The sequence below is a fragment of the Molothrus ater genome, chromosome 14 (assembly GCF_012460135.2).
Source record: "Molothrus ater isolate BHLD 08-10-18 breed brown headed cowbird chromosome 14, BPBGC_Mater_1.1, whole genome shotgun sequence".
Classification (NCBI taxonomy): Eukaryota; Metazoa; Chordata; class Aves; order Passeriformes; family Icteridae; genus Molothrus; species Molothrus ater.
The window spans coordinates 15,474,685-15,687,407 of NC_050491.2; the positions used below are offsets into that span (position 1 = coordinate 15,474,685).

Consider the following 212,723-nt stretch of genomic DNA (forward strand, 5'->3'; position numbering starts at 1 on the left):
GCGACAGCACAAGGGGCAGTGCCCATAAACTACAACGCGATAAGTTCCACCTCAACACCAGGAAGAACTTCCTTCCATGAGGGTGGCAGAGCCCTGGGAGGGTATGGAGTCTCTGGAGACATCCCAAACCCACCCGGACACCTTCCTGTGCCACCTGCTCCAGGTGACCCCGCCTTGCACTGGGTGATCTCCAGATCCTTCCAGCCCCATCCATCCAGTGATTCTGTGGGTGGCCATCCCTGTGACCCCACGGCATTGGGCAGCTCACGAGGAGACTGCCCAGTGAAATCCAAAAAGCTCCATGAAGGACCAGGGCTTCATTTGCATCAATAAATATTATAATACACTCAAGAAATAAACCTTTTCTTTCCCAGGATGGATACATTTGGTCTGGGAAGGGAGGAAATGCTGGTGTGTCCAGGTGGGCAGTGCAGGGCAGGTGGGGCCAGCACCTCCTCGGGGCCACGGCCAGAGCAGGTGACAACACAAACCACACACCCTCACTCCTGTGTCCTTACAGGGTCCAGGTACTGCCAGGTGCATCAGTGCCAGCCCTCTTTGGGGCTCCATTTCCCTTCCAAATGGAAACCTCCTCAACAAAGGAGCAGGAAGCACCCTGCTGGCCCATTCTGATGGATTCTGTGGTAGAAATCATGTAAAATCACTGTTTATTCGCTCGGCTGTAGGAGCACTGCGAAGTCAGAAGCAGATTTGAGACCTGTGTTCATTCCAAAGCCTCCAGACAGGCCATATCCCTACTCCAAATAGTTTCCCCTGAAAGTCATGATGTTAAAATATTAAACAGGCAATTAATTTTGTACAATGCTTTAATCAGAAGTACCAGTAAATATTTCTGCAGGACTGAAATGAAAGAATTGCTGCTGGTTCTCTGTAGTCAGGGAGGAGAAAAGCAGACAGTGTTTATGTTTACTTTAAAATTGCAAGAAGTTGTTTACATTGTTTAAAAATTTTAACACGGATTCTGAACTAGTGGTGGCATCCCTCTGGGGAGTCGGTAATGGATGATCTTTAAGGTCTTTCAATCTGAAACCATTCTATAATTTTATGATGTAGTAAACATCCTGAATTTAATAACAGGATTTTAGGGAGAGCCCATACACTTAAACCCTAAATCTTCTGTTGTGCTGCTTTGTCTCCTGGATATGTTCCCTTCCTCTGTGTGCCATCAACACTCGCCCTGTAAAAATCAAACACAGCAACCACAAAACTTTTACACCACTGCTTTTATAGAAAATAATTGGTTTGGAATTAGCTATGGAACGATTCCTAAGAAACTTGGTATGTTTTGTTCTCATAATATCTGCAGCTTGGGAAACAAAAATGGTGAGACAGTCTCTCTGACATCCCTTGAAAAATACAGTGGTGTTTGATAAAAAGCAGCTTATTAAACTCCTTTAAAATGGTGGATAATAGAAAGTAATATTTCAAGGACTTTAATTTGACTAACAATGGGCTTACAGGTGCTTTTTCTATAGTTTTCATCAAAAAACTCATAGAATCGTTCCTGAAGGAGACATGAGATGTGTATTTAAGTTGTCAAAGAAACCAGTTTGCAGACTTTCAGCCCCAAAAGAAGATTTATTGATCACAGTAATGTTCTTTACAATATAGGAGGCTGAACATACAGGTTAACAAAGCTGCTGCTGTTTGCAGCAGAGGAGTGACAAGATCCACAAAGAATCGCATGTAATGTATTTCCTTCCCTGGTAATGCCTCTTAAGGAGCCAAACTTTGAGAAAAAAACCTATATCAGAATGAAATAAACCAAATATTCCTCTCCTGCCACCAGATCGAAATGCTTTCTCCTTCATTAATGACGGATTTAAATTAACAGGGGCTGGCAGATTGGTCTGGTGGTTTAAACAGCAGCCTGGAACATGAAAGGAGTCCTTCCATCAGGGAGTCAGCATCAAAGTGAGACTGTGCTGCAGCTCCTGTGCAGGAGCTCATTAAACTGATGAGCCCAGCTCACCATTAGTGACTTACCCCGTGTGGTTCTGCCCTGGGGCCAGGGCTGGGCGTTTCCTGCCACAGCTGGGAACATCTGCATGGCTCCCTGGAACGCCAGGGAATGGATTCCACCCTCAGGAACCCAGCTGCAGGATCACAGAGGTGTTCCAGAGCTTTCCCTTTTCCAGCAGCTCGTGGGTTCTCAGACTTTTAGCAGGTGAGAGGAGTCTCTGTAGGGATTGCTCAGAATTCCTGGGCAAGGACTTGGGAGCTGCTGTGTGACAGCTTTGGTCACACAGTTGAGAGCAATGGCTGCTATTTCCATTTCTCTGGCTTTTTGTGGAGTCTGGAAAACACTGAGGCAGCCACAGGGGCAAACCCACCCCGCTCCACAGAACCTTTTCCCAGGACAGCTTTATTCACTTATTGTGCCATTATTTAGGGGATGTTTTAAAGGATGTAGCTCTAAGCCAGACCTTGGGCTCACCGATAAAGTCAGAGGCCTTTCGAAAAGGAGTGAAAACAGGGTTGAAAAGAGCCCATTTTCACATGGAATTTTTGTATTTGCAATTCTCCATCCCACTGAGTAATTTGGCTCTGATGCTGCTCCAAGGCATGAAATCATGGGGCTGTATTGCATCAGCCAAAAAGGGACCTGGATTGAATCTGTCCCCTTGTCCCCAAAGTGTCCAACTTGTACTTGGGAAGATGTATGGAGAATCCAGTGTGGAAAAGCCTGGAGTTGATCCGGTGCTTGACCAAGCTCCTTTTGGGAACTTCTTGCTATCATTCATCCTGAATCTTTGGTAAGTTCAACCCTTGTAAGAGATTTATGAGATTTCAGCTTCAGGAGTTGCCACAGGAAAACCCCACTGGTCCTTTCATTTTGTTAGAAAAATGTATCAGCAGTTCCCTGAGGAGCTCCTCACGCAGTTCTGAGGCTTTATCCCCTCCAAGAATGTGTCTGACCATTCCAAAAACCCTGCTAAAGCCAAGATATGTAATATTTACTGCTTCATATCTCTACAAGGCTCCTTATTCTGCCACAAAGGAAAGTTTGAAGTGATTTATTCTTTAAAAGATTATTCTTTATAACTATTTATTATTATTATTAAATTATTTGTTCTTTTGAGTATTCTTTTGGTTGAGTCCACCAAAATATATATGTCCTTCTTTTCCTATTGATGCCATTGGATTTCCAGGGGTAAAAGTTGCTTTGAAAAGCAAGTTCTTGGTTTAGGTTCCTGCTCTTTCCCAGGTTTTCTGCTCAATGAACACCCAAAATGACAACAGCAATGCTCATTTTGCAGAAATATTATAAAGACATAATATTGGGAGTACAGGGGCGTAGTGAAAAATCCAGTAAACCAGGAGGTTCCGTGTGAAATGGTGATGGAGAAAGGATTACAGTGTGTTAACCTTAGGAAAAATGTTAATATGGAAAATTCCATGCAGCACATTTTCTGCATCTAAAAGCCCAGCCAGAATTAGTGGTCTTACAAGATTTACAAATTTTCTGTCTTCTTTGAATTGGTTTTGCCATATTAATTAAAATTACTTGTTAATCCTCACCCAGTGCATAAACAAAGCTCCCATAAACTGAATCTGTAAATATGTCCTTTGTGCTGGTATGGAAAAAACAGCTGGTGCTTATGGAAAAAAAATGGAAAAGAGCGTGGCTGGGTAGATATTTTAAGGGTTTGTTCCACTTTTTTTCTTATTGGGATATTTTTAAGAAAATCAGGGATGCTGTTTCCTTGCATTTTTATTGCCTTTGATAATTTTTCACACACTGAGCAGGGGAAATTATGAACTCGAGGAACATCTAAAATGCAATACACCAAAAAGTTTTACAAAGAGGGACATAATTTCTGTATATTTATTTTTCACCTATTAGTATTCCAAGCATAGAAAATTTTATAGTACAAAGAAAAAGTTAAATTATTTTTTAAATAAAAATGCAAACAAAACCAGGCATGAGGAAGCAAAGAACCAGGGATAGAACCGTCATTAAAAAAATAATTCTATATAGCCCTCCCTTTTGTTATTTATCTTCCCCCTACAAGCCCAATTCAATTGGTGAGACGACAAAGGTGATGTCCAAGCAATTCTTATTTCCCATTATTTTTTTAGAAAAGAAGCCAATAAAACTTTGAGTTGGGATCTTCAAAACATTTATTAGTTTAGGCAGCACTTTGCTTTTCTTTGACTTGTATTTCTCCACAGGTTAAGATGGTTTTTCCATGTGCTCACGTCTCCCAACATCAAACATTTCTCTGTTCCTTGTCTTCTACCTGTGGGTCCACACTTTATTCCATCTCCACCAAAGCTTGTGCCTTTCCCCCTTGCTACCAGTCCTTATTTTTCTCTTGTACCCCTGACTGGGCTGAAAGAGCCTGAAAAGTGGGGGTTTTTTCCCCTTTAAAGTAGTGGTTGTCCCTAATTCTTTGGAATAAAAATAACCATCACCCGGCATTTCCTTCAAGTGTTTCTCCTTGCTTCTCTTCCCTTGTTTGATGTAGTCAAGTTCATTTTTCTCCTCAGTTACAGCAAGCCAAAGTAAGGGAAAGAAATTATACAATAAAATAAAATGTAGGTTTAGTTCAAAAGGAAACAGTGCCATAAAAGCAGAGATGAAAACAAAAACTTTGGAATCAATTTTACAAATAAAATAGCAGTACAAAGCACCTGATGGTCCTCAACAGCTCCACATTCCTGTTGAAGAAGAAAGGTGAGCATCTGAATGATTCCAAGGAAATCCTTTCACCAGTGTTGAACCACAAGCACTTCCTGAAAGGAAAGCACAGAAATACTCAAACAATATTAACCCCACTGGGAGCCCTTTGGGTGTCCTGCTGAAAATCACCTCCCAAAAGTACAAGATCAGCTAAAAATGCCAGTTCTGGCAGTGCCAGATTTCAGCAAGGAGGGAAATCCATGAGACAATTCCCATGAGACAATTCCCATGAGACAATTCCCATCCCTGCTTGGCTGATCCATCCATCAGTTTGCAGGTGGGGTTTCAAGAGAAGGCAAAGTCACAGGAGAATCCTGGTCAGAGGAAGTGTCCTCCTCAGGAAGGAGCCACTCTCTTTTGCAGACAAAGTACCCAAATAGATAGATAAAATCTCCAAATATTTGTTCAGTCCCACAGCACCACTTTTATTTTACAACAAGACTTTGTAATTTTAAGTCTTATCACCAACTGCTATCGTTCATTACAGAGTTATCCTGTTAAATAAATATGTTTACAAAGTAATCTTCCATCTTTGTCTTTGAGATAACAATAAAATTGAAGTACCGATGGTTTGATGCCAAACCAATACTTTTCCCTTTATTGTAACCTTGTTTTCTTTCATCTACAGAGGAATTTGTTTAAATGCAAATTATTTCTTTCATGAAAGAAGACAGCTTTTGTATGAATCACTATTTGTTTAAGTAATTTCCTTAAATGAAGGAAATTAGTGGTACTTGTGGTAGCACTACATTATTGTTTCCAACCTGTTTTACTTCCTCTCCGTTTAATCTTCTTTAATCTCAGCCCAGATAAAATGGAATGATGTGACATTAAAGGGAAGCTTTTGTAAGAAGAGGGGAAGGTCATTTCCCAATCCCTGGTGATGCAGTTTGTGCTTTGGGGTTCCTGATCGATGCTTCTTCAGGAACAGCCATACTCAGGAAATGCCTTCAATCTCCTTTGAGGTGACACAAAATGCCCAGCCTGGTTCGGGGGCAGGTGCAGTCACTGTCACCCAGCTGTGCCCACGAGGCAGAGCTCTGGGTGAGGCACTTTGGGGCACAAATGGAGTTGTCTCCTTTTGAATGCAAGATAAGAGCGCAGGAACTCGGGACAAATCTCTTGAACCATATCAAAAGCCTTTTTAGTCCTGGCTGACTTTTTGCTGGGTGCTTTGTGTTAGAGCACAGGAGTAACTCCCCCATAGTGATCCCCACAGCTGGAATTCCAGCAGGCACTATTTGAGATGATAGAAATGCTCCATCTATCATGTTTTAGTGCACCAAGGATGGGCTGTGGGATTTGAGTCTCCAGACAGTATCAAAGGTTACTGACCAGGGAATTTCCAGTTATGAAACCTTAATTAATGTTACTCCTCAGCATTCATCAGTACCAATAACTGATTTTGATCTCTGTATTTTCAAGTGAAAAATAGATATTTCATACATTTTATAATAAAATAATAATAGTTTATTTTACACTCACATGGACATTTTGCTTCATTTTGCCCCCAGACTGTCCTTCTGGGGTCTTTCTTCCCCCAACCCCAGTCTCTTCCAGGACCCCCTTGCAGCCCCCCTGGGCCACCTCAGTCCTGGCTGTGACCCTGCTCTGTGGGGAGCAGCCACTCCTGGCTCCCTGGAAGCAGCTGCTTCCACTGTGCCTTAACACATCCTTTAAAAAGAAAAAGCTTTTTGATAGAATATGGGGGGCAAAACCGAGCTGTTAGCAGTGTATTTGAGTAAAGCTCCCAGAGCAAAAGCAGCAGTGAGCTGTCATGCCATGGAGCTGATGGATTTGCTCAGCAGCCCTAAATCACTGTGTTTATCTCGGATTCCCAGCTAATGAAAGGGTGCAGGGTGCTGCAAGCCACGGAGCTTAAGCTCCATTAACGAATCAATTTCTGACTCTGGGAATTAAAAAACCAGGGAGGGAAGCTGTGGTCACTTGTACGGTTTCAGAGGAGCGGGGCTCAAAGCAGCATTTCAACAGCAACAGGAGAATTGGGGGACAAAGGAGATGCCAGATATCACTGGGTTTGTTGAGGGAACGGAGGGCAGTGAAACAGGGCCATGAACGTCCAGGATGTGCTTTGGAAGTGTGAAACATGGGAAGGAAGAAATAAATGTATCATTCTCAATGGGCTGTGGGAGCTGCAGCCCAGCGAGCAGCAGCAAAGCATCTCTGTCCTTTGTAGGGCTTCAAACAGGGGTGGGAAAGGTGCCCTTGTGCCATTCCCGAAGCTGGAGGTGTCCCTGCTCCTGGAGCATCTGCAGGCACCCGGCTGTTGTGCAGGTGTGCCAGGGAGGCTGCAAAGGCAGAGCAGCTCCTTCCCAGGTTAATTAGCTGTGCCCTTCAGCGGGGATTAGGAAAGATTTGAGAGCATCTAAAGCCAGGGAGGATTGAAGAAAAGCAAATAGCCCAACTTCATGGCAGTCTATTGCCAGGGATTCGACTTAATCGGGATCTGTGTCAGCCTCCTTGATGGGCCCCCTGTAAGTCCTTTATGTTAGGTAAACATTTGCAAATGAACTTTTTGTATTCGTGCCTTCATTTGGGAAAGGGGAAAAAAAAAAAGGAAAACCTTACCTGCAGCACTGGTGTCTGAACTCTACAGAAACATTTAGACCTTTCAAACTAAATGTCAAGTTGTTCCTCTTTAGTCAAATTCTTGCAAATTTAAGCTAATTAACATAACGGCTTTCCAAGTCAGAGCAGGCCCTTATGCTATGCTTAAGTGGTTTAATACATGAATTCTTTCTGATTGCCACAGCCCCATGTTTGTGCTTGTAGGAGAAGGCAAAGTTCTGAGTCCAAAGGGTTTTTTATTCCAGGCAACAAATGGACATAAATGTCACTTCTTCATCGACATAAATGTAACTTTGCTATGATCACTTTTAATACAGAATGATATTGTTTTCCTGAGCCAACTAAGAAATGTGACCTAGCTGAAATTTCTGGGACACAGAAGGGACATAACTGACTCAAAAAGAATATTCAAATAATCATGATTGGCTTTTAATCACAAGAGTGACCCAACAGGCCCACAAAGGGTGATGAACTGAGTTCCAGGAAATGGGAATTTGATTCTGTATTGCTTTCTAATGTCAGTCCTCTCCCTGTCACATCCCTGTGAAAGCTCACCTTGATTTTGTATCACTTTCTAGCTGCTGCACTGGCAAAGCAGTGTTTGGAAATTGAGATTCAAATCAAGTCATATTTTAGAGCTATTAACTTGGTACAGCTAAAATTGTACAAAGGGGAATGCTTATATTCAGCATAAAAAATGTATGTGCCTGGGGGAGATTTTAGTGTCCAAGACATACATTTGTGATAAATAGTAGAATTTGAAAATGCTCTTTCAATATACAGGGTCACAGTCTGCCAGCAGCAGCCCAAAGCTGAAAAGATAGGAAAATGTGAGTCATAATGCCTGAAAAATTTTGATTCTGGTGGCGATTTAACAGCAAAATAATTAACTTTTGTATTCTAGTCTGAGTATTGGAAACCCAACCAGGGTGATGTTCTACCAGAAAAGTTAATCAGAGATTTATTAACAAACATTGTACAAAGTTTTTTGCAATAAATTAATATATTTAAAGATTAATCTCTTTTTTATGTCACTTTTTTCACAGCTAATGATACATATTTTTGTTTAAGTGTGAAAACATGTCACTTATAATTTTAGGGGAGAAAGCTTTCAACAAAATTTTCAGCCTAAGCTATTTTTAATCCTAACATTTTCCGTGAATAAGTAGAAATAAGAAAATGAATTGTGCTGTGAAAAGCCACTAAAACAGTTTTTCCCCCAGGAGATTATAAATATCTGTATATATGGGCAGAACATTCAATTAGCATGAGAAATGTCCTGCTAAGTTCCACGATGATGTACTGGGAGAGAGCAGCAATACAGCAAAACTGGTGAGCTATACAAAAGGAGTAAGAGCTTTCTTAGCAAGATACATGATTGCAGAAATTAGACATTTGTTAAAAAGATGTGATGCAGAAATGCAGCAAATGTGGCACTTCATCAGGAAAATGGGCAGGCAGCATTAAACATAAGTGACGGTGTGGGGTTTAGTTTAGAATGCAAAATGAATTTATAAATAATTGATGGAGATAATATGGATAGTTTTAGATAGATTAATGGAACCAATTTTTTTCCTAACTCTTTCAAATTAATTTAAGACGGCTGCACAGTTACACCCCTTCCCCAAAGAGTTAAGAAAATGCTAAATGGGTAGCTCACATGATGGAAAGTTATTATCCTGAGATGAGCCTTGGAGGAATTATGGGGAAGAGGGAGATAATATTGGAATATATGACTTTGATTTTTATTTAAACATTATCACTTGAAATAGTTGCTAAAATCCTCGAGCACTTCCAGGCAGAAGACACAGGGCCTTGTCTGCAGGCACCAGGAAACGAGGGGCAAGTCCTTAATAGGACTGTTAAGACTTTCTCACCTGTCTCCCCTTTTCCCAGCCCTGGCTCACAGCAGTAACACCTGCAGAGAGCCTTTGTAGCCCAAAATTGCTGCTGCTGCTGCTATTGCACTGAACGGAAAAATAAACCCACAACAGCTCAAACTGCAGGAGAGGTTTGAAAAGCTGAGCCCTGGAGCTGTGGACTGGATTCAGCTGGGAAAGAAGAGGAGCTTGAGGAACAAAGCTGGTGAAACTCAGTGACCCGGGGAATTGCTGGTGGGCCTGCAGGAGGCTCCAAGGGCAAGGCTTGGTCATGGTCATGTTTGTGTTAAAAGCCTTGGCTCCCTGTTTTAGGGTGAGATATTTGATATGTGCATTTCTAATCATACTCACAGGCAAAACAAGCCCAACTAAGGGAAGAGATAAAAATGCAGGTTTTCCGCAATCTGAATAGGCTGAAAAAGAGAGGACAGACTCCTTATGGAGTCCTGAAGGACAAAGTAGCTGCTGGAAGGCCTGAAGGACACAGATCCTGAGGAAATGCACAGTGGATCGGATATATCAGAAATCAGAGAGTATTTAAAGAACTGCTGTTGCAGTAGCTGTTGAAAACCCCTAAACCAAGGGATCTATCCCTGGATTTTTGTGGCAGGGCTGTGGTTGGTGTTTGGTGGCTGCAGAACATGCTGTCCTTCCCTCCCAGGGGACAGGAGGACCGAGAGCTGCCGGGATGTGGAAGGAAGGAAGGAGCAGGAGCTGCAGATGGCTCTGACAGCCCTTCCTATAAACAAGGTTTCTGGATGGCAGGCCTTTATTTTGGAGCTGAGCTGGTGCAATTTATGACTGCAAGAAATGGAGAGAGAGATGAAAGCTGGCTCTGAAGCACAGCCACAGAGCTTCCCAGCTCTTGGCAATTAGTTTGTGCCTTCCTCGGCCTGATCAGAGCACGTCTTGTCACCATCTAACATGGCTTCAGGTTGTCCAAAGGGAAAACATCATGTTGTTTGCTTGCCAAGCCCTTTCAAAATAAAACTACTGTTGCATGTAAGAGAGAGCAGAGCTGTTTGGAATGGAAAGAGCAGGGGAAGAGCCCTGAGAAATTAATTACAGGAGGAAAGCTGGTTGCTGATGCAAAGCTCCTGGTTAAGAGCAAAGGGCATGCTGCTGGGATGCAGAGGAAAACACGACAGGACACATCACCATCATCTCCTCGGTCTCTAAACAGCAAATCAAGTTAATTTGGAGAGACAGGCTGAAGAGAAGAGACCTTTTTATTCTGCATCCTTCTTTCGGATCAGTGTTTAACTCTGTGTGGCTACAGAAAGGATGAAAAATGTCCAGCTCTGCACTTAGAGCTGAGGTTCCCTCATTCACAGATGTATCAAGGGAAGCTTCACATACTAAATTCTCTGAAGTGCCCCTGATGAAGGCTGCAGCAGATGTTTTCATGTCAGGTTAGTCTGGCAGGTATTCGTGGCTCACACAAATTTTCAAGCTTTCACATTCTTGTATCTCTATTTCTACTCACAATATTAAGGTAGCACAAGACCTGGCTCCAGTCACACACTGGGAATATCTCTGTAGTCACAGCCAGTCCTCCAAGCAAATATTGAGTCTAACTAAACATGGAGAATGAAGAGGCTACTGGACTATACAGCAGGAACATAATCTCTGAGGTTTTAACCAAGGCATTAGGAAGACCTAATAATAGCAGGGCTTTGCAGAGATGGTAAGATAAAGAAAAAGCCATCTTGAGAATGCCTTGAAGAAAAGATTTTGCTGTCACCAGTCACTTGGCAACATGAAAGACAAGCTTGGACTGAAAATCACAGGGGAAAATGAAGATGGGATGATAATAATTGTCACAATTTTATGAATCTGACATTCCCGGTGCCAGCACATCCTGGGTCACCCCATCAGATATCTCTGCAAGGCAAAATGACTCTTTGAATATTGAAGTTCATGCTCAGACATTTCTGTGAGGCACATTTTGCTGTGGGATGGTGGAGAAGGAGATAATGATGGAACACAAAATGATAAAGTGATTTTTCCCAGTGGAATGGCCCAGAGTGCATCCAGGCTCTCCTGAACACTTAAGCATCAGCTTCTCCCTCCTCTCCACCACACTGAGGGTCCCTCAATGGCAAAACAAGTCCATTTCCAACATTGCTGTGTATTTTCTTCACACCATAAATGTCACACAGAATATACAGCCCAAGTTTCACAGAATCACTGAATATTTTGAGTTGGTTCCCTGAATGCTTTAGGAAAATCAACAGGCACTTGTGCTTCAAAGCCAACTTTCCAGCCAGCAAATAATGAATTGCAAGGGAATCTGGTATCAATAGTTTGGAAGTTTTATTACTGTTGTCAAGTTTTCCATTATTACTGCTTTTTTTCCTCAAAGTAATATTGTTTACCTAATGTAGTGAGAAGCAGATGGTTTATTGCTTAAAAGTTGTTATGTGATTCTTGCAGAGGAAGTACATTGGACTTTTATTTCATTTTTATCAAATAAATATTTTCCATTTGCTTACTAGAGGAAGGGGAAAGGCAAATAGCAATCATATTGTATATAAATGAATATGGATGTATTGACAGGAAATTAAACATATTGTAGTAATAAATATTCGGACATTTTACTTTCTTTGAAGAAAAGGACCTGGAGTTAGCAGCACTCAAATTTCAAAATTCCTATGTTTTTAGAGTCAAAAAGGAGAGTTCTGAAAATTTAGTCTGATCTCCATAATACCTACAAAATAGAGGCCATTGATCCCCATGTAATAAATTTGCCATCACACAGATGATTTCTGTTGAGCTGGAACTGACTTTGGGAGAGATTGCCCAGTTTTGCCCTCAGAAATTCTCATGTTGACCCTGTGGCTGTCAGTACTGTAAGCTCCATGTCATGGAAAACTGAATGAAGAGAGTGAATCCATTCTGAGCATAGAATTGTCTGCACAGTGCTACAGGATCCCTCTGAAGCTGCATGAGAGGCTCAAAGAGACTTGCTGCAAGATATTTCCCTGTTTCTCCTTAATTTAGTTACTGCAGACAGCTCTGAACTGAGCAGAACTTTTTAGCTGTTCCTGGAGGAATTCTGTGCAGGAAAACGATAACAAAGGATCTGTCTGCAGTTTTCCCCTGCTTGCCAAACTGGTAGTGACAAACTGAAGAGATCAGTGAAGCAGATGAGGCCCCTGTGCTCTGTGTTTTCCCAGCAGCTCAAAGTTAAGACTCCTCCAAATATCACCCAAATATCTGTGTCCTCATGAAGTTTGTCTGGGGAGGAAGATGTGACTCGTGGTGGCGGCACAAGTCCCCAAATGGAAACTCCCTTGGCAAGGTGGAAGCCTCTTCCCCGGCACTGCTTCAAGGGACTTTCTTCATGTGATGCCTCAGGTTTTAGCTTTTATATTTTTCACATTCTGTGCTGCTTTAGTGTGTGGGTCAGGGAGACAAAACAATTCCTGCTCCAGCTGGGCATCAAGGACAAGTGATCCAAATCTCAGGCCCAAGAGCACAAACCCCGTGGGCTGGAGAGAGAAAAACAAGCAGGGTGGGACTGCAGGGGCTGAAGCTGGGATGGGACAATGAACTGCAAGATGCAAATGGAGCAGAACTGATCCAAGGGACAGAGCCCGTGCCCGGCCGTGCATTTTGGGGCCATTTTGGTTCATCTTGGGTGCAGCCCTGGCTGGGCTCTGGTGCTGCCCAAGGTGGATCCATTGAGGAGATCCTTTGAATAAATCCCTGCTTTATTCTCTAACTCTGTCCAGCCTCTGTTCTAGGTCAGCCTGCACAGGGCATCACTTGTATCTCTGCTGTGAAGGTTGTCTTGAGCATTCCCAGATGGGAACGTTCCCTCTTATTTGGGGCTCTTTGGGAGACTCTAAACATGTTGGTGTATCAACAAACAGGCTGAAAACAGGATCTTGTTTCCCTTATATGAAAATATTTCAGTGTTCTCTGCTCATTTGTAGTCTGAGTCAAAGAACACAAAGTTCATCTTCTATGAGAAAAAATTACCCATATTGTAACTTCATAATGTCTTCACTGAAATCAGTGAATTTCTCTTGGAGAAGAATTATATTTTTTTGGTTCATTTTCTACATTGTATCTTTGACATTAATACACTTCAGTTGCATTTAAAACTCTGGATAGGGCTGCAAAAAGTGATCATTTTTTCCACAAGATGTGTAATCTAGAGAACCTGTTTTATAGAAAAGCTACTCTTGATGTCAAGGAAGTGTAGCAACAGCTAAAGGGCAGCTCCTGAAAAAAAAAAAAGGTGATGTTATGATGAAAGTGATGCAAGACAGGAGGAAGTTTGCAGTGCCTCTGCTCATGATGTTCATGTTCTGTGGCTAAATAGAGGAATTCAGTCCCAAGAGAGGTCAGAGGAGGAGCTTTTGTGAATGCTAAAGTACACTGAGAAAAAAGCAGTGTGCAAAACCATCTCAGCCATGTCAAGACACATTTTTTTAGCAAGTGATAATGAAATTATTTCTCTAAATTCCTGAGAAACCAAGTATTTCTTGCATTTTTGTGATGTTAGCCCTGATTCCAGACAATTTTTAAGGGTGTTTTAATACTCAATTAATGAGTAAAGTATCATAAATTATGACTAACACACATTAATAAAGCAGTTTTATCATCTAATGGAGCATGAAAATATATAAATTTCTAATGAGGCTCCATGTAAAAACTGGGATATTAATACCTGTGATGGAAAAGCAAAGACTACAGCGGATTCCTGTGGAAAACAACCCTTCATGTTGATAAAACAGTAGTGAAAATGAAATGCAATTAATTAATTAATTAATTAAGTGTCGTTTATTAAAAGGGAGGCTGCCAGAGCTGCTGGCGGGTGCAGAGCCAGCAGATGGCACTCCAGAATGTGGAACAGCATCCTGCCCATCGCGGGGTTCCGGGCACGGACAGCAGGGACCGCAGCCACCAGAATCCCAGCCGGGACAGGCTGGTGCCTCCCCTGGGACAGAGAACCTCGGCAAAGGAACCTCAGCTGCGGGGCTGCTGGGGAATCACGGGATCCTGCCATGGTCTGGGTCGGAGCGGAGCTTAAAGCCCATCCAGTGCCACCCCTGCCATGGCAGGGACACCTCCCACTGTCCCAGGGGCCTCCAAGCCCTGTCCAGCCTGGCCTTGGGCACTGCCAGGGATGCAGGGGCAGCCACAGCTGCTCTGGGCACAGCAATGCACCCAAAACACACCCAAGAGATTGGCTCTGCTGGTTGGAGCGTGATGCTGAGAACACCACGGGTGTGATTCCAGTCCCTGGGTGTTCATTGAAGAGTTGGGCTTGATCCTTGTCCCTTCCAACTCAGAATGCCCTGTGATCTGAAATAAAGACTGATGGATCATGTGGAACCTCCCCACTGACCCTCTCTGGGAGCTGGGAATGATCCAAACCCTTTCCTCGCAGTCCACCCCCAGTGAGAAGGGTCTCATTGTGAAAATGGAAGTCGTGATTCCAAAATAATGGTTGGAGGCCTCTTTTGTCAACCAAGGACAATTTAAATGAGTGGAATTATTCCCAGAGCACAGGAGCCTCCCCCAGCTCTGCTGAGCTGGGCTGTCCTGTGAGAACAGAGCCCAGCCCCTCAGTTTGTAAAGCCAGGGTTAAGTAAGGCCGAGGTTTATCCCTAAATAGGAGAATCTGTCAATCCCTGTCCCAAACCTAAGCTGGGTTTTGTTCCTCCCAGCACATTTATTGCTTTCATGCAACTTCACCAGAGGCGCTTTTCTTGCCATCTCTCAACAAGTGTCTCAAGGGTTGGAGGGGACATCAGGCAGAACCTGGCCTAGAACAGAACTGACCCAAACAGTTTAGCTCCATTCTGGTTTTTAAGAATATGTTCTTTCCCACAAAAAACAGCTGTATAATATATGAATGTTACATGATAGAAAGCTTTAGTGATAACTGAGAGTTCAACAGTCATTTCCTTGGAGATTTTGCTTACTTTTCCATTAATAATATAAATTATAGATGTCCTAAGTTATAACATTACATACTACTTTTCCAAGGCATTCATGACTTATTTAATCTGGAACTGCATGTTCTTGTTTTTCCATAATGGACATCAAATGCCATGTCAAGACTTTATTAAACTAACCCTCTCCTAAAGGACTTATTTCACAACATGCAAGTTATTTCTTCATCAAAGAAGATGAGAATAATTGTTACCAAATGAAAACTGCAAGAAATACATGATTGTTCTAAGTGTTAGAGTGGCTATGGTACCAGATTTGAACATAATCCTTAATTGGAAAGTTATCACTGGCCATGAAATACACAAGAACATTTAACTGCCTCCCACAGTGACCATGAAAATACAGAGACTGATGGTTTAATTAGCAATCCCAGAGATACCAGGCAGTGCTCAAAAGCTACAGCACTCTCAGCATTATTGCTGGGAAGGAGGAGGGACTCCAAACCTTTCCACCAGTCTGTTCAGCCTTAGGCCTTTGCTGTCAAAGGCAGCAGCGATGATTATGGGCTGGAATTACCAGATTATTTTATATAGGCCTTTGACAACAACATTGCTTCATAGTGAAAGCTCTGCTTCCTTTCTCCCTTTCAAATGCCTCCCTTTGCTCCAATGCTTATGCAGACTTCAGTCAGAGAGTATTTCTCATTTACATGACCTAGATAGAATAATAGTGAGAAAGATGTTCCTTGATCTTTTTTCTCTTGATTTGCTACATTCAGCCTGGAAGAAAAACACAGTCATGGGAATGCATTGTTGCTTTTATGTTGGCATTAGGAAGCAGTGCTAGGTAGGGTGGGGGATAGGTCTAGGCAGAAGCCCTGCAATAAACAGGCAGAAAAACACATGGCACAGCTTTATGGATTACACAGTTTTGCCTATTTTTAAAAAAATTTCCTTGTTTAGTGACTTCAGCCTCTTGATCCCACTGCAGTGACCCATGGCTGGCAGGAATGGTGAGGGAGCCTGTCAGGGGTGAGGTGAGAGCTCAGTGCAGGGGGTGAATTCCATGATTTGTCATTCCAGAGTCGTTACCTCAGAGGGGACAACCTGTATCAAAAAGTGCTCTGAACTGACTTGAACCATGGCTCCAGAAATAGTCTGGGCTCCATTTGGCCTTTCTGGTGCTCAGCTGGATCCATCACTGAGTCCCTTGGCCTGCCACAGGCTCCTGTCCTGATCTTGCCATGTCCCTGTGACATTCCCGTGGGTGTGAGGAATAAATCTTTCTGGGAACAACAGAAGAAGAAGCAGAGGAAATCCCCAGGTAGAACCATCCATGGGCTGCCATGCTGAACACACCCCTGGGAGTTGTTGAAGGAACATTTCCCTGGGGTTGGAATGATTCGTGACAAACCAGGGCCATGTGCACTGATCTTTGCAACAGAGAATGAACCTGAATAAATCATCAGGAAAGAGAGAATCTGAGCTTTTTTAGCAGCTCTGAATATTTTATTCCAAGAAGTAGAACAAAAAAGTAGATGGTTGTCCTGAAGGTTGTAAAATCCCAAAATACAGGCAAACTGTGACTGGTGATGATAAGGAAAATCATATGAATTTAATCCAACAGCCAGGGTCTTCCAGCCAAATTATAGCTCCTGCCTGAGCCAGCACCATGAATAACAGAGGGAATAAATGAAAATGCAAACCTTCTTTGTGGGGGAGGAGCCTCAGTAACAGGACGTGAAGGATTTAGAAGGTTCTCATTGTGAAAATGGAAGTCCTGATTCCAAAATAATAGTTGGAGGCCTCTTTTGTCACCCAAGGACAATTTAAATAGGTGGAATTATTCCCATTGACATTGATGAGCTTTGAATTCAGACTTCATCCTCTTTCAAAAATATGTCCAAATATATTTTAAAAAGTGCCCAGTCAAGCCTGGGTAGGAAATGTGAGACAAAGGGGCATTGACAGAATGTCTGTCAAATGACAGGAATTAGGGAAATAGTCCAAACAATCATGAACGAAGATTTTTTTTTTCTGTGCAAGTGTCAAAAATGTCAAAATACCAAGTTTGTACACAACATAGCTTATCTCAAATTCTTCCATGCTGGTATCGAACTTTAAAAAATTAAGAATTTGAAGAAACAATAGCCCCCAAACAACTTGTACAGTTTCCAATAGCTAATAGAAATATTTTCTCTCAATTCTAGCCCACTATTGCCTAAAAAGAGAAGTATTGTGCCTTTGAGAGCTTTGTCATTATGATGTCCATTGTAAACAGCTATTTAGACAGAACTGAAGCTACTGAAAGTGGTCTCCCAAAACTCAGAGAGGAAGCTGACATGCTGTTCAGCCTTCTTGAAGGAGAATTGATGTGAATCCTTTTGTAAAGAAGATCTGTGCTCTGAGCACTCCAAATACATCATAGAATACTAATCACACTATTTCCCAAAGCTAAAGAAAAATAAAAAAGGATAGAGTGCATCACTGAGCTGAGAATGGCACATCTCTTTGGAGACACTTTAGTGGGGGAAGGATGCCTGTCTGCATCCTTAACTATATAAAAAAGAGCCTTGAAAGGGTGGAGAATAAACTGCCAGGGAGTAGGTTAAGATTGGATTTTAGGAAGGCATTCCTCCCTGTGAGGGTGGGCAGGCCCTGGCACAGGGTGCCCAGAGAAGCTGTGGCTGCCTCTGGATCCCTGGCAGTGTCCAAGGCCAGGTTGGATGGGGCTTGGAGCAAGTGGAAAGTGTCCTTGGCCATGGCAGGGGGTGAAATGGGGTGGGCTTTAAGGTCCCTTCCAACCCAAACCCCCCTGGATCCTGTGATAAAGATTCCATTGCTATTTCATGTTCCTCTATATGAGAGAGAGAGAGAGACAGATCTCAGCCTGGGGACTTCAGCCCAGCCCCAGGGGAGCAGAATATCACCATCCTCTTCCCCTGATGTGCTGGGAAGCTTGGAGCAGTGCAGGAGAAAAAGGCACAGAGGAAAGATCACTGAAGAGAAGGTGGAACTGTGTTGTTCTGCCTTTTTTTCTCCCTGGTCTCTGAGTTTCTCCCCTTAACATAAAATAGTGGGGCTGCAGATCCCAGCAGAAGGTTGGAGCCTGCAGCACCTTCTCAGCCACAGGATGCAGAATTTGTGCTGCATGAGGTGCAGAGAGTCACAAATGGGTCCAAAAAGTGCTGTTTGGCACGTCTCATTGAAATGTTTCACCTTCATCTGTCAGAAGGGTAGTAAACTTTGGGATTAGGAATAATTAAAACATTTTTTTTCCTTCATAACAAAAGGGAGACGTTGACTAATGATCCCAGTACTGAGAGTCAAAATACTTGCTGTACTTGTCTATCCTAAAGTGCTGTTGTAGTACAAATTGCCCCCTCAATGCTGTCATTCTTCCCCTACAAAATGAGCAGCTCATAGGAGGAAATATCCTGGCTCTGAATGTGGCCAGAAAAAAAAAAAAAAAAAAAAAAAAGAGTTTTCTCCCAGCAGTTTTTTTCTTGGGTAAGACTTTTCATACTGTGTTTGACATTCTGAATTACGTGATTACACAGTACAAGACTCCAGCAACATTTCGCATTGTAAAGATGGAGCTGCTCAGCATTTTGCCAGATGCCAGGCGATATCCTGACGTTTCTATCCCCTCTTTAAGCCGAGTGACAGTCAGCATATTCACAATGAAGCCGAGACAATCTGCTATCAAGTTCCAGTGTTGACATTTTCCCCGATGAGGATCCCGGGGCTGCTCGGAGCAGAGCAGCTCGGCCGAGCGCGGCGTGCGGAGCGAGCATCGGATGCTCCGTGCGTGATCCATGTTTGATCCACGCCGGGCTCGGCGGGCACAGGCTTTGGTAAGTAAGTCTGTACTGCACCATTTCCTGGCTCGGTGCTCCGGGTGTTGCAGGCTGTGTGCAGTGGGGGAGGTGCCAGAGCTGATCAAGCAGTGTAATTTTATACATTACTGAATCAGTGCAGGAGGAACCTGGAGGGACAAAGCATCATCTTCTCTTTGAACTGCACTGTGAAATCCGACTGCTCTCGTAGCCCAGCCATGCTCTGATACATTTTTTCTCTCCTTTTTCCCCCGATTTTGGTGTGAATGATAAAGTGATCTGATGATGGCTCTCGTTATGGAACCTATTAGCAAGTGGACGCCCAAGCAAGTAGTGGATTGGATGAAAGGTAGGATCGTTTATTGCCGTGTATTGTCTGTACTTGGGATCCTGGCAATTTGCATCCGTGCTCTCGCATTCTTTGTTTTGGGAAGAGTTTATTCAGTTCCGAGCATCCCTGCGCTGCTTTGCCCAGTAGTTGTTGGAGACAGGGCTGAGGAGAGGCTGCTGGAGCTGTGCCGTGCTCTGGGAATTGCTGCCGGCAGCGGAGCAGGGATCAACTGCATTTGTTGGACAATGCAGGCACAAAGTGTTTGTGTCTCACGGCTCCATTATGCCTCGCACAGGGTAACGTCGGCATGTTTGGCTGCTTTAAATTTGCCCTGCTTAGGTCTGGTTCGCTCATATCAGGTGATGTGATGCAGTGGCTGTGCAGCGCTGGTCTGTAGTTTTGGGTACCACAAGGAGCACCAGGAGCCGGGGGCTGGACTGAGGCATCCTGCTCCTTCAGGGACGTGTCCTGCCCTGTCCAGGCTCCTTCAGGGACGTGTCCTGCCCTGTGCAGGCTGCCCAGCCGCGTGTCCGAGGCTCCGCGTCCGCGGCAGCGGAAGGCGCAGGGCTGAGCGGGGAAACTCGCCGGGATAACTTGACAGGAATGATGATTTCCCTGCACATTCGCAGCTTCACAACACAGCCGTCAGCTGTGACATGTTTTGCCTGACAATGCTCGGCTGTGCTGCAAACAGACCGGGATGGATGGGAGGGCGAGGGATTGTTCTGATGATAAGTGGTTTAAATTTCTGCGGAGTGGGGGGGAGAATTCCCCCCACTGTATTCCCACAGTGGGATGCATTAGTGTTGTTATACAGTGCTTCTGATGAGCTGCCTGTCTTTGAGACAAATAATTCCTGCCACGGGGGATCTCTGTTATATAAGGAGAAGAGGTGCGAATTTGGGGTGTAGGTTACTCATGGAAATGATTCCTGTAATATGATGACTGAACTCTATGGGAGGGTTGAACTGGATGCCCACTCGAATGCCCTTAAAGCTTTCAAAGTATTCTCATTAATAGGGGAATGGGTCTGATCTCATTTTGCTGAGCTGCATCTCCACACTTCGCTGAAATTGGGCTGTTTTGGTGCTCATCAGACACGTTGCCATTATCAGCTAATTATTCCTCTACAAGCACAGAGTCTTGTGAAGCAAACGGTGTCTGGGGGAATGGATGTACTTTGTTTCTCAGGTGTTTGGGAACTCGGGGTAATTGGGAGGGTTTAAGCAGGTCATCGGGATGGATCCTGAACCTTTAGATAACAGAATTGATTCCCAGGCTCCAATGTCATCAGGTGATAGCAAATCCTGATGTATTTGTAGAGGAGTTTTCTGACCCACACCTTCATTCCCAGGACATAAAAGAGTTAAAAAGTGGACAGATCACTCTGCTAATTTAACTCCTTACTTGAATTATAATGTAAATTAAGTGTCAAAGCATGTAGAATACTTGTTGCTAAATTTAAAATTACTTCCTGCTACTTTTTTATCTTTCCTGATGCAAGATAATTACATATTGGGGAGCAGTAATCCACGATGTGCAGTGGAGGAAGGTCACACAAGCAGCAGGTTTTTGCATGTCTGGAGTTGCCTGACAGTTGGATTTCCATACCAGCCTGCACAGTGCACCATCCACAGGGATATCTGGAGTAGGCAGCATTGTCAGTGCTCTGTGTTCAAGCATTAGTAAATGTAATGCAGTGACACTGAAGTATTCACAACGTTGGTATTTTCCTTGGTAGCATGAGCTGCACATCCACAAACAGGGAAGTTGCACATTTGTCCATTTCCCCCACGTTCATATTACAAGCCTCCTTTTTATCCCTCTGCAGATGCATTGTTCAGCTGCAGCCAAAGGAACGACCTAACCTACACAAATGGCAGACCAGAGCCAGTTTAAAACTACTTATAACTACCTTACTTTGCAAAAATTGCCCAGCTGTGGCCACTGTTTGCCTGTAATTTCCATGTGTTGTGCAGCTCAGCTCTGTTGGCTACAGTCACTCTGCTGAATCCATGTGCCAGGGAGGCTGAAGGTCTGCACAGGCAGTGATTGGCAGTGATAAGGTAGATTTTATGTAGCTCTTCTGTTCTGAAAGGTCACTTCTTTCACATCATCAAGAGATAAATTAAAGACACTTTCAAAAAATTACCACTTTAGGAATGAGTATTATCTTGACTGTATACAGCAACATGTTAATAAACAAGGGAACAAATATTGCCTCTGTAATATACCTTTGGGGGGTTTAAAATATGTAGACTATTAGTTTTATTTGTGGAGATTGTAAATGACATTTCACAGGGAAATGATAGCAACGTGCTTTTAAAACTTGCATTTATCATATCCCTTGAAGCCATTAGAACTTATTCCTAAAATCTGTTAGCAAAGCCCATGTTTTGAAACTAACTAGCAGTGAGTACCAGAAGCATCAAATAACTGTAGAGAAGATGGAAGGAAGCCACAAAAATGATGTTAATGGTTTGAGACCCAGGTCCCCAGAACGTGTCCTGGTTACAGCATCCCATGAGAGCAGCAGCTGCAGCCTGAGCCCCCCCTAAGAGGAGACACCCTTCTGTTCTTTTCCTTTAGGAAATGTTACTTGCCAAAAAAGTAAAAATTGGTAGGCTTTAAGGAACATTGTAATGACAAGTTGGCATCTTGTATTTATCCCCGGTTCCTTTCTCGGGAACGCACTCAACTGGAATTCAATTAGGGAACTGCATCTGATGGTGTGGACAACCTGAAAAGGCCATGCAAGTCTGGGGAAATTCATTCCTGAGGCTCTCAGGGGTTCTAGAAGTTAAAACTCTGCATACTTTTGTCTCTATACAAACATATTTTGTTAAGTTTAGCAGATGCAGCACTGTGGTTAAAAGGGAAGGTTTCAAAGGAGCTGACAACATTAATTGGGAAGGTATTTTTAGCAACAGTTTTTAGTCAGTACTCTTTATTTTCCCTCAAATTTTCCAACATCTCCAAATGGTTTTCAGGTGTTTTTCCCTGGTTACAGCCATTTCTTACTTAACTTACCTGTTTTCCTGGGGATGTTTTCTATGACCCAAAAGAAAGGGGTTTTATTAGGAAAAACCTTTGCCTTGCTCAGATTTCCCCATTGGAAAACAAACATTACCCATGAAGCTCCCCAGTGCCTTCAGGGTCAGAGTGGTTTCTAACTGATCACTTTTCCCTGATTAGGTTTAACATGTTAATGGGAGAAAATGGCAAACTGCCCTCCAAGGTGTGCATCTGGAATGCTTTACCTGGGGATTTTTGTTGCTTTTTGGCCAGGAGCTCCCTGTGAAACTCAGGAACACTTCGCAGGTCATCAGTGAACACTCCGAACCCAAACCCATCTATTTTAACCTTTTAACTGAGCAGGGCAGTCCTGTACAGACTCTGGGGGTTTGGGGTGCAGAGGGGAGCTGGGATGTCTTACTGAATTAACAGAAGGCTGAGAGTTTGTGTTTCCATTGGAGGCAAAATCTGAGGGGAATTCTCTGTACTTTTACAAGCAAGAGCATTGGAGATGTTGTACTTCCTGAGGGGAGCAGTTTACAAGTAGGTCATTTAAAATGTGAACTCATTTACAGGGAAGTGACACCTCTGTCCAAATAAATACTCACTTTTCGGAGCAGTCCAAGGAAATGAAATTAAACACAATGCAATGAAATACTGCTGTAACTTTCAGAGAATGCCGTGTTATTGAACAGCTGAAAATTAAAATGGGAAACCAGCTATTCCTTAAGTACCTGTAATAACTCCACACAGAGCCTGTGATTCAAAGTCCTGGGGACTGACAGGTTTGTCTGCCAAAACAGCCTGCAGTGGAGGTTTCTCTCCTAATAAATGGTCTGCTGGAGATACTCATTTCACAACTGCGAGCCATTTTTTCCCCTTTAAATCCAGAATTTCTGCACCCTCAACAGGAGATGCAGACATAAAAAAATAAAAATTAATTCAGTTGGTAAACTGATTAACTATGCTGCACTGATCCTGTGCAGAATAATTATATGTTTGGCTGAAGGGTTTTCCTTAGCATGTAATTCCCTGATTTCAGGCTGGCTCATGAAGGGAAGGCAGGGAGGGAGGGAGGGGAGGCTGATGACGTGGTTGGACTCGTTAACATTCCCGGCACATTGCCGGGCTCCGGCAAACCCCTCTCCCTCTTCCTCTGCTGCCCATGAGATCAGTACCTGTGCTGGAGCAGTGCCACAGCCAGGGAGCCTCCCCTCTCTGCAGGACAGCATATTTATCACATCGCAGAACGTGCTGGAAGCACATTGGGATCCACGGTGATCCTGTCTCACCCTGTGGGTGCTGAGCTGGGGATGCTTGGCACCCCTGATCCCCCTCCTGACCTCAGCATCTCATAATGCAGGGGCACAGTTCCACCTGATGCAGTTTGAAACTGGAGTAGATAACCGAGGTCATCCCTTATTTAGAAAAATGTAGGGTTTATAGCATCTTTTCAGCTCTTTCTGAAGACAAATAGGTTTGGGAGAGACCTGAGCCACAAATGCAGAATTAGAGTTCAATTTCCAAGCTGTTGTAAAGTAAAGGTTTCACTGTTTTCCTCTGCTCTCACCACTTGTCCAACTGAAACAAGCAATTTGCTCTTGTGGCTCCCCCTTGGATTCCTGTGTTCCACTGGCACCACATTTCCAGTTGTCTCTAAGTCACTGAATCAGAATTGGCTGCAATTCCTCTCCGATTTCTCTCGCAAGTTTGGGACTTTAATGCTTCTCAGTAATGAATTTTGTGAACAACTCTTGAGTGCTGTAAACTGTTTGCTTTTAAAGGGTCAGCAGAGCTCACCTCAGAGTTGACAGCTTTGCAGTGGAAGTGCTAAAGGTCAGATTTCAAGGCACAAATTCCCAATATTCAGCACAGTTAAGTGTTGGAATAAGCTGTCCAGACAGGTTGGGCCATTACCCTTGTAGGAGGTTTTGAACACAACTGAGAAGAGATCCAGCATGCCTCTGGAAGTGTTTCTGTGCCCAGTCTGTCCCCAGCAGAATGACCTAATTCTTCCTCAAGACTTCTACCAGCTCAGACAAGACCTTGGGATGATTTCTTGCATGGGAATCACCCTCATCTTTGAAATGTGAAAAGTCCCCAAGAGATTATAGCTCTGGCTTCCTCCTGGACATTTCAGTTTGTATTTCCCAGAATAACCATGGGAGATGATGCCCAAATGTCCAAAGCTCAGAAGTTTTCCTGCTGTGTTTCACAAGGAGAGCAGCAGAGCTGGTGATCATCAGAGCTGAAGCCCCAGAAGCGAACCCAGACCTGCTCCACTTCCACCAACATTCCCAAAAGGCCCATTCCTCCCTGCCCCAGAGGTTAAGGTATGAAACAGCAGGATTGGCCAGAGCCAGTGCCCTCAAGGCTTTCACTGTTACAGCTTTAATTCAGTTTGTTTAATTCACTTTGTGCACCACTGGCAGCCTGGGGGGACAGCAGAACCATGGCTGAGCCCATGGCTCCAGTTTGTGTCCTCCCAGTGACTGCAGCCATGCTTGGGGTCACTGCCAGCTGGCCACAGCTAAATGTTGTACAAAGACCTTCCTAAATCAGGTCTGTCTCTAATTCTCTATGGAAATTATTTTGGCTATTTCTGCATCCCTATCACATTACCTCATTTTCACTAACTCCACTTTGAGGACCAATTAGAAACTGGTCTCTGTATCTTCCAAGAACCAACTGGATTAACATTATCTCCATAAAAGATTTCAGCAGCATTTAGCAATTTAATGGTCTGTATTTATGATCAGGTTATTTAGGACTGTATTCTGAAATTTCCCTATCTATAAATCAGGTACGTTCAGACCTTTTTAAGAAATGTAATTCTGCTCCCAGAGCAAAGTCTGAGCTCCTGGAAGGTCTCTCAAGTCACATTTATCAAGCGTAACTAATCTTTCAGGTCATTATGTAAAGAAATTTACTTTATTGTCTTGCAGCTTAATATCAGCAGTCAGACAATGTGTCACGCCTTGCTGAGCCCTGTAACCTTTACCATGTGTTAAAATTATGCAAAATCCCCAACTTCCTGCCAGTCCTGACCATCCCAGGGAGGGCAGAGTGGAAATGCAAGTTCAGGAGAGCTCAACCTTCTCCAGCTCTCCATTACCTCACAGTGCTTCCCCTTATGAAGCAAAATTCAGGATAAATTGGCTGCTGTGGATGACACCACATTAAATGAGGTGCTGTGTGTCAGGAAGCTGCAAAGACACTGGATCCTGCTCAGCAATGAGATGCTTTCATGGTTTCTTCCCAGACTTTCTTGCCCCACTCTTTCCAGTTTCTAAATTTTTCCTTCCTTTGGCAGGGTTGACATCAGCCCATGTGCCACAAGACTGAGAACTCTGTGTGTAACACTGCTACCAGTTTGAAAAGTGTGGATTTCCTAGAAAAATAGCAGAACATCTCAGTGCTACAGGATTCCTGACTGCCTAGGTTGGAAAGCAGTTTGAGAAACATTGCATTGTACAGAAAAATTCATTATAAATATCATTTCAGTGCATGGAAAACACTGCCTGGATGGGGGAGCAAATCTCTGCTCTATATCCTGTCTCAGACCCCAGGGGAAGGCAGCTCCTTGTTCCCTGGGCCTGTCCTCAAGGAATGCTTCTAAATGCTCACTGTGCTTGGGTAAAGAAAAAATCCTGCCTGAGAAATCTCCTCGTGGCTCATTCCAATGAGTTCAATGTCTTGTGCTTCCGTTTGCAATGAAGGAAAGAAGGGAAAGCAAAAAGTAAACTGAGATTTGTCCTTTTGCAAAATTGTTTCAGCACCTACAAAGATTTCAAAGCTAAAAAAGGCAGAGCTTGTCCTTTAGTGCCATTCTTTCAGAGCTGCTGTCCTGCCACGCTGACAGAAATGGAGGCTGTGGCTCTGCTGCTGGAATGAGTGACTCTCTTGATATTAAATGAACCATTTGACTGAATTAGCCACAGTAGTATCAAATATTGCTGAGCAATAATCTACATTCATCCTCTCCACCCAGAGTGATTTTGTAGGTATTTTCTAAATGCTGCTTTGCATTACTAATTTCAATTGCTACTTTTGCAGTTTTGGTTTTTTAGTAAACCTGACTTTCTCTTCCCTGGTGCCATGGCAGGAGGGCAGGAGCTGGAAAGGGAAGGTTCAGGAGTTACTCTTAGAGGATTCAGAGAGAGGTAAAAATTATGGGGTTGTATTTGTGAAGGGCTCTAGTGATGAATCAAAATGAAATTATTTCTGATTAACTAACACTCAAACAGCTCCCAGAACATATCCTTACTGACCCTCTGCAAAAAAAGCGCTCAGGAGGATTCAAGGCCAAGGCAATGTTTGGGTTTTCCTACTCAAATTCTCCACCAACTGTTTTCCAGCAAAGATGAATTATAAAAAGACTGTGGAGCATTTTTAGTTCCAACGTAGGTGGCATGTTTGAAATAAAAACGTAGCAGCCAGTAATTTTACAAAATACATTCAGCTTTATTCCCTACAAATATGTCCATCTTTTTCATTCTAAGCACTAAACAAAGCCTAGAAAAAGTGTAGGGATTCCAGGAGTTCTTAAGGCAGAAATTGTGGTTTTTATAAGTGTGCTGAAACTGCTACAGCTCTAGAAAAGATTCATTTGCCACATCTGGTTCTTTTACATGGAAAAGTCTCTGAGTGCAGGCAGACAGGGGTGCCAGCCTGACAGCCCAGACATGCCAATGAGCACCTGAATTAAAGCATGTTTTACTTCTCTCTCTCCCCACCAGCTTTCCCCATTCCCTTTTGGCTTCTCTCCTGTTTATTCACATTTCTCTCCAGCAGCATTTTCATGCCTTTTTCATAATGAGATGGACAATAAGTATTAGATTGTGAAGGAATTTGTTCATTTAGCATCAAAATTTTCCAGCTTTGAGTATCTTGGAGAGGACTGCAGCGATTTGGAAGTGAAGTGCATCCAAAATCCCAGGGGAGGGGAAAACCACCAGGCTCAAGAAGCCAAGCCCAGCTCCTGGGAGCTTTAAGGGGCAGCTGGGAGAAGGCAAATGTTGCTGTTTCACTGATTCTTCATTAAAATCTCCTGTGAATAGCCTGGATGCTCCTCAGGTCTCTTTCAGACCATGAAGTGCTGGTTCTCTGGGAGATGTGAGGGAGGTCCAGCAGTGGTATCCAATAATGAAATCCTGTCCAGTGGTATCCAATAATGAAATCCTGCCCAGTCTGCCCAGGGAAGTTTTGGGTGAAGCATCCCTGGAATGTCCCAGGCCTGGCTGGGCAGGGCTTGGAGCAGCCTGGGACAGGGGAAGGTGTCCCTGCCATGGCAGGGGTGGCTCTGGATGGGCTTTAAGGTCCCTTCCCACCCAAACCAGTCTGGGATTCCACGAGTTTACACCACACAGGAATGTGCTGCACATTCCTAAGTCCAGGAGAGGCCTCTGCAGGCTCTGTCACTGATCACTCTGCGCCATCATGAAAATGCCCTCAATTACAGAACACTGAGAGAGACTTTAATTGCCCATTGTCAAGAGATTTCAATTGTTCGTTGCCAAGCCACACTGAGAAATTCCCTTAGTTATTAAAAACCCCCAACTTTGTAGTTTACAGAGGAAAAAGACACTCAAAGCAAAGAAAAAAATCCTTGAAATTTGCATTTGTATCATGTGGTTGGAGGGAACAGGTAGAGTAATGTAAGAGAAGTTCAGAACCAACAGAGTTTAGAATATTCATTACTTGAATGTCACATAGAAAGAAATGGATCCACTTAGGGCAGTAGCTCAGCAATGCTGTTCTTGCAGAAATAAACCCTGGAGAAGGAAAAGAGGTAGTGAATAATCCATCAAGAAATGTAACAAACAATTATCTGAGTAACAAAAAAGATAAATTAGAATAATAGCCAGGAAATTTCCACATAGGATAGAAAAAGAAAGATAAGATAAGCTTAAAGGATAAGCTTAAAAAAATTATTGGGAAAATGGAGGAAGATCCTTCTCAAATCTTTCATAAGTGGACTTAAAAACTTTGGGAAATGTGCTAAGGAAGCCATCACCTACTGGCAGAAACATACACTGGCACATCATATTAACTATTTCTTGTTTATCTGGAAGTTCTCAGGCCAAATTATCAATGCCTTTTGTGGCAGCAATGAGGCAATACTTTAACTAGAAACCAAATTGCTCAAGTGATCCTGCAATGAAAGTGTTTTCATTCAATCTGTGAATCCTTCCAAGAGCCATCAATATCACTCAGCACATGGAAAGGAGTTTTCTATTCCCCATTTTCTGTGGATGGCTCTTTGTGTGCTCTCCCCCTTGCCACATTTTATTTACTGAAGGTAGATCTGCAGTGTTTTCATTAAGAAGGTCTCCTCTGGTATCAAACCAGCAGAGTTTCTTCTTAAAACATTTTCTGTATTTCCATTTTCTTTTATGATCAACTTTTAGAATAAAAGGATGCTGGTAGATGAGGAATCCTGGCTTTTGGAATGAGTTAATTCCACATAACCTTTGCCATTTTATCAAAGGGGTTTAAATATCTCATTATGAATTTGAAAGTTCTCCAGCTTCCCTGCCAGGACATCCAGGCAGGAATTCCAGGTGAACCAGAGCTGCCCAGTTCTGTGCACTGCCAGGACTCACCCCAGCGCTCTTTGCTTTCCTTGCACCCTCCAATGTCATACTTGATTTGAATTGCTGAAATTCTCATCAAATTATTCTTTCAAATCTCATTAATTTCCCATCTTTCTAGGGGAAAATGATAGACAATATTTCTTTTTTTTTCCTTTCTTTTTTTTTTTTCTTTTTTTTTTGTTTTTGCCTGCAAACTGGCAGGCGAAAAACTGTCACATAAGAGGACAAAATGAGCCCCTGTAGCACAATGTTAAAGCCTGGAACAGTCTCTGTTTGTCCTCATCATGAAATAACCAACAGTGGTGGAAGAGCAGAAGAATATCAATTGCACCTATGGTTAACCCTAGTAGGCATCCATGCCTGATAACATAATTATTATCCATTTGGAGCAGTTCAAAATATCCCAGAATAATTTATATTTGACTGTCAGACCATCAGTAATTCTTTTGGAGCCACTTCTTTCTCTACTCCACAGTTACCATGCCCAAAAACACGGTAATGAAGCTCCATGACTAAGCATTCCCAAAATGATAACAGAATTTGCATAATTAAGATTTGGTGCAGAGAAAACCCACAAATTTCTCAGCAAAAAAAAAGAAAAAGGCACCATGTAGTGGATATGTTAAAATATTGGCCAAATACAGTTTGAAACAGGAACTGTGATTCTTTGGAGAGTTAAAAATAATCAAGGTTTCCAGAAAATGTCCAGGAAGAACAGAGGAGTTTGAAGGTAAGATTATTTCATATTATTTTGGTCTAAAGGGTATTTTACCACTTCCTTTAGTCAAGGGCTTTTGGCAAATAATCTTGATTTGCATATCAGGATGATCAGTTATGCTCTGAGATAAATTCATAGGATGCCTCAAAAGTACTGGAAATTATGTATTTGAAAACAACTTATGTTGTCTTCCTTAATCTCCGGTAATAATTTCAGGAGTGGGGCACTAACTGAGATTTTTCCTGAAGAATCAGGAATTCCATAGTATTTACAGTTGGGTTGCTCTGTGATCTGTGTTGTTTTCAATCCCAGTGACTGTCAACACCCCTTGCACCATAAAACACAACAAGAAGAGCATTTTTTTGGTTGTAAATTTTCTGCAAAATGTCTCCTAAACCTGGCTGAAGTTAAGCTTGTTTTAGTGAATCTCACACACAGGTAAACCTGGCCCAAAAATCAGGCTGGTGAGAGAGAGAGAGAGAGAGAGAGCTCTGAAAATAAATCCACTCTTGCGGTGCAGGATCCTTGCTACAGAAGTGTCAATCCCTCCTGCAGCCTGGCTGCACTGATTAAGGTAATAAAACTGATCAGGCAGTTTAATTAGGAAATATTCTTGAGGGACACTTTAGATCACAGTGCTGTCATGCACTGGTGTAGTCTCTTTTTTTTAATTTTAAAAATTATAGTGATCTGCCAAGGGTTGTCTTGATAGAACCAATTTTAACAAGCAAAGAAGCAGAGTTTGTTAAAGTAGGATTTGTTAAAGCAGAGTTTAGTAAAGCAGGGTTTGTTAAACCAGAGTTTAGTAAAACAGGGTTTGTTAAAGCCAGCCTCATTTCCAACCTCCATTATCTTCCATTTTGCCTCTTTGCAATTCCTGTTTCCTTCCCACCCCTGTGTTTTTACTTGTTGGTTTGGCTCTAAAAATCAATAAATGCTTATAGATGAGGAGGATACCAACAGGAGTTGAAACAAAACCTCCCTAGAAATCCTAGAAATTGAAAAAAAGACATGGCAGTCTGGGACTGCTGTGGACAAATGCTGCAATGACTTCTGATAAAAGACACAGAAGCAAATATGCAACTGAAAGTTTTAATTAAACAAGGGCATTTAGTGCCAGGATATGGGGAATGGCTTCAAGCTGAAGCAAGGGAGATTTAAATGGGATTTTGGGAAGGAATTCCTGGCTGTGAGGGTGGGCAGAGCCCAGCACAGGTGCCCAGAGCAGCTGTGGCTGCCCCTGGAAATGCCCAAGGCCAGGCTGGATGGGGCTTGGAGCAGCCTGGGATAGGGGAAGGTGTCCCTGCAGGACAGGGGTGAAAGGGGATGAGCTTTAAGGTCCCTTCCAACCCCAAATAATTCTGGGATTCTGTGATTCTATGAAGTGAAAAGCACTGTTTGTGTACAGGTGCACTGACACTGGTTTGCAGAACACACAATTAGAAATGGACACACTGATGTAAAGGTAAATATGGGATTTACAGCTCAGAAACTGATCATTTTTCTAAATCTCTGTGAAACCAAGCCATCATGGTGGTATTTCCATTTTTACCCTGATCAAAGTGTGAGCCAAACAGATTCCAGCAGGCTGGGGTGATGGGAAGCAGTCAGAAAGCTTTGAAAAACAATGTTAAAAGCTGTGGCCTGGTCCCCTGGTGCAGACCCCGGGGGAGGATGGCACCGCATCATCCATCGAGCAGGGCAGAAAACTCTGTTTTAATGGACAGCCACGTTGTGTCTGTGCTGCATTTCAGGAGGGGATGGCACTGCCTGCAGGAGCTCAGAGCTGCTGGGATGAGAGGCTCTGGGATCATTATCAGCATCCTGCTGCTGGGAGGTTCTGCTCCTTATCAGATCAGCTAACCTGGCACAAAGCAATATTTACTGTCAAAGAGTAACGACAACCTTATCTGCACCGTGCACTATTAACTCTTTTTTGGCTCTGGAATATAGCAGAACTCCAGGGTTTCATTGGTTTTGGGTTGCTAAAGGGGCAGAGAGAGTTCTGAGGGGATGAAGTACAAACCAAGGGATGCAAATAAAATTTCTGAGTTTTACAGGTATTTCACAAGTGTTTTGCAGGTATTTCACAAGTATTTTAAGAATAACAATTATTAATAATGTCAGGAAGACACAGCGAAATGCAGAGAAATGGCAATTAATACCTTTAATATCTGCAGCACAGGAAAGTTTCATTTTGGGTGCTTGCACTTCAGAATTCCATTCATTCCACAGTCCAGGAAAGATCTGGCCAGCAATGGCTTCACCAGGGAAATCACATCTTCCAGACTGAAGAGTTTTTGTGCACACACACAGCCCATTAATCAAGGGGGAAAGTTGAAGCGTGTTATTCATCATATTTGCTGTGTTTGGGTTTGAAGTGATGAGAATGATAATAACGATCCTGAGAATTATTACTAAGTAATATGAAGTGGTTTGTCTGAAGGAATAAATATGATCTGGCCTGCGAAGGTTCAGACATCTGGTACAGGCATATGGGTTGGAAATCATTAGATAATTGTTACAAAAATACAAGGGAAAAGTGTTTTTAATGACAGAATCGAGCCTTCAGGAGTGCTCCATGTGCTTCCCTCTGGAACAGAACCTTCCTGTCCCTGTTATACCCCTCAGCTCTCTAAAAGTGGAAGAAAGTTTGGAGTCTCAGAGTTTAAGGTATAGAAAAAGTAAAAATCCTTACAAAGAGTTTAGAATTAGGTACTGTATGTTATAATGTGCAGGATTTGATTGGCTAAGCATGTAGCATGAGTCCATAAGACAAAATATTTAATGATTGGGTCAAAAGCATAAATATCCTTGTTGGCAATGTTTTATTGGTCAATAAATCCTTAAAAGGTCTTGTAACTAGAGGGCTTGTGACCTTCTGAACCATGAGTGAAGATGTGAGCCAAACTCACCCTTCCTGCATATGTAGAAGATAGAAAAAGTAAACCAATAATCGAAAACAATTCAGAGGTCCCATGTCTAACTCATTCAAAATTCCTTCAAAAAATCTCCATAACAAAAATCTCCTGAGGATTCTCCATCCCAAGACTGTGCTGAGCTATCCCCAGGCCATGGAGAACATTCCTGTCCACAGCCAAGCCCTCTGCTGGGTCATCACTAATTCATAGCCCAGCATTAACCAGGAATCATTTACAGATCTCAGCACCACAAACCAGGCACTTGGTGAAGCAAAGCCTCTGGGAAAATACAATATTAATTCCCTTTTCCTTGCTTTGTGTATTTTGATTTCCTCTCTGATTCTGTTAAGCTGAAACATCTTCACAATTTATTCAACAAATATGACTTTGCTGCAATCTTCTTCATGCTAAGAATTTAAGGAAAAGGGCCTTGGGCTGCACAGCATTATTAACATTGAGAGCACCTGCTGTTTCCCAGGTAGCTGTCAGCTCAGCATAAGGAAAAAAGCTAATTATTCTAAGCAGGTCATTCAGGAAGAAAACTGAAATTCTATGTGGCAGTTAGTAACCTGTGCCCGTTGACTTTAGCTGAAATTCGCTGCTGCAGAAATGTGTGGCTGATGAAGAATCTGCTGGTAAAAATACACAGTGCAAATATTTAACAGTGTCATCTTACAGGGCTTGAAATTAAAGTATTGCATACAAATAAGGTCCTTGATTTGCATTAGGATGAGGCTGAGAAGGAGGGTGAGAAAAACAAGAAGATGCAAATAAAATAAAATAAAGTAAAATAAATTAAAATAAAATAAAAGGAAAGAAAAGAAAAGTGTGGAGGTAGAGATCATCTTTCTTGATATAACAACATTTTTCTGTGGTAAAAGTGAGTAATAATTATAGAAAACTTCTCAGGGAGTGGATAAGTCATCCTAAGTAATTAAACCGTGATATATTCTGTATTTTTATAAAATATTTATAAATTTTAAAAGGCTGAAATTACACTTGGGAGTGTCAAATCCCTTGGAATTCAAAAGCATTTAAATACTTCAGTGTATTTACTTATGTTGAAGAAACAGTGCTAGATTAAAAACTCAATAAATGCAACAAAAACATTAATTTCCTCTATCATGTGGTACCAAAACAAGTTTTAATAGAGTGAAATATTTTACTACTCAGACTACTTTTTCCAGCATTTCATGCTCAGCTTTGATATTTCCTTTATTTTGAGGGATGCAACAAGCTGGAAAATTTTCCTTTCCAAGAGTTACAAGGGAATTTTTTTTGGGATGTTCCATCCCTGGAAGTCCAAGGCCACTTTGGATGGGATTTGGAGCAACCTGGGACAGTGGAAGGTGGAACTGGGTGGGCTTTAAGGTCCCTTCCAATCCAAAACATTCTGGGATTCTGGATTTATTTAGGAAAAATGATGGACAGGGATCTGATCCCAAAAAGTGTTTATAAAAGCAAACTGATTCAGAAACAAATGTCTCATCAAACGTCAAGGAAAATCCACTTTTATTTTTGTTGTCAGATAACTCAAACCACTTTGTCCCCCTATGGGTGACATCAGCAGCCCCTGCACTGAATGGGGCACTCAGATCCTGGGACCCTTCCCAGGATATGGAATTATTCCATGGTTTTTTGTGTCCATGACCAAACAAACTCTACACATCAACAGCGTTTGGTGGAACTGCAGAGCCCAATGGCAAAGGCACTTTTTGATGTTTTTGAACAAGAGTTAAAGTCAGGTTTGTGAGCTTGCTGAGCCAAACCCTGCCTGGCTCTGGGAACCCAGAGAGCTCTTGCAGAGATCATTTGTCTGTTCCTGAGAACCTCCAGACACCTGTGGGCTCAGCTTGGCTCCGATCCCAAAACTGATTGGAGCAGAAATTCCTTGACTCCAGGAAACTCCCCTTAATAGAGCTTTCACAGTTTTAGCAATTTTAAAAATGGCATTAATCCCCGTTTTCACCATTCAAGAGCTAACCTTGTATCTTAAACTATGCATTAGACATATATTTTTGTTATTTAAATATACATTACCTGTATGTTCCTCTTAGAAAGAGCAAACTTGTTTTTCCTTTCAAATGCAGGAGTGGAGTTTTTCAAATTACCTCCATTCCAGATATCTTAGGGGCTGCAGCCTCAAAAGAGATGCAGATACAGAAGGGGAAAAAAAAAAGAAAAAAAGTCAATTCAGTTAATAAAAATGATGAGCTGCCATTGATTGCTGCCAGACTGATTCCAGCTTGGGGTCAGGTTTTCCCTAGCACGCAGTTCCTGACATCCAGGTTGGCTTGGAAAAGGAGGGAGAATGGGAAGTGCAGCAGAGGTGATGGGAATGGGATCCTCAGGGAATGGTGGGGATGGGGAATGGATGGGATGGGAATGGGCTCCTTAGGGAATGATGGGGATGGGAATGGATGGGATGGGAATGGGCTCCTTAGGGAATGATGGGGATGGGAATGGGATCCCTAGGGAATGGATGGGGATGGGAATGGGATCCTTAGGGAATGATGGGGATGGGGAATGGGATCCTCAGGGAATGGTGGGGATGGGAATGGATGGGATGGGAATGGGCTCCTTAGGGAATGATGGGGATGGGATCCTTAGGGAATGATAGGGATGGGAATGGGCTCCTTAGGGAATGATGGGGATGGGGAATGGGATCCTTAGGGAATGGATGAGGATGGGAATGGGATCCTTAGGAAATGGATGGGGATGAGGAATGGGATCCTTAGGGAATGGATGGGGATGGGAATGGGATCCTTAGGGAATGATAGGGATGAGGAATGGGCTCCTTAGGGAATGGATGGGGAATGGGCTCCTTAAGGAATGGTGGGAATGGGGAATGGGCTCAATCCAGGTGCCTTTCATTAAATCCTGACCTGCTCTGTAGCAGCAGCGATTCTCCCACATTTGCATAACACAAGCGCTGGATGTGCCCGGGCTGCTGGGATGTTATCCCTAAAAACAACTTGGCATCAGCATGGAAATGAGAAAGGAGGAGTTGGAGCAGCCTGAGGAAGACATCAGACAGACAGATGGACAATTCTGGAACATTGTGTTTGAGCAGCCAGTTCTTTGGGAAGGATACAGCTGGGGCTTTGCAGGAGACTGTGCAGAAAGTGCCAGCCTGGAATGTTGATCACTCTCAAAACTGGAGTTGCAAAGATCAAACAAACATTAAAAACCAACCAAAAACCCTTCCTCAAGTACACTAAGCCAATAAATGTAAGCACCACAAAGGGGAATTGCAGCAAAACGAAGAATTTTCTGCCACAGAACTCCCTGGAAAAGCTCTGACTGTCATCTGCTTTGTCAAAAGTCTTTAAAGTTCCTTTTTGATGGGCTTTTTTGGAAGGAAGGAATGAATTTTAGGCAGAAAATTATTCTAGGAGAGCAGTGCATCTCCTCAGTCAAACTTCTCTTCCTACATTGAGAATCTGAGGCTGTGACAAACCCCAAGCAGGAATTCTGAAACCTGCACAGGTGATTAATGATGGACTCCGATCCTCTTTGCTTGGGTGTCACCAGGGATCACAGCTGGAGCTCCGGGGCCACATTAATTTGGGAGAGTGGGAGAGCTCAGTGCCCTTTGGAAGGGACTCAGGAGGTGAACAGAGCAGGAGATCTCATTCTCAGGGCCAGTACAGGTGATTTTCCTATTTCCAGTGAACAACACATTTGATCACCACTGAGACAGTGCAAATAATGGTCTCTTTGTGCATTAATTCCAGGTGTGGAACTCCCAAAATTAAAACCATGGGTGATGTCCAAAACCAGAATGATTTCAGGAGCTGTTTCTTCCTATTGCCAAGAGCTTTGCCAATTGTCCCATCCTCCTGTTTCCCACGGGTGGAGAATTATCCCTTCATAACCAGCCCTAGACACAGAAATATTTCGTTTTGCAATTTAATAGAGTGAAAATACAATGCTCAATTTCTTTTCAGTCCTGCACTGCACAGATCTTCGAGACACAAAATCCCACTCAGTGTTAGACATTAACAGAATATGTAAAATTTGCTGGTTTCTCTCTTGGTACTCCCTGCATTATAGATTTTTATTAGCTCATTAATCTAGAGAACACACTGGTTTTGGGTCTTGGTTCAAAACACACTACCCAGCCTGTCTCTTTTTCACTTCAAAAAGTGCATATAATATTTTTTTCTTTTTCTGTAATAAATATATCAGGAAAGATTGCCACTTCACAAGGAGTGCAGCTGTCAGCACTGCCCTGCGTTGATGCCTCTGAGTTCAAAGAAAACTCCAGGCAATCCCCTGTGTTTCTTCATACACTTCATGATACCTCTAATCACAGAATAGATTTTATTGGAATTTCCATCACATCTCTCCTTCTTGATTCTATTTTTTCCCACTGATGTAATCTCAGTCTTCGTTTGTAGGGGAAAAGAAAGAGAAGAGCAAGAAATTATTCTGACACTTTTTTTTTCCCCAGGTTTCTACCATTTGTCAGCCCTTCCACTAATGGTTGTTACAAAATTAAAAGGCACAGTGAGAATGTGGAGCACTAAACACAGTCTGAGTTACACAATTTTCACTTCGGGTTTTTGAATTTCTAACCAACAGCTCCATTTTAAGTGTTCCATCAGGAGAAAATGGAAGTAAGCAATTAAGCGGGAAGAAAAAAAAAGGAATAAAATGGTAACTAATTTGATTCCAGAAGAATATTTGTTTATTTTACACAGAGTTTCAAGGGCTCGTTCCTCAGTACATTTTGTCTCAGAAGAGGGAGTGCTTCAAACACAGGAAGCAGCTTCTCAGAATACTCCCTAAATGCAGGCTGATGGGCATGTTCCCTTCCTAAAATGCCTGATCTTGCTCGTCCTGAGTTCAGCAGCTGAATTCAGAGTTCAGCTGAAGCTGAATCAACCCCTGCAATCACCAGTTCACCCTTCAGAAATGCACCAAAGTCCAGGCAAAAGTGGATTTCCATGACCAAGGCACGGAGCTGGAGTGAGAACAGGACCTAAGAAAACCCTGTGGCTGTTCTGAGAGGCAAAACCATGAATTATAAATGGGGCTGCACTTTGCAGAGGGGCTGCTGTGCTGAGTGGGAGCACAGAGCTCGGGGGAGAGGCACAAATCAGTGCCAGCAGCAAAGGGGCCTTGAGGGGTGAGGCTGCAAAAAGGAGCCCAGGGAGCACGAGGGGAGGCACAGGTGAGCAGCTGCTGCACAAAACAATTTCCTGTGCTGAAAATGTGGGTTTCAAATCCCACAGAGCAATTCTCAGGAGCCCGGAAGCTTCTGGTGGTTCTCTGGTGGTTCCTCAGACGTTTGTGGGTGTCCCTTTTGGCAGATGACCAGTCCAGGCAAGGTCAGTTCAGAAACACAAATGACAGAATGGACCTCTGTCCATGGGTTTTCAAGGTATGTCTTTTCCTAAATAGAAAAGGCTCCCACATAATTTTTCAATTCCAGAAGCAAAACCCCCAAGTTTTAAAAGTAACCTTCAGCAGAATTATAATCCAGTTGTTTGCTTTTCTGTGTTGTTTACCTCAGACACATCTGGTGCACTGTTGTGGTCAGTGGCTCCCACTGAGTGTCTACAACATCTTCACTGGGGTGTTAATTCTCGAATTAATTTGGCTCAGTTAGGAACATCCACAATTCACATTGAGTTTCACAAGTATGACTTGGCCAATTTTCAGAATACAGGCTGGGCCTCTTTGCATGAGGAATTACCTCTCTCACCAGCAGGACTTCACTCCAACGATGTACCTGTGATTTCATACAGCCCTTTGATATTTGGGTCATCTGCCTGAAAAATGAAGACTGGTTTTGCTTACCACTGAAATTCCCAGTCCTCACATTACCAGTTTGGCAGATCTGATCATTTTTACTGAGTTAATTTCCATCTCAAAAGAAGTCCTTTTTTCCCTGACTTTTTAAGCTCTTTCTGGCTGCTGGCAAGAATTCAGTAATGCTTCAGATATTAATGTTTATTTTTAAAATAAGTTTGTCCTTTAGGAAAAAAAAAACTTAAAGGTACATGTGGTTCCTTAAACATTGTAGGTCTAAATGTTAAGTATGACAGTGGAGAAACCTCTCTTTTTAGTTTGACACAGTTTAAATTTGAATTTGTTCAAATGGGTTTTGACCAGTTAATTTGTCCTGACAGCTCTCAGGGTCACATTTAGTTTATCCCCATAGGTGCTGTGTTCTGTAGAAGAATAAAGTGCATTTGTCTCATCCAGTTGCCTTTGATTTCCATGTTTCTGTGAGTAACTTTGAAATCATAAGAATTATGAGAATTGGATTAAATAAAATGTAAAATGGAATAAATAAAATGCCTGTATTTCCTTAAAGTCTGGCCTGAAAGATCCTCTGATGGACAAAATGACCACTGAGAGTATCAAATGTTGGAAACTTCTGATTGCACCCATAAAGAAGGAATATTTCTTCCTTTAGTAAATAACCAATCTCAAATATTTTCATAGAAATATTTCCATTCTGGTTATGGAATGTCTCTGTGTGGGAGGAGGCTCAATTTGGCTCAAATGATGATATTCCATCATTGGAGGACATCAAGTTACTCTAGAGGAAGCAAATCTGGAAGCACATGAAGCAATAGTTCATTTTGTGTGGGCAGGAAGTATTAGTATTAGGGAGTATTGCTCTCTAAAAATATATTGAATCCCAAACTAAGCTCTGAGGGCACAGAAAATCTTTGAAAATGAGGTGCATGAAGGGAATGTCTTTTAATGTCACAGCTGTTTGTAAAATGAAAGCAAATAATGAGTGGGGTTTCCTGAGCCCAGACACCTCGAGGAGCTTGTGACAGAAAAATGAGTGACTAGAACAGACTGGGGCATGCAGGAGCTTTGTGAAAATAGATCCATAAATTGATTCATCCATAAATTGATTACCAAACCAAACCAACCAGCAGCTGAGCTGCCATTCCAAAAGGCAGGGGATTTTTCCTGCCATGGCTGTGGGAGCCATTCAGGCTTTGCTGTTGCTGTCAGCTGTGTTCTGCCACACACAAAGGAGCTCCGTTCCCTGGGACAGCAAACTGCACATCAGCACATGCTATGCAAATCACAGCCTCTCAAAACCCTCTCCCTCTATAGAGGAATATTCAGAGAACCATCTCTCCTAATAACAGGCGTCTACAGCTGCCAAGGGGTCTGCTATTGTACCAAAATTCAAAGAATTCAGTGTCTGCAAAGAAGGAGCTCGTGGGTTTGCACGTGAGTGGCAGTGACAGTGGGAAGTACTGTCAGGCTACAGCATAAATTGGAATTATAGGACAAAAAGGGTTTATCTCACAGCCCTTCCAACAGTTTTTCTTTAAAAACTGCTCCTAGAACCCAGACAGGTGTTTCCATCTGTGGATGGGAAAAGATGTAAATGGTTTTTAGATGCACAGGTCCCCTGAAACTTGGTGGAGTTCAGGGTCTTGCTCACACAGCAAATGTGAGTTTCAGCTCAGGTTCCCCTGGCCTGAACCCCACACAAAGTGAGCACCTTCCACTTTGGAGCTGGAAGCAAAAGTCAGGGCACTTAATGAAGGACAATCAGTTCACATCAAGATCACTGCAGAAAGCAAACCATCCAGCCCGTGTGTTTTCAGGGGAAAAAAAAGACACTACAGAGGAGAGAGGAATCTGGCATTTTTCCAGAAAAATGAAGGTAGTAAAGCCAGAAACATCTGTCTAGAAAAAGAATATTAAATAATTATTTAGGATAATTAAAGAGAAGCAGATGCGTAATGAATGATTGTGAAAGGTGGGAATCTCGAACATTGACACAGTAATCAATAAAATACTGAAGGAGAAGCACAGAAAAAAGCAAGATTAGGTCATGGGGGTGAGATCTTGGCTGTGCACCTGGGGGATTCTCAAAGGATCATGTTTGCGACTGGAAAAGAGCCGACAGAAGGTTGTGCAGTGAAAGCCTAAATTTATACTGCTGCATTAGGTTCTCAGCCTTGAACTGGGAAAAGAATGGTTTACCTGATACTGAGGGCAGTCAGAGACAGCTGTGTTCGATAAAACCACAACAGCAGCTGACAATATCTGCCTTCATCTTTGGTACCTTCCATCAGGACAGAATTTACTGGACAACTTTCCAGCCTTTCAGTCCACTGTTTCACAGGAAAAGCTTTCCCAACTCAAACTCTCAGGAATGAAGCAAAGAACTGCAGCTGACTCACCAAGGAAAAATGATCTGGATATATTCTGTTTCCAACAGGCACACTGATTGACATGAAACCTTTCAAATGGGAGGCAGAGTGTTAAAAAGCACATTATTGTCTCAGGGATCCACATTCCATGTAAACACTGCTGGCTTTCAGCAGCTGAGGAGCACTCGCTGGTTCTGAGGTCTTTTCCAACCTCGATGATTCTGTGACTGCAGTTTTGACAAGCAGCTGCATATCTTCAGGGATCTGCTCCTGTGGAAAGTCAATTCTGAAAATTCTCTGGATCAGTTTCGACCCTCTAAGTGGGTTTGACCCACAGGTAAACCCATGGCAGGGGTTTAACCTGGAGCTTTTTGACAGTCTAGTTAAGGAACAGCCACCACCTAGAAGTGTGGTGGGGGAGGGATGAATAACCTTTGAAAGAGGATAAAGAGACTTGATGGAAACATGATCAATCCTCCTGTTGGTGCCTCTTAATGTGCCACTGAAACCCCCTGAATTCCACATCCAGCTCTGGACTCAGACCCTAACACAGATGATCTTGGAATTTGTTTTGTTCTTCTTTGAACCTTCAGTCTTGAGAACTCTTCACAAGCTTTGCAGTGTCCACCCTAACACTGGGAATACCCAATGCTGCCGGTGGGAGATTCAAGCCTGACAAGGATGGTCCCCAGGACGTAAAATGGCTTTTTGGTTCATTCATCTGAGACAGGGGATGACTGGAAACGCTGGCACAAATTGAGAGCGTTGAGAGCATAAAATATCCATGGGAGGAGTGGAAACCCACAGCAGGAGGGAGGGAGGAGGTGGAGCTGGGAGGGTCTGTGCTGATGTTCCTTGTCATCTTCCCAGGAAAAGTCAGTGAGGGAATTCTGGGCAGTCTCCAGCTCAGCAGAGCAAGGGCTCCTTGTGCTGCCTTCTCCTGAGGAGGAAAGACCTGCAAGGCTGCTGCCTTTCCATGGGAGAGCTCTGCAGGAATGCTCTGAGGACACACCCACCCAACTCCACCTGGATCCTTGGGGCTGACAGATAAAGTGCCTGTTTAGGTGCTTCCACAGCTCATTTCAGTCCACTCCAAGGGTTACACAGGAAAATTGCTTTCAGCAGCCCTGTCACATCCCAGTGGCTCGGCAGCCACTCACAGTGGGGTAGTGGCAACCCAGCAGTGCCTTGGTCAGGGCTGTGTCCCTGCAAAGTGTCCCACAGGCTGTGCTACCATTATTATGCATTTACACCACCAGACTTTCATGATTTACCCAACAATCAGGTTGTTTAAATTGACTTTTTACAATTAACTTCACTGGAAATAAATGGGTCAGTTATTTCCTTTCATACCTTGTTGGCTTCATCCATGTTTCTATTGGTTTTTAAAGCAATGGATGAAAAGAATAATTTGGATGCTATGAAATGCAAATTCACATGCATATGGGATAATTTATACACATTTTTTTTCTCATTTGTTTATTTGGTGTTTGCTTTCTTTTCAAACATAGTTTTCTTTTGATTCTCCCAGGTTTTTGGAAAAGAAATGTCCCTGTGCAAATAGCACTATTTTAAATAAACTACCAAAATTGCTTGGCTCCAATAATCCATATTTTAATGATTCTGTAGCATGATGGGTCCCAGCCTAACATTGAGCTGCTCTCAGAAAATACAATCAATGTCCTCAGGTATTCAGGCTTTAAACATCCAATATCCTGAGCACACAGAAACAGTTCAGGGCAGAAAAGAGCCTGAAGATTATGATCCAGCTCTCCCTGCAGCCTCCAGGAAGCTGCTTGGAAAAAGGCTCTGGAGGCTCTTTGATCTCCAATACGCAGAGAAAGGTGTGAGGGAACGGTTCTGAAAAACTCTGGCTTTTCATTACCACCTCCAGCTCTTTTAGCAAGAGCTGCAGCACTTGTCACTGATTAAATAACACACTTGGTCATTTAGTTAATTGCCTGGGTCTCCAAGATAAACAAAATCACTTGAGCAAAACTTGCTGCTGATTTTTACATGGCTGTGAGGTATACAATACTGGGGTTGTGTGGATTTAAAACATAATTTTCCTTAAACACTAAGATGATGTAGAGAGAAGATGCTTTAAATATATAAATCTGAATAGTCACAGCCTCAGCATGCTTCTCCTCAAGATCTCCACTCCTAAACAACCTAATCATGTGAACAAGCTCCATGCATTTTGCTGTGCTAAAATATTCTGTGCAGGTTATGGAAAATACAAGTACGCTTCCAACACATAATGCTGTTTGGAAACTGGATCTCTCCAGAGGCAATTCCTGCCTTCTTAATTTCATGTTCCTATTTAGATTAAGTATCAGGGAGAAGTTCCTCCCTGTGAGGGTGGGGATGTCCTGGCGCAGGTGCCCAGAGCAGCTGTGGCTGCCCCAGGATCCCTGGCAGTGTCCCAGGCCAGGCTGGACGGGGCTTGGAGCAGCCTGGGACAGTGGAAGATGTCCCTGCCCATGACAGGGGTGGGATGAGATGATCTTCAAGGTCTCTTCTACCCCAAAGGATCCTTAGTGCAGGGCCAAGGCAGGAAATGCCAGGAAATGCAGCTCTGTGTATTATACTGTTATACACACATCCACATATCCATGTACACATTGGTGCCTTGATAGCAGAAGGAATGACAGCCAAGTGTGAGAGCCCAAACTGTGCCCAAAATGGGTGGGAAGAGCAGAGCCATGCATGGCTGCATGGAGGGGCTGGGATGGGAGCCTGGGCTGGGATGAGGCATGGCTGCTGTGAGCCACGAGCACACCCGGCCACGGAAATGCAAGAGCCTTTGCAAGGCCGTGCCATGGTCCTTCCATGCCCATGTCCATGTTTGTCCATGCTTGTATCCTTGTCCATATCCATATCCATGTCCATGTCCATGTCCATGTTTTGGTCTTTGTCCATGTCCATGTCCATGTCCATGTCCATGTTCATGTCTGTCGCAGACATCTTTTCCATTAAAAATCCTTTCTTAGGATTTTTCTTCCTGAGAAGCTGAGAGGCTTCAAGAACAAAATGGAAACAATGGTTATCTGCTGCTGTAGAATGCATCAGGTGGGCTTTTGATTGGCCCATCTTGGATGTTTATAATTAATGGCCAATCAAGGTCAAGCTGTCACGGACAGAGTCCAAGACAGCTGCCTTTTGTTATCATTTTTTGTTTTCTATTCTTAGTTTAGCTAGCTTCTGAGGTGAAACTTTTCCTTCTGTTCTTTTTAGTATAGTTATAATGTAATATATATCATAAAATAATAAATCAAGCCTTCTAAACATAGAGTCAACATTCTCGTCTCTTCCCTCACCTGAAAACCCCTGTGAACACCGTCACACATGTCCTTGTCCATGTCTGTGTCCATGTCTGTGTCCATGTCTGTGTCCATGTCATGTCCGTGTCCGTGTCCGTGTCCGTGTCCATGTCTGTGTCCATGTCTGTGTCCATGTCCATGTCCATGTGTCTGGATGCTGGCTGGGCCATCTCCAGGTGCCAGAGCCTGCTCAGGACCATCATCCCAGGGGTGTTCCAATGGGATGAGCTCACTGGCACGTGTGGGTGTGTGCTGGTTCTTGGCTTCTTTTTTCTGTTGCAGTTGGGATTGAAAGTGCTCAAGATGATATTTTGTGTTTAGACTCAGATGTTTATTATTTCCTATCAATATTACAGTTTCACAAGGCCTGAGTTCTGCAACATTACTAATAAGCTACAAAATGGCCCTTATCTATCTTTGTAGTGTCTTTTAAAGAAAAATTATCCAATTAAGAAATGACACCTAAATTATTTTTACTTTTAACCCAATAACTAATCACTTGTGCTCCACAATATGAACTTTTCTGTATAATAACAAAATACCACCCAAACCCAAGAAGAGGAAGGTGAAGAAGAAGAACTAGCCTCCATCTTAAAACCTCCATTTTGCTTCATATATTTCTAAAACCTTAAACTCTAGGTTTTCCACCACATGATACTACACACTTCTAATCAAACTAGCACCCCTAATCCCAGCTCTGTCATTCAGTCTTGGAAACCTTCTCCACAGCCTCAGTGTTCTCTTGGGGGTCAGAGCCTGTCAGCACAGAAAATCCAAAATTCTCAGTAACCAGTTTGTGAGGGCAGGACAGAGGCAACCCTGAGCACAGATTTGTGCACGGACCCGTGAGGGAGATGCTGCTGCTGTTTTCCAAATATTGACGAGGAGCTGCTAAAAGCAGAGTTGTCACTCACCTCCTTTGCCTGTTTAGTTTCTAAAATTGAGCACAGATTGAGTAAGAGCTGGCTGTTAAACAAAAAACAAACCCCACACTCACTTCTGACCTCATCCACACCTTGATTTCCTACTCTAATGTTCCTCCCAACAGTTTTATGTGCCTTCTGCCAAAAGGAACAGCTCACTGGAGGACTTGCAATTCCTCCCTTGGGTATTATTAGCTGAAATATACCTATATTCAGCCCCAGGATGTTTGATGCTTGTCTGTTTATTCATATATCATATACAAATAACTGTAATTATGCACTGTCCTAAGAGAATGTGATGGAATAAAATGCCAAACCACATTTTGAATTCCTCACTTGTCAATTTTTTTGTGTGTAATTTTCTAAAATATGATGAGGTATATTCAAGTTTAAGCCATATTACTTTTAAGCTGTTGAGGGAAGCACTAGTCCATTATTTTCCACTCCTCTCCTAGTCCTTTACAATCCTTATGCACTGCAGTCAGGCTTTGGTGATAAATAGCTCTGCAGAAAGTAAAAGCTTCTCATTTTCTTTGATTCCATCTTCAGGTTGGCAGCTTAGTTTCAACCAATATTTCAATCCCACTGTTTAGCTCAGATAAATTTCAGTCAGGTTCCTTCCATGCCACTTTTGCCTTACCAACAGGTTCTTGCTTCCAAAACAGTACTTTTTTTTTCCTTAAAAAGAAATTAAATATACTTGAAACCCCAATTTAAGAGAGAGTCATGTAGAAAATCACAATGTTAAAAGTGAGTTGGGTATTAATAGACAGACCTGGATGTCTTTTTATCTGTAACCAGTAGTATAAATGTTCCAGGAGTGAGTCATACTTTGAGTTCTTGCCAAGAATGACGTGAGTAAATATCTCCCAAAGCCAGCTCTTTTCAGCAGACTATTGTTAACTGGCATTTGATATATTATAGCAGCATTCATCACAGCTCTTCAGAGAAGCTTCAGTCAGGAGTCCACTTACATTTGCTATTTTCTTTTCCCCCCATCTTTTTTCAGACCATTCAGCTTTGTTTACAAACTGGAGCACTTGACCCAAAATAAAATAGTGGCACAAAATTTCAGGCAAATGTTTTGCTATATCTATATCTATATCTATATCTATCTATATCTATATCTATATCTATCTATATCTATATCTATATCTATATCATCTATATCTATATCTATATCTATATCATCTATATCTATATCTATCTATATCATCTATATCTATCATCTATATCTGATCTATATCTAATATATATCTATATCTATATCTATCTATATAATCTCTATCTCTCCACTTGAAGTGTCCATGGTTTAGCTTTCTGCAGCCTGTATTTCTGTGGTAGTGAGTGTTTCAAGCTGTGAATGCCACAGACATTGAAAACAAGTTTATATTTAAAAGCCAGAAGATGATTCAGAACTATCTGACTTGCTGTTCTTAGAAGGACTTGGTTTCCAGGAGCTAATCCTGGGGTGGGGTTTAAATTAAGGTTTAAAAACACCAGGCTACTGCTGCACAGAGGATTTTGGGGCAAAATGACTGAAGCTGCATATTTTCAGTTCTGTGCATTACGTGGCAGCAAAGCCAAAGCCACATCCCTGAAAATATTTATTGAATTTCTCAAAGATTTTCTAAATGCATAATTTCTGGAAGCCTTCAGTTACGTCTTCAATATTCCCAGCATTTTGTAGGCAATAGGGTGCTCATGGAATTTTTTTGGTAAAATATTGGTTTGATGTCACTAAAATATTTGTTAAAAAACTGAAAGCAAGACCTTTGTAATTTAGGTTTGTGATCATAATTTATCATCTAATATAAAAATATAGTGACTGAAAAAAGCTCGTTTTTATTTTAACCAGTCATTAAACTGGCAGCAGAATGCTGCAAATACATGTGAAAAAAGAGTGTTTAAATCTTGTATGGCGTTCCTCTGAAATTCTGCTGCTATTTCCTGCGAGAGCCAGCTGGTAAATCCTGCCAAACACTGCAAACCACAATGTCAAGTTCCTCAATCCCCCAGTTACTCCAGCAGGTTTTCAGATCTTGGGGCACCAGACAAGGAGCTCTTCTTTGAATCTCCAAAGAGAATAACTCTGCAGCAGAGATGTGCCTTGAAGCTGGAACATTTATTCATGGATCAATGGGTGGCATTGCTTGAGAGGAGCCAGCAGCCTCGCAGTCTTATTCCTGTCAGTGTGTTTTGATGTTAGACTGGAGGAGATTTGTCTAACACTTGAAAGGAGTCTTGGGATGAAGGAAAAAAAAGGGAAATGAGATCAAACAGAAGCCTGATTATATAGTGTTTAAATAGGAGCTTCCGGGGCATATTGAGCAGTTTCCAAATATTCATTTTATACTCAATTTTTTTTGGTGAAAGTAAGAAGATTATACTTCTAAACAAACAAGTAATGGTCCAAATGTACAGGGTGGAGGCCTGAGAGGTGAGCTGTTGCTTTCATGTGGGGAAAAAAGGCCTATTTTACTGTGTGCCTTGGGATGCCAAAGGAAGCCATCACATTGCCCAGTTTACATCCTGGTCAGAGCTACAAGTTATTCCTTTTTATAGGAGAAACATCATCTGGATACAATTTTTTTTTTTTTTTTGCTATTCTGCTACAGAAAAAAGGGAAACGGAACTGAAGTGTGAGCACTCTTACAAGAAAAGAACCTGCTCAGGAGTTCAGAGCAGCGGAATTGTAAATTAATGCTCAGGGCTGAGATGGATCCATTAGGAGAAGCTGTTCCTGTGTGGGAGCAGGAATTTATAAATTCCTGGCAGGAATTTATAGTGGGATATTTGTGATGGGAGAAAGTGTATAACAAAAAACTGGTCAGCTCTGGCCTGCAAACGCTCCTTGGTGATGGGGCTGAGTGAGGTTCACACAGGATTTAAACATTGCTCCAAAAATATCTCCAGGTTTTGCTGTGTAGAAAATCTTCCAGCTGCAACCTGGGGCAGAGCTCAACCTCTGCCTGTGCTGCTCAGGGAAATAATTCCTCCAGATGAACTGAAATGCTGCACAAGCTGTAGTGCTAACATGGACAAATCAACACTTGGAGAATTGTTGGCTCTATCTACTTCTGACCATGAACATCTTGTTTTTCCAAGACCTCTCTTGGCATTAGGGATTGCTTTTGTTATTTTTTTAGTTATTTTTAAAATGTTCTGGGGTTGGTTTTATTTTAGCATTCAGGAAGGAATCAGTCGAATGTAAACAAAGGAGGTGTCTGTACTGAAAACTGCAGAATAGGGCACTCAAATCCAAAATATTTTCAGATAAATCCATAGCAGGCAAAGTAAACCAACCCATGATAGGAAGATTGATTCTCTTGCTCCAGACAGGTTTTAAGCTCAGTCATTTGCTTTCATTTCATTTCAAGGCTCCATTGCAGACACCAGAGCAAACTCTTCCAGAAATGCACCTACTATGAACGTACAGATGTGGGGAATTAAGAGTGCACCCTCCATGGCTTTATTAATGAAATTCTCTACACCTGAGGCAGAGGAAAGTTTAGTTAGCTTAGAGCGGTCCATAACCAATTTTACATCTTTCTTGTGGATTGATCTCTGGGGAGTAATTCCACTTTTTCTAACCAGAAAGTCAATGTGCTCCTTCCCAGGAATTTTTTGCCCCAGCCCTAAAGGATGGGTTTGTGATTTCCAGATCAGACGCCCTGCAGCAATGTTCTTCCAGGTCTTGCTGGTGTGAATAAAGAAGCAATCTGGTATCTCATGAGGAGTGAAAAATTAATTTGGACAGCACAATTGTAATAAGTTTCTCTTTATTTGCTTAGACTCTTATGTTTTTGCAGTCATATCTAACAATAAAAAAAAATATTTGAATTACTCAAGAAGTTCTGTGAACACTGAGTGAGTCAATCAATTCTAGATTTGGAAACCCGCTTTTCTTTTGGTTTTTTTCCTGCTATTAAGAACTTAATTCACCCAGTGATTGGCACTCAGTGTTTAGCACTTTGTAAAACTTCCCAGTTTCATACCATAAACATTTACATCTAATTTATTCCCTCCTGGTGAATAAGGAGCATCACACGAGGGCAGGAATTAAACACATCAAACTGAGCTTTGTCAAGGGGGCTCTGAGTGACAGATGCTGACCTATATATTCCTGAAAGATCTCTAAAACTTGCTCCCAGTTAGGAGATGGTGGTGATGCCTTAATGGCTTTGTGATTCCAGGAGTTATTCATGCTCCAGTTTTTCCCTCTGTGTTGATGCCAGCACAAGTATTCTCTGAAGGGGCTTTGGAACAACAAAACTGCTGCAAATGGAGGTGGGTTTAGAGCAGAGCTCTGTTACAAGACCTTAAAGAAGCATAAATACACATTGTAAATGTAGATTTTTTTTTCATTTTTTAACTGCTATAATGAGAGTGAACTCAAATTTTCACTTCTATTTTCATGGATTATGGTGTTTTCTCCCTAAGTATATTAAACTAACAAGGGAAAGGGTAGAGTTTGGAGGAGTTATGCAATTGTTCCTGTTGCTATTTTTGTTGACATAATTACAGAGGAATTCTAAATGAAACATAACTTTTCCCTATTATCTGTTCTACTTGCAGCTGCTTATTTGACTAAATTTTCAGTTTACCTTTAGAGTAGCTTGAAACCAAACCAAAAAATGCAAATTTTAAAGCACATTTCCAATGATTGCAGCTTGGCTCCAATCTGAAAGGCTACAAAGGGGAACGAGCAGATATTTGCCCATTTCAATGCATTTTCTGAGGGCAGATTTATCCAGAACATAAAATATGAATTAAAAATTTTGCTAAGATATGCAGAATATCAAACAGAATATTTCCATTCCTCCATATTTTTTTAATTCCAGCCATTTTTGGCAAAGCTGTGGAAAGCTGCTGTTTTATTAAGGAAAGAAGATTACATGGCCAGTTGTTGAAGGAAAAACAAACAGCAATTAATTTGTTTATAAGCAGTTTTTATAGTGTTAAAATTCAGAAGTCATTCTTGCTGAAAATATTGTTAGCTGAGTAAGATTTTCTGATTTTATTAGTTAAGAGAGATTCATATATTTTCATTATTATCTGAGTTCTTGAGTAGTGTGTGGAATCAGCATAAAGGAAAAGAAAGTTTTATAGAAGCTGGGATAGAAACCTTCTGAGTAAAAATAACATTTTTTGAGGTACGTGTATGTTTATTTACTATACCTCTTCATTTTAGAATAAAAATTATAGGATGTAAAGTTTATCTATGCACATTTTTATGATTGGCCACATTAATGGAAATTATTGAGTACCCTGTGGAAATAGAAACATTAAATATTTACATTTTTTGTGTGAATTACTTTGACCTAAAAGAAAAATAAAATGGTTGTGAAAATTGATTAATTCAAGGAAAATTTCTTTCATCTTTTGGGAGTGTGTAAGTGACACAATGCTGTTTTCACACAATTATTTATTATAATTCAATTTTTAAATTATGAATTGATACAGAGAAGTGCAGGGCATTCACAGTCCATACATTCCTTTGGTCTCAGTCAAAGCATGAGAACTGCAAAGGGGAATACTTTTAAAAAAATATCATTCCTAAGATGATGGAAGCATTTATATTTAATTTTACATCAATGCAGCAACTTGTAGTCACTGATAGAATAATTTACAATTTATTGGGCCCCTTTTGAGGGGTTTGTGGATAGGAAGCCCCTGAGGCTGACTCCAGGTTCTCCTTTTGAAAGGGAGAAAATCCTGTTGTCAATATTTAAATTATGTCAATATTTATTTCTTTCTTTATATAATATTTATTTTATTTATGTCAGTATTTATATTTCTGGGCTTGGACAATTTGTTAGAATGCAAAAACCAGAAGATTCTGTTTATTTCAGGGCTTTTGGGGGATCCATACAGATGAAGGCAGACACGGGGAATTGGGATCAGATGTAATGAAAAACATTGAGGAAGAAACAGCTTTTTACAAAGCCAGCAGGGATTTAGGGGTGAAAATAGCAACAGTGCAGGGAGCTCTGGCATCTCCTCAAAGCCAGAGAGGAGAGGGCTCCTGTGGAATGGATTTTCACCATTTTGGGGCTGCCTGGCCAGCAGACATCTGCAGGCAATTCTGGCAAATCCTGCTGGCATTTGGTTCCAGATCTGGAGAATTCTGCTGCACGTTATTTTTAATGCACAAGCTGTAAAAAAAATGATACTTTGGAGAATCACATGTTTATGTTTATGTCATGTTTGCCTCCAAAATAAGGAGCAGGATGTGTAATTCAGCGAGTGCCTCATTAGATGTTTTATTGCTCTTTTCTGTGCTTGCACAGCCACGGAGCTGAGCCTTGCTGCGTTTTAATACAGGAAATTCTCCCCTCTTCCTGCTGAGTTATTGACTTATTTGGGGGCTTTCAGGGGGGTTTGTGTGTGTTTTAGAAAGCTGGTTGGAAGTCAGCTCCAGGGATGTGGCTACAAGGATTTCAGCTGATGGCAGGAGCCAGTTTTAGATCCCTGTTAGAGGGAAATGCATTCAGGAGGTGCCAATAATGAGATTGGTAATGCCAGAACAGGGAAATGATTCTCAGGGTGATGAACCCACTGCTACCCAAAGTTTGGTGATAATTTCTGAATTTCATTATGGAAGATGATGTGCTAATGATGGAATCAGATCAGCACAGGGATCAGCTGGCAGGGAAATGAAGGCTTGGCCTTTATCAGGTGCAGACTTTTGTCTCCATTATGTGGCTCAACCTCACTTCCTTTTTGTGAGAAGATAAATTCAGGCAGCCCCTTTTTAGGGAGATGTGAAAGGTGATTTTCTTTTGGTGGTTGCTGGAGTTGCTCACCTATACCAGAGGTTTTTTTTGAGCTTAGGGTACCATCCCCTAAACATTTCTCTTGTAAAAATTTTAGTTTTTAAGTATAAAGCTACTTCTGGTGTTGATGAAGATATTTGTAAAGCAGTTGCAGAATTTTTTTTTAAGTAATACTTTTTACACAGCCCTGTTTCATTCCTGTAGAGCACAGCACGTGCATGATCATAAAAACTGTGTCAGTGAGTTTGGGACCACTGGGAAATGCATTTTGTTTTCTGTGGAAGCTCAGCTCCAAACCAAACAGGAGTTTGGTTCTTGTGATGTTTAAAGAAGAAAACAGGTATGTTATGTCAAGTGTGACATGTAATGTTCACTGGATTTTTCTATTTCAGTTGCTTTCAGCTATGTTTGATACTCTCAGCTATCAAACCAAGTATAGAGTAAAGTAACTCAGGAATAATTTGGATAAACTATGAAAATGTCAGATTGTTTTTGGCTACAATATCAGAGCTGTGTTCTTCTATAGGGTCTGGATGCAGAGGAGTCATTTTAATGCATACAAACAACACGTAATTTATTCTTTTTTACAATTATTTTGTACCCCTTCAGTTATAAAAGTTTTCTCAATGTCTGTAATTTTACATATTTCTGTCATAGCATAAGCCACTGCAGAAGAGTCTGATCCATAATTTCTGAGGTGTTAAATGGATAAAAGCTCCTGGTCACTGTGGTTTAGGCAGCTGGTTTTTAATTGTGTATGTGTTATTCTCAAGGAAGAAAGAAGCCTTACCAATACAGAAAATAATTCTGTATTGGAGTTCTAGAAACTCCTGAGTTTGTCCTCTGTCCAAAGAAAGTTCTGTGCTGTTTGTTCTTCAGTGCCAGTGTGACATTAATTAATGAGCTGTCCCTCATCACTGCTGAGCATGGATCTGTGACATCCCTTCTTTTGATCATCCATGACAACTCTGATGCTACTGAAACCCAGTGGTTTCAGAGAAGCTGTTTTAAAAAACAACCCTAGAAATGTAAATTTTGTTGAAAATGCCAGGTTCCCAAGCAGACTGACTGTTGCCTTAATGAGAAATAGGGATTTAATTTCACCACACCCTTTCACCCCCCAGTTCTGTGTTAGGGCTGTGTTTGGTTTGGGTTTTGTTTTCCTTTAAGGCACTCACTGGGGGAAGTTTCTTGGTTCATATCAGAGTCAGTAGTAAGAAAGTGCTTGGTAAATTTTGGTTGATATGTGAAATACTTGGCTACTCCCCCTCTCAGGTATTTGCCACTGTTATTTTACCTTCCACGACTGAAGCTTTATTGTAAAAGTTTGCTGTAATATTTTGGATTAGTCTTGGGGTTTGTGTGCAAGGAGGGAAGGGGATAAAAGCTCTGATTCATTGCTGTGCTCATGGAAGGTCAGCTGTAAACACCTCCCTCATCTCCTGCAGCCTCCTGGCTGGGGTGGGGCCTCTCTGGGACCCCACAACTCCTTCCTCAGCCCATTATTTGGGAAAACCCCTTTGGAATGCTTGGATCCCAATACCAACACCTCCACAGCCTGTGCTGGGTACTGTTGGCCAAAATGACTTTTTGCTGAGTCCTGAGGCATCTGACTGCAGCTGGGCTCACTGGTTCTGCTCTTAATTCAGCAAACCTAAGTCTTTACCTGTGATTATCCTAAGAAAACTCTCCAAAGTCTCATCTACTTCTGAGCTTGTTTCAGTTGGGAAATTTACCTTCTATACTCAGTGGGGCAAAATACAGCAAACAGAGATGTCAGACACTGTATTCAATCCCAAACAAAGCTGCCTGCAGATGTGTACTTTGGGGTTTTGGGGTTTTTCTATTCATTGTTGCATTTTTACCTTGCTAGAAAATGTGAAAAATTGATGCCTTTAGCACCAAGTCCATGCATTTGAAATTAGAGTACAAAGAAGCTGCAGCAATGAGACTTTGAGATTGAAATTATAACTGGGAGTGGTCAAAGTATTCATTAAAAGGTAACAAATGAGCACCTTCTCCAGCTTTTTATCTTTTTTTAGACAATATTGATTTATTGCAAGTAATCTCTGCCTATGAAGTTTAGGTTTGGTTGGTTTAAATTTTATTACAGCCTGAATAAAGCCAGCATTGCTTGTTTTTATATGCTTTTCTGCATCTTGGTTATGACATGGGGTGACTTCTACAGATGAGGAGATTTCAGGTGGAGATTATTGTTATTGATGCTTTAATTAAGGAGCTTGGGTAGTAAATGGCTTTCTCACATACAAAGAGTTAGTTGCTTTCACATGGTAGTAAACTTAATAGGTATTATTTAATTCAATTGAATAATTAGTTCCATAACTCAAACTCAAAGTTTAGCTGTTGGACCAGAGTGCAGCGATATTCCATTTTTGGCATATTTAGTCCTTACTGTAATACACAGATTTTCAGCATACACACAAAAATCTCTGCTGAAGAGCAAAGATTATCATTTTCCCACTAGATGAACACGCACACAGTTTAATATACACTTAGATAAATCTAACTGAAGTGAGATTAATTAAATTCAGCTTAATCCAATTCAATAGGTCCCCATCTCCCTGGCTGTGGTGGTAACAACCATATGCAGGGTCGGCTGTGAAAAAATCACTGCTGAAAATGCCCCTTTCCCTCCTCTCCCTTCTGCAGGGTCAATTTTAAGCAGGATCATGGCATTTATCCTGCTTACATCAGGGTTCCAGGCGAGCTCAGGTGGGTCAGGAATCCTGCAAGGAGGGCAGAGACCTCTTGGAGTGGTTTTGCTGATGAAGGGGGAAAAGTTGCACAGAATCTCTTTTGCCAGAGATGTGACTTGCCTTGCCTGGTTCTGCTTGTCAGCCTGATTTCTGCAGGACTCCTGCAGCCCTAATTACAGCAGAGCCAAGATGCTCTTCAGAGCTCTGAATTCTGTAAAATTTTCTGCGGTGTCAGCAAATGAAAATTCAAGTCACAGTCTGCCTTTAAAAATCAGGCTCCAGCCCTAATGTGATAGCAAAAGGGCCCTAAAACTGCATCAGCCTAAGCAAATATTGGATTTATTGTGGTCTCCATTCAAAAAAAACCAAAAAAATCCCAGAAACAAAAATGTAAACAAACCCCAAAGCCAACTCCTTCACCCCAAAAAACTCTGTTTCCCTGTTCTGGATTCCTGAAACTGTTGTTCATCATTTTGCTCTTGTTTAAAAGTAGGAGAACAAAAACGTTCCAAGGAACTTAGAATGAATCCAGACCATATTGGAAAGCAATGCAGAGAGCATTATTGTTGTAATTCTGAGAGAATCTGAGCTCCACACACACACCCTTCAGCACTATGATCATTTCTAGACTCTTGCTCTGTTATTATGTTTCCATTCCCCTCCCCCTCCATTAGTTTCTTCAAAAATAAGTCACAGAGATATTGAAGAGCAGCCAGATTGTTCAGCTTCTTCAGCCATGTGATTATAAAAGAGGCTAAATGGGATCACATGGGCACCAAAATCCTGTATGGAAACATTGCTGAGAGCCCAGATCCTTATTCTGGGGTTTGGAAATTGTCTGAATGGATAGTGATCAATAGGTCCCTAACACAGCCCCTCTAATGTTCCCCTTTCCTGGCCACAAATCTGCTTTTTTCACATTTTCACATCCTGCAGGGTCCACCCCCAATGCCTCAGATCTGTGCTCTGCACAGTTCAGAGCTTTGCAGCCCAAGGCAAGATTTTATTTACGTGGAACAGCATTTCTGGAAGTGTAGGTTAGGATCAACCAAAAGTAATCTCAGTCAGGGAAGGAAAAAAAAGAGGATTCTTGATAGAGCAAGGTGATGTTGATAAAAATAAAATTAGAACCTGTAGAGCACTGGTGGGAGCACAGCAATAGTTTGGTTCTTTTCTTATATGTCTGCTATATTCTCCATATTCCTTTAGTGTTTCCCACTTAAGTTTTTTTTCTAAGGCTTGATCTTCTTGTAGGTCTGCAGTGAGAAGAACTAAAACTGGCAACTCCACAGAGTATTTAAGTATTTATTTACATATATTGGTAATAAATGATGTGATCCATACATGATGAGCTGTGGAGCTGATGGCACCGCAACTCCAGTGAGGATATTCCTAGAGGATCAGGTTTTTTGTGCCACCATTTACAAAGCACTAGGCCTAAAAACTCTTCCACTAAAGCAGAATTTTCCTTCATATTTGAGAACATTAAGAACCAATATTTCCATCCCTTCTGAGGTGCCACTTCTGTTTAGGAGTATTTGCTGACTGGTTTTCAGTGTTCTGTTGTTTGTTTGTTTTCTGAAGCAGCTCATTTCCATCTTTTTGTCTGGCTTTAATCTTCAGCCAGTCCTTCACCGCTGAAATGAAAGTGCTTCAGTTCCTGGTATTTTCTTCCTTTGAACAGGTACAAATAAATTGGACCTGGATCACTCAAGTCTTATTTTTTTATAAGCTGAATGAAGGGAAGAGATGAACTTATGATGCTCCTCTAAATCCTGTGCCACTTTTACTCATTTTTTCTGATTTTTTTTTATTTTACCATCCTAAAACTGCAGACTCTAAACTGGGTGCAGTATTTAAGCACAACTTAACCCATGGTGCATCCAGAGATAAATCCCTCCCCTGTTTCAGTCAGTGCACTTTTACATATTTGTCTAAGCTCAAGTTGAGTTTTTCTCCATGGCATTCTATCCTGAGGCTCAGATTAACTCACTGGACCATCTCAAGTCTTTCCCAGAGTATTTGATTTTCCCATTCTCCAAGTGTTCCCTACAGTCCTCAGTCCTGAATGTGCAAAATTGGGTTTGGCCACTTAAAAATTGACTTCTTTGAGAAGCTCAAACCCACCAAACAATCCAGATTGGGCTGTATAATTACCCTAGCACCATCATTATTTACATTCACATTTTCTTCTTTCTTGCTAGAATCTGTCCACTTTATTTGCAGTGGCCTGATGTTTAATGCCAGCAGAAACTTTTAATGAGGGGTAGAAAGAAATTGTGGTAATTGCATGTCAAAAAATGAATCACCTGCCTATGGATGGGAATAATGAAAACACAGAAAAGCTTGGTTCAAAGGCAGCAATGGAAAAAAAAAAAGATTGGTAAGACTATAGAAATGCATGAAAATAATTGAATGGAGTTAAAGATGCTTGCAAGGTGAAAATGAGGATTTTTACTCAGTTGCAGAAGAAGACAAGGTGTAAATATTGTAAATTTCCTACCCAGTTCCAACAGGAAAAGGAGAAGAGACTACAAGGTCTCTTATGTGGTTAAGAGAGGAAAAAAAACAGAACAAATAATTGAAATTAGGCTCTCTTTGGCTGCTTCTCTCTTTTAAAGATCAATTTCAGTGTCCAGTCAGTATATTTTTCTTTATAAATTTAAAATACACTGAGAAACCCCCCAGGCTTCTCCAGGGATGAAAGCTGGGGGATTTTCCAGCTGTGTTCTTCAGCCATGCTGTGGTGTGAGCTATGTGAGATTTCCTGGCTCTCTCCCCTCTGCCCATGGAGGGATCTGCTGGCAGTGCTGAGTCTCAGAACCTCAGAGGATGAAGTCACTGAGCTCAAATTTGACAACTGAATCCCATATAAAATATTTTATGCATTCCAAACCTTTAGGATTCAGCTTTATATATGGTTTTTCCTTAATAGTGAGTTTTTTTTCAGACATGCTTTCATTCTAAGAGCAAAAACCCCACAAATCCCCCCCTCACTCTGGTTAATGAATGCATTAGGTGGGGAAGGGATGCAATCAGAGCTTTCTGGGAGGTTTTGGGGATGCAATCATGGCCAGACCAGGTCGTTTCCTAGAGGTGAAGTTTTGCATAATGCCTCCACAGCATTATTATTACTCCACCAGGAATCCCCTGGCTTTCCTTTGGAAGTTAATTAGAGTCTGTGCAGGGAATGAGTCAGACAGAATTGTGTGGCTGAGAGTGTGTGTTGATTACAGCACTGAAATCATCCTAATGGCTTCTCTGTCTGCTGCTAAAAGCAATTACTGGCTGGTAAATTTTTAAGCTGTGAAATGTAATTTTAAGAAATACTTTGCTTAAAATAACATTATGAAAATAATATACACAAAGAAGTGGTGGCCTTCATGCTCTGCCATGTTTTCAGCTGAGCAGTTTTTTTGGAGACAGTGACTCCAGGACCTGGATTTGGGAGACACTTTTTGGGGAAATATGGAAATAAATTCACTGAATTGAAAATGCTGTGGAGCTGTAAATCCATATAATGTTACAGATGGCAGAAATTGGTTTGAAATATTTGTAAAAGTGAGGGATATGCCTTTTAAAGATCTGAACATGAGGGTGTTCATTCACCTACTGAGCCAAGCATTGCCTTTTGACTCGTGTATTTTGCCTTTCATGAAAATGAGCAAATTCAGGCTTGAAGTGAAGCAAGCATGAAGAAACAGGTTCTTTTTTTTTTTTCTTTTTTTTTGCTATTCCCTTTCTTTCCATCTGAGAGAGCCCAAGCAAAAGCCTTTTCAGGCTCCTGGATGGCTGACTTGCAGCAGTTCTCAATAGGAGATTGTGATGGAAAGCTGAGCATGGGAGACTCTGGTGAGGCTTTTCTCACAGAATGCCATGGATTTTACAGGCAGATAAGGATAATCTTCCTATGAAGATTTCACTCATATTAATAATACTTTGAATAATGGTGTGATGGCTGTAGGGCTCTCCCAGATGCTATCAGAGGATATATTATCCCACTGGTGCCTGTATATTTTATTTTCCACTGTGTGGTGATTATCTTTCAATTTTTTTCCGTTAATTCCTTTTATAGATCAGCCTGTGGTTCAACAAAGTGATGTTTATTAGTACGCTATCACAAATTCTTTTTGTGTACATTTATTTATTTTCGAAGAAGGAAATGATGGCAGCATGGATGGATTGTGCATGGGTTGGTGCTTTCCTCATTTGGCTTTGCCAGGAAAAGGAAGGGTTCCACTGGTGTTCAGTCCTGAGTCAGGAAGAAGCTGTGGTGCTGTAGCATTCCTGCAGCTCCAGTTTCAAGGCTGGGAATTACAGAATGACCGATATTCCAGATGAGCCATTTAAAGTCATCACAACGTAGCAGGAAAGTGATGACTACAACTGACAAATCCATGTTTTCTTCAGAGTGCCGTGATTCATTTCAGCAGCAGTCAAGAAGTAAGAGGTGTTTTCTCCCTTTTAGAAAATAATTTCCTTTTTAAACCAACATTTTAAGGCTTATCCCAGGTTCGCAGCAGCAGCAGACTGCTCCCTCAGAAGTTCCCTTTGTTGTGGTCCCTCCTGCACTGTTTCACCTCCCTGTTTACTTTAAGGCAGAAAGGATCTTGTTTTGGGGGCAGCAGGAATTGTTTTCCCTCCTTGCTGAGCACCTGCTGCAGTTGTGCCACGCTGTGACCTGGAGCTGGGCTGGCAGCATCCAACCTCTGCCAGAAGTGGCTCAGAAAAGCTGAGCAGCCAGTCTGGGACATCAGAGCACACAAATGAAAGCTCTATAGAGGTTTAATGGTTGTAATCCTGTAGTGAGGGCAGCTTCCCACAGCTGCAGGGTTTTGGGGCTTTTCCCAGACCTTCCCCTCTCTGGTGTTGGCTGGGCTCACTCCCCAAACCCCTGAAGCCTCTTTGCAGTCGTTGTGTCCCACCTTCACCCTTCAACTGCAGCTTCCAAGTCCTGTTACATTCCACATTACAAAACATTTCCTATTAAAGCTCTGAGGGCAGAAAAACTCAACACTTTGGTTTGCAAAATTTCTGCTTAAATGCAGGATTCTCTCCTTGCTGGCTGGAAAACTCAAATTTCAAGAGGCTGTTGGAGAGCAGCACCCTGTTAGCAGAGCCATTACTGTCTGTGTTCCCTGCATTGACTTGCTCCCTCCCAGGGATTGCTGGGACCTGCACAGGTCTCTTGTATTTAAAGCAAACTTAGAAACCTTTCAACAGCTGAGATTGGTCACATGGAGACCTCGTGTGTTCCCTCTGTCATTGGAGCAAACACAGAACAGGCTCAGCATCCGGGTGTGAACACTCTATGTGCATTTTAGACTATTCCCTATCATTTCATGTTCTTGCTGTTTTCCAAGTATTTTTTCTGTTTTCCAAGAAGGTTCCCAGCTTCCCTTTCCCCCACCTTCATTTTCCTCAGCCTATTACTCTGCTGACACAATCCCTAGAAACCACTAATTTGGAAATTAAGTTGCATAGCTGAACCCTGGAATTACTTTAGAGGGAGGAAAATCCATGCAGGTATGAAATAATTGGTGAGAGTGAGTTACTGTGAATTATGTGCTGTGGCAGGAGCTGATGGGGTGCAGATGAGCCCTTATTGGATTTTCTTTGTGCAGCCATTTATCCACTCATTTTTCATCTGTTAACAATAGAGTTCCATTTTGATAAGAAGTTTAATTTCTCTGCTAATGATTCATTTCTATACTTGGATATCTACATCAATTAGGGAGCTGAGGCCTGTACACAGTAGAGGAAAAATATTGGGAAAAGAACCTGATGGAGCTAAGCACAATATTCATCAGAACTTTTTACAAATAACTGCCCATTTTGATCATTATATGTTCTTTTGTTAAAGCATATGACACACAACACCATTTCTCTCTTGTCTGCCGAGTTGAAAATACACTGTAAAACAAATAACTCCTTGTTGGAGATCAGGAGGATGCTTTTCCAGGAAATGTGTCTGGATCACTGTCTCCAATGGAAGTGGCAGCAGCTGATGTAATAAATTGGGGGACAATAAGAGTTCAGCACAAGCTTTTCTACTGAAGTAATTTTAGAAGTTCTAATACTAAATCAAACAAAATGCAACAAAGCCTCAAATGTGAGATAACAGATATGTAATGGTTTGTTCAAGTCAGTCCCAAAACCAGAGGGACAGAAATCTTTAAAAGGGATTCTCACCTTACCAAGGTATAGTGGAGAAATAAATCTGATTTCCCTGCTGGGCAAGTTTGGAGGGAACTGCTGTTAAGAATTAGAATTTACATGAAAAAAAATGATGTTTTGGGAAGAATCAATAAGGCTTTTATAAATGGGCTCATTGCCTTCTAAATCAGAGTTCTTTGTGGGAGTTGTGAGTCCTTGGTCAGCTGATGGTGTTTCACACCTCAGTATGATGTAATAGGCAATTCTTGTCTAAGCTCAGTAAGATTCCTTTAATTTTTATACAAGTTTAGTTGCAGCTGAGTGCTGTTAGAATTTACTAAATAAGGGCTTATTTTTCCCCTGCCTCATTCATTAGAACAGCAAATTCCTTTCCCTTGAAAAAGGAGTCTGAAATTTTAATTTTTTATTTCCCATCTTTTACTGTTTCCAGCTGAAGGAGTTCTAAGAGTTACACTAAAATTTATGTTCAACTTTTACTCCTTGAAGAATTTGTGTGTTTGGAATTTTAATGTGCAACCTTGTGGCTGCAAACTGTGTGCATTGCAGGGAACAGTTTGTGTTCTGCTTGTTTTTTAGAGTGTAAGACCTGAGGATCAATAAATTTTTGGGAAAAAAAAATTAAACCAAATTTTTAAATAACTCTTACATAGCTCCAAGCTTTTTTTTTGCACAACCCCTTCTAATTATTGCTTACTCCAGTTCTTTACACTCAGGGACCTTGCTGTGTTTATCCTTCCAAAACTGCACATTTGTGCAAATCATTTTGCCTTCAGTTCTACCTTTGTTAGTGCATTTGTGGTATTTATAGCCTTACTAGTTGTGAATAAAGTTTCACAGGCCTGAAAAAACTTATGTGGAAGTTGAATAAAGTGTGAGATAATAGCAAATCATTCTGTGTTATATAACAAGCCCTGCGAGCGTGCTAGAAAAAATGTGATAACTTTGGTAATCTGATAAATTGATAAACGTGACAATACCCAATTTTACACTGTATTAATATAATGTGATGTGAAAAAGTGCCTGGTTAACCCAGAAATTATGCTGGCAACTTACACTGGTAGCTGCAGATCTGCTAAATTCGGTGGCAGTGAATTAAATATCTCCTAAGGCACTCGAAACCTGACAAGGCAGAGGATAATTCTTCTGAAAGCTTGTAGGAGCAGATGTAGCAGGGAAAGAGAACTGTCCCTATGGGATCCCTCACTTTTTCTATACAACTCCACTTTATTATTTTCCTTGTGTATAGGTCTGTCATAAAGAAAGATCTGTTGATCAGTCACACTCGAGGTTCTGCCATCGCTGCTACTTTTCCTCCTCCTACTCCTTGTTTTTTTCCAAGGAAGTTTCCTTGATGTAAAACCACTGATTTGTGATAAATCTTGAAATCAGAATTGCAGTGAGCTGAGCAGAAAATCAGAGCACCCTCAATATGATCATCTAAATCTTATGATTTACTTTTTTTTTTTTCTGGGAAACGAGGGGCTGAAAAATGCTGATGGAGCAGGATGCCTTGCATAAAACACCTGGAAGTGGGAACTAATTTTTCTGAGTGGTGCTGGGAGAAGGCTGCTCTGCTGATTTGATTGTGACCTTTAAGATCTTATTTGAAATTTTGCATGCTTTTACAAAAATTAATTAAGCAAGATGAGTCTGCAGCTAATTCTCGTGTCAGTGGGTGGGAGAGGAAGATGAATCTCTCCCTCTGCTTTGGCCACTTTGGGTGTAGTGGTTTTTAAGGAAGGAAGAGCTGGAATAGGGAATAAAACATGGGGACTTGTAGGTCTGGGTTAAAAGACAATCCAGTATGGCGTTCCAGACTTTTAAAATATGAAATAATTAATACAATCAGCTTGTAGGATGTGCCTCAAGTCATTTATACATGACAAAAACTGAGCAGAATGGTTTTGCTTAGCAGCAATAAAACTGATTATTATGGAAACTTTGACAGATTTATAATAGAAAAGGAGGAAATCACCACAGATTTTTAATTAATTTTAGTACGAGTAAATTAAAATATGAAAAATTTATCTCCCAATTCACTTGAGCTTTGTATTTCCCTTTCTCCCAGCCCCTCTTAGTGCTGTCAGGAGTCCTCTTGGAGTACTCAGGTTCTTCCCTTTTCCACTCCTCTTTTTTTGCTTTATCTTTTTTCCCTGAACTGATGACTCTCCTCACAGTAGCAGTAATCTGTTAATAGTCCCCAGATGGCACAGCCTGTTGTATTTCTGTATTTCATTCATTTCCTACTGCTCTACTTCTCAGTCACACAGATCTCCTCAGACAATATTTCAGCCTTTTTATTGATGCAGCCTTTTAAGTTTCTTGCTAATGTGTTTCATGAGCACACCCTGCCTGCCATGGTTATGGAAATGAAAGGGAGCAGTTTGGGTGGAATGTGAAAGAAGCCAATTTTTAAAAGGCAGGGGAAAGGGAAAATAACGTCATGAGACTTGGAAGGTGAAGTGGTGGAGGAGCTATAAAGAGTTTGGAGGTGGATTCCCAGAGAGACTTGATGTTTTTCAAGAGAGAGGGAAGCAAAGGCTGCTTGAGATGAAAAAGGACTGAATAATTAAAGGACAAGGAGAGTGAGAATGAAAGAGGAAAGCAATTTTTGTGTGTCTGTGAGGCTTCGCAAAATGGAACTGGGAGACAAGTGTAAATTTGAGGAAAATTTTAACCAGTTTAAGGTATAGCAGCAAATCCAGCAGCAGACAAAGAAAACAATTTAAAGTTCCAAGCAGGCCTTGCTCACATCTTCAGCAGTTGGTGTTGAGGTGAGCAGGGTGAAATCACAGGAGTTTTCCTGGAGGATGCCCCAGCAATGAGGTCTCTTTCAGCTGAGGTGTGATGCTCTAAAACCCAGCAGAGCAGGGTTTCACATCATCTGTACTTCAGGAAAGGCAGGGTTTGCACTGGAGCTGGAGGTGAAAATCTGAGCTGTTTTCCATCCAGGGGATGTTCAGAGCTGCAGCAGCAGCAGGAGCACCTTATCCCCACCTGGCCTGTGGAATGAGGCAGAAATTAGAATTCCTCATGGTGTAGTCCAGGATGGCTTTCAGTTATGGAAACAAGGTTGAGATGCTTCATATATTGATGAGATATTGCACTTGTACATCTTCCTGAAGTGTCTCAGATTTTTTTCCTTACTGCAGTTGGAAGTTGAGTCTTCCATGGACCCATCAGAGCTGGAGGCTGTGGAGACACAGAACCCTGGGGAACCTGAGAAAAGGTTCTGAGAACCTCTCCTACCTTTTGTAGGAGAGTTCTGAGAACCATTTGGGCTGAATTTATTGAAAAACAAGGGCTGGGAAAAATCTCATGCTAAAGCACATCTAAATTTTGGAGAAACACGTAGTAAAATGTATTTTTGGTTTATCAACTTGGCAATAAAGCCTGTGGAGGGGATGAATTTTGATGCTGTTTGGGAGGAGAGAAAAATGGCAACAGCGCATACTTGGAGTGGAATTAAAATTGTTTGGAAGGGGATGGAGTGGATTGCACAGAGGGATGGACTGCAAATTGTAGCATGCCTGCATCATTACTGGGCTCTCAGCAGCCTCTCAGCTCAGCCTCAGTGGAAATGGTACCACAAATTGCAGGTTAGGAAGGAGGAATGGAGCTGAGGTTGCAGGATGCAAATGGAGAAACGGAAGGGTCGCTCTCCAAACTGAGGTACTGAGATAAAGAAATGGGAGTACAGAGGATTAAACTGAAAAAGACAAGATAACATTTGCAAAATGAACAAGAGATGTGTGGGAAAACAAGGGGAGTTAAAGAGCAAGCGACAGAATGTGTGAATACATAATACAGTGTAATTTGAATTTTTTGGCATGAAGAATGTGATAAAGATGTGGTAGACCAAGTGGATGTAATTTTCCATGTCTCATTTGCGGTACTTGGAATTTATTTTGATTATGAACACTTGCAAACTAAAATGCATTAGAGGAAAATGTGACTTGAACAGTGCTTATTACAAATATTGAAAGATTCTTTTCCAAAAACAGAGGGTGAAGTACATGTCATAAATTTCCCTTTATTCTCTCAGAGCCCATTAACATTTTGGTGGAGGATCAGGTAGTGTGTGAGCTCCCTTTCACTTCTGCTTAGGGAAGTTTCTAATTTTTCCCAGTTAATTAAGCCCATACATGAAAGCTGTGAACAGACACAGGGCCCATTTCTAGTTCTCCTGCTGCTCTTTGGTGTGATTTGATGAAAATTGCTTTACATCTCTTTGGTTCAGTTTTCCTACCTGTGAAATAGGGAATTGTAATGAGGTCTGAGCTTTGCTAACAAGGAAAGTGGCTCAGAATGTGCAGGCAAGAGCTGGAGAGCAGCAGCACCACCCTTTCCAGCAGGAGGGTGATTGCAGCTGTGGAAGGAGCTCTGGTCTCCAAAATATTTCCTCTTTATTTATTTAATTTTTTAGGTGAATTTTGTCTCTCCCATTGTGTTTTCTCTGTTGGACAGGCTTCAAAGAAGAGAGGTGTCATTTCAGGGAGGTTTAAAAAGATTAACAACATCCATATTCATTGTGAGGAATGAGATCCTTACCAAGGGCTGAACTCTGAATTCTGGCTCTGCCTCTTCCCAGCCTGGCTCTTCTTTGTGCATTTTTAACTAAAATTCTAAAATTCTCTCTAAAATAGATGTCTACGTTCTCAAAGGAGCTTTGTTTCAGTCTGAAGCCCCTCCTCAGACTGGCAGGCTGGATGTCTCCAGCAGAACTTGGTGGTGTTTGCAGCAGCTTTGGAATATTTGTGTGGCCGTGGAAGCCAAACCCCCTGCTCCAGCCAGCACAGGGACATCACATCCCTGCTGTCCCCAGGCCCTGGAAATGGAATTCCCTTTCTCCAGGAGCCATTCCATACAGATCAGAACCTCCTCTGATTCTCTATCAGTGAATTTGAACACTGAGTCAAATTCAGCTTTTTTTACTTATAAGAGGAGATCCTTTGAATGTCTTTTTTTTTTAAGCAGCAGCTAAATTCAGCTCTTTGGGTTGAGAAAGAAGTGTGTGAGAACATGGCATATGGCTGCTTGCCTGAGAACTGTGCCTCATGTTTACTGAGAGAAATTGTAATGTGTTCTTGGCATTCATTGTAATTCAGCTTAACTGGGAGCCTGCCAGAACCCAATCAAAATGTGTTCACAGTATATCCAAAATATGGCACAATTGCCAACTTTGTAGTAGCAAGATGTAACAACCTGTTTGACAAAGAAACGTGACATCTTCCCAACATGCAAAACAAACTCGTTACAGGTTGTTTGCAGCCTATTTAGCACTCTTTTAAAAGATATTTTTGTAATGGAACTGGAGTTGCATAAAGAGAGTCTTTACAAGGCCATTTAAATTAAATTTGGAGTTTGATTGGGCATTTATAGCTACAAAAAGAGAGGGGAAAATGCCTTAACTTGTCCTCTGATGAGCTCCACCACTGGATTGCTCGTTCAAATATGGGTGATCATTTTATTTTGGAGCCAGTGGAACTGATAGAATTGTCTCCTCCTGACTCTGAAAGGGGAGGTAGAGGCAGCTGAGCACCTTTTGGAGGTGTTTAATCATAAAACTGATGAAAAAAACATCCATTGAAGAACCATCTGTTATCAGTCAAGTCTCCAAGGATTTTTCCTTCAATCCTGGGAGAAGAAACTTGTTTTGACCTTTTGTCTTTCCATATGTAGAGCCAAATCTCTTTGATTTCAGTTCAGACTCGGTATATTTACCAACCTGACCTTGCTGAGACAGACTTGTCCAGGAAAAATGGAAATAGGAATTTCTTTCATGTCTCTGTCTCACATTGCTGTCCCTGGGCTGAAAAGTGCCCAGCAGGACACCTGCACCTCTCTTGGCTCCTCACTGGCTCCAGGTCTCCAGAGCTGACCCAACCATCAATCATGGTCTGGAATTTTTTCTCATCATCTCTTTGTGGTCAGTAACTTCACTTTGAAATGTGACCACTGTTCTCATATTTTTATCCCCTGGTGATTTTTTTTTCCCCTCAGTCCACTGAAAGGCTATGAGTCCCTAAAAGGTTATGCAGTATTTTTCTGAGCAAGCTAATATTTATGGACAATTTTAAAGGCTTTTGTAAAAAATTTCTTAAAGTACTTTCCAAAGGTTATTACAGAGGAAGACAATTAATAGATTATGAGATAGAATATGAAATTTTCTTTAGTGTTTATATCTTTCTTCAATCAGCAGCCTACTAGAATTGCAAGGAATGTAGTTTCTTTACAAGCAGGTGTTAAGTCACAGCACATCAAATTCCTGGAGTGGAAAAACATTGAGGGGGTGCACTGGTCAGTTCTGGAAGATGTAAACACACTACCAAAAATCATCTTTCCTGAGGAAATTGGCACTCATGTGTAGCAGGAAGTATCAGGGGAGACATTAATTCCTGTAGGGGATTTTTCAAAATGGAGGAGGCTCTAAGTGAGGTATAAATTTTCTGTGGGGTGTCCTTCCAGAGACAGGAATTTCGATCTGTGAAATTGGATGGGACCATCTCCAAAGCTTTGGGCAGCCTGGGCTCAGCCCTGCACTGCTCTGCGTGCTCTGGCCACGCTCCAGCAGAGCACTTCAGTTTGATTTGAATCGTGAATATTCCCATGAAATCAATTGCAGGATTAGCATTTTACAGAGAAGTCAGGCAGACACTTAAGTTCTTGGTTGAATCAAGGCCACGCTCTCACAAATCATCACTGCAGTGCTTCCTGTATTAAATAATGGCTGGTACCACAGAGAGGAGCCTCCACAATCACACCAGAACTCATTAAAAAAATAAATTTCAGGTATCTTTGTGTCCAGTAGCCTTTTCCATGGAAGGGGAGATCTTTGGGTGGGAATTTTAGTTCCAGTTGTGGTTTCCACAGATTCCAATTATCTGTCAAACATCAAATGGGAGATAAATCTAATTAAATTTCTATTTTAAAGGAAAATGTGCTTGGTTGGGAGAGTTGTACAGGCTGGCAGCTGTTTCAGTTATGAAATTAAGCAATCACAGAATATGTCAAGTTGGGAGGGGCCCACCAGGATCAGCTCCTGGCCCTGCACAGGACCATCCCCAAAAATCCCAGCCTGTGCCTGAGAGTGTTGTCCAAGCCCTTCTTGAGAGGCATCTCAAAAAAGTTTCCTGTAACTCTGTCAAGGATTTAACCTGTAAAGTGGGAGCTGCTGAATAACAGTGGCTCAGGAGTAAGGTAGACATAGAAAGTACAAAGTTTTGCACAAAACCAGAGGAAAATGACAGAATGTAGAGCAGAAATCTTGGCTGATCAAGCCTTGGATTTCTGGTGGCAGACATGGACATAGTAAAGGCAAACATGGAGACAGTACAGTGATTAGATTTGAAGTCCTGAATTTCAATTAAATTTTATTTTATATATCAATTCTGCATCAGGAACTTGTTTAGCAGGATTTTCACAATACAGTCTTAGAGAAAAATTAAAAATAATAACATCATCATCAACAACATTTATTTGATGTATGAGTTTTCATATGTGTGGTGCTTTAGATCTGTTAAATTTTAAATTCATGTTAGTATGGCGCTAAGAGTTTAAAGAAAGTACTGATTCTGATAAGGAGCAAAATTGAGGAAAACAAAGTTAAAATTGATTAACTTCAGCGTTTCTGGTAACAATAATCACATAACCATCAGTTCTGGATTCTCACAGCAGCACTGGGAAGTGAGGACACAAATCATGGCAGGACCATCAGGGCCTGACCTCTGCTCTCCACTAATTGTGAGGATTTTTGCTCAAAGCAGGAGGAATCAGAGCAGCAAGGAGCCTCTGTGACCCTCACCAGTGCAGCCACTCAGTGCAATCTAACTCTGACTTGGGAAATAATACAGATCCTGAAGCCCTCTAGAGGAAATACTAATTTTTCATTCTGTCCCTGAAAATGACTAAAGTAAGTCAAGGACGTTCAAGTTTTGGAAATGACTTTTAGCAGTTTTGCAAGCACCTTTTTTTTTTTTTTTCTTTTAAGTTAGAATCTGCAAATTGCTCACAGGGAGCAAACAGCGTGGTTAGATGTGTGTTAAAGGTCATAATTTGAATTTTTCCAGTCCCAATGGTATATTTTTAGGGAAAAGAAACACTGAATAGTATTGTCAATTTGTCTACATTATCAAGTTACTTAAACTACTTTGGAGAATGTAACTTTCTGTTGATAAAAGGATATCAAAGGAAAAGTCCAAATTCAACCTTAAACAGCTGTTGTGTTTAAGACAAAATTGACAATTTTTGTTTCTGAAATCCTTTAAATTCTTAATTATAGAGGCCATGAAGTAGGTAGGGATATGTGGTAGACATGTCTTATCTAAAGTAGATCTCTTCAAATCTTTCAAAAGGAAGCATCTTAATATATGTAAAATATATGAAATATCTGGATTAATTTTCAGATTGAAGGTAATCAATAGCTTGTGCTCACTTCAGGGAAATAATGCACTTAACCTTTAATTTTTAAAAGAGACCAATTAAGACTGTGCAATGTGATTAATGCAACCTGAAATGATTTCACACAAGTGAATCCATTTCCATAATTCTTTCCCTGTGCTGGTTTTGCATTTTGAGCTGAGGCTGGGAATGCCTGGAGCTGGGATTGGGCTTGGCTTTGGGGTCATGTGTGGGGTGTTTGGATCCCACATCCGCCCTGAGCCACGATGGGAACCCACAAATTCCAGCAGAGGCTGGAGCCAGGAGTGAAATCCTCTCATGCCATGAAGCCATCCCTGCCTGGGGCTGGAGCCAGGCTGGAGGTGCCAACTCCCCCTCAGCCCCGGTGTCCCCTCAGCCCGGTCCCCAGCCCGGTGTCCCCCTCAGCCCCGGTGTCCCCCCCAGCTCTGTTGTCTCCCCCCATCAGCCCTGGTCTCCCCCTGGCTCTATTGTCCCCCCTCAGCCCCATTGTCCCCCCTCAGCCCTAGTGTGTCCCACCCCTCAGCCCCAGTGTCCCCTTCGGCCCTACTGTCCCCCCTCAGCCCCGGTGTCCCTGGCCAGGCCAGAGTGCCAGCCATGACTCGGTGCTCCCAAAATCCTCTCAATGCTGGGGGGATCCTTTTGGGGCTACATAAAAGCAGAGGGCAGACAGAATTAAGGGAATAAAAGCAGTGATATTTATTGAAGGGCCTTCAGGGACATTTGGGGCAGATGAAGCCCCCCAGGGGCAACACCCAAAAACGGATGATGGGTCAGGGGTTTTCATATTTTTATAAGTTTGGTCCATTTGTATATTGGGGATTAATGTTCCAGTTATAGCCTCAGGTAATGAAGTCATTGACCCCAAGTTTGCTCCCCCAGGTCCCTTTGGTTTCCATCTCTCAGGGCCAGAGGCAGTGACATGTCCTTGATTGCCAGGCCTGGAGAGGAATTGTTGTGTCTGCCCAAAATGGGGAGACAGCAGCTTACACTCTATATGGAGTTTAGAGTTATTCATTAAAGAATTGCAGGATTACAAATATATGAAAAATATAAAAACTAAAATCTCAAGGCATCAAGAGGGACCAGAACTGTGCTGTGTCTGTGGGATCAGACCTCAGCTCCATCTGCTCTTTGCTGCTCTTTGGGTGGGATCCAGCCCTGGGCAGTGTAGAGAGCCCCTGGGAGCACCCTCTGGGATGGAACCCTTGGTTATAAATGGCAATATTTCCTTTATAAATAATAGCCATTATAACCCTCACAGAAGAACTTTTCAAGGTTTTTTTTTTTTCAATTTTATTTTCATTTTTCCTAATTTTTAAATGTTGGATAGAAAACCTCATGGATCCTGGATGCGGAGTGTTTCCATATGTGCTGAGAGTGATTGAAGCGGCCAGATTTACATTTTAATTTACCAAGTAGTGTTCCAGGAAGAAGAAATTGCAGCAATAGGTGGCACAATGCATTTTAATGGAGAAATTAATAATATCTTAGTTTCTTAGGTTGAGGCTGTCTTTGTTTCGTGTGATATTTCTAAAAGTTCAGGAAAATGGCAACTTAGAAAAAGCTAATCATGCAACAATTTCAAGAAAAAATGTTTCATAAATATGAAAGTCATGCTTCTGACCTTTTTGGAATACCTCAGTCTTGGTTTTCCTGCTTTTTTCTCATCACAGCTCTTTTATACAGGAACTTGTAGTTTGTACACTCACCTTTCCCAGTAACTCATTGTTTGTGTGTTACACTTTGCTTGATCCTATTAGATCAAACCACTTGCTCAGTGAGCTTAAGGAGCCAGCTCACCTCTCCTGTCCTTCATGTTCTGTTCTCTGGCTCATATGAAAAATAAACCAGAGGAGAATTTCCTTTTTTGAGGCTTTAGTGGGAATGGCTGTGAGGGAAAAGAAGCCATGGGGAATGTCCCCAGAAATGTTATTTTCATATTGTGCTGCTTTTGCTGACACAGAATTGATTTATCCTGCTCAATAGAGTACTTTTACAGTTATTGCATTTACCTTTTCACCAGCAGCTCTATTTAGAGGGTGTGGACAGCACACACACTGACACATTACTATTGGGTATCTCCTACTCCTTGTCTGATGACTTGAAAGAAAGCTTTAACTGTTTACCTGTGCAGAGCATAAAAATAACCAGGAATGGTAGTTGGGAACTGCAGTTCTTCCAGCCTGGTGCTTACTTGTCAGAGAGGTTGGAATTCAAGCACTAAGCCTGCCCTATGTCCCTCTTTTGTATGCTGCCATGTCAAAGATTTAATCATCTTTAAGTATTTTAAAAAGTCTTATATCAAACATATGAGTGAGTGACATCCTATGGCTTTGGAATGTTTTGTAACTTGCTTTTTACTTTCTTTTTTTGTACTGAATTATTGCTTTGCTGGATGGATTTTTCTTATATGTTGAGTTGTAATCATATTTTATTCATGGACTTTAGGCTATATAGTTCTTTAGATATGATAAGATTCTTGCTTGTTTCATGTTACCTCACAGAACTATTTAATCTTGGATAAACTATGTCCAGATCAAATAGCAAAACATTTTGAAATCAGAATTAAAACACCAAATAATAGTGATTTAAGATGTAGTAATATCTTTCATCATGTAGTGGAAGCCAGAGACTTAATCTATCTTAATCTGGCACTGCATGCAAAGTGGTAGTGAATAAAAATTTCTAGCTCTCATTTTGTTCAATAAGAACCATAATAAATTTGTCTGGTATAGACATGGAACAGAAACATGGAATAAAAATGGGGAAAGGGAAGGGAAAAGCTTCTTCAGGAGGATTTACAGGCTGATGAGTTTTTCCTCTTTGATTTCTTCCCATTTGCCTGCTTTTGTTAGTTTTGTACATTTCCTATTGATAAAAATATGGATTCCTAGTTTGGGAATTGCCTTAATGGACAGTTCCTGCCAATGACCTGACTTTTAACTGAGCTCCCCACTGACTGCTAGAGTTAATTCCTGCAAACTGCTGAAGGAAAGAGCCTCATTTAAGATCATTCAGGTTTACAGAGTCAACAGGATGACATAAACAAGGGCTGTAGTGCTGTGTGTGGCATCCTTGGAAAAAAAGGAGCAGGAAAGATGTGGGTGAAACCTCAGGCTGACTTATCCACAGCCTTTGCTGAGTAGCTGCCAACAGAAGCCATCGCCAAAGCTTCTGAATATCCCTGAAAAAGATCAAATGCTCCCCCTTTTCTTTACTTCTTGCAGCAATCTGATTTTTGGCTTGTCTGTGAAGAACAGTGTGAGTTGCCAAGGCCACCTTCTACTTTGGGAATTTGCATCTTGCAGGTGTCTAAACTCTGACTCATGAATTAGGTCATGGACTCGTGGCTGCTGAAGAAATTGGGTTGAGCAGAAATCTGATTTGTTTGGGCTTTTCACTCCAAACACCCACGTTGGATTTGGCTGTTCTTTTGATTTCTGGGATTTTTAGTAAAATATGTCAGTGAAGTCAAAACAAGAATTAATGTATTTTGGCACTGAAACATCTGTAACGCTTTTTGTTTGATTCTCTGTCAGCTCTTTATCACCCTCAGCTCTGCAAGCCTTAGCACTCGTGGGAGGAGGATGTGACCCAGGGCTTCTGCCTGTCCCACACGAGTTTGGTTGATTGAGAACTTTCTGTAGAACACCTGTAGATGTGACTCAGGAAATTTCAGTTTTTTAGACATATTCTGGCTGGGAAGTCACTGTTCTGAGGCATCTGTGACCCTGTGCCTGGATGGGGTTTGATATGATGATGAACTGAATTTAATGTGCAGCTCTGTTGCAAAGTGATCAGAGATACTTTTAGGGAAGGACTCATTTCACAGAACTCTAAATGTCTGTCTTGCTGTTACATGAATTTTGTCTGACAGGTTACCTCCTCTCTATTGATTAGCTCAGACAGGCTCGTTATCTCACTCTTCAGTAATTTTTTTCTTCACATTTAAGACAGGGACAAATGGGGCATATCCCTGTAGTACTTGTACAAGAACTTCCTTGGCGTGAGGGTTTGTTTGATTTTGTGTGATACTCAAGTCATTTTTTGAAGGTCAATCTGTGATTAAGACTTTCCTGTGCACAGTACAAGGTGGATAAATCCTCAGAAGCGTGGAGGAAGGAGCTTTCAGTTATATTTATTTGTTCTTGTACTTTTGCTTTTAAGATCAGTGCTTGTAGATGAGACATGGTTAATGCTGCTCCTTCCTTATTAGACTTGTTAACCTTTCTAAAGTGGAAACTGTCTGAAATAAACTCACCTAATGTGCTCAGGCTCTAGTGAAGGAAATACTGATTCCCTAATGTTTTACTCTCTGCCTAAGAATTGCTCCTTTTCCTGGTGGTTTTGGGGTTTTTGTTTGGTTTTTTCACAGTGAGAGGTTTTTCCCCTCTGCCATCTTTGGCAGCAAGTTCATGGTTACTGCAAAAACACTTTCTGGGGAGCAGAGAGCTGGAAAAGTCTCCCCTGTCCCTGCCCTCCAACCCAGGCAGAGGAGAACACAACCTTTGGCCCTTGCTGCAACAAGGAGCAATGTGAACCCTGAGCACATCAATTCTCCACTTGTAGGCAATGCAATCCCTCGGGTACAAAGGGTGGATGCTCTTTCTTGTCAGTGTTCTTACTGATCCCAGAGATCAGAGATGTTTGTTATCACCTGAATTATTCTGTCACAGACATCTTTTGTGACTGCACCGAGAGATTTAGGAATTTAATTGTGCTAATTCTGCATTTTGGTTTGAGAATAAATTATGAGGATTCTTCTAGATAGATTCACAAGTCAAAAAATATGTTGTATTGTCTTTTTAGTTGGTTCTAAAAGTTTTGTTAAATTTGGACATGTATTCCAGGATATCTGTGCTGGAACCAGCACTTCTGTCAGGACAGGCTCCCATCAAACACTGACTCAAAAAAATAAAGCTGTGTTTACATAGTCCAGTGCAGCAAATAAAAGCAGTTGCCTTGCACTGGGCCAAAGCATTTCTCTTTTAAAATAAGCATAACAAATTCAAGGTCCCAGTGTCCTCAGCTCAGACCCTCTGGAATGTGGAATAATTTCATTAATTACATGGGAGGTCTGAAGGACCTGGAGGCTCATGAGCACTTCCAGGTCATCCCTCAGCCATGCTGCTTCAGGAATGACTGGGAGCTGTGGTTATGTCTTCATCAAGGAGAAAATTAATGAAGCTAAGGAAAGATGTAGATTTTCATTAGCACACAGAGCTAATTAAGACGCTTCTGGGTTTTGTCACTTTTATGGGAAGTTCCTCAGTAACAGCACTGGTTAAATTGTTGGGAAATGTGGCAGCAAGGAGCACACACTTGGGCCTGAGAATGTGATCCATTCTCTGTGCATGACACTTCTCTTCCAGAAACCTCTTTGTGGTCAGGTCTGGTTCCAGCAAGCTTCCTGAAAATGCTGTTTATTACTTCCGTGGTAATCCCACAGCTCCACGGCACCTGTCAAATGTTGAGAACAAAGTTAGAATGGCTTCACTTCCTATTATTCATTCATAGGTAATGAAGGCAGAGCTATATAAAGTCATTTACTTCATATATATGAATGTCAATTTAAGGGTGATGGCATAGCATTAAATCAAATTTTATTAGTTCAGCAGTTTGTTCGTTTGCTATTAATATTGCTTGACACATCCCCTTACAGAACCTTCTCAGCTGCTGTGAATTCTTAAAATATTGATCATTTGAGCCCAGCTTTTGTCTTGATAACACAGTTATCTTGGAAAATTGCTGCTGGAAAGATCTTGGACTTATAGGCACTGAGATTATGGGAAAGCCCCTTGCTTTAGCCATACTAAAAATAAAATAAAGAAGTTACAGGGGTGTGAAGTAATATCTCCACTGGTTTGGCTTATGGAGTAGAATTTGGGAGGCTAGTCTGTGTCTCAGACATGCACTGTGGTGAGGGGACAGTGGTGTTTGTCCTGATTTGGAGGAGGAACTTTGGAGGGGAATAACAAGGGTACTCAGGAACGTGCTGTGGATTTTTCTGTTCCCTGAGGCGTTTGTCCCTTTGTGAGTGGATCTGTGAGTGAAGCTCTGACCTGGTCTGGGGAGAGAAGAGGAGCAAGGTTGGAAGTTTCCAGCTCATGCTCTCCCAAATCTGCTTCCCTGCTGGTTACTGAGGAGGCAGAGCTGACAAGCTCTTATTTTTCACACATGGAAAATAAGAGTGGCAGCGTGGAAGGAGAAAAAATGGGATATGGGGAAATGTGAGCTGGCAGTGAATGAAGGGAGTTGAAGATATACAGGGTTTTTTAGGGGAAGAATCCCAGAATTTTGTGCTAAAAGGGGGAGAGGGTTCTTGTGGCTGGCACAGTTGAGCCAGGGACAGCTGCAGGATGAGGATGAGGAGCAGGAATGAAGGGCCAGAAATGCAGAAGTGCTCCAGCTGTCGAGAGCCCAGCTGGATCCTGGAGCTGAGAGTGTCTGCAGGGGGCTTGGACAGGGCAGATCCTGGTGCTCCTGTGGATCTGACACTCTCAGGAGAGAGAATGGAGCAAGGGCAGCAGCTCATGGACTGCCCAGCCTGCAGCAGTGGCCTGACACCAGTGGAGAGTTTATGCCCAGTGCAGTTCCACCCACGCTGCAGCCTGGAATGGCAGCCAACACTTTTGGTGTCAGTTGGTGCCTGGGAAGCATCAATTCAGGGTGCTCATCCCGCCCCAGTTCCTGTTCATGCAGATGAGGATCTGTAAATTCAAGCAGCACAAGTCTGCCTGTATTTGCATCTAAAACATCCATCTGTATCCCTGTGAATATCGCAGTGACGCAGAGGAAACTCAGCCGGGAAGCAACGTTTAAACACATTCTACGTGCACAGTCAAGCATTCAAAGGTCACATAAAGCCAGAATTGAGGCATTCTTCTTTTCACAACAATTGGAATTTTTTTTTTTTGTCCTTTTCTGTGGTGGTGAATTTCCGCTGTGAATTTCTTCTACATTTAAAATCGATATGTTGTGATTTTAAATGCACTTTTTTTTGGCGAAATTCTGTCATCTAGCTACTGTATTTCTCTAGGTCAGGTTTGTGACACGTAGGCTTAAAGATGCAAAGTATTGCAATCCTTAGATTTCAAATATACTCTGAAGTTTAGGAGAGTTGAGGCCTGAAATATTCCAGGCTTGGTGTTTTCAAACCCGTTCCATCTGTCTCTTTCTGAATTGTGGTAGTATGAAGATACTTTTCTCTTGATGCTCTAAATAGTTTTGATTTTTCCTCCTGAAGAGCTTAAGAACAAATATCTGGTATTTGAGAGTCAGCTTAGTGTGAACATGGCCCTGAGGATTATGCCTTTTCTTTATTTGGACTGAATAATTCTTAAAAAGCTTTCGAACGTCACTGGCAAAAATACCCACCTGATGATTTTCCTTGTTACAAGTTACGTAAGAATTGGAAAGGCTCCACCGTGCCTGAGCCCAGGGTAATAAATCAAAGGGGTTTTGATCAAGAACACGGCTGAATTGATGTGTGTATTCAATAAAATTGCATTTAGGAAAAGGCATGAATTCACTCCAGTCTCTCAGCCAGCCAGTCAATTCCTTCCAGATCTTTCGAGCTAGCTGCTGAATATTGCTTTATATGGAGTATATCCCTGGTTTAAAAAAAAAAAACCAAAAAAACAAAACAAACACCAAACCCAACTTTTTTTTTTTTGCTTTCTTTAAAAATTACACTTGGACTGAGCCTGTGGATGCTGTTAAATGCTGGATGTATTTAAGCAGATCTGCATATATAAACTGAAGGTTGTGACAGGAGCAGAAGTTCATGCTGCCTTCCCCAATTAATCAGAGAATTTTCAGCACAGTAGTGAGAGATTTTACATTTCCTATGAGTGAAGAGCCGATTTTCTAGACTTGTAAGTCCAGAAACAGCAAATCAACATTAGAAAATTGATATTTGTTCCTGTTTCACTTTGATCTGTTGATTTTTCACAAGTCATCATTCTGCAAGACCAGAGATAGTGCTGTTTTGTAGCTTTTAATAGTCAAATGAGGCACATTAATAGGTTATTAATTTGTCTTGGCAGGCCAATGTGTAATTCTTCTGAGCAAACAGACCATCCCATCAACTTTCAGCTTTTGTCCTTTGGATCCCACAGACACTTCTGAGATTCTTTGTTATATTTATTCTATATTATATTCAGATTCTATACTATATTTATTTATAGGCCTTTGTGCAAATGGGAGTTTAGTGTTGTGCTGTGTACTTTTAATTTCTAGATATGGTTTTGATCAGGAGAACCATTGAATGCTTTGTCAGAGCCTCAATGGGAGAGAGGATCTCACTCCTCTTGCAGCAGGGCTGAAGCCAGGATCGGTCATTGCATTCCCACCAACTGATTTCCTTCTTTTTCACCCTAAAACCTAAAAGCACCACTGCATTTTCCTACCAGAGGGGCTGTTTCGCATCCCCTCCTGTGCCAGGGAGTGCCCCTGTGGGAGCTGCTGTGTCTGTGCCAGGCAGAGCTGGCAGGACCTGCCCTGCCCTGACCCCCCTTTCACAGCCAGGCTTTGCTGCTCCTGCCAGCTGCTGCATTTTCCCCTGGGAATTCTCATGGAGCAGCAACAAGCTCATCCTTTGGGCAGGATTTCTTTAGGAGAGATTAAAAAGCCAGAGTAGTTTTCAGTAAGTTACAAAAATCTGTTAAAATATAGGAAAAAAGGAGAAGTGAATAAATGCCTGTAAGTGATGGAGAGATCGATGAAAAGTTTGAAATTACAGATTTTAAACTTAGGAATTCTTCTGGGATGGATCACATGTGACAGAGTTGTGGCTCCTGCAGTTCTCCTGTGAGAGCTGTGCTGGCTGTGCCATTCCTGTATAAAAGGCAACACCTTGGGCTTTCTCTTCATTTATTTTACAGTCATTTTTACAATATTGGTAATATTTTCACTGTCTCTGTCCAGTGCAGAGGGGAAGGGACAGATATTTTAATAAATAATGGTAATATTTTCAATATCTCTGTCCAACAGTGGAGGGAAAGGGACAGATGTTTGCATAACATGGCAGCAATGTTTGTGCTTTTAATGGAAACCAAACCTGCCATTTGTTGACACGGATGGGAAGATTCATTTTAATCTCAGTGAACCTTATTGCCCACAATATGTGGCATCTCTTCTGTAATGTTTGCTCTGAGTACCTAAATCAGATTTAGAGATATTTTTAGGGCTTTGCTTTGTTTTCTGTTTCAATTATTCCTTTTTCCTTAATTATGCATTTCTAAAAATAAACATTTTCAAGCTGACTGGATCTTCTTTTGCTGTCCTTTCTCCCTAACAATTTTCTGTTTTCTAACTCCTTTTTATTCATGTTTTCTTGACTTTGACTTTAGATGCTCTATTTGCAAAATAAGTTTGCAGTCAACATATCAGAGTTGCTTCCTTTCCTCTGCTCTTTGAATATGGAGATAAAGTTTTCCTAGGCCATGTGGATTCAATATGATCTTCTTTTAAACTTAAAAATGGAAAGAGAGACTATGAAATCATAGAATTTTTTAGGTTGGAAAGACTTTTGAGATCATGGCATCCAACCATACAGCAGGAAAATGTCAGAGTTTTCAGGTGGATGTGGTTTATGGGATGTTTTCCCTGATTTCCCTCATTTTCCGAGCACAAGGGTTTATACAGCTTTCAATGCAATGTTCAGCCAGAGCTGCTTCCCAGCTGACTCAGTCAGCACTTGGGCTGATGGATAACTCCTTTTTTCTTGTCCTCTCAAACAACACTGAGAGATTAGTAAATGTCTTCAACCTTCATTGATTTTCTGTTAAAGTGAGTTAACTCCTTGAGCCCATCTGGGTTGGAGAAATAAAAATTCTCCAACCCCCAACTGTAATTTTCTCATCATGGGCGTTAAGCCTTGACTTGAAAGTAAAACATCCATGTTTAAACAATGTTTCTTCAGTCACTTTATTGTACTCTGAAGGAGATGTTGGTTAGTTACAAAATGCATACAAATAAAATAAGAATGTGCAGCAAGAGAACTGCAAATTTCTGTGTTTCTTGCCTGACGCTGATGTTGTGTATCTTGGGACCAATGGGTTAATTTTATTTACCTACATCTAAGCAGAGCTAAAACCCCTTCTTTCTTCAGTTATGAATCTGATCTGCTTTAATACTTATCTGTAAACAGAAATGATGCTGAGGGAAAATGCATAAAGAGCACTAATGAGACCTGAGAGGCTTGAGGAAATAAATATTTCATTTGGTTTGGGTGAGTCAACATGAGCTCGTTCTTACCCTTTCTAATTTCATCCGGGATATTTTCATGTAAAAACAATTGGAGCCCTGAAAATAAAGATGATTTTCCTGATGCTGAATTCCTGCTTTGGAATGTTTCATGTTTCAGTACTTGGCTCCCAGAGAGACAGAAAAGCAGAGAGCAATGGGCAAATCTCTCTTTTTTGGTGTGTATTTATTAAGTGCTGTCATTCTCTGAGACAGCCTGGCCCTTTAATGATATATTTCTATATTCTCTTGTCAACTGCCACACTGTTTGCACCAGTAAGTAAATGCCTTGTAAAGGTGCCCTGGGGAGCTATTACAGAGCAGCACAAATAATACAAATTTGATATTTTGCTCTGCTGTCATACATTCTCCTGGCACAAAGGCAGGTTTAATACATCTGACTGCACACTTCTCACAGTGGCACATTCACTTGGATTTTCCTAAATCTCTCTTAATGCTACAAATGCTTGTTGGGGCCACTGATCCTAAATTTTTAAATTAATTTGCTTTTGTTGAAGATTACGTCTAGTAGCAGTTTTGGGACTTTTTTCATGAGTTGTGGGGCAATGTCCACTAAAAGCAAATCTGGGAGGTGTGGGGTTAGGAATTTTTGCTCTAAAATGGTTTTAAGAGTTGTTCTGGAGCAAGAGGGAACAGAAATGTGCAACAGCTTGGAGTTTAAAATGTTAAATAATAAACAGAGAATTTGCAGTGACTCAGCCAATTGAACTCAACTATACTCATGTAAAATCATTCATGAGATCATTAAAAATAATGAACAGATGCAAAGAAGTTGTTTCCTATTTGCAGACCATTCTAGAATAGAGAAAAGGTTTAGGTATTAGTTACAGACTGCTGATTCGAGCTTTAAAAATCTCCCAAACTACCTCATGCTTTTGAATTACACCATAAAATATGACATTTTTATCACTGAACTAGCTTTGTATGGGACATAGGTGTAAGTGAACACAAAGCTGTGCACTTGACTTGGTGAATGAGCTTTATCTATAACATAACTCAGGACTATCGGTTTGCAGAGCACATAATTGGATTGTGTTGAAAGAAGAGTTAATTAAATGGAACTGCATGTGTCCCCTTGTATTTACTGAGTGAGGACAAACACTTTGGTTTGTTCCCTTCTCATCACAGTCCTTTTGTCCCACCAGAGCTGTGCTGTTGGGGTGTAGAGTGGGGACACCCAGCACACCCATCCAAGGTGTCAGAACTCTTTTTCTCTCAGTTGCTCTGCAAACTCAAAGTCTATTTGATGATGGCTGTGTGCAGAAATTACATTTCAAAGCTCTGTCATAAATGCCCAAGTTGGTTATTTCTGTGCTTTCTGGATCTCTGAAATTTTATGGATTTTGGATTTACCTGCATCACTGCAAGGCAAATAACTGAGAATGAGTTTTACTTTCCTTGGTCGATGGAGTTATTGGAGGTGCATTTTGTAGCTCTCTAGAACATCGTGTGCACATCAGATTTCTGTTGAATCTGACAGTCCTTGAGGCACCTCTGAGGGACCTTATGTAGCTTTCAGCAGTAGATCCCTGTGTTCAACTCATTGTTCTGGCTGGAAATTCAAGGCATGTGTGGTTTAGAAACAGATTTGGGGGAAGAAAAATCTTTCAGCGTCCTTAATCAGTTTCTTCTCTGGTCTGAGAAACAAAATATTATTTTCTCCCTATCAAGTTTCAGGGTGAAACGGAACATTTCCTTGTGCATGGGTAAAATTGTGTTCTTAGTTGGAGGTGTTGCAACAAAACCATTTTTGTGGTGTTTGGATTCAGAAATCTGGATAATCTGGGGTGAGAATTGGCAGTGGTTGTAGCAGAGTCAGTATGGGTGGTTACTGAGCCTGAAAAACTCTTCTTGATCAGGGACTGTCAAACTCTATGACCTTGAAGAGTCCTGGAAGAGTTACAGGAAGGATTTGTTCCTAATCATAAGATAAACTTATATTTAGGTCTTTGTGACATCACGAGAAAAAGGTTTTTTATAATGCCACTCTCTGTGCTGCTTTGTCCTTCCCTTGTCTCCATGAAGGTTTTGAATTACTATTAAAATGTTTAAAAATGTTGAAAATAACATCAGTGATATAAACTTCTCTCTTTAGCAACTTGTGCTGGGTTATCTAAGTTAAATTATAATTTTCATTGCATGCTTTCCATAACAGCCCCAAACAAGGCAGCATGCTTGCACTCCCAAGAGATTTCTGTATTTCTGAGCTTACAGAACTGTTTCCCTGGGTTTTTCTCCTCTATCTGAATCTGTGCTGTTGGCTTTTCTAACCAGGCCTCGATGACTGCCTCCAGCAATACATCAAGAACTTTGAGAGAGAGAAGATCAATGGGGAGCAGCTGCTGCACATCACTCACCAGGAGCTGGAGGAGCTGGGGGTGACTCGCATTGGCCACCAGGAGCTGATCCTGGAAGCAGTGGATCTGCTCTGTGCATTGGTAAGTGACTCCTTGCATCACTCACCTTGGTCAGCTCTGTTTATAAATTTACAAACCAAACTAAAAACTAAAATACCAAACCAAACTAAAAATAATGTAGAGATTCCTCTACGGCCACACGCTCAAACAGCCTTTGCTTCAGTAAAGGACAGACATGTCCTGGCTTCTCTCAGCTGCACAGAAACTATATTTATCCATTTAATGATTATGTCTGATGGTCTTTGATTGCTTTTCCTCTGACTTTCTTGGTCCTGCATTCAAATGCTGCTGACTATCACTCCTGGCATCCATATGGTTCTGTAATTATGTGCCATATGCCCTCATATTTCACTGACATTTGCCACACTGCACTGAACCAAGTAGACCTGAGTGGTTTAACCATGCCAGCATTCAGAGGGATGGTACCACACAGCCAGAAGGGAATGCTAATTAGACTGGAAGATTGTTTAAAATGAGCTTTAAGATGAGACTTGAGTGGTAAAATTGACTTTATCCACAGTCGACAGACACGTGTGTCGACTAAAAGTTGGGTTTGGGTTTTTTCAGCAACCTACAAGCTCTTGGAAGGACATTATTTGTTCATATTATTAATTACTAGATTACTAATTTGGTTAAACTCTTAGCAAAGTATTTGATATCAAAAAATTATTTTTTCCTCTACTATTTTATTCCTACCAGCTAATAAAATGTGATGCATTAACTTAATTCTAAAGACAAAAATGACTTCTGTTCCTGTAGGTGGATATGTGAAACAATATCGAAAATATTAAAACACAAAATAATAAAATTACATAGGCACATGACTCATGACAATCATTGTATTTTACCTCTTTATCAGGAGTTCTGCTTTTGAATAACTGGAGTATCCTGTGGGACTTTGATAAAGAGAAATTGTTTCCAAGAGGAAAACTGGCACTTAGAAGTAAGATAGGAAAAAGTGAGGCAAAAATGCACTTGATCTGGGGAAAAAAAAAATTAAGTACCTCTTATTATTCATCTTCTTTCCTGTACCTCGAATAACAAAACACCCTTGGTGTGCCTTGAGATCTGCCCCTCCAAATGAAACAACTTTGTCAGAGCAGGGAGATGCTCTAGGGGCAGGTGTGTGCTGCAGGAGCAGGGAGATGCTCTAGGGGCAGGTGTGTGCTGCAGACCCCAACAGCCAGGGCCTTTTGGGTACTCCTGACCCCAAACTGGGGAGCTTTTCCCCGGCCACCCTGTGTCCCACACCCAGGAGTCAGCAGAGCCCCTGTGTCACTCTGTGTCACCCCAGCAGAGCCCTCTGTGCCCCTGACACAGCAGCCCCCTCTGGGAAAGCATCTCCCTTCAGCCCAGGTGTCCCTGAGGAGGGCCCTGCTGACTCTTTTATTGTGAATTTTTTCCTTTTTTAAGCACAGAAAATGTACCTCTTGCTGCTGGTCAATGGTGCAACTCTTGCTGTGCTGCCTCCTGACCTTACTTTTCCTTTTGAGGCAGGATGGGGATTTTCCAGCTCCTGGTATCATTTATTTTGCCTCCTGCTTTTCTGCCCTTTCTCTTCCTTTCTCACTCTGGCTCTAAAATGCCTTTTTCTTTTTTTTTTCCTGCTTCTAAATGTTTCTCTCCCTGCCTGTTCCGTGTGCTTTTCTGCTGCCTGCAGCTTTGCTCCTGGGGGTGTTCTCCTGCCTCTGACATTTCTCCTTGGCTCTCTGTACATCATCTTCTTCAATTCTTGTAGGATCACAGAAAAGTTTTACCAGACTCAGTAGAAAATCTATTTTAAATCTGTACTCCTTTATTAGGATTTGGATCCATGTAATCGAAAAGCATTATTAAGAATCTCATTTTAATTATTTTAAATAATGGCAATAATTGAATAAGAGGAGAGCTGATGCTGCCTTTATGAGTTGAAATACATTTCTAAAATCTCACTATTGTTTTCTTGTTCTGTGCTACTCTTGAAAAATTAATAGATTGTTGCACTAATGTCTGACTGCTGGCCAAGCAATTAGAAAAAATTGTGACTCAGAACTGCTCACTGATATGGATTTTTAGAACAGCTAGTGCAAAAACCTGAGGAAATATCTTATTTTAAATGTAACTTTTAAAGGGGCTAAAGAGTATCTCTATTTTGTTTATGCCACTGAACAGGAGTTGACATATAGGAAATTATTGAAATCAGAATGTCTTATGGAATACATAATTTTGCCCCTGATTCACTGAATTGCATTACAAATTCAATACAGTTTATGGGCAGGTAAAACAGAGCCCCAGGCAGTCAGGAATCAGTAATTTAATGCCCTCTTTAATGTGTGTTGGAAGTATGGACAGGTGCAGAGCACAAGCTCCATTTGTACGTTCATAAATATAAATACTTGAATTTTATTTTCAACTTTTTTATGGAAAAAAGAGCAGGGAAGCACCAATTCCAACAATCTGGTCTTAAAATCCTACCTGTGGAGGGGAGGCACCATCAGCACTTTGCTCTGTCCCCTCTGTCCATCCTGGTGTGCTCCCAGTGGATCTGGGTCTCTGCTCCTGTCTCTGCCCCATCCCTGCCCTGCTCTTGCCCTGCCTGGGCTGTGTCAATGAACATTGATTTTTTTTCCCTGCATGGATTTCTGGATTGATTTCTGCTTGGAGTGGGCAGAGCCCATGTTCACGACCCATTTTCCCCAGGCAGCCTCAGCAGGATCTGCAGTCCATCCCTGCAGGGTGGGCTGTGGGAACAGGAGAAATCTTCCCTGCAGAAACCCCCCAGGAAAGCTCAGGGTGGTCAGGAATTCACACTGGGCAGGGGTTACTGCAGAACAGCTCTGCTGCTCCAGGAAACCCAGGGAAATGGGACTGGGGGAGCTGCAGCCCCTGGGACACGCTGGAATGTGCCTTTCCTGAGGGTCTTAGGGCAACTGCTTTTGTGGGATGGGCACTGGGTTTTTGGTGGGGTTTTGGTGGGGTTACACCAAGAATGGTGCCTCAGCTGCAGTTCCAGAGATGCAAGCATGGAGAACACCCCCAGAACCAAATGCTGACCTGTGAAGAAAGTTCTAATTCAAGAAGAAACTAAAACTAAAGGAGTAAACTCTTGTTTTTTTATTCTTCCCAAACCACCTATTAGCCAGATTCCAAATGTAAATTATTAAAGGCAGGGAGGATTTGTTATGTTGTGCTTCAGCCCTTGACATGATTTTTACATCCACTTTTCTTTTGAAAGCAAGCTGAGTTCAGATAGGAAATTCATATGAGAATCCTGGCTAGAAAAGATTCCACACTGGAAGATGTGGGAAAAAAAAAATATCAGAAATGTGAAAAGGGAATAATAAGAGTATTCAGTCCTCCCATGCAATATGGTGATGTAGAAGTGTATGTATTTTGCCTGAAAGTTAAATAATTTCAAATGTTAAAATAATCTCCTTTATGAAAGGGTAAAATCAGAGAGCAAAAGGTGAGAGGAACTTTCTCTGTAGGAAAGGAAGTGCAGGCACTATCTGGGGCTTGCTGAGGGGTGAATTCATGTGCTATGAAATGCAAAGTCACAGGTGAGCTTTACTTTCAGCTTCAGTTCTTTGACCATTCTGGAGAGGCAGTTTTGAGTTGTGCTTTAATTATGAAGAAAATTGGGAATGATGGCTGTGGGGAAAAAGTCCAATCTGGAACATCAAAGTCCTTTCTTGCTAGGGTGGTCAGAAACTGCTCTGCAATTATTTATTTGAAGTGACCTAAATAACATTTAGGGACTAAAAATTGTGGGCCACTTGAATTTGGACTGTAACTTTATTGAAGTTGAAATATTAATTGGGATATCTATTGGAGGACTTGTTGCAGAGAGGCTGAATCTGCAAAAGTAGCAGGGTCTGGGGAAAAGAACTTTTTGATAGAGAGTCAAGTATACTGGAAGCAATAAAAAGGAATAATTTTGAGGTCAACATGGCTTGCTGTTCAAGTCTGCAAGTAAATTTAATTTAATTAGGACAGTATTGGAGTCAGTATATTGTTAAAGCCTGCATGAATTAAAATATAAACAGGGAAGAAAGACTGATAATGGAAGGATGCAAAATGAATGGGAAATGAAAAGAATGCTCCAACAGAGATTGTATCTCAAGTAATTAAAAGTACTGTTAATTCACAGGCATTCAACTTGCAAAATAAGGCCTTGTGCTGGGGAGAAATTTCAAGGAGAAATAAAGATTAGAAACTTTGTCTGCAGTTTCTGTAAGGCCACAATCCAGGCAGGGTGGGGTTTCCACCAGAAGGCACAACAGAGTCACCATGGTCAACATGTTTACAACAACTGCAGGAATTTAGTTTATTTTTATAATTATTTGGGGGTTTTAAAATAATATATGGGACACAGCTACCAAACAAACTTTCCCCCCTATAATTTTTTCTAACATATTTCTTTATTAAGCATCTCCCTAAGAAAAGTACAATAGGAATTTGTTGGTCAGGGGGAAAGCAATTTGCAGTGATTTATTTTGAAGCACTCATGGTGAAGGTGAAGTCTTTCATAGCTGCCTCTGTATTTATTGATAACATTGTTCTTCTGAATTAAAATAATTCAAGTTTTTCCTAAATTAATACCATTTTAATGGCCACACCTACAATGATCTCTCTTGAGACCCTTTTAATTTTTCCTTCTGCTAATACTCGACTTTTTGATTTGTCAATTTTGCAAGTATATTAGGAAGTATTTTTTCTTACTTCATCTGATTTGTGAACAAGTTTCACATTTAACAAGTCATTCTATGCATCAAATACTTCTTTCCACCCATATTTCAGGGAATATTCAAAGGTAATTATTCTAGACTAAAGTCTTCATTTTATATATATACTGATGCTTGAGTAGGTGGAAATAAATCTCATTTTTTGGAATGGAATGTCATCCCTCTTGGTGAGAGATGAAGAGATTCCATCTCCTCAGTGGAATGAGGAACCTGGCACACAAATTATTTTTGTCTCCACAAACATGTATGAATCCAGAGAGTTTTATTAATTTCAACTGGAAAAGAAGTTCAGCTTTTGGCAGTCCAGTGCTATTTATTGTGCTGTGCCAAAACATTGATTAATGCTGTTGAATTGAGTGGGTTAATTATTGCACATATTAGAACATGTGTATCGTCTTTTGATTAGTCTAATTAGCAGCTTCATTCTTAGCCTTTCAAATCATGGAACTTGGGAAAATAACTGATTTTAAGATTGTCTGGGTATGGGTTTGTTTTTTGGGTTTTTTTTTTTCCTTTTTAAGTCTGTTGACAATTTTGGCATTTTCAGATTTCTCTTAGCATGAGGACATTGAAGGAGGATAATAGTTGTACAAACAATTCAGAGTAGCCTAAAGTCCTGGGATTTTACAGGCGTGTGCTTGACTCTTCTGTTCTACTGGGGAGAGTACGACAGAAGAGTCAAAGTTTCATGATTTTTCTAAGGTGTGCTGGAGAAGTCTGGATGTAATTACAAATTATTTGTGTCGAGTAACCACCAAAATGAAATCCTTCCTAAAATCACCAGGCTAAAGGCAGCTCTGGGAGCTGATCTAAGCAAAGAACAAAGTAAAGGGGAATTTTTCTTGATGTCTTCTCAGGGTTCTCTTCAAGGACCACTGATTCCACACCAGTTGTTCCACAGTAACACCCAGCAGGAATATTTTGGGTACTGCAGCAGCCCCAGCAGTGCTGGTACAAAAGTGCAGCAAGCAAAATTTTCAGAGGTACCCAAGCACAGGGTTGTTACAAAAGGAATTTAGGACAAAACTGACTTTTGGATTTGTGTTTTTGTGTTAAATACATTAGAAACTTAGGCTTGGACTCTCTGGAGAACTTTATCCTCTCTGAATTTATCACCCCTGCAGAGCAGCCATGGCCGCACAACTCTGATGAAGGCCCAGATCCCTCTGGTTATAGGATGTGTGTTTATCCTGTGGCCAAGCTGGAAATGGTCCTGTTCAGGTGTTCCAGGGAGAATTTCATCCCTTGCCATAATATGAGGTGCATAAAGTAGAAATAGCAGAAAGGATGTTGGCTGCATTTTATTCAAATTTCAGCTCCTGCACACAGTCCAAAGGGGAATGCAGGGCAGCTGAAATCCAGGAGACCACATCTAACTCCTGCCCACAAACAATGATATTGGGTTATCAAGCTTCAGATAAATGACTTCAGGCTATTTCTGCATTCTTCCTAATTATGGTTTTGTTTAGGTTAAAAAACCAGGAAAGATACAAATTTGCTGTGTTGATTGCTGCTAATTACTTGAATTTTTGCACATCATTTGCCTCTGGAGCAAGGCAGTATTAGCAGGCAAATGAGAGGAAAGAAACTTCTGTTTTTCCTGTCTTTTGACATAGTTGAGAGGTTTCCTCTTGTCACACAATAATTCTTTTTCACAAAATAGGGAGAAACATGTTCTATTCAAAGTGTTAAACCTGTTCCAAAGCTTGTAATTTTCCTCTAAAAATGCATCTGTTTAAGTAGCAGTGAGAATGAGAATCCCAATCCATGGCAGACTTGGCTGGTGAATGCTTCTGAGAAAGAAATGTACTTATTTCCATTTAGAAATTTATAAAAGAATCCATTTATAATAATCCATTATTGCATTTCATGTTGATTCTGTGTCTGGGTAAGCTCTGTGGTATTCTGATCCTGAACCTTTCATTCCTTTTCCTGCTGTGAGTTCCTGTAACTCACTGGCAGAGAACAGCCCCCCAGAATAATTGCAATTAAATTGTATTGCTACTTATTAGGCCAATGCAGGAGTAGAAATTCATGCAAATGAATAGGCAGGTAATGAGCTGGGGTTAAAAACCATGTGTGTGCAACTCTGTAGGGCAGGGCATTAGGGCTGAAATTCACTTTAACCCATGTTGGGTAATATAATAGTATTATATTATAATTTCCATATGTTCTTCTATCCCTGGTTTAGAAGATATTAATGGAACACTCATTTCTGACATAATTTTGATTTCCCTTGAGGCTTGGAACTGGAAGTCAGGGATTGTTTTGTAATTTCAGCCCTTCTGGGTGTCTGGTTTCTCCAAGGCTGATTGATCCCAGTCACTGCTGGGGATAAAGAAATGGACATTTTCTCTGCACAGGGATAAAAGAAAAACCTTTATAGCAACACCCTGTTCCAGTTCATGGTGTTTCTGTTGACACCAGCTGCCCCAGCATGGCATGGTGCACTGTTAAGGGACTGTCCATTGCTTCTTGTGCTTTGATTCCTCTGGGTTTCACAGGCATCCTTTCCTGCACAATAATCCACTCTGCCAATACCTGCGGAGAGCAGAAAGCAGGAATGCCAACTTTAATGTTTTAACCTTAATTTTAACCTAAATTGCTCTGTGTAAGCTCTCCTGAGTCCCCAACCTCAGACTAGCCAAGATTTGGATACTTGATTTTTCTGCAGCAACATGGAGATCCCTTGTGGTCTCCTAAGGATGCTCACCCAGCCTTTGTGGAACAATTAGAATTGACATGTCCAATTAATTAATATGAATTATTGCTCTTCTAGAATCTCAATGTGAAGTGTATGGAACAGCCTTGCAGTGACACATGAACAAATTGTGCAGCAGACCATTCACATTTTCTTTTCCATCATTTTCTTTCTACACTAAAGGAATTAGAAAGAAGGATGCTTGTAATATTTTCATCCTGTGTCATCTCTTACTCATGATAAAATGTGTTGCTGGATGTCTACATTTCTTTTAATCAAATACATGCAAATCTTACAAAAAAATTTCCGAGTAAAGCATAAAAATCCAGATGCTGCAAGTTTGCTTTGGTTTCATAAAAATGCCTCTAAAACACCAATCTTTCATGGAGGAATTGAGCTGAGTAATTTTAAATTCTAAATTCTGGGGTGGTAAGTCTTTCACTCTGATCTTTTATTGCAAACACAGAAATAAGAGTTCAAGTGGGGCATATGAAAGGAAAATATTGGTTTTCTAAAATCATGGCTTGGAGCACCGAGGGCTTTGTGCTCAGGTCAGAAACCAGCAGAGGGTTTGGGTCTATTGCATCATAGCAACACTTAATTGTACACTCCTGCATGAAACATTTTAATACATAATTTAAGCCTATTAGCCAGCTGAGGTTGATAATAGCTTGGCAGCTTTATGAAAGGTCTTTACCAAAGCTGTGTGAATTCCCAACTTTATTTGGGTGGGAGAACCATCCCCATGGGAGTCATTCTCAAGGCAGATGAGGTTTCCTGTGGCTGTGCTGCCTGGTCCACCCCCACAGCACCTCTCAGTTTTGAGAGTTTTGTCTAATCCCAGCCTAACTCAATGGAACTGAGTCCACAAGGATTCCTGCCAGTGCTGAGAAGGTCCCAGAGTGACATTCTGGGAGAAAATTCTCCTCATCCTTGTGGAGAGGCACCAGCCCTGGGCCAGGGACACTCAGAGGGCTGTTCCTGGCCCCAGGGCTGCGCAGGTGTCCTGGAAGCCACGTGGAGAAAGGGGAAGGAAGAGGATGCAGACCAGGGAAATGAATCCTTTTCAGTGGAACTGCTGCCCTAGAACAGAGGGTAGATGGAGTTAAAGAATAAAATAGGGATTTTTCAGGAGGCCTCAATGGATCCACCTTGGGCAGCACAAGAGCCCAGCCAGGGCTGCACCCAAGATTAACCAAAATGGTCCCAAAATGCACAATGAGTCACAAGGTCTGACACTTTTATAAGTTTTGCATATTGGAGTTAATTGTCCCATTCCAGCTTTAGCCCATCCAGTCCCACCCTGCTTGTTTTTCTCTCTCCAGCCCATGTTGTTTGTGCTCTGGGGCTGAGATTTGGATCATTTGTCCTTGGTCCCCAGCTGGAGCAGGAATTGTTTTGTCTCCCTGCTCTGTGCACAGAGCTCACCATCCCATAACATGAAGCCCAGACCCACACACTAAAGCAGCACAGAATCTGAGAAATATAAAAGCCAACACCTGAGGCATCACCACTGCTCCCCAAAATGTTTTTTACTCCTTCCAGAGGATGCTAAAGCAGCGTGGATGAAGATCTGTGCCTGAACCCTCGGAATGCTGCAGGCACTGAGGGACAGCCCATTGACTGCATCCAGCTAATGGAATATTGATTCAGTCCTAGGTAATTATGTTAAATAGGAGGGGAATATTAGATTATAGAGCATAGAGGAGTCTATTTTTAGAACAAAAAGGAAGAATAATACACACTAGTGCAGGAAGAGATAAGCTTCTCCCCTTTAAATGGAAAAAGTGTTTTTACACTAACAAAATTTAAATTTCTTTAAGATAACCTGAGAACTCAGTGATATACAGATATTTCCTTGGTTTATTCAGGTGCTGAAAGTCTTAACCATCAAAGAAATTGTTCTTTCTAACAATCTCCATGACATACACTCGTAATTCTTAGTCTTTTAATGAAAAATAATTGCACAATTTCTTAAATGGTATTTCAGATATTTAGGTATAAACCATATTATGAACATTTAAAATTAGCTTTTAATTTTTTTTTTCTGAGACTTTCTCTTTCTTTCCACTGGAAAGGACTATGTTGCCCTTATTCATTGTGTCTTTCATTTGCAAAAACTTTTTTCCCTTGCAGAAAGCACCAGTTCCCTTTTTCCCTTTTCAAATCAATCTGATTGGAAATCTGTCAAATCTGTCCCCTGCAATGCATGGTAGCAAGCACTATACCCTGTAGAGTCTCTGTGCCAAGGAAATACAGGGAGTAGCTCAGTGAAAGTTCAAAAAGAGGTCATTTTTCCCTACCAAATAATTGCTTTTCTAATTTGCAAGGAGCGTTTTCTTTCATAAATTCCTGGTAAGATATTTTTCATGCCACTGTGTTACATTATCAGTGTCTATGAGCTGCCTGAATTCCTGAGTAATTATCTGTGATCAGTTATTGTCAGGGATAAATTCATCTGCATGCAAATATCTGAGCATGCACATGCATATTCATGTCACTCTTGTTGACTGAGTTGCTTGAGCAGCCTTCAGCAAATTCACAATCCAAATAGATAAATGAACTTTTTTCATACTCTCATTAATGCCCATTCAAACGAATCTTGTTACTAATTTAATTTCTATATGCTGCTCTGAATTGTTATGAACATGTGGAACATTTCTCCAGAATTGGGGTGGTTTTCATGTGGAGCTACTGCTTCTGCAGGGATCTAAGTTAAATATCTGACCCAAGTGAAAGGGTCAGTGTTGATGTAAGATTTCCAAGACCAGCTTATAGTTTATCCCCTGAATTTTTAATAATGAATCATTGATTCAAATTCTAATTTTGTGGTATGTACTGAATCTCTTTTTCTCTGTAATCTTATATTTCTGCCTTAAAATTCATTTTAAGAAAAACTTAAAAAAATGAGGAAATGAGGCTTTCTAGGGTTGGATGGTTGGTTCTTACACAAAGCTGTTATGAAATAAATAGCAAAGTTTAATTGATCACAAGGTTTTGGTAATGAATAATAAAAGTTGTGGTTATTAAACAGTGCATTGTACATGTACAGCTCCCCTAGACAGTGCAGAGAAAGATGAAAAAAGAGCACTGAACTTTACAGCAAACACTTGAGATGCTTTATCCTTGCCACTGGAGTTCCCTGGATTGGTAACTGGGAATGCAAAGAGGAATTTGGGTGTGATTTAGGTATTTCTGGGACAGAACACATCAACAGTAGCCCAGTGCACACTGGGGAGCAACAGCAGCAGGCTCCTAATGACTCATGCAGGCAGGAATTGCTGATCATCTTTAGAAGTTAGCAGATCACGGTCCAGTATGGTTTTGGAGGAAATGTCTCCTGCCATCCTTTGCTCTTGTTTGTTTATCACAGCATCCCCAGTCAGCAGATTGCTCAGAGCTTCTTTTCCTACACATATGGAAGAGGTCAAGCCACCCTGGCTGTCTGGCTTGCATATGTTTTGTGATGGGAGCCATATGCAGATCAGTCCATCCTTAACACCGAAATAAAATATCGGGAACAATAATCCTGGGGATGTGGAAAAAAGCCACAAAACACCCAAACCCCCTCCATCCTCCTGGGCCTCCCTTTTGCACCCATCAGAAAGGAAATCTGCCACAGCTTTATTTCCCCACTGGTGTTTGAGATGTTCAACGTGCCCAGATGTCAGCTTGGCACTGCCAAACGCTGAGTGGATGCTGCAATGCACCCACCACTTTGTCAGCAGGGTCATGAGGAGGCTGTTCTGGTCATGAGAAGGTTTTGTTATTAATGCTGCTGGGGTATTAAGGTTTTGCCCAAAGAAAAGTATGAGAAACCATCAAATACGTTTAGAAACAAAGAATTTTTTTTAAAATGCAGAATTTCTTCCAGGGATTTTAGATCTAAACTGGTGAAGTCAGAGCTGAGGAGAAAATGTGAATTAGAATCAGAGTTGGAAAGCAGCTCCAAGGGATGCTGCTGAGGTGTGCAGGAAAAGCAGGAAAAGCCTTCTCCCAGAGAAATAAAGTCACAGGTTTGGATCAATTCTCCTGCTTCTGAATCTCAATGGTTCATCACCTCTGCAGAAATAACAATTGGTGGTTCAGATATGTAAATAATCATTTATTATACTTTAAAACTGAAATGAGATATGAGCTCTCCTCTCTTAAATTTTTCCTTTCTTAAAGCTTTGGTGAGAATGGGCATTAGATAGCCAAATAGCTGGGTTGGTGTTTAGATTACTTACAAACAGAATGAAATTAAAATTAAGGGACTTGCTGAATGAGTCCTCAAAAACTATGAAAAATATAAGGAGGTTTCAGACATTAATTAAAATTTCTTCAAGGGGGAGGGGAAAAAAGGAAAAGAGCCAAAATATACATAGGAAAATTGTAATTAAGGCATTCCTTGAGCATGGTCAGCAGACTCAGAGTGGCAGGAACTTTAAAAATGAATGCACTTTCTTTATACTTCATACCATTATGGCAGTCAGGAGTCTGCATAACTGAAGAGCAGATCCCACATTTTTACAGACCTTATCCAAAAATGACATTGGTGATGTGTCACAATGTGCTGGATCTTCTGTGGGACAGTGAGAGAGAACTGTAAAATGCCTTTTCAGAATATGCACACATATCTCTGTCAGGCTGCTCAGTGGATCAGATTGGTTTAATTCTGTGGGACGTTTTTGAAATCGATTCTGTGTGTAATGAGTTTGCTTTCCTCACACATTGTTGGGGTTTGGGCACCTGGCTCCTCTCTCTCCCTGTAGATCCCTGTGCAGCCCTCCACACCCAAACCAGGGAGATGTTCCAGTTTATTCAAGCTCACCCAATTAGAGGAGTATTTGTTTATTCCACAATTGAAATCACGGTGCTTCATTAGGATTAAGCAGAGCAAGGAGGCTTTGTGCAGTTTGCTCAGAGATCTGTGGAAGAGCTGCCAGGTAAAAGCTCTTTATAAAATGCTTAGGCAGGAGATCAGGGATCCTGTTAATTCCTGCTCATCTTAATCAGTCCAGGGCAGGAACTGGTGCCTTGTGCAGCTTTAGGCTGGCCTAGAGTGGGGCAAGCCTTACATAACCTGAGATCCTTGAACAATAAATCTGCATCTCCATCTCTGACCTCATCTGCTGCTTTGCTCTCACCAGCAGCCCAATCACCTGACTCCTAAGCATAAAGTTTAAACATAAACATCTGAAGTCTTTAACATAAAGTTAACAATTTCTTTCAAAACCTTATTTGGAAAAAAATACCTGTTTCAATGGCTGGCCTTACAATCTTTCTGAGTCCAATTTTTAAGGAAAGACTATCAAGTTCTAATTCTTATCTGAAATAAAAATCACATTTGTTAAAAATAAAAAAAAACAAAAACATTCCAGGACACCTTAATTATGCTTGATGACATATCTATATATATAGACATCTATGTATCTAGATATATAGATATCTCAATTGCAGTGTAAATGCTAGCCTTCTTCTGCAGACAAAAAAAAATATAATGCAGATCTTAATTTTTTAAATAGGTTAAAATATTTAATCTTATTTCTAGATCTGCTTAATTTATCTATTTACAAGATAATAGGAAGGTGTGTGGAGTGCTTAGGAGCTCTGTGACACGTTCCAAATTACAGACTCAGGAGACAAAGAATTGTGACACAATTTGCTCCAGCAAGGTGGGATAATTATAATGGAAGGGAGAACAAGGGGGAGGAAAGCTGCACATAAAAAAGCATCGAGGTGTTTCAAATAATAGACTCTAATTTGTACTATGATGTTGCATATTTGCATAGTATTAGCATAGTTATTAATGAACTCCATACTTTTATTTTGATGAAATGTCACGATCTGTGCACATAAACTGTGCTATGATACTGCAGTCAACTGGAATGATGGGCAAATGTTGTTAAAGAGAGGCAGAAGGATGGGGTTTATTATATATTTATGGTATGTTATTATGCTAATTTACTGATTTAGAAGGAGAAAAGCTTTTAAAGAAAAAGCTGAACCAAATTTGGGCCATATTTTACTGGAGCTGCATTCCCCAGCCATGAATGGAAATTCTTTTCCTAATACATTTATGGTTTTCAAAGCAACAGCACTAGGTTTTTATATATACATATAAAATACATAAATTATTGAATAGATCAGTGTATCTATAAATTGAGTGAACTACATCTACCACATTCTCCTTAACAAAACTTTTACTTTCTTTGATTTATTTTAACTTTTTATCAAGTGGTGTCATGACTTGCATCAGATTATAATAATTGTCCCTTTTTTACCATTCAGGAGATTTTAAGTTCTTGGTCCCAGTCTCTAGACCTGAACTTGTGCACTGGTTCATAGGATCTCTAATTTAAAATTTATTTGGCCTTTTTCAAATTGCTATTCAGACAAAGAATGACCAGCCTGTAAATTCCTTTTCAAGAGGAAAAACAGACACACCTGGTGGAAATGCACTTGGGACTTTATGCTATTTCAGTATCTTCAGTTTGAAGTTGTATCATAAAAACTTCACCACAAAAATTCAGTGAAATCAAAGAAGTGCTTACAGAGACAAGTTTTTCAGAATCAGGTTTTTACTGTTTCAAAGCCTCTTAACCTTTAAAAACATCCCTCTAGAAAGGAAATTTAAAAGAAAAAAAATGTGTTTTGACAGTTTTCATTCTATGTATGTGCCAGAAGTATTTTTGCTAAAATCAGAATGCGTGATGAACTGTGACTTTTGCTTTTACAATCAAACAGGCTGTGTTTGCCTGGCTTTATTAAGAGCTGCCTGGCTCCATGCTATCCCCAAAATTCTGATTCTCATGGAGCAGCAGCCAGAGCCCTGGCCCAGCAGGAGCTGCAGATCCCAGCTGGCACTCCCTGGGTTCCCAGGGGACAATCCCAGAGCCCAGAGCTCCTCTGGGGACTTTTCCCAAGGCTCTCAGAGCTGTGACTGAGCCCAGGTGGGACAGGGGTGGCTCCAGGCCCTGGGGACCAGGAGCAGCCTGGAAGGGACCAGGGAGGGAGCAGAGCATCCCCAGGGAGCTGCTGAGCTGCTGCACACCCACAATAAATCAATGTATGGGTGATCTGAGCATGGCTGAATTGGGGAAGAAGTCCCTGGAGACGGAGCTTTTAAATTCCTAATAATTTAGAGCATTCTTAAAGCTTTTGCATGGAATGTAGAAATGGGACTGCAGCTCAATGTTTAGGTTGTGGTGTTTTAAATGCTTTGAATGTTGCAAATTCCATGTAAAGTGCTTGAATTTCAGTCCTTGCTGATTCCTTTCACCTCCTCAGTCAGATCTCCTCTCTGCCCTTTCATTTCTCTTTTATGTTCAGTGAAAATTGTAACAGTTTCAAAGTATGACCTACAGAAAAAGCTGTGTCTGTGCCCATGTGTTTGTATATTTATACATATATATATATATTTAGATACATTGCACTGACTACTCACACGAATGACAACATGAAGAAAAATTACTATAATTAGAAAGAAATCTGTTTTTAAGGTAAGTTAAAGTCATTACTTATGCAATATAAACTATTTAGTTAAAATTACATCCCGTGCCTATTAAATTTCAATGTGCATACATTATTTCTATCTCTGTATGTCACATTACAGCAAAACAATTTCATTATAGCTCTACCTGTAAGAAAAAATGCTGGATGAGGGTTTCCACTGAAGAAATAAACTCTTCATATGCTGCAGGTATTTTTTGCTTGGCTTTTGCTCTTCGGGTGCTGGTGTTAACAAAAAACTGATTAGCACTTGGATATTTTTTCTCCACTATATTCATTTTTTTTTTTTTTATCCTGATGTTGGCTACAATAATTTGGTCTCTTTTGTCTTAGTAGTTAAAATTCTCCCAGATTGCTTTATTAGCATAAAATCCTGCCTGTGATGTTATTGCTTACCTGCAGTAAGGTATGAGAACACCTGAAGCCACAGCTGAAGATTTTTTTTTTCATTCCACTTCTTTGGATATGTAAAAAGCTCAGATTTTATATTGTCAGATGGATACAGAATTTTCTCAATTATTTAAAAATGGAACTTCAAACCAGAATGCACAAAACAGGCAGAGCTTTTAGCTGGAATTGTGACACAGGCACAGGGCAGGAAGGTTCATTGGTGATTGTGTGTTTGGCTATTTCTGCATTTTGGGTTTATGAAATTAAAAAGAGGAGGAGGCAGATTTCAGTTGTAATATTCTTTTTTTAAGATTATCTTTTTGGAGGCAGATTTCAGTTTTTAAAATTCCAATTTTGACTATAGGGAGCATTCAACAACTTCTCTCTTTCGTTGTATCTTTTTTGAAAAACAAGAGTCTGGTTCAGGTTGCTCAGAAAAAAAAAAATGGCATTTTCTCCTGTCACCTGAATTCTACAGTTTCTGACAACAGCCACCTGTTTTCTGCTCTTCAGAAAACCCCATCAGGTGTGAAAGCCCTGGGGGGAATCTGCTCCCTCACCACCTCCAATAACCCCAGCCACCAGCACAGCAGCTCAGCCCAGCAGGAGAGAGAGGGGAACAAGGACAGAGAGCCTGGACATGGAGAATTCCAGGGGAAATAACTAAATTTAAGAGCTGTGCTCTGCAGGCCGCCAGCAGAGTTCTCCTTCCCCAAAGCTGCTGCACACTCACTGAGGAGAGGCACTGCAAGCACAGCTCCACCCTGGGCTTGTGCTGCTGATATTCTTCCCTAATGAGCTTGTCTGCCCCTGATCTCAGCCTCGTGGTTCATTTCTGCCTCCTGAAATCCTCCTCTGCAGCTCCTGTCATGGAATGGGGCACCAGGAGCTGCTGAGCTCCAGCCTGGGACTGGGGATCAGTGTCTGAATAAATCAGATAATCTGTGCAGCTCTTTTCAGGGTGTGCAGGTAATAGTGCTGTCAGTGCAGATACAGAAGTTCTTACTGCTTGAGCTGTGCTTTTGTATGAAATAACTTAAATATTTAACAGATTTTCCAGCCATCTCTTTCTGTGTTCAAGGTGTGCTGTTAGTTTGGCACTTTCTGCAGTGCTCCTGTCCAGGTCCCTTTTTCTGAACTGGAGCATTAGTGACTTCAGGGAACTTTCTATTCTCATTAAGCAGCGTCCTGATCCAGATTTCAGGATAACTTGACAAATTGTGTGGCTGTGTGGTTCTAGACAGGCAACATCTGGGGTTGTTTTTGCAGTCAGGATTCATTCTCTAAACTTGTATATCCAATTCTACTGATTGACTCATTGATGATGGAACAACCTGAAGCATCATGAAACAAAGCCAGGGAATGGAATAACCCTTTCTTTATTTTTCCCTGCTTTTGGAATGAAAAATAATCCTGCCTATGCTAATGGCACCCTCTTACCCCCTTTAGAGCTTTTCTCTTTTATTTTTTGTCGTTCTTTTTAAACCAGTAATTATATCTGGGATTTACAATGCACGAAAGAAATCACCTGAATCTCCTGTCAGGAGCCAGAGTTTTCCAGGCTCAGGAGCATCACTTCCATGGTGGGGCTGACAAGAGCAGCCCATATTTAACTCAGGGGGAGCAGAAAGTGTGGCTGGGAGAGCTGAGGTCTGGCCTGGCAGCTGTGATCATGATTCAGTCTGGCAGCTCTGGGACTCTCTCAGTGACACTATGCAGATGAGGTGCCTGCAGGAATTAGAGGAGATCTGAATTTTGGCAGTGCCATCCACGAGGCTCCTCACCTGCTTAATCATTGCCATAAATTACTATGGTTGTGAAAAAGGAAGGGATGGGACTAATTCAGCTAATGTTGAATTAAGAAATATTTCTTGTTTAGATAAATATTAGTTTTAAAGGTTGTGAGGTTTTAGAGGAGTAAGTAGTTGGTTATAGTTTGTGTAGTTACAAGTTTTTTGTTATAAGGTAATGTAATTTTTTTTAAATTAATATATAGTTGTTATAGGGTTTATTTTGGCTTTTAAACTTATTACTTTTACTTATTTTTGTTGTATTGTGGACACTTTTGTCTAATAGGCTTTTGTTTTACATTATACATGTTTCTCTTATAACTTCTTAACTTTTAGTTTATTCTATACAACTACACTCTTACATTGTAAACTCTGCTATTTCATAGGCACAGTTTTTCACTTAAGGTATATTCTTTCTCATACCTGTAAGTTAGAAATACACATAGTTAGAAATATAAGTTTATGATTTTTTGTTTAATAGCTGTGTATTGTATTTTTACATTAATCTAAGTTTCTTTTCAGGTTGCAGATTAAATTTTTCTGGTTTTTTGATTCCCACAAACAACAATTCTTGGTTTTCAAACATGGCCACTGAATTAGAATTGATGCAGTTTAAATCTGGGGGTTACCCATTTTCTGGCTCTTTTCCCCTCTGGAGCAATCTCCTCCCTTCCCCACCCCTTTGGCTGCTGACCCTGGGAGCCCAAAAGAAGTCACAGCTTCCTTCAGTCCTCTCCACAAATCCTGCCACAGTGGGGTTTGGTGGCAGCAGAGCATCAGGATGTGGGGATATTTTCAAGGTTTATTTGCAAGCACATTTTCACATCTGATGGTTGATTAGAGTTGTTTGATTTAAAAATTAAAATTTTGGATTTAGACACGCTTAAATCTAGAACAACCCAATGTCTCTGTCTTCTACAAAGGCATTGATTTACTGTCACTTTCACAATAGTTTTATCTTTTCCCCTTTATTGTGCCCCACTCAGTCTCAGGTAAACCACTAACTTGCATCAGCACTTCTCCTGTGCTGAAAAATTTCCTTTCATCTTCTGATTGTCTTTATGGATACATTTTATCTACATTTTGCTGTGTTTTCAATTTTATATTGACACTAATTGAGGTTGTCATTGGCATGTAAGCAATAAACTCCAAGATAAAGCAAAGCACTCATTCCCTAGGTGGATTTCCTCACACACATTTCCTGCTCAGTCCTCTCTGTTTTGCAGATTTCTCTGGCTGATTACACTTGCTGGGATCTAAAATACCCTGTGGTATTTATAGACTCAGTGATCAAACTGTGTCCTTTGCTACTTAACTCCTCTTAAAGCTAAGTGACAGGTTTCCAGAGCTTTTATGCAATAAAATATTATTGGGAGAGTTTTTTCCCTGCTTGTTTCCACTGGAATAAGCAACCAGGAGGATCCAGTTCATCATCCTTGCAGTGTGCTGCTGAGTGTGCAGAATGAAACCTGTTCTGGGGGAAACCAGGCCCTGCCCAGCTGGTTGAGAGCTGCAAAAGCATCCCAGTGCATCCACTTAGTCATCATCCTGGCATGAGTGGAAGTCAAGAGGAAAATAGAGCAGGGGAGGGAATTCCTTCAGTGCTGTAATGAGATGTGATATTAAACAGATGACACGCGACTATCACATAGAGCTTGCTCTTTAAACCTTTCAAAATGAGAATTATTTTCTTTGGTTACACCATTGCTAATTCTGTCGTATTTGCTGTTGGGAAAAAAAAAAAAAAAGTTGAAGAGAGTTTTTTCTCATCTGTAGCAATTTAGTCTTGAACTGGATGTTCTGGCCCCTACCACGAAGTTTTAGCTGTGATACAGCCTAACAATGAAATTAATTCTCTCCCTGGTCTTTCAATCTAATTCTCTGCAGTCAGCTAAGGTAGCAAAGTGTTTCATTTCTCCTAGATTTCCCTCCAAGCTGGAGGCAAAGCCTTGAATTATGTCTGAGAGTGAACTTTGACAGAGAGAATGGCTGGCAGGGAAGGCACTGTCCCCAGTGCCAGCTGTCAGAGGTCCAAACACTTCACCAAGTGTTTGTTTGTGCTTTGTTTGCTTTCCATACAACCCAGTTTATAATCTTGTTATTGGTCAGCCTATTTCCCTTTTCTGGAGTTGAAAATTATTATTTCTAGTACAAATATCCACGTTGGCATCTGTCACCTTTCACTTCTTTATTGTCTGCTTTGAGGAGGAAGTCTAGGCAAAAATCTTAATGTGTGATATTCATGATCACCCTCTGTAATATAAGCATAGTTGAAATTACCAGTGGGCAATCAATTCAGGCTCTGAGAGTTGATTTGGTTTAAATGTTCATCAAATTCTTCATGTTCTACATCCTGTGGTGGCTGCAAAAAATCTGGGTTCAACTCAGTGTGTTTGAGACTTTCTGTGTGAATTTGAATTTTTTAATGGATTTGAACTATCTTTATGCTTGTTATCTGAATAGTTTGGTTCATGCAGCTGACCACACACTCTATCCATCTTCTTCTTTCCCCCAGAATTACGGTTTGGAGACTGAAAACCTGAGAACTCTGTCTCACAAGCTGAATGCCTCAGCCAAAAACCTCCAGAACTTCATAACGGGTAGGAGGAGGAGTGGCCACTACGATGGCAGGGCCTCCAGACGGCTGCCAAACGATTTCCTTACCTCTGTAGTTGACCTGATTGGTGCTGCCAAGAACTTACTCGCCTGGCTGGACAGGTAATTAACTGCTCCTCGGTCCCTTGGGCATGAGAATAATCCTTTGGGGAGTTTTGTATTTGTTCTTTCTTTGCCTCTTGGACTCTTTTATTTTAATATTAAAATGGCAGGTCTGGAATTCTAGCTCTAAATTTTTGGAAATTTGTGAAATATTGGAATCAAAATTTAGTACCTTTCTTTGTCAGGAGAGTGTTAAAATTTTCTCTATGTACCTTTTGAGATTCTTTCAGTTGGATTTTTGTGTGAAATGAATATTTCTGTGCTATTCTCACTGCCACAACTGCTAATATCAGAAATTTTAGAATGAAGGGCAAGTAAGGAAACCTTGTGGAGTTTGAGCGATGTTTCAGCCATCAAAATGACACAGAAAAGCTGGAAACTGAGCAAATCAATTAAGAATGTTCAAAATAAATGATAGTACTTGCTTAGTCTGAAAATTAAATGTTCTTATTTATCAGGAGTAGATTGGATGTGTTAGGTACAGGTGTGATGGTTAATGCTCAACAACCAGCATTGGTGTTTTACATTTATCAACTGAGAATTTGATTAAAAGTATCTCTGGGACCTGTGGCAAGACAGAAACCAAGACACAAACCAGAATTTTTCCTGTTTGGAGAAAACAAGCATTGGCTTGTTTTTCTTTGTAGTTCTAGCAGTGAATAGCTTTCTCTGGAATTGGAATGCTCTGGAACATTTAAATGGCACCTTAGAAATCACAGTGAGAGTGAATCACCCTCCTTTACAGGATTTGTATAATCCTGGTGACATCTTCCTAACCTAATGCCAGCAGTCATATTCTCTCAGGCTATGACCTTGTCAGCTCTTATAGATTCAAACGGGGTCAGATTCAGCCAGAATTTGGAAAGCCTGAAGAGAATCTGAGTGTGCAGGAAGCTGTGAGTAAGTGAGCATTACTGGGCTCTCTGAATTAAGGTGCTGATTGCTGCTGAGGAGTGATGTCATACCAGAAATGCCATTTTTTAATAAGCAGTACAAAGAAAATCTGGGCTGCTTATGTTATTTGAAAGCTCCTATTTCTAATCTCCATCAGAGTGAGAACTTCTGATGTTCTGGCCAAAATCCAGTTTGCATCCTGCCTGCGTTATTTTTGTTTCAAAGGTGTATATTACAAAAGTTTTGCAACTTGCTGCTGGAGATTAAAGTGATTTGGCATTTCTGTGCTGTAGAACTCAGCCCTGTATTAGATATATCTGCCTATAATGCAAATTGTGGTCCCTAATTCTGCACAAACCTGTCCTTGCCCTGCCCCAGGTCTCCGTTTGTCAGCGTGACAGAATATTCACTGCTGAAAAACAACATTGTTCAACTGTGCCTGGAACTAACAACCATTGTGCAACAGGTAGGAGTGGCTCTCTGCTCTGAGGCCTTTCACATCACTGCTTGAAAGCTGCAATAGTAAAAATAACTACAGCTCTTACATCAGCAGAAAAGTTGTTACAGCATTACCTCCCTGTTCTTTACTACTCTCATTTTTTTGGGGAGGGACAGGAAGATTTTTGGGGATCCTCCTGAATTGATTGAGGGATGGTGTGAGGTTAAAATGATCCACTTTGCTCTTGAGTGGACTACCATTGAGCATCTCTCCGGTGAAGGCCAATGGTCTTCACCCTCAATCCAAGCTACCGCAATTCCTGTAGAAACACTCGAGAAGGTAAAGGAAGCAGCTGAAAAAGCATTCTTTTCCCCCCAACCTGAGGGGCCTTTTGAGCCCTACAGTAAGATTAAGCAGCTACCATCAGAGCCTTTTTTGAAATTTGTAGAAAGGTTAACTAGAGCCATTGAAATCCAAGTTAAAAAAGAGAATTCAAGGGAAGAGGTTTTAGAGGAAATGGCATCACACTGCAACAGTGGACGATTTCATGTCACCATGTGATTTGCCACCATGCAAGTGTTAGACAGAAGAATAAAGCTACAGTGGGAAACAGCTTAACTACTGCTAGCAGGTTACTCCAGATTGAAATATGTGTGATCCAAAATGCTTTGGGGACAAGTTCTTAAAATGCATACAAATACATCCAGAACCTGCACTGGCTTCTTCACTGAAAGGAGAGCCAACAGCATGGGAGTTTTTAGGGATGAACACAAAATATTCATGGTATTAAACCAATTAACTATAGAACAGATAATGGCAGCAGTGTTATCATCACTGACAGTCATTAGTTAATTGTAATGTACAAGTCCAAAAGTACATAAAAGTCATTTATCTGGCCTTTAGTCCTATGTAATATATAGAATTATAGAATATCCTGGGTTGGAAAGGACCCATCAGAATCAGCAAGTTCAGCTCCTGCACAGACACCCCAAAACTCCCACCCTGTGTCTGAGGGCATTGTCCAAACAATCCTTGAATCAGGCTTGGAGCTTGTGACCCCTATAAGAATAGAATAGAATTAATGGAATACAATATTATAATAACAGTCTCTAGCAATGTCTGCCCCTGAAGTGAGACAAGAGGTGACACACGGGTACTGAAAGACTGAGGGTAAATTAGTTTTACAAATATTTACAATGAGCTGCTCCCCTTGTGAGCAGATAAAATACTGATGAGACAAAAGAGTGTTACTGCAAAATGTGGAGAGGTCATAGAACAGGCAGGGCTGTCTTGGAATGAAGAAAAGGAAAAAGATGAGAGGGTTGAAGGAGGGAAAGCAAGAGGAAAGCTTAGCTTAGGCTCCAGTTGATAGGGGCTCTAGGCTGGGCCTGTCTCCAGTGCAGAGCACTGCCCTGCCTGCCTGTCCTCTGCTGCCACAGATTTCCAGGCACCCTCCCAGCACACCAACACACAACTCAATTTCAAATGTTTTTTGGAGCAGTGATGGAGTAGTAGTTCTGAAAACTCTTTTTCCCCTCCACTTCAATTTTATTTCAGTTCTTGTGGCTAAAGAGCTAAGGCTGATAAATATGTCATTGTATTTTACACTATTATCCTTAATTTATAATAGTCAGCTTTATTGCTCCTGCAAATCCTGTCCTTTATGCATTTTTGCAGCAGAAAACAAAGATCCTTTTTCTCTTTTCTTAGTTTAGAAATTCCTGTGTCTGCATTTAATTATTTATGTATCTTTATTAAGCTTTCTCTTACAAGGTGCTTATAGCACCAGGCTATTTTTGATTTACAGACTAAGCAAAATGAACTTCTCTACAGTATAAAAAGTCCAGGTTCTGACTCTGTCCTTCAGCTGATCTTGCACTTTGTTTGTGTGAGTTTGGTTTTTCCCTGTGGTCCAGGTGAAAACGGAGTAATTTTGAATTGCTGCCTCCACTTCTGTTGTTCATGTCCCAGCTTTTGGCAGATGAAATTCTGTTCTCCTCTCTGAAATTCTGCCAGCAATAGTTGGGTTCTTTGTTTTTTCCAGCTCTTCAGCTCCAGTCCCACAGCTGTCCTCCTTTTGACAACTTAAAAACAATCTTTTAGCATAAACTCCAAGTCATTCCAAGATGAAAAATGCCTGGTTAGTGCACGGGCTATGCTTTGAAAATGCTTCAGGTTACAAATCAAGTTTTGTCTTTTCTTAATCTTATTGTCAGATGTGGCTTTTTTGATGGTTGTCTATTAAGTTCTTTTTATGTTTTATTAAACTTAGCACCAGAAAGAGCAGATAAAACCAAATCAGTCATAGAGAGACAACTTTGCTGTCACTAAATCTGAGAAAAATTGACCCTAATGTGTGAAAGCAGAAATGTCTCACCTAAACCAGAACTGCAGGCTCAGCTGTAGGCTGGAATATGAATTGAAAGGCATAACTAATAGAAACCTGGGTCTCAGATCCTTTCAGATGCTCCTTGTTTTATGAATTATATACATTTTAAATACCTCCTTCAGCCAGAGTGAAAGTAGCAGTCAAGGGTACAGATCTGGCACATTAAGTGGGAAATGTCTTTGACATTTTGTGCAAATTGAACATGGTTTGGGTGCACAACTTGCAGCTGCCACTCCAGGTGAATTTTCTAACAGGGGACATTACCCTGTAACCTTAGTTTAATACAGAAAGTGCTTATGAATCTTCATGCTCAAAAGTCCTGTGTGCTCTGGGTGACATAACCTTAGATCAAATTTATTTTAATGTATTATTACTATTTACATACCATGTAAATGCTATGATGAATAGCCACTTATTTAACTTTAAACAGCATCTGCTCATGCTGGTTAAAAGAAAACCTCATTCTCTAATTTTAGAGGAGATTTACAGCTGTCCATTTCTGTTTGGAAATGTGCTTTATTCTGCTCAGCTTTCTGAACCCTTTTGATCACTGAGTTACTGTAAAAGAATTGTCATGCACAGAGCTGCAGAACCATCCTGATTTTGAGGTGCAATGTCCCATCAAAATGTGTTTATAATAATGTACAAAAAAGCACATTAAACAGAGTATTGAGAGGTTTGAGCTCTCTGCTGCCTTCACCCTGAGCTCCAGCTCAGTTTCAGGTGCACTCACTGCTCTGAAATGGGATCCACCAGAATCACTGAACCAAACTTGGGGTTCAGCACCAAGGCTGCCCTTGGGAAAGGAAGAGGAGCTGAGGATGAATGGCTTTGGGTTTTTGTTCATAAAATGCAGCCATTGGTTAATTTTTCATTGAGTAGGAAGAGTTCCCCAGTCCCAGAGGCAGCTGGGATTCTAATTTTCCCTCCTTCTGTCCAAGATGTTTAAATCTGAGGTAGATGCTTTCGATACACCTGCAGGAACAAACCTTCTCTCAAAAAGAGTCTTTGTTCTTACCAAAGGATGTCAGCACAACTCGGCCTTTCTCCCTCAAAAACCAAACAAAATTCTGCTTGTTCTCCCTTCATTACTGTCTAATTAGCCTCACTGAGAAAAATTCAGATGGATTTATCTTATAATGGATTTTTTTTTTATAATGGATTTTTAAAAGTTATCTTATAATGGATTTTGCCCTATTTTTAGCCAAATACTGTGTTTAGGATGAAGCATGGCTCTTCTGGTGTTTTAAAGCCATCTAGTTTGCACTGCAACTGACAGGAATTGTTGTTTCTTAGTAACTTCTGTGCCTGGTGTAAATTTTAAATCAGCCTCCCCTGAGAAGGTGGTTGGACCAGATAACCTCCAGAGGCCCCTCCACCTGAATTATCCTGTGATTCAGCAGCTGCCATGCAAAACCTGGGTGTTATTTTCAGTTTGAACTTTGCAGACTTCAGCTTTCAGCCCCTCCATCTTATTTTGCTTGCATTTGCTAAAGAACATTTCATCAAACATCTGTTCACACTTTTCTAAAAATGCACTCTGATCAAGTCTCTACCTCTGAACCAAGTAAAATGAGTCAGTTCTATGCACTTGCTATGGTATATTTGCCTAATTCCAGAGTGATCTCTTTCTTTTGAATGTCTGAATTTTACAAGTATTTCATTTTATGCATGCCAGCAATGTATTTTGAAGTATCACTTTGTCATATCCACCATTCAAATGCTGCTGTAGAACTTTCCTCTGGTGTTGTGATGGGAAATGCTCCTTTACAGGGCTTTAGTTTCTTTTCAGTAGTTGACTTAACGCATGCTGTTTTATAGAACTAAGCTAATGAACTCAATATTTTACATTTTTTTATCTTTTAGTTAACTGTCCTCAAGAACTTGCCATAAAACACACTTTATGGTATCTGCAAAATGCTGTGGTACTTGCACTTTTTCCTCTTTCAGAGTTAGAAATTGAAATTTTTCTAGAGCACAAGTCCCACTGACCTTTTCTCTTTATGAATATGCAGAGGAGCAGTTTCACTTTGTCAGAGACAAAGGTGGGCTTTGTCTGAATTTTGGATATTCAGTTTTGGATATTCAGGCCAGTGCAGTCCTTGCCTGGTTTGCAACACTGCTCCTGCGCCTGGTTTTGTAATTCCTGGGGTTTATCCTCTTACAGAGGGGAAATAGAACACAGCTACTAATTTAAAGTAATTATTTTAAACTTCAAGAACAAATATTTTTATCATGTCATGTTGCTACTGTAGAACATAGAAAGAATGTGACTATAACTATTATTTATTTTCTAAGAAAAATACATCATCCTAAAAATGGTAGTCCTGGAAGATTGTTTTTTAATGAGATCCCTAGTGCATTACTATGTATCAGAGAAAAATAAATCAGAAGGATTTTGTGACCTACATATCTTAATATTTCAGTGTAACACTGCAAGTGCTTTTAACCTCTCAGTTAAACTAGTCTGATGTATTTTAAAAAGAAGTCAATATGCATCTATTTTGGAAGGAATCCCAAAGCCATTAACATTTTTCATGCTAATGTAATCTTGAATGTGCAACATAAGTACAGCTAACATTAATTCTGCTCTACAAAACAGTAAAATTTCAGTTTTACTATACGTAAGTCTTCTATTCTTTGACCTGAAGTAATTAAGTTTGTTCAGAGGGAGGTTCATATTGTATTTCTAGCACAGAAATTAAAGGAATCATTTAGACAGGAGCATTAGCTCTGGAGCCAAGCTGGAAGCCCTGCTGTGATCATTTTGCTCTCTTGGTACGTGGAGGGTTAAAAGGAGATGGTGGATGAGCTGTTTGAAGTGTGCAAAACTTGTAGGAAAACTGCCTTGGGCATTGCCAGCCAAACTGACTAATTGAATTTTTTTTTGTGCTCTAGAAAATAACAGTATGAATACAGAGGAAACATGAAAGGGATACTTGACCATGAAATGCTAATATAAATTCTTCTGTGTTGCTTGGCACTCCCAATCTTCTGATTTTGACTTTCTTATTCTGTAGCAATATTCTATAAACTGTAGTCACTTAGAAATTAATTTCTCCACAGGAGCAGCAATCCTCCAAAATAAATATTGACCTTGAGAGCTGAGGGAGGAGCAGCTCCTTGGGCTGAGGGTTTGGAGCAGCTGCCTCAGATGGGCTCGGGGGAAAAATCCTCAAAGGGACAGCCAAGGAACAAGGTTTGGGAGCTGGATGGGAGCAGCCAAGGGTTTGGGCTGCTGGAGAAGGGGAGCAGAGACCCCCAGAAGGTGTCCCAGCCCAAACTGAGCATTCGGGGTACAGGGAATGAGGGATTGGAATTGTTCTGTGCGAGATCTGCAGCAATTAACTATTATTGCTAATGTATTAAGATGTAGTAAAAAGAGGAGACCTTGAGAATGATAGGGAATCTTAAGCTGCTTGAAGGGATATCACAGAATATTCTGAGCTGGAAGGGACCCACATATCAAGTCCAATCTTAAGACAAAACCCTCAGCCTTGGTGTTGCCATCACCAGGCTCCGACCAACCGAGGGAATCTACAGTTACTTGAAAGGACATGTCAGGTATTATCAGTAAGTTAAATTTTACTTGGAAGTTTATTTAAGGAAAAAAAAACTAAACAAATAGACAGGTTTTTAAAATTATCCCATATCTTGCTATGTAGAAAGCCCTTTCCAACATGGAAGAGCACTTGGAGAAGGATTTAACAATTTCCCAGTGTGATAAGGGGAGAGGGAGCCTGGCCAGGGCTGTCCTCAGAGGGAACCAAGGCTTGGGGAGACCCTGTTCTAATCTCACTCTGCTTGGAGGAGATATTTTCCTGTATTTTCCTTTTTATTTTCTATTTCAGCAGACTATAACCTGAGATTTGGAGTGGGGCAGAGCTGCAGGGGATGGCTCAAACCCCTTTGCCATGGCTATGTCCCAGTTTCCAGAGGGTCACACTGAGGGAACTTCCCAACATTATTAAGTCATAGAGGCAGTTCAGCAATTTGTATGGTTTGTTTCATGAAAGAAAAACAATATTTTAACCCCTGTAATAGCACTAAAGCAAAAAGCAAGGTAAGGGTGACACTGGAATTATGAAGTGTAAGATTGATTATTCTTAAAATGACAGCTAAAATAGAAAAGTGACTACTCCAAAAGTAACAAATCTTAAGGTTCATCAGGAATATGTAAGATTGTTAACAGCATAAAACTTTATTTTATTTCTTAATAGCAAAGATGGTGTGACATTCATTTAATCGATTTTGTTCTGTTTTACCACAGGATTGTACAGTGTATGAAACAGAAAATAAAATTCTTCATGTGGTAAGTAATTCTGCTTTGGTATTCTCTATTTTTACCCCACACATGAAAATTCTTTTTTTCCAAAAATAAGGCTGCTATAGGAAAATACTCTTAAGAGTTCCTTACTCTTTGGCATAATTTCTGATAAATTATATCAGTTGCTAAAAATTGAAGTTGCCTGCAGTAATGCTCTCTGTTATAGGTACAGTTAATTACAAATAAAGAATTATGGGTTTAGGTTTAGAAGCTGCGCAATATTCTGTATGGTGAATATTTCTACCAGAAAGGCTGGTCAGATCCATGGACCTGCTGCATCACTGGTTGTCACACTGAGCATTTTGTGCCTTCAGAACTCAAAAAAGTCTGATGACAAAGGGGAGTGGAAGAATCTTATTCAAGCTTATTGATTAGATATTGGCCTTTAAGTTCAAATACTTTATATTTTCCTGGTACTAGCACAGAAACCTGTACTGACACTGAGATAAAGCCTGTGGTGAGAGGGAACTCTCAAAGGATTTACAAGTTCAGATAAGCTTTTGACAAGCTCTGCCCAAGTGCCTGACTCTTTTTTTTTCTTCTGTTTTTTAAAGCCCTTTGCACATACTCTGCTTCCAGCAGGGATTAAAATCTGTCATAAAACATTGATGTGCTGTTAAATTTAGAAAGTGTGCAGTGACTTTTAGAGGGAAAAAAAAAGCTTACTATAGCAAACCTGGGTATGAATAGAACTTTTAAAATCACTTGATACCTTCTGGGATTTGGAGGCTGTACACACACACACACACACACATATATATATATATATATATATATTTATATATTTGCACCTTTTAACCCACAGTTCTAACTGTAGCAGGGACACCTTCCATAGACCAGGTTGATTTAATTGAAAACTTCTTTGTTTTTTATTTTAATAAAAAAAGTATTTCCATGAGGCAACTCTAAGGTCAAAGCATTACAGCAGAAAGTAGAAAGTGTTGTTCTCCCTGGGGTTTAGTCTGCATCTAATCTGGACAAATGCTCTCCAGTGTTGAGGCATAGAGAAGTTTTCAGTTGGAAATTATGGAATAAGAATAAGAATATTCTTACACTGGAGATTTTTGAGATTTTTGAGCTTCTCCATCCCTGCTGGGAGAAGATGAGACCCAAACTCTGCTCAGGGGTTCTGGCGCCGAGCTGAAGCTGTTTGAAATATTTGTGGAAATAGTGACCTTTAGCTGCAGCCACCTCAGTGGGATGCTTTGCATCTTGCAGCTGATACAAAATCCAGATGCCACAGCCCAGGCTCCAGAGCTGTCCTTGGATTTCCAGATGAGTAACTGCACAGCGAATGGAAATCCAACCTACACATTCAGGCAGTTAACTTATTCATTGTGACAACTTTATTTGTTTAACTTCTGTGGATAGTGTCAAATGAGATATTAGAAAGCCTCACGGTTTTGCAAATGCCTGAAACAAAACTTCCCTGAAGGGATTTCACTGGAATTTGCTATAATTAGGAAAAATGAGAGTACAGACCCCAAAGCAAAATAAAAGCACACAGCAGAGCCTTGACCAGAATCCCATCCTGAAATTCTGTTAAATGAATTCTTTCACATCAGGTTCAAATATTTTCAGGCACAGACTTCTTGAAGGAGTGTGCTTTAAGCAACACACAGAAATTTGGGAATAAATCTTTGCCCATGAGTGTTGTCTGAGAGTTCAGCTCAGCTCCTCTCTGACCTACAAACTTTGCTTTGACAGATGGGTTTAATCTGTCAGACCCACTGCTGCTGTCCATGCAGTGGGGCTCCTGCTCTGAAGGTGTTTCTGTGGATTTGCATTAAGATTTTGAGATCTTTAGCTGGAAGGCTGGATAACAAAATCATTGCATAGTTGTGGTGATGTAGAATATCAGTTAAAGGATGTGCTAAAAGATGCATAAGAATTTTACTGCAGGAAATGGGTTAACTAAGGCACTTCTCTGCCAGGGTAATTTTTAACAAAGGAAATTTTCCAAGTTGAAGAGCACAATTCACCTAATTATCACAGTTGGTAGGGATGATGTCATCATTTGGTAGCCAAAATAGGTTATTCAGTTGCATAAGACATTTATTTTGACATATTTCACTCAACTCCCATTGTATTTATAATCATAAGGATAAAGTCCATTGGGTTTGTTCTTTTATTTTTAAAGTGCACATGGTTGGAGTGGAGAAGACAGTTTAGAGGTACAGATATTCTTCTACAGCAGAACTGTAAATACATGTACACTTCCTTGACATTTATGGATATTTTCTGTTCCTTTAACCACTTGACTTTCATACACCTTTAATTTTACTGTGCCAAGAATTAAAATGATCTGTTTATTCTTGGTTAGTTCTTAGAATAAGAACTTCACTTGTAGTTCCAGTTGGATTAGAGGGGTTCTATTGACTTATTTTCCTTTGCAGTGTAAAACCCTGTCTGGGATCTGTGACCACATCATTTCCCTCTCCTCTGACTCTCTGGTGTCCCAGTCTGCTCATCTCGAGGTCGTTCATCTCACCAGCATCATGCCCAGTGAGGGGCTGGTAAGTAGCAAAGCAGTTTCCAGTTTAGCTCTTAGAATGCCCAGCACAAGCCTCAGTTCTTCGGGGCGATTTGGTTTTGGAATTTATCAAGAAATCAAAATGTATTTTTGTGCAATGTCCTAATTTTTTTTTGTAAGCTGAATCAGATTTCTGAAGGTGGTTTAATTGACATTTATCTAAACAAAGGGATTGTTGGGGTTTTTTCAATTTAAGATCTCTTTGACCTAGGGCTTCACATGTAACTGTATGAGTGTTTAATCTGTGATCCTTTGACAGCCAAACTGCAGTTTTTGGAATGTACTGAAATAATCTCCAAATGCAAACACATACAAATAAAATTAACTAATGTCATTCATGTGCTTTCTAAATGATTGGTGGCAAGTCTGTGCCTTGGACTTGCATAAATGGAGTTCCATGCCTCCCTAATGATCAGTTCAAATAACTATCAGAAGTATCATCCCAGGAACAAAATAAATCTCTTTTATTTGTAAATTGCTGCTCACTGAGCAGCCTGGTTGGATGGCTCTGGACATCCCAGCTGCTCTGCATGGTGGTGGGTCACAGCAGTGAAATGTCCTGCAGGAACAGTTTCAGAATTATTTGACTGCAGCTTTCAAATATTAATGTACTGATACTTTTTTCAGACAATGGATTTTGTGACATTTTAGTGGTTGGTGGGAGGTTCTGCCTCCCCTCTGCAGTCCCTTACTTTGCAACCATTTGCTATTGGTGGGCTGTAGGAACATAAGGATTGTGCTTGGGAACCCAAGACCCCAATAAAAGCTGGAGTGGAAGGTGGCACTGCAGGCGCTGGAATGAGCCAGGCTGCTTTTCCCAGCACAATCTCCCAAACTGCCTCCAGCTGCCTTCTCAGAATTCTTTTTATTTTTATTTTCTCCCTACAAGAAGAGCAATTCAGGAATGTCGCTTCTGGGTTGAAGGAAGCAGTCGTAGGAGGAAAATAAAGGGGAAGTGGGGAGTGAAATTGGCAGCCATGAGGCTTCTCCACAGAAAATCCCCAAACTGGCAAATCAAATCCCACTTGAGTGCCACTCTACACCTTGTGACACGTTTCCTGTTTGTAATTCAGCGTGATTTACAGATTTTAAATTTCTGTTAGTTGAGACACTTTGTATTATTTCAATATCTTCCTCTTTGTTCTGACATTGAATAGCGACAAACGTCATATGCAAATACTGCCAGAGTTACAAGGGCATAATTACTCTGAGGTATGCATATTAATCTGAGAATGACATGTTTTAATAACATGAGGGGGTGTTGTGTGACTGCACAAGTTTACTTTATTCTTAGGCTGATTTAGTCAACAAAGAACATTACCACAGCATAAAGCACATTGAATTTTAATTCTGTGGCATCGCAGATGCTCAGCCCAGTGTGTAATCCTGAGCACAGCTACCATTCCCTCCCTGTGCTGCTGCATCCTTATGGCCAAACTTGTTCCCTTTATGGCCCAGTTTCCCCTCTAGCTCTGATTTCTGGGTTAGTGCAGGGAGCCCAGGAAATACAGGTCAGTACATTTGCAGGAGATACACTGTGAATATCCCAGGGCTTTTGACTTGCATTAGGATTCCTACACCTGCAGGCCAGCACTCTGTGTGCCTTTCCTTTCTATGCAGAAATGGGATGGATTTCTGCTGGTCTAATTAGAGGAAAGTTCATTGTCAGTGCTGCAGAGGAGGTGAACACAGAGGTGCATTTTTCTGAGATGATGGAGCACCGTGAGCAGGGCTTGGTGCTGCTGATGCTTCCCATGCAGTGATGGCTCTGCATCAGGCTGGTGCAGGACAGGAGTGGAATCTTCCCCAAAAATAGCATTTCCTGTGGGGAACTGAGATGTCCTGGTGTGCAGGCTGAGGCAGGTGTCTGTCAGGAGCTTTTGGCAGGAATTGCCCATAAAGTGCTGGAGTGTTATTTAAGCTGTGGAGTGACCAAGGTGAGAGCTGGTGGCTGAGATGTTGGGGCCTTTCCTGTGGTTCACATTCCCCTTTTTCCTGGTAGAACTTGAGGATCTGTGCTGGAATGGCCCTGGCTGGATGGACTGGGGCTGAAGAACCCCTGTGTGGTTCTCCATCCACAACGTGCCCATGAGTTAAGAGCCAACAAAGGAGCAGGGAGTGGGCACTGCTGACAGAGGACATGAGACAAATACTGCAATCAAAATTGCCTGGCAATTTCTCCCTTTTTTTCCCCCTTTTTCCCTTAGATGAAGTGAAATCACAGTGAATGAGTGAGTTTTCTGTGCCTAATTGTGAAGGCACTGTAACGTGTTAGGTTGGAAAGTTCCTTGTAATCAATTTTGCTGACACTGTGTTCTGTTTAGAAGAAAATATGAAAAAAGGACTATAAATGGGAATAAAAGAAAAATCATGTGAAAAGGAAAAGAAAACATTAATCAGAATCAAATATAGAACAGAGTAATGAATTACAAATGGCTTTCTCATGATTGTATAGAGGATTTTTTTCCACAGGATATCTGCTCCATTCAAGAGAGAAATGAGCACTATTCAGTGAATGGAAAGTATTCAGAGTTCCATTTTTATCCTTATCATTCAGTGTAGGGGTTGAGGCCTGATTTACCACACTCCAGCTAAGCTCTGCAGTCCCTGGAGTTACTAATTTCATCGTGAGTTGTTTTATTTATTTTTTATATGGCCTTCCTGAGTGCTTCACAGACACTAATTAATTCATCCTCACAACACACTTGTGAAAAGAATACTGTAATTTTAGTTTTAGAGGTAGGAAGCTAATGCACAGCAGTTGGTGTCAAAATCACCAAAAATGTGTTTTTCAAGAGCGGCTTAATGTACAATTTTTCAGAACATTTTTTTACCTTTATAGCATAAATTTTAAACACAGGCTCTCATGGGTTTAAACGTAGCTCTAATTTTCAGAGCTACTGAGAACAGGGTTCATCCAAGGTTGGCACCTAGAAAACAAACACAATTATTTGCCACTGGAGAAAAGTGTGTATTGTAAATCACTCAGATTTACCAAAGAATTCAGTTATCTGGAGTTATATTCAGCTGACCAAATTATGAGTCTTCCCAAGTTTTCGAAACCCCCAATGAGCCAGGAATCCTATTGACATTGCAGAAGCTCCCACATAAATGGAATTAATTTCCAGGTCCAGGTCCACGCAGTCTGCATTGAGTCAGAGCTCCTGCAGGGCACTGTCTGTGTGTTTAATTGTGTAAATAAATTCTGGATCATAAAGCATTTTCACAAAGGGACTCTGAGTCTTTGGAATGTGCATCTTCAGTTCTAGCAGTTTGAACTTTCCGTCTGTGCTTTTATGAGCTTTATGTCACCCTTTTCTTTTTTTCCTCTCTAAAATACCTTCTTTGCATTCAGCTTTATTAAAGCCTGGCCTTATCTGCAGCCCTCCCAGGGCACTCTCTGTGCTGTGCTTTCCTGGCAGTTTGCTGGACAAAGGAATTTGCATTGGGAACACTCAGTTTGGGGTCTGTTCCAGGTCCTGGGGACTCTGTTTGCATCCTGATCTCTGCAGGCATTTGTTGGCCTCCAGAAATATATTGGGTTTTTTCCCTCCCTTTTTCCATTCCTTCCCCGGCTTCACCAGTCAAATTGGTTCCTCATTTTCCCTATTTTACCACTGATTTTTCAGTGGAGAATACTGAAACACTTTCCATGTATTTTCTATTTCATTTTGAAGTAACTTTAAGGATTGTAAAGCACTTTTTCTCCTGAATTGTAGTACTGGGTATGGTAATACCATTAATATCTGAAGTGCACAGCATAATCAGCATGAACAACATGTCGGGAAGGCAAAGCTTTGTTTCAAACAATCAATTTGACAAACTTCAGATAAATTCCTGCACTAAGAAAGTATTAAATTGTGAGAATCACCATTAGCTCTGGCAGAACATGCAGACATAAATTTTTAGGAAATCGAATAGGATAAAATAACTTTGTGATTTAAGAAAATTGCCTCCTCACTTTAAGTTTTTTGGCTTGATGGATCCACAATAAACCCTTGAGCCAGGAATTTGGGTTGCTGTTGGCAGCTCCTGAGCTTGCTGCTAAATCCTTGGGGATGGAGGTTGATGAAAGCCTGGAGAACCTTGCTATGATTTACCTCCTTCTGTGCCCAGAGCCAGCTTTGGAGCAGTTTTGCTGTCACATAAACAGGCAGCATTTTATTGGAGATTTTATAGAGATACAGAATGGGATCATAGAATGGTTTTTGAAGTTTGGGGCTTTTTTCCCCCCTCCTGTTCTTGGATGATTGGAGATTGTCCATAGTGAGAGATTATTACAGCCAGTATTATTTCAGATGAAACTTATTTTTTTAATCTTCTGAACTTGATGTCCAGCTCATGTACCCAGAGATACTTCTGTGTAAGATGCAGCTTTAATCTTATTTGATGAGATTAATGATTCCTCTTAAGCAGGAGATTCTAAACACAGAGGCAGTTGGGGTTTTGTTGTTTGGATTTGTATCTTCTGATGTCTGTGAAATGTTTTCCTTCTTTTCTTCTGGAATAAAGGAGGACTTTTATCCCCCTTCCTTTCACTTTTTTTTTTTTCCTCTGTTGTCTGATCTTTCCCCTGCTGATAGAATCAGTGTAATCAGACACACTTTAATTAAGATGCATGCTGTTAATATCCAGAGCCTTCTTAATTTTTTTGTAGAGGGAACTTTTCCTGTTTCATTTTAAGAATTTAAAGAAAGCAAAGATTTTTATTTATAAAATAAAAATTTTTATTAAACCAGCTGTAATGTTGGAAAACAAAAGAAGCTGAACAAACAGCCAAGCTGTCAGATGCACAGAACCTTCTTTATGAAGGATTATTCATCTATCCAGTGTCCAGCTACCCTTTCCAATAGTGCATCTCTTTCTGAGGCATTTGTAATTTAAGGTGATGGAAGCCAATCTTTCCCATTTTCACAAGAAAGGAACTGCAAGGTAAGCAGGAAGAAAAAGTGGAATATGAAGGCAGATTTTTAATAGGAATATGCCTGGCCTGAAACTGTCAGGGTGTTCATCTAATTATTTCGAATTATTTTTAAAGGCTTACAGAAACTTGACAAATTTCCATCATGCTTGACATATAAAGGTTCTCATAGCCTAAAAGCCCAAACAAAACCAAATTTTCTTATACGGAAGAATAAAAGAAGTTACTATCTTAAGTATTTTGAGAGGTGGAAGTTGTCTTGCAGGAAGGAAAGTTGAGGTGTTTAAATTTGGGCAAAGGACTGCAACATATAAGGCAGAAAAAAAAATTTGAGAAGGAGTTTTTAATGGTATAAAATTTAAACAAAAACTCCATCACCTTCTCAAAGCGCTATCATGGCATTCATTTAAATGCATTTGTGTAACTTTGATAGTTGAAATAAGATTAAAGAACCATTTTTTATGGGGCAAAAGATCAAGGGGTGTAAGAGTTCCCTGGTTTACTGTGGCATTAAAATCTGCATCTTTGCTGTCACTGCTTCCCTGTGCAGGAATAATTGTTGACACTTAAAACACACTGCTGTCATTATATCCTGCTTAATTAGCCAGGTGGTTCTGCAAGAAAATTTTCAAGGAAATTCCCCTGACAACTGGATATGCTGTTTTCTGGGGAAAAGTCTCTTCAAAATGGGGTTTTAAATGGTTGATGCCTTCCCATACGTTTTCAAAGGTCAGATTTTAATTAAAAACCTTTAATTCACTTTGTCACTAGGGGACAGTGGCAGAGTTGCTCAGAAACAGCCAGGGTTCTTGATTTGATGCCTGAGAAACATTTCCCTGTTCTCTAACATAGGTCAGTGTCATTCTGCAGAGTTTAATAACTGATGTGTCAGGCATAAAGAGCAACTATTTATTTCTAAATGTTCACCAGTCTGAGCCATCTTCACAGAGCAGAATCCTTGACTCCTGCCTTATCTCGAGATAAGGGGTACAGCTTGTTGTTCTTTTCTCTGAGATCATTGTTGGCATTCAACAATAAACCAGAGAGACTAAAACCCCTTTCTTGGGGGAAAAAAAAAGAAGAGAGAATAATCATTTTGAAAAAGGACTCCTGGGATATTTTGCTTGTTAGGGCAGGAAACAAACCAGTAAGGGAACAGAAAGAAAGCTGGGAGCTGAGTCACTGGGATGGACAGGGCAGGTTGTGACAGGGAAGGACAGGGTAGGACCAGCCTGGTGGGACAGGAATGGACATTGCTGAGATTGCAGAGCAGGAGGGAGGCAGGCAGAGCTGGATGGAGAGGGCAGCAGTGGAACCTGGACGGAGAGAGGCAGGAGAAGCCTCCATGCCAGGTGCAGGTGCCACTCCAGAAGGGTCCCTCACACTGGCCAAACCTGTGGATGTACCTGGTCACTCCAAGGTGACCAAACAATTCTCTGGATAGCACTGCCTGAGCTGAACCACATGAAGTAAGAAATTAATATAAGAACTTTCACATTTTTTTACATAGAATAATCTTCCCAGCTTTCCAGGTAAATATATGTCAAGGGGATGCTCTGCTTCTGTAATGGCCAACAAGAAACAAGCTCATTATTTTTCTTCTGGGAAAACAAGGATGAAGGCTCTGTGTAGGATAATTTGAAGGCTATGAGTCATTCACTAAAATTGTTTATTTTTTTTATATATTCTTAAATTTTAATAACCAGGATGAAAGAGCAGATAACAGAATGTAGGGTAATTCTGTGTGATTAGTCAGATTTTATGACTCTCCAATGGCATCTGTTAAGAGATAAAATTATAATTTGATTTTTTTCCAAAAATACACAGAGATTAACAAGAGTCTAAGAACTTCAGGAAGAAATAAGTGGTAAAATTTAGTGCAAAGTTTAGCACTCTGTCCTCTTGTGGCCTTAAAGATTTTGATCTGTTGGGATTTTTGAGCAGGGAATGAATCTCGTCAAAGCAAGTGGGATGTTAGGACTGGGATATTAAATTTGATATAAAAGTGTGGCTGGAAATATGTTCCTGAGGTTGAGCAAGTGCTAAAAGAGCAGGAATGTTGTGTAATGTGTAAAAAAATATTCTTGTGAAAAGTTCACTGTGGAAATTCAGCATAACTCACACTAGATGGGCAAAATTTCTGCCCAATTAAATCCAAAAAAACCCAAAAATTGGGGTTTTAATGGAGATTCCCCATCCCATTGTCCATGGGAGCCTTCAGCTTTCCAGGATCCTCTTTGTGTCCTTGAGTTGGCAAAGGGAACTTTGTCCTTTGCTGCTGGAGGGACCACAGAGACAGCAGAACAGCAAACACTGATAAATTAAACAGCTCTAAAAAGGAAATTCTGAAAGGTTCACCAGCAGCTGCTTTCTTTCAACTAATCCCATTTTGTGAAGCTGATTTCAAGACTGGCAAGATTCAATTTGGGTCTTTGGTTTTTATAAATGAAGTAGTTTGTAAAGCAGACTAATTTAAGAGAGCAAATGAGATGGGGAGTAAAACCTAAAGCAGAGTTTCCTATGCAATAGAGTCAAGCAACCAGCCAGCAATCAGGTTTTGACAATCTTTATTTTTAAGATTTCAATACATTTAAGACTTGCTGAAGTGGAATTCATTTACATTAAGGCAGAAGTTACATTTTCCCATGAAAAATCCAAACAGAGCTAGAGAGGTTGCTCAGGGCCTCATCCAGTCACAATTTGATCATCTCCAAATCAGAGATTCCACAGCTTTGCCAGCCTGTTCCAGGCTTTTATTTTCCTGATGGTAAAACTGAAAAAAAAATTCCTTACCCAAGTTCCAATTTGTCTCTTGCTTCTCATGCTCCCACTGTGAGGAAGAGTTTGGCTCCATCCCAGTTCAGGCACTTGTGGAGAGCAGTATCACCTAAACTTTGTGGGATTTTCAAGTTTTGGGTTTTTCTTGAGGGGTGGGGAGGTGGTGTTTGTGTGCCCCACCCTGCCTGAAGATCTCCATTAGCATTCAGGAATCTGGAAATTGCTTTCTCTGAACAAAATGTTCTTGGTTATTGCTGGGACTCTAAACTTTGGGGCTGTGACAGCACAAAGTGATGCAGAACTATTGAAAGAACAATAAATCAGCAGCACAATGTACCAATTAGATTAATTAGATCTCCAAAGTGATGGATAAGGGTGCAGTGGGAAGAGAGGGGAAGCTCTGGCCTGGCCTCCCTGAGAGGGAAACAGGAGCCACTGAGCCTCCCTGACACTGGGGCTCTGAGTGTGTTCAGCTCCACAGATCCCTGCTCTGGGTGTCCCTTTCCATCTCGTCAGTCTCCTCCTTCAAGCAGAATTCTTGATGGACTAATTACTAAGCTCCTGTTAGTTCACTAAGCTCATTTCCCCCATAAATTAGCAACATGAGCACTGGCTCCTGTCTTTTCTGAGTTTGGCTCTGGCTTCATTTTTACTGAACCAGGAACTCTTTGAAAATGGGGCATTTAAGTTTAAAAACCTCTCCTGCACATGCTTTCAATTGCAATACTTCTTTTATGTCATTTGTAATGAAAAGAGATCATGTTAAATATTTCAAATACTGAACAGGCAAAAGTTGTTATGCTGATGCTCCGTGTTGAACTCTGCTCACAAACTTTAGAATTAAAAAAAGCATTAAGTGAGAAAACTCTGCTATTTATAGAGGTCTTGATATAGATTTGTTACACTTAGATTTGCAAATGTTAATTGACCACAGCTCCTTCCACAGACCCACAGTCTGTTCAAATGTTATGGTCCTTAACGAAAATCTATTATTTAAATTATCATGCAAATGTCCTGTATTTGTTTCCAACAAATATTGATTACCCTTTTTGCTCTTTATTTTCCAGGGAATGTATATCAAATCAACATATGATGGACTACATGTAATCACAGGAACAACAGAAAATGTAAGATTCTTTATTTTAAAATACTTTCATCATGCTTATAATTATTTTCTGTGTATCAGCAGTGCATTTTGTAATATGTAAGTTTGCTTTGAACCCAGCCACTTTTTATTACTATCTTTTTTCCTTTTTTTATGTATATGTATCATATTACCTTTGTAAAGACGTAGTGCCCTTGAACACAGACATAGAAAAGCCACTGTGTTGAAATTATTAATAACTAATGCTATAATAAAGGAAATTCTCAAACTTCTACCCTCATTAATTCCTCAAATACTCCTTTCTAACAACATTCACACACTTTCTCTCTTTTCTCTTTCTCACACACCTTCCTTAATATAAAGGAAAAGTGGTTTCCTTTATATTAAGTATGTTATATTTTATGTTTTCTATCATTTGTAGTAAATATACAGAGGAGATCAATTATCATTTTCATTGTAGTCCCAGAGGTATTAAAAAACCTGAACTAAAATCACAGAGAGTTTTGCAGCTCAAAGATCTGTGTGAGGTTTGAGGGGGCACTAAAGAGTGTGACAGGAACAGCAGCTCAGCTTCTAAACATCCTCCTTGTTCCTTAACGTGCAGTTCATAATTATAAATTTGAATAATTCAATTGCCTTCAACTGCTGCCATCTAATTACTGTGACAGACTTTATAACACAACCCTTCTGGTTCTCATCTTCCAGTCACTGCTCCCACTCAGGCTCGGCTCTGTGCAGAGCTCAGAGCTGGGCAAGGGACAAGTTTAGGTTTTTGGAATTATGGATTTTGGAATTATGGATTGCTGGTGCCCAAGGAGCACACATGAGCTCTGTGAGATGTAAATCCTGCCTGGCAAGTGCCAGTGCTCTGCTGGCCCATATGGGTGAGCTCCATGTGGGATATTTTAATGGATTTATATACATTTAGTGGTATTTACATGGGTTTTGTCAGTGCAAACCCGTGGAAAGCCAGATGATTTGTATGTCACAATTTGAGAAGACAATTCTAATGCAAATTAAACTTGAAATTTGTTTGTTTATATTGTCACCGTTGGCAGCATTTAGAAGTCTAAAAATAACTATATGTGTATCTTGGGTGCTGAAAATTATGACTTGATCCATCTTGATTATGTTGGAGAGATTATGTTCATAGATTGAATTACTCATGCTATAATTAATCCATTTTTTTACAGTAATTCTAATTCATTTCAGAAATAGAATGCAGTTTGTAGGGGAAATATTGATATATTTACAATTGAAATTCACAGGAAGAGTTACTAAATTGCCAGCCACTAGAAATAATTTTTTTTAATTTGGACTGTCAAAACTTTTTGCTACGACACCAGCAGAAGAAATTGCTTTTTTTGGTTTTGCTGGAAGTGTAATCACATGTGCAGATAAACCAGCTTCAAAGACCTTTAACTTCTGGTGTTTCAGCAAATTGATTTTTCATTCCTTTTGAAGGATAATTGACCTCAGAGCCAATGTTTAATTAGCTCAGCCTCATCCAAGTCAGGAAAGCAGCTAAAAAGAGAAAGAGCCAGGCCTTTGCTGTTCAGCTGAAGTTAACCATTATGGATGGAGGTGCTTCCTGCAGCTTCCTGCTCCCCTCTCATGCCCCACTTAAAGCCAAGAGTTTGTTAAAGTCACTTCGAATTCCAGGAATATTTCTGTTTCATGTTTGCTCCTGGGCTGCCAAAATTCCACAAGTTTCCAAGAAAAAGAGAAAGTGGTTCTGGAGCCAGGTGGGTTTTCACATCCCCACTTGAAGTGTGGGGTAAATGAATATAATTTAAATAGCTCCTTGTTGTAGGGCAGGAGGACTCAGGGGCTGGAGATGGGGTCTGGCTGCTCTGCCAGGCTTCAGCTCAGAACTGGAGCCCCCAGCCAGGAGTGACCAAAGTCCTCTGAGAGGTCAGGCAGGGAATGGAGAACCAGAGAAAAGGCTGGGAATGGAGAACCAGAGAAAAACTGGGAATGGAGAACCAGAGAAAAACTGGGAATGGAGAACCAGGGAAAAGGCTGGGAATGGAGAACCAGGGAAAAGGCTGGGAATGGAGAACCAGAGAAAAACTGGGAATGGAGAACCAGAGAAAAGGCTGGGAATGGAGAACCAGAGAAAAGGCTGGGAATGGAGAACCAGAGAAAAACTGGGAATGGAGAACTGGCCCCCAGCCCAGAGAGAGCAAAGAGCTGCCAGCGCTCAGGCAGGAGAGGGGCTGGAACTGGGCAGAGAAAGGCTGGGAGTGGAGAACCAGCAGTGGGCAGGAGGTAAAAGCTGTGCTTGGAGCAGCCCAGTCAGGCTGGGAATCACCATGTCCAGGGCTGGCTGCTTGCCCTATTGGCTGATTATTGGGTAATCAATAATTGGGTGATCTCCTGCCCCCAGAGCCCTGCATGGCCCTGGCAGTAGGGACTGACCCTTGGGGGTGATGAGTCTCTCTGGCATTTGATTCAGAAATAATTGCAGTCATTTCCCTGTCAGTGGCAATTTGGGTTTTTCTTGTATTGCCTCCTCTTCTCTTTGCTCCTTTTATTTGTTTATGTTTTATGTTTTTAATCTCCATTCACAAAAGGAATGAGTGGGATTTTGGGTTGAAGTGCAGCTGAGGAGCTCTTGCCTGCAGTGAGGTCATGACCATGAATTTCTCCATGAACATCACTTTCAGTTCAGATAAATCCTTTCTTCCTTTGTGTTTGACACGTGCCTCCTTTGTTGTGTTTAACAATTTATGTTTTAGGCTGGCTCCAGGAGCTGTCCAGGAGCTCAGCTACATTTTGGTAACAGCTTTTTCTCTGTGCAGTTCTTCAGCAGGATTAGAGCCAGGCCACCCCCTCCAGCTGCAAGTGGCTCCTTTTCTGCCTTGCTTAGGAGCCTGTTTGCTTGGCAGGGAGCTTGAACTGTTTCTGGAGGGTTATTTTGCTTTAAAAGTTTCAGCACTGTTTGACAAGGGACACTCAGTCCTCTCCTCTCTCTGACCCTGTATCTCAGCAGTAAATTTCCCATCTTGTCCAAATCTCCTGGCTGAACAGCCAACTTCCACTGGGTTTATTTTCCAAGGTGATGTCTCAGCTCTTGAATTCTTTGTGGTTTTTTCCTCCTGAGTGCCAGGCTGGTGTGCTCTGTGTCAGTAGAACACCTGTAAGCCAGGGCACAGTGCAAATTATTTGCCTTGAGGTCTCAGCTCTCTGCTCCTGAGCCTGCTGATCTCCTGAATGCCCCTGATTTCTCTCACAGATTTAAGATTTCATCAAAGCTTCTAAAATTATTTGTACAATAGTAGTTGCCCGTGTTTGAGTTGGCTACTCATTTTCATCTGCTCAGAACAAGCTACATTTAGGATAAGGGAGTTTTTCAGCTCTGGGATCACGAAATTATGTGAATAGTGTGTGTACATAAACCCTCCTGAAGAGCAAGTCCCTCACACCCATTTGTAAATTACCATGTCCTGTGTTCAAATGGTTCATTTAGCATTGTTTTGGAAATGCTGGAGCTGGATTTGAAGCTATGAATTCCCTGTGTGTGCAGAGCATCTTCAGCTCCCCTCAGCAGTGACGCTGCTCTGTAGGGGACTGAGCCCTGCTCTCTGTCCCACACCTGGCTGGTCCAGCCCTGTCCTGGGGGTGTTGTAACAGATTTAACTCCATGAGATGTGAATTCACCCAGGGTGTTCCCAGCAAGGTCATGACTGCTCAGCTAAACACAATGGAATAGCTCAACTGGCCACAAATGGCAGCTGGAATTCTAGGTTGGAATGGCAAATGGAATTCTAGATTACTCCATCAAATGTTATCAGAAAAAATATTTTTTCCTTATCAATATGATCTGTTATCATTATATGACAGAAATAAGACTTCTTTAGGCACAGCTTTCTTGCCTCTTTCAGCATTCATTGTTTTAATTCCTGCTCTTTTCTTCCACCTCCACACCCTCCCTGTAAAGTGAATTTTTCTCTCTTGTCCTCAGTCTCCTGCTGACCAGTGTAAGAAAATCCATGCTGGTGATGAGGTGATCCAGGTCAACCACCAAACTGTGGTAAGTATTCTGGAAATTCAGTGCTCAGGCTTTGCAGCACAGAAAAGTAAAAAAGCTGGTAAAAAGTACTAATTCTTCTTTGCCCAACTATATTATTATTATTTATGTCTTTTTAACATCATATTCACTGCTTATTCTTAATAAGAAAAGGCTCAAATTGAGTCCATAACCAGCCCAGAAGGATTAAGCCAAATTTACATTTTGCACAGCTGCTGTTCAACATCATCTTCTTCTTATATAAGGAGATCCAAGAATATTTCCTTGAAGTTCTTAGACTTCTCATTATGCACTTGCCAGCTGGTTTAACTTCTCCTCTTGAACAGAATTTTGCATTCTGTTTAATGCAGGATCCAGATTAATAATGCAGAAGAGCTGTAACAGCCATGTATGCTGAATCTGTTGGGGGGAAGATATAGAAATGATTAAAGTGTTGATAGGAATCTGCCAGGGTTGGGGTTTGGGCATTCTTGGATGGGGATTTATTTTTAAAATATCCATAAGCAGGTAGATGCTCTACCTCAGTATTGCAGTATGTAATTTAAATAATAATTGATTCTTTATATTTAAATAAAAAATAAAATATTAAATATAATTTATTATTATTGCTAATAATAGTAATAGTAATAGCTCCAGTATTGCTGGAGCTACAGGTGAAAGGAACACTGGCATTTATTATTTCTTAGGCATGCCTAGTGACAAGGACAATGGTAACTTCCTAAGAAACTCCTAATTTAGCAATTTCACTTTGTCCTGGTGAACCCCATCTCCAGACATAGCAGATGCAAAATTAAGAAATCTCTTTCTGTCTGTCACTTGTGTGAAGTGGAAATATGAAAGTCTGGCTATTAAAATCTTATGATTAGAGAGCAAATATTTTCTCTTGAAAAGGAGTATAACTTATTCATTTACACTTTAAATGTTAATGCAACACACAGCTCTTATCTGTATTAGAGAGTTGTCATAGTTACAAGCTGAAATATGCATTAGGCTGGCTTTCTCCATCAAACACACTCTTCAAGTGACAGATCTGATTTAATCTTTACTCCCATAGGTGAAATCCCCCATTCAGCTTCTCAAGAATTGGCTTTTTTAGCAACTCTTTCCATGTCTGTTATTACAGCAGGCTCAGGGTGGTTGATACTTGTAATCCCTTTCCACCTGAGGGCACAGGACCAACAGCAGAGTCAAGTGCCATACAAGACTTTTTTCCCAAAAAATTCCCCCCACCCCCATAATAAATTAATTATTCATTCTGAAGTTTCTAACAAGCCAAGGAAATAGATAAAGGGCAGTGGTTCTTTTGGAAGCTTATTCTTGCTTTGAAATGGCTGGGAAAGTCTCATTATGTCTTCACTTTGGAAAATCAGGCAGCAAAAGTGAGTGTTTGCATGGTTCAGAGGTGTGTGGCCAACTCTCACCCTCATGGATTAGGAGTTTTAATATTTTAAATATCCCTTAGATCTTCAGGTGTCACTTCTGGCACTCCTTGCTGCAAACCACCCTCAGCTGTTCTCCTTCTTCCCCCCACTTATCATGTTATCATGATCTATATTTTGCTTATAATTAGCATTATTTCCATTAGTGAACTGGAATTATTCAAAGGGAACAGCTCATTAAATTTCCACATAATCAAAATTCTAATATTAGCACGAGCAGCTCATAAAAAGGGGTGTAACCCATTTGAAAATAATGACTGGGGAGGGTCAGAGAACTTGCAGATCTCTGGTGTTCCTACAGGTTTTCCAGAGAAGATTTTATTTTGGTTATCCTAACCAAGACATTTGTTTAAGGTTGATGTTTCTGTAGCATTTTGGTACCAATATTTTATATTATATCAAATATAAATCCTTCAACACAATGTGTTTGGAAGAAACTGTCCTGAAGATGATTAGAAAATGTCATTTTTCCTGCCACTGCTGGAAATACTTCCCTGGGCAGAGAAAGTATGGATCTCCTTTAGCAGATTCCAGTCCCATAGCTGGCTACCAGCACCATTTAATCTGATTTTGACTGAACTAGGCCAGTGTATTTTCTGGATAAATTCATATTCATTTAATATGATCATTTGAGTTTTCAACTTTCATTGATGTTCCCACAACCTGTAATAAATTGCTCCGGTAGTTAATTATTCTCATTGCTGGGAGGGGGAAAGTCATTTTATTTGTAGTCTATATTTGTCTGGCACAAGCTTCCAGTCCTTTGATCTTGATGTATTTTTATCTCTTAAATTGGAGAGCAGGTTTCTCTTTTAGGTATTTTCAGGATGCAATCAAATTAGCTCATCACTCTTTTTTTTTAGTAAGGTGAATAATTTGAGCACTTCCAGTTTGTCATCCTCATGCACGATGCTCCTCAGCATCCTCTAAATTCCAGCTGCAGCACCCTGCATTTCTCACAGGAGTTATGGAGCTGTCCAGGGCAAGGCTTCACTCATGGGCAGGGCAGAACTGTGGTGCTGAAAGAGTAAAAATGAGATTACAGAGCCTGGAGCTGCTCCAGGGCAGGGTCAGGGTGGATTGCAGGAACTGTTCTCCCTGCAGAGGGTGGTTGGGCACAGAACAGATTCCCCAGGGAATGGGCACAACTTTTTCGCAGTTTTACTTTATTTTTCCAAAAGCTTTTCTATGGAGTTGAGAGTTAAAAAGTGTTCAGGAGGTATTAAAGGAGAGCTGCTTCCAAATTATGTAATGCAACAACTGAAAAAGTGAGAAATAAAAGCCTTTCCACGTGGAATCTGGTCTAACCAAGGAACACTCTGTAATACAATTACAAAGATCAAAGAAAAAATAATAGTACTTTAAGCAAGAAATTAATTAAAGCAGGCAATTCACCACTGGCTGTTAAGATCATTTAATCATTATCCAATTTCCTTATTTGCTTTTCTGCTTTTTCTTGCTTATAAGATTTTAATAAAACAGTGTCAGAAACTTTAAGAATAAGTTATACATTCTAAATTACTGCCACCCTAACTCTTTATTTTTCCCTAAAATTCAACGGGCACCAATTCTGCCAATGCCTTGTAGATTTTTACTTCCTCTCCTATAAAATTATAGAGAATACTGAAGATACCACTGTAGCACTTTGTTTGCTAAATTAAAAATTACTTTTTAGGAGTTTTACTTAGGAGTTTTACTGCTGCTTAGTTGAAATAGCAGATTTTATATTGTAATCATTTTTCAACATAAACTTATGAAAATTAAATTATGTTAATTTTCCTTTTTAGTTAGTTTTTCAGAAAATGAAAATATTGGAGATCAAATAAATATTGATTCATCTACCTGATCACCTGTAAAATATTTTGTCTTGTTCTGCATAGAGAAGTGATTTGTAAACAAGGGAAAACTGAATTTCTCTGTCTTCTATTCTTTGGTGGTTTTTTGGGGTTTTTTTTTTGGTTTTGGTTTGTTTTGTTTTGTTTTTTTTTTTGTGAGGGTTAGGATTTGAAGGTTATTTCATAGGACAGAGAGCAATAAGAAGGCTTTTAGTAATTCCTGTTGAAAGCTCGATGTTACTCAGGAGCACCTGGCAGGACTCCAGGAGTCAGAATGTAGTAATTAATCCCAAACCAACTGAGCACCACAGAGCTGATGTGACTGAAAAATGGCAAAGATGAACTTGGAATTAATCAGGAACAGGTTTCCAGGAGAAACTGAGTTTGGATACCATTGTCTTGACATTAGTAATATCTTGTCTGAAATAGTGTGTGACCTCCAGGTCGTTTACAGCTATCAAAGGTGTTCACTTAGATAGGAGATTAAAAAATGTAATGGGTAAAAAGGAAAATGTGTCATCTGTCTCATAGGAAGAGGAATTATTTAAGGATTTCAGTTTGGTTAACTCAGCCAGCTGGGGCTGAGACAGAATTCCTCTTTCTCCACAGACAGAGGCAATAAAGACCAGAAAGAGAAACAAATCCTCAAGGCATAAACCACTGCTGTGCCAGAGCAAGAGGCCACAGAAATATCTGTAATAAATCTGTTGTGCTACTTGTTTCTTATATTCTCCTGAAGCAGCTGCAGGTTTTAACTGAATTATTTGCATTTTCACACACGAGGTTGCTCTTCGGAAGGATGGATCCTGTGATTTCAAGGGCACAGAAGAAAGATGGGGACAGATTTTTATTAGGGTCTGTTGTAGAGGGGCAATGACTTTATACTGAAAGGGGGGAGATTTGGATATAAAAAAAGGATTTTGTTTTGCAGTGAAACACAGGCACAGGGTGCCTAGAGAAGCTGTGGCTGCTCCATCCCTGGAAGTGTCCAAGGCCAGCTTGGACAGGGCTCTGAGCCACCCACTTGAGAATGTCCCTGCTCCTGGCAGAGAGGGTTGGACTAAATGACATTAAAATGTCCCTTCAAACCCCAAATACACTTTGATTCTAAATGCATGATCAGCAGCCTAATGCCCTTTCATACTCTTCACTGTCAAATTACATGCTTGAAATTAAGTGTGTCAAGAGCCTGGCACAATGAAATCATTTCAGCACTAATTTATTTGTGTGAAGACAGTCATTGAATTAATACCCTTGGTGTCTGTTTGCTGAATTGTAAATATGAGTCCTAATGAGAGCTCATTTTAGGTGGAGGTAATTCTGTAAATGTAGTGCCAGGTCACACCATCTGTGTTTCAGCACACTCTGTGTTGGGAAATGCAAGCAGGGAAAAAAAAAACAAAAGGACAAAAGCTGTCATGAGAATTTGAACTTCTTTCCCCAAAAGATGTCCTTCTGTTTCCAAACAAAGTGCCACATGTTACTGATTGTCCAGACCCAGCCTTTCAGAAAGGCTCAGCAAAGCCCCTCTTCCAGTAGTAGATCTTGCTCCTTCTTGGATTCTTGCTGTGTTTCTCTGTTGGTTAATGAAAATAACTCTGTAAGATAATGGGAGAACATTTGGTTTGAAATCATCAATTCTTGTTAGGAGCAGCTCGAATATTAATGAGAGTGAATCAGCTACAGGTGTTAATGACGAGCTTCCCCTTCAGTGACAGAAAAGTCTTATGATCTTCCAGCACATTTTTGTCTAATAATAATTTCTGATTTCCATCTTAATCAAACCAGCTCTCTTGATTAATTCCCTAATGAGGCAAAGTGAATTACTTAAAATATGAAAAGATGATAGTCTGCTTCCTTAATAAAAGTTGGGTTTATACCAGCTGGGTTTTTTTTTTTTTTAATGTAAATATGAAGAGAGGTCAAACTTTGCAGGTTCAAGTAAATATCCAGATGGCTTTGCTTATGTATTTGAAGAGTCATGAGGGGAAACATCTGTCCTGGTTCCTGTGAGGGGTTAGTGCAGTCAGAGCAGAATTACTTGTTTTCAGGTGCTGTGCAATAGAGTAGGATATAAATATTTAGAAAATATTTGGCACAACTGATTTCCAGACCAAATGCCTGAAAAGGGAGCTTTTAAATTCCTGTTAGTTATTGCTCTGGGTCTCCCCACCCCAGGTGATCCAGTGAGCAGAGCAGGTACAAATCCCCCAAGCAAATTCAGGTGTAACCTCCCTTCCTGCTGTGAGGGACACTCAGTATTTCTGTATTCCTTAAAACTTCTCCATTTTTCAGAGTCCTGACAGGGCTTGGGAAGGCAGTGAAGGAACTGAGGAACCCATTCCTGCCTTGTCCCCAGAAGCTTCAGGGAAAGCAGAGAAAGGAACAGATGCCTCTGTCCCCTGTGCACGCCCAGCTCCACCATCTGAGCTAATTTTTACTTTTGAATTCCTACTGTAATAAATAGGTACAATGTGTTTGGAAGCAATTGGCAGGGAGGGGAATAACTGCTCTGGGGACTCAGACCTCTGGAATCCTCTGATAAACACCACCCTGTTCCACAGTTCAGCTGTTTTCTCAGTTCCTTTTAAGAGACAAATATATCATGCACTTCATGCCTCTGCAGACATCCAAAAATGCACTGATTTTTTATTTATTTGTGTCCATCTGTAGCATTAGGAATTTTTTGTATGAATTTTTCCTACAGTTCTGCAGTGAGTCATCCCCAGGCAGGTAGGCTTTCTTTTGAAAAGGGAGAAAAGGTGCTTTTCCAGCAGGAACAGAGTTGGGATTATAACAATGCTGAAATCCCCACTGCTGGGAGGATGCTTTCCAAATCCCATTCATGCAAATCCAGATCTTCTGAATGAGAAGGAGCAAAGTCATTATGAGGAGAGTCTGAAGGAGTTATTGGAGAACTAAAAAACTCTGATTTGCTGTTAATGAAAATGGGTTATGCCTTTCATGTTTTTCTCAACATATTCGTTAAGGAGTCCCAGCTACAAAATTATCAGGTTAGGGTCTACAAAATTACCTCAGCATTGTGGAATTTCTTGGTAAAGGAATTTATTGTTTTAGCAATTAATATTTTTGGAACTAGTTTTTAAAAAGTTGCTATATTCCTAATTTTCCACCATATAGTTTCTATGAGAAAACTAACAAATCCTTTAATATAGACAGGATTCCACAGGTTTCTTTTGCCTGTTTTTTTTTTTTTTTTTCAACACTGAGGATGTAAAAATAAAAATTAATGATTGCGGCAATCTTAATTGTAAACGATGAAAATTTCAAACATCTGTCTGACCATTTTGAGTGAATTCTTTTGCATCTTTCTGTGTTTCTGCCATCTTTAGCATCTAAATTAGCATCCATCTTCATTTTTGGAGGAAAATGAAAAGTACCACATTGGTCTTTTATTTCTTCATTGTTCTAATGTTAATTTAACTTTCCTTGCTGAACGATCTTAACCCATTTTGTAGAATTCAGTTTTGACTGTATGGGCTGAAAATCTTAAAGAAGCAAAATACCTTTGTGGAGAATGCATCTTAGCAGAGCTAGAATTGCTTTAAAGACTGATTCTTTAGGAGTAAATGGCAAAATATGACTCAAGGACTGGTTTGCAACTAAGATTTTTAATCCACTGTAATGACTTCTCTTTTTTCAAAGCTATTTTTAGTAATACAATTTATAATAAGTTGTCCAAATTCCTGAGAGCATTTTATCATTGCCCAGTAGTAATGACTGCAGACGGTGCTCTGATAGATCTTGGTATTTAATGGTTTTGTCATTAAGGTTCTCATTGGAATAATTTATCCTTCCCTTAATTATTAATCATTCTTTTCTAAAAGGAGCCCATGGAACTCTAAGGATTTCGGCAATCTGAAAATTACATCAATCTATAAAAATCAAAGAGGGTTCCACTTGATTTCTATAATTGAGTAAAAGAGGAAAAAAAAATATGGCCCCTGTGCCTTTGTAAACACAGCCCAGACTGGAGGAGGTTTTTGGGATGCAAGCTGCCATCCTTGCATTTGTTTGGATGTTCCCTATTTACAATTGCTGCTGTTGTCTGGTTTCCTGTGGCCAGTGCATTTTTAGAAAGTTTTCTGTAGAACAGCAGCATTAAAAATAGAACAGAACTTTTAAAAGCTTTTAAAAATCCTTTTTGGAATTCCAACACATCTTGCAGTTCTGTCCCAGGTGGACGTTCACAGTGGGATCCTGGCCTTGGCCCACTGTGGAGGCAGCTTGGAACCTGACAGTCATATCCCAAATTCTCTCCAGCCCTTAGAAAAGCACTTTAGTTCCAATCTCTTGGAGGTTGTTTTCTATTTTCCCTTCACCTTTTTGTGTAATCAGATATTATCTTCCTCTAAGAGGAAATCATTACAAACTCCACCTGATATAACAGGGGGGTGAATGCAGACTGTCCTGTGCCTGAGCACCTAAAAAATTTATTGTCCTGCTTTTTAATAGCAGTGGGGATTCACACTTTGGTCAGAAGAGAAACTATTATTAAAATGTTATTATGAACTCTGACAGGTCTAACATGGCCAGTATAAAAATATTTACTGCTTGCATGTATTGGTGCTGGTGCTGTTCTGGGATTCACTAAACTTTTCATTCTCACGGGTTCATGTCAGGGCTGGTGCAGCTGCCTTGGGAAGGTTGTGTCTGGGAATTGCTGCATGGACACAGCATCCCAACTCCTGCAGTGCAGCTCTGCTCAGATTTGTGGCAGTCACAGCATTTATGGCAGGTCTTTACCATGGCCATGAACTACTGCTCTAAAAATCTGCTGTGAGTGGGACAGAAAAGGCAGGGGAAAGAGAAAAGCCCTAAAAATAAATTTTCTGTCTTTGTGTACAAATAATTCATAATAATATAATAATTCAGAAATTCCTATTTAAATAATCAAATTGATTAAGAAATGTCTCTAAGTATTTTTTTTTTCTGAGTGGCACATCCTTGCAGTACCAGTGATTTCCTTTTTTATGGCTCTGTTTGCAATTTACAGTAACTTGGAGACTCAGCTGTGCCCAGGGGCTGTGCAGATAAACCAAGAAATGATCATTTATCTCCAGGCAGGGGCTTGCAGCTCTTACAGACACGCTGCATTTGTTGTTCCAGCACAGTCTGGCTTCCTCCTCAGCGCTCCCTGTTGCAACTCAGAGCCCAGACTGAAATGATTTCATAACTTCTACACCTCATCTTCTGATTTAAAATGCTCCATGATCTCACAAGTTATTGAAAGGGTGACAGTGTTCACTACTGCCTTATTTTATTCAGGAACATGGCTAAAGAAAAGCAAGATAAAAATCCAGCTGCAGCAGCATGATTTGAGTGCAACAGGGTTTATAAAAACTGCTTGTGTTTGCAAGGAGCAGGCTGTAATAGACCTTGCTGGTTAACAGAACATTTCCTTCACATTTCAACTTAAATGGAAAGCTTTCAAAATTCAATTATGGACTTTTTCCTTAGGTTGGCTGGCAGTTAAAGAACCTAGTAAATGCACTGTGGGAAGACCCAAATGGAGTGATTTTAACCTTGAAAAAACGTCCTCAGAATACCCTGGTTTCTGCTCCTGCCCTTCTGAAGAATGTGAGGTGGAAGCCTCTGGCACTGCAGGTAAGGTAGTGCTGCAATGCTGCAATGTCCTGGTAAATCCTTTATTCAAGAAAAAACACTGCAATTTCACCTTCCAGTGAAAGGAACAGGAGCCTGTCCCAAACTCCTCTGAAGCAGAGTTCTGTGATAAATAAGCGTGGCAATGCTCAGGTTGTTTCCTCCATGTTTTGGTGACTCTGGGAGCCACAGGAACTCAGAAAGGAAAGAACATTTACAGAAAGTTTCATGAAAAACAAGGTTCAGTGGCTGCTTTGCCTGGCAGAGGCAGCAGTGCCTCCCTGTTTCCATTATTTCATAGTCTGTCACCTACTTGTTTGTAACCAAGTGTGTCAGACCCATTGAATTCCAGGAGAGCCCTGCTCCTGTTGCACACCTCTCATGCAGTTGGAGTTTTTGGTAGCAGGGATGAAAGAACCTCTGCTATTTTCTGTGTACTCACTCCTTGAAAACCTGCTCAGGCAAAAAAAAATAAAAGACAATTGTGAACATCACAGCTACTTCTTCCTACAGCAGGAAAAACTGAACTCAAAATGTCATTTTTAAAGGAAAGGCTTGCCAGTAAGCCAGTAACTGTTGATGGTTGTCTTTAATGCCTTTTAACACCCTGTAAGAAGTTGATGCACTTCCATCATGTGGAAGCCTCTCAGAGCTGTTTCACACAATGCATGAACATCTTTCTGAATGATTTTTAAATTAATGAAACAAAGCAAACCCTTCAAGCTTATCCAGGCTGATTTCCTCCCTGCCTGGCATTTTCTAAATCTTTCATTTCTCAGAGTTCCTGAATTCTGTTCAGTGGCTTCACTGAAGGAGTTTGTGTAATCCTTGCAGCCCAGGAATGCTGACAGTGGGATTCAGGGCCACCTTTCCTTCTCTGTGCCTGCCCCTGGGGGAGAGGAACGGGGCCCTGGGACCCCCAGAGGGGATTTTTCTGTCATAACACTGCAGGAATAACATCTTTTGCTCTGGCAAGATGCTCATGTATCTACTTGTGAACTTCAGATGGAGCCTCCAGGGGCAGCAAAATGGAAATTGCAATTGCACAGGGCTCCCAGAGAGATCCTCTCTCTAGATTTGTGCATGAAAGAATCATAATTCAGGGGCAGCACTGGATCTGGAGGCTGTGGCACAGTGAACAGTGTGTGCTGTACACACTGCACGTGTGGATTTGCCATCAAAAATGCCAACTTTTGTTGTGGTAGCCAGAAAAGTGAAAGTGCACCAAGCTGCTTTTGTGGAATTATCAGCAGTTCTGTTTTGTGATGCCTCGTCTCCTGATGAGCCCCTGAGGAGCAAAGGGTGCTCTGAGTGTCTCCTTCCTGGGGTGCATTCCTTCTCTATCAGAGAATAGTGGGGTGAAGTATTTAAATAAAAATATAAACCATTTTGGAAAACAAAACCAGCCCTGCCAGTGTTACTTCTTAAGAGTAGATTCTGTGATGAGACATGGAAAACCAGTTTTAGATCTTTTATTCTTCCTGCCACAGAGACAAGCTCGAGTGTGAGGACCTGGATCCGTTTCAGGGCGCAGGTTTTGGGTTTGCCTGCTTCCCGCAGCTCTCACCTGGATCTGGTGTTGTTTATTATTGTCAGTAATGACTTGGAAGCAGCCTGATTAAATTTCAAGATGCCACTGAAGCCTGTGCTTCCTGGACAGCTGACACAACAGCTTGTTGCTGCTGGAAGCAGTGAGCTCACTTCCCTCTCCTGTTGGCTGCAGTGCCCTCACCTTTTGGTGACTTTGGCATTTTTTAGACTCTAGAGCTGTGGAATTTGCAGGAGAAATTCTGGGTTTGTTTGTTTGTTGTTCTGGAGTTTCTGCTGCTCGTGGATTAAATGGGATCCTGCAGAACAGGCTTTGGGATAGCAGAGAACACAGCTCAGACAGGAGGGTTTGCAGCGAGGGAAGAGCGGGACAGGGAACGGCCAAACAGCCCCAAACTGCAGGAAAATAGCTCAGAGAAAGCAGATTGAGAGAGAAACAGCTCATCAAAAGTCAGACTGTCCCCAAAGAGGGATACCACACATGGGTGTGCTGTACTTCATGGCATAGTCCAGGTCCTGATCCATACACGTTTCTCTGCATGTGCTGTTTTCATGGTGAACCCCATAGATCTATTTCTGTGTCCACATGTGGAGCAATTTTCCATTCTGATTTAAAATAGAATGGAAATCATTCCATTTTCAGAAAATCAATTTTCTGCTGGTAAAGAAACCCCAAAACAACCAAAACAAAAAGCAGTACCTCATTAGGGAAGGCAAAAAGGAAATAGGGTTTAAGAACTTGAAATCATATTTGTTACCTCAGGTTGGTGCACAGCAGGAAGCTTTAAATAAAAGTTGTCATGTTCTCTATTGTTGCTGAAGGCACTTAAAGAGGTTATTAATATTTTTTCTGCAATAATTAAGTTTAAAATGATACCACATAGGTAATTTATGAATTATTGATGATACAGAATCTGTGAGGCCTTATAAAATTTATTACTTGGTCTTGTTGTAGTATTCTTTTGCTTTAGAGGGTTTTCCTTGATGCTGAATTAACAACAGCAGAGTTTCCATTTGTCAGTTCTGTGCTCTATTATCTTTCAGTGGGATTTGTGACACCATTTTTTTTCTCTTTTGTCTCTGGCTGACATTATGTGATAGTAGAAGATTATTTGAATTTTAAACTCCCTAATTATTTTCCCACTCATAACAAAATGTTTTTGCTTTTGCTTTTTTAATTGGCAATGGCAAATCGGACTCTGCACCCCACAGCTTCACTCAAATAAAACACAACATATATTGTAATTTTTTCTTTTTATTTGGAGAGCTTTTCAAATTGGAATAATCCTTCCTGTCACAACGAATTGATCCAGAACAATTACACCATTTATTATTTAGTTTCTCAGTAAGCATAGATAACTAATATAATTTTAATCCCTGTGTAGAATGACAATATTATAAAAACGTCATTTTTTGGTACTTAGGACTGCTTTTACTTTTTGAACAACATAAAAAATATTTCAGTGTTTACCTCTGGAGCATAGAAAACATTTTATTTAGAAAAAGATCAGTGTTTATACCTTTCATCCAAATTTTGAGTCACTGGCTTTTCCTTCCACCTGTAGAAAGCTGGTTGTATCTATTTAAGCACAACTTTTATAAATAAAAATATTTTCTATTTCTTGAGTATCAACACAGACTGAACCTTGTTTGAAAAATGTTCTTTGTTTATATCTCTGTATCCTGCCCAGCATATTTGGTTATCATCCTTCTAGTGCTTGCAGACCATTGGCTTGAGCTCCCTGTGACTTCTGAATCCAACAATTGTGTTCAACGTCATGTGAAAGTTTAAAAAGTGAAAATCTTAACCTAAACAATAAATAAATATCCTTTAATTTCTATTTCTTTGCTATTTACCATAGAACACATATTTGTATCACCATGGCTATAAAGCCAAAGGATAATGAATTCTGCTGTCTTAAAAAATCAAGATGTTCTGTCCTCGCTAACAATAAATCTTCCACTGAAACCAACACAATCATTTCATTCAGTACAAGTATTCCAGAGCTCTGTAATTAACTTCTGTATTAATGGCATTTAATACAGTGTGTCCTTTCTCCTCAGATAATTGATTTTCTGCATTGATTAAAGATCATATTTTGATTGAGTCTCAGATTTTCCCCTGAGGTGGCTTTTAAATTAATTTAATGGTCGTTTATCAGTTTCTTTCATAACTTTCTTGAAGTCTAGAGTTTCACTGGACACCTTTTTGGAAGAAACTTCAGAAATTTTAAAAAAATGGCTAATCGAAAAAAAGAGGTCAAAACTCCTAAAATTATGCACACTGATTTTGTTGTTTCTTGTAGCACAGAAAACATTAATTTATTCTTCATGTGCTTTTTTGATTTTTGCAGCCTGTGATTCCAACCAGCCCCACAAGCAGCTCTACAACCCCAACGAGTACGATGGGCATGTCCTCAAAAATGGACAACTCTGCACTCCAGGATGTTTTCATTCTCTCCCCTATGTCAGGACTTTATGGCCCCAGGTATTTATGTCCTAAGAAATTTGAGGTTTTGAAAAATAAAATTTTACATTTTGATTTCATTAGATTTATAAAACAAAATCAAAACCAACAGCCCCACCATCAAGGTAAATAAATCAAATTAAGAGCTAAAAATACATTAAGCACCATATTATTGTTTTGAGTGACTAAACTTTCAGTTAGCTGAACAAAATGTGGGTTTAGCCTTAAATCAAGAAAGTATTTGAAGAAGTCTTTAATCAATTAGTTTGATTTACTTTTATGTGTCTACTTCTATCTTATTCTGGAGCACTTCTGCAAGGGAAACCCTTGTATGCTCATATTAAAACAAGTTCTTATGTTCTCCTTCAGATCCTAGAAAACTCCTGAATGTTTATCTCACAATTAAAGTGGCACCTCATGATGGTTTTGTTAATTTACATTTCTTGAATTGCTTCACTTACCAAGTGAACATTTCAATTGCAAGATTGTTTTATTTGTAGCATTTGGGAGAGGCAGTCGCGTGCTGGAAGTTTCCCTTAAATGCTTCATTTCTCCATCATCTCCTGTTTTTAGGGATGAAATTGGAATAATGTCTTGTGATGACATCAGCAAGTTCGGAAAGTCCGGGATGAAAGGCTCAGAGTCTCCAAACTATTTCCTGGAGCACGAGAGTGGGAAATTCTACACGCTGCTGGAGGGGGAAGGACACCCCGGGGGCCCCGAGTACGAGAGGAGCAGAGCCCCAGGCGTGCGGAGAAGGGAGAAAACCCCCACCCATGGTAGGCTGCCCTTCCTCAACCTCCTTCTACAAGCTCTGCTCTTAACTCTGCAACCCCCCAAAATCTCATTCTTGTCAGACTCTGACCGGTTGGCTCCGAACAGTAAACAGAATTTTACATGAAGGAATAATTAGAAAAATCACGCACTAACACTCCTGGTCAGGAGTAAGTTATTTATACAGTTATTTTGCAGTTCATTCTGGAACGTTGAATGGTAATTAAATTCATATTATTTGAATAGCCAGCATCTTTATTTACTCAATTTCCCCTCCCAAACTCCTGGAGATTATTCCACTTGCAATGTTCTGGGCTGTTAAACTTCAGTGAAGGAACTGCCTTGTGGTGTGAAAGTGTCTGTAAGATGGAAGGTCCTCCAAAATTCAGCACTGCATTAAATGCATGAGGAGCATCCTACAATGCACTCATTAGTGCTGGAACTGTTTTTCAAAATCTTAGGATGAGGATGCCTAAATATATAAAATGCTATTAAACAATAATTAACTCTGGTTTTCTATAGAAATTCAGTGTGTACTATTGAGTGTACAGGTGTAAAATCACACGTGCTTGTATACAAGTGTATGGATCTGAATTTATGGATCTATACAAAAGGTGTTGTTGAAAATTAACTGACAATTTTTTGTTTCTCTGTTTAAACTGAATTGCTTGGTATTTAATGAATTTGAGAAAAATACTGCTGAAATACAGCAGTGTATGGGCCATGTATTTTCAGTTACTTTATTTTCAAGGCAGTAGGACAGTTTTGTAAGGCTTACAAATTTCAGATAGGAGATTCTTTTGAAAACTGGAATTATATCTGATTTTGAAAATGGCATTATTTCTGTGCCTCAGAGAAAGCAAAGACCATAGTGTTCTCTGTGGGTAGCTGCTATCTTTTGAGATCTATACAGATATTTATTTATATTTGGCAAGCCATCCATAAGTCCTTTATTCCACTACTCTGAGATCTTTTCTTCTCTCATTTTGTTAAAAAGCCCCAACAACTCCCTAAGTTTTTGTCTTTGAAATTTAGTAAAGGGAAAACCTCTCAGAAGCTCAGAGCAGTGAAGGAAAATGTGTCAGTGAAGAGCACAGGCACTAAAACCCTGCTGCAGTTCAGGGGAGAGAATCCCAGGAGAGGTTCTGGTGAAGATCCAGCAGCAGCTGAAAGGGAGCACAGTGGGGGGAAAAAAGAAAATTCTTAAAGCCCTGCAGCCCCTGATTCTGCTGCTGAGTCTGGTGTGGGGTTTGCCACCAGGGATGTCCTCAAACGCAGCTTCTCTGCCTCCTGCTCTTAGGATTTATCTTGTGTTTATCAGTTACACGGAACTTCCCTCCTGCTGCTGTAATTTGCTGATGGCTGCTGGATTTCTGGCAAAAGTGGCAAGTAAAATGGACTGGATGGTGTGTGTATATGCACACAGAACCTTTTCAGGGGAGGAAATCTTAATAATTCTTTGTTATAGGCAGGATATTTTTAGTAAGTGCTTCAGTCATCTGCTTGATGCTTGAAAGAGCTGTGATGCTGAGGAACAGGATTCCATCTTGGGACCATTAATGTTCACTCTTTATCTCCTTGGGAAGTGACATCATTTTAAAACAGAATTAGAATGAAAGATAAAGAGAAATCTTAACTGTGATTAAAATTGGAGCCAGATGGGTGTATTTGGCTTGTTTTCATAAATTCTTCCTGCATGGTGACTTAAAATATTGGGCTCTCTGCCTGATCCCAGGAGTACGCAAGACTTTTTTTGTCTATGATGGACAAATTCTGATTGAAATCCAGAAGGAATTTGGTTTTAAAGTCTCTGAAATACTCCTTTCTCCCAAAAACGACTGCTACACCAGATTTTTTTTTCAAACTACAGATTTAATTAATCTGTTGATTACCAGACATGCAAATGATGTTCTACTGTATTGGAAGGTTTTGTACTTTCTGACTGAGGTGACATCCATCACCACAGTGACAATGTGTCTTTCAATAAAGAGAAAGGATTTATGGCAGCTCCAACAAACTGATGCTGGAAGCACAGAGCCAGGAGCAAAGAAATGAAAATAAAACTTCTGAAGCCTTTCATGGCCAAGCAGCCATTTTCATTATTGCTTGGGCTGACACAAACTACAGCTCCAAAATTCCAGCCTTGGACCTTCCAGGATTGCAGCCTCTATTAGAAATCAGTCTCCTGTGCAGGTGGATGGGTACTCAGGCAGGTGATGGGTATTGATAGTACATGCAAAATCCAGGAAGATAAATAATAAATCCATTTTTCCAATGTATTTATGAAAATAAGCTTGTTTTTAGCAATGTTGCAATGCATTGTTTGTTTTACTTTACATTATACTTTGTTATTTTCGTGACTCTAAAATGCTCTGGTCTAAAGAGCTCTTCTGGCAATGCATTTCAAACATCTTCCATTTATGTGTTAGAGGTAAAAACATCATAAATATTTTTTTTCTTTCACTTTATTCTGGTATCCTTGTACACAACAATTTTTTGCTCCTCAGAAAAATATCCAAGCTGCAATGTCAAAACAATTTATAGGTTACTTTTCATTGGGAAAGGACTTGGAAGTGAAATAAGCAGTTTACAAAATCACTTGTTCATTTGCCTTGTGTGATTCCTGTCCTGAATTTCTATTTTTGATGTCTCTTGTGCTGTGGTATCTGTAGTTGTGTATAAATCATTTCAGAGCTTCAGATCTTTCCTTTCTTTACAGAAAAACTGCTCAGTTTGGTTATGTTGATCTTCTCTTGCTTTGTGCCTTCCTGTTTTCTTTTTATAAAATTTTTAATCTTGTTTCTCTATCTTTTTATATTAGTGCCTTTTTTTTTTTAATTTAGGGTTTTTTTCTTAATTGATATTGTTCTCCTAAGGATTAGGAGTTGAATCCCACGTTTGTAGTCTCAGGTGTGAGGTAGAAAATGAAATGAATTTTTCCATTGGATTCTTAATACACTAAATTTCATGGTGTGCACAAAAGTGTAATCTGGGCAAATCTCAGTACCCCAAATGTCTCCCCTCTGATTTTCAGGAGATCTGGGGGTGCTCCTGGTTTGGTGCCCTCCCATCCCTGCTCTGGGGCTTGGGCACATCAGGGTCTCACTGCCCCAGTCCATGAAATCCCACGATGGATTAAACCCCCATGGCTGAATCTTCTTTGCTGGCTCTTGTCCCCAAACTGAGCCCCAGGTTTTCCTCCTGAGCCAGTGGAAATTAATATTCCTTGAAATGAGATCCCTAATTTCTCACCCTGGGATTTCCCAGGTCAGGGGGGTTTATGCTTCCCTGACAGATCTGTGTTGTTGCATCTGTATTAATTCTCTCTCTACTTTTCCTACAGCATTTTCTCTTAAAATCTGTTTCTCTCTCTATTCCCAACACCTATTTAATGAGTGAGGAAGTTCATACAGAGCAGAGTTTTCATATAAATTTGTAATCTGCTTTACATTTACAAGGAATTTCACCAGAGCTGGTGGTGCTTCCCTTGAGGTGGGGGTGATGAAGAGGAGGCTCTGGGATGTTCCACTGGTCCTGAAGGCCACAGCTCTGAGGGGCTGTGTCACACCTGGAATGTATTTAATTTACACTACCGACCCTCCAGCCTGCCATTCCTAGCCTTCCAGCATTCCATTGCTTTTCCTTGCCTTGTTTGCAGGAGATTTGAGGCCGGTTTCGATGCCTACTGAGTACAGCTGGATAGGGGAGCCCAAAGAACAGAACATGTACAAGAGGGGAAGCAGAGGTGAGTATTTTTTTTTCTCTCCTCTTCTCCAAGATGTTTTTCCTTTGTTGCTTAAGGAGCATCACAGGAAAAAAAAAGAAAAATCTTCTTTCTTTTTAATTTGAGCGTCACAGAAGATCTAAACCAGCCTGTTTAGTGTTTGTGCTTTTCTGTTTCTATTTCTGAAAATTAAAAATTTGTATTAGAAGGAGGAATTTAGTTCTAGTATGAAGAAACATAAACATCAGGGGGGAAAGTATTTGAAGGCTCAGATAAGTGTTAAAAACAATCCGTTCCAAATCTGCACAGCTCTAGAAAACAGTAGAAAACAGTAAGTGATGGTACAGGTGTAAAGTAGCATCCTCTGAGAACATTTTGATCAGTATGAATGAAAATTTGGAACAGGAATCAGCAACTGTGCTGTCAGTGTTGAGACCAGCAGTTCTATCACAAAAACTTCCATTGATCCCAGTGGGAATTATGAACTTTGCAAGAAAGACAAGTGATTGCACAGTTTCTTTTTTCCTTTATTTCCTCTGGCAAAAAGAAAACATAGAATTCAAAAGAATATTCTTCCAATATACAACCATATTTATTGTGACACTGACTGTTGAAGATTCTTGAATACTATTTTTTAGAATCTTTTAGGCATGGTCTGGAAGCTGAGAGGAGTTCAACTTGACTCCTAAAAATGTGACAAAAAATGAATTATATTCTTGAAGATCAATACAGGATTTTAAACTATGTTTTTTTCAGTAAACTTCCATTCCAAGAGAAAATAAATTTTATTTAAGGCACAAGCCTTTTCTGATTTATTCCAAATCTGTTGATGTGTGTTTAGCTCATATTTCACTGCTGCAGACAGTAACAGACTTGTTGCCTGGCCAGCTCCCATTTTGAAACTGTGCCCAAGTTTGCTGCACATCTCCTTAAAACTGTTATTCCAGCTTGTCAAATTCCTTGAAATTACAATCCTGGTGTCTGGAATGGTCCCAGAGATGCTCCCTGCATGATACAAGCCAGTAATGTTTTCTGTGTCTGCTCCCTTTCACCATCCTTGGTGGAATGTGGAATGGAGTGCAGGGAGAGCCCTCACAATTCCCTGGACACTCCCAGGACTTTTCCCAGTTTAACAGGACCCAGGGATGGTCTCTGGCCAGCCAAAAATGGTTCACATTCTCTGGAAAAATCCTTTCAGCCAGGATTTTTCTCCTGGGAAGCTGAGAGGCCTCAGAGATAAAGGAAAACAATAATTATCTGATTTGCTTCTCCTGTGTGGAATGTGTTTGGAGATTGTTTACCCACAGGTGATTGTTTCATTGGATTCTGCTGGGAATTATTTTGACTCATTGGCCAATCAGAGCCAAGCTGTGTTAGGACTCTGGAAAGAGTCAGGAGTTTTCATTATTATCTTTTTAGCATTAAGCATCTTTTCTGTATTCTTTAGTATTGTATAATATAGTATTCTTTAATATAATATAGTTATAATTATAAATAATAATAAGTATATAATAAGTATAGAATGATATTAATATTAATAATATCAACATTATTGATATTAGCAATAGTAATATCAAAATAATGACAGTAATATATTATTATATAATGTAATTAATATAATAATTCTTATATTATATTATATTATATTATATTATATTATATTATATTATATTATATTATATTATATTATATTATATTATATTATATTATATTATATTATATTATATTATATTATATTATATTATATGGTATGGTATTAATGATTAGATATTATTAGCTATTATATATTATAGTATTATATATTATGATTAATATAATTATTAATATAATAACCATTATAATATAATAACCATTATAATATAATAACAATTATAAAATAATAAATAGGCCTTCTGAGTACATGGAGTCAGATGCATCATTCCTGCCTTCATCAGGGCATTCCCAGCAAATGCAAAGGTTCTCTGCTTGTGTCCTCTTCCTAATGTTTGTTTTTGCCTTCCTCCCCCTCCAACCACTGACTCTGAGAACTCGCTGCTGCGCTACCTGAGCGATGACAAGATCCTGGTGATCCAGGAGGAGCCCCTGGCGCAGAAGGACAGCAAAAGGGACACGGCCAGGAGGTCCAGGAGGAAGGGCAAAGGGCCAGGGACCCCCGGCTTCCCCATCAGCCCCTCGGTGCTGGCCTCCACCATGAGCATCAGGATGGAGCCAGGCCAGCAGGACGTGCTCGGCTTCTCCCTGGCGGAGAACAACACCGTGCCCCTCTACCACGTGAGTGCCCAGCCAGCACCTCCCTGCCGAGCCACGGGGACAGCAGCCAGGCTTCTGCTGTGGGGGGCATCCAGAAATCCAGGTGTTCTCCTTTGGGGTGCATCCAGAAATCCAGGTGTTCTCCTGGGGGATGGATCCAGAAATCCAGGTGTTCTCTTAGGATGGACCCAGGCATTCAAGTGTTCTCCTGCAGGATTGAACCAGGCATTCAAGTGTTCCCCTGTAGGACTGATCCAGGCATTCAGATGTGCTGTAGGACTGAACCAGGCATTCAAATGTTCTCCTGTAGGATTGAGCCAGGTAGTCAAGTGTTCTCCTGTGGAACTGATCCAGGAATTCACAGGTTCTCCTGTAGGATGGATGCAGAAATTCAGAGGATCTCCTGTAGGATAGAAGCAGGCATTCAGATGTTCTCCCCTTAGAACTGACCCAGGTATTCAGATGCTCTCCTTTGGATTGATGCAGGCATTCAGGTGTTCTCCTGTAGGATGGATCCAGGCATAAAGGCTCAGTCCTCTACTTCATGTTTCCATGCTGCATTTCACAGTCTGAGAGAGCTGCTCAGTGTTGGTGTCATGATGAATTTCTCCTAAGAGTCACTTTTTCAATGTCAGTATCACGACAGCTTTCTCATCAAAGTCAGGACAGAACAGCAAAACACAAGGCAAGAATCATTTGCTGTCAGATTCTTTAATAAAATCGTGCTCTTAATTACTCAGTCTCACTGAGTTTAGTTTAATTAGACTGTATTATCTCTGAAGGTTCATAAGGATCCTGCACTCAGCCTCTGATAATGATTTATTATACATTAATTTATAAGCTTTTGTACTTTCACTTTGATTACTGTGTCTTGTAAAAACAGATGAGTTTAATGGAGTTACTGTTTATTTAAATTTATTTACTTAAATTGTGGATTTAAATCTCTCTGACAGAGATTATCAGCATCATAAAGTTAAAGCAAAGGATTTCGAACCTGGAGAGAAAATCAGCAGGCAATTCATCAGGATGAATGAGAAAATTATTATACAACCTGCAACAAACCCCAACAATATTCCATAACTTGGTAGATGAGTCAGGTGGTTTCGGTCAGTTTTTATAATTCTGTTGATGATCTGTTGGCTCACCTGAGTTCTGAAGAGAGAGCAAATAGGTCACTTTGGATAAGATGCAAATTCCACCCTTGATTTCAGGACTGAAGTTGTATTTTCTTGCATGATTTCCACACCATCATGCAATTAATTGATGTGACAGATTAGCAGTATGATATTAGGTGATAACGAAGTAAATATTTAAAAATACCTGAATGACATAAAATGTCAAATCTAAAGGGTCTGAAGGAAAAGATGGAAACTGGAAAACAGGAAGAGCCAATATGGAGAGGTTGTTTCACCCTAGAAGTGAGGGAGTGTTTACAAACTCAGCTCCACATGCAGTGATTACAGAGGAGGGCACAGGTAAAATGATTCTTCATGGACTGACAGAGCAGGATTAGTTCTTTTATCACCATAAATTTCTGGAGCAGCATTAAAAGAGACCTTTGCAGTCCTTCAGGAGATAATCACAGGAATCAGAATATCTGAGGCACTTTGTCAACTGCCTTATAAATATACAAGAGGAACTGAGTCGACAAACACACAGAGTTGCTGACACAGATTTTGTGGGTTCTTGCCAGCACAGAATCATTCACATTAATGTCTTTCCACTTGGAATACTGAAAGAATTCTGAAAAGCCAAGCAAAAAAAAAAAAAAAAAAAAAAAAAGGGCATATTTATCTTGAAAGAGAGCTACCCAGAACAAAAATATGAAATATCAAAGAACATTCCATAGCAGCTTGATAGCAAAAATGAAAAGTAACAGAGTTGTTGTGTTCTTAGATGTAAATTTATAAGTTTTAAGTAGGTCAGCTCATTTCCTTAATATCTAAAGGTGTTACCAGGATTTTCATAAGCATTTTGATATATAAACCTTTTTTGGATAATGAGACTAAATCACCTTAAAACAGCTTTTGCTACATTTTTATTTAAAATGTTGACAAAACTGGTTTAGCTTCTCTTCTTACTTTTGCTCTGTGTTTTTCAATGGAAGGTAAAAGTGCAGAACTGGTGGAATCACATTTCCATGAAATCCTCTTCTCTTAACACATGCCCAGTACAACTTCTGGATATAGATCAAAATTTCAGGCCAGATAAATGCTTTGGGAAATGGAGAGGATAAATAGGATTTTCATCATCTTTAGTGAAGGGAAGGTGATAATGTTTTGTAATCAAACAAAGATGGCTTGATGGAAGGAGGAATTGAGCATCACTTAGCCATTGCTTCATTTTCTAAGCACTTACATAAATATGTAGCAAAAAAATCCAAAAAGGCACTTACTTAACAGTAGTTTAAATTACCAGACGTAAGAAGTTTTGAAAAATTGGTAATTGCAGAGATTCACCACTAGATTAATGCTTTGGAAGGAATGTTGATTTGGAACCTAAAATTAAACAATTAGCCTGATTTCATAAGTTGCTGGGAGGATGCAGAGTTCCTATATAAAATGGATATTTAGGTAATGCAATATTGGCAGCGTGCCCAGGATATAAAATGATGCATGAAGCCATGTTGCAGTGAAATATTCCTGTCAAGAAACACTGCCCCCTTCCAGGATATATTTATAACTCTAATTTAATTGATATGCAATGCCACAGAACCTAAGCAAGAGTCAATTACAATTAGCAAGGCTGTTATAAATAATTATTAATTAATAGAGTATCTCTTGGAACATGACTTTCTATGTTTACTAATGCTTCACTTCTGAAGTGACATCATTTACCAGGTTGAACCTAAATATGGGCTTACAAGGATAGAGTTAAAATCTGAATATGTTTTTATTTTGTATTACCAGAGCTCATTCTGCAGAAAATTAACTTAACAAACAAGAATCCAGCTCAGTAGACCAGATGGACCTGGGAAATTTTCATTTTGCATTTTTGACCATAAAACAAACCACAAAAAATCTTGGAAAATCTTCAGGATTTTACAAAAAGTTATAGAAAACTGTACCTATCCTGCTGTCCAGTTCCATTTTGCTCTGTGGCAACCAGCTTCCATCTAAAAGGAGAATATTGAAGTTCTCCTTCCAGATCCAGTCTGGAAATCCACACAGTGTTCAGCTCTGTGGTTTTATTGCCTCAGACTTGCACAACTTTCTGAAGCTCTGAAATTCAATTTGCTGGTTACCACATTAAATTCTCCAATTGGATAATGATCTCTCATCTGGTTTTACTTGGTGATAAATGTCTGGGCCTATTATCTACAGAGTAATTGGATATTTTCCTTTGTAGTATCATATATTAAAAAACTGGAGGATAGATTGGAATTTCTAATTTTTTTTTTGTGTGTGTGAATTAGAATTCAGTGTGTTGAAAAGACTTAATTTTTAATGAGTTTCAAGATCAATTCTTTCATTTCAATGTTCCCTTGACAGTCAAACAGAAATAATGGCACTCACTGAGAGTGCCAGGCCAGGAGTCACTTTTTATTTGAAAGATCATTTGAAGCATGATGGTGTTTTCTGGTCATTGTCACACAGCTCTTGCTTAACTTGCTTTTTATTCCCTTCTTGCTGATCCCAGGAAGTTGGTAGCTCATCCCCGTGGCACAGGGTGACGGAAATGCTCTTGAAGTGTTCCTGGAGCTGCAGAGGCAGCTTGACAAACGATGCAAAGTTTAGTGGTACATGCTGGGAATTAAAACCTGTGCAGAAGCAATGTAGGTCTGGGTGTTGTGTAACGGGTGCACGCTGGGATGTGCCAGATGTTCCAGATGCTTTTTTGGGCTGACAGGCAGTCTGAGTGCTGCTCTGATAAGTGGAATAATTAAGATAGTCTGGGAGAATCACACATATTCAGCTCCAGTGACTGAGGGAGGAGCCTTTTATTGCCAATTTTGCAGGAAATGTGCTCATGTTTTATTTATTCCTTCCTGCTCTTGCAGAAAGAAACAAAACTGAGCATTACTTTCTTTAGAGTTTTATTTCCTTTCTGAATTGCTGAATAAATTCTGTCTTTGCTTTTTATTTAAGTATCTGTAATATGGAAAACCTTCTTTTCCTACCTGCAGTTATGCTGGGAAATCACTCTGAGGATGACTGTGTGGGTTCTGGCTGCTCAGAAAGGTCAATATAAGTAATTTCTGTGTTCTGTAGCTTCAAAATGGGTCTGCCCAGTTTTACTGATTGGAAAATAATATTATTTTTCATTGGGACTATGCACATGAAGTGTTGACAAGTGTCTCCCCCATACTTGAAGAGTATCCTTGAGTAGCAATGTCCAATAATGTGTTTATTTAGGGCTCTGTTCAGACCCGACTCTCTAAACTATACTCTTCATTAATCTGTAAACAGCTCAAAGGGGGAAAAGTTATTTTAACATAAGGTGTTTTACAATATAAGAGAAAATAAAGGGAAATAAAATGTTAAGAAAGGTTCTTTTTAATAATAATATTATCAGTCTTTGAGTTTCCACATTCATTCAGTAATCAAGAACTGATTTGGATCCAGGAAAAAAAAAAAAGACTAAACCAGTGTTAATCCAGAACTCAGCTTGTCCTTGATTTCAGCCCCTTGCAGAGGCTCAGGAGAGGGGCTGGGGTTGTGTTTGGAGCAGCCAGGTTGGGATGGATGGGTCTGCAAACTCAGCCCCAAGACAGGGGGACAGGGGGCTCGTTCCTGCTGCTTCCAAAGGCTCAGGCTGCCTGGCTGGCCTGGAGTTCCTTCATTTGCAGTTATATCAGGACACTTTGCACAAAGCAAATATGAGGCTGCCTTTATCCAAACATATGCAGTGTTTTCAGAAGTAATTCTGCTCTATTAGAGCATATTTAAATGATGATATTCTGCATCTTCAAACAAACCACCACCAATGCAAGTCAGCAAATGAAGCATTCATTAACCTGCTGTGACTTCATGGATAAATTGCCATTTGTAAAATGTTCTGGAGTCCTCTGACTCCAGAGAACCACAACATAACTAACTTGTACTGCATTGTATTATTTTAGCAAATGAATTTATGCCCTGTTTTTATTGTTTTGCCAGGCTACCAAAAAAAAAAAAAACCAGTTTAGATATAATCTAACTATATATATATATATATATATAGCCTAAAGCCAAATTTAACAGTAAGTATTAGCTACAACTGGTATTATTGCTATGATAATTGCAATATTTATCCTCCAGAAGATGCACCAAATAGAAATTTCTTCCTTATCACACAAATATCATCTCCTGCTGCTGAAAGGATCAATGTGCAGGAATCCAGTTGAAACCTTTTGGGGTCTCCTCTGAATTTTCTCTCTACCTAGTGGCTCAGCCTTGCTCCCTGTCCTTTCCCCCTTCCTTCCCCATCAGGAAGATAAGAAGGGAGTTTTGGAGGACAGGAGCAGAAAGGCAGGATTTGGTTTTGGAGGACAGGAACATTTCATGGCACCAAGGCGGGATTTGGGGTTTGGAGGACAGGAATATTTCATGGCAGAAACACAGGATTTTGGGTTTGGAGGACAGGAACATTTCATGGCACAAAGGCAGGGTTTTGGGTTTGGAGGACAGGAATATTTCATGGCAGAAAGGCAGGGTTTTGGGTTTGGAGAACAGGAATATTTCATGGCAGAAACACAGGATTTTGGGTTTGGAGGACAGGAATATTTCATGGCAGAAACACAGGATTCTGGGTTTGGAGGACAGGAACATTTCATGGCACCAAGGTCAGCCCTGGGCAGGGCAGGGCCACCTGTTCCCATGGGAATGGGGAAGGTGAGGAAGAGGAAGGAGGAGGAATGGCCTGTTTTCCCTGAGCTGCCCTGCTCCCCAGTGTGATCATCTCCCATCACTGCAAACTCCAGTGGATCCCTTCCCTTTGCCCCCAGCTCCTTTTCTCACCTGCCCTCTTGTTTTTCCTCAGCACAAATTGGAGTACCACCAACTGTTGATGAATGCAGATTACACTGGTTGATTTCCTGTCTCTGTTATCTCTCCCCTCAACAAGGGGAGCAGAATGAAAACCTCAAATGCCGTTTTTATTTTTAGCTCAGCATGACAATTCTGAAAGCAGATTCAGTGGGTGAAAGCATCAGCTCTCTGAGGTAGAGAGATCAGTAAAGCCCCTTGTAACAAGGCCATGTTTGATTGTTTTTGAACAAATTTGATGTAGAGAAGTCTTCAGGATAATAAATATATGAGTTAAAGAAGCAGAAGAACAAATAATTTTTTATTTTTTAACTTGTATTAATAATAATTCAGTATCTGAGTATAGAGGAGTTGAAGAACAGAACGATAAAGATTTGGAATCTTTGCATCTGAATAAATTATATATGTTGATGGAATAAATATCTTGAATTTGACCACTGAGATTAGTAACACCCATTATGAAACTATTCTAATCTCATTACCAACTATTCCTGTCTCTTGTTTAGGAAACAAGTAAATAATGGGTGTTGAATATTCTCACACCATCTCTGCAGCTCAGGGTTCTTCTGTTCTCAGTGATTTATCTGATTTCTTTACTTAGAAGAGGAAATTCTGATTCAAATGAACTGGGTTTTTTTGTTATAAGTTATTTATAGAAGTTTCAGGTAACTGGGACTTTCTACAGGATTTCCTCTGGGAGAGGAGCCTCAGATCTGAGGCTTTGGTGTCCTTTCATCTGCACTGGTGCAGCAGCAGCAGATCCTGGGGATCCCTGGAGCTCCAGGAACGTGGAGCTGACTAAAGAAGGCAGATAGGTGCCAGTGACCTGAATTTCACAGAATTTGTGCTTTATAGTCTCTGACAGCATGACAAGACTGGTGTCTCCTGAGCCTCCCACATGTCTGCTACTCATGAAAGTGGCCTTGTAGTAAGATGAAGTAAAGTTTTACTTTGGGAACTAGGAAAGGCAATTTTTTTTTTTATTTCAAAGGTCACAAAGTGGTAAGAAGTAACTGCTCAAAAAAAATTTATATATAAGGTTGCTGAAAATGCAGGTAGGAGCCTTCCACATTGCCATTGTCAGCATTGAATCTGCATGTAATTACAATTACACAAGGAAATTAATTTTAGCTATAGGTAGACATTTATAGAAATGCCAGAGCGTGGGTGTTTCCATGTGTAGTACCAGAAATCCTTTATAAAGGTTGGCATTTCAAACTGGCAACAAGATTTTTCTCCCAGGAGAGCTTCTTTGGGCAGAAAATCAATCAAATAAAAGATGATAAATATATGACAAAGGTCTGCAGTAATCCCAAGTGTCCACATTTAATTACTGGTAATAATCTCTGTGTTAGCGATGAGTTGGTCAGGAGCTGAGATTTTTCTTCTAATAAATTAATTATTGATAGACTTTAAAAGGTGTAATTATGTTTTTTATGTTTCAAGTACTAATATCAACAGTTTTCTCTCCCTCTGAATTTATATAGATATTCTTCTTTGCTCTTTTCTAAATTGCAGCAACTAATAATCAGTTACAATAATCTATGAGTTGTTCAATGGTAAAATCATATTTTTCTTTTTCACACTGTTATAGAGTCTTTTTAAATTTCCCTGCTACAGACTATGCTTCAGTTAATGAGATTACATTATTCAATATCTTTGGAAATTAATGCTTGGTAATGCAGAAAAATTTGTGGTGTTGAAAGACTGACCTCTAGAAAAATGTGTTTTATTATCAGAAGCAAATTTCTCTCTAGTAAGTCTTTTTTCAGCCTAATATGTGCAAGTTCACATCACACTTATGAAATCCATCTGATCAAAAGGAATCTGGAAGCCACAATCCAAGGCGATCACGTGGGACAGAAATGGGTTTTGTGCATTTTCTTGGAAGGAAATAAAAAACTGAGGTCTTATAGCAGTGAAAATTTATAATTCAGGTGCTGGCCAGAGCAGGTGAGGGAGGTTTATTTCAGCTGTGCCAGGGAAGGGAGCGTGGGATGGGACCCATTTGGGGAGAAGGAACAAACCCTGGTTTGGAAACCCTTTGCTTTTACTTTGGGAGCATTTTTGGAAAAGGAAATTAAGGAATAGAATGGGAAGCACTGACTGAATTAGTAGTCCCACTTTTAGTTGCTAAAATTAGAAACCTTGGAAGTCAGAGGGATGAGAAGGAAAGCTTTGAGCCTTCTGGTAGGAATGAATTCTATTTTTATAACAGCAGCACGGGTACTGCTGCTGTCAAAGTTCTTCTGCTCGCTTGGCCACACAATATTTTCCTGGGCTGTCCTCAGTATTTCCAGGGATGCTCAGACTGGTTCATTTGTGTTTAGCAGAGCATTTTCAGCGCCAAAACAACATCTCTCAAAGAGCTATTTTGCTTTAGCTGTGTGCTGTTAACCCTTCCAGTCTGCTTTGAGAAAATGTGAGTATTTCTACAGGGTATTTTCAATATTTTTAAGTTCTCCAGGCTACATTTCAGCGTACTCAGAGGAGAATTGAGGCATTTATGGCTCTCAGGAAAGGCTGTTGGGGTTTTTGTACTCAGTCACTCAGTGGGGAGCTCCTGCCTTTGCCTGGTTTCCACAAGGAATGTCAGAGAACTTCTGCTTTTAGTGCAAGGGCAATTTTCATTATTTTTCATCAGAAAAGGCCCCTTATTTGAGTGGGATCATCTTTGCAGCTCACATTTGCTGGAGCGTTTCAGCTGGAGCACACTAAAAGCTGATAACTGCTTCTGTGCTGGGCTCCCAGGGGCAAGGGGGCTCCTTGGAGGAGGAGGAGGAGGAGGTGGCAGAATGAGTTTGTCCCCTGCTGGTTCTGAAGCTGCCTTAGAAACTCTGCTGCAAAAATGCACCCAGCAAACTTCCTGTGCTCTGAGCTCCTCTGCAGCTCAGTATTATCTGTGAGCAAACATCTGCTGCAGGCATCCCGCAGTGGCATCAAACCACAAACACCGCTTTCACTAAAATGATCAGCTTCCTATTTGCTTATCCAGAAAGTCAAAGATTTTGTGGATTTCTGCATTTGTAAACAAATACATGTGAATTTTACAACCCGTTTGGGGAGTTGGTTTTTGTGAGTTTCATTTTTTGTGAATGTCAACATTTAGCTGAGGCAAAAATCCTCCATCATAAAACTTGTTTTAAAGTAACTTAAACTGTCTGAAGATTTTATTTTTAACCCCAAATCAGCTGCTGCTTACTCCACAAAGACAGGTTCATTTCCAAACCTCAGAGGAATAAATAACCAATGTGGTAAATCAAGTTATTTAAAGCTGTGTAAGGGTGATGGCAAAGAAAGTTTGTCCTTCTGAAGTTCTTTATTTTACTTTGCAATATTTGTTCTTTGCATTTAAACGCCCCTTCAAATATTAACAAATTTGCAAACATTCAAACAAATTTTAGCTCCCTTATTTTAAAGAGCTTTGATCACCCTTAGAGAGCATCTGAAGTTAGTTTGTAAGTGCAAATGCAAGTTGTTTTAAGCATGATCTTCATTTTAAAATAACTCTGAGCTGGAAATTGAAATAAATGTTCCATTTCCTTTGCTTTAGAGTTGCAGAATGACTGTGGTTTACCTCTGTCATTTTTTCACTGTGCTCAGAGCACCAGGGAAGTCTGGTCTTTGTGCTTAATGCTCTTTATTTTCTTCTACAGAGAGCAGGGGATACAGTCAGTGGAGATACTGAAAGGTAATTACTTCTGTTATTATATATTTAAATATATACACGGTTATATTTGTGAATTAAACTCCTTTCTTTGCTTTTAGAAATTCCGTTGCAGTATTTGAGGTTTTCAGGGTTTAGAGATATCAGTGCTGATGTCATGTTGGCAAATGAACATTTGCCAACATCAAATGTAATTAAAAAATAACAAGGTTTAAAAAATTCTTCAGAAAAAAAAAGTTTAAAAAATATTTGTAGAGGGGAAAAATTCTACTGCTATGTTTCCAAATAATTTCAAATTTATTTTTGAAATTCAGTATTTCAGACTCACTCTGAGGATGAAAAACATAATGTATATCTAACACAATTTCCTTAACCAACAGGCAGAATGTTTCAATGAACATGTACCTCTAATTCAGTCTGTCCAAAATTACTGCTTGTATTTGTGGTTTGGAGTACACAGATATTAAAAATGGGTTCTTCAATTTGGCCTTTAGGTCTGAATTGAATCCATTTATTCTAATGAAGAAAACATTTTGTCTTTTATTTGATTTTGTCTTTCATTTCTTTGCTGTTTATCTGATGAAGTATCTTCATGTTGCATCCAAAAGTCACAGTTAAAGGAATCTTTGAAGCAACAGCTACTTTGTATCATCATATATTCTAATTCAGTTTCCTTGTAATCTATGATAATTATTCTTTTTATGTTTTTCATCCTGTGTATGGCCTAAACCCATTTAAGAAGCGGAATAATTAATTAGATTTAGAGTGCTTTGACCAGTCTAAAGGATTTACAGCTGTGATGATTCCCTTTAGTGCTATAAACATCCCTGAATTCAGCTAAAAACCTGAGGTGCAACATTATCAGCTTCTGACCACCTCACACTTGATTTTTCAGGGCAGACAGCATTTTTACCTCTTTATGTGTGTTTTAAACATCCCAGTGCAGTTGGAAGGCAGCTGCAGTGGTGACCATTTGCTGCTGTTTCCCTGGTGTGCTGTGCATGGCTAAAATGGCATTATTGACCCCATGGAGCAGCAGTGTTAACAGAGATTAACGTGAGGCACAGATGAAATTCCACCTCATCTGACAGCAGCCAGTCCTGCCTCTCCAGTGCCAGCAGTTCATCACCTCAGCTGAGTGTGGGGGTTTGCTTTTACAGGAGGTTAAACATATTAATATTTTAATATTAATATTTTGTTCCACTTCACAGCCTCCCTCCTGTGCAGGCTTACCTGGGGGGAGAGTGAGTTATTCTTGCTCTCTTTTGAATTAGAACTTCATGTCACATTTTGCCTTCACCTCTTACACCTGAGTGCTCAAAGCCTGCTGTTTTCTGTAAATCTGACTGTTTTCATTTAGCCTCCCATCCCCTTTAAAGGTTCTCCTGTCCTGTTCTGCTCTCCCACCTGTTTCTCTCGTTTTCAGCCTGGCTGTGCCCTCCCTGGGCTCCTTCCTGCCTGACTTTGTGCATCAGAAGGAGCCCCACACCCTCCCCAAGCAGCCATGAGTCTCACCATTGCATTTCCTCCTCCACACCCCATTTTGCTGCAGCCACAAGGAAGAGCTGCAGAAGATTTTGTTTTTCTTCTGAGCAATTTTGTTCTTCCCAGAGCAAAGGGCTCCTGGTTTTTCCCAGCAGGTTGCACAGGCCCACTTTGGCAGGGACATTGCAATCCAGATGGAACATCCCTGGTGGACAGGACAGGGCATCTGCCAACTGATACTTTCCAGGGACATATGACTTGATGAAATTTTGGCAAACTTTCATAGAAAAAGGCTATGCTTTTCTATTCTTTTATGGGAGAATCCTTCTCCCACACATTTTAGGCCCAAAACATGACCATGTTATGTCTTTTCAATCTGTTGAAAAATATTTCAAGAGGCAGAATTATATCACCTTCCTAATAACCTTATTTAAAGTGATTTAAATAGCTTAAACCAAAATAAAAACCAATTTTCAGATATTTAGCCCCTAGATTTAGGCTTTGGGGACCAGGAGACAAACTGTGTGGATAGATTGACATATTTGGGTGAAATGCCATTAGCTTCAATAACTGAAAGAGGGGGAATTTAAGTTGGATATACAGAAATTCTTCCCTCTGAGGGAGGGGAGGCCCTGGCACAGGGTGCCCAGAGAAGCTGTGGCTGCCTCTGGATCCCTGGAAATGTCCAAGGTCAGGTTAGACACTTAGACACCAGGTTAGATGGGGCTTGGAGCATCCTGGGACAGTGGAATGTGTCCCTGCCCATGGCAGGGTGTGGAGTGGGATGGGGTTTAAAGTCCCTTCCACCCCAAACCATCCTGGGATTCTGTGATTTCAACATACAGGGACCTGTAGAGCTTCTGGGATATTTAGGATTGCATCCTCTGCTTTAGAAAAGCCAAGGGGAAGGAAGATGTTCCTGGCATGGGGTAGAAGCTCCCCCAGGCTGCTTTGTGAGAGCCATGAGGCTGCAGGGTGTCCCTGGGAACACTTTTCACTCATTTGGGAAGAGCTTTTCACTCATTTGATGAGGAGAACACAGAGCAAGGCTGGCAGCTCTGTCCCAGCCCGGGGCAGAGCAGAAATGAGGGATCTCTGCCTTCCAGCTCTGGGTTCCCCCAAAGTCTGGGCACCCAAACACCCCAGAGCTGGCCCAGCTCTGTGCCAGGGCAGGAGTTCCAGCTGTGTCCCTTGGTGCAGGACACTGTCCTCACACACAGACCTGCCCTGCCTGCCAGGGACACCCGAGCTCCCCTGGCAGCTCCTGTGCTGGAAGCTGTGCGCTCACCCCTGAGCAGGAGCTCTGATTTTGATGCTTGGAGAGGCTGCCTGGAGCAGAGGCTGGGCCCAGTTAAAGGAACAAAGTAGGAATTTATTAAAAGGAGTTCACAGGATCCACCTTAGGCAGTGCAGGGCTGCACCCTGGGTCAGGAGGTTTCACACTTTTATGAGTTTTGGTCCATTTTGATACTGGGGTTCATTGTCCAAGTCCAGCTCCAGGTTGTGCAGTCCCACCCTCCCAGTTTGCTCTCCTCAGTTGTCTGTTGTTTGCACTTTTTGGGCCTGAAGCTGCAGTGGTGTCCTTGGTTCTGGGGCTGGAAAAGATTGTTTTCTATGACTGAGCTGTGAGGAGAACTGCTGACAGTGTGTATGAAGTTCAGAGTTATGTACTAACGTGGTCCAGAATCTGGAAAATACGAAACTCAAACTGAAGGCACCGATTTAGGCAGCGGCACCTGCAGCTGGAGCCCCTGGATGTGTGTGTGCATTGAGGTTTTGGGGAGCCAGGCTGAGCTGCCTGTCCCTGAGCTGCTTTGTGCCCCTGTTTGCCAGGAGCTTTGCCCTGCTGGGCTCGTTTCACAGAGCAGGAGGAGGAACCAGCGCCAGGGAGGAATCACTGCTGAGCTGTTCCTGCAAACACCTGACCGGGCTTAGCAGGGCTCCCCTGGTCTTTGATCTTCACTTCAGGAGAATTTTTCCCAGCAATAGGAACCCTGAGCCCTGTGGGTTCTGGCCAGGGTGTGTCCTGTAGCTGTGACATCCCTGTGGGGACCTGGGTGCAGAGCTCTGCTACCCTCAGCCTGCAAGGGGTGTCACAGACACATCTTCTGAAAATCCTTTCCTTAGGATCTTTTCTCCTGAGAAGCTGAGGGGCCCCAGAAATGAAATGTAAACAATTATTATCTGCTGCTGTGGAATGCAACTGGTGCATCTGGGATTGGGCTCATGTGGTTGTTTCTAATTAATGGCCAATCACAGTCAGCTGGCTCAGACTCTCTGGTCAGTCACAAGATTTTATTATCATTCCTTTCCTTTCAAGCCTTCTGATGAAACCCTTTCTTCTCTTCTTTTAGTATAGTTTTAATATGATATATATATATATAATAAAATAATAAATCAGCCTTCTGAAACATGGAGTCAAGATTCTCATCCCTTCCCTTGTCCTGGGACCCCTGTGAACACACCACACAAGGGGAGAGAGGCAGAAAAACTGCATCACTCACACAGGGCACAGCTTGGATGAACATTTTGCTGAATTTTTTGCTTCTTTTCTGTGAGAAAACACTGCTCAAGTTCTTTCTCATAACACATTTTGTCTTTGTAAAGAATGCTTAAAGATTATTTTCATCATGGTCATGGCAGTGTGCTTTGGACATTACTTTTTTTTTAGTTGTGGTTAATGCTGGAGAGATAAGAAGAGATAAACATTTTAAAAATGACTTTCAGTCTTGACATTTTGCTGTCAGTATTGCATGTTCAGATGCACCTGTACTGCAGAGATTTACAGGTGCACCTGAGTTGCTCGAAGCATCAACAGCCCAGAGCAGAGACCTGAGCCAGGGATTTCAAACCTCACTACAAAATACTCAATAATTAATCTGCAGTGAGAATTTCCTTGTTGTAACAGGAATATATTATATAAGAGATGGATAAGAGTTCTAGTAACCTAAATGTAAATCATGGATCCAGATGAGGTGATTAAAAATGCATTCCTGTGACCAGGTAGATAAATCCAAAATGCTACATGTGTATTAGTCCAAGTTCTGAAAATGGATAAAAAGGACAAATCTGACCCTGATTCAGTGTCCTATTTCCATCATGGCCAATTCTGTCTGCACTGGACAAGGAAAGGCCTCTGGTGCTGCTGCCCTCCTTTGTTCTCCAATCTTTACAGAGCTCACATATATCAGAGATGGTATTATTGCATTTTAAGGTGTCAATTCTTGGTATCTGTGGCATCCTGTAGCAAAGTCTTACAGAAATTTGTGCTGCAGGATGCTATGGTTATATTTAGAAATTCACAGTGTCTGTAATCCCTATGTAATCAGTTTGTTGGTTTTTTTTCCTGTGGTTATTTGACATCTTTCTTCTGTTTGTCCTAGATATGCAAGTTCTGCCATTGACCATCCAGGAAACACATCCATGAGGAAGGTAATGATTTATAAACGTGCTTTAAATAACTAAAAAACTCCCCAACTGTTCAATTCCTTGCCCTATTTTAAAAGATACCTTAGATATCCCAAACCTTGACATTTGCCTATGTAATGAAAGAGCTGAAAACAAAACTCTAGCGATAATTTCCATCTTGAGGAAACTGGCTGCTGCAACCACAGCAGGTCAGTGTGCTGTGCCTGCAATGCTTTTAGTTATGGTTAGAATTTAGGAATTCAGACAAGTTTAGGAGCCTTGGTGTGTGTTCTGACCTATGTGATGGTTTGGGGAGGAGAATCACACACCACATTGGACTGAAAGGCATCTCTGGAGGGAAGGTAAAGAAAAGTTTTAAAACTCTTAGAATATTTAAATAGTACCAATACTATGATAGGGAGATGGAGGATTAAGATTTTCAAATATTTTTTATTCTACCAACTTTGAGTGCTCCATTTGCAATGGAATATAGCTATAAACAATTGTTTTATTATTATTTCATACAAAGGACAAGCAACAGAACCTTCATTTGAAGAACGTCAGTTCTTCATTCTGACTTGGCACTTTTTACACTGATTGGTTTGGACAGGGCTTGAACCACCCTGGGATAGTGGAAGGTGTCCCTGCCATGGCAGAGGGGATGGGATGAGCTTTAAGGTCCCTCTCAAACCTTTCTGTGGCTGTGATGACTCAGTTCTAAACAGTTTCCCCTAAAACTCCTGAGCTTAAAGCCAGTGGAGCTACAAGTAACCAGTTTTGCTTTTCATTGAGTGTTTCTGTGCCAGCACTTCTCCTATCCCCTGATTACACTGAGAACTCCTAAATTTGCCTTCAGGAGCATCCATTCAATTCTAGCACTTTTTAAATTTCATTTTTCCCTGTGCTGGCTTTGGGTGGGGGTGGCAGGGTGGGCACTCCCTGGCCGTGGCCTCGTGGTGTGGTTTTGAGATAAGAATTGAAACGCTGACAGCCCCAGTGAGTTCTCCATCATCTGTCTGTCTCCCATAGCAACTCTGAGTCACTTGCAGTTGTGAGTTCTGTTTCCTTACAGTGTTTGCCACCAAGTTAATTATATTACAGTGGTTCTTTTATCTCTCAGAGTGTGGAGGTTGAATTTTTACCTTAGCAGTGCTAATTAACAACTGATTCCCAAGGTATTGCAAACCTCTCACTTTCTCTAGTTTCCTTGGTTTGAATGCATTCTGTGTGTGCATAAACAAAACAGGAAGAATAATTAGCTAAGAGTTGTAGAAGAAAGATATTTTTTATTTCAGAAAGATATTTTCAGCTCTCCCTTGATTTGTTGTGCTGTTTCCTTCATTTCATCACGTAAGCATGTGCACTGTTATGGAAGTGAGCAATCTTTCTTTTTTCTTGCTTATAAAAACTGGGTTTAAAATTTCCCATAATTTGACAAAGCTTCTGCAGCTAAAGGGAAGATACATGGAAAAAAATAGTGTTCGCATCTGTGTACAGATTGTGTCACACTCTGAGTACCCGTCTGAGGTTAAATAAATTCATTTTTACTTTGGAATTGTGCTGTCCATCCAGGAAGAAGAATTAGCCAAGTGTTTTAGAAGAAAGATATTTTTTATTTCAGAAAGATATTTTCAGCTCTCCCTTGATTTGTTGTGCTGTTTCTTTCATTATTTTTAAAACTTTCATATCAAATGATGCATACCAGTTTCTGGTGAGTATCTCCTCCAGACATTTCATTTGTCTTACAGTTCTTTGAATTTGCCCACATTTCATTAGAGGGTTTTATTCCATCCCTACATTTCTCTAGCCTAAACTGGGGGGAAATTGGTGATGTCTTTTTCAGGAACTCACCTGCTTTGCCCTGGTGCATTTCTCTGGACAGAGGAGCATTGAGCAGGTTGCCCCAGCCACCACAGAGCTCCAGCTGACCCACCAGGGCAGATCAACATTGCTGCTGGCATTTGCAGCACATCCACAAAGCTCATGTGCACATTTCATACCCTCTCTCAGAGGTTTTTGGTTTCATTTCTGGGTTTTGCCACATTTCCTCCAGCACAGAGCATCATCTTTGTCTCCTCCTGAGCCAAGAGCCACATTTGCAGAGATGCAGTGAAACAAGGGGGATGTGCTGAGCCAGTGGCCGCTGCCCCCTCCCTCGCTGAGCATCCCTGGCAGCACTGTCACATTTTGTGGGACATTCCTGTCCTGGGGCTGGCTGGGAGAGCAGGCTGAGGTCAGGAGAGCACAGAGAGCTGCTGATCCCTGCATTCCCCACAAAGCCTTCCCCTTGTGAAGTGCTAAATCAGGTTCCAGACAGGGCTGTGCATGTCCAAACCCACTCCTCCCTCTGCTGCTTTCATTTAAAATCAACCTTTGTCTCTCTGGAGCTGGAGTCTTGTTTTCACCTGATTATTTTCTAGGGTTTTTAAGTATTTGTTCATTGGAGGCAAATCCTTACAAGTTTTTGAGTACTATCCCTGGTTTTAGGTTTAAATAAAGACCTGATTTTAGGGGTTTTTTTCCCCCAGAATCTGTAGCAATTTTCTAATGCTGCCACAAAATGAAAGAAATATTCATTTTTTTTTTCTCCTGGGACTTATTCTGTTAACCCACCAACCACCAACTTATTCTGTCAACCACCACCAACAAAAAAACTTGTTTCTGTGGTGGGATGTGTGACTTAGACACGTCATTAAGCACAGGATTTTGTATCTAATGTTTGTGGTGGATATTTCTTTTTGAATGCATATTTATGTAATTATTTCCTTGATGCAACAAACTTCAAATACCAGTCAGTTTATCAGCTCCTTCGTGGGAGTTTATATCTTTAGTTTTCAAACCACTGCACAGCTACTCATGCTTTCATTGCAATTGTAATTAATATTTCCTAAAGCTATTTTAATTTGCAGATTTAGCAGAGTGTTGTTTTCTTCATGATGTTGAGGAAAGTAGTAAGAGAAAGATGACAGGAGGGAGATCCTGTGATCAGTGATGCTGTGATAACCCTGGAGAGGGGAGTGAAGGAAAGCTCTTACATGTTACTGCTGTCACTTGCACTGGTGTTTCATAATTTATTTATTTTTTTTTTTCCTTACAGTCATTCCATTACGCTTCCCTCAGGGTAAAAAGCAGAAAATGGTCAAAAGGTAACTTCTTTCAGTTAACATTCTGAAAACAGAAAATGAGGCTCCTTCTCTGAGAATAAGTGATCTGTAGCAAAAGTTCAACTCGATTCAAATATTTCTAAATTTTATTGTAAGCAATAAAGGAAAATACTAAATTAAAATACCAAAAGAAATGGTTTATCGATATAATGTTGCTTGGGTGGGTGGAAAAATCTCCTCTTCCTTAGGAAGAAGGCAAGGAGCATCTGTGAGCAAATTGATAAAAATTTGCCTGTGGAACACTGCAGGACAAAGGATGGTGTTTTATATTCTCTAAATTTCTTCCCTGTTTCACAGCTGTAGGACAAATGTAATTCTTGTAGCATCATAAACTTGATTTTTCACAGGAAAAAAAGTCTGATATATTAAAGAAATTTCCCACAGAGTTTTTTTCAGGAAAATAAATTATACCATATTTATTTAAAACCTGGCTTTATTAATATTTACAAGGCAATCTAAGCCTTTCAATTAGGATTCATTGAAATAACACCAAGAAAATAAAAACAAGCCTAATCCTGGTGCTGTGCCTTTAACAGGATGCTGTAAAGTTAAAATATTGTTGTTCACCTCAGGATAAAAATCATGTAAGCATGTGCACTGTTATGGAAGTGAACAATCTTTCTTTTTTCTTGTTTATAAAAACTGGGTTTAAAATTTCCCATAATTTGACAAAGCTTCTGCTGCTGAAGGGAAGATATATGGCAAAAAGTAGTGTTTGCATCTGTGTACAGATTGTGTCACACTCTGAGTTCCTGACTGAGGCTAAATAAATTCATTTTTACTTTGGAATGGTGCTGTCCATCTTAATCAGAAAAAAAAAAATGCAGCCCTTAGAGGAACAAACTCTCTAGAGATTAAATAAAGAATTGCATAAACCAGGCAGTTTTCATTGTGGTCATGAGGAAATCAAAATCAGGGCAATTCAACAGGGCACCGATGAACTTGGAAATCGTTTATTCTGAGTCTGGAGAGGGTTTGGCTGGGAGGGAATTGTTTGAAGGTGAATTGTTCATTGAAAAATGAGCACTTTTCATTCCATTGGAAAGTGGAACATTTCCCCTGCCCCTGTGGTGTTCTGTCCCAGGGAGTTCCCTGTCCAGCGTGAGCAGGAGGCGAATCTCCTGCAAGGACCTGGGCCACGGCGACTGCGAGGGCTGGCTCTGGAAGAAAAAGGATGCCAAAGGGTATTTCACCCAGAAATGGAAAAAGTACTGGTTCATCCTGAAGGATTCCTCCTTGTACTGGTACACAAACCAGAATGTAAGTACAGGCCGTGGTTGGAAAAGTCAAAATGAAACCTTAAGTTTTATAATTCTTTTTAAGTCTATTTTTACTGCGTGCTCGGATGAGCTGCCACTTTAACTGCCAGGTCTGGGACACTCTGGCTGGAAATATTTCAACTGAAATTCTTTTTTAAAATCTCCAAGTCCATGTTCAAGGTTAATAAAATAGCAGATGTTCATGGCAGTCTTTAAGAAATGAGTGTGTCTGTAGTTAATCCTTTTCCACAGGTTTATTTGGACTAACACAATGCTCACACTCAGCTCTCCCCAGCTTCACTTGTGAGGGGGGATGTATAAAGTGCAACCATTTGTGTTAATTAAGCATTCTGTGAAGCAGATGTGAAAATCTGAATTTGTGAATCTCTTTATCTAGAAGTTATTTTTATATCGATGTTCCTCTTGCTTTTTGCTGAATTAGTCTGGAGTTTGCAGTTTCTCATGTGCAAAATGCTGTTCTTGGTGAAATTTTCCTGAAAACCAATGGGCCTGTGCTGGTGCAATCTGCATAAATGTAGGGAAATAACAGAGGGGAGAAACCCAAAATGGTTCAGTGATGCTCTTCCCTTCGTGTGCAGCAGCCCCAGTGCTTGAGCTGAACTCTGCAGCCTGCTTTGGTTACTGAGCTTTTACTCCTCCTCTCCCATTCCCTTCCAGAGGAGGTGTTCAGCAGCATAACTGCCCGCAGTTTTTGTGGATTTTGTAGCCCAAGAGGGGTTCAGGCTGTGGGTGATGAAGGGGTTTTGTGGGGTTTGACATTTCCCATGCCAGGGGGGGTTGGCTCTGGCTGTGTCCCCCTGGCTCTCAGGCTGTGCCTCAAACCAAACCATAACTCACTGTGCCCTTGCTAACACCTTTCAAAACCTGCCTGGTGTTAATTTAATGTCTCTCTGCTTCTCCTCCTGAATTGCTTCAAAAGAAGCAAAAAGTGACAGGATGCATTTCCTGGTTATTTCCTCCCCATTTAATCAGAGGTGACCTCACCAGGGAAGCTCCTCAGGGGCTGTGGTGTGACAACTGTGACTTCCAAGAGAGACAGCCACCAAACAGCTGTAAAATGCTGATTTATGGTGAAGAATCAGAGCTCTCCTCTGTTTAGGGGCTGTGTTTGGGGCTGAAAGGTTTTCTGTGATCTTCAGCAAAAGGGGATTTGGGATGGCTGTGCCTCCTCTGAGAAATGACCAGTTCAGTTACCTCACAGAGGTAATTCACACTGTGTGATGGATTGAATCCATTCCATAGGAAAAGCAGTTTGTGCAAAATACATTCAGTACTTCTTTGACTGGGTAGTTCTTTGCATAAGCCCCAAACAGCTGCTGCTCATTTCTCTTCTTTAATTCTATATTCATTTTCAACAACTTTGGTTTTTTCCTCATTCAATAGGATGAAAAAGCAGAAGGATTCATTAGTTTACCTGAATTCAGGATAGACAGAGCAATTGAATGCAGACGAAAACAGTAAGTAATGTGTCAATTATCTTCACAAAGGATTGCTCTTGGAAGTTTGCTATACAGAGTACTGAGCACTTGCAAAGTCCAGAGAAGGAAGTTACAGAGAAAAAACCTTGAAACTGGAAATAAAACATCATAGATCCACTTAAGCTTTAGTATTTCTCTTTATTATAAAAGATGCAATGTAATGTAAATTCCATTTACTGGATTAAAATGAATTGAATAATTCTTTAGCTGGCTTGCCAGATAGTCCAGTTACAGCTTCAGCTAAATAAGTAAATCAAAAAGCAATGAATACTCTAGTAAAGAGATAAAACTTTCTCAGGTTCAGTAAAGCAGTATTTTCCCATAGGAAATAGCATAAAAAATATCATAGCAGGGAATGGTGAATATAATCTTAATTTTCTCTTTTATGGGGGAAGATTTTCATACCAAATATTGTGTTGCTCTCAGCTGCTAAAATATTTAGGTTCCATATGCAAAACGAACTCAGCATTATTGCTTATGTGCATATTGCTACTGCTACATTCCACTCCACCTAAAAGCATATTATAAGCTTTGCACAATTAAGGAATATTTAATAACAGACACTCATTGGAAACTGCTCCAAATAGCGTTGGGATTGCAATCAACAGGTTTAACAGAACAATTCCAATGCTTTGAGAGTAGCACTTTGCTGGTATCTCCTGAATTATTTGCATTTGTCTTCTGTGTGCTTTCCTGCTTTTAACTAAGCATCCTGGGTTTTTCCTCTGCTTTCCCAATGACTGAATGCAGTTTTGGTCTGAGGAAACAAGTCCTACAAGTATGAGCACAGTACAATAGAAATATTGAAGGTATGAATTACAATAGAGGCTGCTCATCAGAAAATCAAACCTCTTCAGTTGCCTCTTCTTGTCTGGGGATATTATTACTGTGTCAGAGAAGTACAAGACAGTGCAATTTACACTTCTATTTCTCCTTTCAGCTGAGGGTATCACTGTAGAAATTAAACATGAGCTGAGCACTATAAATACCTCAGAGCCGTGAGTAGATATTAATAGTGATATTGAACAAAAATACAGGAAAAATAATACCCTTTTGTTAGAATATAAAGCACTTAACAGATTTCAGTGAATTAACCAAGATCAAACAGAAGGTCATTGTGCACAGCTAGAAATAGCTTCCAGAGCTTTCCTCAAAGCATGAGAACACAATCCCTCAGAACTCAGCTTAGGGAAGGATTTCTGTAGGGTGTATGCACAGGGAAAAGTCCGATTAACTGAAACTTTGCACACGACTGAAAGCTGAGAACCTCCAGGCTTTGAATCCTTTCAAAAAGAGGCAGGTCCAGGGGTAAAAGTATAATGAAGATGTTCATAGTATATTCCCTTTTTTCCTGAGCTTAATTTCAGTTTGATTTCTTCCTTCATGGACTACCATTTATATATTTCCCCCATCACAAGAACTGCACCTTACCTTAGCCACTGTTTTACCTGGAAGTGAGTGCAGTGAAATTCAGAATATTCAGCATGTGGGAGTGGAGGCCAGCCCACAGCCCCTGTGAGCACACCTGGTAAACACTTCCTGTCCTCTTCTGTTGTCCTGCAAGGCCAGGAGTGAGCATCATTCCATTGCCTGATTCCACTGCAAAGCCAAAACCACAATGTCAGTTTTCCTTCAGCTCTCCCCAGTGCGGAACTAAGAACATTTTGGACCTCAGTTTGGATTTCCCTTCAGATCTCTGCTATTTTCAGAGCTATTGATGTGAAATGTTCAAACCCTTTTGAAACCAAAGGATTTGAAGACTTACTGGGATAATGAATGGATTTCTCTTTCCCACTGTTCTGTTGGAGGGGGAGCTCTGCTCCCCAGCCTGGCTGCTCCTGATGTCCATGCCCACAGTGATGGAATAGCCTCAAGAAAGCTTTCACAAGAGTACAGATAATTGAATGCATTATTTGGTATGGTTTGATGATTTGCCTCAGTAATGCATTTAATGAAGGTACCCTGATTATTGCAGGAGCCCTGGCATTATCTCAGGCAGATTCAGCTCTCCAGGCTGTAGCTGGACGTGCAGTGACCTTTGTCCCTGTGAAAGGAGCCTTTCTGCACTGCCACTGAAAAACTTTCCACTGCTTATAGGCAACACCTGCATCCTCCTGATTAAAAGTGATCACAGAGTAGGAGAAATTATAGTTATTTGAGTTTGTGTGCTGTGGCATGACATGAATATCATGTTATTTTCACAGATACTGATAATTATAATGCCCCACGATGATGCTGATCCCCAAGTATAAAGATTAATTGAGCCACAGGTGTAATTAATCCTTATCAACTGGTGCCTTGCCTGAACCTTCAGCAATTTCCAGCTAGTGAAAATTTTCATTGCCTAGTTAATGCAAATTTGGGTCTTAAATTTATCAAGGATATGTCACAGTGTTGGCACTCCATATTGAAAGTGTGCAGTCAGAGCTCTTTACAAATGTCATTGTAGTACAGGCAGACAGGAAGGTACAGCTTAAATGTTGCTACAGTTTCATAATTTTATTACTTCTGAAAAGAACTTGACAGTCTTTGCAGACAGCAAAGCCCCCTTGAGCCACCACGGGGAAGAAACTTCTGGGCTGTGTGAACTGGAGTGCAGCCAATGGATGGAGAGGGATTATTCTTTAAACTGGCACTCACTATGCCTCATCTTGATTATTGCAGCCAGTCTGGGGCCCTCCAAACCAAGCCAAATGTAAATATATAGATATAATTCCTCTAAATTATTCATATTTATACATCTCAAATTGTTCCCCTGGAGACTGCAGTTCCTAATGCTTGAAATGTATCTAAACACTTCCCTAATAATAATCTTAGTGACACTGCTGGGAGATGAAGATGGATTTATTGTTGTGTTTTGCAGTCCTGACAGAGAAGTGCAGCACATTTAAATCACAAGTTTGCACAGAACTGGGGTCTCCATTTCACAGCTATAAAGATCTCTTCTCTGCAGCCTGCAGATGTGTAACAGTGCAATACATGATTGCAGCTTTAATGTTCACCAGCTCAGGAAAGGATCACAGTATCAGACAGGGAGAGCTCAAGGAACACTCACACAGTGACAATTAGAGCTGTTTGCAGGGACCTGCCATGTGGGAGCTCCTTTGCAAAAGCAGCCAGACCTGCAGCGTTTACCTGATTTCCCCTGACAAAATTCCTGCTCTTTCTGCATTTTATGACACGTTCACAGGTTCTGTCACAGCTGAGCCAGGAGCCTGCAGACAGTGCCTGACCTGTTGCATTCTCCTGATTTCACCTCTCTGTGCCTTAACTGAGGCAGGGTTCTGTGAGAATGTAAAATATTCTAATAATCACAGGATCACAGCCTTGTTTGGGTTGGGAGGGACCTTAAAGATCATCCCATTCCACCCCTACCATGGACAGGGACACCTTCCACTAGAAAATGATCCACTAATCCTAGATTTTATCACATTACAGGAGCACAGAGGAGCCAAATGAAACTCTGTTCATCACACTAACTTCCACCCATTAACATTGAAACCCCAATACTGGCATTTAAAGGCCTGTGTGTATTTAAATTTCCTGTCTAGGAAAATAATCCTATTTACAAGCAGAAACTCCATCATGTGATATTGTCTCAGGATTAGCCAAAAGGATTAGGATCTTTAGATCCAGCACCTAATCCTCTCCAATCTGAGCCAATCCCACTGGAGATGGTTGGGCAAGTGGAGCAGGAGAAGGTGCAGATGCTGCAGAGAGTTCAGACCAACAGTAGAACAATGCAGGAGTGTTTGTGATTTTCTATTTTGAGCCATGATTTTCTATTTTGAGCATCAAAAATGCAGTAGTGTAAGGAATTTCTGTTGGAAGTTGAGTATTTGCCCATCTCTGTGTAATTAAAGATGTGCCATGCACTGCTCTAATTCAGACACACAAAACTGTCCCACCTTTCTTACCCACAGCTGTTTCCAGAGAAGCAGTGGGAGGTGCTGGTACTCAGCTGGCACAGGGGGATTAAAAACTTCCACAGCAGAAGCAGAAGACTAAGAATGACAAGAATTCTTGACACTTAAACCGTATCATACCAATCAGTTAAAAGAAAGCATAAATTTGATCAGAGCATACTTAAAACTGCATTTATGTAATGATCAGAAGAGAGATAATTAACAAGCCTGTGCCATCTAGTGGGCACCAGGGATCCCTGTGTGGGATTTCACAGTCACTCACTGCTTTTATTTACAAAGTGCCAGGGCAGTGAGGCTCTGCAGTGGAAATTATCACTGTCCAGATCCCAAAACAACACTTAAGTACCTCTACAGCCTCCTTTTATGGAATTTAATATTTAATGATAACCCTCTGTGCAAAGATAACCTTACCCTTGATATCCCTAATCTCATGAAAAAAGAAACTGCACAGAAATACAAAAATCTGCTGTAGGGCTTTTGTTAGGAAAGCTGTTGCTGGATGCATTTGTATTAATTATATATATTAAAAAATCACTGCCCAGGTGAAGCTTCTTCAGCTGTCATCTTGTCTTTGAAAACTGCAGTAAGTCATAGTAATTAATAAAATACTCATTTGCATTTAAGCTATTAATAGTGGAAACATTGCATCACAGGTTCTTCATAATTCCACATGTAATGATTGCTAATCTAATTCTTACATCTGGTAATTACCATATAAATGTCAGTATTTTAACATAAATGTTATGAATGATAGTGTGGCATTTTTTTAACACTTGCCAGCTAATCAAATTAATAGTCTTTAATGCTGGGACCTTCTGGTATTCTTGATGGCAAAACTCCTTTTCATTATACCCCCACAAAAAATTATAAAAAATGTGATTATTGTTCTTAGCAGTTTTCAACTTCTCAGCTGAGGGAGATCTCAGGGATTGGGCCACATAAAAGCATTAATAAAAAGCATTTCTGTGAACTATAATCACCTATGTCATCTGATTGTTATCTATTATTCCAGTGATTTCTAGCTCAACTTGGCAGCCCTCTGCATTTCTTTTTGTAGAACATAAAACTGTCATCAAATACATGAGAAGAGGTGGGGGAGATCAAACATTTATTCCTTTAGCTGATCCTTGGAATACAACTAAGATGTACTTGAATATACTCAATAAGACTTTCAAAATCACCCAAGGATTTTTTTAGATGTAGAACATCAGTGGTTATCAAAAGATTTATATTTTTAAGTCATTCAAGTGCTTTTGAAATTTTTGCAAAGTATGAGGCTCACAAACATCGGTGCAATCAGGTCAGGGGGAATCCATTGATAAATTTAGGCAGCAAAATTCGGACTGAAGATGAGAAATGGCTATGAAACCTGAAGAGTCATAGAGCAGGACAGTCTGGTGTGTTTGTACACAGGATGTTTGAAAGAAAAGGTGGTTTTCATTCTTCGTGCTCTTTTTATAGTGCCTTCAAAGCTTGTCACCCCAAAATAAAGAGTTTCTACTTCGCAACCGACTGCCTTGAAGAGATGAACAGGTGAGTTGTGTGTCCTCTTTGTTGTGGGATGTTCTTTATCCTGGTGCTTCAATATTTCATCTGACACAGGAATATCCTCCTGGAGCCTTATGGAATGCTGGCTCATGGTGTTCTCAGGAATTAGTTTTCCATTAATTTCAGTGAATACATGGCATTCTGTGGCTCACTTTGCTGGCATTTCCTGCCACGACATGTCTCAGTTCTGCAGAGGAAAGTTACTTGTGTTCTCATCTATGTTAATTAGAACTTTTTCTTTTGTCAATGGGCTTAAGGTTCATCACCCTTGTGAAGTTTTGTAGGTAAAGGCTGGAAGTCTTAATGGGATCAGTGTTTCTGGTTTATTAAACAGTGCACCCACACCAAAGCTCGTACAGAGAACACCCAGGTGGTGGGGGGGTGTGTGTATACATATACATGTATTTATACATATATATATTCCCCTTATAATGCCAAGAACAACCCCTAACAACACAGAAAATCAGCAGTTATTAATTTAATTCACCACATCGCTGTCCCAACACAGAGCTGAGGTAGGCAAAATTCCATTTTTGGTGTTGTAGTGAGTTTTAGATGTCCTTGGATGTGCTGGGGGGACATTCCAAACTTCTGACTGGACAAGGCTCTGGACAGCCTGATCCAACATTAAAGCTGGCCCTGCTGAGGGTGGCTGTGGGAACAGGCACCTCCTGGGAGCTCTTCTAGCCCAAATTACTCCGTGCTTCTCCTTTGTGATTCAGTGGTGAAGGCAGAGGTTGGGTGAAGGTGGGACAGGGCCTTAGATCCCAAAAGGCAGGGTCAGATGTCCTCCTTCCTCCTGTTACCTCAGAAATTTGTTTATTCCCAGCTGAGGTGGAAAGCACGAGGACACCTGGGACAAGGTCACCATCCTGGGAAGTCTTAAATCTTTCCTGGCACAGATAACTGAAACTTTGAGATGTTCTCACTTACAGTTGTTCTTAATGTTTGCCAGCCTGGGAAGACAGATATGGATGGGGTTTTTCCTTTGGACTATTAAGGCCTAAAAACCATTGTTGAATTAACATTTCTATTCTGTGGTTTACATGGCTCTTCAGGTATGTGGGGCTGTGAGCCTGGCTGGGCTGAAACTGGAGAACTGTTCATCCTGCACTGAGAGGGGATGAGCCTCACTTATCAGCAGTGGCATACTTTCAGGCTATAAATTTGCTGAAAAATATTTTTTCAAGGCTGTTAATGTTGCATTGCCCAGTTCTGTGGTGTGGTTCAGGTTTGTTGAAGTGAGGATGTTTTGCTGGTTTAACTCTGCCTGGTCTCCCTTGATTTCCGCTGCTGGGGTAGCTCTTGTTTATTGAAGTGCCATTGATCATATCAATAAATTATACAGAAAATGTTCTCAAGGAAAACCAGGAACTCTTGACTCACATTCAGTGAGCTGCTTTTACAACATCCATGGATTTTTCCATGGGGAGCCCAGGAAGCTGCAATGAGGCCTTGGAGCCCTGGAGCAGCTGGGAAGGTGCCAGCGTGTCACACCATCCTAAACATCATTTACTTTGGAATTTACAAGAACCTTTTCCCCTGAATTTTTGGGAAGAAGGCAAAGGGTGAGCTTCTACTTGAAGTATTTTGTGCAGTATTTTCCCTTCAGCAATTCTGTCCCTGCAGAGCAATTGGAATTCACTCCCCACCCCAATGATGGATAACTCTGCTACCTCTGTGACATCCCTGGGCACCCCTGCAGCTCCTACAGGATTCCTGGAATTCCTTCTCCCAGAGATCCTGGGTGAAATTTGAAATGAGGGAGCAAGAATCATAGATGAAAAATGTGTTTAAAGTACTGATTCCACAAATCTCTCTCTTCCCAGCAAATTGCTAGCCCCATAATGTGATGAAATAGAGCAAATATTTTACATGGTATCTCTCGCTCCTGTTTGCAGCACAGAATTTAACTGGATTTTCCCTGCTGATGGAAGGGGAGATCCCTCATGCTGAAAAGTGAAGGAGTCTTGGCATGGAGAGGAACATTCCTCATTCACTATGAGGGGAATTTTATCCTTTCTTCAGCCACTTTTATTTTAACAGCTCTTTTTAGAGTTTCTCACCCCAGATTCACTGTTTATTTTTTTTTTCCACTCTGGAATATTTTACTGTGTCATTAACCCCACATTGCTGAAGGAAGAGCTGGACCCCAGTGGGTGGGGCTGGATTATTCTGTAGCAGACCCAGGCACTCAGCTGGGGCTGAGTTTTGCCTGCTGTGTTACTCAGGTTTGCAGAATTCATGCTCGTGCTGTTCTTACATGGGCAGAGCCATGTTCTTGGAAATGAATTAATTATGAACTTGATGAGCTCATCTCTAGCTTGCTACTCCAAGCTTGTTAAAGGCCTTATTTCCCAGAAGTGCTCCATCTCCTACCACACCACACATAACCTGTTTATGGCTTTAATTAGCATTGAATTTAATATTCAGTTGTTTTACAATATCTATGTTATTTAAAACTTACATGCCATTGAAATGCAGGGCAGTGCATTTGCAGTCTCATAATGAACTCCAAATACTAAATATTTTAAAGTTTCTATTTTAGGCTAAATAATTTGATCACTTTTGATTTGAATAACTGGGTTAACTTTGCAATTTTAATAACTTCCATAAATCTTTGGCATTCATTCAAGAAATATAACAAATAGTTGCTACTGAAACAGAATGATGATTAATTTTTATAGGGATCACTCCTGTATTTTCCAAGACGTGAAATATTATAGCACAATATTTCTCTTAAAAAATAATTGTTTGAGAATTGAAGTATTCTGAATTAAGCAAATTTTATGGTGACTCCTATCTACTTTTACATATGGAGTATAACCAAGTGAGTTAGTTGAGACTTTCCCTAAATCATCCTCTTTATTACTAAAGTTAATTCAGTTTTCTCCCTTAAATTTCAGGCATGTTGGTCTCTTTGACAGGTCTTGGTCAAATCAGATGGTGAGCCAGGGTTAACACCTATTCTCCAGTTTCAATGCACTCAGTCTTCACTTTATATAAACTGGCACCCGAGTAAGGCTCTTGGCAACTAAAAGTTTCAGCTGTTAGGCATTTTCCCCCTTAAACTGGACAAGTGAGCAGGAGATTGTCAGATCTGTCTGGCCTAATTCACCAGCTCTTTATCAAATAGAGCTGAGGAAGTTGTTACAGAGCTCTTACTCTCAGCCCCTCACCTGCTGAAAAGCCAGGAGATAATTCTGCAGAACATGAAAGGCACTTTTCAAACAGAAATCCCTGGAATGGAGCTTCCCAATGGTGTTGTAAATAATCATAAAGAGCAGGTTTTCCTTTCTTCCTTTTATGTTCCCATAAACTTGTTTCAAATCCGTGCCCGAGGCCACATCAGCCCTCTAATTTATTGTTCTCACATAAGAGCTCCTAAGTGCAGCACAAGTAAAACAATTTTCTCATCAGAATTAGCTTCAGGCCCCAAGGACTGGGTGAAACCATGAGGTTCATGGGAGTGCACAGGGTGATAGTGGAGCTGCTGTGCCCTATCAGGGCAAAATACTGCCCCAGGAATTCCCAGCACTGAGCTGGAATATTCCAAACCCCCTTTCCTGGGCAAGGCACCTGGCTCCTCCTTTCTGCAATTTCTGAATTATTTACCCCAGACTTGTGAGGTTCCATTTCCCCCCTCACTCAGCCCCAGCCCCAGCGGCTGACGGAATTTGCAGTGCACAATTGTGATTATCCAGCACACCCAAATCAGGGCTGGGGGAGCTCATCCCTCCTGCAGGAGGCAGGGGCTGCCCTGGCTTTCTGGACCAGCTTCAATTGCAAAATTAACTTCATCAAATTCTGCTGTAAATAGTCCAGTGGGAATTGCTAGGGTTCTTGTGGGAGCCAAGCAGTTCAGCTGCATTTCATAGAGCAGATTTGGTGATTCCAGCCCTGCACCTCTCCGAGCTGAGGCAGTGTCACAGTCCCTGTTGTCACTTTATGCTGGAGATACTGAGTTAAATCTGAAATAAGTCATAGAAATAAGTAATAGAAATAATAAATTTCATCATGATGAATTACATTTAACAGACATTTAACAGCGTTATTTGGCCTATTTGAGCTGAGTTTTTAAAAAACTATGTAGAAGCAGATTATACACAATTTCACAAGTAAATCATCCCATTTCTTAAAAAAAATCACCGCTAAACCCCAAAACCCCACCCACAGTTTATGCCATGCCAGTCTCAGTTCTCTTGCTTGTAAACAAAGCTTTCTTTCTCCAGAGCTTCTTTGGGCCAATCATTTGGTTAAAGCTGGAGCAAAAGTTTGAGTAAGTGAGTAAAGAGAAGTTCTAGTTGAGTGAGTTTTTGTGAAATCACTGTCTTGGTGATTTCTTTAGGGTTTATTATTGGTTCTGGATCAAGTAGCCTATCAGTTATTGTGTGCTTTTATTCTCTGTGATACACGACTGTATTTGTACAGTAAATGCTGGTACCAGAAAGGGAATTTATTTGCTACAAAGCAGTGAATTTCTTTTGTCTATTACCCACTGGGGAAAACAAAAAAACCAAAAAAAAACCACCCACACCAAACCAGACTTCTGAGTACAGAGACATAATTGTGCATTTGTTTGACAGAGGCAAGTTAAAAAAATTAAAAATAGAAAAAAGAATCCCATTAAGTGCATGAAGCAGATGCACATGCAAAGAGGGCACAGATTGGTTCACTTGTCAATTCTTAAGCTGTCTCAGGCTTTTTTCCTATTTTTCCAGCCTGACAAATCTAAGAAGACAATGCATGAAACAAGATCAACAGTCATGTCAAATTATCAAATCAGAGAGTGCTCAGAGTTTATCCCATGAATGATTTTGCTTAACAAATCCCAGCGAGTGTGACAAATCCAACGGCAGAGCTGCTGGGGCTGATGCAGAGCAGAGATGAGCTCATGGAGCAGGATCTGCTCAGGGTCACATTTCACCAGGAGATGCTTTGGGGCTCCTTTTGTGTGGAGGAAAATCAAGGCATCATTTCAGCCACCCCTATTACAGCAGCCTTTATCCTCTTAAATCAATGTATTACCTACATGACCATAGAAAATAGGGAAAATAATGTACCTTAGGAAGCCAAATGGGAAATGCATTGATTTTTCAGGTGTTCAGTAAGAAAGACTGGGCAGAGAAGTCCACATAACAAGTACAAAATCAATTTTTAAATCTAATTGTGAATTGCAAAGAATTTTACTGTGAATTCTGGAATCTGATTATCCCAGTGACGTAAAACAAATAATACAAAGCTTTTGATCAGAAATTAAATGTAAACTGCACTGAATAAATTCTATGTATGAAATAAATGGTCCAAGGGAATCTCTAATAGACTTAAAGATAACTTGATTTAAGTGAAATTTAACTTCCCCTTAGTGCTAGTTTTTCCTTTTAACCAAATAATCTCAAATGTAGATGCAATCTCAAAAATGAAAAAAAAATATTTCTGCACTGAAACATTTCTAACACAAAGCTGGGCAAGAATTAATAATGAAAAGATGCAAGGAAGATAGGAAGTATATTTTATTTATTCTTTCTGTTAATGGGTCAGGATTTCATATACTTCATTTTTAAAGGAACGTTTAACAGAGAGAAATAGTGAAAGTAGTTGGACTTTTTCTTGAATTTCCACCTTTTCAGGACATATAATTTTTTACATCTTCATTTTAATTAAATAGCTTTTTCTAAAACCAACCACCTGATATGTGCAATACGTGAGGATATTAGCAAATCAAACTTTTCTGAGCCACAGAATCTCACTTCTTCCCCCCCCTTCCCCATGGGTTTGTGGAACAGCTCTAAATATAACCTAAAAATTGTAACTTTTCACCCCTTTTTTATAGGAAGAGAAAAAAGGTTACCCTCTTCCCTTGCTTTTCATTCTCCTCCACTAAAAAAATTAGTTCTCTCCAATTTATGACTACTGAGATTGTCCAAGCTGTTTTATTTTTTTATTTGTGCTTTTTCACTCTGGACTTGTAGAAAGGAGCAGCCAGGGGGGTGAGTGTGATGCCACTGTGGAAACTTTAATTGCCTTCACTCTCAGAACCTCCCACTGACCTAGGGCTGGCTCAGCAGAGTAAACTACGAAAGCCAGGAAACAGAAATTCATTAATTTGTACATTGAGGGGTGGCAGATTCTGGTTTTCAGTGCAGTGTTAGGGGAGCACAGCAATGTGCAATTGCTTCCAGCTGCTTGGCCCCCTTTAACGTTTCCCAGTGTTTCTGTCAGTGCCTGAATGTGCTCCTGGTTCCTGACAATCTGGGGTGTTTTGGGATGATTCACTCTTCAGTCTCAGGTTGTGACAGCTCCTCACTGCCCTGGTGCCTTCACTCAGCACAGCCCAGGCCTGGGGCACAGTCAGACTCTGAGGAGGCCCTGGGCTGTAATCCCTGGGTAATAACCAGAATTATCTCAGTAAATTTAACTTAAATACTACCAGGCAGCTCTATTTTATCCCAAAGCAATGACAACAGTGCCTGTTTGTAACCAACAGAATTAATGGCAACCAAGCCTGATTTATTTAGAATTTAATTGAGACAAAGTACAAAATTTACTTGTGCATTTTGATGACTTTACTCAAGGCTCATCTTTCCCTGCCTTTGGTTCACTGGAGTACAGGCAATAAAAACCAACCCACTTCTTGGTTCCCTGTCGGTTGTTCCAATGTGCCTGGGTCAGTGATTGTGTCTTCTGGGGGATTTGTACAATCCTGGAGGTAAAATGTTGTGGCAGAGGATCCGTGGGACATTTAGTGCTGTTCTGTCATCACAATTTCCATCCAGAATGCAAACCCCGCTCTGCTGAGTGGCCTAGACTCAGTGAAACAGCCTGGCTAAGTTGTTTAATCATCAACAGGAAAGAGTTGTTGAAGTTACCCAGGTAAAAAGGCAGAGTTTGGGGGAGGGAGCCCAGCCTGAGCTATGGGATGTGCACCTGAGATCCCAAAGGTGCCCAGACCTGCTGGTGGCCACAGGGAAGTCCCAGAGCAGGTGGGGCACAGCTCCAGAACCCCAGTCAGCAAGGCTGGGGCTGTGCTGGCAGCTGCAGCACCCAGACCCTCCCTGGGCTGTGCATCCTGCATCCCTCAGAGTCAGCTCTGACAGGAGCTCCTGTGCCAGCTGGAGCCCAACCTCTGCCCACAGGGCACCTGGGCCAGAGCTCAGAACCAACTGCCTGCCTTTCCAGGCTCTCCACAAAGAGCTTTTTATAACCTTGAAAAACCTGCAGTTTTCTGAAAAATGAAAGTGGTTTGCTCATCAAGGAAATTCATCAAGTTTATGCAGGGTTCCTTTCGAACTGAGTTTGCATTTCCTTGGGAAAAAAAAATTAAGAAAATGAGCTGTAATCTCACCGCTTGTATATCTCCTGATTAACCTCAAAAACATTCACTCATGCTTTTCTTAAAAACACAAAACCTAAAATGGAGATTCTAGTTCTTTTATCTGAAGAGATTTTACCATGATAAGCCACTGAATGTCATCAGATAACCCTTTATGTGGGCTTGGCCAAGAGCTGACTCTGAATTGTGGCAAATGAGGTGAGAAAGTCCTTGTAACTCTGGCTGGGGATGATCTTGGCCTTTGGAAGAGAAAAGCCTGAGCAGCCTTAGAGAAGGAAGATTAACTTCAGCTAATTCCAGATTTGGCCATTGAGGCCACATGCACAAAGCTGACACTCTGGGTATCCTCAGAGCATCCCTGGCTCTGGGAGGTTAATCCTAACACTTCAACTGGTGTCTGTGTTTGCTTCCAAGATCTGACACCCTCAAATTAACAATGAGCAACAAAAGAAATTTTGCAAGAAATTTAAGACAATATAAATTTCCATGCACTGACCACACAAATGGCTGAGTCTGTTTTAACTTGGAAAATGGTAATTAGTCCTAATTTATCATTGGTGCTTAAGCAGAACCTCAGTTGAAGGCACTGAGCCATCCTGCTTAATTGCCAAAGGCATATGGCAAAGTATGACTGAAACTATTTTGCTCCAGTGCTAATGAGTTCAGAAACTGGGGAACAACTGATGAAAAACTGGTGAATAGAAATGCTGACAAGGAGCAGGGAGTGATGTCACTGCCAGTCCTGCAGTGAAGGATCTGCCCTGCAAGGGAAGCAAACACCAGGCAATGCAGGCACCGTGTGCTGAGGGAAATGATGCTGGAGAGCACTGTGCAAAAGCTCTATTCTGTAAATCTGTTAATCCATTTTAAATGTACTTCCCTCATGATAAAGATGAGTTATTGATGTGCTGATGCAAACAAGGGCTGTAAGCAGTGCTAAGCCTGCAGTTGGTATTTGGGAAAACTAATCATCATTTCCATTTTCATCTCCAATTTGCTGACTTCTGGCTTAATACTGAGAGGCAAAGCAATGTGATTGTACAGTTCTTTATTTTCATAGTTTTGCAAGTAAATTAAACCCTCTCACAATTCCCTGTCAGAAGGAAACGCTGTGGTCCCCTTTGGCTACTTGGGGAAGCCATGAGATCCAGGCAGGCTCTGTGCAGGCCTCAGTGAGTCAGGGCTGTACCAATATCAGAGCTGAGGATCATTGCTGGGAGCAGGGGATCAATACGTGCTGAACTGAACTCTGAGCTATTTTTAGAGCAGAGTTCACTCTTCCTTCATTTTCTGCCTCCTTGCTGTGCCTCCCATCTCCCACACACCACTCTCCTGGACAATAACAGTCACACACGTCCTTAAAAGCTTTTTTTTTTCTCCTCTAGTACAAGTGGGAAAGAATGACACTGAACAGTTTTCTTGTTTTGATCTGCAAAACAACTTGTCCTTTTGATATTGCATGTTCTGTTCACTAATGTCTGACTTGAGGCCTGTGAAAGATGGTTTGTCATAATATTCATTAACCAAGAAGATAATTATTAACAAATTTGATGTTGCAAATGTTCGAAAAGGAAAAAAGAGCTGCTTCTAGATAAACTCTCACATCAATTTTCTGGGAAATTAATTAGATAATTAAGAATTTAGTCACCGAGGAAGGGAATGGTTCAAAACATCCCAGGCATTATAGATGGCACTATTAGGGCTTTTTTCCTTGGTCATATCTCCTTGTTGATGAAAATAAGATAATTCTTGATTTTCCATTTGCTGAACATTAAGAAGTGACTTTTCCCTCTGCGTGTTAATTTCCCTTTTCCCCTAGTTTTTTAATTATATGTTGTGTAAACATCCAGTAATCTTACATAAAGAAAACTCAAAAGGTATTTTCCCCAAGATTAGCTATAAGATTTCCCTAAGGAATTTAAGAATGTTATTTTCTATCAAACTAAATAATTTGGGGACAAAGAAAGGAACCAGCACATCCAATGCAAAATGCAAATACTGAAGCACTTGCAACAAGTTTACCAAGACTTTAGAAACCCAAAAGTCTGTATTAAACAAATTAAGGGAAAATAATGTGGATATCACAGCTCAACAACACTGTTTATATCACCAGCACTGTGAATCCAGACTAACAAATAACCAAACTGCCATAGGCTGTTTTAGCTTTCTGAGGATACAAGTTTAACACAACTCATTTCCCAACACAGGTTTTCAGACAATAATTATCATCATTCTATTTTATTTTCTAGAATTTTGGCAAGCTCTTGAAATAAATAGCAATCAGAATAAATGTGATAAATCCTTTATTCCCAGTTATCGACCACCCAGCACACCTGAATCGTGGGTTTAACAGCCTTTTTCTTTAGGTGTTGTGTCTGACTTTTCCAGATGTTAAGGATGTGGATGCCTACAGATTGACACGAGATGTTCCTTTTAAATACCTCTCTTCCTCGTTTTTATCGTTCTGTTAGATGGATGAATCGTTTGGGTCTCGCAGCAATTGGTTACACACCTGATGACAAGGATATTCACCCAGATGAAGGTAATGCTTCAGTGGTTATAATTAGGAGAAGAGAGCAGACAGTACAAATCAGTTCAATTTCAATAAAGCTGGAGAGGTCATAACTGACTTCTTTAGCAATATATGGCCATATCTTTCCAAATATCAATTTTGATAAGAATATATTTCCTCAAACTACATTTATTGGTGCCACCACCAAAGAAAATAAAATCCTGAGCAGTAATTTTAGGAAATATTTTAAATCAGTGATAAAGAGAATGTGGGTGTGGTGTGATCTCCCAGATCCCAGCCCTCAAGGATGTCCATGCCCATAAAACCAGTGGAGACACGGGCAGACCTGGGGCAATGTGTGCTCCAGCAATATTTGTTTGCACCTCCTGAGCTCAGGTGCCAGCCTTGCCCTCTCCCCATCACCCACAGTGGAACCTGTTATGCCCAATTAAATTAAGTGTTCAGGCTTGGCTCTACTTCAGCATCTGGAATGAGGTTTCTGTGTGAAAGGCTGTGAGCAGAAGTTGGTTTTTATGTGCAGTGGGAGTCAGGTGCCCGAGCTGCCTTCTGTAACCCTTCCCTAAATCATTCAGAGCTTCCCTGTTTGAGGGGCCAGACCTTCCCACCAGCCCCTTCCTGAGTGGCTGCTGAGCCCTGCAGGTGACTGGGGGAAGCTTTACCTTGCCTTAGAAGAATGCTGCTAAAACGTGGGATCTGCTTTGCTGTGGAAAAGCACCCGAGTGAGACCTGGAATGCTTTGTCAGCAGATTACTGGAGCGAGAGCGACCAGGACGACATCGAGGGCTCCCTGACGCTGAAGCAGGAGGGCTCCTCCACGCTGTGTGACACCTACCACCGCACCCCCTCAGTGAGTCACACCCCCTGCATGTGCCAGGGCCACCAAAAACAGCTCTGGGCCTTGGCTTGCTCTTCCCTTGTCCTGGATGTGTTGTTAAAATGAAATTACTGCTGCTCCTCATGAGCCAAGACCTGGATTTTTCCATAGCAAATCAGTTAGGAAGGAAGGAGAGGTAAATGTATCCTGACACAGATCTGTCACCAGACTGGAAATATGACCTTTTTTTGTAGGATTGGTGAAACTACGCATCATAACAGGAACAGAATATTCAAATTTTACCTTCACTGCAGACGGTGAAAAGAATGTGATGGATGGGATAGTTTGTATTAATTGAGACTGGTTTTCAATTATGAATATTGGATACTGGATGCTAGAGATTAAGATCAACTCATATTCACCCAGTAATCATGTTTTAGATCTTTTTGGAAGAAGAAATCTTTCTAGGAAAGAGGTTTTTTTTTAAACAAGATTGCGTACAATACCATGGTAATGACAGTATTGCAAATAGAACATTTCTATTAGACAAAACACAGGCAATTATGATAATTATTCTATGATTCCAAGCACAGATAGGACTGTTCTCTATTTTTCTTTCAGATTTTTCTTCAGCGTGAATGACATGATCCTCACACAGCCAGAACCAAAGAAAGAGTGACTGAGACAACAGCATCACATGGGTGAAGCTCAGACTGATTTTCACCCATGTGATGCTGTTTTATCAACTGGGATACAGGTTAAGCCCCTCCCTTTCTGTTTTTCCACATTTTTGCCTTTCTCTTTGTTTTGAATTAAATTTATACACAGACCCAGAGAATTCATTCAAATAGTTTCACAAGTTCAACAGTCCCCCAGCCAAAAATCTTCCTGGGTGCTGAAGTTTTTGTTGTTTGGGTTTGTTTTTTGGTTTTTTTTCTGTTTGGCCCCTAAAAAAAAGGAAAGGAAATCCAATTATGGTTTCTTTTGGAGACTTCCACTGTCCTCAGCTGCACTGAGTGTAAGCTGGATGGATCTTCAGGAAACCTGCACCAGTGTTACACTTTTCTTTCCATCAGGAGTTGCTTGTGGGCAGAGAATGTGCAAAACAAGAATAGGGAGTGGTTGAAAGAGCACTTGTACAAAAGTTGTCACTGCTAATTCTCTTCTGTTTACAGTGGTTCATGTTATGAGCCATCCAACCCATGAGTCCATCTGATTGCTAGATATCACAGAGTGTTTTACACTGCAGTCATTTCCTTGGGTCTGTTCAAAACATCATCTCACGGGCAGATGTTTTTGTATCTTTCCAGGTGAATTCCTCAAGCCCATTCCCCGAAGCCAAACAAGGCCGACACTTTTCCAGCGAATCCACGTATTCCCAGTCCTCTGCCGAGGACTCGCGGCCGGAGGCGGCGGGCAGCACGCACTCCTCGGGGTGCCGGCCTCCCTACCGAGAACGGCGCTCGTGGCAGGACCTGATCGAGACCCCCTTAACCAGCTCAGGGCTCCATTTCCTCCAGACCGTCCCTCCGGAGGCGGAGTACGCCAGCGGCCGGCCCGGAATGTCACCGGACAGACGGAGACAAGCCACGCTGCCCGTCCAGAGGCGCCACAATTTTGAGCAGGATGGGCCTTTTCCTCTGGTGGAATGCCCCAGGGGACACAGCTCCCACGGGCGGCCCCAGAAACCGCGCAGCCAAAGCCTCCCCCGGAACAGAGACGTCCGCGGGAAGGGACGCGTGAAGTCCATTGAGGGGACTGACGACAGCCTGGATGAGAAGATCCCTCTTAGGAGGCACAATAGTTTCTGTGCAGAAGGTAAGCTCTCGGAGATGTTCTGCTCCACTTCAAAATCCAGAGCAGTATTGCCACTGTTCTCAGCAAGGATTTTGTGGTTGAAGCGCTGGATGTTGGCATACACAGGAGTTTGTACTTGAAATGCCAGGATGTAGCGCTAAAAATTGAGCTTTGGGATGATGTTCTTGTCTCATCAAAACTGACACTGCAGAACTGAGTCATAGGTTAAGATAGTACTTGTCACTTTGATTTTTTAAGATTTTCTAAGCTTTCTGATGTTGACATTCTTGTAGTGAACTTTCTCACACACTTTCTGTAAATAACTCATTGTTTTGCATTCCTTTATGGAGGAGGAGAGAGTTGATAGACTGTTGGTTCAACCAGTGGCATTGAGAGGTCATCCAGCCACTGTCATCCTCCAATCCACTGTCACTTTTGGAAAACTATAAATGTTAGAGTCAGAAAATAAACTGTCCCTTTTTTCCTTTACCTTGAGTGGTAAAGTGGTGAGCTTGTGTTCTTTTGTGTCCTATAGCGACAAGTACTGAAGTCGCAGTATTGCTGATATTAGACACTTCATCTGAATGATCAGGTTTGTTGTTAGGGTTCTTTGTTTCCTTTCAGAAAACGTAAAAGAAATTGAAGAAATCACAGATGGTCTGCAAGAGCTCTACAGAACTCTGGAAGAAGCCAGTCTGTCAGCTTTTGGAGAGCAGCGTCCCTCCACCAAGCAGGAGTTCCGCAAGTCCTTCGTGAAGCGATGCAACGACCCAGTGATCAATGAAAAGCTGCACCACATCCGAGTCCTCAAGAGCACTTTAAAAGTAAGGCTTTATCCCTGATTTTGTGTGGCTTTATCCCTGATTTGTGTGCAAGGAATATAAATTAGGAAAAGTCTGATTGTACATCACAGAATGCTGATGGGTTGAAGGGACCTTACAGCCCATGGGCAGGAGATGCGTTCTGCTATCCCAGGCTGCTCCAAGCCCTGTCCAGCCTGGCCTTGGGCACTTCCAGGGATCCAGGGGCAGCCACAGCTTCTCTGGGCACCTGTGCCAGGGCCTCCCCACCCTCAGAGCCAGGAATTCCTTCCTAATATCCCAGCTAACCCTGCCTTCTGGCAGTGCGAAGCCATTCTCCCTTGTCCTTAATCTCTTTACGTTTCTATTCTTAATGCTTTTTTTGCAGCTTTAAAATGAAGTTTCAAAGAAACTAAAAATCCTTTGAAGCATGTATGTTCCATCTTAAGGAAAAAAAAAAGATTATTTGGCACTCTGTGTGGGCAAATTGTAACATGTGGCACAGACTGAGCTGTCAAACAGTTTATGCTGTAATAGTTCCTGAATTTAGGTAAATATTAAAGTTTCCATAGTAGTTTTCCTGGCACTTGGCATTAAAGTTAAGGAAGAAATAAAGTGCTGGAATACAGAATTGCATTTTGACCTGTCCTCTGTCTTTCTGGAATTTGCCAGGCAAAGGAAGGGGACCTCACAGTTATCAACAGCCTTCTGGACGATCCCAACTTAACATCCAAGAAGTTCAAAGATTGGAAATTAAAGAACTATGAGTTTTTCCTGGACATTTGTGAGTACAGTGCTGCTGGGAAGTCTCAAAACGGAGCCTCTGAACTGGCAAGCTCAGCCCCAATGCTGACACACACACACTCCTTCATCGAGACTCATGTGTGACAGGAGCCTCAGCCTGGTCACTGCTGGGTGCCTGACAGAGGCAGGCAGACAAACCCTGGTGAATTTAAGGTACTCAGCAGTACTGTAAATACTTGGGTAAGAGAATAGTGCCACAGGATGCCTACTACATTGCATGATAAGACAATAATATTCTTTACGAATTTTTTTGTTTGCTATTATCAACCAATGTCCGTATTAAGCTCTGCATTAGGAAGAAGCGGTGCAGAAGTGTAACTGAAAATAAATACCAGTATATTTAAAGTACTGTACTAAAACTCAGCTTATAGTATGAGCTCCTGCAATCATTTTATATATTTAGATATATATAAATACATATCTATGTATATAAAATGTAACATGGTAGTTGACATTTCCTTTTAAAATTCCCTAAAGTTCACATTTTCACACATTTTTTCTTGAGAAAAAATATAAAAATGAAGACATGAATACATTGGCCACTCTTAGAGATGAACATTTATTTTTGCAACATTTCCAGGTAGTGACCATCTTTGCAAATAAAAGGACAGAGTTATCAAAATGTAAACTCAATCCCTATAGTGTGCCTTAAAATGTACACTGTACATCTAAGAAATAGATCCCAGTCTGGCCCTATGGGCACTCTGTACATGCCATTTAAATACTGTGTTTGTAACGTGCTGTGCCTGCCTTTCAACGAAGGAACACGAGCAAGCAGGTTTGGCACAGAGGTAAGATACGAGTAGAACAATATTGGTTGTTCACTAATGCTGCAACTTAAATAGGTTTTAATAGGATTTGAAGTATTTCATGGTGAAAGAAAAAAGAAATCTGCACTGAGTAAGGTACATACTGCAGGTTTTCATCGTTTCTTCACTGTGAATTTAAGTGACACATGACTGTGAGTCATAAAATTCAAAAAAAGCATGGGAATGAAGCTAAAAAAACCTCCTGAACTAATCAATTACATTCTCTGATACACTGACATCTATAGCTGAGTTAATAATTCAAAATTATGAAATGTCTGGCAATAATTTTTAACTGCTAGCAGTACATTTGCAAGTGGGTGAAGTTATTCAAAACATCGTTCAAAAACCAATCGGTATTGATTGGTTTTGGAAGACACACAAGTCACGCAGTGGATTTCACTTCCTTGACTGGGTGAGAATGGTTTGGAAGAATCAGATTTTGGGGAAAATACTTGTATTCTTGGGGGGGAAAAAAGATTGCTCTGAATGCTACTGAACATAGATTTCAAAGCCATTCACAGTTTGCTTTGTCTCTGCTTGTAGAATAGTTCTAAAAGGCAGAATGAAGGGGATGTGAATACAGCTGATGTCATTTCACTGAAACAGATTTCACTGATCATTTTTTCACAAGATAAACCTAATTGTCTCTCATCCATCAAGGACTGTAAAATTCATGCAGTTCAGTATAATAGAGGAAAAAATGTCATCTCAGTGAGGTCCTAGTATCCAAGAAGAGATTTCATTATTCCAAAGCCAGACCAGGTGAAGGTGTCCTGGGTGTTTAGTTCTGTCTCCACAGAGCAGTTGAGGGGGGCTGACCTTGGCTGGACAGGAGGGGGAAAATTGCCACAGGAAAGCTCCTGGGTTGAGACAAAGACAGGGAGATCACCTGCTGGTGGTTATTGTAGGCAAAACAAACCTGACCTGGGGTAAATTCATTTATTAACAATTTAAAATACCATTGCATAGTGAGAAACAAAGACAAAATTAAAAACACCTTTCCTTTGCCTCCTCCCTTCTTTCCAGGCTTAATTTCATTCCTTCATTTTCAGTGAGCAACAGTATAAATTATAGAATCCATTTAGAAATTAATTCATATTATACATGCAAGCAGTGATGGATGGTCACAGAAATAGTTACATAGATTGAACTGTCTAAATTACTAAAGAAATTTAAATATGCCTATTGTTTCAAACCCAAAAGATGGTTTGGGCTTTCATAATTAAAATATCTATATTGTTTCCAAATAGCTTTCCAAAAGGATTTCAAATGCCACTGCTTCATCGCTCAAGACATAACTTGGCAAATTCAGTGAAGTCACAAGTAAGCAGAGAATACTACTTAGAGATACAGCTGAAAATGAGAAACATAATTGGGAAGACAGATTTCTCAGAAATGACACAAATAGTAGGGAAAACAGATCATCTCTGGTTTAAGTTTAAATACAATTTCTGTAATATGAATAGATGAGATAAATAGTAGAGAGTTCACACTTTTGCTCAGCTTATCTTTAAAAATCTTTCAGTGTCATGAGATCATCTTTTCTGAAATTCTTGGAATTGTGAGTCTGCATTCTGCTCTTGCAGAGCAGCTCTCAGCAAATGTGATTTGCACTGAATAGGCCAAATAAATTGTCCAGGAGATTCATGAGATTCATGCGATGAGATACACTGGAGAAATTCCCTCTAATGGGCTTAAGATTAACTGGGAGAAAAGTCTGAACCATTTGTTTGGCATTGCTTGTGCCTTAGAGCAAGCAAAATCTAATTGCTAAATTAAGCAATACAAAGACTTTATTCTTTCACAAATGTCAGCTGGCATTTGGAAGCCATTCCACAAGAACTTGTCATTCTCCTGGCACATTTACTGAACCCCACCCTGCAGCCCTTCCCTCTCAGCCATGGGTTCTTCCTTCTGGATGTCGGTTCCAATCTAAATGGACTGCAGAGAGGGATGTGCACAGTCACCACAGCACAATTATTTGGATTTTCACCACCTTTGAACTCACTGGAATGCAAAGTGCAATACAGAGAATGTATTTAAAAATTCATGCACCAAATCCTGCTTGTGTATTAAAGTACATCCAATTCTCCTGGACCAACAGGTACTTAAACACACAGTACAAAGCAGCAGGAATTGTTGTGGTCGTTTTGATGCCATATTTTTAAGTAGGAAAAGAACAAGGCTTGGCTGTTGAGTTCCTCAAGGGAAATAAATAGCACCTGTACAATAGATTTATTAATTTACCAGTTTTCCTGTCTGAATTCTCAGGTAAAACTTGGTTTTTAACGTATACAACAACATGGAAATGTTGTTTGAATGTGCTTTATTTAACTGGATCTTATTAAAGTTAGCGTCTTCATTCAGAATTCCTCCAGGTAAAATGTCTCAGCCTATACACTTTCTCTGACACTCCACAAACTGAGTCTTTTTGTTCTGGCTATTTTTCATTACTACTGATTTAATGCTCCCCCTGAGCTACTGATTCCCCTCCTTTTTTAATACTGTTCTGTATTCAGTGACATGTCAGATCTTTGAAAGTGTCTTAACAGCTCTCTTGGCATCACTTCCTGAGAGAACCAAGACTATTTTTCTTGGTTTCATTACTTTAAGTGAAAACTACCCTGAGCTTCCTTTAATTGACATGAACAAAAATCAGAGGAGGAGGAGGAGGAGGGGGTTGTTATCAGTACATTCAACTCTGGCTGCTCCCTTTTGAGCTGGGAATGTGGTGCTCCACGGGCTTTTTCCAAGGAACAAGAAATGAGTGCTGCAGAGAGTTGGACATGGCCAGTTAAGCCCCCTCTCCCTCCCCTCAGCAGTTACTGCTCCTTCTCCAAGGTCCTGTGAAGGACAGCACAGGTACCTTTGAAGGAGCTCCTTTACAGTGGCTCTGGGAAGGGCTCAGCCTCCTCAAAAATGGTCCAATTCTGCTGCTGACCTTTAGGAGATTTCACTTTAAATGTTAATAGGACCTCTGGGAGAAAAATGAAGAATCTGGTAGAAATTGTTTAACTCAACAGAAATCTGAGGAGAACAAAGAACATTCTTATCTTTGTCTCAAGTAATGCAAATCAGGCCAAGAGTATCACAAACTTTATTTGCCATATTCTTTCCTCATGTGGTCTGAAGTGATAAAAGCATTCTTTCTGCCAGAAATAGCAGTATTTATGTCCAAGGTGATATAGCTGGGGCCTGTTGATCCTTGAGGAGAGACAGCAGAGCTATTTTGTGACAATTCACCAACAGTTTATACAAACCCTTGGTGCAGTGGGGAAAAAAGTCCTTCAAAGATGGTTTGTGCAAAATGACCCTTGGCTAAAGCACGATGCAGCACAACAAACCCAGCCCCCTCTGCAATCAATGCCTGCCCGCTGCCCCTGAGCTAGAGATTGCCCCCAGGGAATTGAATTATGCTTTAAACACTCAATCTGTCAGTAAAGCAAGTCTTGTGTCTCTGCAGAGGTTCTGACAGTCCCCAGAGCCAATCCTAGGGAGATTCCTTTAGGAAGAGAGCACAGGCCTGTCTGTATTGCTGGGCCCCAGCCTGAACCCCATTCAGGGCACACCTGGGTTCCCCACATTTCATGTTAGAGAAATAAGAGTTGGCTGGGTCTCCTAAAGGATTTTATCCTCTCCTCAGTTTTCACAGTAGGGAAATGGTGCTTTAGGGCAGCCAGAAGGGCACAGGTTTTCCATGGTAGCTTTTCCATATCCTACATGCCTTGGGCCACAGCACATCACCTTCCCTGTTGCCAAAGGATGTTTATTTTCCACTAGGACACAAAATGGGTAATAGCAGGAAAGACTGGAGAAGGACTATTAGCTATTAGTTTATATTCAGTATTAAAAAGCTCTTTTTCTTCCAGAATGTTTCCCTCACCAAAACTGAGGCTCAGGGTAGGTTTCCCAGGCAGGATGCTGTGGGGAAGGGTCCTCCATCTCCTCTCTCAGATGAATTCACACTGTGTAATGTGAATTCACAGAGCCTCAAGGCTGAGGCTCTTGATGGGTGTTAAGTGGGCACAAATCTGAAAATCCCTTCTGAAAATCACACCAGAGCCCTATCAGCTGTTGTATGGAAATTTCATGGCTATTTAAACCAAAACTAGTAAGTTGTATTTCCTTACTTGGTGTTGATAGTTATTTTCTTTGCTCCCATTACACACAAGTGAAATGTGATGTTTCTGATCAGTTCCACTCTCTAACATGTGGGCAGGGAACACTCCACTCTGGATGTAACTAACAGAAAAAGAAACATGTTTTAAAGCTTATTTTCTATATTTTACGGGTTATACTACTACTCCAGAAGGAGGTTTATAAATAATATTGTTTAAATTTTTATCAGGTTTGAAGACAGGTGATATACTACTGGGACCTCCTCTTAATAAAAATATTTAAATAATTCAGACAGAAACTGCCTTCAGGAAAAGAACCATATTCACTCTTAATGCAGGCCAGACAGATATATCTTTATTTTTATCAGGAATATACATGTGTTAGAAGTGACAGTTAGGGACTTTAAGCATTAATGCCACTGTGTGAGCAGTATTTGAAAGAAAGCAATGTTGTAAAAATGATCAAATATGTTGACAACCTGCTGTTTGACCAGCTAAGCCCTGTAGCTTCTGTCCTCACATTTCTAGAATATTGTTCATCCTCAGGCATTGGTGAGGGTATCAATACAGATCTTTTTACTAACAGTAAATGTGTCTGTCCGAATGCTGCAGATTAACTAAGGCTGTCACATGATACATATTAACTATTGCATTTTTTCACTAGCAACCACAAAACAAATACATCTTAACAAACTGTGTTTGCTGGCCAAAACACCAGTAAGACCCTGTTACCAGTTAAGACTTCTGTTTTACTGAGAAACAAGGATTTCAGCTTAAAAATCTGATGAGAAAACAGGTTAGGATGTAAGAGAAATGCACTAGTATTATTAAATGTTTTACATTTGACACATACTGTATTACAAAGACAATATCCTTGTAAGACCATTAATTGCTGGGCCATAGGTGACTTCCATCTAGGTTACTAATAGCTAATAAACCTTGTACAGAGCCTTTTTTAGATAATGCTTACATGTATGGAAATGTATGACACCCTTGTACTATGGCTTGCACTTTACTTGCATTAAACTGTGAAGTAGGCTGTAGTAATGTCTTTGTATATTCAGGGGTTGAAATACCAAAGCACTGGAGTATCTTACTGCTGGTGTTCAACCTGTCCAATGTGCTGACAACGTGTATTTTGCAAACCCCACCAACTTCAAATCTTTGGCAAATAACGCTATGGGGTCTCCATGGTCTTTGTTTCTTTGTAAATATAAACATTCTTACTGTTTCTGTAGCAATAGGAGGTTATAAACCAAACTTTCACTAGGACTGTTTTCAATAACAAAAAAAAGAAAAAATCAATAAAAATCTATAGCGCCTTGTAAAAAAATCATGGAGACTCCATGACCTGTGGGCATTTTTGTTTACAAGCAGTTATGTATATATGTATTAGAGGCAGAACTGTTATTTATCACGAAGTTATATTGTGGATGATTCTTTCTTAAATAAATATATGTTTTCTGTCATTAAGAAAAATAAGTATTTTAGAGCCATCTTGAGAAGTTTGAAGTGTCAAGCTTCAAATACGAGTAATCTTCCATGTTTCAGCCTTGTTTTTCTATCAGCTGGGAGATGAACTGAGAGGCAATGGAAAACCACCTGTCCATGCCAGGGAAATGCTGGAGTTGTACATTTTTGAGCATTCTGCAACTTTTCTATAGTGCCCATCCTGCTTAATGCTTTGATGAGCAGATGCTCCATCAGTACCACAGTAAATCCCTCAGCTCGTGGACGCTACAGAGAGAAAACCAATGGTTCTAGACTAATACAGGTCAAACAAGGTTTCAACCCCTGGATAACACAGTATTTCTTCAGTTTCACAACAGTATTTTTAATTTTATACTTGTCTATGTTGAGAGATAATCCAATAGTTTCTATAGGCAATGAACATTAGGTTTCTTTTTTCCCTCTTTCCAGATGAGTTCTGTGTGAATTACTGTAACCGGCTGCGTTTTCTATCACAGATTAATAACTTGTTAACTTTTTGTGTGTCTACAATGAAAATTTATGAATGGAAAACTTCACTGTGTGTTGCTCACTGGGCATATACCTCATGGTACATTGCACAGACGTGTAAGTCGTAAGTTGCACTGCAACATTAAAAAAAGGAACATATTGCTCTTTTTTCAAAGATATTAACTTATTTAAGAGATATAGTCTGTACATTATTTAAAAAAACAAAAACAAACATTTATTCTTCCTAAATTCAAACAAAGCTTTTGTTTTGGGGAAAGAAAAAAAAAAAGTTGCAAACTTCCGTTGTAAATTTGGACTTCAATAAACGAATTATCTGCACTTAGATTGTGTGTTTTTGGGGGATTTTCTGCGTTGTGAGGGGGATCCCGGCTGAGGGCGATGCCGCCAGGTCGGGGTGCGATCCCGGCTGAGGGGGATCCCTACCCACCCACCTTAGGGGGATGGCGGCTGACACAGATTCTCAGCCCGACTGAGGGCGATCCCGCCCCGGGCGAGGGGGATCCGTCCCTGCCCGCTTTAGGGCGATCACGCCGCGGTTGAGAGAGATTCCTGCCCTTCTTTAGGGCGATACCGGCTGAGGGCGATGTCCGCCTCGGCTGAGCAGGATCATCCCTGCCGGCTTTGTGGCTATGCCGGCTGAGGGCAATCCATCCCTGCCCGCTTTGGGATGATGCCAGCCCCGGCTGAGGGCAATCCATCCCTGCCCGCTTTGGGATGATGCCCGCCCCGGCTGAGGGCGATCCATCCCTGCCCGCTTTGGGATGATGCCCGCCCCGGCTGAGGGCGATCCATCCCTGCCCGCTTTGGGATGATGCCCGCCCCGGCTGAGGGCGATCCGCCCCTGCCCGCTTTGGGATGATGCCCGCCCCGGCTGAGGGCGATCCGCCCCTGCCCGCCTCGGGCCGATGCCGGCTGAGGGCAATCCATCCCTGCCCGCTTTGGGATGATGCCCGCCCCGGCTGAGGGCGATCCCGCCCGGCCCGAGCGCGGTCCCGCCCCGGCCCCTCGGCCCCGCCCGGCGCGGCCCTTCCCGCGCGCCGTACGCGGCGCTGTCCAACATGGCGGCCAAGGTGAGTGTCCGCCTGCCCTCAGGCCGGCGCTGCCCCGGCCCCGCGGCTCCGCTGCCCCTCAGGCTGCCGCTCCCGCTCCTCCGCCGGCTCGGGACAGCCGGGGCGGCTCCGTGCGGCCCCTCGGGAGCGCCCGGCCCGCCCGCGGGTCCGCCGGTGCTGGCGGGAAGGAGCCCCCGGTGCCGCGGAAGCCGGCGGCCGGTGGAGGAGTGGGGCAGGGAGAGGTCTCTGATAGTGTGGGATTGGGGGAAAGAGCTGGTTCGAGAGGTGGTTAAACTGCACAACAGGGAATAAAAGCGGGGTTTCTCTTCTGGTGCTTCTCCGTGTACTCGCAGCCCCCGAAACACCTTCAGCTCGAGGAATATCAAGATGATAGTTTGGTAGTGACATGATAAAGTGCTAGTGGTGCTGTACATCACTAAAACAAGGCTGTTAAAATCATGCTGGTACGAGCTAACAGGGTTACAAGTATGTAAAATATCTCTAGTTGTAGGAATAATACAGTGTCTTTAAACAGAAAAACATGCATGTAAAGATCTAAGCTTTCTCACAAATATTTAGACAGGTTTTCCAGTGTTGGCAATCAAATTGATGAATTGGTTGCTCTCACATGAATCTTCATATTTGCTTTTTTAAAGCATTTAAAATGTGAATGTGTCTATATCTGGAAAGGAAAGGATGGTGCCAACGAGGACAGAAATGAAAAGAAAGCATTTTGCTTTAGTTTGTTAAGGCAAAAGAAACTGTCTTTGGCTTTGTTGTCTGGCTGGGTGGTCTTGAAGTAATTTGGTTGGCTTAGTACATAAATCTGAATGATTCAGTACCTTTAGTGAAGTGACATAATTTTATGTGTGTTCTTTACTATTTACTATGAAATATTTATTAATAAGAGTTTTATTCTTCTTAAGATTTCACTCTCTGTGGTCACTTACCAAGATTAAACCCAAATCCATGGAGTATCAGGGAGTTGAGGTGAAGTGGAAGGATCTGTTCCATTTGTGGGGGGTTTGGTGGTTGGCATCAGAGATTTATAAAGACATACCTGAATTAGGATACTGGGTTTGGCCTGCAAGCTTCTGGCATTCGTGTCTCGTGTAACTTGGGAAAATTAACCAAAAGGATGTGAGACAGTTTTGGGATCCACCTCAAGGCATCTGAGTGGTAGGAGAAAGTCATAAACCTGTGACTCTTTATTCTTCAATTAACATTTTTTAATGGAAAATATGATACCAGATAGCTGCTAAATTTTAATCTTATTTTACCCTGGCCAGTAGAGTCCCATTTTGTGATACAGAAGTTGTATATTTTTTTATATAAATCCACGCATCAGATTTTTGCATATACTCCGCTCCTTTTATTCCCTTTGTTTTGAGGCAGTTCCTGCCTTCAGGGCAAGTTTCCTGCTCCAATTCTTGAAGCAAGCACACAGAATTTGCAGTTTCAGTGGGAAACAATGTCTTGGAGATTAGCATAAATTAACTGTATGGTTTTATTATGGTTTAGTTTGGATTCTGCATCTTTTGAGTGGAAGATAGGGAATTCTTTGTAGTGATGTAGCTTTTTAATTTTTTTTTTAAATAGAATCTTTATTTTTTGATCATTGATAAGATTTCAACACTTTGAAGCAGAGTGTTTGAAATGAAAAGAATTAAAGCCAAAATTATCCAGGTACATTTGAGAGTTTTAGTATTATTATATTTTGATTGGTCTTACTCCAGTTCTACTATTAAGAGGCATAGCTGTAACAATTTCCTGCTGGAGAGCATATAATGCATTTCTTCAGCAAATAATTGCTGTTCAGTCTTTTCATCCAAAATATTGCCATGTCTGTTTGTCTTTGGTGTGTTTTTTATTTCCTTCAGGTTGTCAGTGTTGTAGGTCAGGCCCTTGGCAGTGATGTTACAGGGAATGTTTTAATAGTGGCCACTGACCTTTCCTTTGGTGCTGCTTAGCTCTGTGTGTGTGCAGAATTCACCTCCAGAAATGTCACCTGGCTTTTGGACCTGCAGCAACTTCCTGGATTCCTCAAAAAGAAGATTTTTATTTATTTGGAAGTCAGTTATCAGCTGATGTTCTGGAGTCATTCCAGTGGCTGAACATGCAGTCCCAGGGTGTTCCACAGCTCCAGCCTGTTGCAGGGGTTTTTCTCTCTGCTTCTTTCCTAGTGTTTGATATAAAAATATGATCCTGCCATTTCTTAATTCTCAGTAACTTGTGTGGAAGTTTTCATAGGTAAAACACTTACTGGTTTCTCTAGCTAAACAAGATATGATTTTTGTTGTTTGATACATAATGCCTCATAAGGAACTTTTAATAAAATAATTCCAATAAATTAGTACTAAAAACCACTTGGCTAACTGAGGTCTTTTTAGTGCACCTTGTGATGAGATAAGGAGCAGCTCCATGCAGTGAAGCCTCTTTAGTGTAGTCAAGGTGATGTTGCTTTGTCTTTCACTCTGGTTCTTTGTGATTTCAGTAGAAAAGAGTGAAGCCCTCTTGGGATAACTGCCTGTGTAAATGTTAGCCAGTACAGCTATTTCCTTGGATCTTTAAACATTTATGTGTTTGTCTGCAGGCACCCAAAAGTAAAGCAATTACTGTCAGTCAGGAGCTGGACCACTTTGATCATTCCCTGTATAGCTTTCTCTTTTATATTCTTTGAGAACAGAATCCATTGTGACTTTTAAAAATACATTGGTTTTTTTAAGTGAACAATGCAACTTTCTCATGCTCTATCACTTTTAAATTCAATTTTCCTTCTAGTGTCTACTGAAAATTGGTGTCTTGTTCTGGTAGCATGCTGTATGCAAATAAGCAATCTGAATTATGATAGGCTTAAAACAGGGGTTCTTTAAATAATTCTTCAGAGATGGAATTCTGCATGCTGAGTAAATTACAACTGAATTTACCCTAAAAGTGATGGAAACATCAGTGTGGCTTTGAACACAAAGTTTTTCCTGGTGTTTTAGACACAAAATTGTTGTCAGGGATCTTTAACCTTTTCTTTACCATTATAATTTGAGAAAATCTTTGTATAAGTCAGAAGACATTTCTAAAAGGCATAATGCTTAAAAAAGGCTTTAAAAGTGACCTGTTTAATCCCATATTTGATCAATCCAAAGGGAAATTTTACTTTCAGCATTAAGACTCCCTTTTTTCATCTCTCTGTCCCAGGTGGCAAAGCTGGCAGCTGTTTCTTCTGGGCTGCCATTTATATGTATTACTGTATATGCAGCAACAGAAAAGGAATCAAAAAGTCAGCTGGTGAAGCCAGATAAGGTATGAATCTTCCTCTTTTTTGGTCTTTAAAATAATACCAGAAAAACCTGCAGAATAGCAGCTCTGTCCATTGAATTACAGTAACTAAAATAGATAGCAAATATGTGATAATAAATAACTGACCACTGTGGCTCAAATAAAACACAAAATGTTATTAATATTAAAATATATAATATATTAAATATAAATATATGTAATATATATAAATATATAATATTATAATTTTAAAATATTAGTGAAGTTTTATCTCATTTTTATTATTACAGTATTTCAAAAATGAAGTCAGAAAAGGTGAAAATAGAATACTAACTGATGATTCCTTCTCTAAAGTGCAGTTTCTAGCAGTACACACATCCACACACATGCCTTTCCTTCATACTGAGTCATTCTGCTTCTAAGAACCCACACCACTGTTTCAGTTTTCACTTCCAAAGAGTGAAGTCCCACTTGAGTAGAGTCAGTTTGGAACTCTAGAAGTTCATAATTCCACGGAGAGGCTTTGTGTGAACACTGAAACACAGGGGGAGCACTGAGGGTTTGCAGGCTTGAAAACCCCCTTGAACTGCAGCACTCAGGGGAGCAGAGCTGTGTCCCTGCTGCAGAGCTGTGTCCCCTTTGCTCAGCTGTGTCCCTGCTGCAGAGCTGTGTCCCTTTTGCTCAGCTGTGTTTGTTTGCAGCACTCAGGGGAGCAGAGCTGTGTCCCTGTTGCTCAGCTGTGTCCCTTTTGCTCAGCTGTGTCCCTGCTGCAGAGCTGTGTCCCTGCTGCTCAGCCGTGTCCCCTTTGCTCAGCTCTGTGTGTTTGCAGCACTCACAGGAGCAGAGCTGTGTCCCCTTTGCTCAGCTGTGTCCCCTTTGCTCAGCTGTGTCCCTTTGCTCAGCTCTGTGTGTTTGCAGCTCCCCATTTACAGCGCTCCCCCGCTGACGTCCCGGTACATCGAGGAGCAGCCGGGGCCCCTGCAGCAGCAGCTCACGGCTCTGCGGAGGACGACCAGCCACTATTTCAGGTGGTGCCAGGTAAGGGATGCACCCAGCCTTTCCTGCTGTTCTCTCAGCACTAAACTACTGAAAAAACAGGTTACTTCCCCCTTGAGGGTTTTTTTGGCAGGTCCTTGTCTTAGTATAAGATAATTTTGGATGGAGAATGAGCCCTCCTTCTACAGCAGGAGTTACATTGGAAAATTCTTGCTGGGAGAACTTAAGGGAGTTTTGGAGTGCGAAATTCCAGGTGCAGTCCATGGAGAAGGAGCTGCTTGCAAAGGGCAGTAACTGACATAAAAGAGAACAGAATGCATCCCATGTATCTGTTGCAGCAGGCTGTTCCTCAGGAGCCATCAGAAACACCTCCCAGCTCTGTTACCTCGTGTTCCAGCTGGAGAGGGAACTGCTGCCTGTCACTGCTTTTGTACGTGCTGGGAAACTGCAGCTTCACCCTGGCTGTTGGCCAGAGATGTTGCACTTGTGTTTTGCTTTTGCAAAAATTGTAGACCCTAACAGTTGAAAACAAAATTCAAAGTGTCTTCATTTTTTTCTGTAAATTGTGATTCCATTGGTCTGTAAAAATGTTGTCAGTGACTGCATGACTGAAATACTCTTGTTATAAATCTGCACCAAACTTTTTAATGCCATTAATCATTGTGAGTTCCTGCCACTGAATAGCAGTGACCTCTGGTGGTACGAATTCGGTGTTGTTCTTTCAGTTTTCCTGGGAAAGTCTCTAGGGAAGAGAAGATTGTATTTTATAATTGAATTTTCTTATACACTTGGTATCCAGGTGTTTTCCTACTCTAGAGTTCCTGAGATGTCAGTTTTGAAAGGGAGCTTACATTTGAGAGATTTTTTTTTTAATTAATTAGTTGCCAATGTCAGTTTTAAAAATATAAGTGTTTGAAACAAAGAGGGTAGATCTCTGCACAGCCATTCTAGAAGGTCACTGGTTTGGGTTTTTTAAAGTTACACAGTATTTCTTTGTCTCATTGTGCTGAGATATGTGTCAACAGCTACTTTTACAGAGATTTTACTTTCTGATTTTGTTTTTCTTTCCTTTTAGAGTGTCTATTACTTTATTAAAAATGGAATAACGGATTCAATTCAGTTTGGAAAAGGTAGGCAAGTCACATATCTGTCTCATTTCATCTATAAACTCTCAGTAAAATCAAATTTTTCACCTTTCTTTCTTAAGTGGGAAATAAAATGACTGACACTGAATTGCCCTTCTTCTTTTTTGTCTTTTTTTCCCATTTCCTAGATGCTTATGTTTACCTGAACAACCCCCCCCCAGAATTTCTTCCCAAAGCCGCTGTGATTTCGGTGTCAGGCCTGGCTGGTGCAGTGCTGGCAAGGAAAGGTAGGGCTGCCTTGTTTTCATGACTGGCCTGGGGGGTACAGAGCCTGTAACAGTTCCAGTGGGCAGAATACTCTTCTGGAACACTGGCAAAAGCCTGTGTGACTAAAATAAATTCCTGGTAAATAAAGGACATTATTGATTACTGTTAGGAGCTGGCTCAGAGCTGACAGAGCAGGACTAGACAGACTAATGATACAATTCTTCATAATATTGGAAAACCTAGTTTGGGATTATTTGTCTTTGCCTTTAATTGCTACAAGTACTTCATTTGCATTTCATTTTTGTCTAATTATTCAAAATATTTGGCTTTGTTCAGGTTCTAGATTTAAGAAAATTGCTTATCCATTGGGACTTACTACTGTAGGATATGCTGTTTGTTACCCAGCTCAGTCAGTGGTCATTGCTAAGGTAAGGTTCTGCTTTATCTGGGGTCATTTCCAACACAGTGGGACAAGTCTGGATCCTTTAACCTGGTGCTCCATCTGTTGTACCAACATTGACAGCACACTGTTTGCTGATTAAAGTTTGATTTCATTTGGAGTAGGTCGGTCTAGCATGGGAATGTTCCCTGTGGATTCCTAATACCAATTTAAGCATTATTTACAATTTGCTTGGCGTAAGGGAAATATGTACTAGATCTTGAAAAGTCAATGCTTTAGGATGTTGAGCATGTTCTCATTAAACAGGATTCATTTCATTTGAATAGTCTGTATTTTAAGACTGTTGTTAAATTATGTTTTTCTAAAAAAATAGGTAACAGGGAAAAAGTTACGTCATGCAAGTCACCAGACCTATGACGCTGTGAGGTCACTGTGGGCAGACAAGGAAACTGTCACCAAGGTAGGACTTGGGAAGTCATTACACCTCACACATTGAGAGGGAGCTTAGAAAGTCGTGGTCTCTTCTGCTGATGCTCTTTATGGTTTACTGATGGTGTTAAGCAAGGCACAAACCCCAGTCTGATCTTTTTGTCCCTTCAGTGTTTAATTGTTTTTACACCTTCCACAGCAGTGGATATTGAGATCCCCTCTCAAGAGTAGGCCCATGCAGGGTGCACCAGAGAAGATTGAGTTTCTCTTTAGAGCTCCTTTTTTATCTTGGCATAAAGGATCCATTTTGATTCAAGCTTTAGTCTTAAGCAGCCTCTGAATTTAGACAAAAGACACTCAGGATCACAGTAGGTAAGACTGGCTTGCTGCTCTACAGCCCTTATTTACCCTGTGATACGAATTGTCCATGGCTGATTTATTTCTTTTCCTTGCCCTGTCCTCATGGCAGCCACAGTGAATTAATGGTCAGTAACCTCTTTGTATTGACCTACTACATATGGAAAAGTTAGCAGGGTTTTTGACCTGATTCTCTTCCCCACTATAACCTTCTGTCTCTGACATAATTCTTCTTCTCCTCAGAATTTCCTCTAGTTTCTCTCCTTTTTCTGTTTTAGGGGATTTTGTGTGTGGTTTTTAACTGAGGCAGTCAAAATAGGACACATTAAACAGCTGAAGCCTTGCCAGCAGAGAGTAGAGGGCAATATGAACCTTCTGTAAATTACATATGGAATTTGGGTTAGTGATCCCAGAATTAAATGTGGGTTTTATCCAACCCAAAAGGTTTTTTTTCCTCAAGTGGAAATTTATAAAACGTTGACAAAAGTAGCACTTCCCAAGTAAAATTGCAGCTTTGCACAGTAGTTTTCATTGCTCTTTTCAAAGAAAATTTCAGTTTCTCAGTTACATTAACGTGTAGAAATATTTTGCTTTAAATTTACAGTGCTCATTGGCATGCAGTCCTCACCCTTTATTTCTTCTGAGAAGCACAAATGGAATTCTGAGTTTTGAAAATGAGATTCAGATAACTGTCATTAAACTGATAGCAAAACAAGAATTGATGTGGTACACACACTTCTCTTAACTTCATTTTTTTTCCCTGAGTGAAGCCTCTTCCCAGGACACATTATTTCTCATCACTAGGGTGTAGCCATGATTTATCTTTCCACCTCCTGCTAACTAGGGGTAGTAAGTGTTCTGTAAACACTCAGGGCTGTTTCAGTCCTGTGCAAGGCTAAAGGCTCCTCACCTGGAAATGAACTTGTGAAGGTCTTGGAGGGTCTCTGGTAAAACCACAGCTTCACTCATGACAATTTCCCTTCTACATGAATTTATTCTCTCTGATCTGTGGGGTTTCATGAATTTTACTTTTTCCAGCTGTGCCCCTTGTGTGCAGCTGACTAGTTGAATATCATTGCACGATGTCATATCTGAAAATAATTTCATGAGATAAGCTCCCAGACTTGAAAGCTTTATTTTGCAAGAATGTATTAAGCATATACCCATGTGCTTTCTTTTATTAATATTTGGTTCACAGCTGCAGCAAGAGTCAAAACCAATTATGCAAGAAGATAAGAAAAAGAAGGGAATTTCTAGTACCAAACCTGAGTCTGCTGTTGAGTCAGGATCATTTAACAGAACTGAATCTTTTCCAGTAGAGTGTCAGAGTAATGAAGATCCAGTGCCTTCATCAGGTGAATTAAACATTTCAAGTGTAATCTCAGGGCAACTTGCAAATCCAATTAGTTGACTTAATTTTGCACTTACTCTTGCTCTAAACTGGAGCACACTGTCAGTGCATATTATTCTTGAGAGCATATTTTACATGCTGTCATTTAATACATATTTCAGAGCCTCAGGGAGGTGATCATTTTCTCACTGTGGACCTTGTCATAATAACAGAATTATATATTTGCTGTTCTCTCTCAATAATGTCAGAGAACCAATATTAATGTAAACCAGGTTCTTTCAATGGCCAAAATAAGGAATAATCCAAATGCAAGTCATACAAAAAGGTTTAAATTTGGATTATTATTAGAAAATTGAAGTCTCAAATGGATTTCATTACTTTTAGCCTCTGCTAACAGCAGAGATGATCCATAGTGGAATCAAAGAGGGGTGTGTAATTGAGAAATGAAGCATTGGATTTCATTGGGCTGGGTTTTCTGCAGTGGTTCCTTGTGTACCTTAAGTGGTTGAGATAATCAACCAGATCACATAACAGCCTGTTTACCTGACAAGAATTTGGTAGTCCAATTTTTAAGAGAAAACAGTGGAATTACCTATTAAAGGAGAATTAAATTTGTTTTAAAGTATTGTTACCTTTTGTAAGGGCAACTTCTAAATTTTATTTGTTGCAAGGAAATCATTTGGAAGGAAGGAATTGTTACCAGAGATTTATTTTTTTTTTCTGGAAAGCAAGCAGAACATACTTGGATGAGGGTTTTAGTATTTTTTTCCCCTTTATTTTCACTGTAGTATGCATTCACATCTTTGCTTTGCACTTGAATTTTTTCTGATTTAGTTTGTGGAATGCTTTGATCTGTTTTTACACTTGCTCCAGGCCAAACTGTCTTTATTGGGTTTGTGTTTATAGATCTGTCGTTGCTTTCATAGGTGGAATTAGTTCATGTCCTTAATACAGCCAAAAATATCCCTGCCCTAAATGAATCTGTGTTGCCAGAGATGTTTATTTTCTCAGTCCAAGTGGGGCAAAGCTTTCAGGAGAATGTAACACCCTTTGTTGGATCCAGTGATGGAGCTAGAAAAGAACAGAAGGATCAGGAACAGGAGCCACAGCCCCAGAAAAGCTGCCTTTATACCCCCTGGATGCTCTGGAATTGCAGCAGCATTAAATATGTCAGCTGTGCTCTGTCCTTCAGTCAGTGGGAGGCTTCAGTGGTTCACTAAACTCAGTTTGTGCTTTCTGGAAGCTCAGAAGTGAAACTAGGTGAGAGTGCTTGTCTTCATTTGCAATTCTTGCCATCTGGCAGCAGCTGCAGGGAGAGCTGGCAGGGTTGGTTGTGGGATCCAGCTCTGCTCCTGGACAAGGAACACCAGGGAATTTTTTCCATGCCTCAAACTTTCCCTTCCTTTCCAAGTGTTGGGCAAAGCATCACAATTTCTTCTCTCATTCTGCTGGGGTAGGAAGTGGAGTTGGAGAGTGAGAAGAGGTCCTGCTCTCCATCCACTGCTGTGCTCAGTGTTCAACCTGCCCTCATCCTCCTTCTTAAGACACTTTGAACTGGAGCAGACAGATTTTGATCTTTTCTAAGTGTTTGGTAGTACAGAATTCTCAACATGTATCATCACTGAGCTTTTTTTCCTTACAGCTCAAGTATAAGCATACTTTTTAACCATATTTCTTCACTATCTCTAACAGGAACAGTGAAGAAATCAAAATTTAAGCCTGATCCAAAACTTGCAGACCATGGTCAGTCCAGCCCAGAAGATGTGGACATGTACAGCACCAGGAGCTAAGCCAAGTCTGCTTTACAAAGTGCAAAATGTTACAGATAAGGGGGAGGGAAGAAGGGAAGGAATAATCTTTACAATGCATACTCTGTGAGGTATAATTTCATCAGATATTTTCTTATCTCCAATTTGTATTATTGACTTACATGATTCTGTTTAGTGCTTATTTTGTTCCTGACTCCATATAAACAGTGGGAATTCACTCAGTGTCATTAGTGAGACACTGAGAAAACAAGATTTGTCAGTGTCTTCTCCCACTGGGACTTCTGTGTGCCAAACTTGCTAATAAATGTCACTTCACAAAGGATATTTGAAAATGCAAACGTATCTCTGCTTTGGCTCAGGTGTTGGGTGATCTGAATGAAGAATGTGAGGGATGGGCTTTGCAGAGGCTTCTTTGTCTTTTATCTTTCAGCTCTGGAATGAAGTGCAAGTTCCTGCTGGTCTGAGTGTCCTTAAAATCCCCGTGGTTGTATGATGTGAACAGCATTGGCTTTAAAGCTTGTGTAAAAGAGTCACTTTTTTCATTGCAAAATAATTTGGCACTCTTTGCCTCTTTCACAAGGGTGAATGGAAACAACTCCTTGTCCTGCACACCTCTGCTGTGTTCAGATGTCTCTGAAGTTGGGCAAAAATACACAACTGATCTCTAAACTTCCTTTCTAGACTATGCATCAGCTTTCACCTACTTCTGATACTTGGAAGAACTGTGTTTGAATTGCTTAATCCATGAAACTGATCCTGAATTTATATAAAATCCATTAGAAGTGTTTAGGAAGTTGGAGATCTGTAGTTTCAAGGTTTAAACTGCTGACAGTAAAAATGCTGAAGTAGTAGGCAGCCAACTTTTTCATCCCACAAATTTGTATGCAATATCTCATTGATTTTGGTAGGATTTCTGTGAAATTTGGTGTTTTTCCATGAGAATGATATTAGAAATTAAGTTTCCTAGGATGAAGCTTTCAAACACTGCTTTTATCATGGTGCATATCCCTGTACTTCTGTTTATCCTCCATTTCTCTTCATTCTGTTACCTTTTAATTAAAAGGAAAATATGGGCTTTGCTGTAAAATTGAGGGGGAAGCAAGAGAGACCATAATATGAGCAGATAGTGTGGATGGAAGGCTAAAGCCTGAACTGCTGCTGTTCTGAGCACTGGGATGTGATGGGACATTGGCTCCTGCTCTCCAGAAGAAGAAATTTCACAACCTGGTTTCTCTGCAGGGCTGCTGATGCCAAGTCAAATGACCAGTGAAATACAGGCAGAATTCCTGGTGTCCCTGTGGGATCAGCAAAGTTGTGAGGAGGTGCTGCAGGCTGGAATGTGCAGAAGGCACAAATGGTGAATGAGCAAGAGAAGAAAAGCTTTTAGGATGGGTCAGAAACAAATTGTTATTTTAAAATCCAAATTTCAGGGGAAGTGTTTGTTGGTCTTTGTTACACAGAGTCCAGTGCAAGGTGAAGTCAGAAAATGTGAAGTTTAAAAGACGAATTCTATTAGTGAAAATTACCTGGGACAGCTGACAGGATTTAATGTCTTTTGTTTCTTTAATAATCTCTTAAAGGTCCAGGCAACTGTCAGAATTCAGGCAGCAATCAGAGGATATTAAATCAATCTTCAGAGAGCTCCTGGACATGACACATTTAGTGTTTCATCACAGAGAGAGGAGTAGAAAAATTAGATGGCTGGGCTTCATATACCAATTCCAGGGAAACAGATGAAGACATAAGTGAAAATTGTGAAGAAATTACCATTTTCAAGTGCATGACTGAATGCCAGAAATTGTATTATCTGTCTCCCTTTGATAACATTCTGGATAAAAACATGAAGGAAAAGCCATCTGCTCTACTCCTAAATTGTTAAATTCTAACTTTGAGTGATGTGCTAGCACAGCAAGTCAACAGCAGAGGTAAGATGATGCAGATTTGCTTGGATTTTGCAGGAGTTTACTGTGCTGAGATTTTTCAGGCCATAATGAAAAACTGTGCCCAGGGATTGTTCTGGTGGGAGCAGGGAGAGGAGGGAGCTGCAGGGTCTGCCCTTGCCAGGAGAGCAGCGTGGGACACTGCCTGTTCCCTGTGCCAGGAACTGCCCTGCACTGCCCAGGTGCTGAGGCCATTTCCACTCAGGTCTGGTGGGGCTGGCTGGGCTCAGATGTCCTTGGCCCTTTGGCTGGGCAGGCAGGACTTCCATGGCAGCCCTGGTGCTGTTCATGCTGTGCATGGCCCTGGTGCACAAGGCTGTCCTGGGGTCCTGGGGCTGCATCTCAGGCTCTGATGACTCCTTAGGCCAACACTGGGCTAGAACTAAACCTCAGAGTTAAACATCATGACTTAAAAGAGTGTTCCTGGCCACTGTGATGAGCAGCAGCAGGAGGAGGGGTGCAGTTCTGTGGCTCACAGGAAGGAGTCCCTGTGCTGTGCCGTGGTTTGGTAGTGAGAGGAGTGAGCAGCACAGGATTATTCCAGCTCAGGGTTTGCCAGGTGGCCGCCCCATCCCTGGGAGTGCCCAGGGCCAGGCTGGACAGGGCTTGGGGCAGCCTGGGGTAGGGGAAGGTGTCCCTGCCCAGGGCAGGGGTGGAAGAAAATGGGCTGGAAGGTCGATGGTGATGCTGCTGATGTTACTGCTACTTTTTAATTTAGTTTTTTCATCACCTGAGATTTCTCTTTCTCCTCAAGGCAGGGTAATTTTCTGTTTGTTTCATTTGTATCACCAGTTTTTGTTTGCTATCCCCACACAGTGGGGTTAAAGTTAGAAGGTTTGGTTGTGAAACAGGGACAGTTAAAGACAACTCTTCCCTAATTGCAGCCAAAGAAAGTGGGAGAAAAGTATGGAAAGTTTTGTATTCTGGCTGGGTGTGTTCTCTGCTTTCAGTTCAGACATCTGAACTCCAGGGGTTATTTAATACTTGACTCCTGACTGCAAGGAGCTGTAGCCACATGTCTGAATTAGTAATTTCTAGTAAAGGTGCTATGCAATGGCTTTAAAAAAGCAAACTCAGATCTGGATGATGCCATGCTTGTGAGTCCTGGGTAACCACGTGCCTGACTTGGGCTCTTGAAGATTTCAGACCCAATAGACAAATCTGTTACACTGAAAAGTTAACATAAAACATGGGAGAAGTTTTATTGTGAGACATGGTTTTATTAATTTATAGTGAAACACCACTTTGCAATGCCTCTCAAATGTATCCTTAAGAGTCACTTAAATTTATTTCACAATGCAATAATACAGTTACATAAAAGTAAGAATGTATATTGTAATTTTTATATAAGTTATATATTTGTGAAAAAATTGATGTCTTAAAGAATGGGGTCACATGGTATTTTATAATACAGAAATAGCTTTCATTTAATGCATGGGGTTTTTATTTATGGTTGATTGTATTCAATATAGAGAGATTTGGAGCTTGTTGATATTAATTTTTATTTACATAAAACTGATTGTGATACTTTATTTTGTCATATCACTGTGAGGCACCTGGAAATAAAGGGTGATAAGATACTTTTTAAAAACTAAGTTTAATTTTTGTCTGTTGTTTTCATCTGTAGGAAAATTGTCAATTCCTTCCCTTTCAAGTACTTTTTTAAGAGTTCATTTCTAATGACTAAGTCACACTTGGTTTATTAATGTTGGGGGAAAAACTTCACCCCTGAAGTACTGAAACACTCCTGGAACAAATCCCTGAAGCAACAGGACAGAGCAATGCTCAGTGGCCTAAATTTTGAGAAGGGCTTCCATTTTCTTCTCTTGGTATTTTTTGTAAAGAATGGTGTAGTTCAGGACTTGGGAAAACTGAAGTGTTTATCCATGCTGGAGGAGGAGTGACACTGTTCAAGAAGGAAGCAGGTGGTAAATGTGTTTGTCTCTGTGTGACTGTGCCAGTCTTCCAGATTGAGTAATTTGCCAGGCAAGGGTCATAAATTATGTAATCCACGTGTAAGGTAAAGAGTGAATTACTCAAAAGGAGGAGAATTGTGTGAATGTTTAATGGGGCTGTTTTGATGGCACATTGTCCCTGTGATTCTTGAACAGCTTGGGAGATACTGGAAAGAGTTGGAATGCAGCAATGTTGTAATCTTGTAGTGAAAGTCTGGAGTATTTTAGTGAAAAGCTGAAAACATTTTAAATCCAAAAGGAAGTGGGGTCCCACGAAGCCAATACTTTTTAAAAAGGCCAATCAGTAGGCACTGGATTGTGTGTGGTTTTTATTTTAAGTGCAGGATTCCCAGAAGCCAAGCTCAGCTATGTGCTGATGGCAAGCTGCAGCCAAGAAAGGCTGTGATGGAAGCCAGTCCAGAAGTCAGTGTGTCCTTCCTGCCCCTGAGGTGCTTTTGTTGTGGCCCAGAGGCAGAGAACAAACCCAGTGAAACCCTGGGTTCACTGGGGGCAAACACTCCTGTTCCAGGTGCAGTTACTCCTTTGTCCTCTTGTTTACAGACACAGGAGATGGATTTTGCTGCAGCAGCTGAAAGAAATTCCACTGCTGTGACCAGGGAATAGGTGTAAACTGAGCCTGTCCTGGTTTCAAGCCTTGGAAACCTTTTCTGGCCTCTATTTGTAGCAGTCCTGACACCAGTGCTTGGGGAATCCATAGCTTGTGCTTGGTTTGTGTCACTCTCAGGAGCCCTGCAATGCTGCAGGAGCAGAGACTGGTCTCCACAGCCATCTTGAACCAGATCTGAATTAAGATTAAAGATCTGAGCAGTTCCATCTTCCACCATTAATTTTGGTCAGTAACTTTGGTTTACTTACATTCTCTCTTTGAAGAAATTAAATGAGCCTGGATGTTGTTATAGAAGGAATAACTTGGCACTTGATTGTGCTGAGTTCCAGAAACTCAGACAATCAGAGGAGGCAATGGGTGTGCTGTGCAGTACAGAGCTCTCAGCTGCTCAGGTCTGCTGGCTCTGGGTTTATTTGCTGTTACCCAAGTGGGCACTGAAAACAGAAAATGACTCTCAGCCTCTGCAGCCCTTCCTGAGGCCAGGTCCAAACCTCTGCATCCAATAAATGCCAATGATGTAGCCAAGTCAAGAGTTTGGGGTTTTTAACCTGCCTCATTAGGACATCTCACCCAAGGAAAAACTGCCCACTGCATTTCTGCATCCTTGAATCAAACCTGACAGCTCAGGTAAAGGTGTTTGTTCACCAGCCAACGTGAGGCTCCCACTGAGCAGCTGGAGTGGAGCCAGAGGGGAATTCCCTGTCAGCAGGAGGATGGAGCATCTGCAGGAACTGCTTCTTCACACTTCTGCCTTACATCTGAAGAAGGATCCTGCAATTTCTTTCACTGAGGTAAATATTAATTTCTTTGTTGAGGTCTGTTGTAAAGCAATCTTCTGGCAGGACTGAGACTCTCTCATCTACTGCTGTAATATTAAGTGCTGCTGGGCTTTAGCCAAAGCAGTATTCTTTCAAGAATTTGCTAGCATTGATTTTTAGAGACCATTATTTATCCTTTGAAAAGCAAAGGTTAATGTTTACCTTTTGCTGTTAATGTAACTGTGCTTGGCATGTTTACATAAGCAGGCAGCTCCTGTCAAATTAGGAACTCCACGACGGGATTTTCTCAGTTATGGATTAGTTTTGAAAGCCCTGTGCTAAGAGCAAGGCTTGTGCTAACTTCAGCTTCAGTGCAGTCAAACTCCACAAACTTTGGGTGTAACCTGGGTAATGTTTGGGGTGACCACAGGATCTTCTTGTGCAGTGAATGTTGAGACTTTCTAAGGACTCTTTAAATAATAAAGAAGAAGGATGACAGAGGGTGTGCTAAGGTGTCATCACTCATCCTTGCCACGTGAGTATTTTCTATTCTTTTCTCAGAAAAATGAATCAACAAAATGTAATGGTAGATTAATCCAATTACAGGATTCCCTCCTTCCCATCACATCCATCTTCGATGGCTTCAGGACCATGGCTTTGTCTTTTAAAACAGTGTCTGTTGCAGGAAATTGGCTGCAAATAGTCCAAGTTTGTTATCTGTAACAGGTAACATCAGCCTCCAAGGAGAAGAGAGAGGCTCCTGACAGGTACCTTAGTGTGTTGAAATTTATGTCATTAAATGAATACCTCACATCTGATTACAAAAATTCAGAAACAGCAAGATTAATGAGATACTTTTATGGAACTACCTTGTTTTATAAAGGAAAATATGCTGGGTAAGTTATCAGGAAGTTGTATCAGTTTTAAGTTAATTAGTAATTCTTTCTAGAGAAGGATGCTGTAAAACAAGCTCAAAATCCACAATCCACAGCAGCAGAAAGGGAAGTTCATTCTGCTGCTGGCAAAGTCTGGAAGAAAAGGCCCAGGATGTCCCTTCTGAAAGTGCTGCTGTGTGCCCTGGTCCTGGCCAGCCCCTTGCTGGGTGAAACTTCCCAACGTAAGAGCTGCTGGAATTCTGCTTTGTGCCTTCTCAGGGCAGGGACGTGGCCATGGCCACTGCTCTGGGCATTGCAGTCCCTTGGGGGGGATTGCTGCTTGGGAATTCTCCTCAGGCTTTAGGCTGGCTTTATTTCAAATAACAGCAAAACAGTGCAGATGTGAAAACCTTGGTGAGACAGCTGCTGTCCTGTGTTTGGTGGCACAGGGAAGAGGTTACAGCCCTATGAATTAATTACAGCTGAAACTCAGTGTCCTGGTGGGTTGGGATCATTTTGAGTCAGTCTCTGAATTTCAGAAGGGTATTTTTAAATGAGTTAAATTGTTTGGTTCTTTTTCAGTAGGGAAAAAAAAACACTTGGTATATGGGTTAAAAAAATCATACACTTTTTTATAGCAAGTGTTCTTAGACTTTTTTTGATACTTGCAAGGAGAAAATCATCAATAATTAAGAGCATGATAACCAAAATGCACTGGTTATTTAAGTGTATAGTGAAGTAATGGCATTGTTTCTGGTTCTGTTAAACCAGTATTGGCCTGCAATTATTTTGTGGGAAGATTTCCCAGATATTTTATTGATATATTTATTTATTTTATCATCCCTGTTCTGTACCTGGTAGCTCCCAGTTACTTGTAATTGGGTATCCCTAAGCCAGGAGTGATGCAAACCAGCTGCAGTTATTATTTTTCTAATAAGATTTTTGTTTATGATCTAAGGAATTTTTTAATGCTACTCTAAACTTCCATTTGCAAAATAAAGTTACCACTTGAAGGCTAACGTGGCATTTATGTAGACCACAGTATTGTGAAGGGCTCAGCAGTGAGCTCCTTTATCACATGGAATATTAGAGCATTAATAGCAAAGGGCACACACTCCCTCCCTCCCAGCAGAATCACAACTGGTGATTTTCTGCTGCCTTAGTATTTTTTGCATTATTGCTAAAAGAATTGTAATTGTGTTACTGATCAGAGGGGTACCTAAAAACATTGCTTATCTCCCAGATGAACCATGCCAGGTGCTACTTGGGATTTTTCATTGCTCTGTATTTACAGCCATAACACACAACCTGTAGTTAGGTTTTTTTGGAAGAAGTTTCAGTGCTGATGACTCTTGAGAGGAGAGCATGCAGGGTGTGTAAATGGACTGGTACAAGCCTTGGTCACTGTAATCAGTTAGATTTATCTCTGATAAGCTGCAAGTGTTGGATTAGAGGGACTTGGACAGTGGAAAGGAAGGAGGCTTCCATCTCTCTCTGCAGTGCAGGCTGCTCCCAGCACAGTTCCTCTGGCTAATAATGCATCAGGCAGGAGCTGGTTCTGGTGGAGTCCACCTGGCAGTGACAGTGACATTAAAGCTGCTCCAGGGGCTGGTTCTGGTGGAGTCCACCTGGCAGTGACAGTGACATTAAAGCTGCTCCAGGGGTTGACTGCTGGGCTCAGAAAGGTCTGCTCAGAGATCTTGGCCAGTTCTGACTCTGGCTTCATCCCAGACGTGGCTGGTCTCCCTGGAGCTGTTGTGCACAATTAGATTTGGCTCTGGTGGCAGTTTGGGGGCTTTTCTGAATGTTCAGGGTGGTGCCTGGTGTTGAGTCCGAGTGCTGAGCAGGAGAGAACAGGTAGCAGAGGATGTGGGGTGGGAGTGCCAGACTTGCTGGTGTTTGGTGCTGGTTCAGGCTGCTGAGGGAGTTCTTGTTAGCCAGCCAAATACCTGTGAAACACTGTAAACTCTGATTCTGGAACATGATTTACAGCCCAATGTTTACACAGCAAAAGAGATAGAGGAGAACCAACACTAAGGCAAACCAGATCCTTTTGTAGGCTAAGCCAAGGAATAATCCCGTTGCAGAACACACAAAAAGGTTCTAATTTGGATTATAACTGGAAGGTTGGAATCTCTAATGAGTCTCATGACTTTTAGTCCTTGTCAACAAGCCAGAGATGATACATAGTGGAATTCAGACACAGCCACACTTCTGAGATAAAAACCATAACAACACAAGCCATACAATTTCCTGGCCAACAGGAAGATGGGTACACATTCAGGGTAAAGTAATTCAAGCAGGTAAATTTTCATTTCTCAAATAGCTTCAAAATTTTCCAGGGACAAGTCACAGGAAAGAAAGATTGAGTGTCATCTACAGAGTACATCTGAAGCATAAATTTCTGGTGTGATTAGCAACACAGCCCACTGACAGTATGTTACTGTATAACTGCATTAAATACTGGTTTTGTTTTAATTCACAGCCAACTGCAATGGAGTTGTGGACTTTGGGGCCTGTCTGGGTAATACAGATAAATTCTGTCCTGAAAACATTCCTTGTCTGTGTAAAAATGGAGAACCTTTTTGCAGGTAGTTGGTGGGCTTGGTTTGTTTGTTTAAATATACACCATGTAAATGTCAAGCATATTCTAAATTATGAATTAAATTTAGATCCTCCAAAGTGATCCATGAAAATAAATGTTGCTCTTCATTCACAATCTGCATAAATTTATAGCTCTGGTACAAAGCATCAAATCTGGGATTTGGGCATAGTGTTTTCTTTTTAAATATATGTGTGGGCCATGTCATTCCTAATGTAGGTAATCACTGTAACCCTTTATTTTTACTGTTCTCTCAACTATTTTACTTTAGAACTGAATTAGCTGTGTAATTGCAAGTTCATTTTTTTCTCAGGTTGATCAAATTTTCTTTTGAGTTAAAAAAATTTTTAGATATCTTAATGTTCTACTCTCCATTATGTGGTTGGGCTTTTTTCCCTTTAAAAAAAATCTATATCATAATGACAGCCAGAAATGTGAGGTTTCACTTCCTCTCAGCAGCTTTGCCATGCTGAGAGCAGACAAAGAGATCTTTGACCTGAGCCAGGCCATGACTTGGGTACTGCACCCTGTTCCCATCAAAGCTCCTTATCTTGCACTCCTGAAATGCCCACTTGGACTTGGTTACTCAGAGCCTGACAAAATCTGGAAACAGATGGGTGTAACTAAGATAAAAAAACACCTTTAAACAAACAGGAAAAATAGTGGAAGTCTTGGCCCCTGCAGTGTTGAATAATAAATAATTATATAGCAGAATATTGTACTTTTTTGGTATTGCTAACTTTTGAATTAAAATGCTGCTCCTAAAAGTGAGTATTTTTTATTTGCAGATGTGATTACTACAGAATGGGGTGGATGGAGTACTGGTACATGGGCCCCAAATGTAACCACCTCTGGAACACTCTGGATTTCATTTTAGTGGCTACTCTTCCTGGAGTGGCCCTGGTTATCATAGTGGTTGTAATATTTTCTGCTGTCTGCTGCTTGAAAACGAAAAAAGCTGGGTAAGTGACTCTGGGTGCACTCATAAGGAGTTTTGCACTCAAAATGGAAGCTCAGCAAAAGGAGTCTGGTATTCTGGTTAATTTTTAACCTCTGGATGTTTAAAAGCACAAGGCTGCCATTCTGCCAAAATACTATTTATACAATTTAAAACTAACTCAAAGCATCTTACCTGAGCACTCAGCACTTACTCAGCATTCTACCACCTCACTCTCAGTCATTGCTTTTCCTTAGGGCTCACCAGGCAGGCTTTAAAGATTGATAAGTACATTTACTACTTAAATTCAACACCACCAAATGTGTGTTTCTGATTTACTTGCTCTTAGGGATTTTTTTCCACAAGTTTAAAAAAAAAAAAAAAGGAGTAAGACTGATAACTATTGACAAGAGGCTTGGTGTTTAAATACAATTCCTTCCACTCTTGGGTCTCAGATATTGGCAATTTGAGCTGCTTTTTGCTTTCATCACTTTTTCCCAGTGACACCTCTCCCAAGTACACAGACAATATGGGTTTTTTCTTCTGTCACTGAGCCCCAGAA

The 212,723-nt window shown here is 40.8% G+C and overlaps 2 protein-coding genes across 2 annotated transcripts; both read left to right on the forward strand.

The window, feature by feature from the left end:
- Positions 1-18,848: 18,848 nt before the first annotated feature.
- LOC118698660 (connector enhancer of kinase suppressor of ras 2-like) lies at positions 18,849-191,812 on the forward strand. Its single transcript, XM_054516354.1, has 25 exons — positions 18,849-18,946; positions 19,204-19,277; positions 81,540-81,703; positions 101,297-101,499; positions 102,772-102,859; positions 109,492-109,533; positions 111,945-112,064; positions 120,848-120,907; positions 124,853-124,921; positions 133,674-133,820; positions 137,720-137,853; positions 138,406-138,611; positions 142,265-142,350; positions 144,347-144,601; positions 154,203-154,237; positions 159,082-159,130; positions 162,204-162,252; positions 163,355-163,530; positions 164,934-165,007; positions 170,416-170,487; positions 180,307-180,377; positions 181,112-181,215; positions 182,493-183,000; positions 183,604-183,803; positions 184,452-191,812. Exons 2-25 carry the CDS (start codon positions 19,211-19,213, stop codon positions 184,665-184,667), a joined length of 3,195 nt encoding a protein of 1,064 aa, XP_054372329.1. The 5' UTR covers positions 18,849-18,946; positions 19,204-19,210; the 3' UTR covers positions 184,668-191,812.
- Positions 191,813-192,535: 723 nt separating this feature from the next.
- APOOL (apolipoprotein O like) lies at positions 192,536-206,001 on the forward strand. Its single transcript, XM_036402296.1, has 9 exons — positions 192,536-192,560; positions 195,732-195,836; positions 196,731-196,850; positions 197,884-197,938; positions 198,082-198,180; positions 198,497-198,588; positions 198,934-199,020; positions 200,545-200,701; positions 202,390-206,001. Exons 1-9 carry the CDS (start codon positions 192,549-192,551, stop codon positions 202,485-202,487), a joined length of 825 nt encoding a protein of 274 aa, XP_036258189.1. The 5' UTR covers positions 192,536-192,548; the 3' UTR covers positions 202,488-206,001.
- The last annotated feature ends 6,722 nt before the right edge of the window (positions 206,002-212,723 follow it).

Bases quoted from the DNA above. Each gene is read 5' to 3' on its own strand.
- LOC118698660 (XM_054516354.1), top strand. From the start codon at position 19,211: ATGATGGCTCTCGTTATGGAACCTATTAGCAAGTGGACGCCCAAGCAA. The intron at 138,612-142,264 runs GTAGGCTGCCCT...CCTTGTTTGCAG, and splicing joins GGAGAAAACCCCCACCCATG to GAGATTTGAGGCCGGTTTCG. The intron at 165,008-170,415 runs GTAAGTAATGTG...CTCTTTTTATAG, and splicing joins ATTGAATGCAGACGAAAACA to TGCCTTCAAAGCTTGTCACC.
- APOOL (XM_036402296.1), top strand. The intron at 195,837-196,730 runs GTATGAATCTTC...GTGTGTTTGCAG, and splicing joins AGCTGGTGAAGCCAGATAAG to CTCCCCATTTACAGCGCTCC. The intron at 196,851-197,883 runs GTAAGGGATGCA...CTTTCCTTTTAG, and splicing joins ACTATTTCAGGTGGTGCCAG to AGTGTCTATTACTTTATTAA.